This window comes from Muntiacus reevesi, chromosome 7 (assembly GCF_963930625.1).
Source record: "Muntiacus reevesi chromosome 7, mMunRee1.1, whole genome shotgun sequence".
Lineage (NCBI taxonomy): Eukaryota > Metazoa > Chordata > Mammalia > Artiodactyla > Cervidae > Muntiacus > Muntiacus reevesi.
In genome coordinates, this window is record NC_089255.1 from 3645868 (window position 1) to 3934225 (window position 288358).

At 40.0% G+C, this 288358-nt stretch overlaps 1 protein-coding gene across 1 annotated transcript; it reads left to right on the forward strand.

Moving 5' to 3' along the window:
• Positions 1-23698: 23698 nt before the first annotated feature.
• On the forward strand, positions 23699-185884 carry KCNN2 (potassium calcium-activated channel subfamily N member 2). Its single transcript, XM_065940873.1, has 9 exons — positions 23699-23720; positions 24553-25835; positions 26419-26514; positions 66517-66935; positions 147206-147347; positions 167750-167860; positions 175904-176031; positions 182236-182305; positions 185597-185884. Exons 1-9 carry the CDS (start codon positions 23699-23701, stop codon positions 185882-185884), a joined length of 2559 nt encoding a protein of 852 aa, XP_065796945.1.
• Positions 185885-288358: the final 102474 nt, after the last annotated feature.

Here is a 288358-nt window from a genome sequence, read left to right on the forward strand (position 1 = left end):
GGTTTCTTCTTGATTCAAATTCCCCTTGCATACATCCGCATCCCCACAAAGGTTGCAGGAAGCATCCTTCACTACTAGATTGGATTCTGCCTGTCTTAATTTTCAGGACACTTTAAGGCCACTTAACATTTCTCTTTTGTAGAAGGAACCCTTCATTCCTTACACAGTGACAATTAACTGTTTCACAAACCTCTTCAATGCCTTCTGAATTCTCTATTCTTTCCTTGTTTTCCCACATCTTTTCTATTGGGTTAGGCTCCACCTCTAAATACTTTAATATCTTCCATTGAGTTGTATATACCTCACTACCATCATCTTAACTCAGCAGTCACTTTCAATCACTCCAGTGAAAAGTTTAGAGAGGTTTGGAATGGTCCTTGTAAAATGTGGGTGAAGTCTATTTTCATAGAAATGTGTTTGTGGAGATATTGCTGGGAGGAATGTAAATTGGTGCTGGTCAATTTATGAAGTTTCCTCAAAGAAATAAAAATAGAGCTACCATATGATCCAGCAACTCCACTGCTATGTATATATCTGAAGGAAGAAAATCACTATTCTGAAGAGACAGCTGTACCCCTGTGTTCATAAGATCTCTAGTTACCACGGCCAAGACATAGAAACGAACTAAGTGCCCATTGTAGGTGAATGGATAAAGAAAACGTGGCTGTATGTACAGAGTGGAATGCCATTTTGACATGAAAAAGAAGGGAATCCTGCCATTTGCAATAATGTGGATGGACTTTGAGGGCATAATGCTAAGTGAAATAAATCAGACAGAGAAAGACAACTACTATCTTATTTAGACATATACGTGGTCTAAAAAAACTGAACCCATAGAAATAGAGTTCAGATTTGTAATTGCTGGAGGTGGGGATAGTGGGTGGGACAATTAGATAAAGGTGGTCAAAAGGTATAACTTTCCAGTTATAAGATAAACAAGTTCTGGCTCCTTCAGAAACATCTTTGAGTGATCTGATATGTGAGCAGAGCACTTACTCTTGTTAAACTGCCGTGAAGAACAAATAAACAAAGTTTGTAGTCAGATCTCTCCTTAATTTCCTTTGGCCAGGACAAGGCTAGTTGACTTGTGAGAATTTCAAGTTGCTCTTAGTTGAATGACTATAGTCAGTAATGTTTTCATCTAGAAAAAAAAAAAATCTATTCTTGGCTTGTGTTGAATTTTAACACTCAGAACTCAGCATGAATTTGTAACTCCGGTCCACTAGATTTTTTTTTTCTGGGACAAATAACCTCACATATTAAAAGTTTTATTTACATTTGGCTTGCCTTTAGATAGAAAAATTAACTAAGGCCCCAAGTCTGAATTCTATCTACTGTAAAATTAGTGACTAGGAATAAAAGATGAGCTGTCTTTAATTTATACCAGCTGGAGAGGCTGGCTATGTTTTCATTTTTCTCAAGGCTTTCAAGTCATTTCCTTGAACAAAATCAACCAGCTATGCACTTTGAGTACCTTTTGCAATAGTTTTTATGAGCAATTTTTAAGGTCCATTAAGCCAGCATTGTACTTTTACATCTGTATTTTAAGTTTTGCTTTCCTTCTTATTTTTCATACACAGTTTGGTAGGTGAACACAAATTATTCAAGTGCTATTTCCATTTGAAATCCTACCAAGGAAAACTAGTTGGAGCTAAAAGGACTTCCATGAATTAGTAATCACCAGGGAGGTGATGATAAAGTAGATCTAAGATGCCACTGATCGTTTCTAAATATGCATGCATATCTAGGGAATAGGAAACATAATATTCTTGGTGTACATGTAAAAGAGTTTGAATATTTCAGGTCATGTCTAACGTGTTCTAAAGGTCCTTTTGGTACATTTGTGTGTGTGTGTTAGTCACTCAATTGTGTCCGACTCTTTGTGACCCCATGGACTGTAGCCCACTATGCTCTCTTCTGTCCATGGAATTCTCCAGGCAAGAATACTGGAGTGGGTTGCCATTTCCTTCTCAGAGGGTCTTCCCAACTCAGGGTTTGAACCTGGGTCTCCCACATTGCAGGCAGATTCTTTACCATCTGAACCATGAGGGAAGCCCTTTGGTACATTTAGTAATTATCAATATGAGTTACTCTCATGATGTTCTAGAAAGGTAAACACTATCCTCACTTTACAGATTAAAATGTTGACATTTAATCTGACTAGAAAATGAACGGAGCAGAATTGAAATCTAGCCTTCCTTCCTTGATGGCTTTTTTGGTGATTCTACATGACTATGGGTTTCCCATGTGGCTCAGTGGCAAAGAACCTACCTGCCAAAGCAGGAGATGTGGATTCGATCCCTGGGTTGGGAAGATCCCCTGGAGAAGGAAATGGCAGCACGCTCCAGTATTCTTGCCTGGGAAATCCCATGGACCGAGTAGTCTGGTGGGCTACAGTCCACGGGGTTGCAAAGAGTCGGACACGACTTAGTGACTGAACACACAGGCATGCATGTCACTATGAAGTGAGGCTAGATAACAGCCCCCGCCTGTAGAGTTGGATATAATCCATAAGGGAATGAACAATAATGCTAGCTACAGCTTTGGAAAAACCTAGTAGTATTTCTGGGCTTGGAATTTCCTTGTGGGAGTGGGAACTGGAATTTCTCTGTCCCCAGAGAATTTCTGCTGTGACCCCAGCAGCCTAAGACAGCGTCTCCACTGGGGTTGAAGGTAAAGCAAGTGAAGGGCTGACTCATGGAGCAGGCAGATACCTGATGCTTTCCAGTGCATCCTGTCTCAGAAGTTCCTGAAGAAGATGCAAATCAAGGGAGAAAACCCAGAAGAGGAACATATGAGTTCCAGTATATAAATAGGGTTTCCTTGGCCTTGGACCACAAGAACTCTGGGACTTTCCGTTCCGTCACGGTTGCCACTGTCTGCTCCTGCTTTGGCCTTGGCCTGTTCAGAGTAGGGCAACTCCTCTTCTTCCCTTCCCCAGCCATTCCAGGTAAGGGGGATCATCAGAAAGGTCCCCCAAGCAACAGTACATGGTGTGATTTCTTGTGGTGACCTAGATAGCCAGCTCTCACTGGGATCTTGCTGCCCCAGGTAGCGTATTTGAGAAGGCTGAAGTCTTGGCCACTAAGAAAACCTGGAACTCAGGTCCCCTTTGGTCTGTCCCCACCTCTGTACCTTGTCAAACCATGCTGTTCAGCTCTTCATGGTCCTGGACCCAAGTTGCAAGCTGGTGGTATTAGACTAGCTCTGAGCAGAAAACATTCCCCCATCTACTGCCTTATGTTTAAAAATAGTTTAAAGCCACAAATATTTAAAGATTAGGAGAGCTAATGTAAAATGTTGGATTTCATACTTCTTTTAAAAATGCAAGAACTGGCATTATCAAGTCCTCAGGCCTCGAGGGGAACAGCTTGATCCAGCTTTGTTGGACTGCTTCCTTTAGGTGGGGCATATGTTTCTGTTATTGCAGTTCCTACCTCTCCCCATTATGTTATACCCTGATCGCTCTAGTCACTTGTTTCAGGCCAGGATCCTGGAGGTATTTGAGCTTGTAGTGTCTTCCTAGACATTCAAATCACAAAGTCCAGTTTACTTGCCTGGATATTGCCTAGATATTGAGATCCTTTTGAGATACAAATCCCTATCTTCCTCTTGAGAAGTGTAAGAGAAGAGGGAAATAAAACACACCCATTATATTTCACTCATCCTAACCACATACAATGGAGTAAACTTGCTTAGAAAAGATGAAACACTTCTGTTATGGATACACAACTTAAAAGTGTTAGTCTTGCAGTCAAGTCTGACTCTTTGTGACCCCATGGACTGTAACCCACAAAGCTCCTGTGTCCATGAAATTCTCTAGGCAAAAATACTGGAGTGGGTAGCCATTCTCTTCTCCAGGGGATCTTCCCAACCCAGGGATTGAACCCGGACAGGGCGGGGTGGGTGGGGGGTGGCACAGATTCTTTACCATTTGAGCCACCAGGGAAACCCAACAGAATGTAAGTCAGGGTTTAAATTCAGGACTTTCTGCCTCCAGAGTCCAAATGCTTCCCATTACACCATGAAAAGAATGCACTGTAAGGTAAAAACTAAGATTTTCTACCCCAAAAGGAGATTTTTAGTGATTCCATCTGCAAATATTTAACTTCACCTATGAAAAGAGAAATTCAAATGATCATTTGCCAAAAGACTGAGCTGACTGTCAATCCTTGTGTTCTTTTTTTCTCCCTAACCCTAACCCTAACCCTAACCCCACTTACAATCACAATGGAGTATAATACATATATTTTCATTATTTATGTGCAACTGCTTATATTCCAAATGACTATAATCTGAAGATTGCTGTGTGGCTGTGTGATGTCAAGCACACAAAGACATATATGTCTTTCCCATGGTTGGTGTTGTTTTTCCAAACAGGTATCTTCCATTAAAATAAACTATAGTCAGAGTATAGTGTAAATTTCTATAAAAATACATCATTAGAGAGATTTTACTCATACAATAATAATGATGCAAGTTTACAGACTTTTCTACTCATAGTTTTAGTTTTATGGCTGAAATGTAGAAGTTTCTTTAATGCTTTTATTTTTTTTTTTTAATTAGAGTATATTTCAGTTCAGTTTAGTCGCTCAGTTGTGTCCAACTCTTTGCAACTCCATGGACTGCAGCATGCCAGGCTTCCCTGTCCATCACCAGCTCGCAGAGTTTGCTCAAACTCATGTCCATCAAGTCAGTGGTGCCATCTAACCATGTCATCCTCTGTCGTCCCCTTCTCCTGCTGCCTTCAATCTTTCCCAGCATAAGGGTATTTTCTAATGAGAAGGTTCTTCGTATCAGGTGGCCAAAGTATTGGAGTTTCAGTTTCAGCATCAGTCCTTCCAATGAATATTCAGGACTGATTTGTTTTAGGATGGACTCGTTGGATCTCCTTGTAGTCCAAGGGACTCCTCAAGAGTCTTCTCCAATGCCATAGTTCAAAAGCATCAATTCTTCACTGCTCAGCCTTCTTTATATATAAAGATTATAAATGCAAATATATAAAGAACATACATGTAAACAGTACAGTTGCTTTACAGTACTGTGTTTGTGCCATACAGCAAAATGAATCAACTATACATATATCCCCTCTTTCTTGGACTTCCTTCCAATGTAGGTCACCACAGAGCACTGAGTAGTTCCCTACGCAACACAGTAGGTCCTCACTTACGATCTGTTTTGTACATAATATGAATTATATATATGTGTGTGTGTGTGAACCCCAATATCCCAGTTCACCCCACTCCTTCTTTCCCCCATGGTACCCATACATTTGTTCTCTACATCTGTGTCTCTATGAAATGTAGAAGTTTTAAGAATTTTTAATCTTTTTAATTTTGCTTGATAATGAAACAAGCCTGCTATTGCCAGAAAGATAAACACCAATACAGTATACTAATGCATATATATGGAATTTAAAAAGATAGTAATGATAACCCTATATGCAAAACAGAAAAAGAGACACAGATGTACAGAACAGAATTTTAGACTCTGTGGGAGAAGGTGAGGGTGGAATGTTCAGAGAGAACAGCATTGAAACAAGTATACTATCAAGTGTGAAACAGATCACCAGCCCAGGTTGAATGCATGAGACAAGTGCTCAGGGCTGGTGCACTGGGAAGCCCCAGAGGGATGGGATGGAGAGGGAGGTGGGAGGGGGGATTGGGATGGGGAGCACATGTAAATCCATGGCTGATTCATGTCAATATATGGCAAAAACCACTACAATACTGTAAAGTAATTAGCCTCCAACTAATGGTTGGATGGCATCACTGACTCGATGGGCATGAGTTTGAGTGAGCTCTGGGAGTTGGTGATGGACAGGGAGGCCTGGCGTGCTGCGATTCATTGAGTCGCAAAGAGTCAGACACGACTGAGCGACTGAACTGAACTGAATTGAATAAAAATAAATGAAAGAAAAAAATAGAATAAAAGCAAAACTAAAATGTTTTCATAATATTTTAAAACATTCCCCCCAGAAAGATTTCCTAATTGTTAACACTCAGTGTTTCACCAAATATCTTGAGAATTGACATACCAAATGAATCATCCTGAGTAATCAATAAGACTTTAAGTTATGTATATCATAGTCTTTTTAATAAAATAGGGAAGTATACAAATAATTTTAGAAAGAATTAGCTCCAAATCATTAACTTTGTCTTAGAATTTTATTTTCTACAAATAATTCTAGCTTTCCAAGAATTCACTGTAGTTGAAGTTGTTAAGGCTTTACTGTGACACTTACTTTCAGGTCACATGTGTTGGTTTTGAGTGTTAACAGTGAAGAAATATTTCTGGAGGGAACTTTTATCTACATTCCACAAATAATGATCGTGCCACACTCCCAAACCCCCTCCCCTCATATATCACATGGCTTGTATGAGACCAGACAGCTGCAATTCTTGGTATTCTGTGCATCTGCATCAACTTACTAATGTCTTTAAAAAGGATGCTCTAAGAGACAGAGTCCACAGGAATCCCCATAAGGCGATTGGTTGATTTTTCTGCAGAAACTTTGCAGCCCAGAAAGTAGTATATGATGTTTTCAAAGTCCTTCAAGAGAAAAACCTGCAACCTAGGATATTCTACTGAGCAATATTATTATTCAGAATAGAAGGAAAAAGAAAGAATTTCTCAGGCAAGCAAAAATTAAAAGAATTTAGAAATACTAAACCTACCCTAAAATAAATATTGAAAGTTCTTCTCTAAATAGAAAAGAAACAAGAACCCATAGTAAAGGGGAAATCATAATAGAAAAGGCAAAAATATAAAGAATTGAAGCTCACTTAAATAGGCCAGTACATAGATTTAAAAACAACCAAAAAACTTTGTAAACATGATTATACCTACAATTAACAACAAAAGGGTAAACATGAAGATGTAAAATAGGACATCAAAATAAAAAAAATGTGGGGGAAGGAAGTATAAAAATGTAGTTCTTTTAGATTTTGTTTGAACTTATGTGACTATCAGTTTAAAGCAGGTAGATATAGTTATGGGTCAACATACTTCAAAACCAGGGTAACCACAAATCACAAGCATGCAACAGATTCACAAACACCAAAAAGAAAGGAACTCGAGCATACTACAAAATAAAATAATCAAACCACAAAAGGAAAAAAAAAAAGAAGAAATTAAAAAAGAAATACAAAGTCAACTAGAAAATAAGGTTTAAGTTGGCAATAAGTACAAACCTATCAACAACTATCTTTTTTAAAAAATGTATTGGAATATAGTTGATTTACAATTTCACATTTGTTTCCAGTATACAGCAAAGTAAAGCAGATATATATATAATATGTACATATATTATATATATATATATCTCCACTCTTCTTTTAAGATTCTCTCTCATATAGGCCATTACAGAGTACTGAGTAGAGTTCCCTGTACTATACAGCAGGCTCTTGTTAGTTCTCTGTTGCACTTATCATACTGCATACGTGTCACTCCTAATCTCGGTCTGTCAGTTTATCCCCACCTTCCCTTATCCCCTGGTAGCTGTGGTTTGCTTTCTACACCTGTGACTCTACTTCTGTTTTGTCAATAAGTTCATTTGTAACTTTAACTTAGAGTCCACATATAAGCAGTATCAAATCATATTCATCTTTCTGTGTCTAGCTGCTTCACTCAGTGTGACAGTCTCTAGGCCCATCCATGTTGCTACAGATGGCATTTTTCTTTTTTAGGGCTGAGTGATGTTCCACTGTTTATCTATACACCACATCTTCTTTATCTGTTCCTGTGTTGAGGACATTTATGTTGCTTCAGTGTCTTGGCTACTGTAAATAGTGCTGCAGTGAACATTGGGGTACATGTATCTTTTTGAATTATGGTTTTCTCCAGGTATATTCCCAGGACTAGGATTGCTGGGTCATATAGTAGTTCTGTTTCTATTTTTTTAAGGAACTTCTGTACTGCTCTCCATAGTCACTGTACCACCACCAATTTACATTCCCACTAACAGTGTTGGAGGGTTCCCTTTTCTCTACGCCCTCTCCAGCATTTATTTTTGTAGATTTTTTTGCTGAGAGCCACTCTGAGCAGTGTGAGATAATACCTCATAATTTTGATTTGCATTTCTCTAGTAATTAGTGATGTTGAGCATCTTTTCATGTGTTTTTGGGCCATCTATGTATCTTCTTCAGAGAAATGTCTGTTTAGATCTTCTGCCCAGTTTTTGATGGGTTATTTAATATTCTTGATATTAAAATACATGAACTGTTTGTATATTTTGGAGAGTAACCTATTGTCAGTTGCTTCATTTCCAAATATTTTCTCCCATTCTGAGGGTTTTCTTTTTGTTTGTTTGTGGTTTCCTTTGCTGTGCAAAAAAAACAATTACTTAAAAAAAAAAACAATTACTTTAAATGTCAATGGCCTAAATGCTCTGATTAAAAGGCATAGGATGGCAGATTGAATTAAAAAAAAAACTTTAACCTACAATATGCTGCCTATAAGAGACTCACTTCAGGGCAAAAGACACACAGGTTGAAAATGAAGAGAGAGAAAAATACAGTTCATGTAAATGGAGATGACAAGAAAGTTGGGGTAGCAATACTCATATCAGAAAAAAGTAGATTTTAAAACAAAGGCCATACAGAAAGACAAACTAGGGCATTACACAATGATAACGAGATCAGTACAAGAAGAGAATATTATATTCATTGACATATATTTACCCAATATGTGCTTGCACGCGTGCTGTCACTTCAGTCATGTCCAACTCTTTGTGACCCCATGGACTGCACCCCACCAGGCTCCTCAGTCCATGGGATTCTCCAGGTAAGAACACTGGAGTGAGTTGCCATGCCCTCCTCCAGAGGATCTTCCCAACCCAGGGATCGAACCCGAATCTCTTAATTTCTTGCATTGACAGGTGGGTCCTTTACCACTAGCACCACCTGGGAAGCCCAATAGAACAAGTAATAGCAGACATAAAAAAGAGAGAAATTGACAGGAATAATGTTGTGGGAGACTTTAACACATCACTTACATTAATTGACAGATTGTCCAAACAAGAAGTCAGCAAGACACAGTTGTCCTAAATGACACAATGGACTAGTTTGATTTAATTGATATCTACAGGATCTTACATCCAAAAAAAAAAAAAAAAAAAACCTCAGAATATGCATTCTCTTTAATAATGCATCAGATATTCTCTAGGATTGACCACAACTTAGTCACAAAAAAAGTTGAAATGAATTCATGAAAATAGAAATTATGTGAAACATCTTCCTGACCACAGTGGGATGAAACCAGAAATCAACGACAGAAAGAAGGATGTGAACAAAACAAACACATGGAGGCTAAGCCACACGAGCCTGAAAAACGGATCTGTCCCTGACGAGATAGAGGAAGAGACGAGAGAGCGCTTCAGACAAGTGACAACGAAAATACAGCTACACTAAATCTGTGAGGTGCAGCAAAAGCAATTCTGAGGGGGAAGTTCAAAGCAGTACAGGCTTTCCTCAAGAAAAAAGAAAAATCTCAAATAAACAACAAAACCTACCACCTCAAAGAACTAGAAATAGAACAAACAAAACTCATAGTCAGCAGAAGGTATAATAAAGATAAGAGATGAAATAAATATAATAGAGATTTTAAAAATAGAAAATATCAATAAAACCAAGATAAGATAAACAAAACCAAGAAACGATAAACAAAACTGATAAACCTCTAGCCAGATTTACTAAGAAAAGAGAGAAAACCCAAATAAGCAAAATAGGAAATCAAAGAGGATAAATAACTGATACCATAGAAATATAAAAATTCATAAGAAAATACTATGAACATATGCTAACAAACTGGGCAACCTAGAAGAAATGGACAAGTTTCTAGAAACATACAGCCTGCCAAAACTGAGTCAAGAAGAAACAGAGAATTTGGAACAAACTGATCACTAAAAGTGAAATGGAATCTGTTAAAAAAAAAAAAAAAATTCCCTGCAAACAAAAGTCCAGGACCAGATGGCTTTACTGGAGAAGTCCACCAAACACATAAAAAATGTACAGCAATCCCTTTCAAGTTACTTCAGAAGATTGAGGATCAGGGAATGTTCCCAGAGTCATTTTGTGAAGCTACCATCACCCTGTGATCAAAACCAACCAAAGACTACAAAAAAGAATATTACAAGCCAATATCTTTGAATATATGGGCTCCCCTGATAGCTCAGCTGGTAAAGAATCCGCCTGCAATGCAGGAGATCCCAGTTTGATTCCTGGGTTGGGAGGATCCCCTGGAGAAGGGATAGGCTACCCACTCCAGTGTTCTTGGGCTTCCCTTGTGGCTCAGCTGGTGAAGAATCCGCCTGCAGTGCGGGAGACCTGGGTTCGTTCCCTGGGTTGGGAAGATCCCTCGGAGCAGGGCATGGCAACCCACTCCAGTATTCTTGCCTGGAGAATCCAATGGACAGGGGAGCCTGGTGGGCTGTGGCCCATAGAATCTCAAAGAGTAGGGAATGACTAAGTGACTAAGTACACAGCACATCTTTGTATATAACTGTAAAAATCTTCAACAAAATATTTGCAAATCAAATTCAGTAATCCATAAAAAAATCAGATATTATTTGGAAATATATTTGCAATGATTGCAATTTTTAAAAAGGTTATTTACTAATATTATTTGCATGTGGCCTTACTATTTTCAGCTCCCTGAACTATCAGTTTTACCCTTTATATTTTATTTTCCTGAAGACTTTCTTGATTCAAATTTGATATCTTTTATTTCTTGAAAAGCTAACTGGTTGTTGTGTTTTTTTTTGCCCATAGTTCTCATTTAGCATGGATTATAGGGAAAAAAATGATTCTTTGTACTTGCTATTTGCATAAAACAAAGGCTGAAGATTTGTAGCTCTATAGAGAACCTCTGTTGTCACATGACTGTGACCACCTCCATCTCTCCATCAATCAGTGATAGATGAAATAATTCCAGAGAGTTCAGTGGAATTAACTTTTTATAGCAAAGTTCAGGAAATTGTTATTTTAGTTTGTCTAAAGTCCCCAAAGACCAGTTACCCCATAAGGTAAATACTCAGCTACTTCAGTGGTAAACTGAGCCCAGTCTGTGGGTCATCTCTAGTTTTGTTATAATCTGCATAAAAATCTGCTAGTCAGAATCTGATTCTGACATAGTTCTTGCACTGATGGTTACAACCGTTTCCATTTCGGGAAATAGAAACTTCAACAGAGGCCTAATTAACTCTGGGATGGTAACTTACTATCTTGAGTTCATGGACAACCAACACCAAGCATTTGGCAACCTTGATTAAAGACCACAGTGAAGTTTCCTTCCCATGAAGCAAAACAAAGCAAAGCAAAAATTAAGTTCACATCTGAAAATTCAGTAATTCACTAATACATCAGTAAATAAATAGGACTTCAATTCTCGGATGTTTGTGTAGCCTCTAGGTTTTACTTTTTCCCCCTAGGCAGCAACTTTTTGAGTTTAACTTTAACTAAATATTAATTCAGCAAACACTGGACACCTGGCATGAATCTGATGCTAATTTAAACAAAGGCAATCATTTGTTGCAATATGGGGAAATACAGAGGTGGACATGTAAGAGACTAGGAAAGGATAAGTTCACATGCTTGAGCTTTGTGGACTTATTTTCCTTTCTTTCTTTTTCTTGTATTTTAAAGAATATATTCATTGTACAAGATTCACCTGGGAAGCAACACCTAAAAGCTGCCCTTCATCCGCACAGCCACATCTACACCTCAGCACTTACCACTGCAGTCCTGATGGTATCTGTCCTGTGAATCCTATGAATTTATATACGTACGGTGTGTGCATGCTCAGTTGTGTCCAACTCCTTGTGACCCCATGGACTGTGGCCCCCCAGGCTCTTCTGTCCATGGAATTTTTGAGGAAATAATACTGGAGTGGGTTGCCATTTCCTCCTCCAGGGGATCTTCCTGATCGGGGGTTGAACTTGAGTCTCTTGTGTCTCCTGCATTAGCAGGAGGATTCTTTTACCACTGTGCCACCTGAGAAACCCCAGATAGAAGCATGTAAGTTTTATATATGGGATCATACTGTATGAATTGTTCTGTCATTTGGCTTTATTTAATGATGAGTATGGGTGATAATTCTATAGGTCTTATTCATCCTCTACATATAGGACTTTTAAGAAAAACTATTATAGGATGCCTTTCATGCATATTTATTTTATTGTTTTGTTTTCCAATAATGTACATCATTGTAAATATATCTTTGTGCACATTTGCAAATATTTCTAAAGAATAGATTTTTACTAGTGGACTTAAGTGAAAAATATTCATTTAACATTTGGCAAATTCTTGTCAAATTGGCTTCAAATAGGCTTTACCAATTTATACCCATATCTATGGTATGTGAAAAACTGGTGTCTTGCATCCTCACCAATGCATTATACAGCATTAGTCAGTCAATGGAAATAAACATTATTTCAATTTGTGTATTTCCTTGATTTTTCAAAGGTCGTTTTTGCTTTCTTGGACCATTAAAACTTCATCTTCTTTGAATTGCTTGTTCATGTCCTTTGTGCTAGTTCTCTACTCAGTTCTTTATTTTTTCTCATATCAAATTCTTAAACCTTTTAAAAAACAATATTTCTTGATATTGAAATCTTTTGTCTGTTAAATATGACATTCATCTTTTTTTTGGTTTTGGTCCCTATGGATGTCTTGTAATGCTATAAGATCAAATCAGGAAAACTTAACAGCTGTTTAGTTTAGTCAGTTTTAGGAAAACCTTTCTCATGTTATGATCATAAACTATATTTCCTTTATTTTCTTCTACACTTCTGTAGTTTTGCTTCTTAAATCGAGTGAGCTGGGTTTTTAAAGATTAGTTATGTCAACTACATAAAGAAAGCTTTTTTAAGTGTTTGAGGCAAGTGTCTTTGTTTTTAAAAATCAAGCAAGAAACAGAGTCCCTTGTCCTTTTAACTTCCTAAGGACATCCTCTGTGTCATATCCATTACCACATTCAAATGTGAACTCGTGTTCCCTCTTCTTGTTTATTTCCTCTTCCAATCTGCTGGGAATCAAGGCTTCTCTAGTTAGTCACCTGAAAACTTCATCCTTCGCACATTTTCTGACCTGCCCTGAAGACTGTGAAACCATGATCCTCCTTAAACCTGCTATAATGAAGGCTGCTTCCTAGGAAAACTCACACAGGAGTCCCTTCAGGAGAAAAATGAGAAAAACAGAAAACAAATCATAAGGGCCTCCTAAAGGCCATAAGTCTAAGACATACAAACATAAGATATTTTCTTTGCTACTTGTTAAAGAAAGGGACAAAAGTGAAGCAAAAAGCCCTTCCTTGCCCCCATATCTTGGTAAATCCAATCAAAACTGACTTCTCTACCCCTTCCCCTGAGTGAAGATCTAATAAAGAGGGTCAACACTCTGGCCTGCTAAGGTAGCAAGCAGTACCCCTACAATTTTGTCAGAATTACTTGCCGGTAAAATTCAGTTTTAAAATTGTTTTTCTTTTCTTTGCTGTTTTTCACAACCCTGATCTTGGGATAAGCAAAATGCTAACATCTATAACAGGAAATATGGAAGTACTCTATCTTGGAACTCTGCTTAATAACCTAGAAAAATATTTTAGAGTAATCTTCTTTCAATGGATTAGTACACTTCAAGAACAAAGTGTTCTGTTCTCTTTTTTTCCATTATCTATGAGACCACTTTAAAAAAAGTATTAAAAAACCTGTTTTAGTGAAGTATTTAATAAACTTAAACATAAACATGACCTTTATCTTGGCTATAGATAAAAACAAAAAACTCCATGAACAAATTAGTTCTTCATGTAAGAATGGAAAATGGGAATTTTGAATTCCCCTGATTTAATAACCAGTTCTGAGCCCCCCAGATAACCCCCTAGACAACAATGTGACAGCTCTGAACATTGGTTTGGCTTTCATTAAGAGGGCCTCTGATTCCCCTGGTCTCTTTTGAAGTGAGCATTGAAGTCAGTCTGATCCTGGTGTCACAGTCGCTTGTCAATATCAGATGAGACCTCTGCCACCTACACAGTGCCTGCCTTGTGCTATGTTCCCTTGACTGCTGAGTCCTTTAAGACATTTGCTTCAGACAGCTGGACCATGTGCTGTTGGTTGGGTGCAGAGTGCACTTTTGTTGCCAACCCTCTCGACTAAGAGTGTATAACTCCCTAAATTGCCACAGCTAGCCTCTTTAAAAAGACTTTATTTCCAATATTCTGGGAGGTGGGTCATAGAGGATCCTGCTGTGATTTATGCCGGAGAGAATTTTGCCTATGTTCTCCTCTAGGAGTTTTATAGTTTCTGGTCTTACATTTAGATCTTTAATCCATTTTGAGTTTATTTTTGTGTATGGTGTTAGAAAGTGTTCTAGTTTCATTCTTTTACAAGTGGTTCATCAGTTTTCCCAGCACCACTTGTTAAAGAGGTTGTCTTTTTTTCTCTTGTATATTCTTGCCTCCTTTGTCAAAGATAAGGTGTCTGTAGGTACATGGATTTATCTCTGGGCTTTCTATTTTGTTCCATTGATCTATATTTCTGTCTTTGTGCCAGTACCATACTGTCTTGATGACTGTGGCTTTGTAGTAGAGCCTGAAGTCAGGCAGGTTGATTCCTCCAGTTCCATTCTTCTTTCTCAAGATTGCTTTGGCTATTCGAGGTTTTTCGTATTTCCATACAAATTGTGAAATTATTTGTTCTAGTTCTGTGAAGAATACCATTGGTAGCTTGATAGGGATTGCATTGAATCTATAGATTGCTTTGGGTAGTATACTCATTTTGACAATATTGATTCTTCCAATCCATGAACACGGTATATTTCTCCATCTATTTGTGTCTTCTTTGATTTCTTTCATCAGTGTTTTATAGTTTTCTATGTATAGGTCTTTTGTTTCTTTAGGTAGATATTTTCCTAAGTATTTTATTCTTTTTGTTGCAATGGTGACTGGTATTGTTTCCTTAATCACTCTTTCTGTTTTCTCATTGTTAGTGTATTGGAATGAATATTGGAAATAAAAGCAAAAATAAACAAATGGAACCTAATTAAACTTAAAAGCTTTTTCACAACAAAGGAAACTATAAGCAAGGTGAAAAGACAGCCTTCAGAATGGGAGAAAATAATAGCAAATGAAGAAACAGACAAAGGATTAATCTCAGAAATATACAAGCAACTCCTACAGCTCAATTCCAGAAAAATAAATGATCCAATCAAAAAATGGGCCAAAGATCTAAACAGACATTTCTCCAAAGAAGACATACAGATGGCTAACAAACACATGAAAAGATGCTCAACATCACTCATTATCAGAGAAATGCAAATCAAAACCTCAATGAGGTACCATTACACGCCAGTCAGAATGGCTGCTATTCAAAAGTCTACAAGCAATAAATGCTGGAGAGGGTATGGAGAAAAGGGAACCCTCTTACATTGTTGGTAGGAATGCAAACTAGTACAACCACTATGGAGAACAGTGTGGAGATTCCTTAAAAAACTGGAAATAGAACTGCCATATGACCCAGCAATCCCACTCCTGGGCATACAACACCGAGGAAATCAGATCTGAAAGAGACACATGCACCCCAATGTTCATCGCAGCACTGTTTATAATAGCCAGGACATGGAAGCAACCTAGATGCCCATCAGCAGACAAATGGATAAGGAAGCCATGGTATATATACACAATGGAATATTTCTCAGCCATTAAAAAGAATTCATTTGAGTCAGTTCTAATGAGATGGATGAAACTGGAGCCCATTATACAGAGTGAAGTAAGCTAGAAAGATAAAGACCAATACAGTATACTAACACATATATATGGAATTTTAAAAGATGGTAATGATAACCCTATATGCAAAACAGAAAAAGAGACACAGATGTACAGAACAGACTTTTAGACTCTGTGGGAGAAGGCGAGCGTGGGATGCTCTGAGAGAACAGCATTGAAAGAAGTATACTATCAAGGGTGAAATAGACCACCAGCCCAGGTTGGATGCATGAGACAAGTGCTCAGGGCTGGTGCACTGGGAAGACCCAGAGGGATGGGATGGGGAGGGAGCCGGGAGGGGGGATTGGGATGGGGAGCACATGTAAATCCATGGCTGATTCATGTCAATATATGGCAAAAACCACTACAATATTGTAAAGTAATTAGCCTCCAACTAATAAAAATAAATGGAAAGAAACAGTAAAAAAATTTTAAAAAAGACTTTAATTCTTGCCTGGGAAATCCCATGAACAGAGCCTGGGGTCACAAGAGTCGGACACAACTTAGCAACTGAAACACCATAATAGTAACTCATGCTACTTAGGAAAACTTATTCCTGCTTCAGCACTATTCCTTTTAAACTGATACTTTCATTTTAGCATTCAGTTATGTTTGGGACTTTCTCTCATCAGTTTTTAACAACTTTCTTGGTATATAATTCACATAGTATATAAGTCACCCATTCCAAGTGTACAAATTAATGATTTTTAGTATATTCACGGAGTTATGTGCCATGCTATGCTATGTCATGCTAAATCTCTTCAGTTGTGTCCAACTCTTTGCAACCCAATGGACTGTAGCCCGCCAGGCTCATCCATGGGAGGAGGAGAGAAGCTGGAGTTTCAGCTTCAGCTTCCATGGGAGGAGGAGACTCCCTCCATGGGATTCTCCAGGCAAGAATACTAGAGTGGGTTGCCATTCCCTTCTCCAGGGCCCTTCTCCAGGGGGACTCCCCAACTCAGGATCAAACCCAAGTCTCTTACATCCCCTGCATTCTTTATCGCTAGCACCACCTTAAAATATTTTTATCACCTCAGTAAGAAACACTTTGAAGAAGGCAACGGCACCCTGCTCCAGTACTCTCACCTGGAAAATCCCATGGACTGAGGAGCCTGGTGGGCTGCAGTCCATGGGGTCACAAAGAGTTGGACACGACTAAGCGGCTTCACTTTCAGTTTTCACTTTCATGCATTGGAGAAGGAAATGGTAACCCACTCCAGTGTTCTTACCTGGAGAATCCCAGGGATGGGGGAGCCTGGTGGACTGCTGTCTTTGGGGTCGCACAGAGTCAGACACGACTGAAGCGACTTAGCAGCAGCAGCAGAAAGAAACACTTTACTCATTAATGAATCCCCATTTCTGCTGCCTCCTCACCTCCAGCATAAGACAACCACTAACATAACTTTTTGATTGTAGATTTGCTTATATTGGACATTTCCTATGGATAGAATCATACATGTTGCTTTTGTTATTGACTTTCCTTCACATTCTTCAAGGTTCCCCCTTGTTGTAGCATTTATCACTACTTCACTGCTTTTCACTGATGAGTAATAGTCCATTTAAAAAATATGCCATGTTTTATTTATACACTTACCAGTTGATAGATGTTTGAATTCTTTCCAGTTTTTGGCTATTTAAATAATGCTGCTGTAAACAATCATGTGCAAGTTTTTGTGTAGATATATATTTTCATTTCTCTAGACTATGTACCTAGGAGTAGAATTGCTGGATAATATACTAGTTTTAGAATTAATATTTTAAGGCACTTCTAAATGTTTTCCAAAGCTGTTTGTACCCCTTTGCATTCCCACCAACAATGTATGAGTGTCCAAATTTCACCATGTCCTCTCCAACACTTGTTATTGATTGTCTTTCTGATTAAAGACATCATAGGGGTTATGAAGTGGTATTATAGTTTTGATTGACATTTTCCTAGTGGCTAATGATGTTGTGCATTTATTTTCATGTGCTTATTTATTGATATTATAGCTTCTTTTAGAAACATCTATTCAGAGACTTTGCCTTTGGGTTATTTATTTTTTTTCATTATCAAGTTTAAAGAGTTCTTTATATTTTGGGTGCAAGTCGCTTTTCACATGTATGACTTGCAAATATTTTCTCCCAATGGCAGAAAGCGAAGCAGAACTAAAGAGTCTGTTGATGAGGGTGAAGGAGAAGAGTGAAAGAGCTGACTTAAAACTAAAAACAAAAAACAAAAAACAAAAAACTAAGATCATGGGCATCTGGCCCCAGTACTTCATGGCAAATAGAAGGGTAAAAGGTGGAAGAAGTGGCAGATTTCCTCTCATTGTGCTCTAAAATCACTGTGTATCATGACTGTAGCCTTGAAATAAGAAGACAATTGTTTCTTGGCAGGAAAGCTATGCCAAACCTAGACAGTGTATTGAAAAGCAGAGACATTACTCTGCTGACAAAGATCCATATAGTCAAGGCTATGGTTTTCCCAGTGGTCACATATGGGTGTGAGAATTGGACCATAAAGAAGGCAGAATGATGAAGAATTGATGCTTTCGAACTGTGATCTGGAGAAGACTCCTGAAAGTCCATTAGACAGCAAGGAGATCAAACCAGTCAATCTTCAGGGAAATCAACCCTGTATACTCACTGGAAGGACTGATGCTGAACGTGAAGCTCCAGTATTGTGGTCATCTGATGCAAAGAACTGACTCATTGGAAAAAGTCTGTAATGTTGGGAAAGGTTGAGGGCAGAAGGAGAAGAGAGTGTCAGAGGATGATATGGCTGGATGGTATCACCGATGCAATGGACATGAACTTGGGCAAACTTCGGGAGATCGTGAGGGACAGAGAGGCCTGGCGTGCTGCCATCCATGGGGTTGCAAGGAGTCAGACACGAGTGAGTGACTGAACTGAACTGATATTCAATTTGGTTGGATTTTGTTGAGAATTTTGCATGTGTTCATAACAAATATCAGTCTTTAGATTTCTTTTCTTGTGATGTCCCTAAGTTCAATAATCTTTATTTTCTTGTCAGTTCAAATCTGTTGAGCCCCTCTAGTAAATTCTTCATTTTGCTTATTGTACTCTTCAACTCCAGAATTTCCACTTTATTCTTTTGAATAATTTATATCTCTTTATTGGCATTTGCTATTTGATGAGTCATTCCCATCATACCTCCCTTTAGCTATTCTTTAATTATGGTACAGCACTGGGCTTGTGAACTATGCTTGTTCAGTACATTTGTCAACAGTTTTTTGAAATATTGAGACAGGGATGATCACTTCCCGCTAAATAACATGGTTGTATATATGAAATTCTAGAACTGCTACAGCCATTTTACCTACCACAGGGTAAATTAGTTTGACCAATATATATGGAAGAGAACAATGACATGAAAATACCTGAGGAAAGTTGCTGGAACCCTGATGAAGTTTTAACCTCTGAAACAAACAGAACTGGAGTATCCCGTAATTATGGTATTTTCAGTTATAAAAGCCAAGAAATTGACAGAAGAACTGAGAGTCAGTCTTGCTGGATCCCTGCAGGACTGCAGACAAGTTCCTTCAAGCCACAGGGCAAGGAGCTTGAGTCTCCTTCTTCTCCCTTATTATGTAAAAGACAAAATGGAATCTGTTAGGCGAGTAAGTAGTCTTCACTGGCCTTCAGTCTTTACTGTGAATGTTGCCAAAAATGAGAAATGCTGAGGCTGCCAGCAAAGTCAGCAGAATTGTGTCTGAAGACACTAGGATCTGTATTTTTTAATATTTTTTAATTGGGCACCTTGGACCTGCATACGTACAGCACTGCGGTTTTATACAGCCTTGTATTAGAGCCTCATGAATTATTCTGTTGATCAAATGAAGTTAACAAAATGTCAGTCGTTGAGAATCTCAGAATCCCAGTCAAGCCAGGGAGGACATGTCCATGCGGTCATTCAAAGACAGTGAATGGTAACAACAAGCTCTGCTCTCTGCTCCTTGACTTTTGGTGGGGTGCCAGTCAGTGTGAGCAGATAGAGTCAAGAGGTCATCCTTCTATTCTGCAGGAAAGGCTACAAGAGTGTTAACCAGGCTCACCAGACAGACTCAGAGAGGCTGTATTTGGGGGCTAGCTTTTACCTGCTACTCAGTAACTGCGTGACCTGGGGTAGCCCAGGTGCCACATTTCAGGATTATCCTTACCTGTAAAGCAGAAATTATCATAAAAACTGCCCTGCCTTGGGGTAAGGGTGCTTGAGAGATGAAAATAAAATAACACATGAGAAACAGCTTTATAAACTAGAATGTGCTATTCAATAAGTCTTTTTTATGACTTGGTAGCTCGAATATGTGTTTCTAGCTGCCCAGGTATATTTGTTTGTATAATCCATAGACTATTTTTAAAAGACTTATCACAGTCAATAATTTCAACCTTTTCACCTATTTAATTACATAACATCAATTATACTAGCAAAACTAGTATAGCTTCTTTTTTTTTCCCTGCACGACTGAGACTTTTATAGATATGGTGATTAGCTGAGACATGGTAGGAAGCAAGGAAGAGAGTAAAACAAATTTGGAAATGTTAAAATGTTAATGAATAAATTCTAACAGTATAATTAATCCCTGAATAATAGTGGTATTACTAAAAATTAACAAGACTATCATCAATAAGCTCCTTCAGGTCTTGATACTTTCTAATAATAATGTGGGAGCATAAAGAATACAATACATGAAGATATTTTACTGTTTTCTTCAAATGTATGTTTCTTACGACTTGAGAACAATATATGGTTTAAAAATAAGTGTTTTTTAGTGAAATGTGTCAGGAAACAGAGAATTGTCGTTGTGCTGAGAGAACAACTCTGATATTTTCCCAAGTCCCCATTTGCATCAAATGCTAAGCAAACTAAGTTCAAAGAGGCTGTGTCTTGTTACAACTCCTGTGGTTGGCACCATCAAATAATGTACTCACCCGGGCAAAGACGAAGAAAAGTCTCAGGAAAACACTTACCTTGTAGGTCGGAGAGTCTCAGAGCAAACAGATGCCCTGGCGCCTGCATCCGCTGTCCTGACAGCCTTTTCCAATAGTCAAGAAGCATCGAAATTCAAGAGTCCTGCTTTTTATAAGAAGCAGAGATAGCATAGACTGGTGATTCCTGTGAAAAAGAGAATTAAAGACAAAAACAAAACTGTTGGCATAATATAAATCTGCATGAAGTAAAGGATTGAGTGCCAACGACCTGAAGCTTTTTCCTAAGCCCCCATGGGCTGGGAAAATCATCCTTCTGAGACCGTTATTAAGTGTTTGTGGAGTGCTTTGGGAGTATTATTATATGTGTCTGTTCACCAGCTTGAAATACAACAAATAAGAAAAAGCAATCTTTCTAGCCCATATGGTTAAAAAAAAAAAAACAGGTAATTTTTATAAGAACATGACACTAGAAAATAAAGGGCATTTAAATGATAGGATTTGAAATGTATTTTGTGGATGAGTATGACCTCTGGTGTTAAACTAGAGAAATTTCCAGCACTTATGCATCTTAATGACAGAAAGAGAAGCAAATGCAACTTTCCAAGAGCTTACTATTGGAGGTTACAAGCCCTTGTATTGTGACCTTGCTTTCAACCTCTTTTTATTTCCTCCCTCTCTCTTTCCCTCCTCACTCTCACAAATAAAAATGAGTATTTACTGTGTGTGAACTACTGCCCATGTGAAAGAATATTATCTTTGTTGCTCTGACTACTTAACTTTACATGGTACATCTATAATCCCATATAGGAAGAAAAATAGCAAAATGATGGTAAGCTATATGAAAAGTTTACATATAAACTTGAAATCAGTTTGTTAATTTTACAAAGAAGAGGTTGATGAAAAGAACTCCTTAAATGTGCCCCTGTTATAACCCAATAGTTTAAAATGTTCTAAACAATAATGTTATGAGGATTCAGACTAAAACAGAAACTTATTGTGAGATCTTGTCATTTTTCATCATCATACTAATAGTGGATTATCATACTCTCCAAATACAAACGTTTATTACCAAGAAGAATTTTTGAGTGTGTGTGATAGATGATTCCTTGAAACAGAAGGATGATAAATATCTGACTGACTCTTGCTTTTGTCTCTCTCCAATCACAGTGGGTTTCATATTATTTCATGAGCTTTTGCAAGGTACTAAGTGGAAGCACTGATAATTTGAGTTTTGTTATTCTTACGGTTCCTCACGTTATGCGAAATCTCCATTTCTTTCTTACCTTGTGCATCCTTTCCTCCCAACCCTCCTTAAATCTCAGGAGTCTTTGTTTCTACCTGATTAAAGGGACTGCACCTAATCTTGTACTAGACAAAATAGACAATATTTATTTCCTTGTTATTTTGTTTGCAGAACTTATTTGAAGCTTTGAATTTGCTATTTGAGAAAGTCAGTTTGACAACAAAAGATGCAGATATTGCTTTTTTTTTTGACAGTCACTTTAAAATCAACATTGTAATAACTCTAGAACATTATATCTAAATCTATAACAGTTTAGTGTGGTAATAATTATTATATTTGGAGAGGGTATTGATGTAGTCTTTCATTTAAATTTACAAAAGGCTAATGAGAATATTAATTTGCCATGATAAATATATTTGATGTATTTAGATTTGGAAGGATAAATCAAACTTTTTCAATAAATCAGCTATGTGTAACAACTAGAAGGAGGTCGTACAATTCATTACAAAGTGAAAATAAATATATTATGAATTTTGTGCTTGAGTTGAATTTTACTTCACACCAGAAGGTGAAAAAATTTTAATTTGGAAGCTTTTGTTGTAATTTCAAATTACTCATTAGAATTGGTTTTAGAAGTCATGCTCACCACACAATTCATGCAGATCTACTCAGTTACCCCAAAGATTCTATGAGCTTAATAATTCTAAACGTGTTATTGAATTGCCATAACTCATAATAGAATATAAAAATAAAATGCTGTCTCCAGCTTTTAGCCACTCAAATTCTATTTTTGACCAAGACTTCTAAGAAATGCAAGTTCTCTGGGACTAAAAGCAACCCTCTCCTTTTTTTTTTTTCCTGGATTTGTTTGCTTGCATGCACAAAAAATTTCTTAATTGTTTAACTCATGTCCAAAGGATATCCTAAAATGAATTATTCACTCCATAACATTGAAACACACACACTGTCTTAGGAGCAGGCACCTTGTAAGCAGCTTTAGGGCAGCTGCCGAGTAGAATGTCAAGAAACTGGATCCAGCTGAGAATTCCAATTACCTAATGAAGGTGATCCGCTTTCACTTTAATTTCTTGGTCAGTCTAACTCTTTATAACTTCTCTCATAAAAATCATGCTTAAATTTAAAAAGTAAATATTCAACTGGCCAGTGTATTTCATTCCATTTTCTGGAAATGGGAATCCCAACTGACAGAGAAATACAAACGACAAAGACGTAAGATGGAGCAGTAACAAAGAACCCATGAAAGGTTCCCCTGCCGCTTTGTGTTAGGGAAATATATCGCCTAAAAGGAAGACGCATCACAGGAAATTTGGGAGACACAAAACATAATTTTTACTGGTTTATTAGCAAATAAATATTATAGCTAAGTCGAGCAAAACTCCAATACTGTCCCTAAGTAACTATTATTCAGCCCGAGTTCTCATTATTAGTAACGTCCCAGCCAGCGTGTGACGGACGGTGGAATCAGCGCGCGCCAGGCCCCTCTCCGCCCGCCGCAGTCCGGCACAGAAGGTGCTCGGGTTCGCGCGTCAGTGATCCGCCTTTTGCTTTGTCTCTGTGCTGCAGGTGGGGAGGAGGAAGAGGAACGGAAGACGAGCTGGTGGTGGCAGGCGGCCGCTGAGCATCCCCCAAGACCCTCAAGCGAGCGTCCTCTCCAAGTCAGGAAAAGCCCACGGGTCTATCCACTGGAGTGGGCAGAGGGCCGGAGCGCGTAACCCCGGACCCGGCGGCCGGGGGCGCCAGCCCCTCATGTTCCGCAGAAGGCGCAAATGTGAGCGGCGGTAGCTGGGAAAGCCCTCCACCCCCGCCAGGGGGACCCGGGAAGCCCAATCGAGCTCCTCGGGAGGACGGAGGGGATCCCCTCCTCCGGCCCCGCCCCCATCCTCCCCGGCCCAGGCACCGAGGCGGTTAACCCTTGCTGCGCCGCAGCGCACTAGGGCGAGAGCACCGCGCAGCCTACCCCTACTACCAGGCTCCGAAGCCCGGCGGCGGGAAGATTAGGGCTCGGAGGCCGTGAGGATCTCGCCGCGGCCAACCTGCGGCTCAGGCGCCGGGGTTCTCACCAAGACTTGCTGCACTGGCTCAGCTAGCCATCAGACCTTTCCTCTCCAGTGTGGGTGTCCCCACAGTTATTTGGCGGGTAGCTGGCAGCCCACTCTCAGCAGGGCAATCAGGGAGACGTAGGCGTGGGCCGAGGGGGCTGTTGTTCCGCAGCTCCTGAGAGGCGTGCGTGCCGGTGAAGGAGTGGCCCCGGGTTCCGCACCGATCCCTCGCCTGACGCCCTGGCTGGGGTGGCCCAACGTGCTGCAGTGCCCGGGCAGGTGATCGCGACTGCACGTCCGGCAACAGTTAGGGGGGCAGTGGCGCGGGAAGGAAGGACGCCCCTACCGTTTCCCCTCTCACTGCAAACCCGCTGCACTCCCCAGCCCTCGTGGGGCTCAAGGGTAGTCCCCGATCGTCAGCAAGTGGAGCCCTCGCCCTCCCCCTGTCCTAGCCTGAGCGCCCTAGGGTTTCCATCCTGCAGATCCCCCCTCCCCATCTCCCCCTCACACACACATGCTCCCCTGAACCTCGCGCCGCAAACTCAGTCTCGGTCCCCGCAGGTGATGTCATGCCCATTGTTTTGGTGCGCCCGACCAATCGGACTCGCCGCCTGGATTCTACCGGAGCCGGCATGGGCCCTTCCTCGCACCAGCAGCAGGAGTCTCCGCTCCCGACCATAACGCATTGCGCAGGGTGCACCACCGCCTGGTCTCCCTGCAGCTTTAACAGCCCTGACATGGAAACCCCATTGCAGTTCCAGCGCGGCTTCTTCTCGGAGCCGCCGCCGCCGCCGTCGCGCTCCTCGCACCTGCATTGCCAGCAGCAGCAGAGCCAGGACAAGCCGTGCGCGCCCTTTGCGCCCCTCCCGCATCCTCACCACCACCCGCACCTCGCGCACCAGCAGCCGGGCAGCGGCGGCAGCAGTCCATGCCTCCGGTGCAACAGCTGCGCCTCCTCCGGTGCCCCGGGGGCGGGGGCGGGGGATAACCTGTCCCTGCTGCTCCGTACCTCCTCGCCCGGCGGCGGCGCCTTCCGGACCCGCACTTCCTCGCCGCTGTCGGGCTCGTCGTGCTGCTGCTGCTGCTCGTCGCGCCGGGGCAGCCAGCTCAATGTGAGCGAGCTGACGCCGTCCAGCCATGCCAGTGCGCTCCGGGCGCAGTGCGCGCAACAGCCAGCGTCCGCCTCCCAGTACCACCAGTGCCACAGCCTGCAGCCCGCCGCCAGCCCCACGGGCAGCCTCGGCAGCCTGGGCTCTGGGCCCCCGCTCTCGCACTACCACCACCACCCGCACCCGGCGCCCCACCAGCACCACCAGCCCCAGGCGCGCCGCGAGAGCAACCCCTTCACCGAAATAGCCATGAGCAGCTGTAGGTACAACGGGGGCGTCATGCGGCCGCTCAGCAACTTGAGCGCGTCCCGCCGGAACCTGCACGAGATGGACTCCGAGGCGCAGCCCCTACAGCCCCCGGTGTCTGTCGGAGGAGGCGGCGGCGCGTCCTCCCCGTCTGCAGCCGCGGCCGCCGCCGCCGCTTCGTCCTCAGCCCCGGAGATCGTGGTGTCCAAGCCGGAGCACAACAACTCCAATAACCTGGCGCTCTACGGAGCCGGCGGCGGAGGCAGCACTGGAGGCGGCGGCGGCGGCGGCGGCGGCAGCGGGCATGGCAGCAGCAGTGGCACCAAGTCCAGCAAAAAGAAGAACCAGAACATCGGCTACAAACTGGGCCACCGGCGCGCCCTGTTCGAGAAGCGCAAGCGGCTCAGCGACTATGCGCTCATCTTTGGCATGTTCGGCATCGTGGTTATGGTCATCGAGACCGAGCTGTCGTGGGGCGCCTACGACAAGGTAGGTGCTCGAGGCCTGCGCCCACCGGTCCCGGGCGGCAGAGCCAGGCGCCGGGGGGCTGCGGGGGTCGCTGGCGGGAACTCTCTGCCTGCCAGTCCCGAGCCTTCCCCTGACAACCGGAGATGTCCGCCGCGAGGGCGAGTGCCACCCTCAGCCTAGTCTGGAGAGGACGCTTTATCCGCGCGCAGCCAAAGTTCTGGAGGGAGTGAATGCCCCGCCAGTTTGGGTATTTTAAAGAAGTGATTTCGGGACTCTGTGCGGGAAAGCATGCTTTTATTTCTCTCCTGGGGCTCACGATTTAGGAGGTCTCTTTCAAACCCAATGGCTCAAACTCAAAGATAACTTCCTCATGGATTTCATTTCGAGAGCCACAAGCTGCACTTCGGTCCGTGTAGTTGCGGACCCCGCCGCTGCTGCTGGGCTTTTCCTGATCTCCTCACTTTCCTGACAGATCACAGAGCCAAAACAGGTGCCCCTACCTCCATCCTCCCCCTGGGAGCTCAGATCCGATTGCTGGGGATTGGCGGAACCCCCAGGGCTTAAAAGTGCTTCTTTAAAAAAAGTGCTTCTGTCTTTGTTGCAGGCGTCGCTGTATTCCTTAGCTCTGAAATGCCTTATCAGTCTCTCCACGATCATCCTGCTCGGTCTGATCATCGTGTACCACGCCAGGGAAATTCAGGTAACTTAGGCTCTGCTGTTTATGAGTGACCCCAGCCTGGGGAAGTGCAAGGCAGCAGACGCTTTTCCAAGCTCTCCTGTCCTTGCCTGAGGTTACAGAAGACACGTGCTGTGTTCTTACCTTAGCACCTGACCTGTTCTTTCAAGAAGTTGAAAGCGAAACAAGCAGTGCAGTATGTAAATCTGCAGTAGTTTCCAGGATGTGTTTGTTACACCTCAGACTCCCCCCTCTCTTCTTTAGGTAGGTCCACTTCTCCATGCCTGTCACTGCGTTTGCTTTCCTTAAGGCCAGTTAAGCACTAGCCTTAATCTGTAGGGTAGCTGAGTATTCTCCTTTAATACACATTTAACAAGATGGATAGGTCATTAGGGAAGATTGTGCCTATCTGCATCACCTTCCATAGCTAACTGTAGCTTAGAGAAGAAAATAGTCCTGGGATATTCCTTGCTAATGAGTATTAATAAGGCAAGAGGAGAATTCTAACCTTTTCTATATCTTACCCTAACATTAGAGAAAGAATCTGTTGTGAATTTAGAATACAAATTCTGTATATCTGGTAGTTTGGTAGATGTTTAGGTACATTTATTATTTAAACTGTCACTTAAGACCAAAGGCCACTGCCCTTGTGAGTGGACTTCTTAGGAAAATGTTTGTTTAAATGCAGCCAGGAACTCTGTTGTTAGATATGACCAATTACTGGCAATTTCAGAATATTTGATATAAATTCATGGGTCACCTTTTGGATTTTTACTTTGCTCTAACTTTTAGTCAACAGCATATTAAAGTTAGTGAATAAAATAACTAGTTTTCAAAAATTTAGAAAGATTGGGATTTTCCTGTTTACAACTTACACTAATATGTACTTTCTGGTTTTTTCTGATTAGCTGTTGTTTATTTGGCCAAACTATTAAACTCTTGAATTTAGCATGCTTTTCTTTAGGAGTTGCCGTTAAATTTAAATTGTATTTAATTAATTATAAATTAAATTAATTTTAAGTTAGTAATTCACAAAAACAGTAGAAGAAACCAATTTTAACTACTACCCAGTCAAAATAAAGATACACTTGATCCCACATGAGGATGGAAAAATTACATAAGCATGCTTTCAAGTTTGCAAAGACTTTGAAAAGTGTGAAGTTGAAGGAATGAGGATAGAGAAGGAGAATTAGAAGGAGTAAGAATATCTAGAGGTAAGTAAGAAGACTGTACTGGCAAAAGAAGGCAAGCACATTTGAACTCTAAAATTTGAATAATTTACACAGGTCCATCTTTAATTCAACACTCGTGATCATGGGCTTTTGAGATTCTTTGAATATTTTAAAGTAATACTAAAATGTAACTTAAACATAAGAGTATCTTTTCATTGTGACTCAAAGAAAAATGCTTAAGGCTGGGAAACAAACTAGGTCTAATGGCCATTTGACTTGGTTTACAGATGAGAAACCTGTAATCAGAAGAGGTGACCCGCTTGCCAGATCCCACGGCTAGCCAGTGCGGAGCGTGACTGCTCTGTCCTCCTAGCACCCACCCGTCATGCTTTCTGCTGCGCTCTGCGGCTTCTTATCAGTAGCCCTGAAACATGACGTGTCTTTGTCTGTGGTTCCTCTCTAAATCCAAAAGTTTGATATTTGAATTGGGTTAAACTTAAAAGGTTTCTGTAAAATCTTCGTAGCTATTTATGAAAGTCAAGTAATTTTTTTTTTTTTTAAGACTACTGTAGTTTTACTTAATCTAGGCTGGAAAGAGACCCTGCTGTTTTTTTGTTTTTTTTAGTTAGACATCAGCTTTCAGATTATTCCTGTGCCTTCTGAAAAACACACAGCTGAACAGACACTCATGGTGAAGAACATCTGATGGTATTAATATCAAGAACAAACTGTCTTCCTGAAAGCACTCATTTTTTAAGAATTACTGGGAAATTATTTTGAAAAACTTATAATAAGAGTTTGATAAGTCCAAACACTGGCCGGATGTTAATTATGTGTTATAAAAAATTTTTTGATCATATTTGATAACACTGTTGAAACTTAGAGTAATACAAAGAAAAGAAACCATATTTTTAAAGATCGTTTTACACTTGAAAGAATTCCACTCCTGGCTAATTTTGAGGATAATTTCTGTTATACAAATGCATAGATATATTATTAGAGTATGTATATAGCCCAGGTGTTAAAAATGAAGACACGAATTCTGCACCTAAAGGTTATAAGCACAGTGAACCTCTCTACTGTTGGGGCAGCATAAACATCACAAAAAGTTAAGATTTTTTTAAATTGGTGATACATGATTTCTACCAAACCAACCTCACTTAAGATAATTTTAAATTATATGCTCGGGGCTGATTCATGTCAATGAATGACGAAACCCACTTCCATATTGTAGAGTGGTTGACCTCCAACTGATGGAAATAAATGAAAAAATAAATTAATAAATTAGATGCTCGGGTGATATCATTTGGTTGTTTTGGATGTAGCTATTACTGTTTAATCTTGAGAGGTTTTTTTTCTTCCAGCTAAAGTTACAAATTTTATCTGAGCTGCATTTAAAAAATATATATATAAAATGGAAAAGGACCAAAGAAATATGGAGACCCTGAGCTAGAAATCAGGAACCACAAAAACATGTTCTAATTCAACCAGAGAGTAGAGTCTGTGATTGCTTCTGAAATACTTCACTCTGAAACACAGTGAAGTCAAGTGCACAGGCTAATGTATCCATGTGTGGAAAGTGATGAAGTGTGGTCTTTTTAACTTACTGATGTCATCGGTATAGATGTGCTTCTTTCATAAATTTTAAGCAAATAGGTACTTCTCAGTTTATTATTAAGAATTCCAAGTATATGATTAGCTTTGAGTTAAAGAACTCAACGTAGGGGTCATGCCACCGTTCAGAGCATGCTCTTGGACATAGCGTACAGTCTTCACGTGACACTCTGTCTTTTTCTTGTTAGCACAGCAGTAAGTTGATTGGGTAGTGAGAGCTAGTTAGTGTGGGTTTTTGGTACATGGTAGGATTTCTCACTGCATTCAGAAAAAGTCAGTGTTATAGCCAGTGTTCTGTCTGGCTGTCCACTAGAACTTCTTTCACAAAGGTTGGAGAGGCCCTGACATTTCCATGAAGAACCTTGGAAAGCAAGTCAGTGTGACCTTTTATAAAATGTTTATACACAGTCTATCAAAATTAGATGGTTCAGGTGAGTCATGGATAGAAGTGCTTGAATTAAAATAGTGCGATAGGGAGGCTTTGTAAGGACTTAGCTCAGTACATTTCAGCTTTGCTGTCATTTTTCAGTACCACAGACAGCTCAATGCACCAGGCTATAGTTTGCTCATTTCACTAATTACTTTTACACAGGCCCCCAAACAAAAATGAAGTCACTTTTTGAGGGTGGGTCAGAATGCTTATATAAAATCAGATTTAGTGGGGCACATTTTCAGCCAAGTAGATATTAGATTTTCTCAAATAGATATTTGACTTTCCTATATTGAGCAGCAAAATTAAAAAATTATGAATTGATATATAAAATAAATTTTAGCAAATGCCTTTTATTGCAATCTTCTGACAAAGGAAAAGTAATATGGGGATTGTTTTATACACTTTGGAAAGGTCACTTGTTACTAAATAAGTAGCTTCCTCACCTCAAGTACAAGATCAAATAATAGGGAAAACAGAGGCATGATTTCCTATGAGTTTTCTTTTTCTTGCCCTTCTTCTGTGGGTTTGGAATTATTTCTTTGATGGAATAAGAACAAAGCAATGTTCAAATACTCTTTAAGATCTTTAATATCAAATAAGTTGAATGTAGATTTCACTTCATCTTTTCAACTTTAGCATAGTTGAGTTTCTCTTGTGAAAGGAATTTTTTGAAAGAATTATTTAGTATTTTTGAGACAGGCAAATACAAGATTGGGAAGAAAGCCTCTTGGACGATCTTTCTGGTTCTCATTAGATGTGGCAGAATGGAGTGTACTATGCTTTAAATTTGAAAACAGCTTTGTTTCCTTGATTTTGTTTTGGTAATATAATTATATAATAAAGACCACCAGAGGAAGCACTGATTTTTATTTGGTATCCCTTGCAGTAGAGTAACTACGCTTTCTTCTTCAAGTTAACTTTTCAGAGATGGATGCTATAGATCTAAAACTGGAAGGGCAAAAACTAAAATTTCTTCATACTCGTGCATGTAGGCCACACAAAGGAGAAAGGAGGGACTGAGAAAGGAACTTTAACAACCTCTGAGGGCTCCTGGACTGGTTGGGGATGGATGGTTAAGTAGACTTAAGCACTGAGTAGACTGTGGCTCCCCTATGGTCAGGGTGGTGGAAGGATGCTTGCTGTTGTACTCCTGCAGAGAGCAACTAGATGCTTCCAGACCATACAGAAAATACTGCATATAGTTGCCATTCTTATTAATAAAATAACAGTAAATAAATATACATAGTAGAAATAACTGGTACAGAAGAGCTTAAAATAAATATGATAGTCACATTCTCAGTCCTGTTTTTCATAAACAACCGCTTTTAAGTTTCTCATGCATTTCTCCAGAATTTTAAAAAATGATTATTTAGTTGTATTGAGAGACACACACAGGGTTTCCCTGGTGATTCAGCATAAAGAACCCACTTGCCAATACAGGAGACTCAAGTTTGATCTCTAGGTCAGCAAGATCCCCTGGAGAAGGAAATGGCAATCCACCCCAGTATTCTTGCCTGGACAAAGGAGCCTGGCAGGCTACAAATCCATGGGGTTGCCAAAGAGTTGGACACCGCTTAGCAACAACACCAACAGAGACACACATGCTCTGCTTTCATTGCCGATATATTTGGAAGGTTTTCTTCATCAGCACGTGGAGGCCCATCTCATTCTTTTTCTGCTATTTATTACCCCACTGTATGGATGCACTGTGCTTTACTGACAGGCCCTTGGTGTTTTCTAGGCTTTTGCTATTATAAACCATAGTAAAACATGCATGCTTATTTTATTCTGCTAATTAGAGGATGCACATATGATAAATATCCAGCAGACAGATTGTTGAATAGAAAGGAGTTTGTATTTTAAATGGAAAGGTACTGCCCACCATTCCTTTAGAAAGATCTTCAGAGTTTTCATTCTTTGCTTCCCCACACATTATTTCCCCACAACATTGTTTACATTGGATGTTATAAAAATGAATTTTAAATAAGTTTGGCTTTGCAAAGTATCTTATTTCCTTGAAAAGTATTTTTTTTTTGTGAAAAATTCCTTAAGGACAAAGCTCATGGTCTCATTTGCAACATTTTGCAGTGTCTAGTGGTACATTATTGAATCTGCTGACAAACTGGCCAGTCCTTATAAAGATGCCATCAGAAGCAAATATTTGCCAAATTTTTGTTTTAACTTAAACTTTGAAGATGAAAGAAGGCAAAGGAGTAGAAGGAATGGTCTTTAAGTTGTCTTTAGATCTCTCCCATATCTACAAGGCAGAGAAAAATTAACTCTTTGTAAGACTGAAAGGTCGTGAGGAGGATACCTTGCTTGTATTGCTTTGTGGTGTGGTGGTCAGCTCTATGACCTCTGTCTATGCTACCAGCAGCTTCTGCCTCGGTTATAATGAGACTCCATGACCTCTGTCTATACTGCCAGCAGCTTCTGCCTCAGTTGTAATGAGACTCCATGACCTCTGTCTATACTGCCAGCAGCTTCTGCCTCAGTTGTAATGGTTGTAATGAGACTCCATGACCTCTGTCTATACTGCCAGCAGCTTCTGCCTCGGTTGTAATGAGACTCTGAGTCCCTTTGACTTCACATATACCCTGTAGTAACGAAATCACTCAGGGCTAATTTTCTCCACCTGCCTGTGTAAGATCTCTGCATTATTAATGGGTGTGACACTAAATAAAGCAATCCTGCTGTGTTTACAAGCAGCATCACAAATGAATGAAGAGTGGAACTTTAGGTTGACCGCAAGTGGGTTCGCTTGCTCTGCCAAGCCGTTTCTGGGCCATGGTTTTGTACAGCTCAGTAAGAGGGCCACCGTGGGCTGTCATCGTCCCAAACCACGTCTGGCAGGGTGGACAGAGGAATCCTGCACTGATTTAAGTTCAAGGAGTTACTTTTGGTCAGGGTATAAAGCGGTTTCATGAGGCTATTTTAGAGAGAATTTCTGCTCATTAGAAAATAATATGATGTTTGCTACTTGGGGAGTATATTTTTAACCCTAAACTCCTTTAGAATTCTCTTTTTAGAACTGGAAAGACCTGAAATGTTACCCAACTGGCATGTCATCTCAGATAAAAGGAGCCACCCAATTTCTGCCTGAACCTGCTCACCATGATGGTCAGTTTGTCTGTATAAGGTTGGCCCATTGCCAGACAGCTCTTACTTTTAGGAAGGTTTTCATTATGTTGGACTGAAGTCTTCCCATAGTCAACATTTAAATAGTTTTTGAGCTCTGCTAATACAATGAGGAATAAGACAATCAGGTTCCTTCTCTCCTGGAACTGACATTCCATGCAGGCGGGCTAAGGCGAGAGACAAAAATTAAGGAAGAACATTCTTAGAAGTTGTGATAAGTTGTGTCATAAAGGGGCCATAAAAGAGGCTGTGGTAGAAAATCATTAGGGGCAGATGGTTGTCAACAGACAAGGTGATCACGGGAGTATTCTCCAAGGACGTGACTTTTAAACCGAGACATAAAGGAAAGGAAGTTATCAGTTATAGGCAGAGTCTGGAGGAAAAACCTTTTCAAAGGCCTTGTGACTGAAAGGGATTTCTTGCACTTACACAACTGAGAGCAAATCAGTGGAGTCCCAGCAAGGGGACAGTGGTACTGGGTGGTGTGAGAGGTGATATGCTAGCTGGTAATATTGAAGGGTCCTGAGACCATGGTAAGACTGTGATACCTTCTTCAAAGTGCATGAGACCATCAATGAAGCATAGACGAGTCACAGTCCAGCTTACTGTTTAAGCAGACATTTTGTTTGCTCGGGGTGGGGGAGCGGGGAGGGTAGAGGGGTGCAGCGGGGAGGCTCTGAAGAGTTTGGTCTGGAGACCACTAGACTCTGAGCAACCCACATTGTAGAGATGGTGCTCGCTTGCCTTGGGTAACAGCAGTGGAAATGAGGGGAAGCGGTCTGGTCAGAGACCCCGGTTGGAGGAAGAATGGACATCTTAGTGATTGGCTATGACAGGTGAGGGCAAGGGATAATGCAAAGATGATCCCAGGGTTGTGGTTGGAGCATCTGAGTGTGTGATGCTGAAGGGAGAGACTCCCATCGAAGGTAGGATGTGGATCAGGGTTGCTTCTGATGGAAGTGCTTCTGATTATCCAAGACAATTTTGAATTCAGAGAAGTGTGGACTAAAATTTAAGTTAGCAAGTAATCAGCATAGAGGCTATTTAAACCCCTAGGAATAGATAAAATCAGTGAGAGGAGGTGGAGACCGGATCAGCCTCTGACATCTAGAGGTTGTGTGAAAGAGGAGCTAAAGGAAAGCAGTAAGAATGACTTGTCCTTGAGGTGGGGATGGAAGGAGGGCGCAGGGCTGTGTACTGAAGGCTGTGACATCTGTTAATGTCGGGTAAAGAGGTGCCTTTTGGATTCGACAAGTTGAAGTCATCGCTGACCTTGATGCACGGTTTCAGCAGAATAGTAGAAACAGAAAACAGACTGCAGTTTCCAGTATAACAGGATACATCAATCCCCCCTGCAAAGAATTACAGAGCAAACATGTAAACGTTGGTTAGGGCCCTTTAAATGCCTTCCTATTTAAGCAGCCTCAGTTTCTTTGAATATTCCTGATCACAGTTAGGATGTCCCCGATCCTATCCTTCTGGACTTCGCCTCTGTTTTATTGAATTCCCTCTTTGAATTAGAAGGTCAGAAATGTACTCAGCACTTTCAGGTGACATCTGCCAGTGAACTTGTTACCTCCCTTTGTCAAAAATGCTTCATTGTACCGACTGTTATTTAGTCTAAAATGGTCTTTGCTTCACACAAACTGTTGCCAAGTACACTTGTAAAATTATTACTGAACTGAATGTAGGGCTTTACATTTATTGACTGTGTTAAATAGCATCTTGGTTTCAGATGAGTGTTTTACCCTGTCGGAATTCTTTGAATTGTAATTGTGATGTTTATTTGACACACACTTTGTTTAGGTATGGAAAATGCTGTGTATGGACTGGTTATGGCATTGGCAAAACTCAATTCAGTGCTAAATTCTGTTCCAGAGACATGGTCAGTATTAGTGGCTGTTATACCATTTGCCCACACTCACCTCTGTTCCTAGCTGCTCACTAGCCGTGACTTTGAAAAGTGTGCCTGAGAAATGCGTGCCCAGGGCATGAGTGAGCCACAGTCAGAGCTGAGAAGTGGGACCTTCTCTGCAGTTAGTCGTCTGCTCATCCACGGGGTTTGGTTCAGCCTTTCATGTCATAACAACTCTATGGACCCTGAGCATAGGCCAGCCTACGTTTCTCAACAAGAATGTCGTGAGGACTATCAGATTCTGTGCTGACATCCATGTATTCTGTGCTCATGATCAGCCAGTCTTTTCATGATACCCAAGAAGGAAACAAGACTAATGGGCTTCTCATTTTAAGAATGAAAATATAGGCTTTTTGACCTATATGCCTATTCATTTTGTCCAAATGCCTTTTCTCTTAAAATTTTTGATTTTCCCTCCAGATGATAAAATTAATAAATATATATGTTAGAAAATCTATAAAACATAGATAATGTGAAAAGAATACTAGTTCAGTCTCACTACCCCAAGACAAGTATTATTATGATAGAATGTGTTTATATGAAGTACATGGACCTGATATTTGCTATATATCAGTATAAACAAATTTAATGTTCTTTTCACGTAATTTTCTATTCATTTCCCCATGCCATTGACCATTCCAGTTTTTTTGTATCATATGGTATATTCAGTTTAATCCTTTCCCTTATTTTTGGACACTTAAGAAAAATTAGAAAGAAAAATAAGAAAGAACCTATTTGAAATATTTATATAAAAATACTTGGCAGATGAATTTATATAAGCATCTCTAATGATTTCCTAAGGATAAATTTCCAAGGCAGTAATTACTTAAAGGATATTATTTAAGACAATTGAGAATTTGTCAAATTATCCTCCCAAAAGTTTATATCAGTTCGTTGATTTTTAAAGTCCTTACAAACCCCTTTGTTAGATAACTGATTTAATTGTTTTCTGGAGTGTCTGTGTTCACTTTACTGGTTCATACTTTGAGTACTGTCCTATTTTGTGAATCTAGAACTGAGCCTCCCTGGAGCCTCTTATAGCTTCTTATTTCTCTTTGATTTTGGTTTCTAAATCTTGGCTAACCAGGTTTGTCGAAGGGTAATTGTGCTTGATAGTTCAAGTTTGTATAGAAGCGATGCAGAAGCAGTACTGGAAGATAACTTTGTCCACAGATGTTCCCAATCTTTGTTATTATAGGAAGCTGTGAAAACCATAATTTCTGAAATTGTTCTCTACAAACTTTCTTGCTGAGCAAAGCAATCAGACTCTCCTTTGCATTGTTTACTGCGTTTTGCAGCCTCGTCCTGTGGCTTTGTGCACTGACTCCAAAGCCAGTCTGTCGGGGCTCATGCCCAGCTCTGCCGCTAATTAAATTAGCTCCTTAGTCTCTCTGCACTTCACTTTCCTTGTCTGTGAAATGGGGACTGCAGAGTACTTCTGCCATCGGGTTGTTGTGAGATTTGGTTGTGCCTGTGTGTGAAACTGTATACGTGTGTATATATCACGTAGAGCGCTGCCTGCTGTGTGCTGAAGGCTGTTTAGGTGTCAGATGCTGGTCACTGTTAGCTGCTTTGGGGTTTGTCGGGGTGGAAGGGGAGGAATTGGAGCCCAGCCTCCATGGGCTTTGGGAAACAGTGGTGATATTTTTTCTTCTTTTACAAGTCTTACAGGAGGGAACAGAGGGAAAAAAAAGGTATGCATTCAAAACAGTGTTCAGTAGTTTATTAACACTTAAACTCGAATAGGTGTGTGTGTGTGTGTTTAACAAAAACTTTGCTCTCCATTAAGGATAGCCAATGTTTTTTTAAACCGAGTTAGTTCAGATTCTCCCTGTGGGCAGGTTGGCCATCTGAGGAAGTAAGTGTACATGTTGGTTGTCAGGGTTCAGATCAGTAAACTAGTGTTAGAATACTATGATGTTAGCCTCACCATTTTTACAAAAATAGCTGTTTTGCCTGTAAACCTACCATAGGTTTGTCTTCTAGCTGGAAGCAAGGTTCTTTGTGAGCCACGTTAACTCCTTCAGGAACCCAGGTCACAGCTTGATGGCATCTCCATCTAATTAGGACCCTGGTGACTTAAAGAGTTAAGTGCAGCACCCTGAAAAGTAAGCAAAGGGAATAATTGGTAATGGAAAATTCTGATAGGAAATCCCTGCTGAAAGGTTAAGAGGTAATAAACAACCAAAGGCATATGTAGAAAGGATTGTAATTGACAGCATTTCTGTCTATTTTCATTGAAGGTTTATGATTTATTTATCCAGATAAACCTGGATTAGGTTTATCTCTCTTAAATTTTCTTGAGCATGCCACCACCCTCAACCATCATGCCTGGAGTACATTGGTTGGAAAGAATTGAGAAGAATTCTGTGTGTCAATATGACAAGTAACATCTCAAAATCCTTGCTGTTTAGTGGTTGGGTTTGCTTTTCATTAGATGGCTTGTATCTCCTCTCCTGTTTCATTTCCAATGGCCATTGGTTGAGTCTGTGTTACGCCTGTCTCTCTTTGTGAACAACTAGTTAGGAATGTGTCTAATGTAGCGTTGGGTGAGTCTTCTTTTTGAATTTATGAAACACATGGGAATTTAGACATTACATACCTTAAACTGAACTGTGTCAAGAAATTTTAACAGCCAGTGCTTTACAGCTATAACTTGTCATATGCTTTCTTGACTATCTGAGCATTTTTACCTGGTTATGTATTTATCTACAATGGTTATCCAGAAGGTAGTAAGATGAGGTTTTTACAAAATCATCTGACTGTTGAAATGTGGGTATACGCCCTTAGGGTTTTATCCACTGAGGTGATCTTCTCCCAGAAAATTTTGGTCTTCCAGGGAAATTGTGTGTAATATTTATATATTTGTTTTGACTCTAACATACTGAATTTTGGGGAGGAGGCATTAAGCACTGTAGTGTGGTTGTCATGGTGTTGAGTAGGGCTTTTCTGGGATAGTGTCTGCTGTCAAGTGGGTTAAAAATACACAGTGCTAATCCTTAAACTGCTTAAAGTTTTGATGAGTGGTCAAGGGAAATTATATCCTAGTATTAGATTTATCTTTAAGGTCACAGATTACTTAAAATATTGAAAAACAATAATTGGGCTGAATATTTATTGAAATTGGCTGCCTATAAAATGATACAAAAGTGATGGCTATGAGATTTCTAATAGCTACCTCATGCGTTTTCAAAGGTATATCTAGTGCTTCTAGCCATATACTCAAGCAAAGTTGTTGACTGAACACTTAATGTCATTTATTTGGATTTAACTATGAAATTTTAAGATGAAAGTCTTGGCTTCTAGGAACTTGTCTTGGATCAATTTTCATATTGGTAAATCCCCCCACATTTGAAAAAAGTTTTTATATCAAAGAGCATGAATTGCTATCTGTCCTTTGAAGCGAAAATAGCTTAAGATATGTTTATTTAGTTAAATGTGTGATTCGTTTAAAGCTTCAGCTTACAGCTTAAACTTGTGGGTAATGTTATAAATTTTAATGCTATTGTTGAAAATTATCTTGAAAAGAATTTTACTTCTTTCCCACTAGTATTTTAGTCAAGAATCTTCACTCTTTGCGCTCATTTGTTTGTGTCAAAGAGGATACTTAATGAAATGCATTAGACAGACTCAAAAATTAAGCAATAGTCGTATAAAGAGAAATCTCTACTTTGCTTGGGGCGGGCCACAGCAACAGTACTGTATTAAGGCTGAAAACTATTTTTCAAAATCTCCTTGATTTGGAATTCACTAGCTCTTGTAGGTTTTTTAAAATATCATTTTTTAAAAAAGCTTAATCTGTATTCTTTTTTTGTTCTTTCAGTCTATCTGCTTTACACAGTCGTTTTTTACCCTTTTTGACAACCATACCTACTTTTCAGTTGCTACGTCTGGGCCATGTTCTGCCTCACGTATCAGAATGTGTCCCTTGGGTGCTCCGTACACTGGGGGCTGCATGTCCAACCCCCTTGCTGTCACGCTCACTGTCTGGCTTAGAGTGAGACTGTGTGCACAGATTGCTTCTGTGGCAGCTATTCTGAAATCGTGAATCATCAAGTGTGTCTTATTGCAGTTTGACACAACTGGCCACAGCGGGAGAGCCAATGTGTGTCCAGGACTTTGTCCCTCATGCCCATGTCAGAGCATCCTGGGCAAAGACCACAGAGCACATTCAGTGGCGAGCGTTTTCTCTGCGGCATTGGCCTAGAAACAGGAGGCCTTCTCTGCACTGTTGTGCATGAGCACACACCATCACAGTGAGATGACTGATGTGGTGGAGGGTGGGGTGAAGGCTCATCTTCAAGATCTGCACTGTGGCGTATGGCCCTAGGGGAACCCAATTCAACAGAGATGGACAGGATCAGGTCGGGTGGCTGGTGGGGTGGAGGTGCCGAGCGCAGCTGCCCCTGCGTGTGTGTTCCACCCGCACCCCCAGGCTGAAGACGAACTTTTATTAATTGGCTTTCATTTCCTGTCGCCTCTGTTGGTATGCTGATGACCTGTACATTTATAATGGGATCAAAAAAAAAAATGGATGACTTTCACCCTTTTTTCTTAAACACAGTGGGGAAAATGACAAAAATGCTACAAATGTGGTCCTCTTTACCAAGAAGATAAGAACAGGGAAATTTCCGAATCATCTCATTGACTTTGCTTTATATTCGCCCATTGAATCCTTCCTTTGAGGAGCAGCCCTGCCTACGCCGCGGTCCCTGAGGTCCCTGCTGGGTGTGTTTATATAAGCACCCTCTCAGCTCCTCCAGCCTGGTTTGCACTGGGGAATATTCCGGGGAACACATGCTGTGTTCTGAGACTGCCAGCCACATCGGGATTCCCTAGCTGACTCTGAGCCTGCGGGCTGGGTTGAGGACCGTGCTGGTCTCCAGTACCCTTGGGTGCATCACTGTTGTTGGAGACAGGAGACGGAGACATAGATAGAATATTTTCCAGTCATGGAAAATGCATGCATCATAGCGGACGCTTGTACTCGTGTTTATGTTGAGTGTTAAAGCTTTGTGTAACATAGACAAGTCAGTGCCCAGACGTGATCCAGCCATCTGGCAGGGCCAGTCACTGTCCAGCAGAGGCTGGTGGCAACACAAGGCATGCCCTTCCCACCCAGAGGACACTGTAGGTAGAAGGAGGGGTCGTGTTGGCCCCTTTTATCTGGACAGCCTCATGGTCTTCTGAGAAGCAGCCCCCGGGTGGTGTTCCCCCCTGGCTTGGGATCCAGACAGATTGGAGTCAGAACTCAGCTTCACCAGGGTGACCACGAGAAGGAAATCTGACCCCTGGCAGACTCATTTCTTGATTTGTAAGATGGAGATGAGAGTTACACCTGTCTCATTGTTTTGATGATTCAGTGAGACAGTGTTTAGGAAGAACCTAGTATAATATGACACAGTCAGTAAGTGTTAACCCTTTCACTACTACTCGTCCATCATTGCTATCATTAAGCAGATATCGTAGACCGAGCAGGGAAGCAGAACCTAGAGTCTTGGAGGATCTCAAAGTGGGTAGGGGACTGGATAATAATGGATAATATTTCAAGGAAGTTAAACCACGTTCCAATAAGAAGGAGACTGGACAGAGAATGCAGATACTTGATTAGTTAGGGCAGGGGGTTAGCAAACTAGAGCCCATGGCCAAATCTGGCCTCATGGGCAAATCCAGCCTGCCGGTTTGTGTAAAGAAAGTTGCATTGGCACACATTTGTTTGCACGTCATATACAGCTGCTTCTGCACTACAGCCTGTGCTACCAGCAGAGCTGAGTACAAGCAGTCCATTTGGCTGCAAAGCCAAAAATATTTACTTTACAGAAGAAAGTTTGCTGACCGTTGAGTTAGAGCCCAGGCTGGTCAACAAAGGCAGAGAGAAACATACACAGGTGTGTTTCCTCTGCCTCTGCCTCATAACTTATTTTATTCCTTGCTCTGATTTTAGCCTTCTTTTTAAAAATTGTTTATTTGTCATTTTTGTTGGAGTATAGTTGCGTTAGTTTCTACCATACAGCAGAGTGAATCACCTGTACGTATCATGCATCTCCTCCTCCCTGGATTTCCTTCCCATTAGGTCACCGCAGAGCGCTGAGCAGATTTTCCTGTGTTCTACAGTAGGCTCTCATCAATGATCTGTTTATATACAATAGCATATATATGTCAACCTCAATCTCCCAATTCATCCCACCTGCCCCTTCCCCCCTTGACGTCCACACAGTTGTTCTCCATGTTTGAGTCTCTACTTATGCTTTGCCAGTAGGCCCATCAGCACCATTTTTTCTAGATCCCACATATTTGGGTTTATATTGCAGTATTTTGTCTTTCCGACTCACTTCACTCGGTGTGACAGTGTCTAGGTGAGCAGAGGTCCAGGAGGCGCAGCTCGCACCTGGGAAATGCAGGTTTCTGTAGGGTGAGGTCCCCCCTGTGATCCAGGCCCTTGGGCTTTTGTAGGATCTGCACTCTGGGATGGAGGGGAATGGTCTGGGGGAATTAGAGTTTTGTCGTCTTAGCTGAATAGAATGGTTATGGGAGGAACTACTTTCACGGGGATTCTGAGCATTAGCTTCTCAACTCAGAGTCCTCTCTGGTGACCAGTGATGGGACACTGGGTGTGTCTGACCCTTAAAGCAAAGTTGCTCAGTCGTGTCTGACTCTTTGTGACCCCATGGACTGTAGCCCACCAGGCTCCTCCATCCATGGGATTTTTCCAGGCAAGAATACTGGAGTGGGTTGCCATTTCCTTCTCAGGGGAATCTTCTCGACCCAGGGATCGAATCCAGGTCTCCCACATTCCTGACAGACCTCAATGCCCTGTAAATTAGTCTGCAAAGCTAGGTGGGGGGTGGTTTACATTTTCATGATCCTATTGGTGGGGCTGGTCTCGATCAAGAAGAGAGGCTCATGTGTTCCAAATTTTTAAAAAAGGGTTTTAACTCTACATTCTATCACACACACACACAAAAGTCACGTATTAACTCGGGAAACAATACAGAATCTTGCCTTTTTTCTTTAGGTCTGGAATTCTGGCTGCATGTATAATGTACCAAGTATGTGTATTCCTGTTCCCTAGTGATTCAACTTATATTTCCTGTCCATCGTCTCCGTTCTCAGCTGCCTGCTGGACAGCTCCCCTTGGAAGCCCCCTTACCGTCCCCAGGCCTCTGCCCTGTCTTCTCCTGCTGGCTGTCCTGAGAATGGTGGGCCACCTTGGGCCCCTGGGTGCACCCCGGGTCTTCCCCCACTCAACTTCCCGCCCTAGCCCTTGTCCCCAGGACAGTCAGGCATTTCCACCTCAGTGTCTTTTGCATTACCTCTACTTTCAGGTCACATTCTCAAGGACCTTAGTTCTGTGTTTCCCAAACTTTTCATAAAATATGTTTATATACTATATAGCAGTTATGTATTATTTTATTTTCCTTATTTTAATATTTACATACTTTTATTTTTATTCTATATTGATATTTTTCTTTATATCAACTCTCTTCTTTTAGCCTAATCTTAAATAATAATATCTATGAAATTACAGTCGTAGAGTCATTGCATATGAGACTTTCCTGGTCCACCTGCAATGCAGGAATCACAGGAGATGTGGCTTTGGTCCCTGGGTCGGGAAGATCCCCTGGAAAAGGAAATGGCAACTCGCTGCAGTACTCTTGCCTGGAGAATTTCATGGACAGAGGAGTCTGGCAGGCTACTGTCCATGTGGGGCAATTGAGCACACACACACATGCATCATAATTGTATATGTGTTCTAACACGCAGTGAATTAAAACTATAAACAAACAATGCACAGCCTAGAATCATCTCAGAGGAACACATCAAGCTCCTTTAGGAAATTTCTGCTTTGGGCGTCACCCTTGTTTTTGGCGTGTGTGAATGTCGTCTCCCTGCTCCCAGTGTGACCTTTCTCCTCTGCTCTCCCACCTCTCTCTGATGGTCCGTCTCCCCAGGGCTGCTTGCATGTCTGTCCCAAACACAAACCTGATCCTGTCACAATCCTAAGATGCTCCTGGGCTCTCTGTTGTTGTCAGGACGGCGTTCCTCAATGCAGATACCCCACGACAGGGTTCTCATAATCTGGCCCCCGTCTGCCTATCGTCCCCACTCTGCCCTATTCTTATTTCCCGTGTATCCTGCCTCTCCTCCTGCAAGACTGAATCACTTGTTCCTGAAAGATGTCACACTGTTCCACGCCTCTGTGTGCCTGCAGTGCCTTTCCCTTTTATTTGCCTGAATCCTACTGGTGCCTGAAAATTCAATTTTGAATGAAAATTCAAAATTCTCTGCCAGGAAGCCTTCCCTGCCCAGCCCCTCCCTCCCTGTGGCTTCCCCCCCCCCCCCACCTTATTTTCCTGGCTACCCTCCAGATTTAAACGGTGATGAAAAGCCCTGATGAGAAATGAAACTTGATTCAAACCAAGTTTTTCCAACTTCTTGCTGATGATTTCTGACAACCTGTTAACTGAACTTCAGTTTCTCAACTGTAAAACGGGGATACCCTGAGGATTTTACTGAGATTTTGTGCTTTTCCCAGTGATGGACACACAGGAGCCACACAAACTGAGGCATTCTTACTGTTTTTGTTGTGCTTCCTATCTTTAACTATGACCTCTGTGATCCTCACTTTCTCCTGTGTCTTTGGGGATAAGGCATCACAGAGTTTGGGGAGGCAGTCTGGCTGGGAGAAAACGTGAAGTGCCAGGTACAGCATGTGGCCTTGAGGATCCATTAACAGGGGGTCTCTATTACAACAGCATCTATCAGGCTCTGACCCTGACTTTGTTGGCTCCCCAAGGCTTGTGTCATGTCTGATTCCTCTTCCCAGGGCTGAGCAGTCCAGTGAACAGCCCTGCAGAGGGTGTATCTAGCGATCATACATCTTGCTGTGATCTCTCTGATGGTGTGTGAGCCAGTCATTTCCTCTGTCCCTGTATCACCGTCTGGGAAATCGGGACAGCCATCACTTGACCATGTGTATAAGATGACCTGTCTTAGAAGAGGTGGTGTGGCAGTGTGATACTAACAATAGTTTCATTCACATGCCTTATCTTAGCATCAGTTCTTTTTAATCTGTTGTATTTTCCTACCATCATTTCTATATCCCAAAAGACATTTAGCTATTTGGAATTCAGCTTGACTTTAAATCATTGAAACGAAGTATTAAAATGAGTAGAAGTGTAGTTAGATATCATTGGTTCAGGTTGTAACAGTGCATTTGTTTCTATTCCTTATAACTCTATCAAAAGAGATAGATTTTGTACATTTGGCTGAAAGACATGTGACAATGAACCTGTCCACATACAGCCATGCTGTGATTAGGAAGCCCTGGTCCTTTTAGGAGGGGCTTGTGAACCGTGGGACTCCGAGAGGTGACAGGTCAGTGTCCAGCACTTCTGTCTGATGGCAGAAGCCCCTCTTCGGGTCTCCCCTGCATCCCCTGCAAGATGTCTGTGGTGGCGCCCACTGTGCTTGTCCTTTTTATATCTCGATCCTTAAAAAATACTCTCGGACTTCTTCAGTTCACAAGCATCGCCTTCTCTTTGAAGCCTTGTCTAATTATTTCAGACAATTGTTTTCTTTTTCTGAGCACTGTTCGTATTGATTAGCATTCTGTATAGTTGAGTATTTACGCCCCCTTGAGTTGTTTTCTGTGGATGTGCTTTACCTTTTCATGGACAGTTACACAGCTATTTTGGCTTCCCCGGTAGCTCAGAGGTAAAGAATCCACCTGCCAATGCGGGAGACGGGGGTGGATTCCTGAGCTGAGAAGATCCCCTGGATAGAGAATGGCAACCCCAAAACCCACTCCACTATTCTTCCCTGGGAAAGCCAAAGGACAGAGGAGCCTGGTGGGCCACAGTCCACGGGGTCACACAAGAGTTGGACATGGCTTAAAAACTAAACAACACCACACATTTGCCCCCAAGCTGCATCATTGGGTGCTGCCATCAGAACTCTTAGGAGCTCAACCAGAGGAGGGGCGGGCAGGAGCTGGTTCACCGCTGCTGTGCACGTCTTCTTCTGACAGCGCCAGATAGCGCTGGGCAGTGACGGGGGCAGGGCACGCTGCCTATCCTTTGGTTATGCAGGTTTCTCTGTCATCTCGTAGAGTATGATCCTCTTCTTGGATCTGGAGACTTGTACTTGCAAGAGAATGACAGATATCCATCCTGCTAACAGATGAGCCACGAGGTCACTGTTCTCTCATGTATATAACTTTGCCCACATTTTAATCGGGGTTCACAAATAGGCTTCAAAAATGGTTGCCCAGTGGGAAGCAACTTAGAAGGTCATGACGTATGTTTCCTTTTTGTTATCCTTTAGCAATAATCTGCAGCTCAAAACTTGCTTTCCATGACTGTTTAACACCCATTTTCCAGCTTTTCAGTTAGTCCTACTAGGTGACCATCTCTGGGATCTATAATATCTTCCACATCTGCTTCTGTGATATACGATCATTTGGGAGCATTAGCAGATTAAGTAAATTGTCTGTAGTGGATATTTGCCAGCCTGAACTCAAGTTATTATTGTCCGATGTATAGGTATCTACATACAATTATTGCTACCTCTGGGAAAAACAGCAAATTTGTCATCTTCTGTTTGTTCACGTGCCAACATTTGTGTTCTTTATTTCTATATGGTTACATTAGGAAATGGCTTTAAGGTGTTTGCCTCGATACCTCTTCCTCTGTATGTTAGAGAATAAAAGAGAAAGTTAGCAGAGAAAAGCCACCTCGGGGAGAGTTTCTCTCCCTGACTCAAGAGTCAGTAGCGCCCTTGTCTCGGGAGAGGCGTTTGCTGCCCTGGCCCTAAGGGACAGAAGGCATCTTCTCTCACTGTGCTGGTCACGTGTCCGTCCCTGGGAATCAGCCACTCCCGGGATTAGCACCTCGTGTTAAACCCGTGTGAGTGAACCTGTTCATGTGCAGAACTTCTCTTTGAGCTGTTTGTGTTTAATATTATGTTCCCTGGCTTTAAAATGGTTGGAATAAACATTTCATGAATGTGTGACCCTTCTTGAGTGTAGCCATGGGGGTTTATGGGAACAAATGAGTATCTCAGAAAAGAATTTTCCAAATTGCCCAGGTGTCAAGCTATAATAACCAATATGACTTTTAGTGGAAGAACCATTCAGTTGGGTTGGTGCAGTCACTGGAAGGGTTTGGATAGGTGTTTTTTTTCAGGCCGGGTCTCCTGTTTCTGAATCTGAGCCTCAGGCTACAATGAGGTCTGTGTATATTTTGACCCTGTATTTTCTTATTGCTCTTGCACTCATATGGTATTTGGTGATTATATCAAAAATTAAATGTGATGACTAAGGTAATGATGAGATGAAAGTGATATTTCTTAAGGAATATGCAAAAAGATTGACTACCTGAAGATAAATATGGTCTTAGAAGGAAAGATGAGAGAGAATGGGGAGATACTGGAAGACTTAATCAGCCCTCAATGCTTTGAGTGCATATAGGGTAGGAACAGAAAATCCCCTACACTGATGTGGAAATTGTTGAGCCATATAAAATAGAAGTCAGGATTTGTTAGCTACATGCTTAATGGCTATTTCTTGGAGAGGTGAAATAATTAATAGGCATTGGAATAATCAATGTGCCAGTTATGTACCTACTGTGAGCAGTCACTGTGCTGAGTACATTTATAAATGTTGCCTCATTTTATCTAGATTGTAATTCTTATTCAGCTAGTGAGTAGCAAAGTTGAGAATGAAATTGAGATCCAAGACTTCAAAAGTTCTTTCTTTCTGCAAAATGACCCTTACTTTTAGCTGTGATTTTTATCTGAAATATATAAGAAAAATGCTACTTTCCGTATCAGCTATAATGATAAAATAGCGTAACCATTTCTTGAAAACGTACAATGTTCAAGCCTTTGGCTCACTTTAATGTAGATGAGGGAGATTTTTCCTCTGAATTTTACAATGTGCTTTACACTTCACCACCGTTGATACAAGGAGACTGTGGAAGAGCAATCTTTATCCATAATTAATCGTTCTACAAAATATGTCATATTTAGTCTTTTTCATCTGTCTCTAGGGGTTGTTCAGAAAGAGCCACGGTGTTGGGATAGAAGCCAGTGTTCAATTAGCCATGAAAGTGAGGGAGAGGATGGGAAGGAACACTGGTGAGTGTAATAAAGTCTGGATGCTCTATCTGAGTCTGTGCTATACCCATGCTCCACTCTGGGATTCCCATCTTGACCCCCTAATTCAGGTCTTTGACATATTTCCCGAGTGCAGCCTCGTGTTCAACCAAACCAAGTGACATCTTGGGACAGATTTCTTGGGAAGGAGACATGCATTCTAATTGCATGTGGCCAATAGGTTTCCTCTCACCATCAACTCCTATTGGTTGATTGTCCCTGTAGCACAGCTTTGAGACGGATTCTTGAGGCTGCCTTCACTGTCTTAGGAAGCTGATCCTCATAAATGTGGAGTGCATTTAGTGTGGTGGGATGCTGTACCTCATAACATACAAGGTGTGTAGACATGTCGCACCATTTGCTGCTGTCGAAGTCAGGGTCTAAAGACGTAATCGCCAGTCAGGCCTTTGGTCTTCTCCTCCAGCCGGCGTGCCTGTGTTGGCTTCTCCTTCCTCTTCCTTTTTCTTTGCCTCTTTCTTCCCCACCCTTTAAAAAACCCTCTCTCCCTTTCTCCACAACATTGAACAGAAGTTAAGAATTAAAACATTAGTTTTTTCCTATATCGTTTCCAATTTGAAATGTACAAGTGCATATTCATCTTGGTGTATATAACTGGTTTCAACCATGAGAATCACCTTCACTGCGAATAGCAAGTGCTGTGCAAGGAAAGCCAGGATCCTTCTTGTGGCCTATAAGTTTCTTTGTGATCTGATCTCTCCCACCCCTTCAGCCGCATTCATTAACAGTGCTTCGCCCGCTACACACACACACACACACACGCACGCATGCACGCACGCACACGCACGCATGCACACGCAGGCACGCACGCACACGCACGCACGCACACACACACGCACGCACGCACACATTTCCTGACCCCATCACCTGACCTAGTTGCATGTCTGTGTTAGCGTTGTGTCGTGGTCTAGTGTGGTATGATACGATCATGAACCACAACGATGAGGCACGTGGGTAACACGTGTTCAACCCTTTCTGTGTGCCAGGGAGCATGCTAACAGCCGTATTTGGAGTATCTTACAGTCGTGTGATAACTTAGTGAGCTAGGTGCTATTATTTTATTGAGAAAAGGGAAGTACAGGGAGTAGAGACTTGCTCAAGATCAATCACAGTGCTTGAGTGTGATGGAGCTTTTTCAACAGAAGTGTAGTTGTTGGTTTACACCAATGTCTCCCCTGCATTGTGAAGACATTTCCTTGACGTCAGGGTCTGTCCCTGATTTCTTTATCTCCATTGTGGCTCAGCTGGTGAAGAATCCGCCTGCAATGCGGGAGACCTGGGTTGGATCCCTGGGTGGGGAAGATCCCCTGGAGAAGGGAATACTACCCACTCCACTGTTCTGGCCTGGAGACTCCCATGGACTGTGTAGACCATGGACTGTAGCATCTCCACTCGTGGCTGGCGTGTTGTACAGGCTCAGAATGATTGTTCCATTGCATGTGATTGAAATCTCATTCATAGTGGGTTTTCCGGTCCTTCACGTCTGTGAATTTTGTAGTGTAGAAACATATAATAAATTGGTTTTCTGTTTTGGTGGTTCCTCAGACTTTTGTGTATTCCCTGCACATTTAAAAATCATGTATCCTCAATTTCACTTATTGGCAGTAGCCCTAGTTTTGAATTTAATATGTTCAGAAGAGTTATGGAACTTTAAAATTCCTGCCATCTGAAGGATTGAGTAACATTGTTTTTCTCTCATTCTTAATTTCTGTGTCTCTACTGTAAACACCTACTAAAGAGTATAAGAAGGGATGGCTGATACTGTTTATAAACTAGTTGGCTTAAATAACCTCTCAGATTGATTTTGACAGGAATTGGTTCCCCTCTTTATTTACCACCACTGATTTATCCAGAAACTTAGTGGTTCTGCTTTTTGGTAGAGAACATTCCTTAAGAAGTAGGTAGATTTTTAGTTTTACCTTATTTTCTACAGCCTCCCTTTAAGATGCAATATTTTAGAAGGACTCCATGTCATTCCCAAGAGTATTAGAACAAAATGGACCAAAAAGAGATTCTAGAGAACACAAACTTCATTGTGGCCCCTCTGATTATCTCTTTATTGGAGCACCGAGCAAGTGTATTTGCTGGTTTGAATCCAAAGAATACAAATTTGTGATCTTTTTTAAGAATCAACTGCACTAGCCATGCCTGTCTGGTTTTACCACGTGGATATTCAGAGCTAGTCCCGGTGATTCAGACTTAATTACAGGCATGGCTAATTGTAATACATGTGCCACTTATTGTCTACCTTGTTTCATTTTCAAATCAGCAAACTAACAGTTAACAACACACAACAGTTGTGAACAAGTAAAGGAGAATGTTTTAAAAAGGAAGTTTTGGGCATTCAACACTAAGCTACAATTCAGTTCATTTTTCGCTTAACCTTGACTGTCATCAGACTGGGTTGACTGTGTTTCATAAAGCTCTGTGCTAGCTAACTTAGAAGGCTGAACTTAGAAAAATAAAAATAAACAACTAAAAAAGATTCTTCCTTGTGGTTTGTACGCAGACCTGGGGCTCTTGTTTCATACGCTGCTGGGATGTGTTCCCAGTTGCTAAGACTCTGAGCAGCCGAGCTTAAAGAACCATGCTGGTGACTTTCTTCTTTCAAAGCTTCTCCACTGGTTTCAGCTCCAACAGAGCCTTTTTGTTGTATATGAGAAAGGAAAGAAGAAAGACTGCCCGGCCCAGCGCTGGCAGGGAGGCTCTGAGCCTATATTGCAGAGGGGTTTCTTCCCAGAGGCTCCCTAGGTTTTGCCTGTCGGCAATGGAGATTTTATTTATCATAGGTGAAACAGAACATTACAGCCAGAATTGAAATATTCTTCATTTTTTTCCAAGTCTCATTTTATCCCTTCCTTCTGTAGTGACAAGGGCCATTCAGAAATGTGTGTGCATTTTTCCAGTCCATGTTTTGATATGTGCACTAAATATACCTGTATTTATGAATGATCTGTAGTATTTGGAATTCTTTACATTTCACAAAGATGCTATGCTGTGTCTGTCATTTTACAACTTGCCTTTTTTTTCACCCAACACTATATTTTGGATGTCTAGTCTAGCTCCGGAGAAGGCAATGGCACCCCACTCCAGTACTCTTGCCTGGAAAATCCCATGAATGGAGGAGCCTGGCAGGCTGCGTTCCATGGGGTTGTTAAGAGTTGGACACAACTGAGTGACTTCACTTTCACTTTTAACTTTCATGCATTGGAGAAGAAAATGGCAACCCACTCCAGTGTTCTTGCCTGGAGAATCCCAGGGACAGGGGAGCCTGGTGGGCTGCCGTCTATGGGGTCATACAGAGTCGGACACGACTGAAGCGACTTAGCAGCACCAGCAGCAGTCTAGTTCAGTTACATTAATTATAGCAACTATGCTTTTTGTACCAATTTCTGACATTTACTTTGAGTTCACAATACTTTTTCATGACTTCTTTCTCCTTCCTTTCCTTATGTTGGATGATGTGAGGATTTTTAAAATTTATTTTTTCTTTAATTTGTATCAAATATGTATATTTCACAGTATCTGAAGTTAATCAGAATTTTTCTCCTTTGTTCATACTGAATAACAACCGTGGAGGCCTTCATTTAATCCCATACCTCCATCTGTGTTGTTGATATCCAATATTTATAGCTTGCTTTTCTAACCTCATCCAAATTAATATTTGTGATGATGCCGATAACTGTAATTATTTGCAATTTTTAATTTAGGCTTCCTAGGGTGCTTACTGGTTCCTCCCCTCTTTCAACTCCTTTATTCTGGGTCCTCTTCCCTTCAGTCTGAGCTTGTAGTATGTTCTTTAGCAGCCAGTCTGCTCTTTATCGTCATCATCTTTTTCACCTTTTTTTCCTCTGAAAGAGATTTTACCTATGTATAGTGGTATACAGGCTAACCCTTATTTTCTTTAGAACTTTGAAGACTTTAGTCAATTATTCTGTATCAGTTTTTATTTCATCAGTCTAGATAGAAGCATTTGTAAAATTTAGAGAGAGGTATCATAACTCTGCATACTCCTGCCTTCCAAGAGAGGATCAGTCAAAACCCATAGTCATGGTTCAAGGCAGCAGTGTTCCCGGAACGTGAGATTGTGTGTGTCGTAACACAGTCACGTCCTTTGGGTGACTGAGCTGTGCAAGATTGTTTGGTCTTTCGTTCAGTGAGTTAAGACTGTGGCTCTTTTGAGACCTCGTGTCTGCTTTTTGTGTGCATATGTTGTGTACATCTTTCCTCTCTGCCAGGACTTCCTGCTACAACTGATTGACTTAATGTAATAATTCTCTTCCTTTAATCTGCTGTTTCCTTCCTTATCGATATCTTTTGTTTCTCCTTAGCTTAATGCTAGTGCCCCACGTAACCAAACTTGTCAATAACACATGGGTTTGTTTGATATTGTTGTTAGTGTTGTCTGTATTTTCTCCCTAAAATTGTTTTATAACTGGCTGAGTATGCGACGAGCAGCCATAGATTTGTTTTGGATGCAAATCTGAAGCTGGAGTGCCTAGGTTCATATCCCAGACCCATACCTCAGCGCCGTATAACCCTGAGTCACCCTCTCACCTCTCAGTTCCCTCATTCCTAAGAGAAAGATGGAAATTGTTTCTACTCTTTTAAGATATGTGTTTAATATGAATTCATGCATGTACACATACACATGAGGGACAGGGAGGCCTGGCGTGCTGCAGTCCATGGGGTCTCCCAGAGTTGGGCATGACTTGCAGACGAGCAACAACAAACGCATGCAGGTTAGAGCCGTGCCAGGCCCTAATAACATGGTGACTTAAGCACACTTCCAAACAGCTTTGAAGTTTCATCTCAAGTACCGTGTGCACTCTGAGGTTCTATTTAGCTGAAGTTTTTACCAGGTATTCAGGATGAAGAATATCTAACTTGGAGAAAAGCTAAACCAGGAAGAGGCCTATTTCTATTGCCCCATGGCACTGAATGTAATGTGTAATTTTGTTTAAGTATTTGCTTCTGCCAGTGAAGCAGGAGGTCTGAGGAGCTACTGTCATCTAAATCATCAGGGAATAGAGGTGACATTTTAGATTTCCTAATGTAAATTTAAGCATTTAAGCATTTATTTGCTTTATAAATGTTTGATTTGCATCTAACTTTTCAGTTCAGCCTGCTGCCCCCGTCAAATGATGTGAATTCTGGATGACCTGAACTTTTACTCCAGGCTTTTCAGGAACTCACCATTTGACCATGACCACATTCTTTCAATTGCTCATGCTTTAATTGGACTGTTATAAGGGCAAATGAGCTAATACATGTGCACAGGCTTTTAGCTAGTTTTTTTAAGTGCTTCAGAAAACTAAGGTGACGATATTACATTTTAGCTGTGTAGCAATAATTGCTGTAATGCTTCTAATAAAAAATGTAGTTTTCACTTCAGGTTAAATTTTTAGAATCAACTGATCCATTCATATTCAGCTGTTTTCTGGCTTTAAGACTTACCATGTTTATTTTATTTTATTTGTTCTTGTTGTTGTTCAGTTGCTAAGTCATGTCCAATTCTTTCAACCCCATGGACTGCAGCACACCAGGCTTCCCTGTCCTTCATTACCTCCTGGAGTTTGCTCAAACTCATGTCATTTGAATCGATGATGCCATCCAACCATCTCATCCTCTGTCATCCCCTTCTCCTCCTGCATCTTTCCCAGCATCAGGGTCTTTTCCAATGAGTCTGCTCTTCGCGTCAGGTGGCCAAAGTATTGGAGCTTCAGCTTCAGCATTAGTCCTTCCAGTGAATATTCAGGGTTGATTTCCTTTAGGATGGACTTGTGGTTAATTCCCTATCAACTCCCAAAATGATGTCAGGATACTTAGAAAAATTTATAGACACTTACACCAGCATGTCAGTGAAACAGTAGTGGAAAATTGAGCATGGAGGGATTTCACTACAGTTTTTTGTTTGCTCTAATTTTGATTTTCATCCTTTCCAATACTGTTAATATCATCACTGATGTCAATGTCTGTGTCCATCTCTTCTTATTCTCCTTTCAGTTATAAGAGTGCCTTCATTGGAGGCTACCTGTTGACCCACTACGCAAATGAATTATTGTGAAAGAAACTATTATTTGTTCACCACTGTCTCATCTAGTTGTCCATCAGTCCTGTGAGAGACTCTAACTAGACCTTCTGAACAGGTGATGAAATTCAGGCTTAGAAAGTGTTAGTGATTTTGCTGAGGTCAGGTATAGTCAGTGGTGGAAGGTCAGAGTGAAGGCTGGATCTGCCCTAGTCCAGCAAGATTCTAGAGCACACCCTCCCCAGCCGTACACCTTCCTGCCTTCTGTCATATCACTTCTGTTGAGAGAACCAAAAGGGAATAAATAATTATGCTATCTTTATGGAAGTTAAAAATAAATTTTTAGATACGGTTTGCATGAATTCCAAGACACTGTGACCATAATTACCCAATAATACATCGGCACATGGAAAATGCCTGAGTGGCCCCAACAGTGGGACCTGTTGAGAGAAGCCATGTAAAGGGGGGATAAGATTTTAATAAGTTTTAAAAGCAGCAGGGCATGGATTTTTGATAACCTTAAATTACTGGACCACACTGGACTAGTGTAAGATTTTGGTCTGTAGACATAGCTCTTGTCTAACTCAGAAAAGGAGAATTCAGAAATTCATAGTTGGGTACAAATTCTTTCAAAATAGGTACATTTGAAGTTTCTGTATCTCCTCTCAATAACGACTTTGCTTTGATCTATTTTTCCTTTTGCATTTCCCTTCCTCCTTTTCCATGACTGACTTTCTCATTTTTATAAGTTAGTACTTAATTTATATTCTTGCCCCACTTGATTCTGTGGAATATTATTACTTATTCATGGGGTCATTTTTACTGGGGTCTTCAGTGTGTTATTGCCTCATGATAATCATGCAAGATTAACTTTATCTTAAATTTTTGTCGATAAGCAACTTGAGATTTAGAGAGATTATTTATCTTGCCCAAAACCACAAGCTAGTAAGTGGTCAAGTCAAAAATTAAATCCAAGCTTCACTGGCTCCAAAGCATCTGTGTGTGTTTCCTGTGAGCCATACAGTGACATCAGGGTATTTTCAAATGAGTCAATTCTCCACTTCAGATAGCCAAAGTATTGGAGTTTCAGCTTCAAGATCAGTCCTTCCAATGAATATTCAGGACTGATTTCCTTTAGGATTGACTGGTTGGATCTCCTTGCAGTCCAAGGGACTCTCAAGAGTCTCCCTAACACCACAGTTCAAAAGCATCAATTCTTTGGTGCTCAGCTTTCTTTTTAGTCCAACTCTCACGTCCATACATGACTACTGGAAAAACCATAGCTTTGACGCGATGGACCTTTGTTGGCAAAGTATAGTCTAGGTTGGTCATAACTTTTCTTCCAAGGAGCAAGTGTCTTTTAATTTCATGGCTGCAATCACCATCTGCAGTGATTTTGAAGCCCAAGAAAATAAAGTCTGTCACTGTTTCCACTGTTTCCCCATCTATTTGCCGTGAAATGATGAGACCAGATGCCATGATCTTAGTTTTCTGAATATTGAATTTCAAGCCAACTTTTTCACTTTCCTCTTTCACTTTCGTCAAGAGGCCCTTTAGTTCTTCTTCACTTTCTGCCATAAGGGTGATGTCACCTGCATATCTGAAGTTATTGATATTTCTCCCAGCAATCTTGATTCCAGCTTGTGCTTCATCCAGTCCAGCGTTTCTCATGATGTACTCTACATAGAAGTTAAATAAGCAGGGTGATAATATACATCCTTGACATACTCCTTTCCCTATTTGGAAGCAGTCTGTTGTTCCATGTCCAGTTCTAACTGTTGCTTCCTGACCTGCATACAGATTTCTGGGAAATATTGAAGGCAGGAAGAGAAGGGGACAACAGAGGGTGAGATGGTTGGATGGCATCACCAACTCAATGAACATGAGTTTGAGTAAACTCTGGGAGTTGGTGATGGACAGGGAGGCCTGGCGTGCTGCAGTCCATGGGGTTACAAAGAGTTGTACATGACTGAGCGACTGAACTGAACTGATACAGTTTGATATTCTGAGCATCTGATATTTAAAAGCCATGAACAAAAGCCTTCCAAGAAGTAACTCTGCCACTCCATAGTCACCATATATACTTTAAATTCTAACATTTGATATACATCCCTTTTGAAATATTGACTGCTCTCTCTATTAAGTGTTTTGTTGTTCAGTCACTCAGTTGTGTCCAAATCTTTGCGACCCCATGGACTGCAGCATGCCCAGCTCCCCTGTCCTTCACTATCTCTTGGAGTTTGCTCAAATTCATGTCCATCAAGTCAGTGATACTGTCTAACCATCTCATCCTCTATCATCCCCTTCTCTTCCTGCCCTCAATCTTACTCAGAATCAGGGTCTTTTCCAATGAGTTCGCTCTTCACATCAGGTGACCAAAGTATTGGAGCTTCAGCATCAGCATCAGTCCTTCCAATGAGTATTCAAGGTTGATTTCCTTTAGGATTGACTGATTTGATCTCTTTGCAGTCCAAGGGACTCTTGAGAGTGTTTAAGTTAATGATTATTCCTTATTTTTATGGTGTTGGTTTAGTCGCTAAGTTGTGTCCGACTGTTGCAACCCCATGGACTATAGCCTTGCAGGCTCTTCTATCTATGGGATTCTCCAAGCAAGAATACTGGAGTGGGCTGCCATTTCTTTCTCCAGGGGATCTTCCCAACCCAGGGATCAAACCTAGGTCTCCTGCATTGCAGGCAGATTCTTTACCAAATGAGCTACGAAGGAAGCCCTATTTTTATGGACCTGTACATAGCATGTATGTGCTCAGTTGCTCAGTTGTGTTTGACTCTTTGCAACCCCGAAGAGTCTTTGGACTGTAGCCCACCAGGCTCCTTTGTCCATGGGATTTTCCAGGCAAGAATAAATACTGGCGTGGTTGTCATTTCCTACTTCAGGTGATCCAACCCATAAACCAAACCTGCGTCTCCTGCATTGACAGGCAGATTCCTTATCACTGAGCAACCTAAGAAGCCTACAAAGCAGTTGCAGGTATATTAAATTAAATGTAGACATACTTTTAGCTGCTTAACAAAAAACCCAACTAATAATAGCTTAAGCACATGGAGTCCGTGGCTGCTGACTCGTGGCTCCAGATGTCAGGGGTGGCACGACTGTGATTCTTTTCACCTTTTTCTTATGATCTCAAGATGACTTCGGCAGACCCAGACATCACCTCTTTTTAGGGTCAGAGGAAGGGAATGAAGAGTCCTTTGCCAGTAAGATGTCATTTTTATCCAAGAAAGCAATGACATTCTAGTAAGTGCCCCTGCTTATGATGTCTGGTCACGATTATATCGCACGGCTACACGTACCTGCAAGAGAGTCTGTGAAAGTGGACGTTTCTGTAATGGAGATGGAAAAGGGAGAAGAGGGAGGGGAGTGGCACAGTATTGGCCCTGACGTATGCCGGCTGTTTATTTCATCAGTACAAGTACTTTCAGAGACAGCAAATAACATTATCTCCATTTTACAGATGACAGAAGAAATATGTCCATGAAGTTCACCTGACTTCCTAAGGGCCTGTAACAAGTTAGACCATCTGGAGGCTGAGCCTGACTTTTCTACATTGCAGTCCGGTTCTTTACACTCTTCCCCCAGGGAGGAGTTAGCAATTCATTGATTAATATTTTAGTGCAGCAGTTTGGAAATCCTCCTTCTTGGATGCAGAAAGCTCTCAGGGCAGCGTGAGTGCACGGGACTGCCGGGGTGGGCAAGAGGCTCCAAAAGCAAAGAAAGGCTCCAGGGTGGGTGATAAGGAAATCTTCCCAGTTTTGCTCAGCAGTGAACCCAGAAGATGAACTCTAAACATAACTTTTCTGGATTTTCCTCCTCCAGTCCTGGGCTGAGGGTCTCGGCAGGAATCTCAGTGAAACCACTGACATCTTCTCTCTTTGCCTGTTTGTTCTTTGACCTAGTCTGCGGCAGGAAGTTGTGGTCTGAGCTCTTCACTGACTTCGTCTTGTGCTGCGCTATGCTTAGTTGCTCAATTGTGTCTGACTCTTTGTGACCCCATGACTGCAGCCCACCAGGCTCCTCTGTCCCTGGGATTCTCCAGGCAAAACTACTGGAGTGGGTTGCCATGCCCTCCTCCAGGGGATCTTCCCAACCCAGGAATGGAACCCAGGTCTCTCACATTGCAGGCAGATTCTATATTGTCTGAGCCACCAGGGAAGCCCATGAATACTGGAGTGGGTAGCCTGTCCCTTCTCCAGGGGATCTTCGCAACCCAGCAGCTGAACCAGGGTCTCCTGCATTGCAGGCGGATTCTTTACCAGCTGACCTACCAGGGAAGCCTGATGCCTTAATGAGGAGATCCTCATTATTGTCTTCACTTTTTAGTAACTTTTCACTTTATTTCATCCGAAAGTTGGTTTCTGAGTAAGGACTCTGTTTTTTGCATGAACACCTTTTGTGCATTTTCCTTTGGGCCACTATCCCCTAGATATCCAAGAACTCAGCTTGGAAGTTCTTAGTCCTGAGTTACATGAAGAGTCCAGGCAATGGAAGTGGAAGAAGGGGGAGGTGTCATGTACTAGTTTATGATGGAGACTCCTCTTTATTTTTCTCAGTGTCTTCTTCATGCCTCTCTTTTGGCAATTTCCGCCAACACAGTGATTATTCATTTATATTTCACTTCCTTGTCGAACACTAAGAGGCTTTTGAACCTTTGTATCCATAGAACCTTACAAGCAGAAGCATTCAGTAACTGAATGAACAGCAGAACTTGGTCTTGTTGAATATTTGGTTAAAAGGTTAACCAAGAAGTCTTGTTTATTTTTTGTTCATGCTGTTGAAAACAGTTATGTAATGTAATGGTTCAAGGTTTTGCCTTGGTAAGCAGAACAGTTCCGATACAAATTGTATTCAATGCCTTTCATGTCTGTAGATTATCATTTTGAATGTCAGTTACTGCTTTCTAGCTTAGCAGGTTTGCACGTATAAACTATTTGTTAGGGTTGCAATTGAATGTCTAATGAACTCAGTCATTCTCATTTTCCCTTCTTCTCTTCTTCAGTCATTTCCTTTATTTTTGTTATTAATTCATTCACATGACTCCACAATAAGAGTATTAAAATATATCATTGAAAGTCTCCCTTCCATTTCTCATCCCCAGCCACTCACTTTACCTCCACTAAGCAGCATTTATCAGTAAGTTCTAGAATATTCTTTCAGATATTTTATGCACATACAAATATGGATATATGTTCTCCTGTTAACAAAGCTACACAAATAGGAGCATATAGAATACTCTTATTGTTGTTCAACTGAGTGACTTAATAGACCTTGAATAATATATAACAATTTTATCATCTTTTCTAAATAGCCTACTGTTCCATTTTGTGGATATCTCCAATTTGTTTAACCCTTTTCCCTATTAGTGGATATTGAGATTATTTCTAATCTTTTGCTAATATACAATCTATGCTATAAAAATATCCATACATGCTTATTCTCACATATGTAAATATGTCAATAGGACAGATTTCATCTAAGAAAATGAAATTGCATGGTCAAAGAACATGTACATTTATAACCTGATAAATTGCCCTCCCTGGGGTTGTACTGATTTACACTTCCACCCAGTGTATGAGTGCTCCTATTTCTCCACACCTTCATTAGTATTGTGTATTATAAAACTTTTAGATATTGTTCAGTATGACAGGTCAAAAACACGGTATCATATTTTCACCGTATGATTGAAGTTGAGCTTTTTTTTTATAGGTTTAAGAACTATTTCTATTTCCTTTTCCATGACCTGCTATTTTTATCATTTGTTTATTTTTTTGTTAGTCTGCTCATCTCTTTCATAAAGAATTATGGGAAATTTTATACAATTAGGGAAATTAGTTTTATTTGTGGTAACAGTTATGAAGAGTTTCCCTATGTTTTGGTGTTTGTCTTTTTTATTCTCTTTATTATAGTTTTGGCCAGGTGCAGAAAGCAGAAACATTAGTATAGCTAATTAAAAAAAGTATCAATATTTTCTTTTAAGACTCTGGTGTTTTTGTCAGAGTTAAAAGGCTTTCCTTACCATAATAAAGAACAATATGAAAAAGAAAATACATATACATGTATAACTGGGTCACTTTTCTGTACACCTAAAACTAACACACTATTGTAAATCAATACATCAATAAAAAGTAAATAAATAATTTAAAAGACCTTCCATTTAGTGAGCTTACAGAATAATTCTTACTTGCTTTCTTCTATGTTAGTAGTTTAGTTTCATTTTTATATCTAAATCTTTCATCCACCTGGAATTTTTCTTGATATATTTGGTGTGAAGCATCCATTTAACTTTATGTTTCTCCAGTTGGCTATTTAGTTGTCCCCAAATCATTTTGTAATAAACTGTGTTTTCCTCGCTGGTTTGATGGTCTGCCTTATAATACTGTGAATTTCCTGGTGTGTTGGGTCTCGTTTGGTCTAGTCTGTGCTGTCCCACCGGCCTCTCAGCGAGCTATGTCCCAGTACCACATGGTTTCAGTCTTGTTCAATAATCTACCAGAACTGCTTCTCCGTCTTACTTTTCCTTTTCAGAGGTTTTTTTTTGTTATTATTGTTGTCGTTTTGGTTATTCTACCTATACTTACTTTCTTAATAAATACACGCCTAAACATTTTATTTAGAATGATTTTCAAGCACCACGTCTGTGCTGAGCACTGCTGTGAATTCTCTACTGGAAAGGAAACTCATGATATATGAGACCCTGTCCTGAGATCAGACCAGAGAGCTTTCACCTCACTGGAGAGAAAATGCATGAGTCGAAGGCGGCTGCCCTTCCACCTCTGTGTCCACAAGTCTGCTCTCTGCATCTGCGTCTCTGCTCCTGCCCTGCAAACGGGCTCATCCGTACCACCTTTCTAGATTTCAAACACACGTGTGAATACCTAACACATGTTTTCCTGAAGGACTGAGAGTAGGCTGACATATATCCAGCGCCACGTGTGAGTAGAGAACTTGTGGGACTCGTGCAGCCCGCGGAGCTCAGCCCAGTGCTCTGCGATGACCTAGAGGGATGGGCTGCAGGGGTGGGGAGGCCCCAGGGGGTACTCATGTGGCTGGCTGACTTCGCTGCACAGACATAACACGGCAGTGTAAGCAGTTATTCTGCAATTGGAAGGCGGCTGAGGCGTCTGCCGCTCAGCCCCTCCCTCTCCTCCGCTGGCTCAGCTGAGGGCCTTGTGCCAGCGCCTGAGCTGATCCTGGGGCGGGCCTGTGCCACCCGCTTTTCGCCGCTGACTCTCACTGCCACCTCATCTTGGACGATGAGCTTGAAGTAGATTGTGCGTTGGATATCTGAGCAAATGGAAAGTGGTTGCAATGGAAGCTTGTGATGGGATATATTTGGAGAGCATGTCCTGTTATGCCCACGTTACTTTACTCTGGCAAAGACCATTAACCACAGCTCTAGGATTAAAGTAGATGAAACCGTCATGCTTTTGCCCTGGAATCTTTCTTCTTTGATCAACATCAAAATGAAAAATGAATACAGATATGGTTTAATATCTGTCATTTTGATTACTCTAACTCCCCCACAAGTTAGCTTAAAAGAGATCGTTTATGTATTATATGGGTCATATTAATGTGATGGGAATATTTTTACAGTTGGATTTTCATTCTTGACCTGGAGTCAGTTGATGAAACTTTAGAGTGTTTTCTTATTCTGTATAGAATATTGGGTGCCTTATCATAGCTCTGAACCTGGTAGCTATTATTGGACTGTTTATAATTGACAGCCCTTGCCCTTGACTCTAAAAACATTTTCTTTTCTTCCTGCTTCACAGCCAGGCTTGGCGTCCCGGCTGCCCTCCACCTCGGGGCTCCTCGGGACTTGGCCCTGTGTCCTGCCCTCTTCGTTCCCTCTAAATTTTCTTTTGATGTCATAAAACTCTTTACTGATGCCTTCCAAATCTATTTCAATAGTCCAAAGTTCTCCTCTGAGTGACTTGCATATCCTGCTGCCTACTTGGCATCTATACTCAAATGACAGTGGCCAAAATGGAACCTCCCTGCTCCCCACGTCCAGCCCATTGTACTCAGGAAATGGCACAGACATCCACTGTGTTTGTCAGAGTAGAAGCTTGGTCATTTCTGATTCTCTTTTTTTGAATCACTCCCACATTCAGCCCATCAGCAAGATCTAGCTAGATTTCCAAAATATTTCTCTAGTGCACCCACTGTATTCATTTCCATGGCAACCCTCGCTGATCCTGGTCCAGGTCAGGGGGATACTACCTACCAGTCAGATGCAGTAGAACTTCCTAACTTGTATCCTCGCTCGTAAACTCTGGTTTAGCCTGTGCATCGCATCGTGTCGGTTCTCGCCTAGCATTCTTCAGCAGATTCAGTGCACTCGGCTGAAATCCAGTCTTGACACTGCGGTCGTCAAGGTCACACATGTCTCTCCACCCTTGTCTCTCCAAACTCCTCTCCTTTCTCTCGGCCGCTTGCTCTGCCACTCTGCTGCTCTTACGTTTCCTTAAGCATGCTCAGCTTTTGTAGCCGATGGCTTTTATGTGTGCCGTCTCTTCTGCTGGAACGCTCTTCTTCTGGCCGTTTATATGGCTGGCTCTTCTCTTTCCCCAGATGCTGCCTTAGGTGCTGCTTCTCAGGATGCCTTCCCTGATTACCACGTCTGTCCCCCCCAGTTTATCGTCCTCTATTTCACCTCTTGTTTGTTTGCTTCATGGCAGTATACACAGACGTAATTATTTTAGTCAATTGCTTTAGGTCTGCTTCTTCGATTTTCTCTTCTTTTCTTGGTGAAAGTTAGTTCCATGGGGCAGACTCTCTGTCTGCTACAAATCCTACCTTGGGGCTAATCCGTGGCAGAATGCCTGGCACATAGTGAGTATTCAGTACACTGAATATATGGTGAATAAGCGATAAAACAAAGGGACAAGCAGCTATTACGGATGGGGGTAGGTGAAGAGTAGAAGGAAATATTTCTTTCTTTAGCACTGAAGTATGTACTGTGATAAAACCAGGAATTAAAATAATTTCAGGTGTTGATTAAACCCCAGATAGTAAAAAGCAACTACATGATAGAAAATTTCTCTGGGGACATTATTGAACATGCTGTCAAATTGCAGGATTATGCTGCTGCAATGACTTAGCATCTAATAGGATGTGTTCTCTACAAATTTGGAGAATATCATAGATTTATTTCACTTGTGTTCAGTGTTAGTATTCTCATCTCCTCTGAGCATGCTCAATTAGCATTAGGACCTGTCTAGTGATTAGGGTAATCAATATTAACTGAGAAACAGCAAGGCAGTTCATTTTCCAAGTGTTTATAATTCTTTGCCAGATACATATGGAGCCTCGCAGGCGAGTAGAGTGATGGTCTGACAAAGAAGTCCTTCTTGTCCTCTGTGGTGGCATCTATAAGGGGCACACGCAGAGATCACAGTGGAACAAAAGAGGGAGACTTGCAGATTTGTCTCAGCCTGGACGGTGTCCTAAGGAAGGTGAGACTGTGGAATTTGGTCTTAAAGTAAGAAGAATTTGCTTGGTGGAAAGACTTTCCTTAAGACAGAATGGACAAGGACAGAGAACCATGATTAGGGTAGTGTGTTCTGAAATCTGCAACCAGAGGGGGATGTAAGAGGAGAAACAGGGAATGAGTTTGAAGAGATAGGCAAAAACAGATTGCTGAACTGCCGGGGGGAGGGTGGCTTGGAATGGTTTTAATCTTGATATCAATAGGATTGTATAATTTCCATTTTCAGAAGGTCACTGGAGGATGGATGGTGGCTTCCAGTAGGAGGAATCTGGTTGTAGAGGTAAAAGGCATGGAAGAGGTCCTCCCAGAAAGTACAGAAGAGTCAGAGATGGACACCACAGAGGACAGTAGAGAAGGGACTCATGAATGGTTGTAAGGGGAAAGTGCTTTTTTTCGGGAAAATGAGATAGATTCTTTAGAATGGCAGCAGATATTTTTAAAAAGCAATGTCACACAAGCCAGAGATCTTTTTTAGGAAGGAAAAAATGATTCATATCAGATAAAAGTGAGATAAAGATTAAGTTGGAAAGACTAGAGTTCATAATTAAGGTATTTTGACTGACCCTTAGGCAGAGCTGTATTGGTGGAGTGATGGGTGATGAGGATGAAAACCTCATGGAGGTGCTGGGGCTGAAAGAAAAATGAAAAATGAAGACTACTTGGGGCAGACACAGAGCTGGCGGGGACTCTGTGTTGAAGTGAAGTGAAGTCGCTCAGTTGTGTCCGACTCTTTGTGACCCCATGGACTGTAGCCTACCAGGCTCCTCTGTCCATGGAATTTTCCAGGCAAGAGTACTGGAGTGGGTTGCCATTTCCTTCTCCAGGGGATCTTCCTGACTCAGGGATCGAACCTGGGTCTCCCGCATTGCAGGCAGACACTTTACCGTCTGAGCCACCAGGGAAGCCCTTGTTTGTGTTGCTCTGATTTTCATGAACGACGGGGATTTGAACTTGCTTGTATCATCTGCTTAGACGGAGAAAGCACAGGAATGGGGCTGTCGGTGGAGGGGAACTGGATTTCCGTGGAACATTGCTGTAAGTAGGTGGAACAGAAGACAGTGGAAATAGGGAAAAAAGGATGAGATGTAGGTGAGCTTGTGACTGAAGTATAAAATGGAGGTATTTCTGGTACTGAGGGCGAGTGTACTGACAGGAACAAAGTTGGCCCTGGAGGGAAAGACGCCTGTCTGGAGCAGAAGCTGTGGAATTGGAGGATGATGGCAGAGACACTGAGGGTTCAGCTGTGCTGAAGGCATGGGCCTGTGGTGGGCCCAGCCCGCCTGTACGTCCACGATGGAAAGTGACCGGGGTAGGTCACGAGGGAGAAGGCTGCTGAGGGTACTGATGACACAGTGGTTGGAGTGCTGGGAAGGAATGGAGTGAACCAGCCTCGTTAGGGAAGTGAGCAGAGAAGGCGATGGAAAGCCTGAGGTCAGAGGAGCAAGTGCTCTGGGAGTGATGGGGGAGGACCAGGAGAAATAGGAGCCTGGAAGTAACCTGTCAGAATTACACATTGCTTTACCGCTCACCTCGGAAGGCACTGCTTCTGCTCTGATGCTGCTATTGCCCAGAAGGGCGCGAGGAAAGCCTGTCTTGGAATCGTGCTGAGAATCTGTCGCACAGCTTCTGTCTATCCGGTGTCTTGGTGCTGATGACTCCTTTTGGGGGTGGATTTGATATGTTTCCAAGTCGTTCAGAGCCTTGTTTGGTGAAGAAAGGAGACAAACTGGGTAATATCATTTTCAGTAGAAATGGAAATGTAGACTTAAATACCAATATTGTTTTTCTTATGTGACTTACACTGGCACTTGATAGCACTTTACCAAGAGTAGGGATAGTGTCTCTAGAATGTATAGAGCCTCTCAAAGTAGCTAGTTGGAGGAAGACACCCTTTTGGACATAAGGACCTTAAGAGATTTTGGGTTCACATTCCTGAAGAGTTATAGAGTATCCTGTAAATAGTCATTGATAAACAGTTTAGAAGGCTTCTACCATTATATCTATACAATCTTTTGTATATCTTTATTATTGAACTCTTTTATGCCAGTGTGGTATTGAAAGTGGTGAACTGCACAAGAATATTTCTGTGGTCAACTTAATGGCTTTATTTATGATGTTTCTTTCTTGGAAACTGGAAAGTCTAATTTTTACTGTCTCTTAGCATTTATTTGGAGAAGGCAATGGCAACCCACTCCAGTACTCTTGCCTGGAAAATCCCATGGATGGAGGAGCCTGGTGGGCTGCAGTCCATGGGGTCGCACAGACTCGGACATGACTGGGAGACTTCACTTTCACTTTTCACTTTCATGCATTGGAGAAAGAAATGGCAACCCACTCCAGTGTTCTTGCCTGGAGAATCCCAGGGACGGGGGAGCCTGGTGGGCTGCCGTCTATGGGATTACACAGAGTCAGACACGACTGAAGGGACTTAGCAGCAGCAGCAGCAGCAGCATTTATTTATCAAACCCTTAGAGTTCCCTAGGTAGAAAGTTAATGATAAAGGCATACAGAAAACCATATGTTGCCATAACTTAATTTGTTGAAAACTTGATAAGAGATCCTGCTTATTCTCCAACTTTTTTGAAGTACCAGAAAGAAGTGATCATTTTGTTCTCAAATTCCTGCCTTTGCAAGTATTGCCTAGGGCAGTGTTTGAATAACAATATGGGCAGTAGCCATGACCTGCAGGACCATTAATTTAGAATGGGAACTTGTTACCATCTAAGTGCTGCGGGGAGGAGGAGGGCATGGCAACCCACCCCAGTATTCTTGCCTGGAGAATTCCATGGACAGAGGAGCCTGGCAGGCTACACTCCATAGGATTGCACAGAGTCAGACACGGCTGAAGCAACTTAGCATGCAAGTGGTAGGGAAATGACTATTTTGACTCCAGAGGAGCAGAGATCATAGAATCCAATCATCGTGAAAATCTGCTCGACCAACTTCCTCTGCAACTGGTACCTGAGAACTCTGTGTTCTCACTTGGGTTGCTTTCATCTCATGCTTTGTACAGAAATTGGCTACCTCCCAAAAGGCAAAGAATATGTCATCTTTCTCAGTGGGAGAGCACTGTTGGCATTCTGGGCAGACAGGTCTGTTTTGTGCGTGGGACTCTCAGAATTACAGCGAGCTTGGCACCGCTGGCTTCCCGGCTCTAAATGCCAGTAGCCTTCACAAGACACTGTGGCAGTCAGAAATGTCACCACACATTTCCAGATGCCTCTGGTTGTTTGTGATCTAGAGCCTGGGGGACTTGTTTACTGAACAGCCGGGGAAGACAGGAAACATTCTTTTCTGTTCCTTTTATTGTCTATCTTCTTTTTCTTTCTTTTCTTTGTTTTCGTTCATTGTGGAGTGAGGAATGACAGAAGTAGGGAAAAGGAACCTTTATTATGGAAAGAAAGATTGAAAACAAATTAATAATCCGAGGGAAGGCTTCGGGAGAGCAGAAGGAAAGAGGTAAAATATAGAGCAGTGGCAAGGCAGCTGGGAGAAACGTTTTTGCCACATTTGTCTGTGGTCCCTTGTGATTTTCTTTCAGAAGCCAAAAATAAGATTATCTGTAAGAACTCTCCTGTATTGTTGCATTAAAGGGTATAACCGATTGCCCAGGCACTGTAAGTAGATTTTGCTGAGAATATGGCTAGAATTGTGCAAGGTTTACATCTAGATCCTCAAGGAGAAGAACAGCTTGTTACAAGGCAAGCCTTTCTGACTTCAGCTAAGGGGGAGGTACGTTACTGTTAGGCCCCAATCCCTTGTTTTTAAATGCTATCACTGACATGATTGTACAAGAGCATAGACTCCAAAATAGCCTCAGCTCCTGTATGGCGAGTTTGTAATCTTAATTTTTACAAAATAAAGTTCTTCTGTGCCAATGCCATTTTCTTAAAATAGTGTACCTGGCTACTCGCATTTAGAAGTTAAGGCCTAGCACGTGCCGTGATTGCTTGACGTCGCCTGTGATGTGTTTTGAAAACCTGCGCTGAGCCTTGTGGACCGTTCACCATGCTGAGCTGACTTTCTCCTTTATCTTCCAGTTGTTCATGGTGGACAACGGTGCAGATGACTGGAGAATAGCCATGACTTATGAGCGTATCTTCTTCATCTGCTTGGAGATACTGGTGTGTGCTATTCACCCCATACCTGGGAATTACACGTTCACATGGACGGCCCGGCTTGCCTTCTCCTATGCCCCATCCACCACCACCGCTGACGTGGATATCATTTTGTCTATACCAATGTTCTTAAGACTCTATCTGATTGCCAGAGTCATGCTTTTACATAGCAAACTTTTCACTGATGCCTCCTCTAGAAGCATTGGAGCACTTAATAAGATAAACTTCAATACGCGTTTTGTTATGAAGACTTTAATGACTATATGCCCAGGAACTGTACTCTTGGTTTTTAGTATCTCATTATGGATAATTGCCGCATGGACTGTCCGAGCTTGTGAAAGGTAAGTTTGTTTCTTTTCCTGAGAACATAATTTGCCTTATAGTGTCCTTAAAAGTGAGAGAAAGAACACATTTTAGACCAGAAACATGTAGAGACTTATGCTTGAAAATGTGGGGTTCTATTATGAGCTTCTTTTAAATGAATGAGAAAGAACTTTTCCTAAGGTACTTTGCATACAGCAATGTCTTGATGATTATGTATTTTTCTTTCTAATCTGACCAGTTTTCAGTAGAGGGCTGTCTTTTGCTGCCTTTATAATCAAAACTTGGAGACCTTCACATTGTGCAGAGACTTCTATCAGAAATGTTTGTCTAATGGCAATACTGAGTCATTTGGGCACCTCTTTGGTTATAGTGTTGATGATGGTTGAGACAAGTGGGGATGCCTTAAAGTGCTTTGCTGATTGTAGGGCCTACTTTTAATAGTGTTCACGTGATTACAGATAAGGTGCTTATAGGTGAATATTTGGTTTTATTGAACTCTCAGCAGTTAGTGAGAAGGCCCCATGTGTATTTGATATATTGTCTGAAAAGCTCTGGTAGTGCGGAGCTAGATGCCGTCTCAGAACTGCTCAGCGGGTCTGGGTTCATCAGTTAGAGCATCTGCAGTATTAACCTTGCCATTTAACAAACAAGCAAAAATAGACTGGTTACATAAATCGGAGGAACTGGGGAGGGAACCTATTGTGACCTTGGTGAAGAAAATTCCAGTTGAAATTAGCAATAGACATATAGCAAGGACTTAGAGGTTTATAGAACTATTAAATATTGGGATGTTGGTGTTCGTAGTAACTAAGTATTTTTAAATTTAGCTTTTGAAAGAAACTAAAATGTACACACACATGCATACAAATAATTGAACAAAGAAAAATATCTGTATGAAAATTGTTGCAAAAATAACAAGCCCAGAACACACCTCCCCCATTTCTTCTTTCCAGAAGCAACCACTTTAAATTCATTTAGCCATTTCTTTGGTAACAACTTTCCAAAGTTCCAAATGATATTGCTTATACTGCTACCTCTAGATTTTTCATCTAGATTTTTCAGGAAGTTGGGATTTTAGTTTTCTTTCACTTTCATATACATGTTGCTTTCCTGACTCTACCCACACAAAAAGTAATTTTTCTTCCCAGTAAGTTACATAAACACCAATCATCTATATTCCACAGTTACATTATTATTACTGTGTGAACTGTACTTGTAATTGAACTATATGGTACATTATAATCATTTTGCCTTTTCTGCACATCCTTTTATTTTCTTTGGAATTACTAATCACCTCTTTTTATTTGCTTAGTTTTCTTAGGTTTTTTATTTAATTAGTTTTCTTAGTTTTTGCTGATTTTTATGTAATTAGACTAAGTCATCTCTAAATTCTTCTACATTATGTAAATATAATTTTACTGGATTTATATATATATTGGGGGAAATCTATCAATTTTGCTTCGAACTTGAACGTCTGGGGACTTTCTAAGCTGCTTCTCAAAGCGGAGGTTTCCTTTGCTTTATTTGTATGTTGCATATCTTTTTTCTTGAACCTCATTTTTCCCTCTTTCTTCACTTATTCCCTCATTTTAACAAAATTCATCTTCCAGTAGCTTCTGAAGGAAGGTGGTGGGTGAGAGATATTTTTTTGAGACCTTGCAGATATGGCAACTTCATTCTTCTCTCTTGCTGGATGGAAAACTCTAGCTTGAAAAGCATTTTCTCTGAGAACATTGTGGACTTCATTTACTTCTGACATCCAGGGTGCAGCAGTCTGATGCTGTTCTCATTTTTTATCTGTTTTTTGATGGAAACTTTTAGGATCAGTGATCTAAAATTGCAGCACGGTATGCATGCTCAGTCACTCAGTTGTGTACGACTGACTCTTTGTGACCCTATATGCGGTAGCCTACCAGGCTTCTCTGTCCATGGGGTTCTCCAGGCAAGAATACTGGGGTGGGTTGCCATTTCCTTCTCCAGCACAAGGGTATATCATGGTGTAATTATTCTAGTTTAATGCAGTAGGCCTATCCAATCTTGGAGTTAATCTCCTTCAGTTCTTGGAAATTTTCTTGAATTATTTAATGATTTTTTTTGTTCCTGTTTTTTTGTTGTGTAGATATTGGTCCTTCTCTGTGAGTTCCATAATTTTCTCATTTCCCTCTGTGTTGTTTTCCACCTCTGTTTTTGCTTCATATATAAAAGACAATCTCAATTTTTTTTCAAGGTCTTTCTTTTGGAATTTTATTTCTTCTTTTACTGTATATTAATTTCCATTGTCTCATATTTGATCCTCAAATGCCCATTTTTTAAACTAGCATCGTGCTTTTTTATTCATAAATGTACTGTTTTATTTCTTTAGAGATGTTAATGATAATCTTTAACATTTTTTCTCTTTGTGTATTTTCTGTTCCCCCAGAGATGTACTTTTCTGGGTTTTTGTTTGTCTGTTTTTGTTTTGTCTTCAGTCTCTTTTATAAGTTTTCCTTCAGTATTTAGGCAACTTTAGCAGTCCACTTATACTTAAGATTGAGGCACTAAAGACCTGATTAGAAGCTTTCTGTACCTATTTAGAACTTGTCAACTGTGGACTTCACTACATGGTGATTAGGGTGGAGCGTAGAATGTCGGTTTCAGTATCTTTACATAGTTTTATTTTTCTCTGCATAATCCGGCTGACTCATGGGAAATCTGTTTTGAAAGTGAAAAGTGAAAGTGTTAATCACTCAATCCTGTCTGACTCTCTGCAACCCCATGGACTGTAGCCCTCCAGGCTCCTCTGTCCATGGGATTCTCCAGGCAAGAATACTGGAGTGGGTAGCCATTCCCTTCTCCAGGGGACCTTCTCAACCTGGGCATCAACCCAGGTCTCCCGCACCGCAGGCAGATTCTTTACTGTCTGAGCCACCAGGGAAGGAAGCCCCAGAATGGTGCATAAGGATGCAACAGTGGGGGTAAAAGCATAATCCAGCAATATGTACATCTAGTGCCTCTGCTTCCCAAGGCCAATTACATAACATAGCCTCAGTATCGTGCACATGTCATTCATTTTCTTTTCAAAATGGTTCATCTTAACTTTTTGATCCATCGTCCCCAAATACAGAAAGCCTGAGGCAAGCTGTGTCAAGTCTTTTCACATCCCAAAGTATGTGTGTGTTTTTTTTAACATGCTGAGGTTATCAGATGACAGACCTTCCCTGTTTTCATATAAAGAGGCACAAGAAAGCGAAACTTGTGTTTCACATCAGGAATGAGTCTGTAGCCAAGAGTTACCTACCTGGACCAAATCCATGGCTTGGGGAAGGGAGCAAGCCCAGACTCGTGATTGGGACCCTGGGATTTAGTGTCAGTTGTGCAATTTAGAGGCTGAACAACCTTGGGCCAACCAATTTGCTTCTTTCTGCCTTGGATCCCTCATTGCAAACTACATGGATTTATAAACTTCTCTCTTCCAAAGATAACATTTTATAATTGCACAAGTGTAGAGAAGAAAATCATTAACCAGTGTTGTGATAGTAGGAGATTTTCCCCATTCTGTTTTTCATTAAAATGCCCATTTTCTTGCACAGATCTCTAGGCTATAACTTGTAAGATACAAAGATATTTTAAAAATTTGCTTTGTTTTTGCAAGTTAATTTTGAATGTGATGTAGCCTGCATATTTCTGTTCCTTAACTGCTTACTTTTTGGCCTGCCTTCCATTCTTTTGTGAAATTTGCAATACTGAAATATAATACACAACTCCCCTGTTGTTTGGTTTGGAATTTGGATTTGTATGAGCTCTACCAGGCCCATCTTTGAGCCCTCCAAACATTCTTTCCATATAAAAGGGTATTCACACCCGACAGAGCTTCTCTTCTTAATTAGAATAACTCTAAAAATATTTTTTTAAAGGAGAGAGCTTTTGAGAGAGAGAGACAGGCAGATGGCTTTCTGAAGCAGTTTGTTTTGCAAACCTATCTGTCCCCTTCTACCAAGTACAGCACACATAGACATTTCTGAAAAATGTTCTGGAAAATCTGGAAAATGTTCTCCACTAATGAGGAGGCATCCTATAGGAGGCGTCTATTCCTGATATTACTTTCCATGTACCTCTGATTTGCCTATATTTAAGAACTTTTTCTTTTTTTCCTTTCTTTCTCCCCTCCTGCTCTCCTTCCCTCCCTCCTTTCCTCCCTCCTGCCATTCTCTCTCTTTTCTTCTTTCTTTCTTTCTTTCTTTGATAAGAGGAAGCAGAGTGGCAAATATCTGGCATCATTTCTGTGGCCTACATTTGTCAGGAGCAGGCTGCCTGAGACCAGATCACAGCACCCCTATCTCTGCTTCTGGTCTGACCTTTGTTGTAGACATCAGACCCGCAAAGAACAGTCCTTTATGAAGCGCCTGGGAAGTGTGGCCTCAGGCTGTTTCAGAGAAACGTCAGGAGCATTTGTATTAAAAGAAGTCAGTCTTCCAGAGTTCATGGTCCTGAAAATTGGGATTATCCCATCCTGACTTACACTTTTTCAGATTTTACTGGCTCTATGAAGATGCCATAGCGTAGTGTTCATCCCAAAGTGTGTTTCCCTGGACACTGTTTGAAAGAAAGGTGAGGAACTGTTTTGGAAGTGGTGGGGCTGGATACTGTGGGCCAGCCCTGTGTTACATAAAGAAAGGTGCTTTTTTTCCCTTTTTACTTCTTAGAGCCTTTAATATGTGAATGTGCATTGAGAATATCCAAAAGGAGGAAAGAACATGTATTTGATCAACACCATGCTCTGTCAATACTGAAACTTCAAAAGGAGATAGAGGATTGTAACTTTCTACACAGTTTGAGAATTTTTTAAAATGCTTCTTTGTTCAATATATTCTTTTGCTTTTGGCTGCAAGTTTTATAATATGGGTGAGGGGCCAGCTTTGGGATGAGACTGAAGAAGGGGGAAAGACAGGCAGGCTGGGAACTTTGGTGGCAACGTTACCAAGCCGAAAAGCAACCATCCTGGAAGCCTGTAATAAACTAGAGATGCTAGGCACTGTTTCTGTCACTGGAAAAGATCCCTTTAGTTAAGACATTGTAGCCAGAAGCACTGTTTTTATTCAGCTCATTGTTTTATCTCTATGAGCGTTTACACATTAACTAATAGGCACTAGTTGAGAAAATTTTCTAAAAATGACTTAAGCATAGTTTCCTTTTTTTTTCAAAGTGGGAAAATTGGAGAAGCAAACAATAAAATTTATTTTGAATAGCTTCTTATCATCTAAACTGCATTTTAGGTGGATTAAGAATGAATTCTTTCCATCACTAAAAACAGATGAAAATAAATTTGTTACTTACTTTTTAAGTTATCCAAGACAACCTGAGGAATGGAGTTTCAATTATGTTTAGAATCTACCATTCAGTGTCTTAAAAGAATGTTTCATTTCTTCCCTTAATCAATTTGGACTTTTTTTTTCAAACTCTGTCACTTATAGCTCATTTTTATTAATTGCTTGAAGGTAATTTCTGAAATGTAGTTGAAACTTACTTTACTACACTGTGGGATATTGTGGAATATCACCATCAAATCATGCCCCATAGTGATACTTTGTACAACATACATTTCATATAAAATAGCTGTTTTTAACACAAGGATTGTTTATGTCTTCGGGCATCAGTATTATGAAGGGGGACTTGCTAAGGAAAATCCTGGTAGAATTAGAATATCTTAGTTCGTAACTAAACAGATTTTTATCCTTTTAGCACCAGTTCATAAAGGACATCTGATTTGGGCCTCCAATTTCTATTGAATATGGACCCTGAATATCATCTAAACTTTATTCATACTAAGATAAAATGCACACCCTTATTCCTGAAAACCAAAATAACCAAATTTAGAATGGTAGCTGCTTGTGTTCTGTGTCTCTCAGTCGTGTCCCACCCTTTGCGACCCCTTGGACTCCGGCCCACCAGGCTACTCTGTCTATGGAATTTTCCAGGCAAGAATACTGAGCAGGTTGCCATTTCCTCCTCCTCCAGGAGATCTTCCCAACCCAGGGGTTGAACCTGTTTACATCTAGGAAATTAATTAACCATTGTGGAGGTTACCTTTTTATAACTAGTGGTGAACCTGTCACTCTAAAATCATGTACATTTACACCTTTTCTATAAAGAGAACAATTTTACATAAAACTGAACTTGAAGTTTCAATAAGTAGTAAGGTATTTAAATGGTTAAGTGATCTGTGTTCTAATTTTCAAATTTCTCGTTTCAAAAAAGTTTTCGTTTGCTTTAGTTTTTCAGTACGATATAAACCAGTTTCTCAAGGAAGAGAGGTACATGGGATCTGAAAGTCTCATTTGTTCTATTTATCTATGTTTACTATTTAAATAAGATCACATGTAGGGGAGTGCAAAGTGAGAAGCTACATAGAACACAAGCTTGGTTTCCTGATCTGCCACGTATGATTTAGTTTTTACATCTTTAGGAAATCACCCAGAGGCCTATCCTTTTTCAAGCCCTGATCCCCAGAGATGCTTCAATTCTGGTTGATTTACTTAAATTTGAAACATGTTACTTGTGATCAGTTTTCTTTGATAGTTATAGAACTAGTCATAAACTAGGCATCACAGTGCTGAGGAAGCATCCTGCCAGCACCTTGGTTTATTGCAGCATCCTGGATAATTAGATTATTTTTCACCACTTCAGTTTCAGCTGTTGCTAAGTAAACTAAGCATTTCATCAATGGGTTTGTAATCTGTGGTTGATGGTAATGTAATACTTTGTAAACGTATACTTCCAGGGTCTGATTCATACATACGGATATAGCATTTTCAGGCTCATAAGTGAGTCACAACTCTAAAATGGGCCCTTTCAAGTTATAAAAGTCGGCAGTTTGAAAGCATTCATCGTGCATCTGTGCCTCACAAAGCATCAATGCTCAGTATGTTTGCCAAATAGATTGGTTGTTAAAGTCTCACAGAAAGAAAGCCAGGGCTCTCTCCAACTCAATTTTCTCTTTATTCCTATGTAGATAGGATTTGTTTTTTGGTCTGTTTCCTGAGATAACAATGAGGATTAATATTTGTATGCAAGATCCTTTGAGATCCTGGTCCGATTGAGTACAGTTTGAAAATACCAGCAGTGGTTATGTTCAAGCAGATACAAATGGGAAGCCGAGCAGCTCAGCAATCCAGCCTCGCAATCAGTTAGCTCATCACAGTCCTCGTATCCTGACATCCTTGCCAGTGTCCAGATTCTGTGCAGTATGCGTTCTGAGTGTCTTCTCATTTTGGAAAACCCTTTGGTCATCTGTATATAGTACATTACGCAGAGTGTGTGTACGCAGTTCTGGGCAACGTCCTTCTCTCCAGCTTCAGAACCACCATGCCAGATAAAAAGAAAGATTGTAAAGTCTAAATGTGGATGTCCTGACAGTCAAGCTGTTTTGTCTTTAAGAAAATCAGTGTGTTTCTTAGACATCCAGTGGGGCTTGTTTGGCAAAAACACAAGCGTTCCCTACTTGCCTGTAGGATTGCCTATGTTCTATTTCCTTTCAAACTTCATATCCTTTATTTTTTAATTGTAGCTTTTTAAAACCTCATTTTATTTTATATTAGAGCATAGTTGATTTACAATATTGTGTTTGTTTCAGGTGTATAGCACAGTGATTAAGTTATATATATATATATATATATGTATATGTATATGTATATTCTTTATCAGATTCTTTTCCCATATAGGTTATTATAGACTATTGAGTAGAGTTCTTTGTGCTATATGAGTCCTTGTCATCTGTCTTATATATAATAATGTATATATATTGATCCCAAACTCTGAATTTATCCCTCCCCCCATCTTTTTCTTTGGTAAGTGTAAGTTTGTTTTCAAAGCCTGAGTCTGTTTCTGTTTTGTAAATAAGTTCATTTGTATAGTTTTCTAGATTCCACTTTTAAGTGATATCATATATTTGTTTTTCTCTAATTTCACTTAGTATGATAATCTCTATGTCTATCCACATTGGTGCAAATGGCATTACTTCATTCTTTTTTATGACTAATATTCTATCCTATACATGTACCACATCTTGTTTATCCAGTCATTCACTTGTGCCCAGCTCTTTGTGACCAGACACATTAAAAAAATATCAAAAAAACTAAGATCATGGCATCTGGCCCCATTACTTCTTGGCAAATAGAAGGAGGAAAGGTGGAAGTAGTGACAGATTTCCTTTTCTTGGGCTCTAAAATCACTGCGGATGGTAACCGCAGCCACGAAATCAGAAGATGTTGCCTCTTGGCAGGAAAGCTATGACAAACCTAGACTGTGTTGAAAAGCAGAGACATTATTCTGTCAGCAAAGGTTTGTATAGGCTCTAGCTTTCCAGTGGACACATGCGGTTGTGAGAGCTGGACTGTAAAGAAGACAAAGTCCCAAAGAATCGATGCCTTTGAACTGTGGTGCTGGAGAAGACTCTCGAGAGTCCCTTGGACTGCAAGGAGATCAAACAAGTAAACCTCGAGGTAAATCAACCCTAAGTACTCATCAGAAGGACTTATGCTAAAGTTGAAGCTCTGGTCATCTGATGTGAACAGCTGACCCATTGGAAAGGTCCCTGATGCTGGGAAAGATTGAGGGCAGAAGAAGAAGAAGGCATCAGAGGATGAGATGGCTGGACGGCATCACTGATGCAATGGACATGAGTTTGGGTGGACTCTGGGAGTTGGTGATGGACAGGGAAGCCTGGTGTGCTGCACTCCGTGGGGTCGCAGAGTCAGACGTGACTGAGCAACTGAAAAACAACAGCAACATTCCATTTTACACGTACACCACATCTTTATCCATGTGTGTGTGTTGGCTACTCAGTCATGTCCAACTCTTTGTGACCCCGTGGACTGTATCCCTCGGGGCTCCTCTGTCCAAAGGAGTTTTCCAGGGCAGAATTCTGGAGGGGGTTGCCATCCTTTCTCCAGAGGATCTTCCCAGCCCAGTGATTGAACCCAGGTCTGCTATGTTGCAGGCAGATTCTTGACCATCTGAGCCACCAAGGAAGCCCCTCTTTATCTGTTATATCCTTTGTTTTTAATGTTACTATATGTCAAAATAATGCTAAAATAACAAAAGAAATTCAAAGCAAAAAAAATTGCTTTTATATGAGATAAAATGTACAAATTTTGAACATTTATAGAGTTTAGACAAATCTGCCTTCTGTTTTAAAGTTAAACTTTTATAACCTTAGAACATGTCAATGGGCTTGCTTTTTGTTATAATAATTCTGTTAGGGAATGTAGGTTTTAGAATTGTATCCCAGAGCGAGTGTTGCGGTGTAGATGCCTGGCTTGACTCTCTTGAGAGAGTATGGACAGACTGTGTCCCCACTGCTTGCCTGGTCAAGCAGAGTCTGATCTAGTGATGCTTCCTGAGGGCCCACGAGGGGGAGTGTCAATCCTTGAACCCCCCCAGTCTGCTAGTCCAGCCCCGTCTTGTCTCTAATTTATAATCCTGAGCTCAGTCACTCGGTTGTGTCCGATTTTTGGTGACCCTGTGGACTGTAGCCCACCAGCCTCATCTATCCATGCAAGAATACTTGTATTTTCCAAGCAAGAATACTGGAATGGATTGCCATGCCCTCCTCCACGGGATCTTCCTGACCCAGGGATCTAAGCCAAATCTCCTGCAGCTCCTACACTGCAGATGGATTCTTTACCACTGAGCCATTACTTCAGAATCCTTTGGATTAATAGTGTGGTCATTGCCAAATCCTCAGAGATATGGGAAAAAGCCCAGTCATCAGATATTTAAATATAGCATGGTGGCGAAGTCAAAGCCATTTTGAGTACATGGTCATTATTCAATAGATGTTTGGTGAATAAATAAAAACTTCATGCAGACTTCCACCATATTATTTTTGCTAAGGGGTCAAAGGAAAAGAGGGTTTTTGTCATTCTTGTGGGTTTCTTTTTTAATAACTTTATTGAGGTATAATTGTGATAAACATATTTCAGTTGTATAATTCCATAGTTGTAATTCTGTAGACCTGTAAAACCATCTGGAGCAGGAAATGGCATTCCACTCCAGTATTCTTGGACAGAGGAGCTGGTGGGCTATGGTCCATAGAGCTGCAAAGAATCAGACAGAACAGAAGCAACTTAACATTGTGCAACCATCACCACTATTGAGTTTTAAAACTGTTTTATCACCCCCTCCCCCGCCACCAAATCCCTTATTCCTATTTACATTAAGTCCCTGCTCCCTCCAGTCCCAGGCGACCACTAATACACTGTCTATCTCCATAGATGAGTTTCATAGATATACAGTAAGATAGTGTATAATTTGTTTTTGCATCTGGCTTCTTTTACTTAAAGATTTTAATGTTCAGCCATGTTGTAGTATATATCATAGTTTCTTTATTGGTGAATAGTGTTCTGCGGTAAGGATAAGCCACATTTTGTTCATACATTCACCAGCTGATGCACTTTTAGCTCCTGTCTGGGGCTCCTGTGAATAGGATGTTTGTCAACTTTTGTAGAAAAGTCTCTGTATAAACATACATTTCTGTTATTCTTAAATAAACACTTAGCGTCTGCACCATTTTACATTCTCATCAGTAATCAGCAATATACAAAAGTTCCAGTTTCATCATATTCTTGACAACATTGTCAGTCGTATACACATATAGGGATATGTCATAGTGTCAGTCATATGTATATGTATATGTATATATAGAAAGAGTTTTCGTTCAGTTCTGTTCAGTCACTCAGTCATGTCTAACTATTTGCAACCCCATGAACTGCAGCATGCCAGGCCTCCCTGTCCATCACCAACTCCCAAAGCCTACTCAAATTCATGTCCATCATGTCAGTGATGCCATCCAACCATCTCGTCCTCTGTCGTACCCTTCTCCTCCTGCCTTCAATCTTTCCCAGCATCAGGGTCTTTTCCAATGAGTTGGTTCTTTGCATCAAGTGGTCAAAGTATTGGAGTTTCAGCTTATTTTTGTTACCTAATCATATAATAATTCTAGTGAGTTTCAAGTGGTCTTGTTTTAATTTACAGTTCTCTAATGGTTAATAATGATGAACATCTTTTCATGTGATCACCAGCCATTTGTGTATCTTTTTTGGCAAAATATCTGTTTAGTCTTACCATTTTTAAAACTGGGTCATTTATCTTATTAAATTGAAAGAGTTCTTTATATATTCTAGCTTCTGGTTCTTTATCAGATATATGATTTGTAAATATTTTCTGTGGCTTCTCTTTTCATTTTCTTTACTGTTTTTTTGAACACACTGAAGCCTTGTACATTTGCCTTTCTCTAAATCAGCCTTGCCTCCCAAAGCCTTACAAGATGAAAGCCACCTACACATACCCAGTGGACTGTGAACTCTTTGAAGAGACTTGAATCTCTTGTTAAGTTTCCTGTTTCATGTGATTCTCCTTCCTGCCCTTTTCCTACCCTGAAGTCTTGCTTTTCTAGTAACCACTATTTTCTAGTAACAGGAAACAGAGATAGAAGCAAAGGAGATTGTTTTTTCAGCTCAACTTAAATAAGTTTCTAGTTCTTGCATTGCTTTGACAATTGTAGTAGCTATGAAAATTGAAGTCCAGACGCTATCTGTCATTTTTACACTTAAGGTGAAGATGTTCCTCACTTGATACTCCCCTTCCCAAGTTGAGGTAACAATTTGATTCAATTAATCCACAGCTCTCCTCCTGACCAAAGGCAAGCATTTGTAACATGCCTAAGCCTGTTTTAAGGATGTAGGTAAAGAATCTTTAGGTAAAGATTGGTACCTAAATCTTTTACTGGTAAAAACCAGTCTCCCCCTCTTCTTTGTGTGACCTTGCTATATTTTAGGACAGTCCATAGTCATGACTTTGAAACAGTGATGCTCTAGCTATGGGCTACCTGACCAGATGACTCTTGTTTGAATATTCTTCATAGTGTACATCACAGGGACATGGCAATTGACATTCCACACTCAGAACTTCACAGTGGCTCAGGGGCAAAATATTTTTGAGTGACTAGTACCTAGTGCCTTTACACTGAGGCTTCTCCTTAGAGATCTCAGGCTCTGAAAGTTTGTGTGTGTTACATAAAATGTACCCTGTTGAGCCCGTATCTCCTGTCTCCTGCATCAGCGAGTGAATTCTTTACCACTGGCACCACCTGGGAAGCCCTAACAGAAGATGCACTTTAAAAATAAGTTTTAGCAGACTTTGTGATATCTATTGTTGCAGCCTTAGAACCTCTCATGACACTCATATAACTAGCTCATGTAAGAATGATAGCCTGTAAATAAAAAAACCACAGTGAAAGGCACAAAGTATTCAAATTGAGTTGGATTAGCAGAAAATATCTTTGCCAGAGTTCACAATGGAAACTTAAATTTAGTAACTTTCTCGATTTAAAGAAATAGTACCCAATATTTCATGTGACTGGGGGTATTAGTGATCATATGCACTCTGTTTTTGAATAAAACTGGGGAGAGGCTCTGTATCTGTGGAGAATTATCCTGAATCTTCACTTGTTATTTTGAGGTAGCTTTATGCTTTTGTCCCAGAAAGCCTTCCAAAATGAAGCATTAAGTTCAGAAAGATCAGCTTTGATCAGTAGTTTTCATCTGGTTTAGCGGTGGCCAGCCCTTAGAATTCTTGACTTGTTCTATGTCTGAAAAGGGATGAATTTCTTAGAGTTATTTCACTACTGTTATTATGGTAGTCTGTCCACTGTGCTTTCTAGTAGTCAGTCAGGTATTTTTTTAAATAAGTTCTAAGAAGCTCAGAGGTGTCACTATGAAGTAAGAGGCCACTCTGTCAAGTTTTGTATTCCTGCTTAAGGAGTCTTCATTTCTGAAATACTAATAGTTTTTGTTCCTCTTCTCGTCCACCATCCATGCCTCTATCATCGGGATCCCTGTTCTTTTAACCCTCCTGAGGTCATTGGCATTTCTCATGATGGAGCAGGTATTTGGGTAGAAGTGTGGTAGTGGGTGGTTGGATGGTAAAGATGCCTTGTTAGGCAGGTTTTATGTGGTCTTGAGGAAGAATTAGTAAGGGATTGTAGTTATTTGTCTTTGGTATAATATGAGCAAAACTTTTACCTCGTCCTGGTTAGGTGAGGGGATGAGTTTTCTCTCCAGTTTAAAGGTAAATGGGGGTCGTTATAAAAGCCCCAACTGAGCTCAACCTCTCGAGGATAAAGACCAGATCTAGTATCACTTTGAGCCCATAGTCCAGCGCCCTATAGTATCTGGGTCAGAGGAGACCTTATAAGTCATCTGATTCTGTCAGGCCAAGATTGATACACTACCACCACTCCATGAAGACTTATAAATGATTCCACACAAATGTTTGCCCATTAGTCAGGGCAATAGAAGGCTATTTTGTAACACTGCGTGAGTGACTTCATGTATTAAAGTTGAACCCAAGAAGAGACACTTTGAAAAATACTACTAATGGGAATAATGTCTGATCAATGTAGAAAAGAATTTGTATGTCTCTATTTTATCATCATCTAAAAATGGGTTCATTGGCAAGAGCTTTACTGTTTAGTAAGTTAAAAGGGGTTAATGAGGAACTCTGTTAATTTAAAATTTCTTTCAAGCAGGGGCAAAAATAGCACTTGGTGACCTTTTGCATAGAGCAGGGACACTGGTCTTGGAAATCTGAAACCTTCCTTGTGTGCTCGACAGACAGGCAGACGGCCCCACGGAAACGTGGCAGGCATGGTACAGCGCTGCTGGCTACGCCTCTCAGCGTTCAGCCTAGAAGGGTTTTCATTGACTCTGCGGGAGCACGCAGACTTCTGACAGAGCTTCTCCATCTTTGATCTTGGGTGTTGCTGCAGGGGCTCTCAGCATCTGTGTGGCTTCGAACACTGGCTGGGGTTTGCCAAGGGAAGGCCGAGGGAACCCCACCCAAGGTGACATTAGTGAGAGAACTCCACGGTGCAGAGAAACACTGGCACAGAAATGAGTGCCCTTTCTACAGCATCCCATCTTCCCTTTCACGAAGACCACTGCTCTTCTCCCCTGCCACCCCCTGCAGGCCTGCCGTGTGCTCCATGTCACGGGTACTCCCGAAAGCCTCCTGAACAGTAACAACCTAGTCCCACTCTCATGAGGAGTGCATATAGCAAGGGCTGCTGCCCCTGGTCTGTGGAGCTTCCCAGAATCCTGACCACAGCCTTCCAGAAAGAAGTCTCATGAGTTTTGAAACACCAGGATTTGGTTCCTCATAATGATCCTATTTAGATCAAGATTCAGAAAACTGAGATCATGGCATCTGGTCCCATCACTCCGTGGGAAATAGATGGGGAAACAGTGGAAACAGTGTCAGACTTTATTTTTTGGGCTCCAAAATCACTACAAATGGTGACTGCAGCCATGAAATTAAAAGACGCTTACTCCTTGGAAGGAAAGTTATGACCAAACTAGATAGCATATTAAAAAGCAGAGACATTGCTTTGCCAACAAAGGTCCATCTAGTCAAGGCTTTGGTTTTTCCAGTGGTCATGTGTGGATGTGAGAGTTGGACTGTAAAGAAAGCTGAGCGCTGAAAAATTAATGCTTTTGAACTGTGGTGTTAGAGAAGACTCTTGAGAGTCCCTTGGACTGCAAGGAGATCCAACCAGTCCATCCTGAAGGAGATAAGTCCTGGGTGTTCATTGGAAGGACTGATGCTGAAGCTGAAACTCCAATACTTTGGCCATCTCATGTGAAGAGTTGACTCATTGGAAAAGATCCTGATGCTGGGAGGGATTGGGGGCAGGAGGAGAAGGGGACGACAGAGGATGAGATGGCTGGATGGCATTACCGACTCGATGGGCATGAGTTTGAGTAAACTCCGAGAGTTTGTGATGGACAGGGAGGCCTGGCGTGCTGCGATTCATGGGATTGCAAAGAGTTGGACACGACTGAGCAGCTGAACTGAACTGAACGATCCTATTTTAAGTAAGAACAATACAGAAGTCTATGTAAGCCCTTTGAAAGATAACATGACCCTTTTGTCATTGCCCTTTATCTAGTTTGAATTTTTATTGGAGGTCTGATCTGGATTGTGAAAATCGCTCAGTCCTGTCTGACTCTTTGAGACCCCCATGGAGTAGTTTTCCAGGCCAGAATACTGGAGTGGGTAGCTTTTTCCCTTCTCCAGCAGATCTGCCCAACCCAGGAATCAAACCGGGGTCTCCTGCATTGCAGCAGATTCTTTACCAACTGAGCTATCAGTGCAGTCATGAAATTAAAAGACGCTTGCTCCTTGGAAGAAAAGTTATGACCAACCTAGACAGCATATTAAAAAGCAGAGACATTTCTTTGCCTACAAATGGCCATCTAGTCAAAGCTATGGTTTTTCCAGTAGTCATGTATGGATGTGAGAGTTGGACTATAAAGAAAGCTGAGCACCGAAGAAGTGATGTTTTTGAACTGTGGTGTTGGAGAAGACTCTTGAGAGTCTCTTGGACTGCAAGGAGATCCAACCAGTCCATCCTAAAGGAGATCAGTCCTGAATATTCATTAGAAGGACTGATGCTGAAGAGGAAACTCCAATACTTTAGCTACCTGATGCGAAGAACTGACTCACTGGAAAAGACTCTGATGCTGGGAAAGATTGAAGGCAGGAGGAGAAGGGGACAACAGAATGAGATGGTTGGAAGGCATCACTGGCACAATGGAATTGAGTTTGAGTAAGCTCCGGGAATTGGTGATGGACAGGGAGGCCTGGCATCCTGCAGTCCATGGGGTCGCAAAGAGTCAGACATGACTGAGCGACTGAACTGATCTGGATTGGTCTTTGTCTTAATAGGTGCTTCTTATTGATCATTTTATACAAGGTCATATATTAGGATGAGTTGAGGAAATGGACATATTCTCAGGGTGCTGAGATATTTCAAGCAAGGTTTTGTAAACTATGGTCCATGATTCAGATATGACCCACTGCATGTTTTCAAACAAACCACAATGAGAACAGTTTTTACCTTTTTAAATCACTGACTTGGGAGTATTGTATGACAGAGACCATATGTGGTTTACAAAGCTTATAACAGTTACTATCTAGCATTTTACAAAACAAGTGTACTGCCTACCAATCCCCCCTTTTTTTAAATTTGTTGTTTAGTCGCTCAGTCGTGTTCGACTTGTTTGACTCCATGAACTGAAGCCTGCCAGGCTTCCCTGTCTTACACTATCTCCTGGAGTTTGCTCAAATTCGTGTTATTGAATCGATGATGCCATCCAACCATCTCATCCTCTGTCGCCACCTTTTCCAACTGCCCTCAATCTTTCCCAGCATCAGGGTCTTTTCCAGTGGGTTGACTCTTCCCATCAGGTGGCCAAACTATTGGAGCTTCAGCTTCAGCATCAGTCCTTCCAATGAATTTTCAGGGTTCATTTCCTTTAGGATTGACTGTTTTGACCACCTTGCTGTCCAAGTGATTCTCAAGAGTCTTCTCCAGCACCGCAGTTCAAAAACACCAGTTCTGTGACCCTCAGCCTTCTTTATAGCCTAACTCTCATATCCATACATGACTACTACAAAAACCATAGCTTTGGCTTTTTTAATTAGTTTATTTTTAATTGGAGAAAAATTGCTTTACGGTGTTGTGTTGGTTTCTGCCAAATAACAACGTGAATCAGCCAGAAGTGCATGTATATCCCCTCCCTCTTGAACCTCTCTCCCACCCCCCTAGGTTGTCACAGAGCGCTGCTGACCCTCAATCTTTTTTTTTCTCTTTGCCAGTTCTTTTTTAAAATTATTTTTAACTGGAGGATAATTGCTTTACAATGTTGTGTTGGTTTCTGACATCCAGCAACGTGAACCGGCCAGAGGTATGTCTATGTCCCCTCCCTTTTCACTCCCCCTTCCATTGCACTGCCCTCCCTCCCCTCTAGGATGTCACAGAGCACTGCTGACTCCCAGTCTTAAAGACACATCATTTTTGTCGAGTTTGTTTCAAGCACAGTGTGATATTATCAATTATAAAGGATTTTTCTAGTTTTACCTTGAGGTTCAGGCAGTGAATTTATATTTGACACCACTTAAATCAGGAGAGTTTCTCCCAGATAATCTTTATACTGTATTTAGGACTATCTATAAACTATTTTTGGTGACAAAGGATCAAACATTGGTATTGGCTCAAGTACTAGGTACAAATGTCACCCAAATGTTAGTCAGTGGTCTAAGCTATACTGACTAGTACTAGCTAGATGCCCTCATAGGTCTTTTTTATATATGCTTTAAAGAAAAAATAAACCCACCTCTGGTGTCCACCTTAAGATAATTCAACAAGATGTGAAATAAATCCTTTGATTTGTCATGGAGTCTGCTCTCCTGGGTTTTGACTTTACTGACCTTGGGAACATCAGTAGAAACATTGAGTCATTAAAAATCTAATCTGGAGGTTGTGGAGGAACAGATCATGAGATGGATTGAGAGCTGAAGCTGTTGAAATGTAGTCACTTGCAGAATGACTTTGCTTGGCCTGAGAAAATCATCTCGTCTCCTTGCAGTCCTGTTCCTCGCTGTGTAAGCTGGGTTGTGAGTGCAGCAGGGCTCCATGCTGCTCACTGTTGGCTACGTTAAGGGTCACCCAGCCTTTATTGCTGCTATGCAGTGAAGTAGCATCATAACATACTGTGATTGCCTTTACCCTCTCTCTGCTCCCATATGCAGCGCTGTTTCTATCAAGTCAGCTGATGTTACTCAACATGGGCCTTCCCATTTGATTTTCTTATGAATTAAGACCTCTCATGAGGTTTGCTTGTTCTCTCTTAAACATGACTGCTTTTCCCCTAAACATCATGTGCATTCCTCAGAAGAATGTAAAGGAAGAAGCTATTATTTAGCAAAGATACCAGCTTCCCCAGTAACTTAGCGGTAAAATATCTGCCTGAAGTGTAGGAGCCACAGGAGACGTGGGTTCGATCCCTGGGATGGGAAGATCCCCTGGAGGAGGGCATGGCAACCCACTCCAGTCTTCTTGCCTGGAGAATCCCATGGACAGAGGAGCCTGGTGGGCTACAGTCCACAAAGATTCAGACACCACTGAAGTGACCAGGCACACACCAGCTTTCTGAGACAGTACTGATAACATTTTTATATTAAATTAACATTCACAAAATGTGCTTTATAGGAGATCCAGAACTTTAGTGGCATTTTAGCCTGATAAGAATTTCACATTAGTGTCACATCACAGCTTCACCCTTCACACGTCCTCATTCCATGTGATCCTTCAGACTGGCTCTAGGTATGTCTCATTTTGGCTGGGCCTGATCTGGCCCCAGAGAACTATCTTTTCATAGCAGTTGTCAACCTAGGTAAAAATAATGTTCCCTTTCCTTGCCCAGTGTTTTTGATGGGCACATTTTTTCATACTGAAGACACATAGGTGGGATGTAACTAAAAATTGAAACATGCTTCTTTCTCCAAACAAATTTATTTTTTGAATGCTGCAGATTTTTGTACCTTTCCAATATAGCCGTAACTTGTCTTAAGCATTTTCCAATCTATTTTGCACATAGCCTTGGATGTTCTTGATTTAAGCATATATTACATTGCCTTTTTATAGATTTCTTTGTTGGAAAGGAAGAAATCCTGAGTTATGGTTACTTACTAGTGAACCAGCCTATTTAGTTGAAATTGTCAAAAAGAAAAAAAAAAGCCAACATGTGGGTTAAGTCTTGTTAAGGTAGAATACATTTTAAAAGAAGTATGTGTAATTTGCCCACTTCTATTCAAATTGAAATTAATTTTCTTGGTATGTTTTGAAAGGAAGCACAGCATTTGAACGACCTTTCCGTTTCCCAGTTTTTCATGATCAGTATGTAGTCACTGGTAGTTCACTGAAACTGCCCCCGTTCTTCTGATGAGTCTTTTCTAAGATCACTATGAGGCACAAAGGGACAGATGATTCAGTCAGAAGGCGAGCTCGTGCTGCTGCAGGCGGCATCTGCATATTAAGGAGATGGTTCAGATGTGCCCTAGTCTTCCATAAAGCAGAGAAATAGGCTGTGTGTGCGCCGGTCTCTTGAGGACCAGAAATGGCTGGACACTCCCAAAATAACAGTGATGGTATTATACTATTATTCATATTACATACATTTATCGTTTGGGTGCAGTCTTTTCAATACCCTACCCATCAGCTCCCGTCCTTCTCACCATCATGGTGCCTGCAGTGACGAGGCCAAGTCAGTGAGTCTGATCCCACCCTCCCCTCTGGGCACAGGCTTTAGCTCTTCTCTCTGAGCAGACGTGAGCCTCATGGGATGGGCTGTCCACAGAGACCTGTAGATGACTGCCACAGGGTTGACTGGAATTGTCCAGAAAGCAAGTTCGTCTAAGGCCAGTTGGCATCTTGCCAGGCAAATGATTAGCACTTGGATAATTGTGAGAGTCCATGATTCTCCGAGCCCATTCTTTTATAATCATGGGGCTCATTATTGTTGATTGGCCAGATCCTGTCTTAGGATAATGCCCTATGGCAAACACAGTTAAAAGAGATGAGTGCACACCTCCCCAGTATCCAGCACAGAAGCTGGGGGCCAGTGAGTTTATTAACCGTCAGCTGCAAGTCACCTGAGGCGAAGCAGCAAGGCTCCTGGCCTGTTAGCACCGCGTGTGGTGCAAGTGATCGCGGCTTGGCTCCGCCAGGGCAGCGTGGTGGCTCAGGTTCTCCATGTCCCTGGCGCCTGGAGGCATGCCAGCCATCGGTCAGCAGTTGTTGGATAAAGGGATAAGTGGTTAATTCTAATATTTGAGTTCTGTTCTTCACGTCCTAAGACTTAATTAGATTGGGACACAGCTCCCCACCTACTCATCCCCCACCAAAAAAAATAATAATAACCCACCAAAAATCCCCAAAAACACACAGGCCAAAAAAGATAAAATCATACATGTTTAAATGAGGAGACTAATAGAAATCTATTCTCCTCAGGGACTTAGGAAGTGCTTCATAAGTTGTTTTCTACTCAGTCAGCTTGAGTTGCTCTCATTTATGTTAAGATTTATTTCTAAAGTTATTTATTAAGAAAAAAAATGCTACCTATGGCTTCTGGAGCAAACAATGAGATAAGATCAAAAATTCGTACTCATTATTTCATTTGCATATATATATGTATATACATACATACATACATATTTATTTATATATATTGTCATTCTCAATATCTGTACTGGGAGCAGAAATATATATTTTTAAAAAAGGCATTGTCTTTGCCCTCTAGGAATTTACAATATAGTAGGGTAAATGTGTGAACAAACTCTAACATGAGAGAATAAAATAAGCACCATAGCCAAAGGACAAGCACATGGATCATTAAATCAGAATTTAAATGCTTAGGGGAAGACTCCTCAGAGAAGAAAACACTTGATTCAGGACTTCAAAATAAATAGAATTTCAAAAGGTAAAAAAAATGAAGAGGACTAGTACAGACAGAAAGAATACCATAAATACGGGTGTGGACCAGGGCAAGAGCAGGTGTGGTCAGAGGGCAGAGACTTTATAAAGAAGGGCTGTGGTTGGAGATTTAGTTAGATTGGGGCTGATGCACGGGAGCATGAGGAGTCTGGATTTTCATTTATAGCTCTGTTCTCTTATACTTCCTTTGTGATGCTTGTGTTATCAACACCTGTGTTATTTTTTATGAGAACCTTTACTAAATTGGCTTTTGTTTTTCTTGAATACCTTTGCTTTAAAAGGAAATGTACTATCACTATGGTCAATATTAAACCCATATTACTTGCTCTAAATAATCCAGAAAACCCAACAGAGTTATTAAATTCTCATTTGACAACCTTCCTTCACTACTGCTCTGAGCTGAGCCTATAGGCTTGATACAAAGAGACTGACAAATGTCTAAGGCCTGATCTTGACCTGCTGACCCTAACTGATGCTTTTTCTTAAACACATCAAAAAGTTCACAAGAAGATTCAAGTGAAAATGAATGATGTTTTTTAAGCCTGAGTCTCTGTGCTAGTGTAATCCATTCTCAAATACCTCCTGAAACTTTGGCCTGTGTCGCTGCCTGCGTCTTGCACTTTCAGAAACTCTGCTAACGAACTGGAGAGGGCATGGCAGGTTTTAGGTTCTCTGAGTAATGCTTCAGAAGGACGACCTTGGCAGCCTATTGAACGGGCTCTAGGCACAGGAAAACCACCCAAGAGCCTCTCACAGGATCTGATCTAGGCCAGAAGGGAGGGGCCCAGACTGAGAGGCTGTATCCTTTCCTGTGCCAAGTACTGAGAGAGGGGTACTCACTGATGTGTGGGGATCAGGGAGAAGGCTTGGAGAGTAATCTGAGATTCTAACTTGTGTGAAGTGGTGAGTGTCGTGGGGATTTAAAGATACACTGAATGTGGAAGAAGAGAGTTGAAGATGGGGCAATGAAGGGATTTCTTTTGGAGGTACCAAGAAGACGTTGAAAGAAGAGAATAGGGTGGTTAAGACCAGCTTGATCTTCATCTAAAGAGATGGGAGGAAGGGAACAGGGGAAAGAAGTTAAGGCCCAAAGAAAGTAAAATTAAGGGAATTTTCATCAGATAACCTCTGGTTTCTGTGAAATGGAAGTTAAAACCATATATGGAAAGCAGATTTGGTGGAGAAAGGACAATAATCTAAATTCAGTAAATGAAAGATAACTTAATCTGTTCTGCACAAGGCCCAGGTATGAATAAGAAGCTTAACTGTCGTATTACAAACACTGAATGTATTTCAAAATATTACAACCTCAGATTCACATGATAATCCTTTAGGACATTCAGCTCGGAACTAAATATGGCCTGTTTCTTATGGGTGTCTGAAGGGTCCCACCTTCCTAGTTCTGAGTGACCTCTACCAACAATCCCAAAATGCACACATCTGTCAGAGTCACAGACTTTTGAAAGGTTAGGGGTGAGAGGGACTTTATTTTTCTTTTTATATGTATAGAATTTATGTTCTTTATTTTAAAAATTCAATGAGCTGATTGTGTCAAGCTTATTGATGCCATTATTCAGTTCCTCTATGTTCTTTTAAAATCTGGTACTCAGATTCAAATGCATGAGAGGCAAATACGGAAGCCCTGGAGGCTCTTTTCATTTTTTTTTTCCCATTTATTTTTATTAGTTGGAGGCTAATTACTTTACAATATTGTAGTGGTTTTTGCTATACATTGACATGAATCAGCCATGGATTTACATGTGTTCCCCATCCTGAACCCCCCTCCCACCTTCCTCCCCATCCCATCCCTCTGGGTCATCCCAGTGCACCAGCCCCGAGCACTTGTCTCATGCATCCAACCTGGACTGGCAAACACTTGATAATATACATGTTTTGATGCTGTTCTCTCAGATTGTCCCACCCTCGCCTTCTCCCATAGAGTCCAAAAGTCTGTTCTATACATCTGTGTCTCTTTTTCTGTCTTGCATATAGGGTTATGGTTACCATCTTTCTAAATTCCATATATATGCGTTAGTATACTGTATTGGTGTTTATCCTTCTGGCTTCTGTATAATAAGCTCCAGTTTCATCCATCTCATTAGAACTGGTTCAAATGTATTGTTTTTAATGGCTGAGTAATATTCCATTGTGTATATGTACCATAGTTTTCTTATCCATTCGTCTGCTGGTGGGCATCTAGGTTGCTTCCATTTCCTGGCTATTATGATCAGTGCTGCGATGAACATTGGGGTGCACGTGTCTCTTTCAGATCTGGTTTCCTCGGTGTGTATGCCCAGAAGTGGTATTGCTGGGTCATATGGCAGTTCTATTTCCAGTTTTTTAAGGAATCTCCACACTGTTCTCCATGGTGGTGAACTAGTTTGCATTCCCACCAACAGTGTAAGAGGGTTCCCTTTTCTCCACACCCTCTCCAGCATTTATTGCTTGTAGACTTTTGGATAGCAGCCATCCTGACTGGCGTGTAATGGTACCTCATTGAGGTTTTGATTTGCATTTCTCTGATAATGAGTGATGTGAGCATCTCTTCATGTGTTTGTTAGCCATGTGTATGTCTTCTTTGGAGAAATGTCTGTTTAAATCTTCGGCCCATTTTTTGATTGGGTCATTTATTTTTCTGGAATTGAGCTTCAGGAGTTGCTTGTATATTTTTGAGATTAATCCTTTGTCTGTTGCTTCATTTGCTATTATTTTCTCCCAATCTGAGGGCTGTCTTTTCACCTTGCTTATCATTTCCTTTGTTGTGCAAGAGCTTTTAAGTTTAATTAGGTCCCATTTGTTTATTTTTGTTTTTATTTCCAATATTCTGGGAGGTGGGTCATAGAGGATCTTGCTGTGGTTTATGTCGGAGAGTGTTTTGCCTATGTTTTCGTCTGGGAGTTTTATAATTTCTGGTCTTACATTTAGATCTTTAATCCATTTTGAGTTTATTTTAGAGAGGGACTTTACAAGTTACCTTGCCAGCTATCAACTTAATTCTTGAATTCTGTCAAACAAACAAAGGGTCATTCATGCTATCCTTGAGACATCAAAGGATGCCCTGGCCAACTCTTGAAAAAGAAAAACCTTTCATTGGACCTATTTATTCTTTCTGTAAATATATCAAAATGTGATGAAACAGCTTTAGCACCTTTACTGGCTAGCTAAACCTGAGTTTCCTGGTGACATCTTTCCCCACCCTCTACTGAATCCTACTAGAGCAAGAAGTATGACTCGTGCTGACGTCTTGGTTCATAGCAACAGAGTTTACTTGATGCAGGTGGAGGGTTATTTCTGTTTGATGATGGTTTGAGTTTTTTAATTAAATATTTATATTGAAATACCATTTAGATACAGATTTTAAGATGCATTGTGTTTTCTCTTCAAAGTCTCTGGAACATTTTCGTCTCTAACCTTCTCAAGCATCACTCCTCACTTTCTACCTGGGGTTATACTACTACGGCTCTTGGCGTTGGACTGCCAGCTCGCTCAGGCATTCTCTTTCACGCATTGCTTCAGTTGTCTGCCGGTCAGCCGCATATGCCGGCCTGTGGCCAGCCAGCCTCTCTTCCCGGGCCAGACTGAGGACAGTGACAGGTTCCTTACAATCTACTGACTCGTCTCTGAGTGAATCAATGGCCTAACCCTGTGCTGGGCACGTTGTGACTGCTCCATAATAGCTGACAAATCGGGAGGCTGTGTCGGAGAACAATCTGGAGGATGAGAAGCTCTTTTGTTTCTGAGTAAGAAGGGGAGGCAGATGTCACACCCCTAGCTCCTCTCCCAGTCCTCACAGAATTTAGGGTTATGACACATATTGAGAGACAGATAAACAAAACCAGGGCCGGGTACCTGGCCGTAGGGACGACTACCTGCCCCGGAGATGAGATGGTGGGGCAGGGAGCAAGGAGAAAGAGCCTAGGCGGACGCCCTGTCCTCTGCAGCCCTTTCAGATTTGGCCTTGTTTCTGGCTGCTTAGCACACGATGTCTGCTTGAGGTCACCGCGACTTGCAGCTGAGACCCCAGAGAAGAAAATGGGTGGTATTTGAAGGGGCAGCTGAACGGGGGACGCAAGCGTGGCCCAGCGTGGGGTGGACCCTCCCCTCCGGAGCGTGAGAGGGAGAAGCTGGTCTCCGGGGCCCGGGGGCCACCTGTCCCGGCCGCGCGGTTCTCATTCTCCTTCTGCCCCTGCTGCTCGCAACCATCGCAGCTCCCAGAGACAAATTCCAGGGCTGGGGGTGTTTTCCCTGTGACAGTAGCTTGTGCTTCAGCCCTGTCATGGGGCCTGTCCTCGGTTCCTGGGCCTGGGGGCGCAGTTCTGTCTGCTGGCTCCTCGGGGCAGAGTTCTGCTTTGCTTCACGTGGGGAGGGAAGGGCTTGCTGTGCTCAGAGGGTGAGTCTTCAGTCTGCTCATTCTGTAAAAATTACCTAAAAATGGTTTTTTTTTCCCCCTAAAAATAACTGGGAAAGAAGGATTTTCTTATTATCCTCAGTCAAGAAAAACTAACCTTGAACTTTGATTTACAGGACAAATAAGAAAGGGTCATATCCCTTCAGTTATGCCCATGAAATGATTCTACATGGCTATATGTAAACTGTCGTCTCTTTAAAAGAGATTCTGTGATTTGATTCCATAGCTTCACTGAAAACTTCAGATAGTAGAAGAAATAGAAAAATCAATAAAGCTTGTTTCATAGCCACTTCTAAATTGTATAACATTTTTGCATGAAATGACATAAAGAAGTTTTCTTTTTTTATTTATCTTGACTTATATTAAGGCACAGTTGAATAGTATATTTTGCTTTTGCTTTCTGAAAGTTTCAAATTCAAAAGGATGTATTCATTTTTATAAGGGTTTTAGCCAGACATACTACTTATCAATACCTAAATATGCTTCTAGCTCCATTGAGGGCCTCCTTCAATGGAGAACTGAGGTTAAAAAAAAAATACACATCCACATTGAAAAGAGATCTGATTTGCTCTTGGGCAAACTAACCAGTTCAGTCCCTCCCAGCTCCAATTCTGTGCTTGGTGCTCTGTGGCAGTTTGGAGGCTGTTGGTAGGGCTCTAGAGATGGGTCCCCAGGACAGTGATCAAATTCTGTTGCACCATTTACATTATTTAGTCCCATCTAGCAATGCATGATACAGGGATGCATTATGATAAAGAATAAACACTTCCCTTGTTCTCAGGGAAACGTGCACATACATAGATTAACCACTAAGACATCAGCGCCGTAGAAGAAAGATCTCAACTACGCCTGGTGCTCAGTCATGCTCATGAACGCTTTACTGAACAGCACTGGAAAGCAGACGTCTTTATCTCATACACCCTCAATAAGGGTGATGGCACCTTCAAGAGGAGTGAGCATTGGTTCTTGGGGGGATGGATAAATTTTGCTCTTTAGTATAAAATTTAAATATATATGAAGTACAAAATCAGATCTATAGTAGCCTGTGGTATCACAATATCATGTGGGTGTTTAGGTTAAAAGAGGCTTCTTGGTATATTGGCAGAGGGTGGGGGAGTGATAGGAAAAAAAGGTTGAGAGATGCAGTTTATCCTAAGGATGTAGCTGCAGTCTGTAACTCAGAAAACTGAGGTGCCCTGACTTTGGTTGAACCCCTCTGACTGATCCCAAAGACCATGGTGCCTTGGGGATGAGAGCTGGCTGGGTGGGGGTCAGCAGTGTGGGCTTTATTTAAGGACTTGGGCTTATTCTTTTAGGCTCACGAAGTTTAGCCAAACGTTGATGGAGGCAGCAGGGTGGGGGGCCAGGAACCAGGGAAAGGAAGCTCCCAGTGTTTGTCAGCAGGTTGTTACCACGTGCAGATAAGCATCTTACAGCGGTGCAACTGCTAGATTCGTGTTACATATTTATTTCTATGATAGCCAAGATGGATTTTTGATAGGCATTTCAGGGTTTTTAAAGGATACTAGACTGTAAATTTAAGGCCCTTCTGTACACTTTCAGCCTATGTCATTGGCATAAGTTAAAGCCACTAGGCAGATCATTGCACTTATTTGCTTTCTTCTGCTCATTTGTTAATTCTCAGCCTTTGAGACACTTAAAGCCCCCAAACATAGGAGATACTCAATTCTTTCTTTGAAATTGAAGTATAGTTGAATCACGATGTTGTGTACCACAAAGTGATTCACTTTTTTCTTTTTCATATTCTTTTCCACTGTAGGTTTTACAAGATATTGGATATAGGTCTCTGTACTATTCAGTAGGTCCTTGCGGTTTACTTTATATATAGTAGTGCATTCTTATCATTGAATTCATGTGACCGCCGCTCCTCTTGTTGTCACCAGCTAATGACACAAGAGGAGGTGGAGGTGATTGGTAACGAACGCACTGCAGTTTCGGGCCCCTGTGTGTGAAGCCACACCTCTGGGTTGTGTTTACTGAGAGTCAGACCCAAGAGCGGCACATCTCCTTGGAGACACATGCTTGTCCTCACAGCCTCCCCACCGAGGTAATCTCCACTCAAGTCACAGAAGGACACTTGGTCACAACACCTTTAACGTCCCTGGCTTCTCACGCTCCAAGTTAAGAGCAGATTGGCAGGGCAGTCATAGTTAGGGCATTTTGGACTGAATAATGAATGTAATGATTCAGCAGGGGGAACTTTGAGGATGTGCAAGGAAAAAAGGATGAGAAGGAGGGGACCCTGAAATGGAACAGATTTAAAATTTCAGAGCCTTGCAGGCTGGTCTTCGGAGAACTGCCAAGGGGAAATGTGCTTGCATTGTAGCAGCAGTGTTTCAGGTTAAGTGGAAGAAGAGGACTGTGGCGGTCGGAGGTATCCGGCATTGGAATCAGTTATCAGGGGAAATAATGGCATGGCCTTCCGAAGGCTCTTTAAATATAGGATTGATTTCTTATCTGTCTGGAATGAACTTGGGATAAGTCTGCCTTGAAAATAAACATCATATGCTGAGGGTTTCTTATATCCAGCAAGTCTCGATTTTTTTTTTTTTTTCCGAAGAAATTTTCCTATGTCGAGTTGAAGAGAAGTAGCACAGAGATCATAGCACAGAGCCTGGAGCTCCATGGCCTGGATCTGAACCCCAGCTCTGCTGTCTGTCAACTGTGAGAGCTTGTAGAACATACCTAAACCTCTGGGCCTCAATTTATGCATATGTAAAATGGGGGTAGAATGGTCCCCACTTACTAACCACTTACTGCTATGAGGATTCAAAAAGTTAATATTTTTGAATGTCATATAAGGGTCTATTATTAATAAAATAAAATCTTTTAAAGACATATTTTGTGCAGAGTTTAGATCTCTTCATTTAGGAACTTAAAAAGCCTTTTATCAGTGCTTTTGAAGTTGTATGCATATGTTACTATCTCCTATCCAGAAGCAAATTATTTAAATAACCTTTGCCGTGTTTTTGAAGCATCTCATGCTTAGAGGTGCAGGTATTTGCAAGGTGTGTTTGCATTGTATGGAGAACCCAAAGAAACAAAACCTGCCCCACTTTGATGCTTTTGGCGCTTTGACAGCTGTGGGTCAGATGTTGTGTGGGTGTTACGTTTGGTAACCTAGACGGGCTGCCTCTGAGGACTCTGCTTTACTTATAGCTCTCTCAGCTGATTTTCACTCACAGCCTCAATTATCTTCTCACCGGAGGAGCTGCTGGGGTCCTTGTCGTGGTTTCTGCTCTAAGACCAGTGTTTCTCTCTCCTTGCTTCTTAGAAGACTTCTTAGGAGACCCTGCTTCTTAGAAGCACCTGCTTGTTTTCTTTTTGCAACTTTTCTTTTGTTTTGGCATATAGCCCATTAACAATGTTGTGTTATTTCCAAGTGAACAGTGGAGGGACTCAGCGGTACATATACATGTATCCACTCTCCCCCAAACTCCCCTCCCATCCAGGCTGCCACATAACATTGAGCAGAGTTCCATGTACTATGCAGTAGGTCCTTGTTAGTTATCCATTTTAAATATAGCAGTGTGTACAGGCAACCATGAATTCTTTCTCTAAGTCCTTGAGTAATTGTAAGTTCATTTGTATCATTTCTTTTTAGACTGCAAGGAAAAGGAAAGTCACATGATCTTTCTCTTTCTCTGACTCACTTCACTCAGTGTGACAGTCTCTAAGTCCCTCCACGTTGCTGCAAATGGCAGTATTTCATTCCTTTTACTGACTCATAGTCCGTTGTACAAACGGACCACATTGTCTTTATTCATTCCTCTGCCGACGGACATTTAGGTTGTCTCCATGTCTTGGCTATTGTAGACAGTGTCATAGTACCTGCTTTAGATGCACCTTCTGGTTGCAACTCTTTGCTTTCCTCTGGGCCACTGCCCTGAGCATACTGAAGATTTGCTGGCTTTTAGTCGTCATTCCCTACACTGTCAATACCTGCATAGACAGCCCAGCCCTCACTGGACTCCTGGATCCCTGAGCTTGCTGTCTTTATCATCTGTTTCACCTCATCCGAACACTCCCATGGCACTGCCTAGACTAGCATTCTCAAGCTTTACTATTTGGAGAAGTTGCCTGGGGATCTTGTTAAAACACAAGTTATATTCAGTAGGTCTGACCTGGGACCTGAGATTCTGTGTTTCTTGCAGGCTTCCAAGTGACATTGATGCTTTTGGTCCAAGGACCACAATTTGAGTAATAAGGCTTGCAACTGTCCAAAGCATCTCACCTGCAAATCCTCTTGGCTGTCCCTTCAAAATATTATCCAGCATCAATTCATTTCCAGTATCTACTAACTATTGCTGTAGTCCAAGTCACCCCTATTTCTCATTATTAAAGGGAAAATAGGTTGTAAAGAATGAGTCACACCAAATCACTTTATTGTATGCCTAAAACTGACATAATATTAACATAATAATAACATAAAATTATTAATCAACTATACTTCAATTAAAAATTTTTTAAAAAAGACTGACTTGCATCATCGCCTCCTATCTGGGCTCTCTCTGGCCACACTGCCCCTCTGGCAGGTCCTCACCCAGTGCCTGGAGATCCTTTAAAATGCAGATCAGACCATGTAACTTTCCTCGTCAAAACCCTCCTGGAACTTTCCATTATGTTTTGAGTACATCCAAAGGCTTTTCTCCCTGGCGGTTTCTCCAAGCGGGCTTCCTCCTCCTCCTCTTCCTCACACTCCCCACACCCGCCCTGCCTCCCGGCTGCTCACTGCCCTCTGCCCTGAACACCCTCCTCACTTTTGCACACACTCTTCCTCACAGTGCTCCGCCCCAGGATAAGTTGGCCCCTCTGCAGGGAAGTGGGTTCTGACAGCACAGTTGGCAGCTGTCCCCACTCCCTCCCCAGACCCACTGTCTGCCCCTTGATCTGCTGGGCTTTCCTCTTGTTCCCGACATTCTTCTATCATGGAAGTCATAGTAGTTTCTGCAGGCCAGGCAGTGTTCTCAGTGCTGTACAGATGTTAATTCATTCCACTTCTTCATGTCCCGTAGGGTAACAATGTTATTATTCCCCCAGTTACAAATGAAGGAACTGAGACCCCAGGAGGCTCAGTCATGGAGATCAGAGAGCTGTTAAGGGGCCAGCATTTGAGCTTGGCATCTGACTTCAGAATTCATGCTCTAAACCATTCTGCCTTCCACTCTTATGTTTGATATAAACATATTTTTAGAAATATTATATAATACATAAATATGTATTTGTTATTACCTATCTCTCCTACTGGAATGTAAGGTCCATGCAGACCAAGACTTAATTCCTTCCAGTTTATACTGTGTCTCCAGCACTTGGAACCCTAGTAGGCACTCCAGAATGAAGGAATTCTGCTAGTTTTACTGTCTGTATTTAAAAGCATCATTTAGTTATTTAAAGAAATTTATGTAAAAATTAGTATTTTCACCAAAGTCTGGGGCCCTTTCTACATAACAGTATATGTTACTTAGGTTGTAAATTTTTGATAAATCTACTTAGCATTGTATATTTAAAACCTAGTCTCCCTGAAGAATTTAAGCTCAACTTACTAATCTCAATGTACTACTGATAAATATAGTTAAATTAAAAATAGGCAGCTTTACTGATTCTTTTATTAGTGGTTGATTAATTCCAGTTGATAAGACTATATTCTTAAACAGTTGTTCTCATTTACAAACTTGGTTAATTAAATTGCCTTCACTGTTTTAAGTTCTATTATAATTTAATGTATTCATGTTTCTTTTTAAGTCTTTGAAATGCCTGACAAAAAACATTTACAATGCCAACAAGCCAAACTTCTCAAACCCTTCAACTACTCTTATTTATCTAATCAACTAAACTTACAGCAAATCAAACTCACTTAAACATCCTAACACTGTTTTACAAATTTAATGAAATGATTTAACATCTCTTAGCGTGAAATCGCAACTCTGATTAAAAAATAATAGATTAATCCTTAACTTAACTTGTAAAATAGCTAGTACAAAAGGATTGTTATATGGCATTATTTCTGTAAACTTTTGAGCCTAGTTTGTATTCATACATGCAGCCTGCTTGGGGAGAGTTCTCTGCTCCAGGGCAGCCTGAAGCGGCCAGCCAGCTGTTCACTGAGGTCACACACAGGGCGAAAAGCCTGTGTTCATCTGATCACCAAATCTACCCACACTGCAGAGGGACGTGCCAGGCCTTTTCTTCTGGTTGTTCTGAAAGCAGGAGATTTGGAGGCCCCTTCTTTAGATGCAATTAATTCTCACCTCTAAGTCTCAACTTCATGTGTTTTCCTTGCTTGCTTCTTTTGCAATTTTTTATTCAGGTTTTGAGCTTTGATTGTAGCCACCTCCTTGATTGTGACTGAATTCTTCATTCTTTCCCACTGGTCCGCCTTATCCCCTTGGGTCATGCTGACAATGAACATTTGTCGGACTGTGTGCATTTCAGTTCACTGATCTTTTGTTTAACTAATAACTTCATTGAGTAGTAACTCACATGTATCAATACTTCATTCCTTTAATGGCTCAGTAATATTCCATTGTGTGAAGAGACCACATTTTTCTAATCCATTTTTCAGTTGATAGACCTTTGGGTTGACCCCATCTTTTGGCTTCCCTGGTAGCTCAGCCAAGGTCCCCTGGAGAAGGAATAGGCTGCCCACCCCAGTATTCATGGACTTCCCTGATGGCTCAGTTGGTAAAGAATCCGCCTGCAGTGCAGGAGACCTGGGTTCGATCCCTGGGTCGGGAAGGTCCCCTGGAGGAGGGCATGGCAACCCACTCCAGTACTCTTGCCTGGAGGATCCCATGGACAGAGGAGCCTGGCAGGATACAGTCCATGGGATCCCAAAGAGTTGGAAACAACTAAGCGCGTGCATGCACACATACATTTTTGGCTATTAGGAGTAATGCTGCTGTGAAGATTCATGTACAAGTTTTTGTATGCACATATTTTTATTTCTTTTGAGTTTATTTATAGGAGTAGAATTACTAGATCCTGGGTAACTCTATTTAATCATTTGAGTAGATGCCAAAGTGTCCTCATCACTTTACATTTATAGGAGTGTATACGTGGTCCAATTTCGTTTATATTCTCATCAACACTTGTCTGGCTTTTTGATTCTAGACAATTTTACTAGGTGTGAAGTGGCGTCTCATTGTGGATTTTATTTGCCTTTCCCTAATGGCCAGTGATAATGTACATTTTTTCATGTGCTCACTGGCAATTTGTATACTTTGGAAAAAATGTCTATTCGTATCTTTATCCCATATTTTAATTGTGTTGTTTTTTATTATTACTGGAAAATTTCTTAATATATTCTAAATATAAGTCTCTTATTAAATACTCAATTTGCAAATATTTTCATTCATTTGTTGGTTTTCTTTTCACTTCATTGATGGTGTACTTGGAAACACAGGTTTTAATCAAGTCCAGTTTATATGTTGTTTCTTATGTTTTTGATTTATATCTAAGAATCCATTGACAAATTTAAGTTCATACAGATTTACCCTTAAGTTTTCTTCTAAGTGAGCCTTCTCAGGTGGCACAATGGTAAAGAATCTGCCTGTCAATGGAGGAGACACTGGAGACAGGTTTGATCCCTGTGTCTGGAAGATCTCCTGGAGGAAGAAATGGCAACCCACTCCAGTATTTTTGCCTGGAAAATTCCAGGGACAGAGGAGCCTGGCGGGCTACAGTCCACAGGGTCACAGAGTCAGACATGGCTGCAAGACTAGCACTTTCTTCTAAGTTGTATAGTTTTAGTTCTTACCTTTAGATTCTTCATCTATTTTCAAGTAATTTTTATGGTATAGTATAAGCTATGTCATCCTTATACATGTGGCTCTGCAGTTATCCCAGCACCATTTCTTGAAAGATTATTATTTCCTCCACTGTATGCTTTTGGCGCCCTAGTTGAAAAATCAGTTGACTATATGGGTTCATTTCTGAGCCCTCTACTTCTTTTCCATTGATCTGTCTATCCTTACTTCAGTACCATTTTGTCTTGATTATCCTTGCTTGGTGGTAAGTTTTCAAATTGAAAAGTTTTAGTCCACAGCTTTGTTCCTCTTTTTCAATATTGTTTCATCCTTGAAAAGAAAAGAAAGTGAAGTCGCTCAGTCGTGTCTGACTCTTTGCGACCCCATGGGCTGGAGTCCACCAGGCTCCTCTATCCATGGAATTTTCCAGGTAAGAGTACTGGAGTGAGTTGCCATTTCCTTCTCCAAGGAATCCTTTGAAATCCCATGGATTATAGGGTCAGTTTTGTCAGTATCTACAAAGAAGCCAACTGGAATTTCTGATAGATATTGCGTTGAAGATCACTTTGGGGAGTTGTTTCTATCTTAAGAAGATAGAGTCTTCTGATCCATGAACATTATATTTACATATTTAATTTCTTTCAGCCATGTTTTGTACTTTTCAGAGTATGTTTTGCAGTTCTTAAGTTTATTCCTGAATATTTTGTTCTCTTTGATGCTAATTTAAATGAAATTATGTTTTTAACTTCATTTTCAGATTATTCATTACAAGGGTACAATTGATTTGTGTATATTGATCTTGGATCCTGTTACTTTGCTGAGTTTGCTTATTAGGGCTAATATTTTTTAGAGGGTTCCTTAAGATTGTCTATATATGAGATCATGTCATCTGCAAATAGAGATCGTTTCACTTCTTCCCAATATGAATGCCTTTTATTTCAGTTTTTGGCTGACTGCTGTGCTAGAATGTCTAGTACAATGTTGAATAGAAGCAGTGACAGTGGACATTCTTGACTTGTTCCCAACCTTGAACGGAGAGTATCCAGTCTTTTACCACTAAGCGTGATGTTAGCTGAGGGTTTCTCATAGATTAGAAGGCCTTTTTCAGATTGAGGGAAGTTCCCTTACATTCTTAGTTTTGTGAGTGTTTTTAATCATGAAAGGGTATTAGATTTTTGTCATATACTTTATCTATGTCTATTGAGATAATCATGTTATTTTGTGTTTTATTCTGTCAATATGGTATATTACATTAATTGATTTTTTAATGTTAAACCAACCTTGTGTTCCTAGGATAAATCCCACTTGGTCATGTTGTCTAATTCTTTTTATATATTGCTAGGTTTGGTTTGCCAGAATTGGGGTGGAGGGGCAGAATTCTTGCATCCATATTCATAATAGATATCAGTCTATAGTTTTTTCTCTCATGATACCTGATTTTAATGTCAGGTAAGTACTAGCTAATGGAATGAGTTAGGAAATATCCCCTCTTTTCTTTTTCAGAAGTGTTTATGAAGAACTGGTATTAATTCTTCTTTAAACATTTGAAAGAATTTATTGGTGTCTTTTTGGACTTCTCCTCTGACTTTCTGTCACATCTAGCTTATTTTTTAAAATTTCTACCAAATATAAATATCTGGAATATCAGTGATTATTTGAACTAAATTTTTTTAATGTTGTAGTATTTTATATTGCTGTTACAGGATGAAAAATAACACCCAAATAAGAACTTTTCTAGACTTGTGTATTGAATGGTCTCATATCATGAAGGGAGGAGAATCACCAGGAATGTTTCAAATCATGTCCAGAAGCTGCTTTCTAAAGGTTATAGTTTTACCTTTCCAATCTTTTCCATCAGTTTGTAGGCAGATTTTTCTAGTGGAAGTACATAAAACTAAGTTCTAAATCTTTCCATGGGTTGAAGTACTGTAAGATAGGAAAGGACAGTTTCACATTTCATAGACTACAAGGAATATATTATTGATTTCTTTTAATAAACCAAGTGGGCCATACCTATTGCCTATGACCTTAAATATACTGAAGTCATCTCTGGCCCATCACTGTGCACACCTGTTTTCTTTCTGTTCCCTTTCACCCTATACCTTTCCCCAGAGCACCCTTGGGCCTGGAACGCCTCTGATTTGTGATTCAACAAGGTCCCTCCTGTCTGCTCACTAGGTACTTTGGAAATCTTGCCATTTTTTGGAAAGATTTTCCAATAAATAGTAAAAAAAAAAATCTGACATGTGGGTGCAGTAGGAGTGCTAGAATGCAGGGGACAAAGAAGAGGAGACATTGAATAGGGCTGGTGGAGGAGGAGGGGTTTACCCTATGTGAGGGTTTTCCAGTAGGTGGGGATGGGGGATTCCAGAGCAGGACAACAGCTCAAGTGACTCTGTGGGTATTTCTCTGGCTTCTAAATTCCCATCAAACCCATCCCAGTCTTGTTTATTAAAACCTGAATAATATTAATGTTGGTTTCAGAGTTTATAGATTCTATTCTCTGAAACTGCTTTCCTCCAGTTGGTGATACAGCACTATATATAGAATATTCCTCTTGTGTGCTGATTTCTCCTGGAGTATTTCTCCATAGTTTTCAGTAAAGGGGTCTTCCCCAGATAAAGGCTTTTTCTGGAAAAAGTTTTGAAGTTTGGTCTGGATGCGGAGGGAAACCCCATTAATAAGATGGGGAATAAGCTGAAAGACATATAGGCCTTTGAACACTTAAATGTTTCATTCTATTCAGTCTTTTTTTTATCATTAGGATTATTTAATTTATTTTTAAAATTTTAAATTGGATACTTGCTTTACAATGTTGTGTTGCTTTCTGCCATACATTAACATGAATCAGCCCTGATATCTCAGTCCGTAAAGAATCTGCCTGCAATGCAGGAGACCCTGGTTCGATTCCTGGGTCGGAAAGATCCCCTGGAGAAGGGACAGGCTACACACTCCTGTATTCTGGCCTGGAGAATTCCATGGACTGTATAATGCATGGGGTCCCAGAGTTGGACACGACTGAGCGGCTTTCACTTTCACTTTTCACTTTCATGCATATGTCCCCTCCCTCTTGAGTCTCCCTCCCACCTTCCATACTATCCCACTCCTCTAGGTTGTCACAGAGCACCAGGTTTGATGATGCCTTTTGCCCTATTTAGCATTGCTTCATAGAAGAGTGAATCCATCACAGACATGTATAAATAAATTAGTAGCATTAATTTAAAATTGCTATTTCAGACCTAAATTGTATATGCCTTTGTTTCTTGTGAAATTGGAATGCATCGTAATGGCCATTTGGCTTTTATGAAAGGGCCATATATGCATGATAATATAAGGAAGAGTGGAATGTAATGCCTCAGGCCTAATTGTGTCACAAGTTAGGAGTAAACCATATTTATTTCAGTGCATTTAAGGGCTGCTCAATGATTATTGCCTCTTCCTCTGTTTCTTTATATCTTTCATATTTATTCAAGATGATAGCTCTTTCATCTGTATTAATGCTCGGTTTTACAAAGTAATTTTGTTAGACTGTGGTTTTTCATTTCATTCTCTCTGTTTTATGGGAATTTTCTCATTAGAATAATGAAAGAATATTTTAATAACAAATACAAAAAGTAATAAATGCTTTAGAGGAACAAGCATTAAATGAATCCACTACACCCTTTAAAGGGAAATATTAGTTCTTGCAGACACATTTGCCATATGTTATTATACTATGGAATAGTTGATATCTCCTAAAGCATAATTGTAATTCTGTTCCTTGAACCTACAAAAATGCTAGTTTGAACACTTTAGAAAAGCGTGTTTTCAATATAACCTACTTTTCTGTCTATAGAAGTATTTGTTTTAAAAGTATTTTTAAAACACAGGTGAATTTTTTATAAGACCACCAAAGAGAATTTCATCCAGATGTAATCAATGTTAGCAACTCTTTCCTAGTGGTTTTCAATTTTCTGTTCATTGGCTTTTCACTTCTCAAGAGGCTGTAACTAGGATGGAATCCAAAGTCCCTGGTGAAGTCTTGGGGACACACTAGCCTGGCCTGTGCTTTGCTCATAGCTGTATTTTAGCCACATCTTCCTCCCCCTCTTGTTGCTCCAGATACCACATAAGTCTTTCATTTGGGCTCCTCAAAAAGCCAAAACTTTTCTTGTCCTAGTGCTTTGGAATATGATGTTTCCTCTACCAGCATACTCCCTTTTCAGTGTCATCTTTTCTTTTTTTGTCCTTCAGCCTCAAAATTGAGTTTCTCATACTCTGCAGTTCATTCCATCTTTATTAGTTTTGTTATTTTTTTGACTTCAGATGCTATGCCTTCTGTCCCTTTTCCCTTTCCCACAAAAGTAGTCATTTTGTTAAGTATGTGTTTAGAGATATGTCCATCTCTGAATGATATATTGTGCTTTCTGCGAGTGTATGTGTTTTTAAGTTTCATTAATGGTATTGCATAATAAATCTCATTCAGCTTCGTGTTCCTTCCCAACATTGTTTTGGGAACCATTTCTGTTGCTGATTTGCCAGCCTAGCTTATCCATTCTAGTGCAGGGTGGTGCTCATTGCATGTGTTTACCGCAGTTACCTCTCTCCAGTGATGGGACCCACGCCATGCTGGGGACAGTATCCTCAAACGTCTTCCTTCATCCATCTCTTCACAGGGTTAATCCCTACTCCTCCTTTAGGTCCAGTCTTAATGTCACTTCCTCAAAGCGACATTGCCTGGCCTTTAGTACCACGCTACTCCCATTTCTTATCTAAATTAGGTGGTGGGCTCCTGGGACATTTCTTGACAATAGTTGTTAAAGTTTGCAACCAGATGTTTATCTTGATGATTCTGGCCTTTTGCTTTGATGACTGTCTTTCTCACCAGACTGTGAGGGTCCTTGGGACTCTTTCTTACTGCTTAATACAGTGCCTTTCACTCAGTTGAGGTCATGCTATACATAATATTGTATGTTTTTAACATTATACTACTACAGTTGTGATATAGAAGCATGTTTTAATACTTAATAGGCTTCATTTTTGGAGTGGTTTTACATGCACAGCATGGTTGAGCAGAAAGAATTCCCATATACCCACTCACCTCCTCACACATAGCCTTCCCCTCCATCAACATCCAGCGTCAGTATGGTATCTTTGTTACAGGTGATGAACCTTCATTGACCCATCCTTATCAAGCCAAGTTCACAATTTACATAAGAGTTCATCTTGGTGTTACACATTCTCTGTGTGAAAAAACGTGGAATGACAAGTATCTACCTTTACAGTATTTATAGTATCATACAGAGTAGTTTGAGTGCCCTAAAAATTCCCCATGCTCCACCTATTTATCCCTCCCTTCCTATGCCAAACCCATCAGTTCAGTTCAGTTCAGTTCAGTCACTCAGTTGTGTCCGACTCTTTGCAACCCCATGAATCGCAGCACGCCAGGCCTCCCTGTCCATCACCAGCTCCTGGAGTTTACTCAAACTCATGGCCATCGAGTCGGTGATGCCATCCAGCCATCTCATCCTCTGTTGTCCCCTTCTCCTCCTGCCCCCAATCCCTCCCAGCATCAGGGTCTTTTCCAATGAGTTAACTCTTCGCTTGAGGTGGCCAAAGTCCTGGAGTTTCAGCTTCAGCATCAGTCCTTCCAATGAACACCCAAGACTGATCTCATTTAGGATGGACTGGCTGGATCTCCTTGCAGTCCAAGAGACTCTCAAGAGTCTTCTCCAACACCACAGTTCAAAGGCATCAATTTATTGGCGCTCAGCTTTCTTCACAGTCCAGCTCTCACATCCATACATGACCACTGGAAAAACCATAGCCTTGACCAGACGGACCTTTGTTGGCAAAGTAATGTCTCTGCTTTTTAATATGCTGTCTAGGTTGGTCATAACTTTCCTTCCAAGGAGTAAGCGTCTTTTAATTTCATAGCTGCAGTCACCATCTGCAGTGATTTTGGAGCTCAAAAAAATAAAGTCTGACACTGTTTTCACTGTCTCCCCATCTATTTCCCATGAGGTGATGGGACCAGATGCCATGATCTTAGTTTTCTGAATGTTAAGCTTTAAGCCAACTTTTTCACTCTCCTCTTTCACTTTCATCAAGAGGCTTTTTAGTTCCTCTTCACTCTCTGCCATAAGGGTGGTGTCATCTGCATATCTGAGGTTATTGATCTTTCTTCCGGCAATCTTGATTCCAGCTTGTGCTTCTTCCAGCCCAGCGTTTCTCATGATGTACTCTACATATAAGTTAAATAAACAGGGTGACAATATACAGCCTTAGCATACTCCTTTTCCTATTTGGAACCAGTCTGTTGCTCCATGTCCAATTCTAACTGTTGCTTCCTGACCTGCCTACAGGTTTCTTAAGAGGCAGGTCAGGTGGTCTGGTTTACTACGCCAAACCCATAGTAACCATTAATATTTTTTTTTTATTGTATTCACAGTTTTGTCTATTCTTTTCTTGAATGTTATATAGTTGGAATCATACGATATATGATTGATATAAGTGAAATATCAGTTTCACTTATAAGGCCCACTTCTGCCTTTCCTGCACCGTGGGGCATCTTTGCAACCCTGACTGGGGGGCTTCTGGGCCTTGCACAGCTGCTGGGGGCCCCTCTCCGGAAGGGCAGGGTGGAGGCCCCTCCAGGCATCCACTGACGTTCTTGGACTGTCTCTGTCCTGCAGGGCATTTTCATCTCCCGGGTGTCTGAGGAGGGTCCTGCGGCTCGGACTGGGTTCCCAGTAGGTGACAAGCTCCTTTTAAGATTGGCTTTTTTCATTTAGCAATATGCATTTGAGGCTCCTCCATGTCTTTTAATGATCTTATAGTTCTTTTATTTTTTAGCGTTGAATAATGCTCCATTGTCTAGACATGCCAAAATTTATCTACTCACTTATTAAAGGCATGTTGGTTGCTTCTGAGTTTTAGCAATTATTAGTAAAGCTTTTATAAGTATTTATAGGCTTCCCAGGTGGCTCAATGGTAAAGAATTTGCCTGCCAAGTCAGAGATGCGGGTTTGATCCCTGGGTTGGGAAGATCTCCTGGAGAGGGAAATGGAAACCCACTCCAGTATTCTTGCCTGGGACATCCCATGGAGAGAATAGCCTGGCACACTGCAGTCCATGGGGGTCACAAAAGAGTCAGACATGATGTAGTGACTAAACAAGAGTGACGGTTTAGATAGTTTTTTAATATCATTATTCTTTGCTAATATAAGCATTCAGTGCTGTAAATTTCCTTCTAAACACTACTTTCACTTCATCCTACAGATTTTGATTAGTGTTTTCATTTGCATTTAGTTCAAATATTTTTTAATTTCTCTTGAGACTTGTCCTAGGACCTTTGTGAAGTTTTGAATGTTGTTTAATCTCCAAGTATTGAAACTTTCCAGCTATCTTTCTGATACTGGTTTCTGGTTAAATTCTCTATGCTCTGAAAGCATACATAGTATGATTTCTACTTTTTTATATTTTTAAGGTCTGTTTAACGGTCCTGAATGTGGTCTATCTTAGTGAATATGTGATCTTGAGAAGACTATGTATTCTGCTGTTAATGAGCAAAGTATTCTCTAAATGTCAATTAAATTCAGCCAGTTGATTATACTGTTCAGTTCAACTATATCCTTAGTAATTACTGCCTGTTGGAGCTTACAATTACTAGTAGCAAAACGTCAGTCTCCACCTATAATGATGGGTTTATCTATTTATCTTTCCATTTTTACCAGATTTTTGATTCAAAAATCGACCCCTTTATCATTATATAATAACCCTGTTTTTATTCCTGCTAATTTTCCTTGCTCTGAAATCTACTCTGTTTGAAATTAATACAGATACTCCAGGTTTCTTTTGATTAGTATTGCCATGATATATCTTTCACCATCTTCTTACTTTCAATTCACATGTATCTTTATTTTTAAAGTGGGATTTTTGTGAACAGCATGTAGTTTAGTATTGGTTTTTGATTCACTTGAATGATTCTAATTCATTCATTTCATTCATTATGATTTATTCATTCATTTAGTTAGTAATATGTGAACTAAATGCAAATGGAAACACTACTCTGTGTTTTAATTGGTGTATTAGACCATTGACATTTAGAATGATTACTAATATAGTCAGATTAATATCTACCATATTTCTTGTTTTCTGGTCATTGCTCTTATTCTTTCTCTTTTTTGTCTTTTGCTCCTTTCACCTTTTTTGTTTTTATATGTAGTTTTGCTTTCTTTTCTTTCTTAGCATATCAATTATACTTCTTTTTTTCCTTCCAGTCCTTGTCCTAGACTTTGCAGTGGACATTCACAACTAATCCAGGTCCACCTTCACGTAACACCACAGGCATACCTTGTTTTATCGTGTCCTGCTTTAGTGCATGTCACTTGTACTGCATTTTTTACAAATTGAAGATTTGTGACAACCCTGTGTCAAGCAAGTCTGTTGCCATTTTTCCAGCAGCATTTGCTCACTTTATGTCTATGTCTCACATTTTTATAATTCTCACAATACTTCAAACTTTATTATTATTATATTTGTTATGGTGGTCTGTGATCAGTGATCTTTTATGTTACTGCTATGAAGCACTAAAGTCTCAGATGATGGTTAGCATGTTTTAGCAATGAAGTATTTTTAAATTAAGGTATATAGGTTGTTTTATAAACACAAAGCTATTGCACACTAAACAGGTTATAGTGTAGAGAGAGCATAACTTTTCTATGCCCTGGGAAACAAAAAAACTCATGTGTCTTACTCTTTTGTAACATTTACTTTATTGCAGTGATCTGGAACTGAACCCACAATACCTCTCAGACTTGCCTCTGTATGGCTTCACGGGGTGTTACAAGTTTCTTATAACAAAGTATTTGAAATTCTTTCCTCCTGTCTTATATCATTGCTGTTGTTATTTCACTTATCCTTAATCTACAATCACCAAAGACATTGTTGCCATTATTATTTTAATCAAACTATTATCTGTTATATCAATTAAGAATAAGAAAAAGAACCCAATTTTATTTTTTTTAATTTTTTTTTCTTTTTTATTTTTCAGTGGGTTTTGTCATACATTGATATGAATCAGCCATAGAGTTACACGTATTCCCCATCCCGGTCCCCCATCCCACCTCCCTCTTCACCCGATTCCTCTGGGTCTTCCCAGCCCACCAGGCCCGAGCACTTGACTCATGCATCCCACCTGGGCTGGTGGTCTGCTTCACCACAGATAATATACATGCTGTTCTTTCGAAACATCCCACCCTCACCTTCTCCCACAGAGTTCAAAAGTCTGTTCTGTACTTCTGCGTCTCTTCTTCTGCCCTGCATATAGGGCCATCGTTACCATCTTTCTAAATTCCGTATATATGTGTTAGTATGCTGTAATGTTCTTTATCTTTCTGGCTTACTTCACTCTGTATAATGGACTCCAGTTTCATCCATCTCATTAGAACTGATTCAAATGTATTCTTTTTAACGGCTGAGTAATATTCCATGGTGTATATGTACCACAGCTTCCTTATCCATTCATCTGCTGATGGGCATCTAGGTTGCTTTCATGTCCTGGCTATTATAAACAGTGCTGCGATGAACATTGGGGTGCACGTGTCTCTTTCAAATCTGGATTCCTCAGTGGGTATGCCCAGAAGTGGTATCGCTGGGTCATATGGTAGTTCTATTTCCAGTTTTTTAAGAAATCTCCACACTGTTTTCCATAGTGGCTGTACTAGTTTGCATTCCCACCAACAGTGTAAGAGGGTTCCCTTTGAGAAAAAGAACCCAATTTTAAAATTTTATCTTCATGCATTCCTTCTCTAATGCTTTTTGTGTTCTTTGTGGACATACAAGTTTCTGACCTGTATCATTTTCCTTCTCTCCGGATAAATTCTAATATTTTTGCAAGATCTACTGACAACAGATTCCTTTGGTTTTTGTTGGCCTGAGAAAGTCTTTATTTCTCCTTCTGAAGGATGATTTCTCTGGCTACAGGATGCTAGCTTTTTTTTTTTTTTTTTTTCCTTTCAAGACTTTAAGTATTTTGGTCTTGTCTCTTCTTGATTGCATGATTTTTGAGAAATCGGATGTACTTCTTATCCTTGCCCCTCTATAGGTAAGTTGTTTTCCCTATGTCTTTTTTCAAGACTTTTCTTTGATTTTCTGTGGTTGGAATATGATATCCCCAGGTGTTGATTTTTTGGTACTTATCTTGCTGAATGTTCTCTGAGCTTCCTGATCCATTGATTAGTATCTAACATTAATTTGGGGAAATTCTCAGTCACAGTTGCTTCAGGTGTTTCTTCTTTTCCTTTCCCTCTTCTCTGGTATTCCCAATACATGTATGTTACATTTGTAGTTCTCCTGTAGTTCTTATATATTCTATTTTTTTTTTCAGTGTTTATTCTTGTCTGTTTCTGTTTTGGAAGTTTCTATTGACATTACTTTAAGCTTCAACCTTATCCAGTCTTACAGTGTTTGGTTTGTTTTCAACCTCTACTGTTTCTGTTTGGTTCTTTCTTACAGATTTCATCTCTCTCCTTATACTATTAATCTTTCTTGCATATTGTCTGGTTTTTTTTTTTTTTTCATCAGATTTCTTAGTATTTTATTTTTTAAAATTTATTTATTTCAATTGGAGGCTAATTACTTTGCAATATTGTGGTGATTTTGCCATACATTGACATGAATCAGCCATGGGTGTACATGTGTCCCCATCCTGAACCCCCCTCCCACCTTCCTCCCCATCCAATCCCTCAGGGTCATCCCAGTGCACCAGCCCTGAGCGCCCTGTCTCATGCATCAAACCTGGACTGGCGATCTATTTCACATATGATAATATACATGTTTCAATGCTATTCTCTCAAATCATCCCACTCTCGCCTTCTCCCACAGGGTCCAAAAATCTGTTCTATACATCTGTGTCTCTTTTGCTGTCTCGCATATAGGGTTATCATTACCCTCTTTCTAAATTCCATATATATGCATTAGTATACTGTATTGGTATTTTTCTTTCTGGCTTACTTCACGCTGTATAATAGGCTCCAGTTTCATCCACTTCATTAGAACGGATTCAAATGTATTCTTTTTAATGGCTGAGTAATATTCCATTGTGTATATGTACCACAGCTTTCTTATCCATTCTTCTGCCATTGGACATCTAGGTTGCTTCCATGTCCTGGCTACTATAAACAGGGCTGATAGTGAAAATGAGTATACTACCCAAAGCAATCTATAGATTCAATGCAATCCCTATCAAGCTACCAATGGTATTCTTCACAGAACTAGAACAAATAATTTCACAATTTGTATGGAAATAAAAAAAACCTCGAATAGCCAAAGTAGTCTTGAGAAAGAAGAATGGAACTGGAGGAATCAACCTGCCTGACTTCAGGCTCTACTACAAAGCTATAGTCATCAAGACAGTATGGTACTGGCACAAAGACAGAAATATAGATCAATGGAACAGAATAGAGAGCCCAGAGATAAATCCACATACCTATGAACACCTTATCTTTGAAAAAGGAGGCAAGAATATACAGTGGAGAAAAGACAATTTCTTTAACAAGTGGTGCTGGGAAAACTGGTCAACCACTTGTAAAAGAATAAAATTAGAACACTGTCTAACACCACACACAAAAATAAACTCAAAATGGATTAAAGATCTAAATGTAAGACCAGAAACTATAAAACTCCTAGAGGAAAACATAGGCAAAACACTCTCCGACATAAATCACAGCAGGATCCTCTATGACCCACCTCCCAGAGTAATGGAAATAAAAGCAAAAATAATCAAATGGGACCTAATTAAACTTAAAAGCTTTTGCACAATGAAGGAAACTATAAGCAAAGTGAAAAAACAGTGTTCAGAATGGGAAAAAATAATAGCAAACGAAGCAATGGACAAATAATTAATCTCAAAAATATACAAGCAACTCCTGCAGCTCAATTCCAGAAAAATAAATGACCCAATAAAAGAGTGGGCCAAAGATTTAAACAGACATTTCTCCAAAGAAGACATACAGATGGCTAACAAACACATGAAGAGATGCTCAACATCACTCATTATCAGAGAAGTGCAAATCAAAACCACAGTGATGTACCATTTCATACCAGTCAGGATGGCTGCTATCCAAAAGTCTACAAGCAATAAATGCTGGAGAGGGTGTGGAGAAGAGGGAACCCTCTTACACTGTTGGTGGGAATGCAAACTAGTACAGCCACTATGGAGAACAGTGTGGAGATTCCTTAAAAAACTGGAAATAGAACTGCCATATGACCCAGCAATCCCACTTCTGGGCATACACACTGAGGAAACCAGAAATCAAAGAGACACGTGTACTCTGTAGTATTTTAATCACAGTTATCTTAGATCCTGGTGTAAGAATGCCAACATCTCTGCTCTAGCTCAGTCTGGTTGATGCTTGATGGTTGCTTCATCTCCTCACTTTCTTTTACCTTTAGCATTTTTTTTGGAAAGTCAGACATGAGATATTGGGTAAAAGGAACTTAGGTAATAGGTCCACTGCAATCCCCGTTACTATACAGAAACTCTGTTGATGTGGCAGTGATGTGTGGGGGAGGGGAAGCAGTCTGTGTGCTGTGGTTAAGTCTCAGTCTTGCAGTGAACACAAGCCCCTGGGCTGTAATCATCACAAATGCTTCTTAGGTGTGTTCCTCCCCCTTTAGGTGATACAAGAAGGCTTGGAGGGGTTGGACTTAGATAATTCCCTTCCTTCAAGTCAGACTTTGGGGAGAATTGGGTATTAATTACCCTTTCCCCATTTGATTAGATGCTGGTAAAAAACTAGTTATATGAGAGCAGGCTTTTGTTAAGGAAAACAAATTGCTGTGTACTTATTATAAATGGTTATTTATCCTTTCTTTCTGGAAGGAGGGTGGGATTTTTCTATCATCTTTCCCCTAAGATCCTAGAGATAAAACTCACCAAAGCCTTTTGCCTCTCTTTCCCCATGCTCAAGCCTCCAGGAGTTGTGTTTCTCTCTCAAGCTAGTTCATGCTCAGTTTCCAGAAATTAGCAATTAACCTTGAAGTATTCCTACCAGATATTGACTTCAGAGGGGTTGTTGACCAGTTTCTATGCCAGCTAAGTTTTGGTTTTCTGTATCTGCTTGGGCTCTAATATTCAGGGTGTTGTTTGGCCTATGACCTCAAGTCTCTCCTAGATCTAAGAAGAGTTGTTGATTTTCAGTCTTTCACCTCTTAATTTTTGTGAAGATTAAAGTGAAAGCTTTCAAGCCCTTAAGTGTCACCCTAGAACTCAAAAGTCTAGAATCATTGTTTTCCATTACTGAATAGCATTTCATCCTCTGGATGTATGTCTAATTCTTGACAAAATTTTCTTTTGAAATAAGAAAAGATCTTTTAGTTCAGTCAAAAACCCAAGTGTCACAGACTTTTCTACTTTTTTACTCTAAGGACTCATTTTATTTTACATGTTTGTAATTTTATTTATTAACTTAAGCCTTTTCAGTTCAGTTCAGTTGCTCAGTCGTGTCAGACTCTTTGCAATCCCATGAACCGCAGCACGCCAGGCCTCCCTGTCCATCACCGACTCCTGGAGTCCACCCAAACCCATGTCTGTTTTGTCAGTGATACTATCCAACCATCTCATCCTCTGTCATCCCCTTCCCCTCCTGCCCTCAATCTTTCCCAGCATCAGGGTCTTTTCAAATGAGTCAGCTAGGCTTTTTAGATTCTTCTTAAAGCCTTCCCATCCATATCTTCAGAAGTAAATATGAAATATTAGATGGTAATCATCTTGGAGACTTTTAATTTTAAATCTTCACATAAATCTAAAAGCAAAAGCTAGTCATTTTTATACAAAGAAACTGTCTTTACTTTGAGTTATCTTCAAGAAGGCACATTTCATTAACTAGATAAATTAATGAGCATTTGAAATGAACTTTTTTTATTTTAGTTATTGAGCGTCTTAGTAAAGATTATCTTCTGTTCTGCTAATCCCCTAAGGGTGGGTCCTTATCACTGAACACCTGGAGCTGGGTAGCAGGTTAGACTTTTTGCTTTAATCTGATGATACTGCAGCTCATGATCCTCTGCCTTAAAGCTTTAAGAAAAGGCTCTATCTACTGGCTGTAGTTTATAAATATGAAAGTGGTTATAATACTTCGTATGGTCAGACCATTCAAGATGACTGTTCTCTTGCTCTCTGTACATCCCCAACTCAACCAGTCCCTGCTTTATTCACGTGACTAACCAGTTCTTTTAGCTATAGGGTTTCATTCGTCCCTCAGACCTGATGAGCCCACCTGACATCAAATCCCCCAAGAACGGTGGTCTCCTTCTCTCCCAAACCTCAGAGACGGCTGCTGCGTCTCCCCACCGTCTCCTGTGCCATTAGGGTGGTGTTCCAGGAACCTTTGGGTAAGATTATCCTGTTCAGTAAGCCATTGATATCTCTGTTGCTGCAGCCAGGCTCTTTCTTCAGTTTTAAGGCTGGCTCAATAAAAGTTTTATAAACCTGCAGGTGTAGCACACCTCTTTATATTGGTTTTTGTCATATTTTTTGGGTGTTTCATCAATGTAATAGATTACAGTCAGTCAGTTCAGTCACACAGTCGTGTGCAACTCTTTGCAACCCTATGGACTGCAGTATGCCTGGCTTCCCTGTCCATCACCAACTCCCAGAGCTTGCTCAAATTCATGTTCATCTAGTCAGTCATATCATCCAACCATCTCATCCTCTGTCGTCCCCTTTTCCTCCTGCCTTCATTTTTCCCAGCATCAGGGTCATTTCCAATGAGTCAGTTCTTTGCATCAGGTGGCCAAAGTGTTGGAGCTTCTGCTTCAGCAACAGTCCTTCCAGTAAATATTCAGGACTAATTTCCTTTAGGATTGACTGGTTTGATCTCCTTGTGGTCCAAGGGACCCTCAAGAGTCTTCTACACCACAGTTCAAAAGCATCAATTCTTCGGCTCTGCTTTCTTTATGGTCCACCTCTTACATCCATACATGACTACTGAAAAAACCATAGCTTTGACTAGATGGACCTTTGTTGGCAAAGTAATGTCTCTGCTTTTTAATATGCTGACTAAGTTTGTCATAGCATCTTTTAATTTCATGGCTGCAGTCACCATCTGCAGTGATTTTGGAGCCCAAGAAAATAAAGTCTGTCACTGTTTCCATTGTTTCCCTATCTATTTGCCATGAAGTGATGGGCTCAAATGTCATGATCATGGTTTTTTGAATGTAAACTTTTAAACCAACTTTTTTCACTTTCCTCTTTCACTTTCATCAAGAGGCCCTTTAGTTCCTCTTTGTTTTCTGCCGTAACGGTGGTGTCATCCACATATCTGAGGTTATTGATATTTCTCCTAGCAATCTTGATTCCAGCTTGTGCTTCATCCAGCCTGGCATTTCACATGATGTATTCTACATATATGTTAATTAAGCAGGGTGACAATATACATCCTTGACATATTCCTTTCCCAATTTTGAACCGGTTCATTGTTCCATGTCCAGTTCTAACTGTTGCTTCTTGACTTGCATACAGATTTCTCAGGAGGCAGGTTAGGTGGTCTGGTATTCCCATCTCTTTAAGGATGGTCAGAGTTTGTTGTGATCCACACAAAGGCTTTGGCATAGTCAATGAAGCAGAAGTAGATGTTTTTCTGGAACTCTCTTGCTTTTTTTATCATCCAGTGGATGCTGGCAATTTGATCTCTGGTGCCTTTGCCTTTCCTAAATCCAGCTTGAGCATCTGGAAGTTCTTGTTTCACGTATTGTTGAATCTTGACTTGAAGAATTTTGAGCATTACTTTGCTAGCATGTGAAATGAGTGCAATTGTGTGGCAATATGAACAGTCTTTGGCATTGCCCTTCTTTGGGATTGAAACAAAAACTGACCTTTTCCAGTCCTGTGGCCACTGCTGAGTTTTCCAAATTTGCTGGCCTATTGAGTACAGCACTTTAACAGCATAATTTTTTAGGATTTGAAATTGCTTAACTGAAATTCCATCACCTCCACTAGCTTTGTTTATAGTGATTCTTCCTAAGGCCCATTTGACTTCACATTCCAGGATGTCTGCCTCTAGGTGAATGATCACACCATCATCATTATCTGGCTCATGAAGATCTTTTTTGTATAGTTCTTCTGTGCATTCTTGCCACCTCTTCTTAACATCTTCTGCTTCTGTTAGTTTCATATAATTTCCATCCTTTATTGTGCACATCTTTGCCTGAAATGTTCCCTTGGTATCTCTAATTTTCTGGAAGAGATCTGTAGCCTTACCCATTCTATTGTTTTTCTCTATTTCTTTGCTTTGATCACTTTGGAGGGCTCTTTTATCTCTCCCTGCTATTCTTCAGAACACTGCATTCAGATGGATATATGCTTTCATTTTCCCTGGGCCTTTTGCTTCTCTTCTTTTCTCAGCTATTTGTAAGGCCTACTCAGACAACCTTTTTGCCTTTTTACATTTCTTTTTCCTTGGGGATGGTTTTGATCCCTGCCTCCTATACAATGTTACGAACCTCCATCCATAGTTCTACAGGCACTCTGTCTATCAGAGCTAATCCCTTGAATCTATTTGTCACTTCCACTGCATAATCATAAGGGATTTGATTTAGGTCATACCTGAATGGTCTGGTGGTTTTCCCTACTTTCTTCAATTTAAGTCTGAATATGGCAATAAGGAGTTCATGATCTGAGCCACAGTTAGCTCCCAGTCTTGTTTTTGCTGACTGTATAGAGCTTCTCCATCTTTGGCTGCAAAGAATATAATCAGTCTGATTTTGTTATTGACCATCTGGTGATGTCCATGTGTAGAGTCATCTCTTGTGTTGTTGGAAGAGGGTGTTTTCTATAACCAGTGTGTTCTCTTGGCAAAACTGTATTAACCTTTGCCCTGCTTCATTTTGTACTTCAAGGCTAAATTTGACTGTTACTCCAGGTATCTCTTGATTTCCTACTTTTGCATTCCAGTCCACTATGATGAAAAGGATATCTTTTGGGGGTGCTAGTTCTAGAAGATCTTGCAGATCTTCATAGAAACTTCAGCTTCTTTGGCATTAGTAGCTGGGGCATAGACTTGGATTACTGTGATGTTGAATTGTTTGCCTTGGAAACGAACAGAGCTCATTCTGTCATTTTTGAGATTGCACCCAAGCACTGCATTTTGGACTCTCTTGTTGACTATTAGGTCTACTACATTTCTTCTAAGGGATTCTTGCCCACATTAATAGAGATAATGGTCATACAAATTAAATTTGCCCATTCCTGTCCATTTTAGTTCTCTGATTCCTAAAATGTCAGTGTTCACTCTTGCCATCTCCTGTTTGACCACTTCCAATTTGCTTTGATTCACGGACCTAACATGCAGGTTCCTATGCGATATTGTTCTTTACAGCATCAGACTTTACTTCCATCACCACAGCTGGGCATTGTTTTTGCTTTGGCTCAGCCTCTTCATTCTTTTTGGAGCTATTTCTCCAATCTTCTCCAGTAGCATACTGGGCACTTACCTACCTGGGGAGTTCATCTTTCAGTGTCATATCTTTTTGTCTTTTCATACTGTTCATGGGGTTCTGAAGGGAAGAATACTGAAGTGGTTTGCCGTTCCCTTCTCCAGTGGACCATGTTTTATCAGAACTCTCCACCATGAACTCTCCATCTTGGCTGGCCTAGTATATTTAGGAATTTATTTCTATCAACCTTGAGATACTTTATAACACACTATGTTGGACCTCTTACTGTTCATGGGGTTCTCAAGGCAAGAATGCTGAAGTGGTTTTCCATTCCCTTCTCCAGTGGACCACATTTTGTCAGAAATCTCCACCATGGCTCATAGTTTCATTGAGTTAGATAAGGCTGTGATCATTTTGGTTAGTTTTCTGTGATTGTAGTTTTCATCCTGTCTGCCTCTGATGGATGAGGATAAGAGGCTTGTGGAAGCTTCCTGATGGGAGTGACTGACTGGAAGACTGGGTCTAGCTTTGGTGGGGAAGACCATGCTCAGTATATCTTTAATCCAATTTTCTGCTGAGGGGTGGGGCTGTGTTCCCTCCCTGTAGTTTGGCCTCAGGCCAAACCTCCTTCAAAAGGACATCTGCTGGTGTGCCCCAGCTCCTAGGATACTGTAGTCTCTGCCCCTGATGCTGTGGCAGGTCACTGTCAGCCCACACCCCCGCCGAAGACTCGTGGACACTCACAGGGAAGTCTGACTCAGTCTCTTGTGGGGTCACTGTGCCTTTTTTTCTAGGTTCCGGTGTGTACAAGATTTTGTTGTGTCTTCCCTGCTGCTTGGGAAGACTGAAGGCAGGAGGAGAAGGGGTGACAGAGGACGAGTTGTTGGATGGCATCACTGACTCAATGAACAGGAGTTTGAGCAAGCTCCTGGAGATGGTGAAAGACAGGGAAACCTGGCGTGCTGCAGTCCACGGGGTCGCAAAGAGCTGGACATGACTGAGTGATTGACCAACAGCAACCTGGGTGTATGCATTTAGTAATAAACAGGTCACATGTTCTCTTCCTTCCCCTGTGGAACCATTTAGCTACTAGGAGGGCAGAGAATGCCTTAATATCAGTCTTAATTTTGGTTGAAAGAATGTGATTAGGTGGATAAGGCCTTTAGAAAGTTTACCCCTGTGAATTCAGCATTGAAAGTCCTGTTGAAGTCAAAGGACTTTTGACCTCAGTGTTTATTTCTGAAACTCACTCGGACTGGGGGCGGTTCCATTTTTATCCTCATAATATTTTATTTCCCCATCTTTTGGACTGTATCTTCATTGATGTTTAGTAACAGACATCTGCATAGATTTTTCATTTGATTACAGGAAGCAATGTGAAAACATGAAAAAAATAGTGAATCTTGTATTTCAGTTTTCCTGAGTTATTTGCACATGCTGCAGATATTTTATGCTGTTGAATAGAACTTTATGCAATGAAGACATTGTTATTTTGTACTATTCAGTATGTAGCCACTTATTAAAGTACAGATTTAAAAATTTTACTTAATTTTAGTTACATTTAAATAGGCACTTTTGGCTAGTGGCTACCATATTGACTAGTACAGATTTAGACTTTTGTTTGTTGATCGGTTGGTTTTTTTAATGTCTATAAAGTTGAGTGTGTGTGTCTGTGTGCATGTGTTGTCAGAAAAGTTTAAGGACAAGTCTTTCATCCAAAGAAAGCTATCCAAAAGAAAAATTGGCACAGAAACTGTAGAATTGGTTATATATAGAATCTGAAATAATTGTACAAGAGATAATTTAAAGCATAATAAGTTTGGTACACAGATTAAATGGACTTCTTCCCAGAAAAATGAAGAGCAGTCTAGGAATTGAAAACAGTCTCTGCTAGAAAGAGGGAGAGAAAGAGGGAGTCAGTGGAGAGAGAGAGAAGGGAGGATATGGATGACGGTAGGAATTACTTGTTGAAATTTTAGAAATTCTAAAGGAAGTATAATTACTATACTGGCTTTCTCATACAGTAGGGGGAAAAACTAATTTGCTTTCTACAATGAAAACTCATGAAGTTACAGTTAAGTCAACAGTTAAATCTCCTTTTTCCTCCATAGCAATTAATTTTCAAATTAATGATGGAAAGAGCTAAAAGTAGAAATAGAAAGAGTTAAAAGTAGAAATCAGTTCAGTTCAGTCTCTCAGTCGTGTCCGACTCTTTGCAACCCCATGGACTGCAGGACGCCAGGCCTCCCTGTTCATCACCAACTCCCGGAGCTTACTCAAACTCATGTCCATTGAGTCAGTGATGCCATCCAGTCATCTCATCCTCTGTCGTCCCCTTCTCCTCCCACCTTCAATCTTTCCCAGCATCAGGGTCTTTTCTAATAAGTCAGTTCTTTGCACCAGGTGGCCAAAGTATTGGAGTTTCAGCTTCAGCATCAGTCCTTTCAATGAATATTCAGGACTGATTTCCTTTAAGATAGACTGGTTGGATCTCCTTGCAGTCCAAAGGACGCTCAAGAGTCTTCTCAATTTCTATCCAAGTAGAAATAAAAAGAGTTAAATTTACTGGAAGTGTTACATAATTTAAATCCTTTATGATGACCTCAAGGGTTTTTCCAATTTGAAATTAAAGAACTAACATTCCTGTAGGATAATCCTGTGTAAGGGGATCGCCACCCTCGTGGGAAAGTGACAAATTATGATTCTGGGGGAGAGAAGGTCAGGCGGCAGTTGCCTGAGTGATGTGTAAAGGAGTAAGAGTTCATCTGTCCGGATGGGCAACTTTTTTCCTCCAAAGCCTATTTCTTGCTTCCTTTTCTTTCTTTTTGTTAAAAATTTGTTTTTCTCTAGTTGCATTTCTCTTGCTTTTTTATCTGTCTCAAAGGATTATACAGTTTTATGGGCATAGTAGCATATTTAAATGTTTTGACCGGTTAAACCAAAACAAAACACATCGCAAATCCCCACCTTACCTCAATCTGTTAATATATTTTGTTTCACCTTTATCTCCTTCTTAGCATTTCTAAAGCAACTGTGCAGCTGTTTACTTCCATGGAGAGAGAAAACAGATTGCCTGCAATCTGCCAAATTTCTGTGTTGTGGTCTGGGTGTGACAGTTCTGTACATAATGATTCCAGGAGAACATTCTTAACTATATTTACAGTTTAAAATGTTGGAGCACCACAGTAGTAACACAGAAGGAGCTGAAAGTTTTAGATAATGAAATGCTTAGCCTGGTTTGGACAGACTGCACTGTAAACCAATTCCTATCACTCCGTGTGGGTGGATGGAATTTTGGCCAGGTCAGTGGCATTTGAAAGGATTAAGATAGGAGAAAGTGTTGAATTCCAGAGATGGGACATGGCAGTATTAGAAAAATATTTCTGTTTCATCTTTTGATGTGTTGGGGACAGACTAGTAAAGGGGCTTAACAACTAGAATCCCTAATCTCATGCCTCACTTAAAAAAAATACTGTCCCAAAGAGCCCTGGGAATGCGCTTAAATGTTCCCAGTGGTGGAGTTTAGCCATGCCAACAGCAGCAACAGCACGCACAGTGTCCATGATGCCGCCTTCTCTCAGTTTATGGGGAAGTGGTAATGTTTCTACACTTCAGCCATGCCCTTCATTTTGCCCACATGTCATCTTACTTTTAGCACTTCATCAATAAGAAATTCTGCCCTGGTTCTTCCTTTTGAGTTCTTGCTATTCTCTCTTATTTCCCTGTCTGAAAACTACTGTTGCTGTAATGAACTAGGGAATGAAAACTTCAAAGCCCTGATCTTAAAGAATCTCTTCCTGCAGATCTAGGTATGACAGGCATGGTGCTAGAGTGTGTGAGTTGGAAAGGCACACTTCGTCACTTTCTGTGATGTCTTTGTAGACATCTGGGTATATTAATACCCAGAGAGTATAGTTACAGCATATTTTAGATGTAGAATTAACCTAGACATTATAGTGTGTTTTTGAATACCGCTCAAAAAAAGCAAAAGTATATAAAGAAATCTGAAATTCCATATTCAGCAATATGGCAGAGTAGGTTTGATATCCCAATGACCTTTTACCAAACACCTAAGGAACTAGATGAGATGTAAATGTACAGCTAGGTGTCCAAGAAAGTTAGGAAAATCTCCACATGCCCCCTCAAAAACTTGCAGTAGGAGGTAGGTAGGAAACTGGCTCTTATGCTTCAGCAAGTCTAAAGACAGCTTCTAATTTTGGTAACTCAGAGGCTTACTGTTTCTAGGTTCTTTTTTTTTTTTTTTTCCTAAGGGGAAACCGCAGTAAAGAATAGACTTTATATTAGAACACACACCGGCAAGCAGCAGCTCTTGTAGCAATGTGTGGAGTTCTTAGTAAGGATCGATGCTAGTACACTCTTTGTTCTACTGTATTCCATTCCCTTTTATTTATAAAATGGTGGCCATGATGGTGGTTCTCAATCTTGGCTGTTCATTCAGGTCACCCGGGAGCTATAAAAACATACATTGCTGGCTCCCACCCTCTGTGATTCTGATTTAATTGGTCTTGGGTTGTGGCCGGGGAGTCAGGGTTTTAAAAGCTCCCTGGGTGATTCTAATGGACAGCCAAGGTTGAAAACCATAGCACTAAATTGATCTCACTACCTACTAATGGGACTTGACAGCAGTTTGAAAAACACTACTCTATGGGGATATACCTTTAATGAAAGAATAGACTAAATATAAAATCTCCTACCACAGAAGGAAACTAAACAAACAGAAAATGTACCTGTCTCTCAGCCTAGGCGGTATGCTGAGGTAAAAAGTAGGCTCCCCAAGTGAATATATAACCACTGGCTCATCATACCTGTGGCCTGTGACACCCTGAGTCACGGGGCAGATGCTCTCCAAAGGGCTATACCTCAACACAGGCTGGCGGGAGGTCCTTCCTAACCTAAGACATACACCTTCCCTGATTCCATTCTCAATCATCCAAGGCTCCAAAAGAGCACGAGGCTACAAACCACCAGGAGAGAATGCAGAAACAACAACAGAAAAATTGAACACCGGGCCCCTCGGAACTTCAGATATGCAGAATAAGAAATAAATATTTCTGAGTTGATTGAAGAAAGATAAATGAAAAGAATAAAGCAGAATGCACTACCAAAAAGACTGGGGGGAACTTTAAAAGTTCCAAATTAGAATCTCAGTGGTTAAGTAGCAGATTAGACAGAGCTATCTAAGAGAGAATTTGTAAACCAGAAGACAGAGCTAAATAAATGTTTCTCCAGTGGTACAGATTCTTTATGTCTAGAACTAGATGGAAAATATTTAAGAAACGAAGAGACATATGGGTACCGTGAGAAGGTATAAGTACTTCAGTTTAGACTTCCAGAAGACGATAATAATGAAAATGGGGATGTGGCTTAGAATTTTTAAAAACCAATGAGATATGAATCCTCAGATTCAGGAAGCCAAATACATCACAGGAAGGTAAAGAAAAAGAAATATGTCTGTAGACATTAATTGTAATTGTAAATTAATTAACATCAAGTGAAAGATCTTAAAAGGAATCAGAAAAAGGAAAGAAACTTGTCACTGATTGCTATTCCTATTTAAGTAGACATCTCAACTTCAAAAATCAGAAGGGAGAATACATATCAGCAGAATGTTGCTAAAAGGTAGCTGACAATCTAGACTTCTATAACTATCTCAAGTTCATTTTAAAACAAGGTCAATGTAAAGACATTATTAGATAATTAAATAGTGTATTTACCACTGATAGATCCTCTCTAAAAGGACTTCTAAAGGATATCCTTCAGAAAGAAGGATTAGATTTCAGTTCTATGGGCCATGTAGCACTTAGGGGAGGAGGGTTACTGAACTTAAAGTCTAAAGTTCTGCTTGAAAGTTCTAAGGACAACCAGTAAAATAAAACTAGAACGTGTAACAGCCAAGCAAATAGAGGACAGAAAAATATGTGGTATGAAAAAGGTGTATAATAAATAGGGCAAACAGAAATTCACAATACTATGATACAGACAAACCCACGGATACTGGTAAGCACAGCAAATGACATTATTAATTTTCTTTTAAATTCTGCCTACATAAAGTTGATGAAAGATATATCTAAAGTACATGAACAGGTTGAAAATGAAAGGGGAAAATATACATCAGGCAAATATTTAATACTAATCAGAAGAAGATTGGCATGGCTTTGTCTATCAACTAAAAATAGTCTTGCTTTAAAGCAAAAACTTTATTAAGAGTTAGAAAGATCATTACATTACATAAAGATACAGCTCATCAGAAAGATTTAAGAATTCTGAACACGTCTGTGTAAGTCTAATTATGTAACTTCAAAAACACATAAGAAAATGTACAAATTCTAAGCAGAAATTTCCACAGGTACCACACAGGTGCATCACTAATGCACCTCAGCATTTAATGGGTCATGCAGACCAAAAGTTAGTAACAACAAATGATGTATATGTAATTTGAATAACAATTAATAAACTTATATTCAGCCCTGTAGCCAGCCATTAGTGACTATACATTCATTCAAATTTTCATAGACTTTTTCAGTAAATGACCAAATGTGATCTGTGAAATATATCTTAGAATATTTCCTAGAGTTAGAATCAATGTATGGTCTGTGTTTTTCGACAATAATACAGAGAAGTTAGAAATCAAAACTCTAAAAATAATTAAATTTAAACTAAAAACATCCATCTCATGTTAGCCTTCCCGCACCCTAGCAATAACTGCTGTCTTCCTAGAAGAAGCTTCATGATGATAAATGTTTGTGTTCTTCCAAACTGTATATTAATATAGACTTTTTAATGGATTATTCTTATGATACAGCATCCTCTGTGTCTTTTAACTCAGTAGACTATCACAGACAGGCTTCCATGGAAGTACCTGCAGGTGTCCTATAATAGATTACTGATGTAGCTTTCTATCTAAAATAAGAGCTCTTTTATAGAGGCACATGACCTTGGGTAGACTCTCTTTGCTCCCAGTGATCTAGTATCTAGGAGCCTGTCCTTCCAGAATTCAACTGACAGGGGGTGGGATGGGGGGAACTGTCAGTGACTACCAAAAATATATAGGCTTAAAGTGGAAATGTACTTTAGCCATAGAAAAAATAATTGACATTCTCAGTGAGAGATTCTTGCCTTTTTTCATTAGACATTATTTTCGTGCAGCTGGGAATCCTGTTTCTCCAATAGCTGCGAAAGAGAAAAGAAGGACCTCACTGAAGTGGACAGCAGCAGTTGGTGACAGCCTGTCTGCATGGGAATACGACACTCAAAGCAAAGAGAAAGTTACTGCTCTAGACACCACAGTCTAGTGCTTTCTCATTCGGAGGCAAAGCCACTATCACAGCAGAACAAATACCTGGAGTCAGCTAAAGAGAGACAAGTTTTTGTCATGAATCAAAATGGAATTTCTGTTCTTTATAGTCAAGCGAGTCAGGAGGACAAGCCCATTTACGTAGTGACTATTAGGGAAAAAATTATGTAAGCAGCCAGAATGATTTGATGCAGAAAGTTTGGGTTGTTAGGGGTTCAATGATCAGAAATTCCCTCATGTGGGCTAAACTTTGACAAGAGCCTTTGGCAACCTGGACTTCTGCTTGCTCGGACTCGGTGGCTGCCTCTGTGCTCCTCAGCTGGGGTAGATGCACCTCCTTCCTGCTTTCACTCAGCAGACCCTCGCTAGTGCCTTCTGTAACAGGCCTTGCCAGATGCTGTCGCGGCTGATGAATGCAACTGAAGAAGGACCAAGGACCCACCTCGAGGGCTCACAGGTTAGGAGGAGAGCAGGACGATGGGCTCCATCACCAGCTATCCAAATTGGAAAGGGACACATGCCGAAGAGAGGGACCGAAAACTCGATGATAGTGTGAAAGTAGTGTCATTTGAGCAGGACCTTAAGAATATGCAACAGCTGTGAACCAAGGGATAGGTGTGGAACAGATGGAAGAGAAGACATACAAGTTAGTTGTTCTGTTGGACAATGTAGTATGTAGAGGTAGAATCAGAAAGCCAGTAAAGAGCCTCATTTACCAGACTCCAAACACCAGCATAAGAGATTTTTTAAGTGTTTTCTACAAGAGAATAACTGATGGTTTAAGCGCCTGAGGACACAGGGGTCTTTAATACAGTACTAACAGTTGATTTAAAATGTTTCTGCTTCAGTGGAAGTCTTGTAGGTTATTTTCAGCATTTGGTCACATAATGTTCATTGTTCTTGTGGAGAAAGAACTTTAAAATCATTAGGAACTGCTTCGTGGGGATTATATAAGGAATGTCTTGCTTCTCGAGTCTACATCAGACTGAAGAGTTAAAAAAGAACAAGAACACAAGGATCTCAAATTATCCATTGCATAAAATATTTAATTTCTTATGAATAAGTGGATTTTACTAAAATTATTTTTCTGCCCTCAAGGGCTCTCAGGAAAGCAGTTTAATGAAGGGTACTGATTTTAGAAGCTTTTAAAATTTTTATCATAGAAATAATCTGTAAAGGCCCTTGAAATAAGTCCATGGGTAGCAAATCTTGAGCCCTAGATGCCAAATAGCAGAGCTCAAATTCAATAAGGAGGGGAAGGCTGAGTGTGTGATTAGAAGTATGAAGACCTGGGTTCTAGCTCCTGTCTGCTGATCATTACTTCTTTCACCTTAGTCAGTCAGTTCATATTTCTAGGCCTGTTTCTTTAGCTATTAATGAGATAGTTGAACTGAAGGCTTCTAGGATCCATTTATCAGTTCAAAGTATAGGAAAGTAAGACAATGAACAAGTAGAGAAAAAAGTTTCAGACAGAAGTTTAAGTTTTAGTCATTAGTATATTCCAATTTTCTCTAAAATGAAACTGGTAGGGGATTGTCTTTTAATTTAACTTAATTTTTAAAAACTGTATTGGAATATAGTTGGTTTACAGTGTTGTATTAGTTTCAGATATATATTCTTTTTTATACTTTCTTTCATTATAGGTTATTACAAGATACTAAATATCATTCCCTGTGCTATACAGTAGGTCCTTGTTGGTTATCTATTTTATATACTACTGTGTGTATGTGTGTGTGTGTGTGTGTGTGTGTGTATGCGTGTCTGTGTGTATATATATAGATTCTCCTTGAGGGCACACGCCACGTAGCATGTGGGATCTTAGTCCTCATGACTAGGGATTGAACCTATACCCCTGCATTGGAAGCATGGAGTCTTAAATACTGGACCACCAGGAAAGTCCATAGTGTGTATATTTCAATCTCAAACTCCTGGGTCCAAGTTATTGTATGGGTATGACTTGTTTTATTTAATAAGTTGTTGTGTTGATTGCTATTTAAACTCAGGTGACTGTGTTACTTCCAGACTTTTCAACTTCACTTTATCAGAGGTCTTTGTTAGTTTTTATACTGTGGATTTTATAATCATCAGACCCTTTGGAACTAAGGTGTATTTCTATTTATCTGTGACACACACACGTGGTAATAACTTGGAGTATTTAATACAGCAATAACATTTGTTTTGCAATTGTTTTTTGTTGCAGTGCATAGTCTTATAGGCTCTTTCTAGCATTTTGTGACTTAATATTCATTGTTCACATATGGAAAGAATTTTAGAAGCATTAGGTCCTGCTTCATTGGAATTATGTAGGAAATATCTTTCTTCCAGAGCAATCAAACTGAAGAGTTAAAAAAAGAACAACAGCACAAGAGTCACAAATTAGCAAACGCCTAAAATATATAGTGTCCTACACATTTGTGGAATGTGTGGAATTTGAGGAATTTGTGTCTTTTTATCTTGGGAAAAGTAGTTAGTAATAATTTTAATTAATTTTATAGATTTACAATTATTGAACCAAAACTAATAAAAATTCAGGTTTTCTTTGTATCTACTAAGTTTGTTAATGTTGAGACTGATAACCAACCAGCAAATTGCAACATATTACAACACAAAACAATACAAACTAGAAGTGAGAATGTGAGCATTAATATTCTAAATAGTGTATTTCTCTTACTATTTGGCTACATGGCAAAAATTGTCATTGTTTTAGTCTCTAAGTCATGTCCAACTCTTCTGCAACCACATGGACTACAGCCCGCTGGGCTCCTTGTCCATGGGATTTCCCAGGCATGAATCTTAAGTTGCTTGCCATTTCCTTATCCAAGGTATCTTCCCGATGCAGGGATTGAACGCAATCCCATGTATTGGCAGGCAGATTCTTTACCACTGAGCCACTAGGAAATCCCTACATAACAAAAACACACCTGTATTAAGTTGATTTACCCTGCCTTTGCGTTCCTATCTAAAGCAGATCACTTCCAGTTGAAATTTCTTTAGTGATTAAGCATGTAGGATTTAAACTTCTTGTAATTTAGTTTTCAAACATTTATTGGGCTCCTACTGGAACCAAATATTCAACTAGTCAATGGGATTTAAGAGACATTCCCCTTTTGGGTTCTTAATGACTAGTGGAAGAAACAAATAATAAAATTACAGTTTTAACACAAATGATGTGACATCTATAAGGATTTGTGCCTCAGAAAACTGGAAAATACTTCTCAGATGGAATGGGTATTGAAGATGGAGAAATAAGGTTAAGGACAATTAGAAGTCAAGGAATAAATGCAGCGAGTTTGGCATGTAGCTGATGATGGGAAGAAATGGCAAATGTTGGTGGACTGCACCATCAACAGTAGGTTGGACCACAAGGTAAATGGCCTTGGATTTTTTTGTTTTTTTGGCCTTGAATATTATGCTAAGGAGATGGCACTTTTCCGTCCAAGGTTATGGGGCAAAGTAACATTGTTAGATTTATAGTTTAGAAAAACATAACTCAGGAAACAGGAAGAAGATGCAGAAAGAGAACCCAGAGACAAGGAGGCTGGGACTGTGTTTATTGCGATTGACTAAGCCTTCATCATCTCGTCCCTAGAATATGACAGTGAGAATGGGGAATCTTTCACTTGTCCAGTCACTAAAAAATCTATTCTTTACCCATCACGCACCAGTGACAGTACTAACTATCGCTGGGCATGTAGCTTTGAGCCAGAAATAGTGTGCGTCCCTGTGAACCAGTGGTGGTAGAATGCAGAGTGGGGGCCATGAGACTGCCCAGAAGGGGCTGCCTGAGCCCCTCTCGGGAAGAAGAGGGGTGCAAGTGTTAAGACATGACTTTTAGATTGGATTCCAAGGACCAGAAGTCAGGCTAAAATGGGGACTGCTACTGCTGTTCAGTCCCTAAATTGTGTCCAACTCTTTGCAACCCCATGGACTGCAGCACGCCAGGCTTCCCTGTCTTTCTCTCTCTCTCAGAGTTTAAGAAGAAAGGACTGTGTGTGCAGAGGCCTGGAGGGTTGAGAAAAATGTATACCTTGTGAATTGTGAAACTTCTTCAGCTGGAGCTTAGAATCTAAGTGTGAGATAAGCAGGAACTAAACCAGAGAGGCCAGGCCCAGAAGAAATGGCTAGGCTGAGGAACAATAGCAGTTGGATGCTTCAGAACATCACAGCTCTTTGATCATGGGGACAAGGCATACATGTGACCCCAAGTTGTCTAATTTGGGGCAGCTTGGTATCTGAAGATACCCTCAACATGGGAGAGGGTCGTGGAGGGGGGACAGCAGCATGCTACAGAAAGGGCACAGACTGGAAGCTAGAATATATGTCTCAGCGCTGACTGGCCCGAGCCTCCCCAGAGGCCACTGTGCACTCTGACCACTGCCGTGGTGAATGCCGTACCTCTTGTCTCGCCGTGGAGCCAGGGGATTAGGACACAGACCTGCAGGAAGCCCGCTGCCCCTCTTAGCCCCAAAATAGCTCTTGAAATGGTCTTCTCTGTTGCACCCCACACTGCACCAAGCAGAGTGTGTGTCTTTGTTACCTGTACATCATGTTCTGTTCCTGAGCCATCATATGTCTATGCTGCTAATTGTCAGAAAACAAGGTTCAGTGGTTCCTGAGCTGAATATGATGGAGCTCATAATGCTGAATACAGCAGAAATATGATAGATAGCTGGATAAATGGATGGACGGATAGATAGTTGGATGGATGGGTGGATAGATGGATAGATAGCTAGATGATAAATACATAGATATATAGGATTGTAGGTTTGAAAACTATGCCCTGAACAGTATATGAAGTGACCCCTGCCAAGTGATTGCAGGATAAGTGCCCCTTATTTTAATAATGCATATATATAAACTGAGAATCATACATAGAAACAAAAATGCCCCACAGTAGACCTTGTCTCCCTGAACTGACTCAAGGAAAAAAAAATGTGGCAGTTATTCCTGAAGTGCCTCTTTAATTTTAGAGGTCAACACTTGTATAAAGTGTTCAGCTGACTTTACATCAGTGAGAGACTTTATGGGAATGTTATTTTTAAGTAAAATATACAAGTTCAGAAACAAACATTAATTAAATCAAGTGGAGCAAAAGAAAGCTATTGCGGGCTGCATGACTCTTCATACTGCTTCAAAACAGTTTCCTTGTAAGCTAAATAAATAAAATATTCACACTGTGGAAACATCTATTTTGAAATAATGTTGATATATATCAAAAGATGCAGAATGATAGATCTTCTGTGCACCCATTCCCATGATTTTTCTCTGTAGTTTGCTATCAGTATATATATCACTAAACATTAAGCAGAATGAGCTTGTAAATATATGAATGGAGACTGCCTCTGTCATTTTTTTTCAATAGGATGCCACATGAGCAGAATCTGAATACTGACAATGAGAGAAGTGCTCTAGTGTTTAGGTTGTCTGATTTAGAAAGCAGTCAACCCAAAAGACAGCTGCCCTGCTGTGATCTTTTCTGTGGACTCCTCCTGGGGAAGCAGCTGTGTCCCATGGTATGGCAGGATCATGGAAAATGACTGAAGTAGGTCTGATAGGAAGACCAGGGGTGCTTTGCCAGCCTCTGGAGACTAAGGTAGTTCTTCACTCACTGTAGATTTCAAGACTGTTGAGTAGCGTATTTTGTCTGCACCGTATAGAAGCTGGCCCAGCTTCTGGTACAGTCTCCATGAACTAGGGGATCATTGCCTGCCTGAGTGAACTAGTATACACTAGGAAATCAAAAGTCAATTTATTTCTATAAAATACTCCTTTTCTTTAGCCAAGAAGCCAAATAAGTAACCAAATAACAATGGAGCACAGAACATCATGTAAATGTGTATGTAGGTTAAGGTCTTGGAAGTCTGGGAACGTATCATACTTCTTTATCCCATTCACTTTAATGGAGAAAAAGTTCAATGTGAACATTTTGAAAGTGAACTGAAAAGTGAAAGTGTCCGACTCTTTCTGACCCCATGAATTATACAGTCCATGAATTCTCCAAACCAGAATACTGGAGTGGGGAGCCTTTCCCTTCTCCAGGGGATCTTCCCAACCCAGGGATCAAACCCAGGTCTCCTGCATTGCAGGTGAATTTTCTTCACCAGCTGAGCCACAAGGGAAGCCCAAGAATACTGGAGTGGGTAGCCTATCCCTTCTTCAGCGGATCTTCGTGACCCAGGAATGGAACCGGGGTCTCCTGCATTGCAGGTGGAATATTTACCAACTGAGCTACCAGGGAAGCCTGGCGGAATTAAAACAGCTGTGTTCATACAGCCTGATAAGGTGTATTTTGTGGTTTTCCTGCCACAATGTGGCCCATTTGTCCTCACTGTCCAATATGGCAGCCAGACAACCCACATGGCTTTTTAATTTTAAATTGTTTAAAATGAGAATTAAAAGCTTAGTTCCTTATTTGCACTAGCCACATTTCAAACATCCGGGAGGCACCTGTAGTTAGTGGCCACTGAATTGGACAACACAGATAGTAAACAGTTTCACATTTTTTTGCATAAAATTCTGTTAAGCAGTCCTGTAATGTAGCTCATACATCCTATTCTGATTTGCATGTTTTCAGGTTCAGTTCAATTCAGTCGCTCAGTCGTGTCCAATTCTTTGCAACCCCGTGCACTGCTGCACACCAGGCCTCCCTGTCCATCACCAACTCCTGGAGATAACTCAAACTCATGTCCATTGAGTTGGTGATGCCATCCAGTCATCTCATCCTCTTTCGTCCCCTTCTCCTCCCACCTTCAATCTTTCCCAGTTTCAGGGTCTTTTCCAATAAGTCAGTTCTTCACATCAGGTGGTCAAAGTACTGGAGTTTTAACTTCAGCACCAATCCTTCCAATGAACACCCAGGACTGATCTCCTTTAGGATGGACTGGTTGGATCTCCTTGCCGTCCAAGGGACTCTCAAGAATCTTCTCCAACACCACAGTTCAAAAGCATTAATTCTTTGGCTCTCAGCTTTCTTTATAGTCCAGCGCTCACATCCATACATGACTATTGGAAAAAACCATAGCTTTGACTAGATGAAAGAATGGTAGCTTTGTTCTCTATTTCCTATAAGATGCCTCGCAGCTGATGTAGAGCCCATGCAAATACTTTATCCCCTGGGGCACTCTATGGTTACCAAGCTATGCACAAAGTGATTTTTAACCAGGTTTCACGGGATAGAGGAGAAACCTAGTGTTGAGCCGTTGATTTACGCCTGCATAGCTAGCCCTTCGTCATCTAAGTTCATTACACAGAGGACTCTGCTTTTAGATCCAGCTGTCACACTCGGCTTCTATAAGCCCCGTTGCGCCATGCTAGCAGAAGGAAATGTTGCTGGCTTAGTAGATTCATATTCGGTCAGTGCGATTTAAGAGGAATAGAGTTGAAAGAGATCATTTCATTGCTGGCGCTTGTCCTGAAGAGATGAAGAGGGGACTGACAAGCATGGCACAGCTAAGCTGAAGTTCATGAGTCGGTTGATTGGTGTAATCCTGATCCTTGATGGCTTTTGGTTACCTTCTCATAACCCAAGTGCAGAGGTCATTGTCCACCCAGGTTTCCATTTGCAGTATTCCTTTGTATTCTTGAATTCTCTGTATAAAAAGAAAAGTGACTCTCATTTATTTGCCAAGCTAAAAGTGTGTTTCTTTGGGGGAGGGGTGCTGTATCTGGCTCCAGTCTGTTTGGCGAGCTGAGTGTGTCGCCCGCTTCACTGAATGCACACTCTCCCACATTGCTTCTGCAGATAACACACACTCAGCCAGCAGTGGGGTTTTTTTGTCTTTTTAAAAAAATATCTGTTTATTATTTGTATGTGCCAGGTCTAGTTGTGGCATGCGGGGTCTTTCAGTTGCAGCACCTGGGATCTCTAGTTGCAGCACGTGGGATCTAGTTCCCTGACCAAGGATAGAACTCGGACCCCCAGCATCGGGAGCGCAGAGTCTAAGCCACTGGGCCACCAGGGAAGTCCCAGCCAGGAGTGGTTTTGATGACCATGAAAATACTAAAAACTAAAGGATGATATAAGACTTTTGAGTTGGTTCTGTTTTTCTTGTTTTTTCCTTTTCCAGAGTAGTTGGAAACAGTAGTAGGAGCTAGCAAGGGCTATGGGCTATATTTGTGTGTGATGCTAGAGAATGAGCCTGATTTTTAATTGCTTTAAGTTAGTCAAGTTTTCGAGTTTTTGCGGCTCATGCAATGATTTTTCTCCAATCATTTATTCACATTTTTCCAGAGTTTTACTTGCAGGAATTTCCACTATTTCTTTACTCACTTTTGGCCTCTTTTCTCCACGTTACCCTCCTCTCCTCCTCATGTCTTTGCTCTTTTATTTTGCTTGTATAAAGATACGTTTCCTAGGCTTAAGGGTACATATTGTTCCTTTTTTTTACTTTTTGTTTTGTACTGGGTATAGCCGACACACACATACATGCCCCAAGGACTCCCCTCCCATCCAGGCTGCTGCATAACTTTGAGCAGGTTCCATGTACTGGGCAGTCGGTCCCTGCTGGTTACCATCTTCAGTATAGCAGTATGTCCAAAGACACAGTGTTCCTGTTGCAGACCTCTGAGATCTTTACATAGTGGAGGACTGATGGGTCCTTGGTGACAGTGAGCTGGGCTTGGGGATGGCCTTTTTCCACACAGAAGTTCCCCCTTCATGAGCCTAGACCTGGGTCTTAATTTGGTTCATGATGCTTTGGCACTGCAGTCTATGTTTTAGCTGTCTATGCAGTCTATGCTCCAGCAAGCAAAGGACAGTTAGCAGGCCTTTGGGGGTGAAGTTTTAAAACTGAAGTGGGAAAATTTAACTGGTAAACCTTGCAGATGACCTTCTCAGAAAGTCTGCGAGCCTCCTCTTCAGCCTTGCTGGAGTCGCCGTGAGCTCAGCGTCCCTGAGAACTCTTTGCTCTCTTCGCGGTTTGGTGGCGCAGTTGTCGGCCTCCGCTTCTTGTCCTCGCTCTCTCTCTCTCTCTGTGGAATAAAACGACATTCAGGAATGTTTTCTAGAAACATAGCCTGGAACCATGAAGTGCTAGAGGCTAAACGGCTTGTCAGCATTGGTTCTAAGGAGGAATTTTCATTTGCTGTATTTTGAAAACTAAAGCTTTAGAATCTATTCATGATAATTGTCTACTGTTGATGTGGCAACTTAGAGCTGGGTTGATTGGGGTCACTGGGATATATTCTTTTTCAGTTGAATTGAAGCCTTAAACAGACATCAGAAATTTCTCAGGAATGTGTAATAGATGCTAGGATGCTGAAATGTACTTTCCCCATCACTTCCCCACCCCAGCATGGAAGTACTAGTGTGGGAGGGAGGGAGGGAGACTGAGGAGTCGGAGAACAGAATGTCACAGAGAGGTTGCGAGGTGTTTCTTTTGTCTCATTCAGACTTCTTACTAAGCATCCCTCTGTCTTCTTACTCTCCTTATTTTACAGACTGATCTCCTCTCAGCCCAGCTCCTTTGGCTCTGCCAAGATAGTGCCTGCCTTACTGCTGCCTCTCCCTCCTTCCTGCCCCAAGCCCCCTCTCTGCCCTCTTGCCGCTCGGTGGTACTAGCCCTGGGCTCGTGACAGTCACAGCAGAAGGGAGCAAGACTAAAAGCTGCCTCTGAGAGCCGTTTGCCACCTTGCCTGCGTGCAAGAAGGCATGCTTGCAAAAGCAGTACTTTTCTCTGTGTCTGCTTTTACACAAATGGAGAGGGATTTGGTCAAGTAGAAAGAAGCACAGTTTTTATGTACTCATCAAGTAGTTTTGGGTTCGTGCTCCATGATCTCAGCACTGGCAGCCATCTAGGAGGTAGATGGTGTGGTTCTCATGACAGTGGAAAGGGGGTTCAGTGTTAAGAATCGCGGTTTTGAGTCAAGGACTGGGGCAGGGGCAGTCCCTCTGGATATAGAGCAACACCTCCTGGACTTGGTCTCAGGGTGAGTAAACAAGACCCTGACATCTGTATCTTCAAATGCTGGTTCAATTCCAACGTGGTTAGAACAATGCACGGGAATGTTGTTTTTTTTTTTTTAACACATTTACAAGGTACAGTGTGGTATTTGATCTGGAGAATCTCAGAGGGGTGAAACGTGAAGACATGCAGCTACCTTAGGTTAGATCTAGAATGGCATGTGCACCCAGACACACACACACACCCAGACATACCCAGAAACACACTCCACACACACACCCCCAGACACACACACAGAGACACACACACCCAGACCCAGATACACCCACACACACACACACACACATACACACACCCAGACACACACCCCCAGACACACACCCACAGAGACACACCCACAGAGACACACACACCCAGACCCAGATACACCCACACACACACACACACACACCCAGACACACACACACACAGACACACACACACACACAGACACACACACACACACCAAGACACACCCAGAAACACACTCCACACACACCCCCCCAGACACACACACAGAGACACACACACCCAGACCCAGATACACCCCCCCCACACACACACCCAGACACACACCCCCAGGTACACACACCCACAGAGACACACACACCCAGACCCAGATACACCCACACACATACACACACCCAGACACACACCCCCAGACACACACACCCCCAGACACACACACCCAGACACACACACCCAGACACACACACCCAGACACACACACACACACCCAGATACACCCACACCCACACCCACACACTCACACCCACCCACACCCACACAGACACCCCCCCACGCACACCCCCAGACACACACACCCCCAGACATGAACATACACACACACACCACACACAGACACACCCACGCACCCACCCACACACACACACATCCACCCTCACCCACCTGCACACTCACCGACACCCACACCCACACGCACACACACACACACCCACCTCAGATGATGCCCCTAACTTGCTCTGTCATACCTGAGGCTTCTGGTATGGGAGTGGCCCTGGCCTGTGTATATCAGTTGTAACTGCTATTACTTAAATGGAACAATCTGTGCCTCCAGGATGATGCCCAGGACAGGGGCTTTTGCCTGAAGGCAATCCCAGGGAAGTCCCCTCATAAGCTGACTTGCCCTGGTCGGGCCCAAACTCAGCCAAGCAGTTCAGTTCAGTCTCAGTTGTGTCCGACTCCTTGCGACCCCGTGGACTACATGCAGCACGCCAGGCCTCCCTGTCCGTCACCAGCTCCCGGAGTTTACTCAAGCCCATGTCTATCAAGTCGGTGATGCCATCCAGCCATCTAATCCTCTGTCGTCCTCTTCTCCTCCTGCCCCCAATCCCTCCCAGCATCAGTGTCTTTTCCAGTGAGTCAACTCTTTGCATCAGGTGGCCATGGTACTGGAGTTTCAGCTCCACCCCAGTCCTGCCGTTGAACACCAGGACTGATGTCCTCTAGGATGGACTGCATTGAGCACCCAGGACCGATGTCCTTTGGATGCACTGGCAGGAGCAGCCAGGACTGATGTCCTCTAGGATGGACTGCATTGAGCACCCAGGACTGATGTCCTCTAGGATGGACTGCATTGAACACCCAGGACTGATGTCCTCTAGGATGGACTGCATGGAACACCCAGGACTGATGTCCTCTAAGGTGGACTGGCAGGAGCAGCCAGGACTGATGTCCTTTGCATGCACTGGCAGAGCAGCCCGGCTGCTGTGGGGATAAACTGGTGTGGCACTGCCCCCTAGTGACTGCCCGCCCACGGCTCTTCCCAGAAGGGAAGCGAGTCTCTGTGGCTGTCAACCTGGTGGAAACCTGTGGCAGCCCCCCTCCACCCCCCGACACACCCCCACACCTCGCCCCCCCAGCCCAGGCCCTTGTAGAAAGACTCTCTCTGCGTCAGCAGAGCCTGGGATGTGTCAGACAGGAGCTGTGCTCAGTGATTTCGGTAAGGGAAGGCTTGATTTGGGGGTAGGAAGTCTTGGGCCTGCCCGAGTGTGGTTCCATGGCTGTCTGCAGGCGCCCACCTTCCCCCAGAGGAGCTCACAGTATGTGGAGGACGCTGGGCGCATCGCAGGAGCAGAAGGAACGGAGGTCGCTCCAGAAAAATGAAAGTAACCACTGTTGGTCGGGAAGTTTGTAAAGAAACAAAAAGGGAAGAGAACCTTGGTGGAAATGCAAGCCACAATTATAACATTGCTCTGGAACTTGGTGTTTTTTTGATTGCCTGGGAAGTAGCTGGGGCTTACGAGTATAATTTGTGCCAAATGCCATGGTTCTCTGGTTTCAATGCCCTCCAGATGTGTGGAAATGAAGCTGGCTCCAGATTTTCTGATGCTATCGCAGTTCCAGCTGACCGCCCTGAAACTCTGGACCAGTGGTTCTCACTGCGGGTGGTTCTGCTCCCCAGGGCCATTTTGGAGAAGGGTTTATTTTTTCTGTTACTGAGTGGGAACACAGATGCTCTGTATTGGATTTGTGTGGGTCATTCCTACCCAACAAAAAATTGTTCTGTATCCCATTTGACATTAGACTGAACTGTTCGACATTCTATGTACTAAAAGCCTATTTATAATTTTCTTAGATTAGACCTCTATCCACTTAAAATGTAACATAATTTTTTTGTTCATTTATAACATATACTTAATTTTTAAATAATGTTATTAGTGTGCAAATTGAGAGCAAATTGTCATTTGTTTTATTTGGAATTTGACCAAAAGTTTTTCACATTGTAGAAAATCACATTAGGTATGATCATGTTCTGTGGCATTTAAATGGCCAGAACCACACACTTTCATAAGACTGAACTGTATTCAAGTACTTATATTAATACATGTAAGTGCAAGCAACTGACTGCTGCTTAAGTCTTCTAGGATAGCCTTGCCTGAGTATTTCCCTTCAGGGGATTCTCTCATGATGGACACTTATACCCCGGGGTCTTTGTCCACTTTCATTTTTAGGAACCTTTAATTTCTTAATTTCTATGGCTCTCTAACCTAGAAGTTCTTTCCTAGGGCTGGGCATATTTCATGAACCCTTTTTTATCAAAAACAGCTGATATGCTGATAAGTCTTTTCAGGTCTGTTTAGAGTATGTTGAGGTAATTTCATTGTATTCCTATAAGATATTAACATTGGTAATTGTCAAATAGTTATATATGTACACAATCTAAGATTGTTAGCTTATTGACAGATGAATCATTTCTGAACTCACTTATTCAAGCAGAAATGAAAATGCCTACATGAATAATAGAGAGCCAGACAATAAAACATTTTATCATCTTTTCAGGGAGTGTAAATCTTCAAATTTGAAAATTGATGTATGTTCTATTATCCCCCTCTTTTTCTTTAGGGACTTTGACCTTTATTTCAGAGGAAGCTTGTGCTCTTAGAGGTTCATACCCAGTGAGGATCTGTACTCAAAGACCTATCTTCTGTGGTCTGTATTGTGAATGAAATTCTCTCTTTCTTTCCCCCTCACACACACATACGCAGGCACACATGGACACAGAGGAAGAGGAAAGGGAGAGAAAGTAAGAGGGAGGGGAGAAGTAGGGAAAAGGAGAGAAGAGAGAAATGTTTAGCTTTTTGACTTTTCTAAATTAACAGAAGAGCGGAAAAAATTCCAAACGTGCAAGGTTAAATTGTGAGTCACTCAGTCATGTCAGACTCTCTGCAACCCCATGAACTGTAGCCCACCAGGCTCCTCTGTCCATGGGATTCTCCAGGCAAGAAGACTGGAGTGGGTTGCCATTTAGGAGCAAAATAAATTCAAAGTAGAAAACTGATTTTGATGTTTTAAAGAATTACACAGTTAATAAAAATTGAATCTGCCTTACGCCCAAATGAAAGTTAGGCTTAACAGGTAACACTGTATGGCTTGCCTCTCCTGCGTGGCTCTGGATACTCATTGGTATTGAAGGAGGTCTATCCTGGGATCCCCAGGGTCCTAAAACCATGTCTGTTCTCATGACTCGGTGATAGGGGAGAAAGTAGGAGTATGAGGCAGGGATGAGGAGCAGGTCACACCCATTGGGGCAGTTCAGATTCTCTGACCTGAGGGGATTTCTGTAAGTCGAGTAGTTTTATACATATAACTAAAGCGTTGTCACTTTAGAGCATCCTTACGCAGAGAGGATTTTAGTCAAGGGTTTGGCCCTTTAAAATCTGGGTCTTGAACTGGCAGGCATCACAATATCAGCTTCATTGTGGACGTGAAGCAGATCTGGACACCACTGCTTGACCCTTATCCCAGTGGGCTGCCTGGTGTTCCAACGACTCACCGCTGAGTTAGATGGAGTCATAGGTGCACGTTTATACTCTGAAGGGGAGCGCCCCTGGCCCAGGAAGCTTATCGCACAGAGATTAAATATGCCTCCTCCGTGGGCAGGCAGAGCAGAGAGGGCCCGAAACCCTCCTGTTTAGTTCCTTCTTCCAGATCCTCCATCCTTCCCCTCTGAGAGGCTGGACTGCCTCCCTCCCCCCAACACCCCGCACCACACATGTTTATAACCACTTATATATTTTTAAGTTTTATTGAAATGCAGTTTATTTACAGTGTTGTGTTTCTGCTCTACAGCAGAGTGACTCGGTTATACATATTTATATACTTCTTCATAGTTTTCACTTTGGAGGCCAGAATACTGGAGTGGTTGCTATTCCCTTCTCCAGGGTATCTTCCCAACCCAGGGATCGAACCTGGGTCTCCCGCATTGCAGGTGAACTCTTTACCATCTGAGCCACCAGGGAATGCCTGCCATATCCTTTTTTCATGTTCTTTTCCATCTTGGTTTGTTACAGGATGTTGACTATCATTCCCTGTGCTATACATAGACCACATCTTGTTTATCCACTCATCTGTCAAAAGACATTTACGTTGTTCCCATGTCTCAGCTTTGTAAATAAAGCTGCTATCACCATAAGGGTGCATGTACCTTTTTGAATTATAGCTTTGTGTGGGTATATGTCCAGGAGTTGGATTGCTGGATTATATGGCAACTATATTTTTACTTTTTTGAAGAACCTCCATACTGTTTTCCATAATGGCTGTACCAAATAACATCCCCATCAGTACTATAGGAGGGTTCCCTTTTCTGCACAGCCTGTCCAGCATTTATGATTTGTAGACTTTTTCCTGATGGCCATTCTAACCAGTGTGAGGTGACATATCATTTTAGTTTTGATTTGCATTTCTCTGATGGTTAGTGATGGTGAGCATCTTTTCATGTGCCTACTGGCCATCTGTATGTCTTCTTTGGAGAAATGTCTATTTAGGTCTTCTGCACATTTTTGGATTGGGTTGTTTGATTTTTTTTTTTTTGACTGTTGAGTCATATAAGTTGTTTGTATATTTTGGAAGTTAAGCCCTTATTGGTCATGTCATTTGTAAATACTTTCTCCTAGTCTGTAGGCTGTATTTCTGTTTTGTTTATGGTTTCCTTTGTTGTACAGAAGCTTGTAAGTTTGATTAGGTCCCATTTGTTTATTTATTTTTTAAAATTTCTATTGCCTTGGGAGACTGACCTAAGAAAACATGGGTATGATTTATGTCAGAGAATGTTTTGCCTCTATTCTGTCCTAGGAGTTGAATGGTGTCATGTCTTTAAGTCATTGTGAGTTTGTTTTTGTGTCTAGGGTGAGGGTGTGTTCTAACCTCAGTGATTTATATACTGTCCCACTCTTCCAGAGATTTGAAGAGGCTATTGTTTCTCCCTGTGTATTCCTGCCTCCTCTATTAAAGGTTAATTGTCCACAGGTGCGTGGGTTTATTTGTGGGCTGTCTGTGCTGCCCCACTGACCCATGTGTTGGTTTTTGTGAGGCAGTCATTTTTAATGTTTAGCTGTGATCTGTTTTTCCCCTCTGTAGCTTTCAAAGTTCTCTCTATTCCTAGTATTAAAAATCTAGGATGATCCCTCTCTGCATAGGTTTTTTGTTATTCTCTATGCAAATACTAAGTAGAACTTTTCTTTAGAGTTGCCTGCCTTCCAGTTTACCTGAAAAATCAAAGAAATTTTTTAAAATTCCCTTTCGTTTCCTTCCACTTCTCTGTTCTCCTTCTGGAAAGTTAGTTATTAGACCCTCTGTGTTCTCTGAAAATACATCTTTTTTGTTCTCTTTTTTCCCTTCCTTTCTCTTTTTGTCCTACTGTCTGGAAGATTTCTACCAGTTTATATTCTAAATGTATTATGATTATTTTTTATTATAATTTTAAGTTTTTTTTAAGTTCCTCTTTTTTTTATTCTTTAGTTGCACTCCTTTGTAGCATCCTGTTCCTTTTTATAGATTTCATATTTTCCTTTAGCTCTTTCATGATGTAGCATAGAAAGTGCAGGAATCCCATACCCCATCATTCTACATTATCTCTAGATTCTTCTCATTTCTTCCTTTTCCCTTATTTCCTTCCTTTTCCCCTCCCATTTTTTGTCTGTATATTTTTATAGAAAGTATACTTCAAATGTATACTGATCATTTGTTATTCTTTCATGTTCCAGAGTGGAAATTGGAAGCTTTGTATGAGGAGGGAGTTGGTGAGATTCTCTGTGGGGTATATAAGTGAAAAGCTGCATTTTTCATTAGAAAATTCTTCCTGTTATAAAAGTCTTTTCACTGAACCAATTCTGTTTCTCCAGAGAGAAATATTCTTTCTCTGTATTAGTGAGTTCTACTATAGGGTCAAAAATACGAGTGAAGAAAGGAAATTAAGGATGTTGTTCAGCTTGGAAACTTGAATTTAATTACGATGTTTTCAGATCCAAACATCATTCCTGACCTTAGCTGGGCCCTGGCTCAGAATCTCCAGTCTTTCCTCAGAGAACAAAGCTCCGTCTACTGTTAGTTGTCTGGCAGTACCATTCAGGGGCAGCACCTGGACGTCTATTCTTCCATATACTCAGACATCATAATTTCTCCTGTTTTCAACTTTGGGCCTTACCCACTCATTGCATGGTTTCTCCAAGTTGTAAACCTTCCGTGGATTGTGTAATAAGCTATGCCTTTAAACTGTGAGTATTTAGGCCGTTTATAGTTAGTGTGGTTACAGACATGCTTGGGTAAAGTTGTCCTCTGTCTTCTTGTTTTCCATTTGTCCCATCTGTTCTTTGCTCCTTTTTTCCATTTCTGCCTCATTTTGGATTGCTTATCTTTTTTTCATTCTATCTTATATCTTTTACTAGGTTATAACTAATTACTCTTTGATGTATTATTTTTAATTATTCTTTTAGGATTTATAGCATACCTATACACTTAGGTATACGATAACTAAATTACCACAGTCTTATTTTCACCTGATATTCTGTCACTTACTACAGTCTACCTTCAAGTGATACGGTACCACCTTACATATAGTATTTTCTCGAACCTTACAGTTTTATCTGCACATACTGATCAGTAAGTGTTTGACTGAATAATCAAGGAGACCTCTCTACAGTTCTCTGGATCTGTCTCTGTGCAGATGTTTCCTCTCTGGTTCTTGGCCCTGTAAATTCATGGTCTCTGTGTATTCCCAGTTCTGTCCTCAATTTGGGAAGACCTCTGGACTCTGCTGATTTCCATCCCTGAGTGACATTCTGAAGCCTTTCCTGAGGCATGAAGCTGGGGCACTTTTAGGACTCACTTCAGTTGTTTACCATTTCACAGGGATCACTGTTTTTTTTGTTACTAGATTATCTATGTCTTGGTAACTATTGTTTCAAATATTTTTTCTGTTTTTGTAGTTTTAGGAAGCAGTGTAAATTCAGTTCTTTGTTGTTCCATCTTAGCTAGAAGCAGAATTCCCCATGTACTTTTGTTTGTGTAAAAATATGATTTTTTTTTTATTCTCTGATTTCTCTCTTCCTTTTGTTCTTATGGGTTTATACTTTTTTTAATTGCCCTACCATCATTTTAGTGTTATTCAGGAGAGGGAATTGATGGTAGGTTGATCACATGATTGTAAATCTCCGTAATACTTTTCACCATTTAAGTGAGGCTTACATTTGAGGTCAGAGCTGACAATTAAGGTATTTTTGCATTCCATAGTGTTAATAGTATGTTTAATGGAAAAGGGTTAATGAATATAGTTTATAAGCTGTAAATCTCCATTGTTGAATTATTTTTTACATGTGTAAAAATAACTTATAAGTTGCATACAGATCTTGGAACATAACTGATAAATCCAATTCATACTGATTGAAGGGAAAGACTCATTTCTATCCCCTTTTATATCTCTATATATGTGATCCTGAAGTGGCTAAGGACAAGTCAATTTGAGAAAAATTGTTTCATATTGTCATATTTGTTAATTCAGTAAATACCAATTTCCTGCTATGTTCTTTTAAGTGAAGACAAAACAATGAGTAAAGCATAATCTTTGTCCTCAAATTCTCTATAATTTAGATTCTAGGGGCCTGTTTATTAAGCTGAGCATATGTTATATGCCTTCTGACCCATGTTGACATGAGAGGTACCTATAAGAGGCTCCTGGTGTGCAAAGAATGGACATGGTACTCTATGGTCCAACCTAGAGTACCATGCTAAAATTACTATGTGGAACCTGGAAAAGAGGAATTATGACCAGATTCTCAAAGTACAAATCAGGGCCAAGAAGGTGGGGGAGGCAGAAGGAAATGTACCTGGAGAGAAAGAGCTGGAGGAGGGGATGGCATAACTGTCCACCATTACTATGGCCAGAGCTCCTGCTGCTTATGGAAAGGCGCTATGGGGCGGTAGAGGCTATCTCATTCAGAGGGAAAAACTCAGTAATGCCCTTGGAAAGATCGCCCTGGGGAATTTAAGCAAATATAATAGAAAGCTGCCATATTTGTGATTTCAGAAATAGTGATAGATCCACAGCCAAGAGTGAATGAAGAAATGAATGGAAACCAAGAAAAGAAACATTTTCTTCTTTTAAAACCTTAAAGCTAATCTCACAAGCTTTAAGTCTTTGCAGCATGCAGTTCTATAAAACAGTTCAAGAAGCCTTCTCCCTAAACCCTAGAGCCCTTATTTTAAAAGTTTGAGATCATCAGAAATTCCTTACACTAATTTTAATCTTCTTTAATATGTCTTAATTAAATAAGCATTCATATTGATTAGAATTTGAAATTTGCCCCATAAGTCATTTTTTCAGGTCTTTCCCCAAATTGTTCTTCTTGTGGAGAAGGTTGGAATTATCTAAGTAAGTTTTTGAAGTGAAAAACTGTAGGAAATATTTTGAAAATGTTTAACTGTTTAAATTGTATATATTAATCATTCACAGTGGTGTCACTCTGCATTAATTCAATACCTGGAGGTGTTCTAAGCAATGTCATCCTGTTGATAAGTCTTAATATTTGTTTATGAGTTTCCAAGAAAGAAACCTTGAGTGTTCTACTAGTAGCTAATGTGGTCCCTAATTACCTGCCTCTTCTTGACTAGTCATAACTAAGTATGTCTGAAATGTAACATAAACATTAGTATGAAATATTATTTTTCCATTCTAAGTTATCTTTCAGGCAGGTTAATTATTTAATAGGAAAAAAAAAAGGTAATTTATCATTGAATCCCAAGCCCTTTAAATGCCAGCTCCTAGAAAGTTGTCTGTTTCTAATTAGACCCTTCAGTATAGCAATACAGTGTCTTACCCAATAGAATTGCGTAGCATATAACTAATACTGACTAAATGATATAATGGCATAATACTTGAGAATGGTGAAGAATTGAATGAGGATGGAAGAAATTTTAAGCTTGTGTTTTTATTAAATGTAGGCAACTAACTGAGAGTCAGGGCATGCTTTTCATTGTAACTTTCAAAGTCATTGAGTGCCCTAAACTTTGAAAACCAGATCAAAGTGCTTCCGGAAGAAGAGCTGACAGAGGTTTTCACACCTTTGCCCAAGTTGAGGAGAGGGACTGGCAGGCCCCAGCAGGCCCCCTAACGACCTTTGTTTATAGTATGAAATCTCAAACTTCCTCTTTGTAGTTGCTCTACCGGAGGAGCAGCTTGTGCTGGGCAAGTAGGCAGGTATGTTCTACTCACTCATGAGGTAGCAGTAACTTGAGGATATCGCTCAGACGTGGTCACATTTTCTTAGTGGCTAGCGACTGAGAACACTTTGTTGATAATGGGTAAAGACCATAGCTGTTTCAGCCAAAGATTGTAAAACGAGAAAATGCAAGTTAGGAGCTGAACACATAGTGACGGCTCAACAAATATTTCATCTGCCTCAGGGAATCAGGGCCATCAGTTCTTAAACGTTTTGGATCTTTGTGTAAATCGTGCTTTGTTAGGAAAAAACTTTGTGCCACAGTTGAAAATTGAATAGGACATGAAGCTTTTGCCTCCCCTCTCTTGCCCACGCTCATGCCGAGGTAATGTATTCTCTGTTTCAGACAATTGCTTGATGAGGACTGTTCATAGAGAGCCTCGATATGGGGAGTGGATTATAATCCAAAGCTTGCTTCTCTTTTGAAATAGAAACCACATTCTCCCGTGGCACCCCCATCACACACGCATGGCGGGCTCCCCAAGCGGCCCACAGAGCCTGGTAGCTCACGCATAGCTGAACTCTCAAATGTATCACACCACCCTGCTTTTATGAGCGTGTTATTTATCAGAGTTTCTCAGAGGAAGTACACTCATCTATCTTCCTTGAAAGTTAGGAATACATCTTTTAAAAAAAAAATGAAGTATAGTTGACTTACAGCGTTGTATTACTTTCAAGTTATACATACATATGTTTTTTTTTTAGATTCTTTCCTGTTATAGATTATCATAGTTCCCTACTATGTATGTTCTTTATCAGTGTTATTTATGGTAGGCCTTGTTATTTATCAATTTTATTTATGGTAGTATGTGTCTGTTAATCCCAAACTCCTAAGTTACCCCTCCCCCCCTTTCATAACCATGAGTTTGTTTTTTGTGTCTGTTTCTGTTTTGTAAATAAGTGCATTTGTTTCTTTCTTTTTTTTTTTTTAGATTCCACCTATAAGCAATATCATATATTTGTGTTTCTCTGTCCGACTTACTTTACTTAGTATGACAATCTCTAGGCCCACCCATGTCACTGCAAATGGCATTATTTCATTTGTTTTTTAGTGATTGAGTAATATGAGGAGTAAGGCTTCCTGGTGGCTCAAAAGGTAAAGAATCTGCCTGCAGTGCAGGAGGTGCAGGAGACGTGGGTCCATTCCCTGGGTGGGGAAGATCCACTGGAGAAGGAAATGGCAACCCACTCCAGTACTCTTGCCTGAGAAATCCAATGGACAGGGGAGCCTAGTGGACCACAGTCCATAAGGTCACAAAGTGTCAGGCATGACTGAGCACATGTGTCTATCTGTCTGTCTATCTGCCTATCAACCTAATATGAGGAAGACATTATCTTGACCTCCCTTTTGGCAGGGACAGCCTCTCCACTCAGCCATCCTGGGAAGGCGGGACTCTGCTTCTGAGTCTCGATGCCGTTTCCTGGAGCAGAATGGTGAGGCTGCTGTCCTCCTGCCGCCAGAGACTCGCTGGATGCCGCTCAGCAAGGGCTGGCTGGGGCATACCTGCCCTTCCCTTTTCTTTCAGAAGATACAGCGATATGCCATCATGCCTCCTTGCTCTGGGTTTCTACTCACTCCAGCCAGGGATTATTTCCCAGACCAGTGTAGCAGGAAATACCATTTCTTAGCTTCTCTCTTGTTTGGAAGCAAACAAAAGAGTGTAAAAGTGATAAGCATAGGCCCTTCTGTCTCCAAAGACAGAGATAAGAGCCACTGTCTGCACTGTCAGAGCGATAGCACTCCAGGGGAAAGCTTATCCTCTCTAACCTCCCTGCACTTTGGGTTATGGCAGAAGCCTTGGCGTGAGAAAAAGAACAGAAAAAAGAAATCTCAGAGGACGTAATGGCACAATGTAGGTTGTGTATGGGATCAATCCGGGGTCTCAGGTCACAGGACAGCCTTCTTGCCTCCACAGCTCTGACTACACAGACAGATGGTTGAGCTGAAAGGCAGAACTGAGTGAATGCAAGCTCGGGCGTTATCAGCATGCTTCGGAGACCAAGAAACAAGGAAGGGAAAGCTGTTCCCAGTGATTTCTGAGAGCTGGAAAGAAAGGGTGGTCCTTAACACAAGTAGAGTGAGGAGTAAGGAGTCCCCGTGACTGCTCCCCTGGGTGAGGGCCACCCTGCCCATGACTGTGCGGGGCACACATCCAGGGCAAGTTCCTCCCGGGTGACCACTGGCATGGCCTCACGCTTGTATGCATGATGGATAGCAGCGCCCACGAGCGGCTGAGTTACTGCTCAACACTGGCAATTCAAGCCAGACATTGTAGGGTATCTCTTTCTGAGATAAAAACCTTCCTCCTCATTAGAAAGACTGGACACCTTCTAGGATAACCAGGATAAACTGCATACCTCTCCTTTTGACTACAAACTCTTATGTGTATAACTCGGGAGGAAAAGACTTACATTAAGCTCTAGTTCTGGGTGTGGACTGTGCAATCAAAGATATTTTTCCCATCTTCAAGGAGGACAACTAGTACAGGACAATTACAGTCTAGTCCTGCGGTGAAGGAAAACACAGGATATTGAGGGAGCCCCCGGGAGGGGCTGGGAGAAAAACAGACAGAAGAGGCACCTGACTGAATTGATTTTGAAGGGTCAAAATTGGCCCCCTAGGGAAACAGACAGCGAAGGGGACACCATGGCTTCCCCGTATACAGAGGCGCAGAAGGAGGTTGGGCAACCACATATCATCCTACATATTGGGCACATCAGTGGACACCAAGGAAGGAGGAGATTTTTGTGAGCAAAACAAGAATAGGACTCAGAGATAAATGTGCATTAGTCAGATAACACCAGTGATAAAAGCTATTTTCATATTTTGCAACTTCCCTTTCAAATTACTTTTAAAGTTGAAGAAATCCTGACATTTTTCACATTGCTTAGGAAGAACCCCAATTTTACTTATAATAGTGAGCTGTGAAAACCTCTAAATAGAGCATTTTATAGAAGCTACTTAGTAAATTCACTGGATTGAGTCAAACTGCCCTCGGCGACCCTCCTCTTGATTAATTATAAAGGACTGGCTTTGTTTGCTGTTTTTCAGGTACCATGATCAACAGGATGTTACTAGCAACTTCCTTGGAGCAATGTGGTTGATATCAATAACTTTTCTCTCCATTGGTTATGGTGACATGGTACCTAACACATACTGTGGGAAAGGAGTCTGTTTGCTCACTGGAATTATGGTAAGTGTCTTTTCACTGTCCATCTCTTTTATAACTACTCAATGGTACTTTAGTCCATTCCATCTATGTGTATAAGTCATGGTAAAATATTTGATTTCCCGGCAGCAGAAAGGTAGCATACATAAATCAATTTTCTGTTGAAAGAGAACATCAACCATTTTCATCCTTTTTTAATTTAAATGAAATATAGTTGTTATACAGTGTTGTTAATTATTGCTGTGTAGCAAAGTGATCCAGTTATATATGTGTATGTGTATTCTTTTTTAACATTCTTTTCCATTATGGTTTATCATCGGATACTGAATATAGTTCTCTGTGCTGTGCAGTAGGAGCTTGTGGTTCATTCACTCTGTATAAGCTTACATCTTCTAACCCCAGCCTCCCTCTCTACCCCTCTCCCAAACCCATCCTCCTGGGCCACCACAAGCCTCTTCTCTATGCCCGTGGTTCTGTTTCATAGATATGTTCATTTGTGTCTTATTTTAGATTCCACATATAAGTGATACCCGATGGTATTTGTCTTTCTGTTTTTGACTTAGTGTGATAATCTCTAGTTTCATCCATGTTGCTGCAAATGGCATTACTTTATTCCTTTTTGTGGCTAAGTAGTATTTCATCATGTATATACCACATCTTCTTGGTCCATTCATCTGCCAGTGGACATATGGGTTGTTTACATGTCTTACCTATTGTAGATAGTTCTGGTATGAGCAAAGGGGTGCATGTTTCTTTCTGAATTATAGGTGTATGAGCAAAGGGGTGCATGTTTCTTTCTGAATTATAGGTTCATCTGGATATATGCCCAAGAGTGGGATTGCTGGATCATATGGTAATTCTAGTTTTAGTTTTCTGAGGAACCTCCATGCTGTTTTCCACAGTGGCTGCACCAATTTACACTCCCACCAATAGTGTAGGAGGGTTCCCTTTACTTCACACACTCTCCAGCATTTGTTTTTTGTAGACTTTTTAATGATGGCCATTCTGAATGGTGTGAGGCAATTACTTCATTGTGGTTTTGATTTGCATTTCTCTAATAAATAGTGATGTTGAACATCTTTTCATGTGCCCAATGGCCTTCTGTATGTCTTTAGAGAAGTGTCTATTTAGCTCTTGTGTCCATTTTTGAATTGGGTTGTTTTTTGTTGTTGTTGAGTTGTACAAGCTGTTTGTATACTTTGGGAAATTAATCCCTTGTTGGAAGCATTGTTTGCAAACATTTTCTTCCATGCTGTAGGTTATCTTTTCATTTTGTTTATGGTTTCTTTTGTTCTGAAAAAGCTTGTAAGTTTGATTAGGTCCCATTTGTTTTTGTTTTTATTTCTACTGCCTTGAGAGACTGCCCTGAGAAAACTGGTATGATTTATGTCAGAGACTGTTTTGCCTATTTTCTCTTCTAGGAGTTTTATGGTGTCGTGTCTTCTGTTTAGGTCTTTAAACTATTTTGTGTTGATTTTTGTGTATGGTATAAGGGCATGTTCTAATTTAATTGATGTACATGGGGCTGTCCATCTTTCCCAACACCACTTGCTGTACACACGTTTTCCTAGTGTATATTCTTACCTCCTTTGTCAAAGATTAATTGACCGTAGGTATGTGGGTTAACAGTTTTCATCTTAATTTGCATAATGAAGCTCCGTTGAGGGGAGAGTGCTGCTGGATTTGCTCTTTGTGGGCTGGACAGTAATTTGATGAGCAAATTTGATCTTAGAGCTTCAGCTTCAAGGTCAAGAATTTCTTTAAGTCTGGATTCTGCCATTTCCAACTTGCCAGGTGAACTTAAATGAAATCCTCTTCTCTGAAATGTACTTTCCTCATTTGTAAAATGTGGACCATGAAAACTATCTTGAAATGTATCAAACAGTTGAAGAATAACACTTTTTCAATTAAAAAATTAGTGTTTATCATTTTAATGAATATTTCTTTTTTATTATCTCAATTAAAATGCTCACCTAGTAACTAGAAATAGAACCATAAAAAAAGGACAAACTGTCTCTGTCCTGCCTTCATGGAGCTTATAGTTGACCACCTTTTTTAAAAAAATAATTAACACATGAGTGTTAATTACGTCCGTGACAAGTATGTGAGGGGCTAAGACTTCTGATCAGATCTGGGCACTAAGGGAGAGGAATGGGATCTATTCAGAGAAAGAAATCCCTGGAAAGTTGACATTGGAACTGAGATGGGAAAGGGTGGTAGCCAGGCAACGTGTGGGTGAGGAAGGGTATTCCAGGGAGAGGAAAAGGTTTGTATGAAGAAAGTGAAGCCGGGGAGGGACTTGGTATGTAGGCACAAGGCTGCTGGGTCAGGAGTGTCCAGAGTGAGTTGGGAAAGAGACACAGGGCTGGGAGTGGGAGACCAGACCTTATGGAGCTCTTGAGTGAGGTTTGCTGCCTGCCGTGGCATGCCACTCTGCTAGGACACCAAGCAGGCTCAGACATGTTCCTTGCCCCTTACTCACCATGATGCGGCCAGGACTGGTGTGTACCATTTACTTTAGATGTAAGAGAATGGAAGGCTATCAAGTTGTCTAAGATTTACTGCCGTGTGGTGTGAGCTTTGAAATGTCTGCCCCAGAAGCTCCAGTTTTAGTGACCTGGGTTCTCCTCATTCCTTATCTGCTTTTATAGCTGGGTTACAGCAAAGAGCATCATCCTGGTGCTGGTTTGGTTTCTGCCTGCGGAAGGATGTGAACTAGCACTGGCAGCTCCGTAGGCAGGAAATTCCCAGAATGCCTCAAGCTAGGCATCTCTGCCCAAAGTCTCTACTGTGTCCACCCTCCGGTTGGCACAAGAGAAGCAGGCTCTCGAAGTGAGGACCTCTGAAGGGTGGCCAGGGCAGTGTGTAGCCTTGTAGCAGCTGCTTAGGAAGATTGCTCAAAGAGTTAGAACTAGCTGGAAGGACTGAGTGTCCGTGACATATACCGAGTAGGAACATTCTTCTCCCACTTGGTAGTTCTGAACAGCTAGCTGTGAAAATAAAATCTGGGGGCTCATTTTAAGGTTACCAGTTGTAACAAGATGACCATTTGTGGAAAATATAATTTAGCATTCTTTTCTTGTAAAAGAAAATACAGTTTTATGAATTTTAGTAATTTTTATTATAATTGGTACTGTCCTTTATGATTACTCTTGGATCCCTCTCTTTTTCCTCAAAAGATGGCATTTTATTATATAGTATAATGCTTTGGGAAATAAAATTTGCATGGGTGTATTTTTGGAGGGCCCATAACAAGCCCACAAGGGACATGAATGATGCTATTTATACACACACAACTGGTGATTGCAGAGTTTTTCCCCTTATGCTTCTTAGAAACAACTTCTTTGGCATTGGTTTTTGGCAAGACATCCACTCTTTTATTCTTGAATCAGGTATGACTCAGGGTTTGTACAAACCGCTTCATTTGCCATGGATCAGAGCCAAGTTTGAGGTTAACCTTGCCTGGCTCTTGTAATACTTTTATCTTTCCTTGATTTTTTCCTCTGTTCCTAACATCTCAAGAACAGCTCCTGCAAAGTCTCATCTGACAGCACAAATCTTTTATTCCATTCCTTAAACTACTTCCTTGCTTAAGTTTCACTTGTAATCTTACTTTGTTTTTAGAAAATATGTTATAAGCCACTTAGTCTATATGGACACAAAAGTATTACATGCAGTGCAATTCACAGTGTCTTCACTGCTGCCCTCTGAACTCATGTTGTAAACTTTAGTCCCTCTGTCCTTCATCTGAGGAGCTCCATTCCATTTCCCTCTTAAGAACAGACATTTCTTAGTTAACTTGATGAGAAGTTGTTTACTTCATATAGAAAAATTGAGTGCTTTGACTAGTCTATTTGCAAAGCTGTATACAGTTGCATAGTCTTTATCCACTGGCCAAGCAAATTCACAGAGTCAGGCCACAAAGCAGTGGTCTGGGGGTGTTTCTGGGAAGTTGGTTATAACCCATGTAGATTTCCTGGGGATCAGGAGCCTACATATTGATGTTACCTAGAAACTAGTAGAGAGAGTGGCTGACAAATTTTGTTTCCTAAAAGAGGTTTTCTCAGAGTCTGTATAAAAAGTTAGTTTCCACTGTGTTTTTATTTTGTCAGACATCTTTTTTTTTTTTGCCTTTGATCACTTGAAATTTAAATACCAGTTTGTTGCATTGGAATTGCCTATGTCAGATATGACTTGCTTTTAATTTCAGGCTCTTTTATTCATATATTTTTCTTACTTTCTTCTTCCAGCCTCTTCTCCCCTGCACTTTTGCAATGCGTGTTTAGATAAACTGTACATTGTCACGTTTCTCATGAATCATTGCTCTGTGTTTCTCTGGCCTTTAGTAAATTGTGGAAAAGAAGCACAAGTCCCAGCACCCCTGGGAGAGCAGGGTCAGCCCTGCATCATCTTGCACATCATCTCAGAAGGAACCTTATGTTCCTTTATATTTTGATTTTCCCATTCATGTGTTTATGAAATTTTGATAGAATTTATGCCCTTATGTGATTGTTTCACTTTGAAGCATGTAAAGTACAGTTGATTTGAATGCTAACACCTGCAAAGCTTTCTACATTTCAAAACTGTAGACATAAAGAAATTAGCAGTACATGTTTTCTTCATAAAGCTAATGAAAGTAATGAATTATTTCATAGAATCATCTTAGATGTTCACATTTCATTGGTTAAAAACTCAAAATGAAACTGTAATTTAAAATTTTTAAATAACAATTTATATCATGAATTACTTTGGGGAGTCAAGACATTAAGATAAAGCTCGTTTCTGCCATGGTTCTTGGCAGAAATGTATTGTCAAACCATGAGGGAAGAGAGTTTCCACATTTCTAAGAAAGAAACAAATGGTCTTATCAAAAAATAACTTCTCCTTGGCTGAAATGTAAGTTGTAAATCCAAAACAATCATGGAAAGGTTTTAAAATAAATTTTAGGTTGTGTTTACAATGCTATGTAAAGATTATCAAAATACTAAAACAAGGGGTTTTATATATTAAAATGCCTGAACAAGAATTCCGTTGTGATAGATCAAATGAGTCAAGACCTAACTAATATTAGAGCTGACGAAACAAAGATCTCTTCCCTTTCCGTGGGTCTTATTTTAAAAACACAAGATTATAGAGTTGCCTAATAGACAAAGTCCTCATTACCCTTCAAGAGAAAACAACTGGGGTTGTCATTATTTACCTTTTTTCTTATTCTTCTATCCTTCCTCTTTTTAAAAAAATTGTACTGAAGTGTAGTTGTTTTACAATGTTTTGTTAATTTCTTCTGTACAACAAAGTGACTCAGTTATACATGCACACATATCATATTGTCTTATTATAATTTGTCACAGAATATTCAATATAGTATAGTTCCCTGTGCTATACAGTAGGACCTTATTGCTTATCCCTCCTATGTATACTAGTTTGCCTCTGCTAATCCCAAATTCCTAATCCTTCCTCCCGTATGCCACCTTCTTTGGCAACCACAAGCGTATTCTGTATGTCCGTGAGTCTGTTTTTGTTTTGTAGATTTGTTGACTTGAGTAGTATTTCAGATTTCACATGTAAGTGATATTATATGGTACTTGTCTTTCTCTTTCTGTCTTACTTCACTTAGTATGATAATCTCTAGGATCCTTGTTGCTGCAGGTGGCATTCTTTCATTCTCTTTATGGCTGAGTAGTACTCTGTTGTCTATATAGACCACATCTTCTTTATCCTTTCATCTGTTGATGAACATTTAGGTCGTTTCCATGTCTTAGCTATTGCAGATACTGCTGCTGTGTACACAAGGATACATGTATCTTTTCAAATTATTGTTTTGAAAATATATATGCCCAGGAGTGGGACTGCTAGATCATATGGCAGTTCTACTCCACAGTGGTTGAACCAGCTCACTCCCAGCAATAGTGTATGAGAGTTCCTTTTCCCTACCCCCTCTCCAGCATTTGCTATTTGTAGACTTTTTAGTGATTGCCATTCTGACTGGTGTGAGGTGGTACCTCACTGTAGTTTTAGTTTGCATTTCTCTAATAATTAGCAGTGTTGAGCATCTTTTCATGTGTCTCATGGCCATCAGCATGTCTTCTTTGAAGAAATGTCTGTTTAGCTCTTGTGCCCATTTTTGAATTGGGTTGTTTTTTTTGCTATTAAATTGTATTAGCTGTTTGTGTATTTTGGAGATGAAGACCTTGTCAGTTGCGGCATTTGCAAATATTTTCTCTGACTCTGTAGGCTGTTTTGTTTATAGTTTCCTTTACTATAGGCTTCGCTTGTGGCTTAGCCGGTAAAGAATCCGCCTGCAATGCAGAAGACCTGGGTTCGAACCCTGGTTTGGGAAGATCCCCTGGAGGAGGAAAAGGCTACCCACTCCAGTATTCTGGCCTGGAGAATTTTAGTAAGAAGGCTTTCAGCTTTGAGTATTATTTTGGCTATGGTTTGTCATAACAGCTTTTACTATGATGAGATATGTTCACTCTATACACATTTTCATCAGGATTTTTATCATAAATGAATGCTGGATTTTATCAAATGCTTTTTCTGCATCTGTTGAGATGATCATATGGGTTTTGTCCTTTTGTTGGTGTGGAGTATCTCATTGATTAATTTGCATGTGTTGACCCATCCTTGTGAACCTGGAATGAATCCAGCTTGGTCGTGGTTTATGGCCTTTTTTATGTGCTTTTGGATGCAGTTTGCTAATATTTTGTTGAGAATGTTTCTGTCTATATTCACCAAAGATACTAATTTGTAATTTTCTTCTGTAGTATTGTCTTTGGTGACAGTGGTGTCATAGAATGTCTTCAGGAGTGTTTCTTCCACTTCAGTCTTTTCCAAGAGTTTGAGAAGTATTGGCATAAGTTCTTTGTATGCTTGGTAGAATTCTCCAGTGAAGCCTCTGGTCATAGGCTTTTGCACTTAGGGATTTTTTTTTTTTTTTTTTTATTACTGATTTGATTTCATTTCTAGTGACTGGTCCGTTCAAGTTATCTATTTCTTCTTGATTCAGTTTCCGTGGGCTATATGTTTCTTAAAGGTCGTCCATTTCTTTGAGATTGTCAAATCTTTAAGATTGTCAGTTTATAATTTTTCATAATATTCTCTTGTTGTTTTTTTCTGCAGTATCTTGTTATTGCTCCTCTTTCATTTCTTATTTCATTTGGGTCATCTGTCTTCCCTGTAAGCCCGGCCAGAGGTTTGTAAATTCTCTTTATCCTTTCAGAGAACAAACTCTTGGTTTTATTGATATTTTTTCTATTTTTTTAAATCTCTATTTTATTTATCTCCTCTCTGATATTTGTTATCTCCTTCCTTCTGCTGAATGTAGGTTTTGTTTGTTCATTTTCTAGTTCTTTTAGGTGGTGGATTAAGTTGTTTATTTTATATTTTTCTTGTTTCTTAAAGAAGGCTTGTGTGAACTTTCCTCTAAGAATAGCTTTTGCTGCATGCCATAGGTTTTGAATGGTTGTATTTTTGTTGTTATTTGCCTCAAGATATTTTTTAATTTTTTCTTTGATTTCATCATTGATCCATTGTTTTTTTGTTTTTGTTTTGCTAGCATGTTGTTTAGTCACCAAGTAATTTTTTTTGTTTTTTTTCTCATTTCTTTTTCTGTGGCTGATATCTAGTTTCACGCCACTGCAGTCAGAAAAGGTGATTTGAAATAATTTCTATTTAGGCTTGTTTTGTACCCAAGAATGAGGTCAATCCTAGAGCATGTTCCAAGTGCACGTGAAAAGGATGCATATTCCCCTTTTAGCTACAATGTCCTTAATAAGCCTAGGTGTTCTGTTGTATCATTTAGGGTCTCTGTTGCCTTATTGATTTTTGTCACAAAGATCTGCTCATTGATGTGTGTCCTATTTATCCTTAAATTCTGCCATTTTTATTATAATATGTCTTGGTGTAGGTATGTTTGGGTTTATATTGTTCAGGACCCTCTGTGCTTCCTGTATCTGGGTATCTGTTTCCTGCTTTAGATTTCAGAAGTTTCCAGCCATAATTTCTTTAAATATATTTGCAGTACTTTCTTCTCTTTCCTTTCTTTCTGAGATCCCTATTATGCATAGATTGGCATTCTTTATATTATCCCATAGGTTGCTTATGTTGCTTTCATATTTTTTTTAAATTTGTGTTTCTGTCTGTTCTCTTGATTGGGTGATTTCAATTATCCTATTATCTATATCACTTATTCATTCTTCTGCATTATTAATTCTGCTTTTCATTGTCTTTAGTTCAGCTCTTGTCTCTTCACATGAATTTTCTAATTTCTCTTGGCTCTTCCTTATAGTTTCTAATTCCTTTTTATAGTAATCTGCATTTCTGTTGATAGCCTTTCTTAATTCCTTCAATATTCTCATTGTCTCCTTATTGAATTCAGTGACTATTGGACTGAATAGATCTCTTTCATTGTTTGTTCTTTCAGGAGAATTCTCTCAGTTTTTTTAATTGGAAGTGTTTTTTCAGTTTCTTCATTTTACTTTTATCTCTTTGCTGGCAACCTACTCCAGTATTCTTGCCTGGAAAATGCTATGGACAGAGGAGCCTGGTGTGCTGTAGTCCATGAGGTTGGTCGCAAAGAGTCGGACACAACTGAGCATGCAGGCACATGAGTTTAGGAGAAACAATTTTCTACTGTGGTCCTTGAGGGCTACTTTTATGTGGGATTGCTCCTGTGAAGCTTGCATGGGTTTAACATTTTTGGTGTGAGGGCCATTTGTAGTCTGGCTCCCTGTCACCTTTTCCCTCAGTGTATGCTGGCCATCATCCCCTTGATGGAAGGTGTGACTGATGCTGCACTGGGTATCGAGTGGGGCCTTCTCTTTGCTCTTTGGTTATCACTGCCCTCTTCAGGGCAGGGTCTGCTCCCTAATTATTGGAGCAGAAGCCCCCAGCTCCATTTCTGAGCAGTGTTTCTGCTGTGCACTGTGAGGTAGGCGGGATTGGCATGCTCCCACTAGGAGAGAGTCACCGAGTATTCTTCTACTGGGCCCGGTCACCTATGAGTATACTCTGTTGTGTCATTTTTTACCCATTTTGTGGGCTTACAAAGTACACTATAGTCGGTGCTGCTTTTGGCCCCAACATAACCATGGGATGCTGGCAGTCAGCCCCGGTGCCTTTCACACTTCAAGGCCACCAGCACAGATCCGCTGGAGTGAGATCCCAGGACTGTAGCGGTCAAGCACCTGTGCCTGCTGCGGGTGCTGTTGAGGCAGCCCACACCCGGGCCTGACCCAGCCCCTGTCGTCCACACCCACAGAACCCACAACTGCTGTGTGCACTTGCGGCCCAGCCACGGGAGCACAAGCTGTTTGTTCACATGCTCCGTGGATGCTGACTTCACGGAGCCGGCAGTGGACTTGTAAATCTGCAGTTTGTGCAGCCATGGGGAAGGATCTCAGCTCTGCTTCCTAAGGTGCACAGCCCCTGGATCTCAGCTGTGGTTTCAGTCTCACCTCTGTGCATGGACAACCCCTGGCATCTGCTCTCAGAACCACCGCGGCGGTGGCTGGAGCACAAGAGCCTGCCCAAATGGGAGGGGCCGGGGCAAGGGCCAGGCTGTGCAGGCCTGCCTGTGGGGGAGCCTCTCATAGAGTCCATGGAGGCGACAGCCAGAGGTGGGGAAAGAGGCTACAGTGGAAGCCCCATTCCTGCCTGTGTGTGCCATTTGACAATGGCACTGTGCTTTTATGGCAGCCCAGGATTCTTCCCTGAACACCCCTAGTCCTAGTCGCTGCTCCCCACAGTCCAGCCCGCTCAGGCTGCTCCATGCCGCCAACAGCAGCCCTCTCCATAGATCTACCTTCTAAACCCCATCCTCCAGCACCCAGTCCCTAGCTGTACCAGCATGTGTGTCCCAGGCTGCGGTGCTCAGGGCAGTTGCACAGACTATGTGTATAGGTCTCCCTGTGTCCTGCCACTAACCAGTTGTTGTGCTCTCCTCAGAACCTCTGAAGTTTCTTTTCTGTTCCAGCTAATCTCCCTGCCAGTGAAGTGATGGAGAAGGAAATGGCAACCCACTCCAGTATTCTTGCCTGGAGAATCCCATGGACAGAGGAGCCTGGTGGGCTGCTGTCCATGGGATCACACAGAGTTGGACACAACTGAAGCGACTTAGCATGCATGCATGCATTAGAGAAGAAAATGGCAACCCACTCCAGTGTTCTTGCCTGGAGAATCCCAGGGATGGGGGAGCCTGGTGGGCTGCCGTCTATGGGGTCACACAGAGTTGGACACGACTAAAGCGACTTAGCAGCAGCAGTGAAGTGAGGGGACTTCCCCGGATGTGGGAACCTCTCTTTACCATCAGAACTGCCTTCCAGAGGCACAGAACCTGTTCCACTTCATTTTTCTTTTTTCTACTTGATTATTGTAGAGGTCTTTCTTGTCCTTTCAGATGTTTGAGGTCTGCTAGTGTTCGGTAGGTGTTCTGTGAGAACTGTTCTATTTGTAGATGTATTCTTGGTGTATCTGTGCAAAATACATGTTCCATGTCCTACTACTTAACCATCTTGATTCCAATCCCCTAGCCTTCCCCTTTCTGAGGAGGCACTAAAGACTCAGGATTTATTGCTGTGGATGTCATGATAAACTTTGGGATGAAGTTTAAATGGCTTTATTCTTTTGATTAGAGGTAGGCAAATAACATTGTTAGATCATGGTAACTCCTCTTTTTGTTAATACCAACTAGTTTCTAATTCTCTCCAACTTTATTATAAAGCAGTTGATTTGCTTAGCATTTAAAAAGTTACCCAATCTACCATTTTATATCTGTACATAAAGATGCAATACAAGCTGAAAGCTGTCATTTTTCCTTACCTGTGAGTGTATATGATTGTTTCAAGAGTAGAATACAGCCTCAATGGTAAGAGTATCTCTTGTCTTATATTAAAATGAAAGTCATTCATTTTTAATTTTTGCTTCTCTAATTCCATAAAATTATGACAATTTCATTGGCCCTTTAACTATTTAGTGTGGATGACTGCATTTTTGGCATAAGTTATTTTAAAATATGGAACAGTATCTTCACATTCTTCAGATAGTGGTTATTATCTAATAATAGGTCCTCTATTGATCGTGAGCATTAGATTTCAACAGAGTCCACTATGGATTCCTCAACAAAAGTGAGGTCACTTCAGATTTGAGTGATTTAAGCTTCTTCCATCCTATTGGTAATTCTGTATTTTAAAAAAGCAATGCATAAAATTTTCTAGTTCAGAATCATTTAAAAATCATACTAGTTAATTTTTAAAATTTTATTCAAGGAGCAAAATATTTAATCATTTTTTACACCACATTAGGTTAAGGACACTTCATAATTCTGTCATCATCAACTTTACCAGATATCAAAAACTCTTAACAAGGTCACATAGCATCTCAGTTAGTTGTCAGAGTTCAGTAGTTTTCATCCTGAAGGGTAGGAACACTACGCTGTTAATTCAGTAGAAGATATTTGTAAAAGGACCATAACTTAGCCAGAACTTACGTGAAGAGAATGACTGGTATTAAAGAAAGCTAAACCTAAAGTATGATTATATTCCTGCTACTTCCTGTCTGCATTTAAGCATTACTTTTCCCCTGCCAGTAGAAGTAGGAGTCTTGAAAAACTAGACTAAAGCCATTCCTTGGTTTTGCATGTGTGAATAAGGAAAAAGAAAATCTTTTATCTGTATTATACAATTTGACATGAGGTGTTTAATCCCAACTGATAATTTTGAAGAGGTTTTACTTTACTTTTTGTCCTTTGGCTCTTTCTGCTGTTGTTGTTCAGTCTGTAAGTCATGTCCAACTCTTTGTTACCCCATGGAGTGCAGCACATCGGACTTCCCTGTCTCTCACCATCTCCGGGAATTTGCTCAAACTCATGTCCATTGAGTCGGTGATGTCATCCAACCATTTCATCGTCTGTCGCCCCCTTCTCCTGCCTTCAATCTTTCCCAGGATCAGGGTCTTTTCCAATGAGTCAGCTCTTCACATCAGGTGGCCAAAGTATTGGAGCTTCAGCTTCAGCAACAAATCTTCCAATGAATTTAGGGTTGATTTCCTTTAGGATTGACTGGTTTGATCTCCTTGCAGTCCAAGGGACACTCAAGAGTCTTCTCTAACATCACAGTTTAAAAGCATCAGTTCCTCAGTACTCAACCTTCTTTATGGCCCAACTCTCACATCCATACATGACTACTAGAAACCGATAGCTTTGACTATATGGACTTTTGTTGGCAAAGTGATGTCTTTGCTTTATAATACGCTGTCTAGGTTGGTCATAGCTTTTTTCCAAGAAGAAAACATGTTTTAATTCATGGCTGTAGTCACCGTCCACAGTTATTTTGGAGTCCAAGAAAATGAAGTCTGTCACTGTTTCCATTTTTTCCCCATCTATTTGCCATGAAGTGATAGGACTGGATGCCATGATCTTCATTTTCTGAATGTTGAGTTTTAAGCCAGCATTTTTACTCTCCTCTTTCACCTTCATCAAGAGGCTCTTTAATTCCTCTTCACTTTTTGCCATAAGGGTGATGTCATCTGCATATGTGAGGTTATTGATATTTGTCCCAGAAATCTTGATTCCAGCTTCTGCTTCATCCAGCCTGGCATTTCACATGATGTACTCTGCATATAAGTTAAAAAAGCAAAATGATGGTATATAGACTTGATATATTCCTTTCCCAATTTGAAACCAGTCTGTTGTTCCATGTCTAGTTCTGTTGATTCCTGTATACAGGTTTCTCAGGTAGCAGGTAAGGTGGTTTGGTATTCCCATCTCTTTTTCAGAATTTTCCACAGTTTGTTGTGATCCACAAGTCAAAGGCTTTAGCATAGTCAGTGAAGTAGAAGTAGATTTTTTCTGTAATTATCTTGCTTTTTCTATGATCCAGTGGATGTTAGCAGTTTGATCTCTGGTTCCTCTAACTTCTCTAAATCCAACTTGTACATCTAGAGGTCCTTGGTTCACCCAGTACTGAAGCCTAGCTTGAAGGATTTTGAGCATTATCTTGCTATGCAATTGTGCGGTAGTTTGAACATTGTTTGGCCTTGCCCTTTTTTGGGATTGAATGAAAATTGTCCTTTTCCAGTCCTGTGACCACTGCTGAGTTTTTCAAATTTGCTGGGATACTGAGCGCAGCATTTAACAGCATCATCTTTTAGGATCTGAAATAGCTCAACTGGAATTCCATCACCTCCATTAGCTTTATTAGCAGCAGTGTTTCCTAAGGTCCACTTGACTTCACACTCCTGGATGTCTGGCTCTAGTTAAGTGGCCACACCCTTGTGGTTATCTGGCTCATTAGACCTTTTATGTACAGTTCTTCTGTATATTCTTGTCACCTCTTCTTAATCTCTCTGCTTCTGTTAGGTCCATACCATTTCTGTCCTTCATTGTCTTTCCCATTCTGGAAAGGTGTGTTCACTGAATCTCATCAAATAAAGGCCCATTGAAAAGAATGTGTCCTTAAATTCTCACTATAGTTTCTCTTTTGTGCCCAACAGTTAGAAGAGATGATAGGCCTTTTCGGCCCTAAGGCTGAATTCTCCACCATTGCCCTCAGCAGACCTTCACTTCTTCCCAAGAAAATTTCTTGAGAAATAAGGCAGCTGCTTTTAAGTGAAAGTTGTTGTAACCCTCTTGTATTCAACTCATTGTCTCTACAATTCCACCTAAATTTTCTAAATTATCAGCACTTTGAGTTGGCAGAGCTGCCCTTCCTGTCTCTGAAATACGTGTGCTCACATTGGCACCATCGCTAATAAGGAGATTTAGACTCAGAGATGACTCATTGTTGATGACCAGGTTTATGCACCACTTCCTTCCTTCCAGTCACTGAAGCACGAGGAGGAGCTGAGCAAGCAAATCACTAAAGGAGAGTTGGGGTTTCTAAACCCAGGCTTTACCATTGAACTCTAAAAGCACACACATACCTTCTCCCTGCTTCCTTAGGACGAGGACATTTTAACTGACCTCTACGCCCCTATCAACAATACAGTTCATCCTTGAACAACATGGATTTGAACTGCATGGGTCCACTTATATGCAGATACTTTTCAGTATTAAATACTACAGTACTACACAATCTGTGGTTGATTGAATTTGTTAGTAGAGGGCACACGATAAGTTATACTGTAAGTTACACTTGATTTTCAACTACAAGAAGGGTTTGTGTCCCCAGCCCCTCTTTGTTCGAGGGCCAACTGTATTTGAAGATACTCAGAGGCAGGGGCATTTTAATAGAGGGAATTTGTCTTCAAAGTTATTTTGAATATTGTTTATTTTCATGACCTAAAGAGATCTTGTAAAACTCCAGTGGGATATAATACTAAAGCTGAATGTTTTATAGAATCTTACTTGCCAGATATGCTTGTCTTATGCATTTTTATGAAAAAATAATTGTGTCAGAAAAGTGCATTGAAAATATATTTATTGTTCTAGGGTACTGAGTCAGTCAACTCCAGGGAGAGAAAAATGGGCAATGTTTTCAATTTCCCTTTAGAGGAAAAGTTAATATTTTAAAATGAAAGTTAATCTTTCAGCCATTTCATTAATTTAGATGTATTTTTGGTAGAAAACATGATTTTTTTCAAAATAAGCATATGTTAACAAATTTTCATTAGTGATAGTCCATCCGTCAGCTATCAAACTGAAGCTTGACCTTTTAGGAGCTATTGTAAGACACAGAAGGATAATTTAACAGTGGAATCATTTGAACATAAGCAAATTTTTGCAGTCATTCTCTGTGGTGGTGAATATTCTGTAACTACCCTCCACATTATAAATTTCATTATTATTATTATGTTGAATATTTGGCAGATGCCTTTTTCAATAAGGAAAGAATCAAAACCTTTTCCCAGTGTGCTGTTAAAGGAATTTCCATTTTCATCGGCTGATATATTAAGTTATTAAAGCTTGATCCCAAAGTGGTGCTTCAACATGATTTTTAGAAGTATATTTGTAGGATGAACATCACTAGTGATCTAATGTAAAAATACGTCATATCTCTGAATTTTTTGAACTATGTGATAAATGATCTTGGGGAAAATGAGCTACTTGAACTTCTCTTACATTCTAGGGATTGACATGGCTTTCGATGTGTGTGCTATATTAGAGAAGAATACAGCAGAGAAAGGCACTACACTTTATTTTTTGCTGTATTTATAACATGAATGATCTACAACATTGTGTTAATTTCTGCTGTACAGAAAAATGACCCAGTTATGCACATGCATGTGTGTATTCTTTTTTACACTCTTTTCCATTACGGTTTATCCCAGGAGATTGCATACAGCACCCTATGCTCTACCTCAGGACCTTGTTGTTTATCCATGGTATATATAACAGTTTGAGTGTACTAACCCCGAATTCCCAGTCCATCCTTCTCCCTTCCCACCTCTCCCTTGGCAACCACAGGTCTGTTCTCTTTGTCTGTGAGTCTCTCTCTGCTTCCTAGAGAGGTTCATTGGTGCTGTATTTTAGATTTCACATATAAATGGTATCATATGGTATTTGTCTTTCTAACTCCCTTTATTGTAATAACCTCTAGGTCCATCCATGTTGCTGCAAATGCATTACTTCATTCTCTTTATAGCTGAGTAGTTTTCCATTGTGTGTATATGCCACATTTTCTTTATCCATTCATCTGTTGATGGTCACTTAGGTTGCTCTCATGGCCTAGCTATTGTGAATAATACTGCTATGAAAATAGGGGTGCATATATCTTTTCAAATTATAGTTTTGCCTGGATACATACTCAGGAGTGGAATAGCTGGATCATGTGGTAGCTCTGTTTTTAGTTTTCTGAGAAACCTCCATACTATTTTCCATAATGGCTGTACCAGATTAGATTCTCACCATCAGCATAGGAGGGTTCTCTTTTCTCCACAGTCTCTCCAGCATTTATTATTTGTAGACTTTTTGATGATGGCCATTTTGACTGGTGTGAGGTGATAGCTTGTAATTTTGAGTTGCGTTTCTCTAATAATTCATGATGTTGGGCATCTTTTCATGTGTCAGTTAGCTATCTATATGTCTTCTTTAGAGAAATGTCTATTTAGGTCTTCTGCACATTTTTCAATTGGTTGCTTTTTTGTTATTGAGTTGTATGAGTTCTTTGTATATTTTGGAGTTTAAGCCCTTTTTGGTTGTGTCATTTACAAGTATCTTCTCCTATTCTTTGGGTTATCTTTTTTTGTGGTTTCCTTTCCTGTGCAGAGATTTCATTTTAATTTGGCAGCATGTAAGACTCTCCAGATGTTGGGATTCAACCATAGCTTATGTTGTCTGATTGTCTTTTGTCTGTTCACTTTAATCTAGCATAATGAGCATTAATACTTATACACGCGCGCGCGCACACACACACACACACACATTAGTTTTCTGAGTATCTTGAAGTGACAGGTTAGTTACTTGCTTAGTTTTTTCTTAATAGCACAAATGAAATGGAAGAAAAGTAACCAGGATACATTTTCTGACTTTGGTGAAAGAACTATGACTCATCTCGTTAAAGGCATGCAGGGATTTTAATTTCAGAGAGTAACATATGTTAGTCCCAACTGTTTCTATATCCATTGTGATCATGGCAAGATTTGGAGAAAATGTTGTAAAAGCATATTTACATTCATTCTTATTCACTTTATGAAACAGAATGGCTCAGGAAGTAGATACTGACTGCACAATAATATCACATCATTTCTTAAATTACTATAATCATTAATGTGTTAGCAGGAACTTACTTTGAACCTAGAAAACTTTCGGGGATGAGCCAGCTTCAGTTTGCATAATTGTAAAAGTTACTTTTTTGAAACCTGATTCTATACATACCAAAACATCTTGTGATTTATTAAGAACCTGGAAGGTATAAGACTTACATGAGCTAAGGACTTTGGAAAAAAAGATTTCTAAGTGGCTTTTGGGGTATAATTAAAAGGGTACAAGTGTGATTATGGAGTGAGGGATATAAGCAATAGTTTCACTAATTACTTAACTGTCAGATTCACTTGCTTCTGTACTTTGCAACAGACATACTAATTGTAATATACAAAACTTTTGGTGAGCTAGAGAACACTCAGCAAGAAATGGGCCAGCAGCAGGAAAAAGCAGAGCTCAAGAATAAACACAAATAAAAATCAACTTCCAAACGCTCTTGATACCAGTGATTTTCCACTCCTGTTGGGATTTTGATTTCTTTCCAGAAGAATCGCACCAGTGGCCTCCTGCCACCGGAGAACAATATTCAGCATATAGCGCCAACTGCCACTTACAGCTATCTCTCTAGTGGTTGAAACCCCTCCTGTTTTTATATTCGCTGTTTATGAAAAAGCCATTGCTGCTCTTGACTTTCTCATTGCTCCTGATTGAGGAGTGCCTGGGAGCAGACATGCAACAGGTGATCCTGTACTTGTCAAGCAAATGTTCTCATGCCGTGGGTAGGTACCGATGGCTAGCCTGAGTGGTGACTGCTTCCTTCCATTGATTCAGGCTAACCTCTCTTACTATAACTTATTTAGATTTTGTGGCAACAAAACAGGTTTAGATACTTCAAAAGGCCGTTCTTTTCCTTCATTAGTACCCAGCTCTAAAATCACTTTATTTCATTGTCTACACATGGCCCATGTGAGCTGAGGAGAGAGTTAATACTGAGAGAGTTAAAGCTTAGGGCCCTTTACGGCGCCTGCCTGCAGTGTGGGAGACCTGGGGTTGATCCTTGGATTGGGAAGATTCCCTGGAGAAGGAAATGGCAACCCTTTCTGGTATTCTCTCCTGGAGAATCCCATGGACAGAGGAGTGTGGCGGGCTCCAGTCCATGGGGTTGAGAAGAGTCGGACATGACTGAGCGACTTCACTTTTACCCACAGCCCAAAATATCAGCATAGTAACAACACAACTCGGACGTTTCTGACCCTGTCCTCTCTACCCTCTGCCTTTATGCTGCTTGTTTCTCACTTCTGAAAGTCTTCATAAGTAAGTGAAATAACTCAAGTAAAAACCTTTATCTTGTGTTTAAAATAGAGAGTAGTTGATGTAGTTTGCCATTTTCCCTCCCTATCCTCCTTCACTTAAAGCAGTGATTCTATGTTGGAATCACACGGAGCGCTTTAAAAGATTCTAGTCACTATCAAGTTTAAGATAACTTGGCTTAAAAGTTGTACCACTCAAACAATAAGAATAATGTTTTGCCTTATACTGGTAACTAACCACAGTGCTCAGTTTTTAAATATTCATACTTTAAGAGTTTATAATAAACTGAAGTTTTGCTTAGAAATACAGTGTTCTATATTGTGTCATGGATATGGAAGTGATCACAAATAAGAATATATGTGATCTTACATATGGATAAAGGTATTATGAGTTGGGGTAAAGGGTGGAAAATATACCAATGGTAGTCAGAGTCCATAATTGAATAATCACTTACTCTGCCTTAATCGCCTATGTCTCAAATCAAAAGGTTAAACCAGGTAGGTCTAATACCCTCTGGCCTCTCTCTCTGATCATATGATCAGTATCCCTTCATTTCTGAGGATACTGATCTCTCCATAGAGCTTGGTGGAAGGAGATATTTAAACCCTCTGGAAATACTGTATCGAAACAGCATTACCCTGTTAGTAAGACCATCTCTGTATATTTGTAATTATCAGATTGTGGCAATAGAAAACAGTGTATTTTCTTTTCCTCTCCTCAATCTTGTCCCTGTTTGCAACAACTCATTCAGTAAGATAAAAATTCCTTCTTTGGTTAGTAGTTGAATGGCTAAATTACACTTATTAATTCAAATAAAGTGATTCTATAATTAATTACATAATAAAACATAAGTATGAATTATAAAGAAAGATCATTTTCCTAGGTTGAATTTTTAAGGTTAATAAAGATAGGTAAAGGTTAGGTTAAATGTTTTCTTAAACTACAAACTTTGTCACTTTATACGTGAGCATTTGTTTGTATAAGTAATATGTATTCAATGTAAATAACGTGGACTGTTAAGGAAAGTACAAAGAATAAATTAACTTACTGCTATTCCAGCCATTGAGAGAGAAGCTCTTTTCACAGTTGGGCTTCTTTGCTTTCCAAATATGAATTCCTTTAAAAAAAAATAAAATTAGAATCAAGTTACATATACAAGTTTTTAACTTACTTGTCTAAATTTTATAGTCTTTAGATATTATTGGAATAAAATTTTATTATTTTTATAATATGAAAATGTTTTAAGTAATAACCAATCCCTTATTCTTAAATATTTAGGAGGTAGACCACATTTTTAAGGAGCTGAAGAGCTACAATTAAAACTAGTGATTTTTAAACCTGTTGGGAATGAGGAAAACCAGGTTTTCTTGTGTACATTTGAGATTCTCTTGGAGGGCTGTTCAGTGAGCATCCTACCATCTTAGCTAACATAAAGGGGATGCTATTTAAAGCTAGTTTAAAAGGATTTCAGTCTATTGCAAGATCCCCAAGTACCATAAGGTCTCACTGTTTGTGCCCATCTTCTGCGGCTCACTGTTGTTTCTGTACCAAGACAGCTAGGTAGTCTCAGCTCTCTGTGGTTCTCCCAAGGTTCAGGCTCTGTCTGGGCCCTCCCATGGGTGTCCCAGCTTTGCCTCCTGACCCCGAATGTAATTACTGGTCTTTGAATCAAGAAGACCCCGTGCCTCACAACTTGGAATGCATGCATCTTGACCCCAGAGCAGCAGGGCTTTCATCTCTGGAGTGTGGCAGTATCACACTTCTCCTAAGAGGTCAGTACGATAGCCTATAACTTAGAGAAGGGACCACTGTTGAGTTTTTCAGAATAAAGGTGGCATGTGCCTTTCTTCATGCTGGTAAACATCTGGGGCAGTAAGGTGGTTATCCCTGATCTTTAGCATTTCCTATATGTGTGTTGTCTGGGTTCAGACCTTTCTGCGATCCTTTCTGTTCTATGCATGGACGGGTTTGAAGCTGTGCATACAATGCATCTGTTTCCATTTCTGACTTTTTACAGTTGGCCATCCTGAAGACCTGCTGGTTTTTTCTTGACAGATTATAGAATTTTACTTTTTAGAGAATAATCCTTAGTTCCTTTCTGTGAATTTATGCTGATTGACTGATTTATGTTTCTGTTTTGCTCTGTCTTTAAGTGTAACTGATTTGCTCTGTTTTTAAGTCTGAAAATTCAGCAAGTTGCTGTTTTACAATTCATTTCATATAATTAAAACACGTTCGATACAAACATCACATTTTAGTTCTTAGTTCACCTATTTTACATTTTTTGACATCAGTCTAAAGGCATGTTACTTATGTTAATTGGCCATGCAGTTTCTGTCATATTGATGGAAGACAGCGATTGCTACAGTTTACTTTTTATCTCTAGGTAGTCATGTACATAGTACAAAACATTATTTAACGTGGTTGAGACCAAAATAATAACTCTGGGGGTTTTCTCGTCTCTCCTGCTTTTCAGGGCGCTGGTTGCACAGCCCTCGTGGTAGCTGTGGTAGCAAGGAAGCTAGAACTTACCAAAGCAGAGAAGCACGTGCACAACTTCATGATGGACACTCAGCTGACAAAACGAGTAAGTCACCGCCCCCGTAGCTCCAGAGGGAAGAGTCGTGTTTCCCTTTCTTTGTGTTAAATCATTTTATATTGGGGTATAGTTGGTTTGCAATGTCATTATAGTTCCAGGTGTACAGCAAAGTGATTTCCTCATACGTGCTCCGGGGTCTCCTCCTGATGCCAGTCCCCTGGTCTGGGGACCCCTATGTGGATTCAGACCTCTCGCTCCTGTGAGAGAACAGAGGGAGAGCATCTCTGTGATATAATTATTTTCCAGTGTGAGGGTTGCCTACCTGTGGGGTGTGGGACTGGACTGAATCACGAATGCGCCCCTCCTGCCATTTCCTTGTGGCTTCTTCCTTTGGAAGGAGCATGCCTTTTTTGGTAGGTTCTAGTCCTTTTTTGTTGATGGTTGTTCAGCAATTAGTTATGATTTTGGTGTTTTTGTGAGAAGAAGTAAAGCGCAGATCCTTCTACTCTGCCGTGTTGTCCAGAGCTCTTATTTACTGTCACTGTTGGGCAATAGTAGTTTTACTTTGACCGCTGACGCTGAAATGACATGGTTTAAAGTGAAAGCATTCTTGAAGTCAGTTCCATCTTTTCACGTGGAGACTAAACTTTTCCTAACTTTAGGTCAGTCAGGAAGTAATTGGGAAACCTTGGTATTTACTCAGGTATAAAAATAGACCACATATGTCTAATATTGTTGGGGTTCTGAATTAACTGCTATATTCCAGGGATCAGAGAGTTTTAAACATTCATAATGCTCTTCCTTCAGCAAATCAGATGAAAGTTGTGTCTCTTCCTGCTTGGCAAAAAAAAGACTTGTGCTCTCCCTTATGTTGTCCTTGGGTCCCCTTTAAGGATCTAGATCTGCGAGCCAAGTGACCTTCCTTTAGTTTTAATGACTAGGACTGCTTTCCCCAAACTGATCAAGTTTCTGATGTTACTGCTTTTCTGTTGTAAGTTCTTATGTATATTTAATAAATTTCCTGTCGATAGTGTTGAATTATGGAGAAGGAAATGGCAACCCACTCCGGTATTCTCACCTGGGAAATCCCATGGACATAGGAGCCTGGTAGACTCCAGTCCATGGGGTCACAAAAGAGTCAGACACAACTTAGAGACTAAACCACAACAATGTTGAATTCAGAGTCACGTTGTTTGTAGAAAGCTTTTCCAGTAAGACGTACTGTTCTACTTTCAAAATTCACATTCTGCATCATGCGTATTGGGCTTCCCTGATGGCTCAGACAGTAAAGAATCTGCCTGAAATGCCAGAGACCTAAGTATGATGCCTGGGTTGGGAAGGTGCCCTGGAAGAGGGCATGGACACCCACTCCAGTGTTCTTGCCTGGAGAATCCCCACGGACAGATGAGCCTGGCAGGCTACCGTCCATGGGGTCTCAAAGAGTCAGACACAACTGAGCAGCTAAGCACACACACACATCATGTTTATGCTGCCTTAATTCTATTATCTCACTACTGGTTCTTAAAAGTGAAGCTACTTTGCAATATTTCTTGTGACCAGAGTCTTTAAGAGGTCTGAAAAAGACACTCAAGCAGGCTTGCTGACAGATCTATTTTTATAGGCAAAATGTCACTAAGTCCAAGAGCAAATGTTAAGATGGCATTAGAATCAAACATAAACTGGAAGTTTATGAGAGCCATTCCATTACTATACTCAATACAGTATATGAAAATAATAGCCTTTTTGTGGTCCTCTCTGCATTACTTTATATAGTTATCAATGAATGTCATTTGTCATAGTTATCAATGAATGGAATTGATTCCTTTCCATTTAGTTATTTATGGAATTTTTAAGTGGGCCCATTTATAATTTTTAATAAAGAAGGACCTGAAAGCCACACATAGTTACTAACTTGAGAGATTCAAAAGACACATTCAAGGGTGCTCCTTATTGTTAGAGAAAGCTACAACCATTCCCTGAAACACTACACTGAAGTTTCCTGATGGTCAACAGGAGTAACAATAGTCACAACATTCTGAAATCTTAATATGTATCTAAACAAAAAGCAACATGAATGTTAAAAGATAGGTTACTCTTGCAGGAAAAATGTAACCTTCCAAGTCTTCCATTGTGTATCTTAACAATTTCCATGAAAAATTATTCCCCATGCACAAAGTTCGAGGAACAGTTTTATACAAAAATCTTTTCTCTGCGGGACTACATTCACCACACAAAATGCAATGTTTGAAAGTAGAACATACAATTCGCTGGGCAGTAACATTCAGAGGACTGTCCTGTGTAGTCACAACCACTTACATGATGCACTGCAATTCAAAAATGGCCAGTGGCCTCCATAACCAGAATATTCTAAGGATTTCAAAAAGGAAGCATAATACCAATAACTCATCAGTAGGCTTAGTAAGACAGGACAGCTATTTAACAGATATCTAGCAAATTACCTTACAGAGACAGTTTGTTTACTGTGCTAAAGCTTTGGGAAATCTATCACTATTACTGTACATTCGGGTCTGAACCAAGAGTAAATCTTGGCGTTTGGCCCTCTGGTTACTTACGTTTTGGAAAGAAACCCGAAAACAAGCAATTCTGAGAGCCCAGGCATAATTTTTCAAGTCGCTAGATGTGCCATGAAGGATAATTATACATATTAATGTCCACAGTGGGTGTTTCCAATCCTGTTAAGAATTCTCAATCAGATCCATAATAAGAACACTATTGTGCAGTTATATAATTTTGTCTCTTGCAGGTATCTCAGCAAGTGAACAGAAGTTTGAGAGGCTTTACTTTGTACAGCTTTTATATCGTGCATGGCTACATATCCTAGTAGGCTGAAAAAAATGCATGGAGCCATTGCCCTGCTCCATTCACCCTGCCCCAGGCACCTGGTCTAAAGAAGGACCAGGCTGGTGAGAAAGGTTGGTGCCCTTAGCACATCCGTCTCTGCTGCCGCAGGGGCAGGGAGCACATGTCCTGCTAAGCTGCACAGACTTAGTGATCTTTGTTTCTCCCTGGGCATCCTGGAGGTATCACCCATAGTATGTGGAGCAACAGTTTACCGTAATTATCAGAATGAGAGTTAAGAAGCCCTCCTGCATCTTAAAACAGATTATGTTCCTTCCCCTTGAATTTTAGAAAAGACAAAATATTGCACTCATAAAAGCCCCTGAGGGAAGAAGCAAGAGAAAGACAAAAAGACAGAAATATATAAGTTGAAAAAGAAAGTAGTGAAAATCAAAGGAAATCTATAAACAAAGTAGCCTGTTATATAATGCTCTAATTATATGTATCTTGTAGGATTGAACAAAGCAGATAGTCACTTAAAAGTCAATCAGCTGTAAGAGGTTTTGTGGTTTATAAAGTATTGTTTCACTTAAAAATATATTTTACCTTATTACCTATGACTTTAATATATGCTGATTCATTAGTAATTATAAAATAATATGTCATGTCCTTTATACCTGTGAAGTGGGTTGGAGTCATCTGGTGACTATTACTATTGGGTTGGCCAAAAAGTTCATTTGGATTTTTCCATAACATCTTACAGAAAAACCTGAACTAACGTTTTGGGCACCCCAATACTTTTAGTAGTATAAATTTCTTTGTTGTTGTTGTTCAGCCATTGAGTTGTGCCCGACTCTGTGCAACCCCATGGACTGCAGCATGCCAGGCCTCCCTGTCCTTCACTGTCTCTGTCCTTTGAGTCGGTGATGCCATCCAACCATCTCATCCTCTGTCATCCCCTTCTCCTGCCATCAGTCTTTCCCAGCATCAGGGTCTTTTCCAGTGAGTTGGCTCTTCATATTAGGTGGCCAAAGTGTTGGAGCTTCAGCATCAGTCCTTCCAATGAGTATTCAGGGTTGATTTCCTTTAGGACTGGTTGGATCTCCTTGCTGTCCAAGTGACTCTCAAGAGTCTTCTACAACACCACAGTCCAAAACCATCAATTGTTTGGCATTCAGCCTTCTTCATGGTCCAGCTCTCACATCCATACGTGACTACTGGAAAAACCATAGCTTTGACTATACAGACCTTTGTCAGCGAAGTGATGTCTCTGATTTTTAATGTGCTGCCTAGGTTTGCCACAGTTTTCCTTCTAAGGAGCAGGTGTCTTGTCAGAACTCTCAACTATAACCCACCCCAACTCCCCTCCAGTCAGTCCTCTACCATCCCAAAGAACCTTTTAAAATACATTAAGGATGAGCATTGGATCACTTTTGAAAAATTTCTGGACTTAACCAATTTGGCATTTGCTCTTTGTAGATGAGAATCCAAACCAAAATCAGTTGCTATGTTCTGTTGCAAACACCCCTATGTTCAACTGCCATGTTTTTTCTCAGTACTGCTTACCCACTTTTCTAGCTGCCTCGCCAGTCTGTGTTCTAGGTTCTTATTCTGTGTCTTGAGCTGATAAAACCAGTAAGGGAGGATATACCAGATCCCTTACCAGTCTTCCAGGCAGTACAGCTGCTCAGAGAGCCGAGACCTCCAGTAAACAGCCCTTCTCCTTGCTAAGTGGGAAAAGGCCTGTCCTAACCCCGGGCAGTACTGGTCACTTCCCTCTCCACTCTTTAAAAACAAGGTCCTCCTACAAAGTTGAAGTCATCAAAACAGAAATATAGATCAATGGAACAGGATAGAAGGCCCAGAAATAAACCCACACACTTGTGGTCAGTTAATCTATGACAAAGGAAGCAAGACAATGGAGAAAAGACAGACTCTTCAGTAAGTGGTGCCAGGAAACTGGACAGCTCCATGTGAAAGAACGAAATGATAATATTCTTTAATGAGATTTACAAAGAGCTCATATGGCTCTATGTCAAAAACAATCAAACCAAAAAAATGAGCCAAAGACCTAAATAGATATTTCTCCATAGAAGATATACAGATGGCCAAGATAAACATGAAAAGATACTTGACATCATTAAGTATTAGAGAAATGGAAATCAAAACTACAGTGACGTGTCATCTCACACCAGTCAGAATGGCCATCATCAAAGAGTCTACAAGCATTACATACTAGAGAGAGTGCACAAAAAAGGAAACCCTCCTACACTGTTGATGGGAATGTAAATTGGTACAACTCCTATGGAGAACAGTATGGAAGTTCCTTTCAAAACTAAAAACAGAGCTCCATTAGATCCAGCAATTCCTCTCCTGGTTTTGTATCCAAAGAAAACCATGATTCGAAAGGATATGTGCACCCAGTGTTCATTGTTTACAATTGCCAAGACGTGGAAGCAACCTCAGTGTCCAGCAACAAATGAATGGCTAAAGAAAATGTGGTACATATATACGATGGGACGTTACTCAGCCATAAAAAGGAATGAAATAATGCCATTTGCAGCACCATGGATGGACCTGGAGATTATCATACTAATTGAAGTAAATCAGACAAAGACAAACATCATATGATATTGCTTATATGCAAAATCTAAAAAAAAATTATACAAATGAACTTATTTACAAAACAGGAACACATAAAATGAATTTATGGCGATCAGGGAGAAAGGGTGGATGAGGGTGGATAGACTGGGAATTCAGGATTGTCAGGTACACACAGCTGTATTTCAAATAAATAACCAACCAGGGCCTACTGTGTAGCACGGGAAATTCTGTTCAATATTCTATAACAAAATACATGGGAGAATAATTTGAAAAATAATGGATCCTTGTATGGGTGTAACTGAATCACTTTGCTGTGCACCTGTAACTCACACGTTATTGTTAATCAACTACACTCCAAATCAGAGAAGGCAGCGGCACCCCACTCCAGTACTCTCGTCTGGAAAATCCCACGGACTGAGGAGCCTGGGAGGCTGCAGTCCATGGGGTCAGAAAGAGTCAGACACAACTGAGCGACTTCACTTTCACTTTTCACTTTCATGCATTGGAGAAGGAAACGGCCACCCACTCCAGTGTTCTTGCCTGGAGAATCCCAGGGACGGGGGCACCCGGTGGGCTGCTGTCTATGGGGTCGCACAGAGTCGGACACGACTGAAGTGACTTAGCAGCAGCAGCAGCCAAATAAAAATTAAACAAAAGCCGGGTCCTCCAACCTGAGCAATTTACACTATATTCAGTTTCTTACCTTTACAAAGGATGTCAGTGCCAGATGGAAGAGCCTTCTGAACAGACTCCTACCTCTGTGAGGAAGAGAAATGTGTTTGCATAAGAGTGAGGATCCAACCACTAACTGAAGCACCTTTTCACTTCACTGTGGGTGGTGGTGATGTCACTCACATGCACTGCAGGTATTCAGCATCCCATGCTTCAGTCATTTTTCTGTTGGTTGGAGACTGTTCCCTGTGCAGAGTCTAATGAATATCCAAAGGAAGTCACAACTAAAAGCAGTCTTAAGATACCAGCCATTTTCTTAAAGTGGGTTCTAGCAATACAGTTTCACTCAAAAAGAAAGCATTTCAGCACTAAGGAAAAGGATTCACCATCAGCCACCAAGGCTGATGCTTTCTCTACTAAAGCGGAAAAACACACATGCCTACTTGGGCCATAGTTTTGCTAAATTATAATACTCTCTCTGATTATAATTCTAAGTGCTGAAAAGTACTGACAATAATTCTCTTTAACCTTTTCATGTTAGAGAAAACTCAAGTTCTACAAGGTTAGCTAACCTCCTTGACGTGATTTGGTTGGTCCAAAGTCAAGGACTTAAAATCTGTTTCTGAAGCCCAACTCATCGTTCTGTCTTTCCCCACGACACTGCCTTTAAAAAAAAAACAAAAAAAAAACCACTTTTTATTTCATATTGCGGTATAGCCGATCAGCAACGTTATGATAATTTCAGGTGGACCAAAGGGGCTCAGCCATACATACACATTGTATGTGTGTCCGTATACATGTATCCATTCTGCCACAACCCTGCCTCCAGAGCAGAGTTCCCTGTGCTATATAGTTGGCCCTTGTTGGTTATCCACTTTAAATATTAATGTGTACGTGTCCATCCCACACTCCCTTACTATTCATTCCCCCAATCTTTTCCCCTGACAACCATAAGTGTTTTCTCTAAAGTCTTTGAGTCTGTTTTATAAATAAGTTCATTTGTATCATGTGTTTTTAGTTCACATATAAGGGATGTCATATGATGCTTCCACTTATCTGTCTGACTTATTTCACTCAGAATGACAAGCTCTAGGCCCACCCATGGTGCTGCAAATGATATTATTTCATCTTTAAAAAGTTGTCTTCCTCCACCCAGTCCCCCTTTAGCCTGCAGTTCTCCTTGTGAGACATCCTTTGTCTACCATTCAAAAGAATTAAATGGATCAACCGCAGAATAAGTAGCTTATAACAAGCACAGTTGAAAGTTCTGGGTCATCAGTTCTTGTCTTATGTATGAACAAGAAAGAGGACTTGCAGGGGTTTTTAAAGACGAATCAAGAAAGCAAGTGATTGAAGTCTCACTGGGAAGTATTCACACTTTCCATCAGCCGCAATGAGTTTTGGCCGTGTCACTGACATCCTTTTGGTTGGTCCTGTCCATGTGAAACACAGTGTATTTAAATTACCAACAAAATCTTGACAACATAGACTCTGTCAGTTGATTAAAGTGTGCTAACAAGCATGCCGTTTGCTGAGTCATGCTGGGAGGCTTGATGACTGGGTCTCCTTGTGCATTCAGCAGTGGGAACATGCCCTTCCTGTAGAGCTCAGCCAGAAATGCTGAACAAGCTGCAAAGGACAAGGTTAACCTTGGCCTTCTGGCACCTCGTCCTTCTCCGGGGAAATGAAGAACATGGAGAAAGCAATTGCAGTACAAGGTGAAGAAAGCAGTAGCTGCTGCTGCTGCTTTTTTTCTTTAAGTGGTGAATGAAAAGTTCCTCATGGAGGAGGTTAGCCCAAAGAGGAGATCAGTAGCCCCTCAAATTTCACGGTAAGTGTTCTCAGACAGATATAGGTCCTTTTCAAAAGGCACAGATTTAAGAAAACAATTTTGAGTTACTAAGCAGCGCTAGAGCTTACCATGATCATCAGGCTGAAGAATAGACCCCCAACCAAGTTGCAAAGGATTCTGCTCTGGAACTGATCACCAGCTGTGTTTGTTTGTTTTCCTAACAGGTGAAAAATGCAGCTGCCAATGTACTCAGGGAAACATGGCTAATTTACAAAAATACAAAGCTAGTAAAAAAGATAGATCATGCAAAAGTCAGAAAACATCAACGGAAATTCTTGCAAGCTATTCATCAGTAAGTACCATTCTTCACTTTCATTCTGCATTGGTATCTCTGGGTTTTAATTCTTGCACCTGCTTATTCTTCTTTCATGAGGGAGTGAAAAAGAGAACATTATCATGTTTGTTCCGAGAAGACATTATTTGGCATTTTAATAATTCCATAAATTTCCTTAGAATTTCATTTGTCAGTTCATTTTATGATGAAAAATCATTTATTATTGGGAGAATAGCCACATAATACGTTAAAGTGTCTATTCAGTTTCTTTTTTTTTTAAATAAAAGGAGTAATTTCAGTTAAAATCTTAATTTTACATTTATTTATTCATGTAGTTTGCGCTAAGATGTTTAGTTTGTATCTAGTATAAAACTTTGAAAGAAATTTAACATTTTATGATCTACTTGGATTTTTTTTAACATACTGCCAAACACCTTTATATGAAGGTAGTACATGCAGTTGATTTAATACTTGAATTTTTAAATTAGTTTTTAATCAGGATTTGGGGGATTTTCTATATGCTATATGTTCATTATTGATTTTAGAGTTCCTATAGGCCTTGCACTCTTTCGTCATTATTCAGACTTTATCCAAGCCACAGTTACTCAATTTGTTTAAGTCATTCATACCATTTTATTGTTATACCATCATAGGCTTTAAAGCAAACATCTCTATCTAGTAAGTTTCCATGATAATTTGAAAGCACCAGGTCTTTCTCCCCCCAGGCTGGCAGCATCATTACCGTAAGTACATCATGTGGGTGTCAGCTGTGATGTCATGCAGCCTTGCTCTTAATGCCATTTCTGTATGGAGAAGGGCAGACGCATCACACTGATGGGTCAGAAAACTGACTTTTCTCATGCAGCCTACCAGGGTAATCATGGAAAGGTAGGTAAATACTAGGTGTCCACATTAGAGAGTGAGTTGTGTTTTCTCAGAGCTAATTAGCACAGCCGACAGGAAGTTCTGAGGTTGAAGTTTTCATTTTACTTATTTAGGTAATTCATATGTATATTACACTTACATTCTGTGGGAAATCACCAAGCATTCATCTTCTACCTTTTCACCTGCCCATCCACTGCCCTTTTTAAAGAGGTAACACTGAAAATGTGGAATGTGTCTATATTTATAGACATACATGTATTTCTATAGAAATTGCTCCCTTCCCTAATGAAAATAAAATCCAAGAACCTGAGCTCTAAAATAGGAGGTTCTGCACACGCAGCTGAGTAGCTGGTCTTCACTGCCGTCTTAGCGATCCACATGTATGCTTTCCTCACTGCCACCAGCACCAGAGTGACACTATTTCTGCTTTAGCTCTGTGACTTGACTGGACACACACAACTATGCATTTTCTGCATTACAAAGAAAAGAATGTTAAGAAAGTACTCTTTCCAAGTCTGGGGAAGAGTAAAAGTGAAAGAGAGGACCATTGTATGAGATCCAGCTCACGAGCTGGAGCTTGCTTCCTAGAGTCATAGCTGCCTTTAAAGCTAGGTACCACACCTGGACTGCTTACCTCCACATCTTGATTTCTTGAGGCTTAGACCTAAGAGAGTGGGTCCCCTGAGCGATGCTAAGCTTTCACCTCCCCCTCAAGAGTCACCTGGTAAACTTTCCTTAGAGTGATCATTCCTACATGCCCCCCCAAACCAAACAACACAGTAACCTCAGCATTCATACAAGAGGTGCCCATGGTATACTGTGGAGAATTCTTTCTTTGTACTTGAACGTTTCGATACTAACCTATTTTGTTCGGATCTATTAAAAAGAAAACATGCTTTTGTGGTTGTGAGACGATGTAGCGTCCTGGGCTGAAAGGATGAGAGGTGACGTGGAATTGAGCCCATGGGTCAGTCTTTGGGTTCAGCAATCACACATCCCATTTCCTCTGGGATTATATTAGTATCCCTTCCTGCTAGTGTACTGTGTCTTCAGTATATAATGAAATGTGACACTTGCCTTTGATGGCATTGATAAACTTTCATAGAACTGAAACAAATAAATGCTTTGACAGTTTTCCTCATAATTCTGAAGTCATGTATAAATGGTGGTTATTTATATATTTATATAAGTTTGTCATAGACCTCTTAAGCTCAGAATACATTCACACTCAAAACGTTGGGGGACAACTTAGGGATTATTTGTTGTAAAATTTTTTCAACTTTGCTGTAGGTTTGAAAATTTCTATAATAAAAAGGCAAAAAAATATTTGGGGAAACTAAATGTAAAAGCTGTTCCTAACCAACTGGTGTATTGCAACAAGACGTGCTGACCTGAGGTGAAGGGTTTCATGGTGTAGGTGTCGTGTGTCTTTCAGCATGCTGCCTTTGGGCAGAGGAAGCCACACGTGATTCTTCTGCATCTTTCAGACATTTCTCATTGTTTCTTCTGTAGCTGTGTGTACTTCTAAAGCAGATGAGCTTCAAGCAACTCAAAGATAAATTGTTTTGTAAACTAGTCTTGGGACTATGGGGTTTCCTTTGAGGTGGGAGGGTCCTTACAACTTTGTGAAAAGTAGACGGGCTGGGTGGGGCTAGATTATTCTAATTATGCATAATTACCTTTCATTTGAACTTAGTGAGTGAAGTCATAAAGGAAAGCACATAGGGCTCGATTCCTACGGGCATGGCCTTTACTGCCTTCACTGCCCAGCCTCGTCCATCAGTAGCGGGGGAAATCTGACCTTGCCAGTTGAGGGAAAATGTACCCATTCATTTACTAGAGCTCTCCTGGCCTCTGCTCTCCTCTGATTTGTCCTGAGAGCTTTGCAGGAGCTCTGTCCCCTCTACCAGCCTCCTCTGTCTCAGCTGTCCTTCTCTTTCCCAAGCCTCACGGCCTCTCTCCCGGACACAGGACTTTCTAGTCTCCGATGGATGCCTAACTCTGCAGGCCTGTGTCCTCTTTTTAGGACCCTGTCTGTCTTTGGGGATCGTCACTTAGTGCATGAAGCATTCTGTTTCTGTAACTTTTACCACTTTCTCTGGTATCAACTTTACAGCTTCTCATTCTTAAGTCTCAGTTAGAGACTCATCAATTAACATGCACTTGTCTCAAAGTCACGAAATCCAATAATTTCTATAACAGAGAGTGTTAGATCACCCACCTTTCAGAAAACAAGGCTTCCCAATAGCCCCGACTTGGAAAAGATGTACCCCCTTCCAAAAAAAGTGTAATCCTGTTGTTTAGAGTAGTATCCATTTAACTATATCCTACTCACACTAGGCAAAAACATCTCCTATTTTACTTGAATGTCACGTTTCAAAGAGGCCAAGATAACTTGATCCAAGTTCTTCCTTCCAAACTCTAGTTCTGGAGGAAGCTATGTGCTTTCAGGTGGGGGAGTACAGTAGCAATGCAGAAGGGTGATGACATAACGGAATAGTGTTTCTCTCTGATCAATATGCCCAAATCCTGCAGAATCTTAACAGGACCTTCCAGCTAACGAATCGAGCCCCCTGTGCACACTGAACACCACTCTGTGTTATTTTGTTCCAGAATATTTTACAGTTTCTTTTCTTTTGTTTTGTCTTTTTATTTCAACAAAATGAAACATAGAGCGCGGAAGTAAGTTGTGTGAGCCGCTCCTTTCAGCATTCGCAGAATTTCCTGCCGGCTGCATGCATCCAAGCGGACCCTTTATTGTGAATTTTAGTAGTCTGATTGCTGCTGTGGAAATGTGTTCCAAAATCATGATATTTTCCTGTGATAAGTGAAGTTCACAAGGAAGAAATCAACATGTTTCTCATTCTTCTTTTTGGGTGGGGGGAAATAAAATGCACACCTGCATGTTACCTTTTATTCTGGCAGCCGCAGCTTACATAGGCTTTTTGTGCCTATGGCAGTCTAAGTGGCAACACGGCAAGATGATTTAAGCTCAAGCCTACCCTACATCAGCTTTCCAGATTAGCAGAAAATGAAATGGGCAAAATTCTACTGTCAGAGGCATAATAGAGTTAGCCAAGAGAAGTATGTTGTGTGGAAGGGGGAAGACCTGCCTCAGCCAGGGGCCCAGCACCGGCCCTGCTAGCAGGCTGGCAGAGCTCAGAACTGTGCTGTCCTGACCCGATGCTGGAGACCTCCCATCCGGTGGCCCCAAACTTCGAGTCATTCATGTGCCAACTCTGCTATGACTGCCCTAAATCTGAAAAGAAAGCTTGATATAAATCCCTGTCATAAATGGATTTAAAAATATGTCACTCCCAGCAAGGAGAGAGAGAGAACAGTAAATTGGTTGACAACTAAGCCACTGGTATTGAACTCAAGCCACAAGCTGTTGCCTGCAGAGAGCTCTGAGCTGAGATTCTGCTCCCTCTTTTAAAAAAAAAAAGGGAAGAGCAGGTGTTAGGAGATAAAAACAGGATAGGACTAGCCCGGGAGATTTTTCTTATAATAATTCAAGAATTGGAAGAGAATTAAAGGGAATAACTCTCTCTCCATCTGTTTTAGTGTTCTTTAATGTCTTGCTTGAGTATCACTTAGTCATCTAGAACACCTCCGTTGGTATAAATCCAGCCTTTCAGAAAGAAAATCCCAATCTAACCCTCTTCTTTTCACACACAAAGAAACTGAATGTCAGGTTAGGGCCGAGAAGCATACAGTCCTTGTCTGACACTGTTATTTCCTCTAATACACTTCTCGAGAGTGACCCACACCTGTTTAAAATTGGTTTGCTTGTGTTTGGGGTTTTTTCTCACTCTTTTTAAAAGGCACACATCAAGAACTGCAACCCTTTTCAGTACTTAGAGAAACATTTCTCAACAACATATTAGATTTAAATATGTGTTTGTAAATTTCTTTTAGACTAAAACATATTCCATTACTATAATAGCATAAAAAGGAGCCAGTTAAATTAGTTCCAGTTCTTCTAATAAAGAAACACATAGTCACAATCATAAGATCTGACCTTAACCTGTTTGAGATTGGTAAAGATCGTGTTGGAAGCAGGTGTCACTTAAACGCTCACTGGCAGGAGGAGGTGTCTTTTCACTATGGACAGATTTGGTGGCATATTGAAGATCCATATTTCAGAAAAAAAATCACTGAGCATTGTGAACATGTGTTACAGAAATCTCCCTGGCAGTAAAATCTTGCCCTGTGAATTTTTGTATCCCTTCTAGCCAATTACCTTTCATTTAAATTGGGAAATAATCAAGAATACATGCTCCAGAATTAACACTATACTTTGTAAAATGACCTGTCACCAGAGTAATAAGGTTAGCATGGGTTTTCACGAAGTAGCTCAGAGAGACCTGCTTCTCTTGGAGCATAGCTTTGAATTGTTGACTTAAAGAGCAATAGACTGCCTTTCTCTGGTTGGAAAATCTTAATTTCTTGCTAGGTAATGAGCACTGAATAAATATTTGTTGAAATATTATTGTCACTAAGTTACAGCATAGTAGGTACTCATTCAGAATTTTTTTAGAAAAAAGGTTTTATGACTGTCAATCAGATATACTCAATGTTATTTAAAAGTTTCTAAAAGTAACTTTACGAGTAGAAGAGAGACCATCTGTCAGACACTCTAATTGTCCTGTGACTTTTATCTACAATAAAAAATGAAGGGAAATTCTCCCAAGGAAATGGTCTGGCTTCCCTTCAAATTCAGTGGCAGTGTAAAAGTCAAGTGGAATAAATACAATGAAGAATAAGAGAATTATGTGTTTTGAGTTATCTTGCTGCTGGTTGAATAAAAGTTTTCTTGTTGCTAATGAGAATCTCACTTATCACTGTGTCTCATCAGGTTCAAATACCTAACCCAATCCATTTCAGACTAAACAGGGCTAACACCTGTATCTAGTCACGTAGACATAGGAAGGTGCTCCTGCGCCAACAGTGATAAGATTCCAGTTGCTTTGCATATTTCTTCCTATGTCTATTTGTCACGATACTGGGGCTTTAAGGAATGTTTTGGCTTTTCTCATATGGTTAAATCCTTATGAGCCTTTCTCAATTCAACTTTGACTCCCTGGTAAACAGTTGTCCTAAGGACGCCTTATCTCTTACTCTCTCTCTCCCTTCCTTTTTGCGGTGTTGGGGAAGCATGCTTCTCATTATACCAGATACATAACCAATTGGGACTTTACCCCCAAATATTCAAGGCATTATCCATGCAGTTATTTGCTCTTGTCAATTTTGTGCATGCTCTTTGGAAGGCTTATGATAGTCGCAGAAAAGGAAAAAAAAAAAAAAAACTTTCTGACTTCAGATTCTGTCTTTTAGATTAAGAAGTGTAAAAATGGAGCAGAGGAAACTGAACGACCAAGCAAACACCTTGGTGGACCTGGCAAAGGTGAGTTTGGGGTCTCAGCCCTTGTATTCGCATCTGTTAGAACTAATCACGCACAGAAACCAGTAACACTTCAGGAGGCGGCCACCCAAAGTTATTTAACCAGTCAAACCAACAGACCATACTGACATGACAGCCCAACTTAGAAGAATTCTTCTAAAACTCTCGCTTAATGTATACTTTCCCTCTACACATGTTCAGCCCCATTCTAAAAGCTTTCCTGCTTGCAGGGATTTGGAAGTTCAGTTAGAAATATAAATGTAAATATATGAGATGAAATATAAATATATGAGACAATACCTTTGGGATGCTTATATGTGACTTGGTCTCATCCCCATGAGGGCAGAACCAGGTCTTGGATTTTACTATGAGGTTCAAGGCTAAATGGGCTTCCCTTCTGGCTCAGCCGGTAAAGAATCCGCCTGCAATGTGAGAGATCTGGGTTCGATCCCTGGGTTGGGACGATCCCCTGGAGAAGGGAAAGGCTACCCATTCCAGTATTCTGGCCTGGAGAATTCCATGGACTGTGTAGACCATGGGGTTGCAAACAGTCAGACAAGACTGAGTGACTTTCACTTTCAAGGCTAAATAGAACTCACTAATAAATTTTTTTTAACCTATTTTAAACAATAGGCTTTCTGTCCTGTTCCATTGATCTATACGTCTTCACACTACTTTCTTAAAGTACATTAGTAGTCCCCAATTCTTATATCACGATTAGATGTTTTATCTGGTTTATTTTGGTTGTTCCTCTCAAGTGAACTGCACTTCAAAATATGAATATTTTTCAACAATGGCAACATTCCTTTCAATGTTCTAAATTTTAAATGAGGCATTAGAGCAGCATTTATGTATGTGTTGGGCCTGTTAACATGAATGCTTTGAAAGAGGCAGTTCTCAGTCAGACCTGTGTTCTGCTGTTTGTTTGCTGTAACAACTATGTCCTTTACAAGGCCCCCGTTATATTCTTCAAAAATTATACCTGTTTGTCCTAGTCCCATTAATTAAATTCGTTTTAGTGTATATCAGTCATGCATACTGTATAAATAAGTTGGAGTGGAATATTTGATATCTTATAAATAGATGTGAAGTATTTAGTGACTTAACCCACCAAGTAAGATTTACATGCATTCATGCAAATAGATGGGGAAACTATAAAAGTGTCAGACTTTATTTTGGGGCGCTCGAAAATCACTGTAGATGGTGACTGCAGCCATGAAATTAAAAGACACTTACTCCTTGACAGGAAAGTTATGACCAACCTAGACAGCATATTAAAACAAAGACATTACTTTGCCAACAAAGGTCCTTCTAGTCAAGGCTTTGGTTTTTTCAGTGATCATGTATGGATGTGAGACTTGGACTATAAAATAAGCTGAGTACCGAAGAATTGATGCTTTTGAACTGTTGGAGAAGACTCTTGAGAGTCCCTTGGACTGCAAGGAGATCCAACCAGTCCATCCTAACGAAGATCAGTCCTGGGTATTCATTGGAAGGACTGATGTTGAAGCTGAAACTCCATTACTTTGGCTACCTGATGCGAAGAACTGACTCATTTGAAAAGACCCTGATGCTAGGAAAGATTGAAGGCGGGAGGAGAAGGGGATGACAGATGATGAGATGGTTGGATGGCATCACCAACTCAGTGGACATGAGTTTGAGTAAACTCTGGTAGTTGGTGATGGACAGGGAGGCCTGGCGTGCTGCAGTCCATGGAGTCGCAAAGAGTCGGACACAACTGGGCAACTGAACTGAAGTGAACCCCTAGGAGATCATGTATAGTTCATTTAAGCTGGGCAGCACATATATATGAGGCCTGAAGATGTGCTCAACTAATATTTACACCCATGGTTCTCACTGGGACACACTGTGAACAAAGAAGGAGCAGGTTCTTATTATCACTCCTAGATTGAATGATAAAAGAAATTCGGTATTTTTATGAAAAAATAAAAGAGATCACTTGAAAATAATATATATAATATATATCATTTCACTATAATATATGCTATTATACATAATAAATATACTCTTGAAGTAAAATTATCTGTGAGGCAAGATGCTGTGTCTTTCAGTTACTTCTTTAGTGCCATGCTTATTATTATTGCAGGACTGTCCACGACGTAAAGAGTTTAGTATTTACTGAATGAATAGTCTCACATAGTCTCAAGACTGTATAGTAAACATAGAGTTAATGAACTGTCTTCCTGGCCAAACCCAGGAAGGTTTGCCTGTGTTCTGAACAGCAACTTCCTTATTCAGTAAGTTCATCTATCATCCCTAAGAGGTTGTTAAGCAGGATAAGAGCACGAATTATAGAGGGAAATATGATAGGAGAGCAGGCTTAGCCATAAAGTTCTGAGGCTTGGGAAAGGCTGCAGTGGGCCAAGGTTAACGTCTACAGCTTTCCTTTCTGTATCAGCCTCTTCCCTGTCTGATTCTGAGCTGGTCAGGACTGAAGTCCTCTTTCCCTGTCTCTTGTCTCCTATTTCCAGAACTATAACTGGGAGTCAGTTATGAATACCCTCTGATCAGGACAACCAGTTGCAAAATTCACTAGGACACCGAAAACATTACCATACTTCAAACCACTTGGTTCTAATTAAGCCATAGCTAACAAGGTGAATTGGTAACTTTAGTATGTCCTCTAACTTTTATTCTCTTGTTAGTTATCTGTAAAAATTCTATTTGACCCAAAGGAGAGCCTATAATTTGGAACATAAGGCAGCAAAAAGATATTTAGGTATTTTTAATTGCTTTAAGTTACTAAATTACTCGATCAAATCAATTTGTCCTAATCTTCATTCATATTCCAGTCAAAATGTCTGCTATATCCCAATACCATCTGCACTATTATGTATTGTTCTTTAAAATTGACTTGTTTTTAACAATCAGCCTTGCCTTAATTAGTATCACATGTTACAAAATGAATTTGACCTGCTAGCTTTTCTAACAGCCCTTAAAGTATATACATAAATATAAAATCAAAACATGTTTGTCTCTCCGCACACCACTTAAAATCCTTGGACATACCACCAGCAATACCCGGACACCATTTTCTGCAACTGGATCACATTAATTCCTAAGATCTTACTTTTCTAAGTCCTGGCATTGAACAGACACACCGAATTTGTTTGGCCAGGTCACGTGTTCAGTTAGCTGACACCCCTGTTGCACTCCAGGTTGCCTAGAGGAGACCAGCCCTGAAGCTCTGATAGCTGGCTAGTCTGCTTCCAGGGCAAGTGTAATTAAACCTTCACTCTCTGTCTCTCTGTTCTTCTCAATCCTGTTTTCTAGACTCAGAACATCATGTATGACATGATTTCCGACTTAAATGAAAGAAGTGAAGACTTTGAGAAGAGGATCGTTACCCTGGAAACGAAGCTAGAGACTTTGATCGGTAGCATCCACGCCCTGCCTGGGCTCATCAGCCAAACCATCAGGCAGCAGCAGAGAGACTTCCTCGAGGCTCAGATGGAGAACTATGACAAGCACGTCCCCTACGATGCTGAGCGGTCCCGGTCCTCGTCCAGGAGGCGGCGGTCCTCCTCTACAGCGCCACCAACTTCATCAGAGAGTAGCTAGAAGAGAATCAGTTAACCACAAAATAAGACTTTTTGCCATCATATGGTCAATATTTTAGCTTTTATTGTAAAGCCCCTATGGTTCTAATCAGCGTTATCCGGGTTCTGATGTCAGAATCCTGGGAACCTGAACACTAAGTTTTAGGCCAAAATGAGTGAAAACTCTTTTTTTTTTTCTTTCAGATGCACAGGGAATGCACCTATTATTGCTATATAGATTGTTCCTCCTGTAATTTCACTAACTTTTTATTCATGCACTTCAAACAGACTTTACTACTACATTATATGATATATAATAAAAAAAAGTTAATTTCTGCACATATTTGGTCACTTGACATTTCTAAAAGCTTACTTTTCACATTAATTTCAAGGTAAAATGACTGATTATCATCTAATACACTTTGATCATTTTTATTTCCAAAAGTATGGCCAGTCAACAGAAGTCTTTCAATTACTCCATACCTCGTCACTAAGATTTTCTCTCATTATGAAATATTATAGTCAAAACTGTTGACCTGGCCAGCTTACCATTCTTTGAGTTCACATCTCATTTCTATTTAATTTTGTTTCCAACTCATATGAAAAGTGAGACTGTTACATCAAAACCTATAATATGAACTAGGGACACTGATGCTATCAAGAATTATTTTATTCCTAGTTTACCAGCAAATTTGCTTGAAGAAAGTATCAGGGTACATCACTGTCTATCAGTTAATGGTGCAGAATTTTAGATGTAAACTACTTATTTCATCTTTCCCCGTGGATTTATTATGAGAGGCCCAAGATTCACTCTGCTTGGATTATACACATACATGTTCATATACGTGTGTGGTTGAATAGCTCCCAATAGCATAATTAGCATCAATGAGCATAACTCTAGCAAATGGTCGGTCTGTACTCTTGGTCTGTGGGTACTGGGAAGTGAGTGGCATCTGCTAAATTTCAAAAGTTTTAGCACGCTTGTTTCACGGCTGTTAAGATCAGTTTCTGTGAAAAGGAACTCAATATTTATTGGTGTAAATACATCTCTTTCCAGAATTACTCTAAAAGTGCAGTGGGCTTGGAAAAACCACCTTTGAGGTAATAGCAGTTTGGATTTCCCTAACATGGTAGTCTCTAGAGTCTGGGAAGAGCTGGCAGGGGTAACATGATGAAAATAAGACTTCATTTGGAGAGCTCTGAAACCAACCCTCTTGGGGTGGCTTACACCTGAAAAAGACTCCTTCATTTTCAGAGAAATCTGCCTTTGCCCTCTTCCCCTTGATTCTACACAACACCCTTTGGTGTCTGCCTTATGAGACAGCCTCCAAGTGTTTTTCTTAACACAAAACTAGAGCTGTACATTCATCAGCTTGCGTAACTCAATGAATAAAATCACTTTCATAACTATTTTCCGTAATTGATGCAAAAATTCAAACGTTTCCATTCAAGATCAAGGACATAAAAGTTTGATTACTTCAGACTGCATGAGAATCACTTACCATTTATTACTTATCCAGAATGACTGAAAATAAAGCTCTTTCACACACCTTATATATTTCAGTGTAGAATGAAGACAAGGCCTGCAAATAAGTAAAACTATTAAAGTACTGCTTATAGGAACAAACTACTGAGTTAAATGAACTTAAGATTCCTACTCCAGTAGGGTTTTTACTTCATGAATGAAGAAAAGTTTATTTTGGGTAACATATAAAAATTCATCAAGTATTTGGTATAAACACTGGATATAAGGAAGAGAGAAACTGTGAAAAAATGATTAATTCTTGTGATTCTTGCAGTTAGTTCTTATCTAGTCTACCTCTGTGACTGAAAACCATAATAACAGATAATTAAGCTTAATTATCATTTTACTGATCAATTAGCACCACCATCCCAAAATACTAGAAGATAAGGGCAAAAATAATATATTGTTCCTCTTTTTGAAGAAGAGAGCAGAGATGTGAGTTTTAATTTAGATTTCATTGCCCAGTGTTTATTCACCTGCTGCATTAATTGTCCCTCATGGAGGATGTCATTTAATTCATCTTTTCCTGTTTCTTTATCCAAAGTATATGCAGATCGGTCATGATTAAACAACAGTGTATGGTCTTTTGTTTCTGTATTTTAAATAATACCAAATATCCACAACGTGGAAGAGGAGGTGAGAACCCATCTGTGGCATAGAATTTGTGGTCAATGATTTGTTGAATGAACATAACTCTACCTGATGTTATCAAGCCTTTCCCCACATGGCGTTGAACATGAGCAAGATCCTCTGAGGAGACCTTAGATAACCAATCTTTGGTGAGCTCTGTGACTTGCTTTCTAGTGACAACTGAGTGTGTTACACTTCAACCTACCACACCCTAGCCTCTCTTCTCTACAGCCAGTAGCAGAACGTACAACCACCACCGATCATTGTGAATTACAATGGCCCCACCTTCCTCAATACTTTTCTTCATTTCCCCTACTTATACACAGTGTCATGAGTTAGCCACTAGACAGAAGATTCCATGCTCTTAAAAAATCATCAACCAAAGTCAACAGGTAGCAGATCTAGAAAATTTTATATGCTTTCTTCCTAATGTCACCTCCACTGGCAACTTTTGCCAGAGACTCTCCATCAAAGCATCTGCAATAGTCATATAATTCTATTCCAAAACAATATGTAAATTGGGATAAAAATCTGTTGGTTGGGTTGCATTCAATCTTGAGAGATGGATTGAAGTTTTACAGCTTTGTTTTTCAACTTTGCCCAGTCTTGAGAAGTAGAATGAAAAACTGGAAAGAGGGGGTTAACAGTCAGAATTGGGTTTGGAACTGAATTCTTGCTAGTTCTATCTACTTGAACACCCTTAATCCTTCTGAGCCTCCTTTTTCCCATTTTCTCATCTACAAAATGAGTAGAAAAAGACACAGATATCAATGGAGCTCTGTAAATCCTAGGATCTATCTTAACAAATGACGGTAGGTAATTTTTATGTTATTTTCAATATAACACAACAAATATCAAACATCCCATTGCCTATCTTTTTAACTTTTAACACCTCATAGTAGAGGTTAAGAATTCTTCCACTCACCTAATTAATTCTTAAAGTTACTGTACTATGGATTCATTTATTGGCTTCCTGATCCTGTAACTCTTCTTTTAAGTGATCCTAGAATGTGTGTCTGGTGTGTGTGCTTGCTGAGTTGTGTCTGACTCTGCGACCTCATGGACTGTGGCCCACCAGGCTCCTATGTCTATGGAATTTTCCAGGCAAGAAATACTGGAGTGGGTTGCCATTTCCTCCTCCAGGAGATCTTCCCAACCCAGGGATTCAACCATGTCTCTGTGTCTCCTTCCTTGACAGTCAGATTCTTTACCACTTTCACCACCTGGGAATCCCAATCCTAGAATACCAACAGGTGTGTGTGTGTATATATATATATATATATATATATATATATATATATATGCTTTTTGTGGTTCCGTCCTATTCTTTCTTCTTCTTGCCTTCCCACAGAATCTCTTCATAAATATGATCCAGAAACGTAGACAGTGCTTGTGCCTTGGGCTTAGGACTTGGAATACTTGATCAGGGGTGTGCTGGTAGGGTCAACCAAGACTTGGACCAAAACCATGCTTTAGTTCAGGACCCTAAACATACTTCTCCCTGTCTGTGTAACCCCCCCCGGAAACAGGGTGTGCATTGTAGCAAAACTGTCAAGTCAATCTATTCAGAGAAAATTATCAAGCTGTTTGTTTAACTGATAGTGTCCTGGAAGACGTGAGGCTTGGAGCATCAAGCGGTATGACACGAGAAGCACTCTGCTCGCTGTCACTATTGCAGGAGGTCCTGATGGGCATGCTGTATTTCAGCTTCCTAGGCCAGGGGACAAAGAGACAAAAGCCCCGACAGTGATGCTTTCTAAAGCTTACTGTATTAAATATGTTACAAGTCAGTGAACCCAGAAATAGAAATACCCAGGTATTGCTTATTTCGAGTTGTTAGTAATACTTTGAATTTTTTCCCCCCAGACCTGTCCTTTTCTCCACTTACAAGTTTTCCTCTGACCCAATGTTCTTGGCGTTCCCACATGGTATTGGGGTTGGGGAGCAGCTACAAGAGGAGTTAGAAACTGTGGGACTGCTCATGCTGGTAGTGTTAGAACCTCTGGATTGGAGCTTGCTCAGCTTCAGATCCAGATAAAGGCTGAGTGTGAGGGAAGCAGTGGTCTGCAGACTGCAGCAAGTGCAAAGCTGAACAGAGAATTTCCTTCTCTCCCCCCTCCCACTTTCTTAGTAACTTGCCTCCTCTACTCCTTGTTAGGGAAGCAGCTCTGGCCTCTGGCCAGAGCCCAGTTATTCAGTTGTCACTTTCCCTGAGGTCACCTACCCTAGCGGAAAAAAGAAAAATCTGGAAACAAGATATTTCTTGTTAATCCTAACACTTAAAAAATAATAATAAATATATAAATGTATATTTATAAATAAATATATATATGTATGTGTATATATATGTGTGTATATATGTCTAGGGGGGCAGTGAAACCTAATACCTTCGGCCAAGGTAAATGAATGGAAATATTTGAGGACTTTCACTCAGGGAAAATGCACATGCACTGTGGGATATTTTGTGGCTGTGAGGGACAAGGGATTCAAACAGGTCATGGAACAGCCTGGTGGTCACCCATGTCCTGAGGCAAAGGCGCCCACCACCTCTGCTGAAACTGGGCAGTTCCTGAGTCCTTAGTCACACAGGCCAGCACTGTACACATTTGTGAGACTGTGGCCATCAGCCCTCCCCCCATGGAAGGTGAGAGATGGGCTATGACACTGAAATGAAGTACCATCAGTATCTTCTGTCAACCCCCAAAGAAATCAACCCTGAATATTCATAGGAAGGACTGATGCTGAAGCTGAAGCTCCAACACTTTGGCCACCTGATGCGAAGAGCCGGCTCATCAGAAAAGACCCTGATGCTGGGAAAGATTGAGGGCAGAAGGAGAAGGGGACGACAGAGGATGAGATGGTTGGATGGCATCACCACCTCAATGGACTTGAGTCTGAGCAAACTCCGAGAGAGAGTGAAGGACAAGGAAGCCCAGCATGCTGCAGTCCTTGGGGTCGGCAAAGAGTCAGGCACAGATGAGCAGCTGAACAGCAACAACAGTATCTTCACTGTAAAGGAAGAATTGAAAATGCTTTAGGAAGAAGTCATTTGGCACATTGCACCACAAAAATCTAACAACTTGTGGTCATAATGTTCCAGTAGTAGCAGTGTTAGTCGCTCAGTCATGTCCGACTCTTTGTGACCCCGTGGACCATAGCCCACCAGGCTCCTCTGTCCATGGGATTCTCCAGGCAAGAATACTGGAGTGGGTTGCCATTTCCTCCTCCAGTGGATCTTTCCAACCCAGCAATCGAACCCATGTCTCTTATATCTCCTGCATTGGCAGGCAGGTTCTTTACCAAACCTACATTATTCTGGGATTTCCCTAGCAGTCTAGTGACTAAAACTCTGTGCTCCAAATGCAGGGGGTCAGGGTCCAACCCCTGGTCAGGGAACTGGATCCCACAGGCTACAGCAAAGAGCTCATACACTGCAACTCAAGATCCCACACACCACAACAAAGACCTGGTTCTGCCAAATTAATGAATATTTAAAAAATAAGTCCATGTTTTGCTGTCTCAAAGCCCACCATTTTCACCATGCCAACAACCATCCCTTTAAGGAGACTAGAGTAGATGCATCCTGTCTCTTCAGTTTTTGCCCATATCATGTGATTACGTGTCACCTATCACCCCTCTTTCTCATTCATTCTCACTTTCATTCATTTACTGTTAATAAATGCAACTGTTAGGTCAAACATTCATAGTTTTGTGACCTTCTGGAATATAAGCTCAAAGTTAGCCTTTCTCTTGGATAAAATCACAGTGTCCCACAGAGAAAACTGACAATCCCTAGATAAAGACTTTAAGTGAGTCAATATTTTTATTTTTGAGTTTGCAGGGGAAATAATATCCACTGTGGGAAAGGTTGAAATTCCTTAAATACAACTGCAATGGGCCACTTTTCATTTTCTTTCTTTCTTTAAAAGCTTAACGTTAATACTACTTGTATATGTTCTAAAACAAGTCCAGGGAGTTTGGGGATTACAATTCACTTAACAGAGAACACTGACAATAAAGGTGTTATTGCTCTTAAATCAGGTTGCATTGGGGGAAAAAAGCTAAAAAAAAAAATAATTTCTAGCGATTGGTCTATAGCTGCAGTGTGGAGTCCTTTATATCTTTATGAGATTCCTGTTCCTGCTTTTTTCTAGAAATAGTCACATTAATAGGATATCTTTTTGGTATCAATAGTAAAGAGAATCTAAAAATTGGTTAAAAAACAGTATTTTTTTAATTTGAAGATTAAATATTTAAAGGAAGAACCTTTGCAAAAGTATTTAATGAAAACTTGTTTATAAAAAGGAGAAAAAAGTATAACATGGGTCTTCATTCTTGACCTTGATGATTAGAAAACTGTACATTAAAATGATTTTGGAAGAAACAAACAAACAAACAAACAAAAAAAAAAAACCAGCACAAAAAGGAGAAAACACAAGGCAAGGAGTCCAGAGTAAAGAATAACACGAAGCCTGACAAGTAACAGTGGTTTAATTTACACTCTTCAAGGATAGATAGTCTAAGATTGAGTTCAACATGAAATGCATCTATGTGATTTTTTGAAAGGACATAAAATTATAGAAAAAAATGTTAAAAACCCAAATTACAGGGGATAATTTAGTTTAGTGCAAACAACCAAAAACAGTGATGGCAACATTCATTGCAGACTAATGGAATTGAAGAGAAACAATATGAAATCACAAAAGGATGGTCATGTTAAATTGATCCTTGAAGAGAAAGCTGACATGAATTGTGTGCACTAAAGAGTAATGCATATGAAGCAAGCCTACCAGAAATAAAAGGAAAAACAATTGCTGTGGTAGATTTTAAGATCCCTTTCATCCTGCAGAGATCAAATGAACCAAAAATCAACAGTCATGGTATCAAGAAAAATAATTATTATTAGAATTGGCCAAGAACTAACAGAAACATGAAAGATGTACTTTTTGATAAATGACATGGAAGAACTAGATAGACATTTTTTAAAAAAAGATAAAACTCTTTCCAAACTTTACATCATACAAAAGACTACATTCCAAATGAATCAGAGAGCTCAATGTGAAAAGCAAAACAACTTAAGTATTAAAACACAATGTGCTTGAATTTCTCTAAAACCCTAAGATAGTGAACTATTTTCTAGACTCCAGAGGCAACAGAAGACTGATAAATTTGATTACATAAAAATAAAAGAGCTACTGCATAGCATGGGAGAAAAGATGGTGACAAAGTGAAAAGAAGCTGATAAACTGGAAGAAATATTTGCAACATTTATTACAAAGGACCAAAATCTGTAATATAAAGAAAGAATCCCAAAAATTGAGAGAAAAAATTCTAAAACTCTGATAGAAAATAGAAAAATGGGCAAAAGGTAGACGATTTACCAAAGAAGGATATAAAATTGTTTTTAAACAGATCAAAAGGTCTTCTTTTCATTCATAGAGAAATGCAGATTAAAACTACCACTGAGTGAATGATATACCACTTCTCACCTAAACGGGAAAAATTGAAAGTTTGACAGGATAATTTTTTGGAAATAGGTATATAAGCATGTTACTACTTTGCAGGTGGGAATGCCAAAGGGTCCAAGCCTCAGGAAGAAAATTTGACAGTATCTAAGAAAACTACCTTGGATTTCTTTTTGACCCAGAATCCCTTCTTTTAGGTTTTTTTTTTTCTGAAGATTTAACCTCAACATAATGAAAGTATATACAAAGTCATAAATTAGAGTATTACTTGTAATTGCAAAATAAATACAATGTAAATACTGACATTTTAAATTTTTTTCGTCAAAATTGAAATACTTTGCAGCTACATGAAAGACCAAGGATGATCTCCTGAACAAATAGAAAATGACTCCCAGGATTAACTGATAAATGTCAAGAAGGCAAAGTGTAACAGTATACATGTGCATGTATGCTCAGTTGTGTCCGACTCTTCATGACCCTGTGGGCTGTAGCCCACCAGGCTCCTCTGTCCATGGGATTCTCCAGCCTAGAATACTGGGGTGGGGTGCCATTTCCTTCTCCATGGGGTCACCCCAATCCAGGGATCAAACCTGTGTCTCCTTGCACTGACTTGCGGATTCTTTACCACTGAGCCACCTGGGAAATCTAACGGTATAAATGTATGAAGAAGAAATAAGAAAAATACATCTATTTTTACAAACAGAAATACTGAAAGGGTGAGCCAGAAACTATAATGAAACTGTACATATATAGGGCAAAGCTAGGTATAGAGTGGAAGGGATGGGGAAGAGCAGCTGACACTTTGGTTCAGTCGCTCAGTCATGTCCGACTCTTTGCAACCCATGGACTGCAGCACATCAAGCTTCCCCGTCCTTCACCATCTCCTGGAGCTTGCTCAAACATGTCCATCGAGTCAGTGATGCCATCCAACCATCTCATCCTCTATCATCCCCTTCTCCTCCTACCTTCAGTCTTTCCCAGCATCAGGGTCTTTTCTAATGAGTCAGTTCTTGGCATCAGGTAGCCAAGGTACTGGAGCTTCAGCTTCAGCATCAATCCTTCCAATGAATATTCAGGACTGATTTCCTTCAGGATGGACTGGTTGGATCTCCTTGCAGTCCAAGGGACTAGCTGCACATATTACTAACAATATTTACTTTTTGAATCCTGTTAATAGTTGGTTCAGAAAATTGTAGCAATGAGAATATGAGAAAAACCCTAAAACGGAATACAACCACATAAAAGTGCATGTGTTGGGAGGGGAAATAATCTTAGTAGTACAGCTTTTTATTTTGCACTAATCATAGACTCACAAAATATTTGCAAAAGCACTACTTGCTTATATCCTACTCCACTTCCCTTAATGTTAACATCTTACATAATAACCATGGTGTAATTATAAAAACAAATTAACGCTGGTACAATATTAACTACAGACCTTATTTTAAAGCAAAAATGCACATGTCTAAGGAAATGTGTTCGGCTTGTTTTTCACAGTAGTCTGGGTTAGCATTTCTGAAACTACTTTCTGTACATTGGAAGGTTGAGAAAATGAGTAAATCTATTGAGGACAGCGGGACCAGGTTTCTCACTGTTGGAGACACGAGTTATCAGTGTGGAATGACATTAGACTGGGAACAACCCTGTGCCATTGGAATTGAACTGAAGTATCAGTATGGACTCACAGATACAGGAATGGAGATATATGTTTAAGTACACATATGTTTGTGTGTTTATTTCCTAATTTGGCTTACTGTAAGCACCTAGAAACAGAAAAAACAAAAATCCAAACCTAGTGCTCACATCTTGCATTCTTAAAACCAATCTCCACTAAACATTCAACACCATTCTCCTTGAAGAAATGCAGATTCCAGGAGTAGGGCAGGGAGGTTTCAAATAAGCCTGGACATCTTATGCCAAGAGTAAGAAACATTCAAATGACGACATGGGGACTCCAAGGGCACAAAGGCCAGTCTAAGTGTACACAAATCATAAAGTCATAAATCTGGGATAATCTGAACATCAAAACTACTGATACTAATAATAGTTTATAATCCATTAAATTAAAAGAGAATGTATGTGTCCATGCTTAATAAATGGACTTCCCTTATGGCTCAGCTGGTAAAGAATCCACCTGCAATGCAGGAGACCTTGGTTTGATTCCTGGGTTGGGAAGATCCTCTCGGGATAGGCTACCTACTCCAGTATTCTTGGGCTTCCCTGGTGGCTCAAATGATAAAGAATCTGCCTGAAATTCAGGAGACCTGGGTTTGATCCCTGGGTTGGGAAGATCCCTTGGAGGAGGGAATGGCAACCAACTCCAGTATTCTGGACTGGAGAATTCCATGGACTATTCCATGAAGTCACAAAGAGCAACAACTGAGTGACTTTCACATGCTTAATAAATAAGAAAGCAAAATTCTGCCTTATGGGGGATGAAAGTTTGTGGAGAACAGGATGGATATTTATGAAGTGTCAAAATATCTCCCAATATGTTATCCCACAAATTACATAGGGTTAATTGTAATTTTACTGTTGGAAAAAAAGCTAAAGAAAAACCTAGTGACCAATTCTTCAGTCAAGGAAACAAAGAAGCATCACCAGTAATGGTGCAGACCAATGTCATATGGGTCCTTATATGATGCAATATTGAAGGTGGAGGAGAAGGGGATAACAGAGGATGAAATGGCTGGATGGCATCACTGACTTGATGGACATGAGTGTGAGTAAGCTCCAGGAGTTGTTGATGGACAGGGAGGCCTAGCATTGCAGTCCATGGGGTTGCAAAGAGTCAGACACGCTTGAGCAACTGGACTGAACTGATGATGCAATAAGAAGGACCCATTATGCATGTGATATTCCCACTAAAAATGCACGATCTGAATCTAGTAATGCAGAACTAGCAGAAAATTCAAAGGCAAAAATCCCCCAAAATGCAAATTGATTTAAAAAAAAAAAAAACTAGCCAATACTTTTCAAAACTGTCAATTTTAGAAAAGACAAAGAAAGCCTGAGGAAATATTCTAGATAAACAGAAACTGAATCTATATAACAACTAGTCAATTTCCTGCGTTAGATCCTGGACTAGCAGAAAAAACAAATTATGAAGAACATTTACAGGGAAAACTGGCAAAATCTGAGCCTGGACAATCAATTAGGTCATGATTAGTACCAATCTTAAATTTTCTTATTTTGCTAACATTATTGTGATTATACAAGACAAAGCTTTGTTCTTAAAAAATGCACTTTTAAAATTTATCATGAAAGAGCATAATGTCTTCAACTTACTCCCAAATGGTCCAGAAAAATGTCATCTGTCATGAGACAAAAAACAGGGAGAGGGTGGGGGCTGAAGGGAGACTAATAAAACACCATGAAAAAAATGTAAACAATTAGTGAATTTAGTTAAAAAGTATACCAAAGTCCTTTGCCTTATTTCTACAGCTTTTTTGTAAGTTTGAAATTATATCAGAATTATATCCAAAGGAAAGTACAATCAACAAGGGGAAGATATAGTAAGAAGAGTTCTTTACAGGAAGTAAAAAAAAATGAGATAGGTCTATATACAGTCATGGAAAGCTCTCCAAGTATTATAGTTTTCTTCCTAAACTTGGAAAATAAATGAATTCCTACTCCACTTACATAACACACAAAACCATATGTGTCTCTGCATTCATACACATATGTGCAAAGGCTACTCGAATCCCACCTCTCCTCTGGGGCTCAGTTCAAATACTGCTTTCTCTATAGTCTTCCCTGCTCATCCCAGTTGAAAATGAATGGGCCCTCCTCTGGCCTCTCAGATAGTTTCCACATTTTCCTTGTGTGCTTAACATGCTCAAAAATCAAAGCATAGTGAATTGTAGATGCTATGTGTCCGTGAATGTTTGTTTACTGAACAGAAATACATTGGCCTTGCCATTTCCTTTTCCATGACAAGGCCAACATATTTCTGTTCAATTAACAAACATTCAAACATACATGGGCACATAGCACATACAAGCGGTGCTAGTGGTAAAGAATCTGTCTGCCAGTGCAGGAGATGCAAAAAAAAAAAGGGTTCGACCCCTGGGTTGGGAAGAGCCCCTGGAGTAGAAAAATGGCACCCCATTCCAGTACTCTTGCCTGGAAAATTCCATGGACGGAGGAGCCTGGTGAGCTACAGTTCATGGCGCCACAGAGTCAGGCATGACTGAGCAGAGCACACATGTTGGCCTTGCAGGCAATATCCTAGTAAGGATCCTCCATCCTGATTAAAGAAAAATATTTCTCATCTCCTACCAGCGTGTTTGGAATTCTGAGTGTTCTCAAGATATTATCTTGTGCAGTCAGTTGATCTTCACCTAGAGCTTGATCTCGAGTTCTTGCTTCTTGGAGCCTAAGAGCAGGCTAAATACGGCTGAATCACACCACAGCCAGGCTCCAGGGATATTTGCTTTCAAACACTTAACATTTGCTTTGTGTTACCCTTTTATTAGGAAGATTAAAATTGAAAGGGAAGCAAGTGAGGCAGGGCTTTCTTCTTCTGTCTCTGCAAGAACAGCTTGTTTCCATGACATTTATACAGGGAGCTTTTTCTAAATGACAAGCAGATTGTTAGAAGATGTTATTTTCTGTCTCTTTGCTTTGGATCTTCACTTAGTGGGTGTAATGTAAGAGAGATAGCCTCACTAGGAGGCTGACTGTCAGGTATATGGATTTGGGAGAGGATTGGTTGGGGGTTTGTTGAATTCTTTCTGTGGGGGTTGCTATAGCAGCAGCCCAACAGATTTGGCTAAAAGTTGTAAGATGTATTCGTGTTGTTATTTTTTACATGGAGTAACATTTCTGCAGATATAAGTGTCTGCTCTTTTTAGTCCTTTCTCTTTGGGGAAGAAATCGAAGGCTCACAGAACAAGCCATCCATGGGGGCAGCAAGAAGTCTGAGCACCCATGACATGACTTAGCACCAGATGACATGTTTTAGTTTAGACATAAACTTAGCACCAGATGACATGGCTAAGTTTAACTGAGGTTGAGGCCTGTCTTCTGCTCCAAAGAGGTCAGCCTTGAGGCTGTGACAATGGATGAAGGAAATGCCAGGCCCTGCAACCCTGACCCTGGCCACACTCCATGCATGTAAGGGGTTACCATCACCTCCCATGCACACCACTTTGTGATGGTTACAAACTGCTTTCACTCGAGTCACCCTTTTGAAAGAGCTCACAGAAGACTGGCTCATTTTCCATCACAAATCTCTCTCTCCTTTTACTTAACCCCTCACATTCTACTGTGACTGCCTTGGTTCAGGCCTCATCACTAATACCATGGGTTTGGCCAGCGCGACTCCAAGATCTTGGCATCCTCTGCAGATGTGCAGGGCAGGGTGGGGGGTGGTGGGAGGAGAAGGGAAGATAAACGACCCTACAAGACTTATGTCATCCCTCCTCATGGAAGAACGCAACTGGCTCCTTGCTGTCTACTAGATCAGCTCCAACCTCCTCAGTACCTAGTTCCGAATCTCCTCTCTGCCTTGCACTTTCCCCTGTCCTTGCTGGCAGCCACTACCCCAAGCATCCCACAGGGTGTTCCTCACACATATTATGCATGGAATTACCACTATCTGCCCACAGAGTTTTGTTAGTTTGGTCAGTAGAGCTTTTAGAAAAATATTTTGAGCTTGAATAACTTTAAACAGGCATACACTCTTTAGTTTGCCACAGGCTCCCTTGGAATCCCTGCCTACCCCTACTCCACTTTGTATCTTTATATCCCTTGCTTGGCCTCTGAAAGCATCGGAATTTGTGCCTCTTGATTGAGGGCTGCGTTTCCTTCCTGATAATTAAATCCTCACCAGGATCTAGGGCAAACATCATCGACCAATTTAAAACATGGCACGGCTTGCCCAGGAAGGGGGGCTGCTGCATTTCTGGGCTCCCTCCCACTCTTCTCATTGCTCTACAGTGGCACTGATGTAACTGTTATAATTAACATTTAACTATGTTTATATGCTCCAACTCAAATCATAGTGTCAGCTTCCTCAGAAGAAGTCAGGCTTAGAACTGTCTGTATACACCCTGACAGGCAGAGTGCTGGACTCTGTGAACACTTGCTGGATAAATGAACAAGATGACCAAAGCTAGTCTCAAGTCAGTTAAGCGTATTCAGCAGCTCAGGCCTTGTAATGCACAATGCCTAAAGTTAAGTCCTGGTCTTCTAACTAAGACCAGGCTTTTCCTAGGTCCCCATACTACCAGAGCCTCAGAAGCAAAAGGGCCATGATTTCTTTGTTCTAGTTAACTGGTTCCACTGCATATAGCTGGTCCGCACATCAGTTCAATTCAGTTCACTTCAGTCACTCAGTTGTGTCTGACTCTTTGTGACCCCATGGACTGCAGCAGGCCAGGCCTCCCTGTCCATCACTAACTCCCGGAGTTTACTCAAACCCACATCAGGTCCTCACATCAGTGAGTTCTCAAAGTTAGAACACTAAGTCCATGTGATGTTTGTAGAGATACCGGCAATAAAATATAAGTGTTGCCAAGCATTCTCCTTCCCTCACCTTCTAAAGAGGAGTTTGGGTGTGGGTCTACTGAGGTATCTTCAAAGGCAATGGAATGAAGCAGAAATGAAGAAACAAACGCAAAGAAGGAGGTAGATAGTCCTAAAAGAGCAACTGGAGGAACATTGGGTAGAAAAGGCTGAGGAGTGAAGAACTGAAAAGATAGGAAGGGAAATAAGGGAAGCTACTGGGTCCTGTGAGACTTGGTAAACAATTGCTCAAGATAAGTTTTAGGAAATTTTGCTGCATATGGAGTGTTTTATTTTCTGCTTCACCATTCCCCTGAACAAAGCCTTTTTGTAGAGGTTTCTGTGACCTCTCCTCCAAGCGCTAGCAGTCATATTTGTGCTTGTCTGGGATATGCCACAGGGTTGTGTTATGCAAAGCAACAGCATCAATGCTCAGAGACATTTGGTAACATATTTTCTTATTGCTTCATATTCAAACTTACAAACAAAGTAGAGAAAAGGTGGAATGTGAGGCAGATACAATCAAGGACAGATTAATGTAGTCTTCTTGAGGAACTGACCTTTTATCTTTATGAAATGGCCCCAATTATTTCTCGTAATTCTACTTATCTTGAAGTCGTCTTTGAAATCATTAGAGCTAACCTATCCTTTTATGATTAGTGTTTGCATGGGTATCTTTTTCCATATGTTAACTTTCAATTTATCTGTGTATTTGCTTTTAAAGTGAATTCCTTATAAACAGCAAATAATTGAGTCTTCCTTTTCATTTCGAATCCAGTCTAATAACCTTTAGCTGAAATTTTGGCCCATTTACATTTAATGTACTCACTGATATGGTTGAGGAGTGTAAGTCTACACTTTCCTGGTTTGTTTCTTTTTTATGTGTTCTATCTGGTTTTTGCTCCTCCTTTTCTATCTCCTTTTCAATTAACTGAATAAATTTTAGTATTCCATTTTTTTAAACTTAAGAATCATCTGATAGATATTAAACAGAAGTTCAAAGAAACCACCTGATTTGTTAAGTTTCTTCCAAAGTCAGAAGTTATATTACAAAAACTTTCTTTCAGATATTAAGAAAGAGCTCTCTGAAGATAAAATAGAAGAGCTAAGATCTTCCAGGATGCTAATAAATAAATTGCAAGCAAGGTAAATTACAGAAAAAAAAAAATATTTGAAAAGCCAAACTTTTCAACCTTGAAAAATGTTGCTCTTCAGTTTGATGGGATTTGTAAACCATTTTTATCATCCCCTACCTCTCTGCTCCTCTATCTAAAATAGGAACAAATGAAGTAATGTCTGAAATTCTTGCATAGGTAACAAAACTCTTCACTAGTACACACAGAAACATTACTATTTGTTTCACCAGCTTTCTCCAGTTCATTCATTATTTAATCAGTTTAAGATCATAGCAGATATATTCTGATCCCCATGTTTCTTGAAGCCTTTCACTTGATAACTGTCTCCTCCCTCCTTTAAATATCACACAGCAAAAAAAAAAAAAAAAAAAAAAATATCACACAGCACAGCTACATAAAGAAAAAACACTGTTATATTATAACTGAAATTATGTCTCAGATTTGGCTCAAAGAGGTGGGGAGAAATACTCAGAAAGGCAGAAGCTAACAAATCATTCAAGTCAGACAATAGCCAGCTGAAGGTGTGTATGGAACATGCACATTTAAGGATGTTTGGTTAAATAAATCAGCAATATACTGATTGTCTAGTATGCTTGACTTCCTCTATCTCTGCCATCAACTGACTGTTCAACCACCCAGAGCATTCAAGCTTTCTGGTTCTTTAATTTTTCAACTATACTTTATGCTCATACATCAGAGTACTTAATATTGTGTTACAGCATTAATTCTCCCTGAATTGATTTATAGATTCAGGCAATCTCATTAAAACCTCAGCAAGTATTTCTATAAAAATTGACAAGCTGATTTAAAAAATGGAAATGCAAATGACCTAATACATCCAAAACAGCACTGAAAAAGAAGAAAAGATCTGGAGGAGTCAAACATTTACTTGAAATCAGTGTGATGTTGGCATAATGGTATACTATTTAATATATATATATCAAGGGAACAGAAGAGAGGCCATAAAGTTACAAATAAACTTATAAATATTTAGAGAGAATATGTGTAATGTATGTCTGTGTGTGTATACACATGCACCAAGATAATTAAACAAGAAAAGGACAATTTTCAGCAAGGGGCCTGAATAATTGGATATCCATATTTTAAAAAAGTAAAACTGATGCTTATGTCACACCACATATAAAAATTGGGAGCTAAGGCAATGGTTTTAGTTTTCCAGAATGCCATGAGGTTTGGTAATCCAAAGACAAATGATCTCTCCAGAAGCTTTGGCATGATTTCTAGTGGATCTCCCAACAATTCTGTTCAGAGTAAATGAACACTACCATGAGTCAAGTGCCCTTCCTAAAGAAATTAAGTTCTATGAGAGCATCAGTGGAGATCCTATTTTTTATGCTACATACTTTTTACCCTTAGGATAAAGAAAAATGTCATTGTTATTGAGAGAAAATGCTTTGCAATTTCACGAACTCTTGATTATTAAACCCACACTTGCTATGTATTCCATCATCATAGTCTATATAAACAGTGAAAAGCTTTAGAAGTGTTTGGGTTTTAATGTTATCTTTGTTACCGTCATAAAACTAGTAATTTAGGGTAGTTTGGCACCCAAACAAGCTGACAGCTACTGACATTGTAGATTTAAGAAAAACGCTGCACTTAGTACCATTAAAAATCATCCCAGCGTGTTAATTTTGCTGAATGACCATTCTGGTGTGCTTAACTATGCAAGTCATTAGCTTCTTTATTGCCATAGTCCATCTAGAGAAAAATAATTTTTTTCAATTACCTTTAAGAAAAAACAGACTGATTTGCTAACTTCATGCAAGGCAGTAAGATATAGTCATGGATCAATGATTTAAGAAAACGCTGACAAATGTTAACCATTTGTTAGGACATTCCTGTGTTTTTGATACTGTTTTGAATATGAAATCTAAAAATGAGTAAAACATATTGGTTTAGGTAGTAATCCAGACTTGTGTCTGCAGAGTTTTGGTGAAATGTACCTGGATTATATTAGATTAATTCTGTAATTGCCTCAGTGTTCTATTCAGGCTCTAACAATGCGATCTTGATCTGACAGATAAAGAAGTGAACTGGGAATCAGATCATCTAATCAGGAGTTTGTATGACTTTCTTGTCACATCACATTACCTGCACCCTGACTAGAATGTGGGGCCATTTACTGAGGAAATAACATCACTTATCTCTGAGCCTTTAACAAAGTGCCTGTCCCTGGGTAGGTACTAAACCAACACTATTGAATGAATGAATATTACACTGTAACTCCAGCCATCTAAGAAGTTACAGTGGTTCTTAATCTTTTCTGATTGATGAACTCCTTTGAGAACTAGGGGCAAGGAAAAAAAAACACATTTTTACCAGAGACAAATGCACGAATAATACAATGTTATGTAGGTTATTCAAGGAATACCCTGAAGCTCATTTCTACTGTACATAATAATAATTTTATACAGAATTTTTAAAATTACTAATGTCTTTCTATTAACTGAAAGTAAAAGTGAAACTCTTGGTTTCTCAGTCGTGTCCAACTCTGTGACCCCATGAACTGCAGCCCACCAGGCTCCTCTGTCCATGGGATTCTCCAGGCAAGAACACTGGAGTGGGTTGCCATTTTCTCCTCCAGGGGATCTTCCCAACCCAGGTCTCCCACATCGCATGCAGACTCTACTGACTGAGCCACCAGAAAAAACATCTATTAACTAATAAGCTCCTATTTAACCTTCTGATTTACATATTCATAGTTGCATTTAGCCTGTTAGAGACCTTAAAATCTTTTTTGGAATAAAAAGTGCTCTAGGAAGATACTGTCCAAATTATACTGTTTATATTTCCAGCTCTCTCATTAACCAGTTGTGTGGCTTTGGATAAATTCCATAAACAATCAATAAATGAAGGAGGTTGAACTAGATGATTTCTAAAGTTCCTTATGACTCTGAAATTCTCAGCTCCAAAGCACTGGAATTTCCCTGATGAAGAAAGAGATGTGTGCAGTGTAAGTATGCTTCAATGGGGAAGCACTGAATATCATAAATATTCAATGATTTTCAAAAATATCTTTATAACAAACTCTTTGCAAATATCTGCAGGAGTCCAAGGATCAGATCGATAGCTTAGACATGTATCAATTTTCAGGACTCTTCAGATTTCCCTTGTGTAAGGGAGCAAATACTCTCTCTCCCCAGTGGCTATTTGAATTTTAACATAATCTATGGTCGCAAAGAGTCACACGTGACTGAGCATGCATGCATATACGGGGAACATCTTGTCAAAATTACTTCTGAATCCCAAGTCTAACATAAGGCATGTCCTGTAGAAAATAAGATTTGAGCAAGAACAATCACAAGAGCTGATGATAGTATTCAAAATATTGCATACTTCCTGTGAGACTTGTCTTTTCATGGCATCAGACACAATATTTTGTGACATCAGTTCATGCAGTACTATATGCTGTTAAATTCATTCTTCTAAAATGCCACTTACATTATTTTTCTTCTCAACTCCAAAGTCCTAAGTGTCTTACCTCTCTCCCATGGGATAAAGTCCTAAGTTTTATTTGTGCACATGAAATCCACCCACCATCTGACCCCAGTGGACGTTAGCTCTTCCTGTTCTCCCTAAACAGCATTCCATTTTAGACTAGTTAATCAGCCACATCCTGCCAGTATCTTTAGACCTGACTCCCTCCATGCCATGCTCAGGCTATGTGAGCCTTTCTTGCAGTCAAAGTCTTGTTAAACATAGAGCTCTGCTTTCACTAGTGGTAAACAAGGAAACTTGACCCACTTACCAAAACTATCACCATAAAATATTATTTAAAAAATTCATTTGAGTTCTCATGGAGTTAATAAATAGATAAAAGTGAAGAATTATAAGTCAATATCTGCAAGATAAAGGAAAGATGGATAATTGAGTGGAATACTGGGGGCTACTCATGCCCATATTATCTACTGATTCTCTAATAGCACACTCAGAAGTTGAGCAGAGCTTTTGACAGTCACAGCGACAAAGTAACATGGATTAGAGTTTGGGGCACACAAAGGAAGACAGGGAGACTGATGTCTTAGCAATAGAAAGGTGGACTAAGAAACTGATCGTATTTCATAACCTAAAACTCAGATTGGTATCTTTTCTGGTTCTAACACTATTAAGGTGATTCAGATGGCTAGTGCCCTCCTTTCTGTAAGGAAAAATAATGTCTCTCCTCTGCAAAGATGATAAAACAGACACACAACTTTAGACTCTACATTATCTCTAAATCATTTCACATATTAAGTCATGAAAAAAGTGTAAAAGTGTTAGTTGCTCAGTCAAGTCCATCTCTTTGCAACCCCATGGACTGTAGCCCACCAGACTCTTTTGTCCATGGAATTATCCAGGCAAGAATACTGGAATGGGCAGCCACTCCCTTATTCCAGGGGAACTTCCCGGCCCAGGGATCAAACCTGAATCTCCCACATTGTAGGCAGATTCTTTACCCTCTGAGCCATCAGGTAAGCCCTACTATATCCTAAACCCAGTTATAAAAATCACTAGCTACAAATAGAGTGAGCAACATTTTATAAAGTCAAGAAAAACAATAAATTATAGAAATTAAACCCCTAGGATACCTGCAAAATGGAGTTATCAGACACAGACTTTTAACTTCACATAGTAGATCCTTGAGCAATGCAAAGGTTAGGGGCACTGACCCCCAGTGCAGTTGAAAATTCACACTTAAACTTTTAATTCCTCAAAAATTTAATTACTACTACTACAAAAAAAAAAAAAAAACAAGTAAAAAAAGCCAACCTTACTACTAACAGTCTACTGTTGACAAGAAGCCTTACCAGTAATAAACAGTTGATTAACACATATTTTGTATGTTGTATGTACTACATACTATATCCTTACAGAAGAGTAAGATAGAGAAAAGTTTAAGAACAACATAAGAGGAAATATATTTATATAGTATATATATATTTATTGAAAAAAATATTCATGTATAAGGGGACCTATAGAGTTCAAACCTGTGTTGTTCAAAGGTAAATTGCACATTCAACAAAACACAAGACTGAATTTTTCCAAAGAAAATTAAAAAAATCAACTGAAAATCCTAAAACTGGGAAAGAAAATAATTGATATTAAGAATTAAAAAGATAAAATTAAAAGCAAATAAGACTTCATGAAAGGAAGGGTTAATGAAGTGTAAGAAATGTCAGAGAAAATATCCTTGATGCAGGGTCAAAAAAAATTTCTAAGGTAAAAACACAAAAAAGGGTAAGACCCAAAATTAATTAGGAAAAAAAATGTAATAATAATTCAGTAGGAAAAATCTCATACACATGTAATTAGAACCCCAGATAAATAGAGTTAATGCAAAATGGAATACAAATGATATTTTTAAATATAATGGCTAAGAATTCTTCAAAACTGAGAAAACATATCAGGTCACAAATTAATGAATCCCAGGCATGATGGACACAAATTTCTTTAAATCTCTAAGATACATTACAGAAAGCTGTAAAAACATTTTTCTAATTTAAAGTACAGGAATAAAATATATCATTTCCAAAGAAAGAAAAATGTTGGTAGTTAACTTTGACAGAAGCAAAGAAATGATAACTACTAGACTAATATTTCATAACCACCAAGTATTTTCTCTCAAAAATAAATGTAAAGGAAAACATTTTTCTTGAAAAATAAGAAGAGAAGCATTTTGATCAAAGAATACTATGAAGATTTCTAGGCATAAAAAAGTTTATGCTAGAGAGGTGCTCAAAGATATAAGAAATGAAGAGCAATATAAAGGATTACTGACCAGAAAATTTAAATAAACACTAACAATAGAAAATATTAACAAAAATGAGTTATAACCAAATAAAATTTATATTTAATTGACATACACACCAAAACAATAGTGTTTAAGTAAGAAGGGGGATAAATAACATTAAAGAATTTTAAGAGCCTTACATTCTCAGGAAAGGGATAAAATACAAAATTTATAATAAGTATTTAGACGTGAAGGGCACATACAAAGTCGCTAGGATAATTATTAAAAGTAAAATAAGAGGTGTACAATTGACAAGTTAATAGAAGGTAAAAGCATATAATACAAAAAAATTAATCCTGAAGAAGGCAAGGAAAGAAAAAAAAATCTTTAAATATAAAGAATGCTGAAGTGTCAGTCACTCAGTCATGTCTGACTCTGTGCAACCCCATGGACTGTAGCCCACCAGGCTCCTCTGTCCATGGAATTCTCCAGGCAAAAATACTGGAGTGGGTTGCTATTTTCTTCTCCAAAAGAATGCTAAAGTAGATTTAAAACCATGTATATCAGTAAATGACAGTCCACTCCAGCATTCTTGCCTGGAGAATCCCATGGATGCAGGAGCCTGGTAGGCTGCAGTCCATGGGATCGCAAAGAGTTGGACACAGCTGATTGACTTAACAAATGAATGAATATTAGTAATTGTATTAAATTTAAATGTACTAAATATCCAAAATTTTTTTTATCTTCAAAATATTTAAAAACACTGAACCTGACTATATGCTACGTCTAGAAACAATTCAAAAATATAAGAATGCAAACATTTAAAATTAAAGGAATGAAAAAGAATACCATAAAGAATATTGAATCAAAAAAGCCTACATAATTTTGTTAATCAAAGAAAGAAGAGATTTTTTTTTAACTTCTCTCAGTTGTTACTGAGGTCAAGCAGACTAAAAGAAACAAAATTCAGTATGACTATTAAAGATTTGACCAACACAGCAGCAAGCCACAAACAAATGAATGTTTGGTAAACTGCTAAAAAATACATTATTGGCAAGGACACACAGAATACTTATGTATAAAAATTGATCTGATACTGTCCCCAAAGATAGTCTCCAAAATTGTCAAAGGATTGAAGTCAGAGTACGCTCTCTGACCACACTGGAATTAAGCTAGATATTGCTCTTTGAAAATGTAACTAAAAATCTCCACATCTTTGGATGTTAATCAAAACATTGCTGAACAAACCATGAATCATAGAAGAAATCACAAGGGAAATAAAATGCTTGTGAAATGAATGATTTTTAAAGGGGCAAAATCTATAGGATGCAGGTAAAGAGAATTGCACCTTATCATTTATATAAGCTTTACATTTTTTTTCATATATTATGTTCTTACTAGGAAAGAAAAATGCTGAAAAATAAACACTACAGTCATCTGTCTTAAAAAATTAGGAAAAGAAATGCTAATCAAATTAAAAACAATAGAAGACAAGGCATCATAAAGAGCAGAAAGAAATAAGAATAAAATACTTAGAAGTATATCTACCTAAAGAAACAAAAGACCTATACATAGAAAACTACAAAACACTGATGAAAGAAATCAAAGAGGACACAAATAGATGGAGAAATATACCATGTTCATGGATTGGAAGAATCATTATTGTGAAAATGAGTATACTACCCAAAGCAATTTATAGATTCAATGCAATCCCTATCAAGCTACCAATGGTATTCTTCACAGAACTAGAACAAATAATTTCACAATTTCTATGGAAATACAAAAAAAACCTCAAATAGCCAAAGCAGTCTTGAGAAAGAAGAATGGAACTGGAGTAATCAACCTGCCTGATTTCAGGCTCTACTACAAAGCCACAGCCATCAAGAGAGTATGGTACTGGCACAAAGACAGTGGAACAATGGAACAAAATAGAAAGCCCAGAGATAAATCCATGTACCTATGGATACCTTAACTTCAACAAAGGAGACAAGAATATACAATGGAAAAAAGACAACCTCTTTACCAAGTGGTGCTGGAAAAACAGGTCAACCACATGTAAAAGAATGAAACTAGAACACTTTCTAACACCAAACACAAAAATAAACTCAAAATGGATTAAAGATCTAAATGTAAGACCAGAAACTATAAAACTCCTAGAGGAGAACATAGGCAAAACACTCTCCGACATAAATCAGAGCAAGATCCTCTATGATCCACCTCCCAGAATATTGGAAATAAAAGCAAAAATAAGCAAATGGAACCTAGTTAAACTTAAAAACTTTTACACAACAAAGGAATCTATAAGCAAGGTGAAAAGACAGCCTTCAGAATGGGAGAAGATAATAGCAAACGAAGAAACAGACAAAGTTAATCTCAAAAATATACAAGCAACTCCTGCAGCTCAATTCCAGAAAAAAAATGGCCCAATCAAAAAATGGGCCAAAGAACTAAACAGACATTTCTCCAAAGAAGACATACAGATGGCTAACAAACACATGAAAAGATGCTCAACATCACTCATTATCAGAGAAATGCAAATCAAAACCTCAATGAAATACCATTACACGCCAGTCAGAATGGCTGCTATCAAAAAGCCTACAAGCAATAAATGCTGGAGAGGATGTGGAGAAAAGGGAACCCTCTTACACTGTTGGTGGGAATGCAAACTAGTTCAGCCACTATGGAGAACAGTGTGGAGATTCCTTAAAAAACTGGAAATAGAACTGCCATATGACCCAGCAATACCACTTCTGGGCATACACACCGAGGAAACCAGATCTGAAAGAGACACGTGTACCCCAATGTTCATCGCAGCACTGTTTATAATAGCCAGGACTTGGAAGCAACCTAGATGCCCATCAGCAGACGAATGGATAAGAAAGCTATGGTACATATACACAATGGAATATTACTCAGCCATTGAAAAGAATACATTTGAATCAGTTCTAATGAGGTGGGTGAAACTGGAGCCTACTATACAGAGTAGAGTAAGCCAGAAAGATAAACACCAACACAGCATACTAACGCATATATATGGAATTTAGAAAGATGATAACCATAACCCTATATGCAAGACAGAAAAAAAGACACAGGTGTATAGAACAGACTTTTGGACTCTATGGGAGAAGGCGAGGGTGAGATGATCTGAGAGAACAGCATCAAAGCATGTAGATTATCAAGTGTGAAACAGATCACCAGTTCAGGTTGGATGCATGAGACAAGTGCTTGGGGCTGGTGCACCAGGATGACCCAGGGGGGTGGGATGGGGAGGGAGGTGGGAGGGGGGTTCAGGATGGGGAACACATGTAAATCCATGGCTATTTCATGACAATGTATGGCAAAAACCACTAAAATATTGTAAAGTAATTAGCCTCCAACTAATAAAAATAAATGGAAAAAAAAAAAAAAACTGCAGTGAAGACAATCAGTTAAAAGATGTTTTTTGAAGAGATAAATCAAATCGATAAAACCCTAGTGAAAGTAATTTAAGAAATACAAAGGATAAATAAGCAATACAGAGAATGAAAAAAGGAGGTTACGGGTCATATACTATAAACATTTATGCTAATACTTATAAAAATTCAGATGAAATAAAAACTCGTAGAAAAATATTTTACCAAAATTGACATGAGAAGACACAGAAAAAATCATGACCCTAATATAACTGTCAGGGAACTGAATCTATAATTTAAAACATATTCATGAGGAAAAATCCAAACCAAAATGGTTTTACCAATGAGTTGACTGACTACTTAAAGAAACATTACCACAAACTGTACTTAAACTTTTCCAGAGAATAGAAAAAGAGAACTTTTCAGATCATTTTGTGAGGTTTTATGAACCTCATTTCAGATCATTTTATGAACTTTTCAGTTCATTTCATGAGGTTAGCATAATCTTGGTGTCAAAACCTGTCACACATAATAAAAAGAAGAGAAAGTATAGGCTGATTTTAAAGCAATAGGTGAAAAAAACTTTTAAAATTGTCAAGTTCAGCAACATATAACAGGGATAATCTATCATGAAGAGGCTGAGCTTATTCTGGAAATGAAAAGAAGGTTCTACGTTTGAAAGCCATCAATGTACTTTGCCTCATTAACAGAATAAAGGAAGAAAAATATACTATTATCACACTTGATTCAGAAAAAGCATTTCATAAAATCCAACATCCATTCATAGTAAATTAAAGTATAATTATTAGCAAACCAGGAGCAAAATTTCTCGAGTTAAAATGTTAGAAAATTTTCTTTATAAGATCAGACATTATACAGGAATGCAGATTAACACTGTCATTATATTAAACATTGCACTGGATGTCTGATAAGTGTTATAAAGCAAGAAAAGAAAGAAAGAAGAATACGAATAGAGGAAGTAATACTGCTATTTTAAAATGACAATTGCATATATAAAGATTCAAAAGAAAATACGGACAAATCATTAAGGTAATAAATGTACTCAATAGAACTACTCGTTACAAGGCCAATGTCTAAAAATTACATTCTTTATACTAGTAGCAAATAAATAGAAAATGAAATTTTAAAATAGATATAATTTGCAATAATACCAAAAATATGAAATATTTAAAATAAATCTATAAAAACCTATGTAATAACTAATAATAAAGTCAAAAGCATTCTATGAGTAATTTTTAAAGAACTTACATACTTATATAAGATTTAATATATAGGCACATATAAATCATTCAAGTAGATTTTTAAATGCATAAAGCAAAGTCTAACAGTGTTCATCTCAGTAGTAAGACTACAAAACATGGCTCTTCTCATACATTTTAGTATTTTCTGAAAGTTTTAGAATAAGATGGTCATGTTCATGAATTAGATAACTCTCTACCATGAGGATCATTATCAGTAATTTCTTCTTAAAATGGTTTATTTTCAATGCAACCTCAGTAAACAATCAAGCTGTCATTGGAGGAATTGACAAGCTTATGCTAAAGTTTATACGAAAACTAAAAAGGTGAAGAATATTCAAGACATTCTTGAGTAAGAGTAGGAAATTATTTATCAGATCAAGTTTTAATTTTTTTAAAGAAAACAATGGAGCACATGGAACATTGTACTGGGAAAAGAAAAGACTGCCAAATTAAGCTGTATTAAAATTAACAAAATCTGTTTTTTAAAAGATATCTTTAGAATAGTGAAAAGGCAAGCCATAGCATGGAGAGATAAGACTCGATGTGCTTAAAACCAGCTAGTGTTTCACTTTTTTAATTTATAAAGACTTCCTAACAGCAAAAAGGATTACTCACATTCCAATAGAAAAATAAAGAATACATCAATAGGCACTTCACAAAAGAGGATATTCAAGTAGATAATACATATTTTAAAAAGTCCTAAACCTTAGATTTAAAGGGAACTGAAAATTAAAAATGCAATAATATTACAACAATACACATACAAGACTGGCCAAAATTTGATAATACCAAAAATATCATATGCTCTCACTTACTTGTGGAATCTTTAAAAATGGTACACATGAACTTATTTATGAAACAGAAATAGATTCACAGACTTAGAAAACAAACCTATGGTTTGTAACCAAAGGGAATGTGGTAGGGGATAAAAGAGGAGTTTTGGATGAACATATTCAGACTACTACATATAAAATAAACAACAGTACCTATTGTGCCACACAGGGAACTATATCCAATATCTTGTAATATCCTATAGTGGAAAAGAATTTGAAGAAGTATATATATAAATTGGTACAGACACTGTGGAAAATATTTTGTCAGTTTTTACTTAAAAATAACCTTGCCCTAGAGAAGTTGTTCAGTCATGTCTGACTCTTTGTAACCCCATGGACTGTAGCCTACCAGGCTCCTCCCTCCATGGGATTCTCCAGGCAAGAAGACTGGAGTGGGTTGACACTTCCTTCTCCAGGGGATCTTCCTGACTCAGGGATCGAACCCGGGTCTCCTGGATGGCAGGCAGACGCTTTAACCTCTGAGCCACCAGGGAAGCCCTTGCCCTAGGACCAAGGAATTCCATACTTAGGCATATATATGTGTAACAAAAAGATTTTGCAAGAAAATAAAGAAGATGTTGGATAAGGAAATGGCAACCCACTCCAGTATTCTCACCTGGAGAATCCCACAGACAGAGGAGCCTAGTGGGCTACAGTTCACGGGGTTGCAAGAGTCGGACACAACTTAGCGAGTAAACCACCACCACCACCAAAGATGTGGTACATACATACAGTGGAGTATTATTCAATCATTAAAAAAAGAATAAAATAATGCCATTTGCAGCAACGTGGTCATACTAGAGTGTCATACTGAGTGAAGTAAGTCAGACAGAGAAGATGAAATATCATATGACATCCTTTATATGGACAATCTCTGGTGGGGTCAGCGGTGACCTCCTCCAAGAGGGCTTATGCCACACTCAGGTCTGCCGCACCCAGAGCCCCTGCTCCTGCAGCAGCCCACTGCTGACCTGTACCACTGCGGGAGACACCCAGACACAGTTCTGGCTCAGTCTCTGTGGGGTCTCTGGGTCCTGGGGCACACAAGTCTTGTTTGAGCCCCCTGAGCGTCTCTGGCCAGTATGGGGTTTGATTCTAAATGCAGTTTCGCCCCTCCTACAGTCTTGCTGGGGCTTCTCCTTTGCCCTTGAACGTGGGGTAACTGTTTTTGTTGGTATCCAACATTATCCTGTCAACGGCCATTCAGAATGAGTTGTTTCCCCACCATTAACTCCACCACAGGACTGCCAGGACTTACACAGGACGGGAGACGCAGACTCTTGGCAGGCACAAACAAAAGCTTGTGTGCACCAGGACCCAGGGGACGGGGCAGTGACCCCACAGGAGACTGACCCGGACTTGCCCGAGAGTGTCCAGGAGTCTCTAGCGGAGGCGTGGGTTGGGGGTGGCCTGCTGCAGACTTGGGGGCACCCAGTGCAGCATTGCCTGCATGGGGTCTTTTGAAGAAGGTCGCCATTATCTTCATTACCTCCACCAGAGTTTGGCCTCAGGTCAAACAACAGGGAGGAAACACAGCCACACCCTTCAACAGAAAATTGGATTAAAGATTTGCTGAGCATGGCCCCGCCCATCAGAACAAGACTCAGTTTCCCCCTCAGTCAGTCTCTGCATCAGGAAGCTTCCATGAGCCTCTTATCCTTCTCCATCAGAGAGCAGACAGAATGAAAAACACAATCACAGAAAACTAACTAGTCTGACCACATGGACCACAGCCTTGTCTAACTCAATGAAACTATGAGTCACACCATGTAGGGCCACCCAAGACAGATGGGTCAGAATAGAGAGTTCTGAAAAAAGTGGTCTATTGGAGAAGAGAATAGCAAACCATTTCAGTATTTTTGCTTTGAGAACCCCATGAACAGTATGAAAAGGCAAAAGATAGGACACTGAAAAATGAACTCCCCAGGTCAGTAGGTGCCCGATATGGTACTGGAGATCAGTGAAGGAAAAACTCCAGAAAGAACAAAGAGACGGAGCCAAAGCAAAAACAATGCCCAGTTGTGGATGTGACTGGTGATGAAAGTAAAATCTGATGCTGTAAGACCAATATTGCAAAGGAACCTGGAATGTTAAGTCTATGAATCAAGGCAAACTGGAAGCAAACAGGAGATGGCAAGAGTGAACATTGACATTTTAGGAATCAGTGAAATAAAATGGACTGGAATGGGTGAATTTAACTCAGATGACCGTTCTATCTACTACTGTGGGTAGGAATCTATTAGAAGAAATGGAGTAGCCATCATAGACAACAAAAGAGTCTGAAATGCAGTACTTGGATGCAATTTCAAAAACAAGAGAATGATCGCTGTTCATTTTCAAGGCAAACCATTCAATATCACAGTTATCCAAGTCTATGCCCCAACCAGTAATACTGAAGAAGCTGAAGTTTAATGGTTCTATGAAGACTTACAAGACCTTCTAGAGCTAACACCCCAAAAAGATGTCCTTTTCATTATAGGGGACTGGGATGCAAAAGTATGAAGTCAAGAGATACCTGGAGTGACAGGTAAATTTGGCCTTGGAGTACAAAAGAAAGCAAGGCAAAGGTTAACAGAGTTTGGCCAAGAGAACTCACTGGTCAGAGCAATCACCCTCTTACAACAACACAAGAGAAGACTACACATGGACATCACTGAATTCAGATTGATTATATTCTCTGCAGCCAAAGATGGAGAAGCTCTCTACAGTCAGCAAAAACAAGACTGGGAGCCGACTGTGGCTCAGATCATGAACTTATTGCCAAACTCAGAGTTCAATGGAAGAAAGTAGGGAAAACCACTAGACCATTCAGCTATGACACAAATCAGATCCCTTACGACTATACAGTGGAAGTGATAAATAGATTCAAGGGATTAGATCTGATAGACAAAGTGCCTGAAGAACTATGGACAGAGGTTTGTGACATTGTACAGGAGGCAGTGATCAAGACCACCCCAAAGAATAAGAAATGTAAAAAGGCAAAATGGTTGTCTGAAGAAGGCTTACAAATAGCTGTGAAAAGAAGAGAAGCAAAAGACAAAGGAGAAAAGAAAAGATATTCCCATATGAATGCAGAGTTCCAAAGAATAGCAAGGAGAGATAAGAAAGCCTTCTTCAGTGATCAATGCAAAGAAATAAAGGAAAACGATAGAATGGTAAAGACTAGAGATCTCTTCAAGAAAATTAGAGATACCAAGGGAACATTTCAGGCAAAGATGTGCACAATAAAGGACAGACCTACAGAAGCAGAAGATATTAAGAAGAGGTGGCAAGAATACACAGAAGAACTATACAAAAAAGATCTTGACGACCTAGATAACCATGATGGTATGATAACTCACCTAGAGCCAGACATCCTGGAATGTGAAGTCAAGTGGGCCTTATGAAGCATCACTATGATCAAAGCTAGTGGAGGTGATGGGATTCCGGTTGAGCTAGTTCAAATCCTCAGTGATGATACTGTGAAAGTGCTGCACCCAATATGCCAGTAATTCGGAAAACTCAGCAGTGGCCACAGGACTAGAAAAGGTCATTTTTCATTCCAACCTCAAAGAAAGGCAATGCCAAGGAATACTGAAACTACCACACAATTGCACTCATCTCACACACTAGGAAAGTAATGCTCAAAATTCTGCAAGCCAGGCTTCCGCAATATATGAACTGTGAACTTCCAGATGTTCAAGCTGGTTTTAGAAAAGGCAGAGGAACCAGAGATCAAATTGCCATTATCTGTTGGATCATCAAAAAAGCAAGAGAGTTCCAGAAAAACATGTATTTCTACTTTGTTAATTATGCCAAATCCTTTGACAGTGTGAATCACAACAAACTGTGGAACATTCTTCAAGAGATGGGAATACCAGACCACCTGGCCTGCCTCCTGAAAAATCTGTATACAGGTCAAGAAGCAACACTTAGAACTGGACATGGAACAAGAGACTGGTTCCAAATCGGGAAAGGGGCATGTCAAGGCTCTATATTGTCACCTTGCTTGTTTAACTTATATGCAGAGTACATCATGCGAAATGCTGGGCTGGATGAAGCACAAGCTGGAATCTAGATTGCCGGGAGAAATACCAATAACCTCAGATATGCAGATGATACCACCCTTATGGCAGAAAGTGAAGAAGAACTAAAGACCCACTTGATGAAATTGAAAGAGGAGAGTGAAAAATTTGACTGAAAACTCAACATTCAAAAAACTAAGACCATGGCCTCTGGGCCCATCAATTCTTGGCAAATAAATGGGAAAAGAATGGAAACAGTGAGAGACTTTATTTTTGGGGGCTCCAAAATCCCTGCAGATGGTGACTGCAGCCATGAAATTAAAAGACACTTGCTCCTTGGAAGAAAAACTATGATCAACCGAGATAGTGTATTAAAAAGTAGAGACATTACTATGCCAACAAAGAACCATCTACTCAAAGCTATGGTTTTTCCAGTAGTAATTATGGACGTGAGATTTGGGCTATAAAGAAAGCTGAGTGCCAAAGAATTGATACTTTTGAACTGTGGTGTTGGAGAAGACTCTTGAGAGTCCCTTGAACTGCAAGGAGATCCAAACAGCCCATCCTAAAGGAAATCAGTCCTGAATATTCATTGGAAGGTCGGATGCTGACTGAAACTCCAATACTTTGTCCACCTGATGCCAAGAACTGACTCATTGGAAAAGACTGATGCTGGGAAAGATTGAAGGCAGGAGGAGAAAGGGATGACACAGAATGGGATGTTTGGATGGCATCACTGACATGAGTTTGAGTAAACTCCAGGAATTGGTGAGGACAGGGAAACCTGGCGTGCTGCATTCCATGGGGTCGCAAAGAGTCAAACATGACTGAGTGACTGAACTGAACTGATATGCAGAATCTAAAAAGAAGTGATACAAATGAACTTACTTACAAAACAGTAACAGACTCACAGACTTCAAGTAGGAGCTTGCCAGGGGGAAGGAGGGATGGAAGGTACACTTAGGGAGTTTGGAATGGGCATGTACACACTGCTTTATTTTAAATGGATAACCACCAATACCTACTATACAGCACATGGAACTCTGCTCAATGTTATGTGGTAGGCTGAATGAGAGGGAAGTTTGGGGGAGAGTGGATACATGCATTTGTATGACTGAGCCCTTTCACTATTTAGCTGAAATTATCACAATATTGTGTGTTAGTTGGCTATACCTCAATACAAAATTTTTTAAAAAGGGAAAACAGAGTATGCATTGTAGCATTTTTTCTAGTTATAAATTAGAAATAATTCAAATATCAATCAACAGAAGAATAGATAAATTATGCTATATACACACAATGAGATAGTATCAAAATGGAAAGATACACTTACACCCAATAACATTAATGAATTTGATGTTAAACAAAATACAAGCCACAAAAATGTAAGTAGTGAATTATTCTTTCACATAAACTTTGAGAATAACCAGTGAGAGTAGAATTCATGATAGTAATTACCAGGAAGAGTATATTATTAAGAAGAAAGAAGAATGAGGAAGTCCTCCAGGGACTAATAACATTCTATTTCTTCTAACTTCAACACTGAAGCTAGAAGAGGCTCTCAAGGCCTGCCACATATTGGATCCTGATACTTTGTTATACCTGTGGTCAAGATGCAACACTGTGTGGTGACTTGGGTCATCAGAACATGCATCAGAGGGGGCTTCCCATGTGGCTCAGACAGTAAAGAATCCGCCTGCCAATGCAGGAGACTAAGGTTCAATCCCTGGGTTGGGAAGATTCCCTGCAGAAGGAAATGGTAACTTCAGTGTTCTTGCCTGGGAAACCCCATGGACAGAGGAGCCTGGAGGGCTATAGTCCAGTTCAGTTGCTCGGTCGTGTCTGACTCTGTGACCTCATGAACCGCAGCACGCCAGGCTTCCCTGTCCATCACCAACTCCCAGAGTTTACTCAAACTCACGTCCATCAAGTCGGTGATGCCACCCAACCATCTCATCCTCTGTCATCCCCTTCTCCTCCCGCCTTTAATCTTTCCCAGCATCTGGGTCTTTTTGAGTGAGTCAGTTCTTGGCATCAGGTGGACAAAATATTGGAGTTTCAGCTTCAGCATCCGTCCTTCCAATGAATATTCAGGATTGGTTTCCTTTAGGATGGACTGGTTGAATCTCCTTGCAGTCCAAAGAACTCTCAAGAGTCTTCTCCAACACCACAGTTCAAAAGCATCAATTCTTTGTAGCTCAGCTTTCTTTATAGTCCAACTCTCACATCCATACATGACTACTGGAAAAACCATAGCTTTGAGTAGATGGTCCTTTGTTGGCATAGTAATGTCTCTGCTTTTTAATATGCTGTCTAGTTTGGTCATAGTTTCTCTTCCAAGGAGCAAGTCTTTTAACTTCATGGCTGCAGTCACCATCTGCAGGGATTTTGGAGCCCCCCAAAATAAAGTCTCTCACTGTTTCCATTCTTTTCCCATTTATTTGCCAAAAATTGATGGGACCAGATGCCATGATCTTAGTTTTTTGAATGTTGAGTTTTAAGTCAACTTTTTCACTCTCCTCTTTCACTTTCATCAAGAGGCTCTTCAGTTCTTCTTCGCTTTCTGCCATAAGGGTGCTGTTATCTGCATATCTGAAGTTATTGGTATTTCTCCTGGAAATCTTGATTGCAGCTTGTGCTTCATCTAGCCCAGCATTTTGCATGATGTACTCTGCATGTAAGTCGAATAAGCAGGTGACAATATACAGCCTTGACATACTCATTTCCTGATTTGGAACTAATCCATTGGTCCACGTCCAGTTCTAAGTGTTGCTTCTTGACCTGCTTACAAATTTCTCAGGAGGCAGGCCAGGTGGTCTGGTATTCCCATCTCTTGAAGAATGTTCCACAGTTTGTTGTGATCCACACAGTCAAAGGATTTGGCATAGTCAACAAAGCAGAAGTAGATGTTTTTATGGAACAATCTTATTTTTTCAATGATCCAATGAATATTGGCATTTTGATCTTTGGTTCCTTTGATTTTCTAAATCCAGCTTGAATATCTGGAATTTCGTGGTTCACATACTGTTGAAGACTCTCTTGAAGAATTTTGAACATTACTTTCCTAGCGTGTGAGATGAATGCAATTGTGTGATAGTTTGAGCATTCTCTGGCATTGCCTTTCTTTGGGGCTGGAATGAAAACAGTCCTTTTCCAGTCCTGTGGGCACTGCTGAGTTTTCTGAATTACTGGCATATTGAGTGCAGCACTTTCACAGCATCATCTTTTAGGATTTGAAATAGCTCAACCTGGGCTATAGTCCATGGGGTCACAAAAGTCAGACACGACTTAGCAACAAAACAACCACATGCATCCGAGTGTCTGAGTTCTCTGCAATGAAGCTGCAGTTACCCCTCATTTGGATCCTTTAATCTAGGTAAGTCATTAATTTGGATACTATTCTATTTATCTTTTTACTTGACCTTTACCATAAAAAAAAGAAACCAAAACCACCTATAAGCCCTAGCTTTAAATATGTCTATAATTTCTAGCTTTATTCCTAATTCAGTTTCTCAGGGGAGTTTTATATTTCCTGTGTCCATACTCACAATACAAGTTAACTATCTTTTCAGCCCTTCATTACAGCTTTTGTCACTTGGGTGGTCAGTTTTCCACAAGGAAGCATTTTTCTTAACTCATAGGACTTGTGAGAAATTTTTTAAAAATCATGAGTTACAGAGTTGAGTAGGAGATAGAAGGCTATTGTGTAAGCTCAGTCACTAAGTACTCATTCTTTCACACACCAGCCTAAAGGTACAAGTGATTCAAAACCACAGCCCTGCAGAATTTCAGATTTCTACATGCTGTGGACTTGGTTGTCTGAACAAGTCCTGACACTGACTGTAAAATCCCCAAACACCAATTACCCATGTGATCATAATAATTTTTCCATTTCTTATCTTCCATAATGAAGTGTAAGCCACTTGAGATCAGTTTGGTTCCTAGTAAATGTTGAAAAATTTTAATAACAAAGTAAAATGAATTAAAATAGAGTGTGTTTATTTTCAACTTATTTAATTTTGACACATCAAGAATTCTCGCCAGGTAAACAAAAGTTTAGTGATCATTACGTCTAGGGTGGTATACATCTTGGTTCTCCTAAGACAGTCCCAGCTTACATATGCTGTCCCATGAACTTATTAATGTTATCTATTTCACCTTTTTGTTTTTGTTTAAAGCTTTATTTTATTTTTTAATTGGTTTGTTTTAATTGGAGACTAACTACTTTACGATATTGTAGTGGTTTTTGCCATACATTGACATGACTCAGCCATGGGTGTACATGTATCCCCATCCTGAACTCCCCTCCCACTTCCCTCCCCATCCAATCCCTCAGGGTTGTCCCAGTGCACTGGCTTTGAGTGCCCTGTTTCATGCATCAAACTTGGGCTGGTCATCTGTTACACATGTGGTCATATATATGTTTCAGTGCTATTCTCTCAAAGCATCACACCCTCGCCGTCTCTGACAGAGTTCAAAAGTCTGTTCTTTACATCTGTGTCTCTTTTGTTGTCTTGCATATAGGGTCATCGTTACCATCTTTCTAAATTCCTTATATATGCATTAGTATACTGTATTGGTGTTTTTCTTTCTGACTTACTACACTCTGTATAATAGGCTCAAGTTTCATCCACCTCATTAGAACTGATTCAAACTCATTCTTTTTAATAGCTGAGTAATATTCCATTCTGTATATGTACCATAGCTTTCTTATCCATTCGTCTGCTGATGGGCATCTAGGTTGCTTCCATGTCCTGAGTATTTAAAACAGTGCTGCAATGAACATTGGGGTGCACGTGTCTCTTTCAGATCTGGTTTCCTCAGTGTGTATGCCCAGGAGTGGGACTACTGGGTTGTATGGCAGTTCTATTTCCAGTTTTTTTAAGGAATCTCCACACTGTTCTCCATAGTGACTGTACTAGTTTGCATTCCCACCAACAGTGTAAGAGGGTTCCCCTTTCTCCACACCCTCTCCAGCATTTATTTTAGACTTTTTGATAGCAACCATTCTGATTGGCGTGTAATTGTACCTCATTGTGATTTTGATTTGTATTTCTCTGATAATGAGTGATGTTGAGCATCTTTTCATGTGTTTGTTAGCCATCTGTATGTCTTTTTTGGAGAAACGTCTGTTTAGTTCTTTGGCCCATTTTTTGATTGGGTCATTTATTTTTCTGATATTGAGCTGTATGAGCTGCTTGTATATTTTTGAGATTAATTCTTTGTCAGTTGCCTCATTTACTATTATTTTCTTCCATTCTGAAGGCTATCTTTTCACCTTGCTTATAGTTTCCTTCATTGTGCAAAAAGTTTTAAGCTTATTTAGGTCACACTTGTTTATTTCTGCTTCGATTTCCAATATTCTGGGAGGTGGATCATAGATGATCCTGCTGTGATTTATGTCAGAGAGTGTTTTGCCTGTGTTTTCCTCTAGGAGTTTTATAGTTTCTGGTCTTACATTTAGATCTTTAATCCATTTTGAGTTTATTTTTGTGTATGGTGTTAGAAATTGTTTTAGTTTCATTCTTTTACAGGTGGTTGACCAGTTTTCCCAGCACCACTTGTTAAAGAGATTGTCTTGTCTCCATTGTATGTTCTTGCCTCCTTTGTCAAAGATAAGGTGTCCATAGGTGCATGGATTTATCTCTGGGATTCTATTTTGTTCCATTGATCTATGTTTCTGTCTTTGTGCCAGTACCATACTGTCTTAATGACTGTTACTTTGTTGTATAGCATGAAGTCAGGCAGGTTGATTCCTCCAGTTCCATTCTTCTTTCTCAAGACTGCTTTGGCTATTCGAGGTTTTTTGTATTTCCATACAAATTTTGAAATTATTTGTTCTAGTTCTGTGGAAAATACTGTTGGTTGCTTGATAGGAATTGCATTGAATCTATAGATCGCTTTGGGTAGTATACTTATTTTCATATATTGATTATTCTGATCCATGAACATGATCTATTTCTCCATCTATTTGTGTCATCTTTGATTTCTTTCATCAGTGTTTTATAGTTTTCTATATATAGGTCTTTTGTTTCTTTAGGTAGATTTATCCTTAAGTATTTTATTCTTTTTGTTGCAATGGTGATTGGAATTGTTTCCTTAATTTCTCTTTCTGTTTTCTCATTGTTGATGTATAGGAATGCAAAGTATTTCTGTGTATTAATTTTATATCCTGCAACTTTACTATATTCATTGATTAGCTCTGGTAATTTTCTGGTGATGTCTTTAGGGTTTTCTATGTAGAGGATCATGTCATCTGCAAGCAGTGAGAGTTTTAGTTCTTTTACAATCTATATTCCTTTTATTTCTTTTTCTTCTCTGATTGCTGTGGTTAAAACTTCCAAAACTATGTTGAATAGTACTGGTGAGAGTGAGCACCCTTGTCTTGTTCCTAACTTTATGGGAAATGCTTTCAATTTTTCACCATTGAGGATAATGTTTGCTGTGGGTTTATCATATATGGCTTTTATTATGTTGAGGTATGTTCCTTCTATGCCTGCTTTCTGGAGGGTTTTTTATCATAAGTGGATGTTGAACTTTGTCAAAGGTTTTCTGCACATCTATTGAGATAATCATATGGTTTTTTCTTTCAATTTGTTAATGTGGTGTATCACATTGATTGATTTGTGAATATTAAAGAATCTTTGCATCCCTGGGTTAAAGTTCACTTGGTCATAATGTATGATCTTGTTAATATGGTGTTGGATTCTCTTTCCCAGAATTTTGTTGAGGATTTTTGCATCTATGCTCATCAGTGATATTGACCTGTAGTTTTCTTTTTTGTGTGTGTGGCATTTTTGTCTGGTTTTGGTATTAGGGTGATGGTGCCCTCACAGAATGAATTTGGCAATTTACCTTCCTCTGCAATTTTCTGGAAGAGTTTGAATAGAATAGGTATTATGCCCTTCTCTAAATTTTTGGTAGAATTCACCTGTGAAGCCTGGGCTTTTGTTTGTTGGAAGATTTTTTATTACATTTTAGATTTCTGTGCTTGTGATAGGTCTGTTAAGATTTTCTATTTCTTCCTGGTTCAGTTTTGGAAAGTTATACTTTTCTAAGAATTCATCCATTTCTTCCAAGTTGTCCATTTTATAGTCATATAGTTGCTGATGGTATCATTTATGATCCTTTGTATTTCTGTGTTGTCTGTTGTGATTTCTCCATTTTTATTTCTAATTTTGTTGATTTGATTCTTCTCCCTTTTTTCTTGATGAGTCTGGCTAATGGCTTGTCTATTTTATTTATCTTCTCAAAGAATCAGCTTTTAGTTTTGTTGGTTTTTACTATAGTCTCCTTTGTTTCTTTTTCATTTATTTGTACCCTAATTTTTATGATTTCTTTCCTTCTACTAACCCTGGGGTTCTTCATTTTTTCGTTTTCTAGTTGCTTTAGGTGTAAAGTTAGGTTATTTGTTTGATTTTTCACTTGTTTCTTGAGGTAGGCTTGTATTGCTATGAACCTTCCCCTTAGCACTGCTTTTACTGAATCCCATAGGTTGTCGTGTCTTCATTTTCATTTGTTTCTATGCATATTTTGGCTTCTTCTGTGATTTGTTGATTATTAAAAAGCATCAGTTTAGTCTCCATATGTTTTTATTTTTAATAGTTTTTTTTCCCCCTGTAGTGGACATCTAATCTTACCGCATTGTGATCAGACAAGATGCTTGAAATGATTTTCATTTAAAGTTTGTGTTTCCTTGCTAATTGTCTGTTTGGTTGATCTATCTATAGGTGTGAGTGGGGTATTAAACACTCCCACTATTATTGTGTAACTGTTAATTTCCCTTTTCATACTTGTTAACATTTGCCTTACATATTGCAGTGCTCCCATGTCAGATGCATATATATTTATAATTGTTATATTTTCTTCTTAGGTTGATCCTCTGATCATTTTGTAGTGTCCTTCTCTGTCTCTTTTCATGGCCTTTATTTCAAAGTCTATTTTATCTAATATGAGTATTGCTACTCCTGCTTTCTTTTGGTCTCTATTTGCATGAAATAGAGAAAAAAATTTTTTTCCCAGCCCTTCACTTTCAGTCTGTATGTGTCCCTTGGTTTGAGGTGGTGCAGTATATATAGGGGTCTTGTTTTTGTATCCATTCAGCCAGTCTTTGTCTTTTGGTTGGGGCATTCAACTCATTTTCATTTAAGGTAATTATTGATAAGTATAATCCCATTGCCATTTATTTACTTTGTTGTTTTGAGTTCGAGTTTATAATTGTTTTCTGTGTTTCCTGTCTGGAGAAGATCCTTCAGCATTTGTTGAAGAGCTGGTTTTGTGGTGCTGAATTCTCTCAGCTTTGGCTTGTCTGTATAGCTTCTGATTTCTCCTTCATATTTGAATGAGATCCTTGCTGGATACAGTAATCTGGGTTGTAGATTTTTCTCTTTCATCACTTTAAGTAAGTCCTGCCATTCCCTTCTGGCCTGAAGAGTTTCTATTGAAAAATCAGCTGTTATCCTTATGGAGATCCTCTTATGTGTTATTTGTTGCTTTTCTCTTGCTGCTTTTAGTATTTTCTATTTGTGTTTGATCTTCATTAATTTGATTAATATGTGTCTTGGGGTTTTCCCTTGGGTTTATCCTGTATGGGACTCTCTGAGTTTCTTGGACCTGGCTGGCTATTTCCTTCCCCATTTTAGGAAAGTTTTCAACTATTATCTCCCCAAGTATTTTCTCATAGCCTTTTCTTTTTGTCTTCTTCTTCTGGGACTCCTTTGATTCAAATGTTGGGGTGTTTAACATTGTCCCAGAGGTCTCCGAAGTTGTCCTCATTTCTTTTAATTCTTTTTTCTTCTCTGCTTCATTTATTTCCACCAGTTTAACTTCCACCTCACTTATCCTATCTTCTCCCTCCATTATTTTACTGTTGGTTCTCTCCAGAGTGCTTTTGATCTCAGCTATTGCATTATTCATTATTGATTGATTCTTTCTTTATTTTTTCTAGGTCCTTGTTAAACATTTCTTGCATCTTCTCAATCCTTGTCTTTAGTCTATTTATCTGTAACTCCATTTTGTTTTCAAGATTTTGGATAATCTTTACTATAATTATCCTGAATTCTTTCTCAGGTAGACTCCCTATCTCTTCCTCTTTTGTTTGGTTTGGTGGGCATTTATCATGTTCCTTTTCCTGCTGAATATTTCTCTGCCTTTTCATCTTTTTTTAGATTGCTGTGTTTGGGGTGGCCTTTCTGTAGCCTGGAAGTTTATGGTTCCTCTTTATTGTAGAGCTTGCTCCCTGTGGGTGGGGTTGGACTTGTGCTATTTCACTTTTTAAAGGCTAAGTTTGAACAGAAGTCTAAAGTAACTCCCTCTCCTTTTCAGACCCAATGACTAATATTGGCATCTTCTTATGGTGAAGGCAGAGAGCACAACCACATGAATAATACTTCCATAGCTTTGGATCATGCTATGATCAATAACATTCTGTTGAATAAAGCAAGCCACAAAAGAATTCCAAGTTAAGGGGCTGAAACACATACCCCTTCTCTTGTGGAAGGAGCTGCAAAATCATATGGCAAAGAACCTGAACATGGGGAGAATGTAATCTATTACAGTTTTCTGTAATTGCAAATAATTACCACCATGCTTGAGAAACCCATGAATGAGACTTCTTACACTGTAAGCTGGTCACCTTACATATTTTCACATTACACTCTAATGTCTTTCAGAGAACCATGTGTGAGGAACTTTATCACAAGCTGAAGCTCTCCAATTTTTATAAAGCCTTTAAGCTTAAGAGATAACAGTGACAGTGGCAGATGTTTAATATTTTCCTCTGGGAACCCTGTCCCTAATTCTGTACACCAATTGCACATGAGTGGGACTGACAAGTCCTTGCATTATGTGCAAGCCCAATTTTACTTCTCATGTCTATTCCAGAACATTCACTTTCCCCTCAGCTGTTCTGACAAGCAACAGAATCAGAGCCAGAAGTCACTAGGCACAGCCTGAGGGACAGAAAGTAACACTTTTCCTTTAAAACAGAACAGAATTGGACAAGGTTGATAGATTTCCCTGAAGCTGTATAAACTGTGTACCACTGATGATAGGAAAATTTCATGTTCAATTCACAGAAATGTACCAAAGACCAGCAAGATTCCAGCAGAACACTGTAATCTCCACCCCAGTGTAAGGAGCTGAATTTACCTAGTGTCCCCAGGCCCGCCTGCTGTATGATTCTTATTTGGTCCTTCAAGTGGGAGACTCTCCAACAGGGCAGAACTTCTCTAGCAAGAGCTACCATCTTTAGCTCCTCTTGTTATTTCCTACCCATAGGGAAGATAAAAGAATGTGTGTACATCTAAGATATCAATTTTCAAGGCTCTGAAAAATGAGGTGAGTACATAGAGGCCCTCATTGCTGATCAATCTAGTTCAACAGACAGAAACAATTACCAAAACCTATCACACAATTTTCTTAACCTCATCCATCAGAGGGCAGACAGAATGAAAACCATATCACAGAAAACTAAACAAACTGCTCATATGGACCACAACTTTGCCTAACTCAGTGAAACCATGAACCATGCCATGTAGGGCCACCCAAGATAGATGGCTCAGAGTGGAGAGTTCTGACAAAATGTGGTCCACTGGAGAAATGAATGGCAAACCACTTCAGCATTATTGCCTTGAGAACCCCATGAACAGTATGAAAAGGCAAAAAGGTATGGCACTTAAAGATGAATCCCCCTGGATGTCCAATATGCTACTGGAGAAGAGTGGAGAAATAACTTCAGAAAAAAAAAATGAAGATAACTGAGCCAAAGCAGAAACAGCACCCAGTTGTGGATGTGTCTGGTGGTGAAAGTAAAGTTTGATGCTGTAAAGAACAATATTACATAGGAACTTGGAATGTTAGGTCCATGAATGAAGGTAAATTGGAAGTAATCAAGCAGATGTAAAAAGTGAACATCGACATTTTAGGAATCAGGAACAAGACATTTAGGACTCAGTGAAATAAAATGGGTAAATTTAACTAAATGACCATTATATCTACTACTGTGTGCAAGAAGCCCTTAGAATAAATGGAATAGCCCTCACAGTTAACAAAACAGTCAGAAATGCAGTAGTTGGTGCAATCTCAAAAACAACAGGATGATCTCAGTTCATTTCCAAGGCAAACCATTCAATATCATAGTAATCCAAGTCTATGCCCCAAACACTGATGCCAAAGAAGCTGAAGTTGAATGGTTCTATGCAGACCTACAAGACCATCTGGAACTAACACCAAAAAAGATGTCCTTTTCATTTTAGGGGACTAGAATGCAAAAATAGGAGGTCAAGAGATACGTGCAGTAAGAGCCAAGTTTGGCCTTGGAGTACAAAATGAAGCAGGACAAAAGCAAATAGAGTTTTACCAAGAGAATCTGCTGCTCATAGCAAACTTCCTCTTCCAATAACACAAGAGACAACTCTACACGTGGACATCACCAGGTGGTCAATATTAAAATCAGATTGATTATATTCTCTGCAGCTGAAGATGGAGATGCTCTATATAGTCAGCAAAAATAAGACCAGGAGCTGACTGGGGCTCAGATCATGAACTCTTTATTGCAAAATTCAGACTTAAATTGAAGAAAGTAGGGAAAACCACTAGACCACTCAGGTGTGACCTAAATCAAATCCCTTATGATTATGCACTGGAAGTGACAAACAGATTCAAGAAAATAGATCTGATAGACAAGAGATTATGGATGGAGGTTTGTAACACTGTACAGGAGGCCAGGATCAATATCATCCCCAAGAAAAAGAAATGCCAAAAGACAAAATGGTTGTCTGAGGAGGTCTTATAAATAACTGAGAAAATAAGAGAAGCAAAATGCAAAGGAGAAAAGGAAAGCTATACCCATCTGAATGCAGAGTTCCAGAGAATAGCAAGGAGAGATGAGAAAGTCTTTTAAAGTGAAAATGCAGACAAATTGAGAAAAACAATAGAATGAGGAAGACTAGAGCTCTCTTCAGGAAAATTAGAGATAGGGAACATTTCATGCAAAGATAGGCACAATAAAGGACAGAAATGGTATGGACCTAACAGAAGCAGAAGATATTAAGAAGTGGCAAGAATACACAGAAGAACTATACAAAAGAGATCTTAATAACCTGGATAACCAAGATGATGTGATCATCAGAATCAGACATCTTGGAGTGCGAAGTCAAGTGGGCCTTAGGAAGCATCACTACAAGCAAAGCTAGTGGAAGTGATGGAATTCCCGCTGAACTATTTCAAATCCTAAAAGATGACACTGTGAAAGTGCTGCACTCAATATGCCAGCAAATTTGGAAAACTCAGCAATGGCCACAGGACTAGAAAAAGTCAGTTTTCATTCCAATTCCAAAGAAGGATAATGTCATAGAATGTTCAAATTACTGCACAATTGCACTCATTTCACCATGTTGGCAAAGTACTGCTCAAAAACCTTCAAGCTAAGCTTCAATAGTATGTGAACAGAGAACATTCAGATGTACAGGCTGGATTTAGAAAAGACAGAGGAACCAGAGATCAAATTGCCAATATTCGTTGGGTCACAGAAAAAGCTAGACAATTCCAGAAAAACATCTACTTCTGCTTCACGGACAGATCACAACAAACTGTGTAGATCACAGTAGATCACAACAAACTGTGGAAAATTCTTAAAGAGATGGGAATACCAGACCATCTTATCTGCCTCCTGAGAAATCTGTGTGCATGTCAAGAAGCAACAGTTAGAACTGAACATGGAAAAACAGACTGGTTCCAAATAGGAAAAAGAGTATGTCAAGGCTGCACATTGTAACGCTGCTTATTTAACTTATACGCAGGGTACATCAAGCAAAATGCCAAGCTGGATAAAGCACAAACTGGAATTAAGATTGCCAGGAGAAGTATCAATAACCTAAGAAACGCAGATAACACCACCCTTATGACAGAAAGCAAAGAGGGATTAAAGAGCCTCTTGATGAAGGTGAAAGAGGAGAATGAAAAAGTTGGCTTAAAGCTCAACATTCAAAAAACTAAGATCATGGCATCTGGTCCCATCACTTCATGGCAAATAGACGGGGAAACAGTGGAAAGAGTGACAGACTGGACTCCAAAATTCTGTGGACAGTGACCACAGCCATGTAGTTAAAAGACACTTGCTCCATGGAAGAAAAGCAATGGCAAACCTAGACAATGTATTAAAAAACAGAGACACTACTTTGCCGACAAGGGTCCATACAGTCAAAGTTATGGTTTTTGCAGTAGTCATGTACAGATGTGAGAATTGGACAATAAAAAGGGCTGAACACTGAGTAATTGATGCCTTCAAAATATGGCGCTTGAGAAGACCTTTGAGAGTCTCTTGGGCTGCAAAGAGTTCCAACCAGTCAATCCTAAAGGAAATCAGTCCTGAATATTCCCTGGAAGGATTGATGCTGAAGCTGAAGTTCCAGTGCTTTGGCCACCTGATGCGAAAAGCCGACTCATTGGAAAAGACCCTGATGCTGGGATAAATTGAAGGCAGGAGGAGAAGGGGCCGACAGAGGACGAGATGGTTGGATGGCATCACCAATTCAATGGACATGAGCGAGCAGACTCTGGGAGATGGTAATGGACAGGGAAGCCTGGCATGCTGCAGTCCATAGGGTCGCAGAGTCAGAAACAACTGAACAATGAACAACAATTGGGTCAAATTAGATGGGCTGGTTGGAGCACAGCATTGGAATTGGCAGGTAAGTAAAGTTGTGTTCTACCGTTAAGCTGATGTGAGACATCAAGTCAGCAGGCCTCCATTTCCTCATCTGTATCAGTTTGTACTGAGCAGTTTTCATGATTCCTTTCAACCATCTCTACATTTTTGGAGTTAATGATACACTCATCATTTCGTGTGTGTACCCAGTCATGTCTGACTCTTTGCTATCCCATAGACTACATCCTGCTATGGTTCTCTGTCCATAGAATTCTCCAGGCAAGAATACTGGTTTCGGTTGCCATTTCTTACACCAGGGGATCTTTCCGATCCAAGGATCAAACTCATGTCTCTTATGTCTCCTGCATTGGCAGCCAGATTCTATACCACTGAGCCACCTGGGAAGCCTTGATATACTCATCAAACAGTGCCATATATAGATGCCTGATTTCATTGGGAAATAAATTCCCAGTCATTAGAATGTTCTGGACAAGGGCAGAAGCACTAATATTTCTCAGAAGGAAGATTTTCTTCCTTCTCACCCTGTTTCTATTATTTAACTTTCAAAAAAATCCCACAACTCTCCAATAAGGAGTTTGTTGTTTCCTGTTATTAAGATTAAAATCCCAGCCCATCCTCACTTACACAATTCCTTTGGGAGGTTGGAAAATGTAAAACAATGAAACGGTAAATGAACATTGACAGAAACAAGAATGGTGTGCCAAAATCCTCTGCTACTTCAACATTATTCACTCATTCATCCAAAGATTTATGCAACTAGGCAGTAAATGAACGTTGAGAATGCAAAGATGAATAAAGAGAAAGAAAAAAAGCAATTCTTTCAGAGAGTGCAGAATCCATAGGCAGATAAATTCACAAAGAATGACCAATGAGCTACAGCTGTGTCAAAAAATTGTAGTTATAAAGATTCATAAAAAGGTCAGGAAGGTTCAAGGAATGGAAGACCTAACTGTATGTAATTTTTCAAGCTGTGATTAACACACTGAGTTATGCTTCACAAAGTCTTTGACACCAATTATTTTATTCCCCAATATCCTATGATGGAGATACAATGCTTTTATTGCAAGTCTCTTATCCTACTTTTGCAGAAAAAGAAACCAAGACCAGGAGAGATTAATATCTTATTTTGTATTGGAATTATATAGATCTACACATAAAAAGATTATAAAGACATTCCTAACCTTTAAACTAGTAATCTCACACCTAGGAACTTAGACCCTTCCCTAAAACCAAAAAATATATTATAAAAGTTATTAAGATTTCCCTGTAAAGATAAACAAAAGATTACCTGTCCTTAGTAAATTATTATTGTGCTAATAAAAATGCATTAACCTAACATCTGTACTCCCCAAGCAGCCTGTTTATTCACATATTATATTCAATCTAGAACAGAAAATAAAAATATTTTAGCTAAAACTGTTTTCCAACCTGCATGTATATTTTTCTAAACTTTTGATGTATATTTTTCAGATCTCTAGAAACTTATCTTCTTGATACTGCACATGGCAAACAAATCATATGTCGTAATAAATAAATAAAATTTATTGTCTCATATGAAATATACTTAACCCCTCCCAGTATATATACCCAACCCCCCTACTCAACATTCTAATAACAGCTAGAAAATTTTTTAAAAGAAAAGTCACATCATCTTAAGAGAAAGAAGCAAAACTTTGTGTAGCTAACATAAATGGTACTATGCTAAGAAAAACTTCAAGAAACATATTAAATATATTCATGCTTGATACCACAGCTTTAACCATAACCCAGAGTCACAAGCTGGAATCAAGATTGCAGGGAGAAATATCAACAACCTCAGATATGCAGATGATACCACTTTCATGGCAGATAGTGAAGAGAAGCTAATAAGCCTCTTCAGTTCAGTTCAGTTCAATTCAGTTCAGTTGCTCAGTCATGTCCGACTCTTTGTGACCTCATGAACCGCAACACACCAGGCCTCTCTGTCCATCACCAACTCCTGGAGTTCACCCAAACCCATGTCCATCGAGACGGTGATGCCATCCAACCATCTCATCCTCTGTCATCCCCTTCTCCTGCCCTCAATATTTCCCAGCATCAAGGTCTTTTCAAATGAGTCAGCTCTTCACATCAGGTGCCCAAAGTACTGAAGTTTCAGCTTCAACATCAGTCCTTCCAATGAACACCCAGGACTGACCTCCTTTAGGAAGGACTGGTTGGATCTCCTTGCAGTCCAAGGGACTCTCAAGAGTCTTCTCCAACACCACAGTTCAAAAGCATCAATTCTTCTGTGCTCAGCTTTCTTTATAGTCCAACTCTCACATCCATACATGACCACTGGAAAAAAAAAAATAAGCCTTTTGATGAAGGTGAACGAGTAGAATGAAAAAGTTGGTTTAAAACTCAATGTTCGAAAAATGAAGATCATGGCATCCAGTCCTATCACTTCATAGCAAATAGATGGGGGAAATGTGGAAATGGTGTCAGATTTCATTTTCTTGGTCTCCAAAATCAGTGCAGACAGTGACTGCAGCCACAAAATTGAAAGATGCTTGCTCCTTGGAAGAATAGCTATAACAAACCTAGACAGTGTTTTAAAAAGCAGAGACATCACTTTGCTGACAAAGGTCCATATAGTGAAAGCTATGGTTTTTCCAGTAGTCATGTATGGATGTGAGAGCTGGACCACAAAGAAGGCTGAGTCCTGAAGAACTGATGCCTTCGAACTGCAGTGTTGGAGAAGACTCTTGAGAGTCCTTTGGGCTGCAAGGAGATCCATCCAACCCTAAAGGAAATCAGTCCTGGGTTTTCATTGGAAGAACTGATGCTGAAGCTGAAGCATCAATACTTGGGTCACCTGATGCGAAGAGCTGACTCATTGGAAAAGACCCTGATGTTGGGAAAGATTGAGGGCAGGAGGAGAAGGGGACAACAGAGTATGAGATGGTTGGAGGGCATCACTGACTCACGGACATGAGTTTTCGAAAACTCTGGAGATAGTGAAGGACAGGGAAGTTTGGCGTGCTGCAGTCTGCGGGGTCGTAGAGAGCTGAGGCTTAGCAACTGAACAGCAACAACAAATATTTTGTCATTTCCACCACCCTGCACATCTCCTTTGTTTGAATGCATGTATGTGTGTGTATTTGTGCTTTTCCTTTAGTTCTCTCATCACAGACTATAATTTTAGACTGGTATGATTACTTCATTAATATCAGTCATGTCTTTAACTCTGAAGATTCACAGGGCAAGGGTATTTCTCTTACCATCCTTAAATCCTCTACCACCTAGAAAGTTGCACGGCACATGGTAAGTACTCAGAAAATACTCTTTCACGACTGGTCCTTAAGATTCAGGTCAGAGTTCTATGAACTGTGTCATGGTACTGCTATTGAAATACTACTAAGCATTCAAGACCTTACAGGAATGCTACCTTTACTCTCAAAAGAACTCAGAGAAGGCAGCAACATTGAAAATAAATCACCACCATCATGGATTAGCGAGGAAATTTTATCAGTTTCAGAAGAGCCACCCTGAGAAAACACAATTCCGATACTTTCTTCAGTTTTAAGAAATAAAGTGTCGACTTCTCAGTGAGCAAATTATTTCCAAATTTCCACTGGGGAATCACATTCACCAAAAGGTATTAAAAGCCTGAAAAATCAAAGTTTAAAAGTTCAAAGTGTCAGTTTCCCTGATTCATGTTCCCTTTTGGCACAGCACAGCTTTACCTCCATCGTTTACTCTTTTCCAGTCTGACTGGAAGGAAAAATGAACTTTTATTTAGCCATTAAATATAATGCCTGCTATCAGAGTGAGGTCAGTCACAAAGGACACGACTGAATGCCAGGGGCCCATTTAACTATGACAGCCTCTTTCTAGGTGTTTCATGTGGCTGCAGCTCCTCTAGACTGGAACCGTTGACAGCGATGGGTTTTTAAACAAGAGTTAATAATAACATCCCCAACTTTTGATAGTCCACCTATTCAAAAAAAGGATACATTCGCTTACTGGCCCTAACATAATGGACAGAACGTTGTAATCTCTCAGGTAATAAATTCTGACAAAAACGGAGAAATATCTCCAAGAAATTGAATTACTTTCTTACAGAGATACTAGGTGCCCTGGGTTATAATTCTATTCAAAACTTATTTTTATTAATATATGATCATATATACAGAGAACATTTTCACCATAATCTGAGTTATAGTGACATAAATTAATTATTTTGGAAATAGACTCAGAGGTAAGGAAAATGGCCTGTTTTATTGAATGTTCTCAGATGTTACCATTCTATGTGCTGTGTATTCTGTGCTCAGCTGCATCCAGCTCTTTGTGACCCCAGGACCTGTAGACGGCCAGGCTCCTCCGTCCAGGGTACTCTCCAGGTAAGGATACTAGAGTAGGTTGCCATGCCCTCCTCCAGGGCACCTTCCTGACCCAGGGATCGAACCCACATCTCTCGCATCTCCTGCATTGCAGGCAGATTCTTTACCAGTGTGCCAATATGTTAATTCCTCCAGTAGTCCTTGTAGGTGATTGATATTATCTCATTTTACACATGAAGAAACAGATTCAGAGAAATGAAGAAAATTTTCCAGTTTGCTAATGTGTTAAGAAGTAGAGCCCATATTCAGTCTACAAAACCTGGTTTTTTGCATAACTCCACCTACTTTTTTCTTCTGGACTAGATTTGCCAACCATACTATATTCCCATCTCACACTGCCCTTTGCTGTAGTGACTGTTACAAAAAAAGTTCTCTTTCCTCAGGATCCACTCTGCCCAGACAGAAAAGTGTAGACTTCTCTGTAAGGGCACTTGGCAGGGCTTTTCCCCATTAAAAAAATATATTTATAGCGGTGTATGAGGTTTAACAGTCATGCTTACCATGTACTATAGACATAGCTATTCAAATTGTGATGCTTGTGGGAAACTCAAAGAGGAAGAACTAAAGCATGAAATAGGGAGAAGAATTAGGATTAATGAGGGTCATGGCAGCATTGCTCATGGTTGTTCAAAATAATGGAACTAACCGCACATCTCCTGACAATAGATTGAAGAATAAACTGCAGTACATTCATTTGATAGAATATAATACAGGAATGAAGATGAGCCAAATTCAGCCTTCCACGTTAAGCAAAAGGAGACCTGGTGCAAAATATTATGAAATAGTTTCAAAGGCTAGGGAGCAGTGGGTGATAACAGGGCAGCCATGAGGATGTTGTGAATGTCGCATAAAGGCAGAAGCCAGGAGACCATCAATAGGCATTCATTCATTCAACAAGTGCTGAGTGCCTGCTAACTACAAGGCTCTACTAATCCCAGAAGGGCGCTAGTGAATAAGAACAAACTGGAACTTACTTTCCAGGTTTTGAGACAAGATGGTCAGTTTGGTTTGAGACAGGTCTAGTTTAATTTAAGGTGAATTGTAGTATGCGGGTGAAGATGTTTATATACACTAGAGGCTAGAGTCTAGGAGAAAGATAAAGAACAGAAACTGAGATTTGGGAGTCACAAAGAAATGAAAGTTGAAATCATAAGAGAGAAGAAAAAGGATTCTGTGACAGGAAAATAAGTTAAAACTGAGAACTAACATTAGAAAAGTTCTATAAGTCAGGGACAGCAAGAATAGAAGGCATCAGGGATAAAGGGAAAAATCAACCAGAGACACAGAAAACCAGGGTGACAAACTGGCAGAGAAGGCAAAAGAGGAAAGACTTTCATAGGTCAGAGGATGCGGAGGGAAGTTTTCCAAAAGGCAAGTAAGGGCTGGAGTAGGCAAACAACAGTTGGACGCCACGGGATCTCTGAGGGGCCGTGTTGCCTTTGCCATGTTCCTCTCCTGGGAAAGCCAGAGTGCCCCAGCTATGCTCAGAAATTCCAGGTGGAAGGAGGTCATGTGGCAGTTCCTTGCAGAGGTTCAGGGTCTGCATGACATGCTGAAATAGAGGTGGATCAAGAGAGATGGGGTCTGAGAGCAAAGCACAAAGATCGCCGAGCCTCAGCAGAAGGCATTCCTTTGACAAGATACTGAGAAGTGACAAGTTCAAAGCGACAGGATGCAGTGTGGAGAGCAGCGTGAAGGGGTAACAGTGACCACAAACACTGATGTTGATGCCCAAAGTCAGCATGAAATTGTGGAGAAGGAGAACCAGGTACTCACCACTCCCTCATGCCCTGACTTTATGTAGGACTCCATGAAACTTGAAATCTAGAGGGGAAGGAAAAGATGGTGAAGAGCTCTGATTTGACTGAGAAAATATGAATTAGATGATTTTGCCATAAATTAACTTTGGTTAGGTTTCCATGATTTGGAAGAATCTGACTCAAAACCGAAATGAAGAAAAGAATCAACACCACATAGAAGATGAGAGCCCAGAAGCTAAAGATTGACTGTTTGAGTGCAAATCTCAGTCCATCACTTATTAGCTGGGCGACCTTCTTTATGCCTCAGTGTCTTCACTTGTAAATAAGATTAATAATAGATTTACCCTATAGAGTTTCTATGAGGATTGAATTGATATTTGGATACTACATGCAATAGTTCTTGATGTGTCCTGGGCCACAGGATGCTATGCCTTATACTATTTCTTATAGACATAACCCAAAGGGTGCCTTTATAATTATTCCAGACTGGGGGATTAGAGACAGACTATAGTGACCACCTTAACATTAAGGAATCCACAGCGGTAGAGACTGCTGGCAGCTCCCTTTTATTCTCTCATGGTCAGAGCTAGCCTATTCACTGCAGTCTTTCTAGATGTCAGCTAGACCTCCTGAGTGAGTTCTTGTATGAGCGTAAGAGTTCTGTGTCAGATTAAGGCTTAAATGATAGAATCTACCATGTTCTTTTCCTCTCCAAGCACCAGGAGTGAAGACAACTCCCAGGCTGGCTTGAAACTCTGTGGGAAAATAGCAGAGCCCCTGCCAGCTACCACTCTGAAAGACCACATGGAAGAGGGTGGCATGCCCACCTCTTCATCACTCATTTCTATTACAACAGTGAGAAATAAATTTCTACTGCATTTGGAAAAAGTACAATTTGTAGACTATCATATTGGTTATTATACTCTAACTGGTTAGTGAAATCTCAAATAGAGAGAGTGCTACCTATATCAAGGTTTATACAAATTAGATTTATGAAGTCCAGCTGAAAATGAAGTTATAGCTATGTATATTTTCACAAGTTTTCCCAAACTCCAGTAATTTTTACATCAGTTCTATAACCTTTGTAGGATGGAAGGTACCATGTTTATCCCCAGTGCTTGGAACATATGGCTCATGGTAAGTACTCGCTAGTTATTTGTTAAATGAAAATGTGTGTGTGGGGGGGGGGGGGAGGGGGTGTGTGTCCCAGATGGCTCAGTGGGTCCATCTGCAATTCAGGAGACGCAGGAGACATGGGTTTGATCCCTGGGTCAGGAAGATCTCCTGGAGGAGGGCATGGCAGCCCACTCCAGTGTTTTTTCTTGGGGAATCCATAGAGTTGCAAACAATAGGACAAGACTGAAGCGACTGAGCATGCACTCACGTGTGTGTGTGTGTGTGTGTGTGTGTGTGTGTGTGTGTGTGTGTGTGTAGATATACACATATACATACATATCACTGGTACTTAATATTTTTCTTTCAATAGGTTCACCTGTTGAACTTAAATACCCACATTAATATTGTATTAAGGAAAATACACACTTTTATATATACCCATGTGAGAATAAGTAGATATACACATGGAGGTATATATATAAACATAAATATGTATGAAATTATGAGTTTGCTGTTTTGTTGTTTCTTTCAGTTAATGTTTCTTTCAGTTACTATTGTATTAATAATACAACTAAAATTCTAATACATTTACCTGAATGGGAATGAAGTCCAAAAGGGAAGGGATATATGTATATATATATGAGTGATTCATTTGGCTATACAGTAGAAACTCACACAACATAGTAAAACAACTATACTTCAACAAAAATTTTTAAAAATTAAATTAGCAATCTGTTCTTACAACCCAATCAGTTTGCATACTACCAGAGATGGAAGTATTACACTTTCAGAAATACCATTTCAATGCAATTAATTTGCTTATTATGCAGCCTCCCAAAGCATCCTCCTCTTTCATGTCATAGAGTAGACCCACCCCTGCAAGGTAGTAGTGCTCACTTCCAGAGAGAATGTAGGCATCACAGGGAAGCCCAGTGAATTCCTTAGTATGACACCATCTACTTGATAATAATAAATATGGATGTGAAATACAATAATGCCTTGGATCAAATACAGCATTCAGTATCTAGTTTGCTGAATTTTATGAATCCTGAATCTTATTTTTTTCCATGTTTCTAGGTAAAATGAAGTATCCTAACTAATGATTATAGAATTTACTTTTCTACTTTTCTAGACAGGTCAGTTGCTTAATAAAAAAAAAATATAAATAAATATAGATATAAGAGAACAATATCATGGAAGTTAGGTTTATATTTTGTGTTACTTTGAAAAACAACTTTTTAAAATGGTGATCTCTTCAAATAACCTAGACTTATCTGAAGAATTTAAGAAAATAATTAGTTTGAAACCTGACTGCAACTATGACATTTCAGCAAAGTGTTTAAAGTTTTATAATTATTTCAGAATATTAAAATTTTTTTAATATTTTTAAAATAAAAAAATTTTAAATATATATTTTTGATCCAGACATTCCCTTTAAAATTTCTTAGAGGAAAAATAAGTACCAATATATAAATACAAAGGATATTTATTGAATCATTGTTCGTAATGGGAAAAAATCTGAATATCCAATACTAAGAAAACAGTTGCATGAATTTTGTGACATCCATCCTATAACATACAAGGCAAACATGGAAAAAAAAAAAAACAGCTTAGATCTCTATATACTCTCCTGAGGATCTATGTTATACATGGATAAATGAAAAATGCAAACAGTAGAAAAACATGTACAGTGAACTCTCATTTTTATAAACAGTTTTGTACCTGGATTTATGTTTGAATGAGTAAGAATAATGGTAAAGGTAAAGGTATACATTATGTTATCTTAGAGAAGGCAAAGGAGAGAAAATTATTTAATTTTTTATACATTTTTATATTATTTTAGTTATATAATAACCATATATTTTTTTAATTTAAGAAACCTGACATTAAAAATGATTTTTTCTCAGTAGCAAGGAAAACTCTAGTCATTTTTAAGGTTGGACATGACTTAGCACTTAGCGACTAAACACCACCACCACCACATACAGCCATTGAGAAAAAGTATTTGGAAAGAAACCACATTCATTTTTAAGGTTTAGTCATTTTTAAGGTTTGCCTTTTTTCCTGGCAATTAAAAAAAATTTTATGTAATTAGAAAAGTTTGTTTTCTAGTAATTGTATATGCATGCCTGTTTTAATATTTACTATGTACTTTTTATATGTGGTTTTTTTATTAAAAGCCACAAATTTACAGATTTACCATAAAGGGTGGCAAAATTATTGAACAAATCTGGATTCATGACAAGTTCATAACACAGTTTGGAAAAATAGCCAAACTGTTTGACTTCAGTGTTTTACCAAAACTGCTCTTGTTAACTTTTAATCAATCCTGTTGACTGAAGCTAATTAAAATAGCACCAGCTTTAATGAGTCTAAGGGGAACTTAATTGATGTTCTCCTAACAAGCAAGCATTTTAAGAGAGAAACCCAAGTCGAAACTGGATTCATTTTAACAATGCCAGAAGCCAGTTCAATCTAGGGTTTTTTGTTATGGATGGGTGATTGGCCTGGGAATGTGATAAACAAACACTGTGAAAAAGAGCCAAAGTTTAAAAAGATATGACTTCATTCAGGCACACTCAGAAGTGCAGGAAATTATAAATCTGTATGTACACATATAGCTGGACCTTCCTGGGGGCTCAGTGATAAAGAATCTGCCTGCCAAACAGGAGATGCTGGTTCAGTCCCTGGGTCGAGAAGATCCCTTAGAGATTGAAAAGGCTCCCCACTCATTTTCTTGCCTGCAGAATCCCATGAACAGAGGAGCCTGGAGAGCTACAGACATGACTCAGCACTTAGCGACTAAACACCACCACCACCATATACAGCCATTGAGAAAAAGTGTTTGGAAAGAAACCACAGACTTGGAATGCATCAGAAAAGTGGATTCTTTAATTTGGTTTGAAAAGTTCTTACTGAGAGCATGATACATTCATTCACCTGTTTGTCTCAAACATTTTATTTAAATTTTATGTTACCTGTCAAGTTCCGTACTGTAAGAATAAAACAATGAAAAAGACAAGCCCTTTCACAAGTCCAAATGATGCCATTTTAAGAAATACAAGTACCACCTCTTCTCCAGATTCTTTACTGCTATCCACCTGAAAGCTGGATTTATAAGAAATACACAGATCTGAGTTGACTACAAATATTAATGTCCCCCCTGGAGTTGTGCCTGAAGTATAATTGAGGGTACAGAGATACATAAGAGAACAGATACACCATAAGACCATTTCAATATAATGGTGAGCATCAAAGTCAGATGTACACAGCAGGGACTAGGAGGGTCAAGTCTCAAAGTCTGGGGAATGCTTTCTTGAAGAAATAATAGCTTTTACCTATGAAAAAAGTGAAGGGTCACTGGTAGATCTGGGCCAGAGCAGGAAAGGGTCCAGGAAGAGGCCCCTTAAACAGAAATGTGGGTTCACATGGCAGAAAGTTGACATCTTGTAACAAAAAAAGTGATTTTCTTCAATATAAAGAAGAAAGTTTATACTCTTCCTCTCTTTCTCTTCTATGAGAAGTCTCAACTTTTGGTGAGGCCTGAAGATCCCCTTAATCTACACTATTAATATTATCCTCTTTGTGAATGACCAGGCAGCTGGAAGGAGGGAAGTAGAAGGCAGGAGTTCACAAAATAAGAACTTTGTGCCTCTGTAGAGAAGAAACTGTAACCATGTCTCAATGTAACTCAATGACCTCTACTCATGAAAATGGGCTAAGAACAAGGAAATCCAGTGCGCTTACAGAGATACACTGTGAAAGCAAGAAAGAAATGAGCAAGAGTGTTACTTTAAATGTACAAAAGAACTTTTCCCTAGCATTTTCCAAATCAAATATTTTTAGAGCATCAAGCCTCTGTCCAAAGCTCTGAAATTGAAGACTAAAAGTTGTTTTTTTTTTCTCCTACTCTCATTTTTCTCATGCTGTTCCACCTTGGATCATTTTTAGAAATATGTTTCCAATCTTGACATAAAATCATTTATTTCTATCATTCAGTTCAGTTCAGTTCAGTCGCTCAGTCGTATCTGACTCTTTGCAACCCCATGGACTATAGCATGCCAGGCCTCCCTGCCGATCAACTCCTGGAGTTTACTCAAACTCATGTCCATTGAGTCAGTGATGCCACCCAACCATCTCATCCTCTGTTGTCACCTTCTCCTTCTGCCTTCAATCTTTCCCAGCATCACGATCTTTTCCAAGGAGTCACTTCTTGGCATCAGGTGGTCAAAGTATTGCAATTTCAGCTTCAGCATCAGTCCTTCCAATGAACACCCAGGACTGATCTCCTTTAGGATGGACTGGTTGGATCTCCTTGCAGTCCAAGGGACTCTCAAGAGTCTTCTCCAACACCACAGCTCAAAAGCATCAATTCTTTGGCTCTCAGCTTTCTTTATAGTCCAACTCTCACATCCATACATGACCACTGGAAAAATCATAGCCTTGACTAGATGGACCATTTTTGACAAAGTAATGTCTTTACTTTTTAATATGCTAGGTTGGTCATAGATTTTCTTCCAAGGAGTAAGTGTCTTTTAATTTCATAGCTGCAGTTACCATCTGTAGTGATTTTGGAGCTCCCCCAAAATAAAGTCTGCCACTGTTTCCACTGTCTCCCCATCTATTTGCCATGAAGTGATGGGACCGGATGTCATGATCTTTGTTTTCTGAATGTTGACCTTTAAGCCAACTTTTTCACTCTCCTCCTTCACTTTCATCATCTTGATTCCAGCCTGTGCTTCATCTAGCCCAGAGTTTCTCATGGTTTACTCTGCATATAAGTTAAATAAGAAGAGTGAAAATATACAGCCTTGACGTACTCCTTTTCCAATTTGAAACCAGTCTGTTGCTTCATGCCCCAGATCTAACTGTTGCTTCCTGACCTGCATACAGATTTCTGAAGAGGCAGGTCAGGTGGTCTGGTATTCCCATCTATTTCAGAATTTTCCACAGTTTATTGTGAACTACACAGTCAAAGCCTTTGGCATAGTCAATAAAGCAGAAATAGATGTTTTTCTGGAACTCTATTGCTTTTTCAAAGATCCACCAGATGTTGGTAATTTGATCTTTGGTTCCTCTGCCTTTTCTAAAACCAGTTTGAACATATGGAAGTTCAAAGTTCACATATTAGTGAAGCCTAGCTTGCAGAGTTTTGAGCAATACATTGCTAGTGTGTGAGATGAGTGCAATTGTGCAGTAGTTTGAGCATTCTTTGGCATTGCCTTTCTTTGGGACTAGAAGGAAAACAGACCTTTTCCAGTCCCATGGCCACTGCTGAGTTTTCCAAATTTGCTGGCATGTTGAGTGCAGCACTTTCACAGCATCATCTGTGAAGATTTGAACTAGCTCAACTGGAATTCTATCACCTCCACTAGCTTTAGTTCATAGTGATGCTTCCTAAGACCCACTTGACTTCACATTCCAGGATGTCTGGCTTTAGGTGAGTGATCAAACCATTGTTATTATCTGGGTCATGAAGATCTTTTTTGTACAGTTCTTCTGTGTATTCTTGCCACCTCTTCTTAATACCTTCTGCTTCTGTTAGGTCCATACTATTTCTGTCCTTTATTGAGCCCATCTGTGACATTGTACAGGAGACAAGGATCAAGACCATCCCCATGGAAAAGAAATGCAAAAAGGCAAAATGGTTGTCTGAGGAGGCCTTACAAATAACTGTGAAAAGAAGAGAAGCAAATAGCAAAGGAGAAAAGGAAAGATATTCCCATTTGAATGCAGAGTTCCAAAGAATAGCAAGGAGAGATAAGAAAGCCTTCCTCAGTGATCATTGCAAAGAAATAGAAGAAAACAACAGAATGGGAAAGACTAGAGATCTCTTCAAGAAAATTAGAGATACCAAGGGAACATTTCATACAAAGCGGGGTTCAATAAAGTACATCATTACAAACAAAGCTAGTGGAGGTGATGGAATTCCAATTGAGCTCTTTCAAATCCTGAAAGATGATGTTGTGAAAGTGCTGCACTCAATATGCCAGCAAATTTGGAAAACTCAGCAGTGGCCACAGGACTGGAAAAGGTGTTTTCATTCCAATCACAAAGAAAGGCAATGCCAAAGAATGCTCAATCTACCACACAATTGCACTCATCTCACACGCTAGTAAAGTCATGCTCAAAATTCTCCAAGCCAGGCTTCAGCAATACATGAACCGTGAACTTCCAGATGTTCAAGCTCGTTTTAGAAAAGGCAGAGGAACCAGAGATCAAATTGCCAACATCTGCTGGATCATTGAAAAAGCAAGAGAGTTCCAGAAAAACATCTATTTCTGCTTTATTGACTATGCCAAAGCCTTTGACTGTGTGGATAACAATAAACTGTGGAAAATTCTGAAAGAGATGGAAATACCAGACCACCTGACCCACCTCTTGAGAAACCTATATGCAGGTCAGGAAGCAACAGTTAGAACTGGACATGGAACAACAGACTGGTTCCACATAGGAAAAGAAGTGCATCAAGGCTGTATATTGTCACCCTGCTTATTTAACTTATATGTATAGTACATCATGAGAAACGCTGGGCTGGAAGAAGCACAAGCTGGAATCAAGATTGCCAGGAGAAATATCAAAAACCTCAGATATGCAGATGACACCACCCTTATGGCAGAAAGTGAAGAGGAACTAAAAAGCCTCTTCGTGAAAGTGAAAGAGGAGAGTGAAAAAGTTGACTTAAACCTCAACATTCAGAAAACTAAGATCATGACATCATCCCATCACTTCATGGGAAATAGATGGGGAGACAGTGGAAACAGTGCCAGACTTTATTTTTTGGGCTCAAAAATCACTGCAGATGGTGATTGCAGCCATGAAATTAAAAGACACTCATTTCTTGGAAGGAAAGTTATGACCAACCTAGACAGCATATAAAAACAGAGACATTACTTTGCCAAGAAAGATCCGTCTAGTCAAGGTTATGGTTTTTCCAGTGGTCATGTATGGATGTGAGAGTTGGACTATGAAGAAAACTGAGTGCCAAAGAATTGATGCTTTTGAACTGTGGTGTTGGAGAAGACTCTTGAGAGTCCCTTGGACTGCAAGGAGATCCAACCAGTCCATCCTAAAGGAGATCAGTCCTGGGTGTTCATTGGAAGGACTGATGCTGGAGCTGAAACCCCAATAGTTTGGCTACCTCATGCAAAGAGTTGACTCATTGGAAAAGACCCTGACACTGGGAGGGATTGGGGGCAGGAGGAAAGGGGGATGACAGAGGATGAGATGGCTGGATGGCATCACCGACTCAATGGACATGAGTTTGAGTAAACTCCAGGAGTTGGTGATGGACAGGGAGGCCTGGTGTGCTGTGATTGATGGGGTCGCAAAGAGTCGGACACGACTGAGCGACTGAACTGAACTGAACTGAACTATGCATGAAATGTTCCCTTGGTATCTCTAATTTTGTTGAGGAGATCTCTAGTCTTTCCCTTTCTATTGTTTTCCTCTACTTCTTTCCATTGATCACTGAGGAAGGCTTTCTTATCTCTCCTTGCTATTCTTTGGAACTCTGCATTCAATTTCATTCAGCAGCTTACATATCACCAAGACAAAAGAAGTGCACTTGCCTTGGATGCTGGACTCAGCCATACATATGATTATCAACAGCAAATACACTTGAGCAGAACATATATGGGTGCTGCCTTGGATTTCAGTCACTGTGGCTGATCTTACAAGGAACCAAGGAAAAGATACTGAGAGTTGGGGAAGACGATATCGTTACTTCTGTATTATTATTCCTCAAGGTACTCAAAGTGTTGGATATAAGATGGGGACTTAACTGGCGATCTGGTGGCTAAGATCCGTGTTCCCTGTGCAGAGGGTCCAGGTTCAATCATTGGTCAGGGAACTAGATCCCACATGCAACAATTAAAGTTTCCTCATGCAGCAACTAAGGCCCACCACAGCCAAATAAATAAATAAATGGGATAATTTGCTGTGATCTGAAACAGAATTATTTGTATGTTTTAGAGGTATTGGAAATAAAATACTAAAAGAACCTAGTGTTTTCACAGAACAAAACACTAGTATGAATGTGTCTTCCTCCTCACATAATCTCACGTCCCTTTGTCTGTTCACTGGATAATATACTATTTAAAATTTTTTTTAAATTTTATTTTATTAGTTGGAGGCTAATTACTTCACAACATTTCAGCGGGTTTTGTCATACATCGACATGAATTTTTAAGTATTTTTACTAAGTTATTGACAATTCTTATTATTTTTATAAGAGCTTTAAATAGCAGTGCAAGATTGACTTGCTAGCAAAATGTGAGTTAAAGTATAAATTACTAGTTATACTTTGTAACTAGTAAGCATTTAGCCACTTTAACTTTTGTGAACTAAACACATTCATATATTCACCATTCATTGCATTGGTGATCATCGGTAATTATATGTGTCATAATAGTACAAAGAAAACATATTGAGGACACCATCGCCTTAAGATTTTCTGAGAGCAATTTTCTGATAAGCAGAATTTGATCATAATTTTACCACTTGTAAAATTATGTGCTGTGCCAGGGACTAGGCCACAAAACTCTTATGAGAGCAGCAGTAAGTGAATGGTAACCACTGTGAACGTGTGTTCTTCACTCTTCATGGAGTGGTGCAGAAAAAGTGCTCACCAGAGAGACAAACACAGCCAAGATCGCAATAATGATTGAACAAAAAGTGTACCTATATACAAAGCAAATTCATATTTAGAGCTTAATGTTTTTAAAGAAAGTGAAAGTGACTCAGTTGTGTCTGACTCTTTGCAATCCCATGGACTATACAGTCCATGGAATTCTCCAGGCCAGAATACTGGAGTGGTAGCCTTTCCCTTCTCCAGGGGATCTTTCCAACCCAGGGATCAAACCCAGGTCTCCCGCATTGCAGGCGGATTCTTTACCAGCTGAGCCGAAAGGAAAGCCCAAGAATACTGGAGTGGGTAGCTGATCCTTACTCCAGCAGATCTTTCTGACCCAGGAATCAAGCCGGGGTCTCCTGCATTGCAGGCGGATTCTTTACCAACTGAGCTAACAGAGAAGCCCTTTAAGTTGTCTATAAATTTCTCATTTTGAGTCATCCAAGACTGCTCCAATCTAGAGCTATCATGTATCATGAACGGATGCTTCCTTCCCAGTCTGTTTATAACCTGTAAAGCCCTGGTGGCCAGAATCTTCCCAAGCTTGCTGTAATCTTCTTTATACCAGAGGAAAAAATACATCAAACACTCTAAATCCGTTTCAGGGTATCTCAGTGCTGGAGTGGATTCACTCTTTTGGAGACAGTCTGTCTGTCTGAATATACCAGGAATATACCTCAGGCTAAATAGAGTGGCAGATAAAACAGGTCTGAGAAGAGCAGCACGTTCATTTCAACTGGGGTAAAAGAGACCACTCCAGAAGAATTCTAATTTCAGTTATAAGTTATGTATTAAAAAGTTACATATAAAAAAATGAGAAAAGTAGTGTTATTCACTCAGTCATGCCTGGCTCTTTGTGACCCCTATGGACTGCAGCTCACCAGGCTCCTCTATCCACGAAATTCTCCAGGCAAAAATACTGGAGTGGGTAGCCATTTCCTTGTCCAGGGAATCTTCCCGACCCAGGGATTGAATCCAGATCTTCTGCATTGCAGGCAGATTCTTTACCATCTGAGTCACCAGGGAAGTGCACACATTAAAAAGTTATATCTAAAAAATTTTACCAGCTTGCATGTGATCAACCAAAAGAGACACTCGCAGAATAGTTTTCCATAATCTCATCTTGAATTGTTACTCTCACATGTCTTAGCATCAGATTACAGCCAGAAGAAGGACATGGTTTTATCCCTTTATTAAAGGGGCAGATTCCAGCCTTGGAAACACCAGGGACATAAAAAGCCCATCACTAAATGTGGGGTTTCGAGAAACTGTTTCAAACTTGAAAAATTTAATTAATTGGTTCACATCAGGCTACCAATAGATTAATGCTTTTGTTCTTGGCACCACCACCTTTATACATGGATGGAATATGTGAATAAATAAACAAGAATGATGAATGTACTCACATTTAAAGGTGGAAAGAGAGAAGAGGACCTTTTCAAATACCACCTGGGAGAAGAACTTAGAATTTCCCATTCAGAGGTACTCATCATATATCCTGCCCAGCTGATCAATTGTGTTTACTATTTTAGTTTTCATTAAGTCTTAACACAAAGCTACTTGGGATAAATATGTAAACAAGGTTTCGGGTGATTTGTTGCAACCCCAGTAATTGCTTTTTCCATAATATACTTTTTTAGAAACATACATAACAATATAACCTCATGCTACATATTGAAGGTTTTTAAAAACAGATGTTATTTTTTAAACATCACTTTGAGGTTCACAGCAAAATTGCATAATGACATGTATCCACAACAATGTCATGCAGGATAGTTTCACTGCCATAAAAATTCTGTGTTCCACTTATACATCTTTTCCCTCCCCCATCTCAGGTCAACATTGATTTTTTTATAGTCTCCATAATTTTGCTTTTTACCCAATGTCATACAGTTGGACTTATATGGTATGTAGTCTTTTCAGATTGACTTCTTTCTCTTACTAAGATGCATTCAAGTTTCCTCCATGTCTTTTCATAGCTTGAGAGCTCATTTCTTTTTAGCACTGAATAATATCCCATCGTCCACATGTATCACAGTTTATTTATCCATTCACTAAACTGAAGGATATCTAGGTTGTTTCCAAATTTTGGCAATTATGAATAAAGCTGTTACAAATATCCATTTGCAGATTTTTGTGTGGAAGTAAGTTTTTAACTTCATTGAGTAAATATCAAGGAGTGTTTATACTATTATATCCCATAGTAAGAGTATGTTTAATTTTTTAAGCAACAGCCAAACTGTCTTCTAAAGTGGCTGTACCATTTTGCATTCCAACCAGCAATCTATGAGTGTTCCTATTATTCCACATGCTCACCAGCATTTGGTGTTGCCAGTGTTTTTTAATTTTGCCCACTCTAAATAGATAAGTAGGGGTATCTCGTGGTTAATTTGCAATTACCTAAACTCATAGGATGTTGAACATATTTTCACATGCTTATTTGTCAATTATATATCTTCTTTGTGAGGTGTCTGTTCAGGACTTTGCCCATTTTTTTGTTGGGTTTATTTTCTTATTGCTGACTTTCAAGAATTATTTGTATATCTTAGATAAGCCTTACAAGATACATCTTTTGCAAGTATTTCCTTCCAATCTATGGGAGAAAACCTCTTGACCCAATGAGTTTCATTTCTTATAGAAAAAAATGTGCTTATTTGGGAGAATAGGATATTTCTTTGGCTGTCTGTCCCTTCAAGTAAACTTCAGATATCCAACTGATAATTCTACAAGTAGTATTTTCTGACTCCTCCCACATTCAGAAATGCAGAAATTTTATCCAATCTATATTTATAGTTATCTTGTTCACAAATTAATTATAATAGATTTTTATCCCTCAAACTCTGTTCCTGAAACATTTCATTTTCTCTTTTCCTTTATTACTGTTGTTTAGTCACTAAGTAGTATCTGAATCTTTGCAACCCCATGGACTGTAGCTCACCAAGCAACTCTATCCATGGAGTTCTCCAGGCAAGAATATTGGATTGGGTTGCCATTTCCTATTCCAGGGAATCTTCCTGACCCAGGGATTGAACACGTCTCCTGAATTGGCAGGCAGATTCTTTACTGCTGAGCCACCAAGGACCCATTTCAAAAACTGTCAGATTCTAGTATGCAGCCTTTGCCAAAGATTAGCAGTAAATTGATCTTTGCCTGTGAGGACAAGGAGAGGAGAACTAAGTTAGAGAATTTCTGTCTACACTTTCAGATGGGATACCTATCACCTCAAGTTGCCCAGCTATATTTGACTTCATAGCAAGATAATTTCTTAGGGTTTATTACTGGGACAGGAAAGCCTGGTGTGCTACAGATCACGGGGTTGCAAAGAGTTGGACACGACTTGGCTACTGAGCAACAACATTAATGGGACAGCCACAAAGAAATATCACTTTAAGCTTTAAAGCTATGGATTTTAGAGAAAAAAAGCATACATCTCTGATGGGGAAAAGAACTGAGAGTAATTCTTCATTTACAATGCCTCATTATACCATTAGAGAAGGCTTTACAGAGAACAATGGCAATGACCACAGAAAGGAGCAATAGAATTAATTAAAAAAAAAAAAAAAAATTAACTCACAGGGATTCCATAGCCTGGGCAATGTAGAAGATGATCTCATATTAGTTTGCCTAGAAGGAAAATCACCTGCTTGCCTTTACTGAATACTCACACGTTTTCAGGGCAAACTGCTACATTTTGCGGTTAGGTAAGCAAAACACAATGCTTATCATTCCCTAGAATAAGTGGATAAAGTCCAAAAAACATCTCTGTCAGATCTGAGATGGTTTGAATGAGTTCCTGCTTGAAGCAAATAAAGTTGATCTTCCCTGCCAATTGTACTTTTCTTTGTAAAAGTGCAGTCTTTGCTTCTGCTTGTAGTTGAGCACTGACTATTTCAAGAGAGAGCTTTGGCTGGTAATGGTGAGAAATTATCAAAAAACTCACATGCAAGATCTCACAAGAATCAAATCATCATCATTCGTTTGCTGACCATTTCCAGAACTGTATCATGTAACTACTTAGTTGATAAAGACACATAAAATCTTGCCCAGGTCTGCACAGTCAGACTACACTGAGAGACCTACAGGTAAGGATAGAAAGAGGAAGTTATCCAAAAGCAACTCATGCCTCCTGTCAGAAAACTCCAGATGGATAGACCTCCCCTTCCACAAAATGAATTAGAAACAAAACTTCTAATATGGGGCTCATAAAAATTTCCCCCACATGACAAAATAGGACAGTTACCATGAAGAAAAGCATTTGGCTTAATGCTACTTTCTCTGAGGAAAATAAATATACGAAGACAATGCCTATCTTATACCATCACTAACTATTAGTAAGGCTTCCTTGGTAGCTCAGCTGGTAAAGAATCCACCTGCAATGCAAGAGATCCCAGTTCAATTCCTAGGTTGGGAAGATCCCCTAGAGAAGGAACAGGCTACCCACCCCAGTGTTCTTGGGTTTCCCCAGTGGCTCAGCTGATAAAGAATCCACCTACAATGAGAAGATGAAGGTTTGATCCCTGGGTTGGGAAGATCTCCTGGAGGAGGGCATGGCAACCCACTCCAGTATTCTTGTCTGGAGAATCCCCATGGACAGAGGAGCCTGGTGGGTCACACCCCACCCCTGGTGGGGTCGCAAAGAATCAGACATGACTGAGCAACTAAGCACAGCACAGCCATTAATAAGGGACACAAGTTTGTGACCTGATAGTAGACCCTGCTGCTGGGAAGGATTGAAGGCAGGAGGAGAAGGGGATGACAGAGGACGAGATGGTTGGATGGCACCGCCGACTCAGTGGACATGAGTTTGAGCAAGCTCTGGGAGATGGTGAAGGATAGGGAAGCCTGGCATGCTTCAGTCCATGGGGTCACAAAGAGTTGGACACGACTGAACATCTGAACAACAAAGTAGAATCTGATCCATAGAAGGGTGCCATTTGACTTCATTAAATAATGTATGAAATATATGTAAAGATATTTTCTCTTTAATCTGAATTTCTTGCTTATTTCAATAAACTGGGAAATCTAGCAATATTTGGTCCCTATTCCCAAGTGCAGGCCAAAGGGCTGGACCTGAGAAGCAGCCACTCCCTAACATGAGCTTATGGTACCTGCCATCACTCCCTATATCCTTATCACAAGTTCATTCTGTGATTTGTGTCACATACCTAATTCCTATAGAAATTTGGATCCATAATTCCTAATGTTGAATACATAAGGAACATGGACTTGATGAAGCCACAGAAGTCTTAAAAAATGATTTATATGTAAGATTTTTTTTAATGTAAGAGCTGAGATTTCTGGAATGGTGGAATGAGGGCCTCCATAAATATATTCTTTCATAAAATCAATAAAAACAACTGCAAATTTGTCAAAATCAACTTTTAGGAACTCTACAAATTAACCAAAGGATCATAACAATCTGAGAAAGAGTTTATTTAAGAAAAACTCCAAAACATCAGTAAGAATGGCAGTGTTTGGGGTACATTAGCTTGGTCTACTCCCTTTCCTCTCTCCTAAATCCCATGCATCCTTGAAAACCAGTAGCCTTGCATCTGCAGTAGCTATAAAACCATGAGTCAGGCTGCCATCACAGGCAGATAAGGGGCTTCACACTCCTCAAGTCCCATCAGCAGTGTGTTGTTGTTATTTGGTTTATCTCATGGCTTCCACTCCCCAAACCCCCGCAAAACATTGTTTGACCTAACTAGAAGCTGACTCTTTGAAATAAGTTCCATCCTTAGGGTGTTTGTCAGAAACAATAAACAGCAATTGTTTAAAAACACAGCAGCTTAAAGCAGTGATGCAAACTGAAACAAACAAGAACCTGACCAAAAAAAACCAAAAAATGTAAAAGAAGATCTGAGTAATGAGATATCCACCGCTGACTTTGAGAAGTTCTGACATATTTCTGGGGATCTAGGAAAGTCACACAAATGTTCAGGTTTCTGCATATGACCAGCAAAGGTTTAAGTGAGCGCTGAGCTCTTTCTTCTGATTGATTGACTTTGAGGCCCTGCACAAGCAAAAACTAAAGGTTAAGGTAGACTTACAAGCTGCCTTAGTACTGAATGCTTGGTCCAACACATGCACACAAAACCTTCTATAAAAACTGAAAGATTTATTGGTTCAGGGCATTTAAGAAATCTCTATTCAATCATTAACTGGCTGCTAAACTAAGTAGAGACATCACTGGCCACAGACTACAGGGAATAGAGACTTTACAGAATAAATTATGACCTTGGAAACCTTCTTTCTTTTTCTGAGAATAGGATTTTACCAAGGACTTGTTACTTAAGATACTTGGTATCAAGACAGAGGCCCTTCTACAGGTATTGTGACTCCTAATAAGCATTTGTTCTGATTTGTGCCAACTGCATAAAAAGGCTTATTGTAGCATTATTTGTGGAATTGGGTACTTGGAGGAAATTTGGGCATCTGTCAAAGGGAAATAGATTAGTAAACTATGTGAAGGCTTTCTACAACAGCAATTAGAAGCAATGAACTAGATGGACATAGGTAGTAAAATGGGGTTTCCCAGGTGGTGCTAGTGGTAAAGAACTCACCTGCCAATGCAGGAGTCATAAGAGACATGGGTTTGAATCCATGGGTTGGGAAGATCTCCTGGAGGAGGGTATGGCAACCCACTCCAGTATTCTTGCCTGGAGAATCCCATGGAGACAGGAGCTTGGTGGGCTACAGTCCATGGGGCCGCAAAGACTCGGACATGGCTGAGCATGGATGTATGGAGATAGTATAATGGAGGGGTCATAAATGGTCAAAGTGGCATGAAAAAAGTAAAACAGATTGAGGATTATAAGCCTTCACACATGCACACAAAATAATAGTATTTATTTTGCACTAATTTGTAAAAATAAAGGATATTTAGAAAACACTGGGATATGATGCCTATAGAGAAGTGACAAAAGAGAATGGAGAATACACACAGGGGCATGTTCAGGGGCCAGTGAAGTTGAGTAAGTAATGACCTGGCATTTCAGGTCATTGACACAATCTCTGTATCCAAGGAAGGAAAAAAAAAAAAGAAGGAAGGAAGAGGAGAGAAGGGAGAAAGGATAAATATTGATTGAAGAATGAAAAATAGAAAAGACTGAAGGAAACTAAAGAGTAATAATGGGAAAATCTTTTTGAGGCAATAAATCTTGTAAATTTTTATAGAAAATGAAATCAGAGTTAAAATTCTTTGGGGATATGGGGATTCCAGATATCTGGAAAGCTGGAGGAAAATATATGATCCACGGATAACTGCATGGTGAGATGACCTTTTATCCTTGCCTGTTTCCCACCTCCAGTGATAAGCATATGACATTCTTACTGCTCAGTATGGTTCAAAAACAAAGAAAATCCATGTGTTAAACGTTCCATTGAGTATGAGTATATGAGTACATAATGTTTACTGTAAACAATTTTGATAATGGTAATATAGCCTAAATATGAAAGGAAATGGCCTAATGAAAATTTTAATTTTTGTTGCCTCTGGTAAGATTTTGCCTTCATGGAATACCCTACTGGGAAAGTTCATACCAAGTTAAGCTTCATGCTATTAAAATGCATCAATATTTTAAATGACAGGTTCTGCCTTTTAAAATGTTTTCTTATTCTAAGATTGTTAAAAAATAAAATACAATATGGAAAAAATTTTGACATCTTATAGATATTGCTGCACTGGTTAAGTTATTTATAAATTGTGGTGAGATAAATGTCATAATTCAGAATACGCTAAAACAGGGATTATGTTTGCTAATTTGGTTCAGAGCTTGGCTACAAATGGGGTCACTAATTATTATGAGAATGTGTTTTGGCCTTAGAATCACATGTACCCTTCTGAGAATGGGGTTTCAATCAGCCCTTATCCTTTAAGGTAATCTGTACTACTTCAACAGAGGTCTTTCCTGGGTATCATGATTTGGAACAACTTCTTTGCAAATAATGGACTCTCCTCCACCTTTCCACATAAATGAAACCTTTGAAATGTAAAATCTTATCCCTACCATTTTGCCATAAGCAAAAACATTAAAATATACAGAAAAGGTTATTAGTGACAATCAGCTATGAAGATAAAAAGCAAAGTAGAGCTTTCAACTTATTTTATAGGCAGATATCATGTGCTCAGGAGCAAACAGAGGAAGACACACATGAAAAAAGAAAAAAATAACTTTGTGGAGGAAGCAGGCTCTCCAAGAAACTCATGAATGAAGGAAGAGATAAGGTTTGGTCAGCAAGATATATTGGAGTTCTAAGTCAGGGCCACAGCAGAGATGTCTCTAGAAGAGAGATAAGCTGAGCAAATCAAGATGGGGGTTAATAGCTTAGGCTAAAAAGGGCATACAAGCTAAACTGGTGACTTGTTGTTTAGCTGCTAAGTCATGTCTGACTCTTTTGTGACCCCATGGAGCCTTCTAGGCTCCTCTGTCCATGGGATTTCCCAGGCCAGAATACTGGAGTGGGTTGATATTTCCTTCTCCAGGGGATCTTCCCAATCCAGGGAACAAACCCACGCTCTTATGACTCCTGAATTGGCAGGCAGGTTCTGAACCACTGACCCACCAGGGAAGCCCAAGCTGGTGACTAGAGTGGTAAAAAACAAAAAGCAAAACCTCAGTAAAGAGAACAAGGTAGCCACAAGCAGTCACCACAGATCACAGACAAAAGAAAAGAATTAGGATCTGAGAGTCTTCAGAAATGACTGATTAGAACGGGCAATTTGGACCAAAGCCCAGACTGCTGACTATAAGCAATAAAAGGTCAAACCGTCCAGCAAAGAGTAGATCTAGTCAACAAATGGTAAGAAAAGAAATTACTAAGCGCCAGGAACCACTGCAGCTCACTTCTGTTTTCCAAAGGTCAGAGTTTGGTTAGATATTTTCTCACCACTATATGTAGATGACTGTATCCTTGAGGAAGACTATTGCTTTGTAGTTAGCAAAATTACCATAAGACTCATTAACAACGCCATGAATTTATTCTATTCAGTTGGTGTAGTTTGAATTCCAGAATGAATTTATCACATTTTACTAAATTTCTTAAGCTAAATCCTGAATACTTTCCTCAGGCCAAGCCTTCTTTAAGTGTCATAAGAAAAGACTAAATTACTCTAAGCACTCTCAAAGCAGTATCAGAGATTTCTCAGACCAAAAGAAACAAAAAATATTTCTTATGCAAAAATATATGTTCCAAGCTTCATCCCCATTCTTTGTTCTGCCCAGGTTTTTTTTTTTTTTTAACAGCTTAACTTGTAACATAATCCTTAATTCAGTGTGTGCTGGTAAATGCAAACACATTTCTAAATAATGTTATTATTTTCAAAGCATATATGCTCAGTAAATTCAGTGTGGAGTGAAGCAAGAATGCCCTTGGAACTTCTGATTAAAACACATACATAAACACATTTATTTTGGGGGAGCAGGAAGGATTGATTGTGCCTCTCCTGACTAACTACTATGAGCTTAGTGAAATAGACCACAAAAAAGAAAGTTTCAAAACTCATACTTAAAACTTCAGTTTTCTGGTTCTAGATCTTAGAAGCTTGGAAATCACCACTCTGTTCTAACAACAAATAGAAAGCTGAACAAACTGAAAAATCAACAACTCAAATACCTAAGAGTGGAGAGAACATGGGGTAAACCATTGGTCCCAAGACTGGAAAGACAGATAGGAAAATAGAGTCATTCATGGCTTATCAAAGCAGAGGTTCACGAGCAGCGACTCCCTTGGGAATCAATGCCAGCTTAAGAAAACCTGAACTATAATTGATGAATTGTTGGAGGCTCAGTGAGGACAACTCTGAGAATTAAAAACTTCAGGAGAACTTGGTGATGCAGGTGGAGAGGCACACAGTATTTTGTGATTTACCTTCAGGAGCTTGATCAGGTTCTCATGTAAATATCAAAGAAAAAGACCTCAGGCTTCAGGTAGGGGGAAGAGAAAAGGAATCATTTTGAAATATGTCAGAATGGAGAAGAAAATGGCAATCCAATCCAGTATTCTTGCCTGGAGAATCCCATGGACAGAGAATCCTGGTGGGCTATGGTTCATGGAATCACAATAGTCAGGCATAACATAGAGCTTTCTTTATGGCATAAACTAACACAATATTCTAAAGCAATTGTCCTCCAGTTAAAAATAAAAGAAAAAATAATTTAAAAAAAAGAAAAAATAAATATGTCAGAGCACTCACCTTCTTAACAAGGCCTGACCTCTAGGGAAACTATTTAACCAGAGCCTAACCTGCTGAGGTATTATCAGAGCCTAATGAGCTGGGGAAAGGAAATATTCAAATTCCATTCCTCTAGCCACCCTGTTTCCCAAGAGGGAGAAGAAAAAAAATGAGAAACATTTTTGAAGTTCTCTGAGAGACAGACAATGATAGGGCTTTAGACCATTTCCCCACTCCCACTCCTGACCACCACATTACTAAAAGCCTGTTACCGAATTTCTTTTACCTGCTACATCATGTCTAGCTATCAAAAAGGAAAAGAAAAAAAAATGACAAGGGATACCAAAAGGCAAAAAACACCATTTGAAGAGAACCAGACACAACAGTGACATTGGAACTAACAGACCAGAAATTTAAAATAGCAGTGCAAAGATGCTAATGAATAAAGGAGACAGCACATTAGAAGAGATGAGTAATATAAGCAGAGAGATAGAAATCCTAAGGACGAGTCAAAAAGAAATTCTAGATATCAAAAACACTGTAAAAATGAAGACAAATTTTAACAGGTTTATTAGTAGATTGGACATGACTGAGGAAAGAATCTCTGTGCTAGAGGATATATCAGTAGGCTCCTCAAAGACTGAAAAAAAAAAAAAATAAATAACAACCCCAGAACATAACAGCCAAGGATTGTGGGACAACTGCAAATGGGAATACCAGAAGGAGAAGAAAGAAAGTGTTGGGTAGTTAGAACAGGGAAAAGGAGTCCAGAATGGCAGTGGCCAAAAGACCCGGAAGGAAAAGCCCGCGAAAATAGAACACAGGAAGGCCCGAGGACCAAGTGAGAACCTAGGGTAAAACAAACAGCACTCCTGGCTGGCCCAACTTACATAGGACAGGCCCAGGGAGAGAAAAACATACAAAAAGAGGAGCCAAAGCTAGCTCGCTCTCTCGCGCACGCGCGCGATGGGGCGCTCTTCTCTTCGTGTCTTTGGATCGACGTGCCCTCACGCCTCGAAGATGGATTTTCCTGCTGTTGTCTAAATAAAATAGAGCTGTAACACGGAGCTGTAACACTGATTCGTCTAAGAGCTATAACACAGTCCGCTCGAGACCTGAGATCTGTAACACGGTCTGTCCAAGACCCGAGAGCTGTGACAGGCCGAGGGGGCTTTAATGTCCGTCACTCCAAATCTTTGTTGTGACGAGACAAAAACCGAGGAACATACACTCGCCTGACATAAGGAATAGAGAAATATTTTAAATAATAATGATCGAGAATTTTCAGAAACTAATGTGAAACTCCAAATCCAAGATCTGGGAAGCTCAAAGAACATAAAGCAGAGTAAATGCCTCCAAAACATGATGCTGAGGTATATCATTTTCAAACTACAGAAAATCAAAGGTAAAGAAAAATTCCTGAAAGAAACAAGAGGAAGAAAACACCTCCCTTATTCATAGTGAAACAAAGGTAAGAATTACATTTAGTTTCTCAGAAATCATGCATGAGAGAAGAGAGTGGAGTGAAATAATTGTTTAAAGAAGAAGAAAAAAAAGCCTAGAATTCTGTACCCTGAGAAATTATCCTTCAAAAGTGAAGGAGAAATAAAGACTTGCTCAAACAAATAAAAAATTGAATGTGTTCCCAATAATCCTGCATTGCAATAAATGTTAGAAGAAGTTCTTCAGAGAAAAGGAAAATTATACAGATTGGAAACTCAGACCTATATAAAGAAAGGAAGAATACTGAAGATGGAATAAATAGAGGTAAAACAAAATCCACACTTGGACCTTGAATAAGATGAGAATATGAGTATAGTAAACACCCTAAGATACTGATAAACAAGTTTGTCTACCTGGGTATGATTTAGATGTTAGAAGTAACCTTCATTTCCCGAGTCGCAGCAACAACCTGGAAGGATGAGCATAAGCAAAGGAAAAGAGATGAGGAAGGAAGACATTTTCACAAAACAAGCCTACCCATCCTTCAGTAATAGAAATTCTAAATGATCTTCCTGTTGCTACCTTTCTCCCTGTTCTACTTCGCATACTTTACTCATGCCTGCTTAAATCCAGATTTCATATGCTTATAAAAAGGGAGGAAAGGTGGTCACTTGGGAAGGGCAGACAGGAAAACTTTATTCTAATCTATGCTCCACTTCTAACTTGGTCGTTTACAAGAGACATAAGTTACTTTGCTTCTTTGGGCCTCAGTTTAATCATCTATGAAGTGGGAGCAGTTAGTTAACCTGGACAATAACCTCAGAAAACCCCTGTAGCTCCAAAATTCGTTGTTCTAATTAGGAGAAATCCAATGCAGGAAACTGTGTTCAATCCCTGGTTTGGGAAGATCCCCTGGAGAAGAGAATGGCAGGCTCTTCCAGTGTTCTTGCCTGGAGAATTCCATGGATAGAGGAGCCTGGCTGGCTTCAGTCCAAGGGGTCACAAACAGTTGGACACGGCTGAGTGACTCTCTCTCTCTCTCTCACACACACACACAAGGCTTATTTAAAAAAAATTTTTTTTTTAATGCTTCTCTTCTAGAATTCTGGAACTGATTTCACAGATGCCATGCAAATATCTATGGGAGACAAGAGGGTAGTAAAACAAATCTTTGTTCATGTAGAGTCATTGCAATCAAGATGGTTTGGTCTGATTAAGAGGATAAAAAGTGCAAAATCCCCTTATGAATTCAACCAGAAAGAGGAGAATGAATTATCTCAGACTGTCAGCATACTAAATTTCAGCCCCTTATATATTTCTCATTTAAATCAATTTTTTTCCCTCACAATAAATATTCTAGTCTTCTAAGCAAAGCTATGAAGACTTGCCTGATTTTCTCCACTAGAGGAGACCTCTCTATCCTCTCAATTCCTGCCTGCCCTCACATCAGTCTCATGGCCTGTTATCACTTTCTACATTATAATCATATGAATGCAAAAGTGATCTTTCTTAACAGACTATGGGCATCTTTGGTTTCTTATTTATCCCTGGTGACACCCTGCCCAGTGTCTTGCAAATGGAAAAAAATCATTATGAATGATTGAATGAATGAATAAATGAGTGAGAAGGAAAGAAGGAAAAGAGGAAGGGAGGGTGTGGGAGGGAGGGAAGAAGGGAAAATGAAGGGTAGAAAGAAAAGAAGGAAATAATATACAAATATTTAGAAATGAATCAGATGACATCTAGTTCTCTAAAAGAATTAATGACTCACAACTACAGAGACAGTGTACACAGTGAGGAATACTGTACCCAATAGGATGCATAGCTGACTAAGAAGATAAGGCTTGAATTACCTCCTTGGAGAATAAATGATGAGGCACATAATGAGCCTGGTCTGGCTTATTTAAGGCTCTAGAATGCCTTGAGACACTTGGCACCATGACAATCCCTATCTCAGGGATAGAGATTCTTGTATTTAACAATATTCAGTAGGCATCTCAACCCTCCCTCTCCTTTCAAACTCCAGACCTGAATATCACACCTCACGAGTTTTTATTCTTTCCTTTCAACTCACTATCAGTTCCTATCATTCTTCCTTAAAGACAATTTTAAGCAGAGTAGAGTAAGATTTAGACTTGATAAAAGTTGAACGCTCCCTACCACCATATCCCTTGGTATTAGAATCAGCAAAAGTAAAGCCTATTTAAACTAAAAGCAAAAGCACTATAAAATTATAGTTTATATTTCTCCAAACAAGTTTTAGCCTAACTGAAATGTGTTGTGCATAGAGAAACAAGCAAAAAAAAAAAATCTTAATATTTAATTGTCCAAGGCAATCCAATATGCCATGTATGGTTACAAACAAAACGTCCATGGGGTCTCAAAGAGTTGGACATGACTGAGTGACTAATACTATCACTTCACTTACTGTAGGAAATGGAAGAAATACTAAAATGCAGCACTTCCTTGCCCACCTGTGTCCTTGCCATGTGACTAGGAAAGAAAGGGAGACACTACTAATAATAAAAGTCAAAGGTCACCTCACAACAAAATAAAACCACTAAGCTCTGCTTTTACCCAATAATGTATGGTAGTATGTTCAATTACAAGCTATTAAATTATTCTTTTGTCGAAGAAAATTACTATTCTAGACTACAAATAATCTAGAGGTGGCAACGTCTCAGAGGACAGAACCACTATTTTCGTACCCTAACTTCCCCTTGAGTCCTCCACAGAGTAATTTTGTTCATCAAAGTGTCACAACAGTGGGCAAGCTGGTATTCAACACAGACTACTCTAGACAAGGAAATTGACCCTCCAGGGGAAATTCAAAGTACCTCTTGAAACTTAATGAACATCTTATCCATTTGAACAAATGAAAGCTTAAATTAGGTTGCTCCAGGATCTCAATGTTAAGTATGTGTACAATTCAATTACTCACCCCAACATTGTCCCCATAACGTTTTTTTCACTCCACTCCTTCCAAAAAAAAAAGAAAGAAAGAAAGAAAATACAGGCCCTAGGCAAATGAGGTAATGATGGAATGTTATGAGAGTTTTTAGTTGGAGCATTCAGTCAGCACATCAGAGGGAAAGATCAGAAGCAAGACCTCTGCTTTCTGAATGCAGCAGCTGCTTAGAAGGGCTGGCTGGGACCTCTCTGAAACATGACCCAGAGGACAATCATTCTGAAACAGAAAAGCCTAGCCCCAAGAGTTATGTCTGGAGCTTGGGGAATCACATTGTTGGACCCTGCTTCCTTTGCCATGTTGCAGTCCAACCTTGGTTCATGTCATTGGGCAACTTTGTTCTGACCATTCTAGAAAGATCCCAGTGAGTGATCTACCAGGCAGATTCCAGCACACCACTGGATCCCAGACTATCCTGCAATATGGTACTTGAGACAAAAACAAAACCCTGGGTCTCCAAAATCAAAAACATGAAAGGCAAGTGCATTTCTTTGGCTTGAATTATTTGGACAGTTGCTTGGATTTGCTAGTCACTTACCAGTGGGCACCAATTAAAAGCAAATCTAGCAATCTTCTTGGACTCTAAGGTATCTATTAAGATTTTACTCAGAGGGAATCAGCCATCACTTTTCAAAAATTCATAGGTATTTGTGTGGGGTCAAATACATGTATACTAAATATTTGAGGAGGCACAGAGACTGACAGTGGGCATCAGCAAGGATATAAGAAAGCCTAGAACCTAGGTGAGAGAACAAGTGTCCCCTTCACAATTGAAAGGAGGAGTAATCACAGAATGACAATACGTGAAAGTATGAATGAAACCAAGTGAACACAACAGTGGAGAATGAGGAAGACAACAGTGGAGAATGAGGAAGACACCTGGGTTCTCATCCCAGACTTGCCACTGTGATGAGGTTGTGAACAAGTCATTAATCTCTTTGAACTCCAGTTTTGAATGTATAAAAATAAAGACATTGAGCTATTAGTATTGATGGCATTATGTTTTATGCCTTGCCAGTTTCAGAACTGAAGTTGACAGAAGTTAGACTGGAGGATTGCTAAATTTATTTTTGCCCCTTATATGATTTTAATGTTTTTAAAAAGTCAAATTGAGAAAAAACAGTTCTTAAGACAAGACTTCTCAAGCATATGCTACCAGAGCAAAATGTCTTGGGATATCAGTTAGGATGAGTTTGGCCTCAAAAAATCCTCAATATAATTTACTAAATATGAAGAAAATGTTTTCTCTCTCATTGGAAGATTTTCAGAAGTTGTGCTACTAAAAAATGTTCTCTAAGACTCAATTCCTTGACATTCTGCCATGCTGTCGCTGTCAGCAGTGGCCTTCCCTCCCCCTAACTCTTCTCCTGCTTACCGGGCTGCTGCAGCAGCTGTGGAACTACGCTCTCCCTAGCAGCTGCAGGAGGAAAACGCAAGCCACACTGGACCAGTTCTGTGTGTTTCGTATCAGCAAGGAAGACAATCCCCAGAAGTTCCCAGCAGATTTCCATGCAAGTCTCAGAATTTTTACATGCACCTGTGCCCATTTGAAAGTTAAAAAAGGACTACTGGGGTTGACCTAGTGTAATCATAGCTTCATGCCTTGACCTTAGAATGTTGCTAGATGCCCCGAAGGAGCTGGCTGTGGGGAAATGGGGCTATTGTCAAAGAAATGGGGGAATGGCTTTGGAGAGGGAACCACAGTTGCTACACAGGGAAGGGCTCCAAATCATCAGGATAATGCCATAATTTAAAGGAATTAGCGAGATCAGTGATTCACTATTACAAAATTGGATACTGCTCAAATTCACCACTTATCTAACAATGGTGTGCATCACAAATTAAGTATAATCAGAAGAAGGATTGCTGCCTCTTAACAGTCTCTGGTGGATCAGTAGAAAAAGAATTTAAATATCATAATAGATATCAACTTGATTTTTATGACAAAACTCTTCTCTGCGTGTTATTGGAGAGCCATGAAAAGAGTAGAAGAGAAGAGATTAAATAACACTGACTAGAGTCAGAGGAGTTCTGACTCAAGGTCGGCAGAGATAGAATAATACAGAGGATGGGAGTTCAAGACAGGGACAGGAGGAGGGATCAGGGGAGGGGTAGTTAGGGAGTTTGGGACTGACATGTACACACTGCTATATTTAAAACGGATATTCAACAAAGACCTACTGTGTAGCACAGGGAACTTGTTCTATATTATGTAACAAGCTAAATGGAAAAAGAATTTAGAAGAATAGATCCATGTTTGTGTGTGACTGAATCACTTTGTTGTATGCCTAAAACTAACACAACATTGTTAATCAACTATATTCCAATGTAAAATTCTTATTTTATATAATAAAAATAAGTAAATAAAAATAAACATTTAGCAAATAAAAAATAAATTCAGCTGATTAGCAACTAAAAAAAAAAGACATGGGCAGTAGGCAGAATTGGCAGCTCTTAGGGACAGACTGGTGGAGAAGGCAATGGCACCCCACCCCAGTACTCTTGCCTGGAAAATCCCATGGACAGACTGGTCTGGTAGGCTGCAGTCCGTGGGGTTGCTAAGAGTCGGACACGACTGAGCGACTTCCCTTTCAATTTTCACTTTCATGCATTGGAGAAGGAAATGGCAACCCACTCCAGTGTTCTTGCCTGGAGAATCCCAGGGACGGGGGAACCTGGTGGGCTGCCGTCTATGGGGTCGCACAGAGTCAGACATGACTGAAGTGACTTAGCAGCAGCAGCAGCAGGGACAGACTGGATGTGATATTATAGGAGGAAAGGGTCTTTAAGGTGATGGAGAAAGAGAAAGAAAAACAGACGAAAAGAAGAATAACATTTCCAGGAGAGGAATGAAAGCAGATAATAAACCCAAGTTCAAGTCTGAGGACTGTTATGTTCGAGGCTGTCTGAGTCTATGTGTAAAGCTCAGATTAGTTGTATCCTTGGACCAAGCATCTTTCTGTAAGAACAGAGTAAGAGATAAGAAAAATGGTGGGACCGAACTCTGAGGAAGACCAGCAGTGAAGCAGTGAACAAAACAAGAGAATTGTTCAGAGAGAGAGAGACGGAAACTAGAAGAGAAGTATGTCATGAAAGTGAGGTAAATATCTGAACAAGTGTACTACATATGAAGTAAAACATGGCTCCAAAGTCACCAGTTGATTTTAGCCATAAATTAACTAGCATAGTTTCAACCCATAGTCTAAAGAGACCTGGCATTACACGTGTGGAAGTAAGACTGCAGTGGCTTCGGGACTGAATAACACAAGGAAGTGAGAACTGGATATGGAGTGGCCAGAGGGAGTAAGAATTAAAGGATATTTTGTTTTAAGGACAGACAGACCCAAGCATACATACAGACTGAAACAAGGAGCCTCAGAGAGAAAGAGGTTTAAAAACCCCAGGAGAGGAGGTAAGGATCACATTTCACAGTATAGGAAACTTTTAAAAATGTCACTTCTAACAGACTTATTAATTCATTTAATGAATTCTGTTTGAATCACTATTATCCCAGCACTGGGGATACAGCAGGGAGTAAGCAATAAACAGTAATTTTCTACTAACAGATCACAGCAACTCAAATTCATTCAAATAAGAAGCTGACAATACGTGTCTTTCATTAACAGTTCTAAAACTGGTGGAGTTTGCTAGGAAAATGTGGAAAAACACAAGCATTGTCTCACTGGAGAAGCCCGCAGAATGAAAATAAATTCACGTAGCTGTTTTGATACCTGTTCCCAACACAGTTCCTGAGGGCGGTGGAATGCTGGGTCCCCTAGGCCAACCCTTGGGGCTTCTGTAAGACTAGGGAGTCTGACCGAGACTGGGCAGGCTGACCCTGCCGTGTCTGCCCCTCCCCGGATAGACAGAGCGGGGTCTTCACAGCAGTGGTTACAAAGCCAGTGACAGCTAAGTACAGTGGTCAGACGCCCGACAACAACCTCAGACTGCGGAATCTGAGGGAACCTTGCGATGATGGATGTCACCGGGCTCTCACTGCCATCTTCCTAGCCACATCCTAAAGGCAGCAACACGAGTCCCTCTATGGAGCTGCATTCCTTGTTCTCAGCCCCTGCTCTCGTCACCGTGCTGGCCTTCTGTCTCTGTGACTTGACAGTCTCAGTTTCCTTTCTCCTGAGTCCTCACACCCCAATTTTTAAAACAAAATTTATTGTACTTTATTATTTATTCATTTGGCCACGCTGGGTCTTAGTTCCATCACAAAGGATCTTTAGTTGCGGCCTGAGGACTCTTAGTTGTGGCCTGTGGGATCTAGTTCCCTGATCAGAGATCAAACCTGGACCCCTTGCATTGAGAGCTTGGAGTCTTAGCCACTGGACCACCAGGGAAGTCTCTTCACACCAACTTGTCACTTCTCTAAACCCAGGGTTACTCCCTCTTCAGTTCCCACCCTAGGCATTTGCCCTCACCATTGCCTGTGCTAAGAACACTCCACCCCGAGAAAGCCCCAGGGCTCACTCCTCACTTCATTCAAGTCTGCTCTAATATCTTCTCATCAGAAAGGAATTTCCTGACCTCTCAGTGAAAAATAGCGCCACAATTCGTCTCCATCACCTGCCAGATTGTTTCCTTCATAGCATTACCTAACAACTATGTAGGTAGTGACCTATCACATCTGTTCATTTTCTGCCCCTCACCTGCTTCCCAGCCTCAGAATATAAATTCCAAAAAGCAGGGATTCTGTTGTTGGTGGTGTTCACCTCTGAATCACTGGATGATGCTGCCACACCCCAGGACATCACTAACACTTCCACTGGGCTCATTCTTCCTCTTCTTCAACATCACTCATCCCAGGATGACTTGCCTGCCCTTTTCCCTCTTGCTTCACTTCAAATCCAGGCTCAGTCCATTGCCTCTCCATCCAGAACAACTAGCCATTGTGTAAAGAAACATCACAAGTTTTAAAATGTCTTGTGACTCAGAGCTGGCCCAAAACAGAACTGCAGGACAAGCTTAGCTGACAGCCTTTTAACATCAGCTTGTTCAGACCCATGAAAGACCCCAGACTAACTGACTTTAAAGTCCAGAAGATACACTAGTGTACTGCAGATCCACTCAAACTCTGTTCCTCCATAAAACAAGGAGAATGCTGGCAAAAATTATCAGAGTCTGCTTCTTTAGAACTCAGGAAATAAACCAAAGACCTACAAAAACTCCAAGGAGTATTTAGTCAAGAAAAATGGCTGAATCTCAGTAAGAACAAGTCTTGTGGCCCCCTGCTCCTCTCCTCAGCTCTGTGCTAGCTTGAAAACAAACAGCCTCATAACTACACAAGCTCGGAAAGCCATCAGCCTAACAGACGCTGGCCAATCACCCACACAAGGTGAATTCTAGAAGGCAAGGCCATTGGTGGTCCAGCAACTCACCTGGTTTGAAAATTTTGAATAATCTCTACCAGATCTCACTTGCTAACTGCTGCCTTAAATCCAGCTTATGACAAGTTCAAGTCCTCACACTCCTCTCCCACTAACACCATTTCAGTAACAATATTGCTCTAACTTCCCTTTTTTGTAGACATCATTGAGAATCAGTCAAGGTAGTACCCTCCTAGATCATCAAATCCACTGAACCCAGTTTTTCATGACCAATAGGTTTCCCTGCTGCTCTTTGGCAAGGCCTTGGACTTTACCCACTAGTCCTTATTTTCTTGTCTCTTGTTCTCACTAGCCTGTCAGTCAAGGGGTATTTTTTTCTCTACATCACAAAGTGGAGTGCAAATCCTGCAATGTAGTAGACACTAAAGAAATGCTTAATAAATGACTGAGTTTATTTAAGATGAAAGTTGGGAGATTTGAAATATGGCATCTGGAGTTTAGTTTGCATTTTGTTTCAACGAGAAATTAAATACCTTAGCCCACATGTCTTTGCCTCCTCAGTGAAAGAATAGAAGCAAAGGCAAAGAATTGAGGAACAGAACAAAATGCTGAGCATGTTCGCTTGAAACCTGAGCCCTGCTGTGCTGCGTTGGGCAGAGATCACATTAAATCCTCTTGCAGGCACTGGGTCACAGGATTCACCTCACCACAACGACACCGAACACACCAAACATGTGCTAAATTTGACACACTTATGATGCCTGTTTCTTGGGAGGAGAACATTATAGATGTGACCAAAATAATAGAAAAGAGAACAAATGCAATACCCTATGTCACCACACTTTTTTTTTTTTAATGCAGACTTTATGGTCTTTCACTTTCACCTTTTTTAGAGACATGGGTAAGAAATGCATTTCTCTATCCAACACAGACAACAATATTGTGATGAATAGGAGCTGACATCAAGTGTTGGGTTTGGGAGTCAGTAGTCAGTGGCGGAGACATCACAAACGTTGATATGCCACTTCTAACGACAGACAGGTACCATCCAGGTCTGGTGCCACCATCCTCCCCAGCTCTTAAGAGAATCTAAACAACATACCAAACAGAAATCAACCCACAGACAAAGGAAACAAACATGACTACCAAAGAAGAAAGGGGTGAGGGATAAATCAAGAGTTTGGGATTGCCATATACACGCTACTATATATAAAATGTAAGACCAACAAGGACCTACTATATAAGACAGTGAACTACACTCAGTATATTGTAATAACCCATAAGGGAAAAGAATAGGAAAGGATAGAAAGACAGACATATATATAAATAACTGAGTCACTTTGCTGCATACCTGAAATTAATACAATGATTGTAAATAAACTGCACTTCAATTAAGGATTTAAAAACAAACAAACAAACAACAAGGATATACTGTACATCACAGAGCAATAGACTCATTATATTGTAATAACTTGGAGTATAATTATTATTGATTTAATACTTCATACATCTGAAACCAATATTGTAAATCAACTAGATTTCAATAAATTAAAATAAAAAACATATATTGTTATATGGGCTTTCCCAATGTTCAGATTTTGTTTTAAATTTCATGGAAGAGAAGGATAAAAAAATTAAGGGTGGAGAAGACAAAGGGAAGAAAGAAACATCATGAAAGCCAAATAAAGTGAATAAGATGTGTCTGTGGACCACTGGATCCCACCTTTGCTCTAGCCTACCCTCTCTTACAGATGTAGAAATTCACACCAAGAGAAGAAACAAGACTGGTCAGTATCAGGAACAAGAACCCAGGTTGCTTTCTTCCTAAGCTTCTCCTTTAATATATCTTCCTAATCTTGTTTTCACATAACCACAATCTTAATCACACAAGCATTCTGACTCTTTGCAACCTGTCTCCTGGAAAGGCAGTATGCCCACAGAGTAATACCACTCTTTGATACTTAAGGAAAGAAGAGCAAAAGTGGGGCATGAAATTCTCTCCACATCAAAGTACTCAATGAACATTCAACTCCTAAGAGGCCTCCTTCCTGAATATTTTGTAATCTGACCCAAGGGACTAGAAAGCACTCCAAGTAAACAGTTATTGTTACCCTATCTTACCAACAAATCAGCCCAGCAGAGTATCTTTCTTCTGAGCCTCTCACAGCATCTTTGAAACTTGCATCTCATGTACTCACTAAGTAAGCTTGCACAGGAAAATGTTAGTTACACTGATGAAGTTGAGGTGTGGATAATAGAAAACTTTAGACCAGGTAGACAGGAATGAAAGCTCAGAGGGAAAAAAGCAAAAAACAGCGACAAACCCAATGCGTCCAGCTTCCTCTCCTTTTTTTTTTTTCCCTGCAAAAGCTTATTCATAAAGCTGCTTCTGAGTATCTGTCTCCCAAGCTGTCTCTAAACAGGGATTATTTCAGCAGGGAGTTTAACTTCAGAAACTCTTCCTGAAAGTTAATAACCTCTTAATATCATAGCTCTTTCTGATTCGATCTAATAACTGCTTATCTTTTTCAGTAGCTGTGGCCCTTTTTAATCCCAAATTAAGTTTAAAAGGGGCTTCCCTGGTGGCTCAGAGGGTAAAGAACCTGCCTGCAATGCAGGAGATCCAGCTTCAATCCCTGGGTAGGGAAGATCCTCTGGAGAAGGGAATGGCTAGCCACTCCAGTATACTTGCTGGGACAATTTCGTGGACTGGAGGGAGCCTGGTGGGCTATAGTCCATGGGACTACAGAGTTACATATGATTGAGCAACTAACTAAGTTAAAAGAATTCAGGAGGGGTTGTAATTTTATGTCTGACAGGAAAGTCCATGGACAGAGGAGCCTGGTGGGCTATAATCCATGGGATTGCATGGGATCCATGGGGTCGCATAGTTAGGCACAACTGAGCGACTAAGTTAGAAGAATTCAGGAGGGGTTGTAATTTTATGTCTGGCAGGAAAATAGGCTAATTAGTACATGGAAGGTACCAAGCTAGAGCCAAAATGTTCCAACAGGACTTGTATAAATAGAAACATGAACCTCTCTTCCCAATACATTTTTAAAATTTCTCTCTTGGTAGATCAGACAACCATCGTTGGATTATGACTATTAAATATTTCTCAATATCAGTTAGAGTCATTTGGGGGAGAGTTAAGAATACAGTTCTCTAGGTCCTACCCCAGGCCCCATGGATGAGTATTCTCAAAGAGTAGACTTTGTAATACTCCATCAATTTTGACTGAAATCATGGTCAAAGAGGTGACTGCCCCTATAGAACTAAACCATAGCTTTTCTATATAACTTGGAACAATTCAGTAAACCTCCTCATACATGTATAGGGGGCTGTGAAGTAGGTACAACCTCTACTCATAGCATGGTATAACACTAAATGCGTAGCTATCACATGTTACATATGTGTCAATGTGCACAACTGTAATTTCACATGTCACTGAAAATATCTTTCCATGATTACTATTTGAGCAATAAGCTTCGAGAATTAACCACAAGATTATCAGAAGAGGCAGAATTTAATATTCTGGAACATTTGTAACCATACAGGTTTCAGAGCAAGAAATGAAAAAGAGGTGACTGAGGAAAAGTAAATGAAAGCCTTGAAAAAAAGGTTGCTGCTTTTGGTTTAAAAAGTCAAATTAATTTAAGTTGTAAATTAAATTTTTTTTCATTTATTTTTATTAGTTGAAGGCTAATTACTTTATAATATTGTAGTGGTTTTTGTCATACATTGACATGAATCAGCCATGCATTCACGTGTGTTCCCCATCCTGATCTCCCTATCCATCTCCCTCCCCATCCCATCCCTCTTAATTTAATTTGTAAATCAAATTTAATTTTAAAAGTAGACTTAGCCTGAAAGAAGTATGAGCAGAAAACAAATTGTCCTTACTCTGTCTTCAAGGTTCTATTTGACATTATCTAGGCTCTCTCCAGTGTAGCAGTTTCACACTATTGTCATAAATAGGTCATCTGAACCAATTCTTGTTGTCTAGTCCTCAATATATTGTGACTTCATGGATATCCTAGTAGAGCCTTCCTCTGTATTATAAAGTTACTGTCCTGGGAGATCATCTTAATTACTACTGTTTTTTAAAAATTGAAGTATAGCTGATTGGCTTCCCTGATGGTTCAGATGGTATGAGAATCCACCTGCAATGCCAGTGACCTGGGTTCAATTCCTGGGTCAGGAAGATCCCCTGGAGAAGGGAATGGCTACCCACTCCAGCATTCTTGCCTGGAGAATTCCAGGGACAGAGAAGCCTGGTGGGCTATAATCCATAGGGTCCCAGAGACACAACTGAGTGACTAATACTTCCACTTTTTTTCACATAGTTGATTTACAATGTTGTGTTAGCTTATGGCGTTCAGCAAAGTGATTCAGATATATATAACCATACATATATACAGACTGTATATGATTCTTTTCCATTCTAGGTTATTATAAGGTATTAAATGTAGTTCCCTGTGCTATACAATAGGGCCTTGGTGTGTGCTGGTTCTTGGTATTACATTTGGTGAATTTATTTCAAGCATTTCAGACAGACTATCATGAAAAGCTAGACTGATACCTTTGAAGAGTTTGATGTGATGTCCATGGATATCAACTACCAGTTCAATCATTTAGTAACACATCTGTATTAATTACATATTATGTGTCAGTCATTACCTTGACAGACAATGGAAACACAGTCAAGAATATGGATACCAAATTCCCTGCTCTCATAGGCCTCTCATTTTAGTGGACATAGATGATATACTAACAAAATGAAAAACAAAAGGTCCTATGTAGATAATTACAATAGAATAGTTTAAGAGAGAGAATGGGTGAATAGGGAAGATCTTTCTGAGGAAGTAATATGGAAGCCAAGATTTAGTGGGGAGGCAAATTTGGGCCACTGGAGAAAAGAAAACTGCAGGTAGAAGGCCCAGCCAGGGCCGAGCCTCGAAGGCCGAAATGAGGTTTGCACAGTTTAGGAATAAAAGAAAGCTGGGGTGGCAGAGCAAGATGGGTCAGAGAAGGGAGAAGCTTCTCAAACCAGAATAAATTTGGGGGGGCGGGTACAAAGAACAATTGTGTGGCAGTTCGTGAAATCTGAGTAAGTGTTGTTGATAACACTACTGTATTAATGGTAATGTTTTCAGTTTTGATCACTGGACTATGGCCATACAAGAAAGTCTTTATTTTTAGAAAATAAACACTGTGTTTAGAAGTACAGGAATATTGCTTGCAATTCACTCTTGAATACTGTGTGTGTGTGCACTTAGTCACTCAGTCGTGTCCGACTCTTTGTGACCACATGGACTGTAGCCCTCTAGGCTCCTCTGTCCATGGAATTCTCCAGGCAAGAAAACTGGAGTGGGTTGCCATTCTCTTCTCCAGGGGATCTTCCTGACCCAGGGATGGAACCTGGGTCTCCTGCATAGCAGGCAGATTCTTTACTATCTGAGCCACCAGGGAAGCCCAGATATAGGTATAGATATAGATACAGGTATAGGTATAGATATAGATATGGACATACATATTTAACATTTAAGGAATCCGGGTGAAGGAAATATTGCAATTCTTTTCATTCATTTTTGATTTTTTTGAAAAGTCCAAAATTGGCCCCAAACCAAAAGTTGAAAAATACCTAAAGAAAAAAGTAGCAGTGGGACACATATCCGTTAGACTGACTAACACTTAAAGACTGAAAATAGCAAGTGTGGACAAGAGATAAGATAATTAGAACTTATTTTTGGAAAGCTATGTATATATGCCTGTCCTGTGACCTAACAATTCTTTTAAGTATGTACACAACAAAGTCATAACTTTTCATTCAAATACATGAATAAGACTAATCAAAGCAGTGCTATTCATATCAGTTCCAGATTGGAAACAACCTAAGTATCTCTCTATGCAGAAATGGGTAAGTCGATCAAAATACATTCATATAATAGTCATGTAATAAATAACTTAGAACTACACATAACACTGTAGGTGGATCTCACAAACATAATGCTGAATGAAAGAAATTAGAAACAAAATAACACACACAACATGACTTTGTTAATAGGATGTTCAAAAAACAGGAAAAATGCCCATCAGTAGGAAGAGACACAGGGATCTTTTAATGGTGTACTTCTTGGACTGGATGCTGGTTACATGCATTTGCTCAGTGGGTGAAAATTCCTTAAGCTGTACACTTATGCACATGTATACTCCTGAAGTATAAAAAGCTAACAAGAGCACCTCCCTCGTGGTCCAGTGGTTAAGAACCTGCCTGCCAACAGGGGACACAGATTCGATACCTGGTTTGGGAAGATCCCACATGCAGTGGGGCAGCTAAGTCTGTGCACCACAACTACAGAGGCCCATGCGTCTGGAGCCCATGCTCTGCAATCGAGAAGCCCCTGCGAGGAGAAGCCCGAGCCCCGCAGCTAGAGAGGAGCCCCCCGCCACCGCAGCTGGAGAAAGCCACATGCAGCGACAGGGACCCAGGGCAGCTGTAAATAAATAATTCTAAAGAGCTAACAAGAGGACACTGCAAGGAAAAATATAAATATGCTGAAAACAAAATTTTACTTTCTACAAAAATTAGCTCAAAATGATTAACATACTTAAATATAAAACTAAAAACTTCTACAGAGAAACAGAAGAAATTCTTCAGGACTTGGGGACTAGAAAAATATTCTTAGACTTGACACCAAAAGCATGATGTGTAAAAGGAAAAGCTGCTAAGTTGGATCTCAACAAAATTTAAAAGTTGCTCTGCAAAGATGATGGAAAGAGTGTAAGAAAATATTTGCAAAGCACATATCCAAAAAAGGACTTGTAGCTAGAATATATAAAGGACCCTTTATATATTGTGTTGAGTTTCAGAACTCAACACTGAAAATCAATTAGTCAAATTAGAAAAAGGTCAAATTCATGGGTATTTTGTTGAAGAGGTCATATATATGACATCATATGCCATTAGAGAAGTGCAAATTAAACCCTACATGAAATATCACTATCCATATAATAGAATAACTGAAATAATTTGTTAAAAAATAAAATTTAGTAATAGCACCAAATGCTAGGAAGGATGTGAAGAAATTGAATTATTCATACATGGCTGGTGAGAACGTAAAGTGACACAGCTACTCTAGAAAAGAACATAGCAGTTTCTTATAAAACAAAATATGCCTCAGCCATAAACCTAGTTACTGCAATTTGGGAATTCACATCAGAGAGACAGTAGCATATGATCACAGAATATCCTGTACACAATTGTTCCCAGAAGGTTTATTCTTTATAGCCAGACACTGAAAACCACCCAAATGTCCTTCAACAGGTGAATGGTTGAATAAACCGTGGTATGTACACATCATAGAACACTGATCAATAAAAGATAAACTGCTGATATATACGATAACTTGGATGAATTGTTAGGGAATAATGCGGAGTGACAGAAAAAAGCCAACCTCAAAAAGTTACATACTGTATGATTCCATTTATGCAACACTCTTAAAATAACAAAATAACAGAAATGGAGGACAGATTAATGGTTACAAACAAACCTAAAAGCTTCTGTGTAAGTTTAGTCGCTCAGTCATGTCCAATTCTTTGCCACTGCATGGACTGTATCTCCTCCGCTTTGGGATTCTCCAGGCAAGAATACTGGAGTGGGTAGCCATTTCCTCCTCCAGGGGATCTTCCCAACCCAGAGATAGAACCCAGGTCTCCCACATTGCAGCTGGATTCTTTTCCATCTGAGCCTCCAGAGAAGCCCAAACGCTTCTAGTGTAGGAGAAAATTCTCTTTAAAAAAGAATTCTGGAATAGATTAATAAAATTTCTGTCAGTTACACCAGAAGAATTTATCTAGTTTTGAAAGAAAATGGTTTTGAGCCTAGAATTTCAGGTCAGTTAAAAAAAAAAAATCAGCTTTGAGGACAAAATTAAGGTTTCCACATATACAAAGAAGAAAAGAAAAAATTACTAGCAGAGAATCTCTCAAATTACTTAGAATGTGAAATTTTCCTTTTGTACATGTAAGATTTTACCTGCACAATTGGTTGATACTGTTGTTATCGTCTAGCCCCTAGTACTACAACTAGAAGAGAAACAAGTAATGAATTTAAAATATTAATTTAGTTGAAAAAAGCTATAGTTATTATTGCTTAATCTACAGAATTCATTTGTGAATAAGAACAACCATATTCTGAAGGAAAACTTTCAAAGTTTATTAACATGGTAGATTAACTGGAGGTGAGGGGATGGGATTAAAAGGAAGTTGGGAGTCATACAAGAATGCTAAAATCTTCACATAATTGGAAGAAAATATATTCTAGATGTTAATAGAAAATGTAGGTTTATTTACCTGTGTTTTTATAACTTTCGATTGTACCTTTTATCAGAGTACATTCCCATCTCTATTTGCTACAAAATGCCATGCCCCAGATTAGTATCTGGCATTTAAGATTGGTGAATAGGACTTTGCTGGTGGTCCAGTGGCTAATAATAGACCTACCAGTTGAGGGGACATGGGTTGGATGCAAAGTCCAGGAAGATTCCACACGCCATGGAGCAAAGTCCTTGGACCACAACTATTGAAGTCTAGAGTCTGTGCTCTGCAACTAGAGACCACAAAGCAATAAGAAGCCCACACACCACAAAGAGTAGATCCCATTCACTGCAACTAGAGAAAGTCTGCACACAACAACAAAGACTCAGAGCAGACATAAATTAATTAATTAATTTAAAAAAAAAGATTTAGTGAACAAATGATGACTGAATATGTGAGTGAATATATTGGGTTGGCGAAAAAGTTCATTTGGGTTTTTGAACCATGGCAGGAAAACCCAAACAAACTTTTTGGCCAACCCAACATAAATGAATACATTTATTTTATGGGAACCCTTAATAGGTGAAATGATTCCACACATCAGTAACAGTAGCACTGTTAGACACTCAGTTCACTTCATTTTAGTCACTCAGTCGTGTCCGATTGTTTGTGATCCCATGTCACACTCTTTGTGACCCAACTCTTTGTGAACCTTAGCATGCCAGGCCTCCCTGTCCATCACCAACTCCCAGAGTCCACCCAAACTCATGTCCATTGAATTGGTGCCATCCAACCATCTCATCCTCTGTCATCCCCTTCTCTTCCTGACCTCAATCTTTCCCAGCATCAGGGTCTTTTCCAGTGAGTCAACTCTTCGCATCAGGTGGCCAAAGTATTGGAGTTTCAGCTTCAACATCTGTCCTTCAAATGAACACCGAGGACTGATCTCCTTTAGGATGGACTGGTTGTATCTCCTTGCAGCCCAAGGGACTCTCAAGAGTCTGCTGCAAAACCACAGTTCAAAAGCACCAATTCTTTGGCACTCAGCTTTCTTTATAGTCCGACTCTCACATCCATACATGACCACTGGAAAAACCATAGCCTTGACTAGATGGACCTTTGTCAACAAAGTAATGTCTCTTCTTTTTAATATGCTATCTAGGCTGGTCATAACTTTCCTTCCAAGGAGCAAGCGTCTTTTAATTTCATGGCTGCAATCACCATCTGCAATGATTTTGGAGCCCCCCAAAATAAAGTCTGACACTGTTTCCCCATCTATTTGCCATGAAGTAATGGGACTGGATGCCATGATCTTCATTTTCTGAATGTTGAGGTTTAAGCCAACTTTTCCACTCTCCTCTTTCACTTTCATCAAGAGGCTCTTTAGTTCGTCTTCACTTTCTGCCATAAGAGTGGTGTCATTTGCATATCTGAAGTTATTGATATTTCTCCTGGCAATCTTGATTCCAGTTTATGCTTCTTCCAGCCCACCATTTCTCATGATGTACTCTGCATATAAGTTAAATAAGCAGGGTGATAATATACAGCCTTGAAACACTCCTTTTCCTATTTGGAACCAGTCTGTTGTTCCATGTCCAGTTTTAACTGTTGCTTCCGGACCTGCATATAGGTTTCTCAAGAGGCAGGTCAGGTGGTTTGGTATGCCCATCCCTTTCAGAATTTTCCACAGTGTCTTGTGATCCACACAGTCAAAGGCTTTGGCATGATCAATAAAGCAGAAATAGATGTTTTTCTGGAACTCTCTTGCTTTTTCGATGATCCAGCAGATACTGGCAATTTGATCTCTGGTTCCTCTGCCTTTTCTAAAATCAGCTTGAACATCTGGAAGTTCACAGTTCACATATTGCTGAAGCCTGGCTTGGAGAATTTTGAGCATTACTTTACCAGTGTGTGGGATGAATGCAATTGTGCGGTAGTTTGAGCATTCTTTGGAATTGCCTTTCTTTGGGATTGGAATGAAAACTGATCTTTTCTAGTCCTGTGGCCACTGCTGAGTTTTCCAAATTTGCTGACATATTGAATGTAGCACTTTCACAACATCAACTGTTAGGATTTGTAATAGCTCAACTGGAATTATATCACCTCCACTAGCTTTGTTCATATTGATGCTTCCTGAGGCCCACTTGACTTCATATTCCAGGATGTCTGGCTCTAGGTGAGTGATCACACCATTATGATTATCTGGGTTGTGAAGATCTTAATTGTATAGTTCTTTGTATTCTTGCCACTTCTTCTTAATATCTTCTGTTAGGTCCATACCATTTCTGTCCTTTATTGAGCCCATCTTTGCATGAAATTTTCCCTTGGTATCTCTAATTTTCTTGAAGAGATCTCCAGACTTTCCCATTCTATTGTTTTCCTGTATTTCTTTGCACTGATCACTGAGGAAGGATTTCTTATCTCTCCTGGCTATTCTTTGGAACTCTGGATTCAAATGGATATATCTTTCTTTTTCTCCTTTGCTTTTCCCTTCTCTTCCTTTCACAGCTACTTGTAAGGCCCCCTCAGGCAACCATTTTGCTTTTTTGCATTTCTTTTTCTTGGGGATGGACTTGATCCTTGTTTCCTGTACAATGCTACAAACCTCCGCCCATAGTTCATCAAGCAATCTGTCTATCAGATCTAGTCCCTTAAACCTATTTCTTACTTCCACTATGTAATCATAAGGGATTTGATTTAGGTCATACTTAAATGGACTAGTGGTTTTCCCCACTTTCTTCAATTTAAGTCTGAATATGGCAATAAGGAGTTCACTATCTGAGCCACAGTCAGGTCCCAGTTAAACGTTCGGTTGTGTTCAACTCTTTGTGATCCCACAGACCATAGCCTGCCAGGCTCCTCTGTTCATATGATTTTCCAGGCAAAATTAGTGGAGTTGGTTGCCATTTCCTCTTCCAGGGGATCTTCCGACCTGGAGATCAATTCCACTTCTCTACATCTCCTGCATTGGCAGGTAGGTTCTTTACCACTAGCGCTGTTATAGCCATGCTTTCTGGGAAACAAACTCACTCAGAAGGACAATGCAGATAGTGGAGTGCAGTTTATTACACCGGCGGGCCCAAGGCAGAGTCTCCTCTTAGCCAAGGGCCCCGACCAGCATTTGTGAAAATCTTTTATACCCCATGTGTACGTGTCCAAACCCACCACCCCAATCCCTTGAGGCTTACAAAGGAAGGGTAAATACAATCACAATAGCCCCATCATTCCCTTGTTATGTGTTCAAACAGTTAATAATCAATAGCCTGTGGTTACATTCCGATAGATACTGTCCGGAGGCAGGGGTGATTAGTGTCTGTTTTCTCTTAGGCAATGAGTAACCTGGATGTGATATTCAAGATTCCCCTGCCGGCCTAGCACGATCAGCACGGACAGGCCTGAGATGGAGTCCAGGCCCTATGAATTCCTTCTTCAGCGCCACCTGGGAATCACCTGAGAAATGATTTCACACATCAGTAATCAAAATAAAAAAACTGACTGTGTGGATCACAATAAACTGTGGAAAATTCTTAAAAAGATGGGAATATCATACCACCTGATCAGCCTCCTGAGTAATCTGAATACAGGTCAGGAAGCGACACTTACAACTGGACATGGAACAACAGACTGGTTCCAAATAGGAAAAGGAGTATGTCAAGGCTGTATATTGTCACCCTGCTTATTTTACTTATATGCAGAGTATATAACGAGAAATGCTGGACTGGATGAAGCACAAGCTGGAATCAAGATTGCCGGTCGAAATAAGCTCAGAAATGCAGATGACACCACCCTTATGGCAGAAAGTGAAGAGGAACTAAAGAGCCTCTTGATGAAAGTTAAAGAGGAGAGTGGAAAAGTTGGCTTAAACCTCAACATTCAGAAAACTAAGATCATGGCATCTGGTCCCATTACTTCATGGAAAACAGATGGGGAAACAGTGGAAGCAGTGTCAGAGTTTATTTTGGGGGGGCTCCAAAATCACTGCAGATGGTGACTGCAGCCATGAAATTAAAAGACACTTACTCCTTGGAAGCAGAGTTATGACCAACCTGGATAGCATATTAAAAAGCAGAGACATTACTTTGTTGACGAAGGTCCATCTCGTCAAGGCTATGGTTTTTCCAGTTGTCATGTATGGATGTGAGAGCTGGTCTGTGAAGAAAACTGAGCACCGAAGTATTGATGCTTTTTGAACTGTGGTGTTGGAAAAGACTCTTGAGAGTCCCTTGGACTTCAAGGAGATCCAACCAGTCCATCCTAAAGGAGATCAGTCCTGGGTGTTCATTGGAAGGACTGATGTTGAAGCTGAAACTCCAATACTTTGGCCACCTCATGCGAAGAGATGACTCATTGGAAAACACCCTGATGCTGGGAGGTATTGGGGGCAGAAGTAGAAGGGGACGACAGAGGATGAGATAGCTGGATGACATCACTGACTCGATGTGCATGAGTCTGAGTAAACTCCGGGAGTTGGTGATGGACAGGGATGCCTGGCATGCTGCGATTCATGGGGTTGCAAAGAGTCAGACACGACTGAGCGACTGAACTGAACTGAACTGAGGGCAGAGACAGTAGTCCTGAAAGTCTACTTGCAATTACAAGAAACCAGGACTTCTTAGTGAATGGCTGAGTCTCAGTCTAGAGCAGGAAATGAAGAGGTTCCTGGAAATCTTGTCATAGCATGTAGGAAAGAAGCTCTCAAAGACTTCATTGTCACATCAAAAGACTCAGGAGCCATCCTTAACAGGCTTCTACTGGCCAAATATGGGAAAATTTGAGCTTCGATGAAGATAAATGTATAACCAAGTTGGAGCTTAAGGGGCTTCCTAGGACAGGCCCTTTCTCCGTGTCCTCGACTTCATCTTCTCTCAGAAGTACCTAAATAATATCTGATGCACGCTTTCTGAATTGCTTTATAGATATGAACCGCCCTCCTATGAAAGATGTTAACTACCTGATGACCATGAGCTCATAGGCCCAGGCCTCCTGGAGCCTCAGGAGTGATAATATTAACTCCTGTGATACCGCCCTGTTATCTCACCATCGGCCAATCAGAGAATTGTGCAAGGACTGATCACATACCCTGCGACTCTCCTCTCTCACCTGGCTTTTAACAATGCTTTGCTGGAACCGTTGAGGATCTTGGGGCTTTTCAGGGCGTGAGCCACCCATCTCCTTGCATAGCCCTGCAATAAATCTTTCTCTGCTCCAAGCTCCCCTGTACTGGTTTGTTCTGCCCCATTGTGCCTCAGGCACACCAACTTATTTCAACAATTGTGACAGATTAAAACCCATCAAATATGTTTATATTCATGAGTCCTAATGATACTAAAATAAACTTAAATGGTTAACTTCAGAGAATGATAGGGAATGAATTCATTATCTCCAGAAAATTGATAAATAAAGGAAAAATGAAATAGCAGATTAGATTCTTTAGCACTGCCTACCCTAGTAATTATTTCATCTATTGTGTTCTTCATTTCAACTATTCTGTTTTCCACACCTAATATTTCCAATTGTTTTTAAACATAATTCATTGTTTTTCATTGTTATAACTCTTTTTTATTTAGAGCTTATTATCTCTTTAATATATTTATTATACTTATTTTAAGCTGTCCCAATAACTCTGCTACAGGTTGGATATGCTTTTCAGTGTATTTTTTTTTCTCATGGAGCTGAGGTAAGCACACTGATTTTCAGTAAAAGGCTAGATAGTAAATATTTTTGGTTTCGTGAGCCAGACCAAATATTTTTGGTCTCTGTTGCAACTACTCAGCTCTGCCATTGCAGTGTGAAGCAGCCACAGACAACACATAAATGAGTATGTGGCTATATTCCAATAAAACTTTATTTATGGGCATTGAAATTCAAATTTTGTATAATTTTAGATGATGAGACGGGGCATGTTCGGGGGGATGGCCGTAGACTGAATGTTATATAATTTTAATGTGTCACAAAATAGTATCCTTCTATTTTGTTTTCAACAATTTAAAATATATAGATCATTCTCAGCTGAGGGACCATATATAAACAATAGAGAGTAGATTTGGTCCACGGGCTGCAGCTGGCTGGCCATGATGTTGAGGGCTTGCACTCCTCAGGCACCTGGCTATTTTCACCTGTGAGCTCATGTTTCCCTCATAGCTAAGCTACCTAAATCCTTATATTTCCTTTTTAATGATGACAAATATTTAAATAAATACTTACTTGGCTAGGAATTAATAATAGGTTTCTATGTTACTTCTATTTGTAAATCTTAGGGTCTGACTTTCTCTTAATCTCACTGAAGATCCTAAAGAGAACAGAAGAACTGACTTGGTGGTGATTTCCCCATTGTCCTTTAGACTATTAAAGCAGATCCCAAGGACCTAGTATTTTCAGTTGAATCTAAGATAGGCTGGGACCTAGGTCCCTTTATTGCAGTGCTTGTACCTGGATAAGCTTCCCTGGTGGTTCAGATGGTAAAGAATTCACCTGCGGTGCAGGAGACCTGGGTTCAATCCCTGGGTCAGGAAGATCCCCTGGAGGAGGGCATGGCAACCCACTCCAGTATTTTTGCCTGGAGAATCCCAAAGGACAGAGGAGCCTGATGGGCTACAGTCCATGGGGTCACAAAGAGTCAGACATGACTGAGAAACTCAGCACATCTGTACCTGGACAATTGTCTCTTCAAGCAACAGAATTCAACGAAATGAAAGGGACAAAAACATAACTGCATGCATGTGCACTTGGGGTAAGTTATGAACTATAAGATGATAAAAGGCCAAAAACCAAACCTTCTGAGGTTCCAGGAGCAAAAGCAGGGTATTGGGCATGATCCCCACAAACAGCACCACTAAGGGTGTGGGCAGACCGCCTAAGTCACCCCTCTGGCCCAACCATGAATCTGCCCCAACCTCACCCCATTAAGGGACCAGTTCCCCACCCAACCCCCGGAAGGTACAAGGGAGCCTCTTACTTGGTTTTCCCTCCCTTGTGCTGCATCATGAGCCCCAATGAAACCTTGCCTGAATTTCTCGTCTGGCCTCTTATCAGTTTCTCTTGATTAAAGAATCCAAGGACCTGGGTTGATAACAAACCCTTATCTCTAAGAATTTCACACATAGTAGGTATTAAGAAGGCAACTTCTCTGTTTTTTGTTTGTTTGTTTGTTTTTTAAAAACTGAAGAAATTTTAAATGTGGGCCAAGAATAATCAAGGATCTCTGTTTATCTTTTTTTTGGGGGGTGGGAATCAAGAAGAAATTCGAAGTTATCAGCTTAACACCCTGCTGACCTACAGGACATCTGGAGCAACTAGACACTTTTCAAGTTCTGAGCTACAGGACTGTGTTGTCCTCAGCTGAAGCTGTCTTCCCCTGAGCCTGCTGAAACCAGAGACGCGCCAACAACACTTGAGACACCAAGACTGGGAAAGACAGAGCTATAAAGTCACAACCTTTGGAAGCTCAGCAGTTAAGAGGCTAACTTTCTTTGTATAAGATTATAATAATCATTGCTTTGACTCCTTGTTTTGTTCTGCATCAAACACCCACTTTGGTCTGTCCTAACCATCCTAGGTTTTAACAGGTAAGAATAGCGATCTAAGAAGCATGCCACACACTCTCCCCCAGGCCAAGACAGGAGAGTGTGCTCCCAACATTTCCCAGTGCCAACTTCCTCCCAAGGAAGTGGGGACGATGAGTAGAGAACATGAGAGAGAATGTGGATATGCTCCTAAATGATGTCTCATCTCAGGAGAGACAAAAGTCATACATCCCACACAGCAAGTTTTCACTTAACTATCACTTCATAGACTGTCTTCCCAGGATTCAGCCTAGAACTTCCACCAAGCTGGAAGCTCTGGCTCTAATTGTACTTCACTTGCATGGGGCTTTTCTCATTATGTCATTGTCATGAGAAGAGAGACCTGTTTCATGAGCCACTGAGCATGGTTCAGCTTTAATTGGTCCAACTTCAACTACATGCTTGGCTCACCATGTTTTCATCTTTGTGAGGATACACAGCTCTCCACCTTATCTTTCCGATTAGTTTGGCCAATAGAGAGTGGATTACATACTTTTTGACCAACCCACTATTTCCCCAGATGACTTTGGTAGCCTCTGCTGGCTTTTTCCAAAATGTGTGATTTCGTACATCTTACTTTAGCTTTGTCTTCTGATCGATACTCTTCATTATAATGATAGCCTTTATCACTTGCCTCTGTATTTACACTAAATATTAAAAAATTATTTTCTAGACAGTACCCAGAACCTCTTCTCTTATGCTTCTCAAGTGCAATCACTCCTGACATCACCTGCTGCAATTTAAAAATTCCCATCATACACCATGGTTTCATCACATACCAGGTCACTCAATTTAAATTAGATGAATAATTTAAGTCTAAATCATAAGATACCCTTGGAAAGTAAGTTATTTCTTTCTCTACACATTTGATACTAAAAAGAAGTTTATAATTATATTTGAAAGCATTTATGGTAAATTAGTTTTCTGAAATGGAATTTGAAGTGTTAGTTTCTATCCTTCAAATACCACCAAAACCCAGGTTTAAGACATTGTCAGTAGCCAAGCTAATCTGGTTCGGAAGGACTGGATACATTCTAAGTCTTCTTATTGCAAAATCAAGTTCCAATTTCTCCAGAAAGTTTTTCCTAGGACTTCAGCCTATAGTCATCATGCGTCTCTAAATTCTCAAGTCCTTAATGTCTGAAGTACTTGTTTGGCTGAATGTGAGGACTCAACTTTCTGTATTACTAAGTTATCTTTTCAGGTATGGGGCCATCTGTACACATTAGCTGATAAGCTCTTTGAGAAAAATGCCCTTGCTTCTAAGAAATAGAGATCTGACATATTTGAGTTCCTAAAAGAAATGGTTATACATGGAAACAAGAATAAGATCTATATAAACAGACTTTATGGAAATTTAGAATGAGCCAACCAAACGTGTCTCAGAAGTAAAGGCTGAGTGGCATCTCTAACAGGCATCTCAGAATCACTTTAAGTATTTCTATTATTGTTCTCTTACAACCTGTCTGACAGCACTCAGAGTGATCTTTTTTTTAAGCACATATAGATCAGATTTCCAATTTAAAACACCCTCTAGAGTTTCTAGTAGATTGCAAGAGGACAGGACATAAAATCATATCGGAATTTTGGTGGCCACCATGGAGAGGATCAACTGCTCCATCTCTTACACTGCTTCCCCTTGGTCTCCAGAACCCCCAGTAGGAGAATCACACACAGTTACCAAGGGCCCTGTTGTATAAAGTAAGAAAGTTCCATTTGTACTTGAGACTTAGGTCACCATTCCAGGAATATTTACATGGAGACTATATTCATTTCCTGTGGCTGCTGTAAAGTTGACACAAACTTGGTAGCTTAAAGCAATAGAAACTTCTTCTCTCCCAGTTCTAGAGACCAGAAGTCTGAAATCAGTTCCACTGAGCTAAAATCAGCGTGTGGCTATGGCTGAATTCTCTCTGCGGGCTCTAGAGAAAAACCCATTCCTGTCTCTTGTATTTAGCTTCTGTTGGCTTCAGGCATTTCTTAACTTGTGACTCTATCACTCCAGTCTTTAAGACCGGCATCTTCAACCCTCTCTCTGCTGACTTCTCAGCACCATTCCTCTATGCATATAAAATCCTTCTGCCTCTCATTTACCTGTAACAGCATTTTGGCCCATCTAGATAATCCAGGATTGCCTATCCATTTTTAAATCCTTTACTTACTCACATCTGCAAAGACCTTTACTCCAAATAAGGTCCCACTTACAAGTTCTGGAGAGTAGGACTGGATATCTTTGGGGTGCCAATTTTCAGGCAGTGATATGGACCATCTACAGGTTTCCAGTTAAGGTAATAGAGACACACAACGAGCTTGTCCAGTTCTTGAACCAAACTCTGTATCAGCAAGGCCAAACTCACACATGAGGGAAAAAAGCAAAGCACCTAGGTATGCTGGAGGAACGCGTGCCTCCAGCTTCTAGCATGCTGAAATGCCCATTTCCCTGAGTCCTTCTGACAGATTCTCATTGCCCTTAGAATAAGTTTCAAAATCCTTACCCATGACCTACAAATCCAACATGATCTGACTGCTCTTTGCTTCCCTGACCTCTTGTCACACTACGCTCCCCTGTATTTGGTGGCTCTTTCAAAAAATGAGAACGTAGAAAGAACTTCTAACTGAGGGGCCTCTGTATTTGCTATCTTTTTGTCCAGAATCCTTTTATTTATTGATTTGCTTGCTTATTTATCATGAGTCATATCACCAGAACAAAAGTTCCCTGAAGTAAGAATCTTTCTTGTCTTTCTTCCCTCCTATATCCTCAACATCTGGCACAGAATCCAATCTCTCAAGAAGTTATAAGAGTGAGACACATAAGACTGAGAAACAATATAAGCATCCCAGGCGCTCAGTAAATGTTTGATTAATAAATCAACACAGCTGGACAGAGGAGGAGTCAGATGTCAGCACTGTGAAAACCTCACAAAAACATTTCTAGGCCAAACCCTGGAAAGGGAATACCTTTCATGGAAAAGCATACAGATGCCTTAGACTATGTCAAGATAAGGTGGGATTGCATGACAGGAAAAAAAAGCTAAGAATGAAAAGATTTTCCTAGTTTATAGCTAGGACATCAACACTATAGCTACATTTCAACCCTGCTAAATTTTACAAATATCTTCAGTGTAGATAAGAGCTTATGTTCTTAAGAGAGAAACAATGATGTATTCTGAAGTTTAACATAATTACCTGTTCCAAGACTGTATTTGATTTAGGATAGAATAATATGATAACAGTATTATTCTTGTTTTATTGTTTTAAATGTTATCTATATAAAAGGAAACTCCTTCAAAATTACTTTCTAGAAAGACCCTTTAAGAGGTACTTCACATAAAAACAGGGATAAATGCTACTTTTGGACATGTAACCACAAAATCATGATGCTGCAGTTAATAGTCCAGTGGATAAAACTCTTTTAAGACAAAATTGCTAACTGTCAAATAGCTCTTGTTGTTGGTAGATGATAATATAATCAACTGGCAAAATACTATTTCAGAGCAGCCTTGCCTCACTCCAGTCCTGTAGCATTATTTAAGTTAACAGCAAAGGGCCTTCTTGTTCTAAATCAATTTCAGATTCCAGGTAAAAAGTAGTACCAAATAATATAGATTTTACACATAGGACAAAATGGCAAAAACAATTTATAAAGATATTATCCAAGTCACCAACTCTACCATTAACTATTGCCTGACCTAGGTAAGTCACTTTCCCTCCCTGAGGATCAAATCTGTCATTTTCTCAAAGAGGTATGTGCCACAAATTATCTCGAGGATATCCTCAGCTCTTAGATTTGGTGGAGATTTACTTATATCAAGACCAGGCATGGTGTTAGAGGTAAAGAACCTGCCTGCCAATGCAAGAGACATAAGAGATGCAGGTTCAGTCCCTGGGTTTGGAAGATTGCCTGGAGGAGGGCATAGCAATCCTCTGCAGTATTCTTGCCTGGAGAATACCATGGGCAGAGGAGTCTGACGGGCTCCAGTCCATAGAGTCGCAAACATTCGGACACAACTGAACCAACTTAGAACACAAACGTAAGACCAGGCTGGAATAAACAATGAGGCACTCAAGCAGAAACTGTGAGACAGGGTCTCAGGCTAAGATGTGATCCAAGAAAGGCTCATCTACTGGCAGGAAAAGATTTGGGTGAGACAGGATTGCAAGGAAGCACTGGCCTTTTTCCCATTTAAAGACTTGGGAAAGAAAATCAAGAAAGAGTTATCACTTGGTCCTACCTGCCTTATTCTTACTTCCTTATACTGGGCAAGAAAGAAAAAATGGTGAAAGTGTTAGACACTCAGTTGTATCCAACTCTGCAACCCCATAGACTATAGCACGCCAGGCTCCTCTGTCCATGGGATTCTTCAGGCAAGAATACTGGAGTGGGTTACCATTTCCTACTCCAGAGGATCTTCCCCACTGGGAATCGAACCTCGTTCTCCCATATTGCAGGCAGATTCTTTACCATCTGAACCACCAGGGAAGCCCAATACTGGGTATAAGCACCCCAGTTTCAACAAAGACCAATGACAAATTATAGTGCATGTGTTACTATGTACAACCAAAACTCATGCCAATGCCACACCATGTTTTTGCAAACTCTTGACAAGAAGGAGCCAGGAAACTGATTTGACTGTTCACGGAACCACCTGAATGGACGACAGCCCGTATGGACAGAATTATTCATTGTGTCTCCAGAGAGCCCTCAAATAACCATTGATATGAATAAGCGGTAACAATCCTTTTATCTGAAACACCTGTGCTTGTGATTACAGAAGTCTTCATGGACCTACTATTCCCATATACACATCATGAAACCAAAAATTTCCTGTTTCTTTAAAACTCTTTCCATTTGAGAAGAGGCTTGGTCTTGTTTCTTAGAAGGGCTCTATACAAGGTTTGTGACTATATCTTTAAGTACCAGCCTCTTCCCCTTTTTCAAAGAAATGTTTCCACTGAGGGTAATGCAACCTTTATGAATTTTTTAACTGACATTCTTTGTACCTTTTTCCCTTACTAAAATGGAAAATGTGCTTCTCAGGATTCTTTTCTGAGCCTTAAACATTTTTAAAGAGTATGTTTCCTTTTACTGTGTCTAAGTTTAGTACCACCACAAAAATGAATCTAATCGTTTCATGGTCTAATCACTACAAGATGGCACATTTCTGAAAACCACCAGGAAAACACTGGTTGCCCTCTGCAGACTTCCTAAAAGAAATGTAACTTTTTAGTGGCCTAGAACTACTCGAGGATAATGATATAAAAGGATCTTGCCTAGGACTGCTTTTCTCAGGAGAGCCTCTGGGCCTTCCTAACCACATTTTTTCCATCTCTCCAGATGCTGAGGGACTTGCTCCTACCACCATATGTTCCAAATTCCAAACAACTCTCCCCTCTTTGAGCCCAAATCCATGATGCTCAGTTCTCAGAGAGCTGTGAAGAATAGCACCACCCCAGTAAATGAATTTCCAATGAAATGCAGTATTGATGATGGCCTCCAGGCCTACTTCTTGTGGAGGGTGGGGAGGGGAGTGCTGACATCCTTAGGGTTCTCCTAAGCAGAGAACAGAGAGGCTGAACAGAGGGGTTTCCTCCCTAGAGCACTGCAGGTCCCATAGGTAGAGCTATGTTCACCAGTGATCAGGAGTATATGTGTATAAATAAAAAAAAAATACTGATTGAAAAAGGTCTGAATTTGGGATAAGGTGGGAGTTTGTTTATAACTTGCAGTATATGAAATATCCTGGGCAAAAAGAACAGCATATAATAGGATTCTCTCCATCCCAGTTTCTCCTTGGTGCTCTTGCTCCTCACCACCTTCATGTCATTAGAGAGAAGAATGCATCTCAAATGAAACTAGTCCTACTTGCTCTCTCCTTGAGGTGCGTCCTAGTACAAAAACACTTTCAAAAGAAAAATAAATTGCACTTGCTTAACCCTAAAAAATAAAAATGTCTTTATTGAAGGTTTCTTGAGAAGGCAGCATTCAGGGAGTTCCCAAAGGAAGTCTTTCTAAAACTTTTCTTTAACTCCTTAATTTCTGACCAGTGTCTCACTTCTTAATATTCTTTCTTCCTTTCTGTCCTCCTGCCCTGTTTTCCTTGACTCCCTATTTTTTCCTCCCTTCTCATCTGAAATAATTTGCCCTTCTCTAAATTTCAATTTTCCTCTTCATTTTGACCTCTTATCAGCATGAGAAAGACCACACTTTTTCTTCTACTTCTATCTCACATGAGAGAGGGGAGTCCTGGGGTTAAAGAGAAGCTGAGTCCGGAAAACAGAAAGGCTAATGGATAAGAGGCAGAAGGAAAGCTTCAATTACTAACACAGAGGACGCATGGATGCATGCTAAGTCACTTCAGTCATGTCCTACTCTGCAATTCTATGGGCAGGAGACCACCAGGCACCTCTGTCCATGGGATTCTCCAGGCAAGAATACTGGAGTGGTTTGCCATGCACTTCTCCAGGGGATCTTCCCGCCCCAGGGATGGAACCTGCCTCTCACATCTCCTATGTTGGCAGCCAGGTTCTTTACCACTAGCACCGCCTGGCAGAGTCCACATGAAATGGAACACAAACATTCCCAGGTGTAAGGTCCAGCAGATGTGTTCAGCTCCAATTCAGGTAGGAAGCAATACCGTGGGGCACTTGAGGGAGGAGCAATG

Excerpts from the sequence above, each read along its gene's own strand:
- KCNN2 (XM_065940873.1), top strand. The coding sequence starts at position 23,699 with ATGTTCCGCAGAAGGCGCAAAT. Across the intron at positions 147,348-167,749 it reads GTTTGCTCACTGGAATTATG|GGCGCTGGTTGCACAGCCCT; the intron begins GTAAGTGTCTTT and ends CCTGCTTTTCAG. Across the intron at positions 176,032-182,235 it reads TTCTTGCAAGCTATTCATCA|ATTAAGAAGTGTAAAAATGG; the intron begins GTAAGTACCATT and ends TCTGTCTTTTAG.